The sequence below is a fragment of the Accipiter gentilis genome, chromosome 34, assembly GCF_929443795.1.
Source record: "Accipiter gentilis chromosome 34, bAccGen1.1, whole genome shotgun sequence".
NCBI lineage: Eukaryota > Metazoa > Chordata > Aves > Accipitriformes > Accipitridae > Astur > Astur gentilis.
The window spans coordinates 2,374,412-2,613,502 of NC_064913.1; the positions used below are offsets into that span (position 1 = coordinate 2,374,412).

Below are 239,091 nucleotides of genomic sequence, written 5' to 3' on the forward strand. Positions count from 1 at the left end.
AGCTTCAGAAGGAGACAAATCTTGGGGGTCAGATGTCTTCATTTTTATTTTGTTAATATATGACTGTGTAAATGTAATATAAAATTCTCCATTGGGAATGAGGAGATTTCAAGTGTTTAAGAAAGAGTAGCCTCATCTCATTTGCATTAGTAGTCCTTTTTGGCAGTCTCCCACACAGGAAGCCTGAAAATACACAAGAAGAAAAACATGAATTCCCCAGAGAGCCTGTGGTAGAGAGATCACTAAATTAAGATAACTTGAAGGATGCCCTCATTTCAAGACATCTATTCGAATCTCCATAACAGATAGCAAGGCTGAATGTTGCATGCACTGCAAAGATTGACATACTGCATAGCAAAAGCTTTTCTGTAGTCAGTGGTTTTTCACATAGCATTAATTATTGTTCATCCTACAGGGTTTTTAATGGATTATTATGGAGCCTCAATCTGCCCTTTTCATTACACACTGAGTAACTTTTTTGAGTCTTTCATTTACCATGACTGCTCCTGTGCAAGCCTAGCTACATGAAGGATTCTGTCTTCGATCACAGATTGGACTGTTCAGAGAATTATTTGGCCCTTAAAACTATCCGGTTGTGGGGTAATACTTCAAATTGCACTATATATTACAAAAATTGCCATAGATTGCCATGGATATAGATATTTGATCATTCAAAAATTTCCACTTCCCATATCTGCCACCTTTGAACACAAATTATTTCATCTTCTCCTAATAGTCATAGATGTGTTGTGCTCTGGCAGTTGGTATTATTTCAAAGTGACTATCAAAATTACACAATATAAGCCTAATGTGATTGCTGGCTTACAGACTCATGGTACAGATCTTAGCTTCACGGTGGCAGATAGATGTTTTACAGGACTGGAATGTTAGCCAGTTCTTACATGATCTGAAGAAAGCTCTTGGTTTTATTTTACCTATAATAATTTTAAATAATGGACTAAACTTAAAGGAGAACCTGAGTTGGCAGAACTTGCATCTTCTCCTGACCCTATGATGTAAGCTATATTAATGTAAACTCAGATTTTTTACTTGTCTTGGTTCCCTTAGATTCACATTTCATGCGACTGGACCTCTAAATTTGGCCTTTTAGTCTAAATGTAACCAAAATGGGTGGTCACTCTCCTAGGTCATTTTGTCAGACTTCTTTCTTTGTCTTCAAACAAAGGATTATTTCTTTTCACTGCATGTGAGAAAAGACCACAAAAGATATTATTCCTCACATAAGTTTATTTTTAGGACATTATTCCTTCTTCCACTCCAGCCAGTGTTGTCCTAATGACTCTCAGTATTTTTGGTACTTTTGTCTAGATCTAGAATTACAAAAGAGATCTTTATCTGTTGTCCAGCCTTACCCAGCTGCAAATAGAGAATCTGAGCTAGTAAATCACACAACCATATGTTCAACAACTTTAAACTTATGCCAAAGTTCTCTTGACTTCAATCACAGTTAAGCATATTATTAAGATGATGTGTGCTATCTTGTAGGAGAGGGAATAAGCTTGGGAGCTTTCATAGTTGGCGTTCTACTGTTCTGGAAATGTCTGTCTTCATTAGTCACTCTAGAGTTTACATTGCTTTATGTAAAACCAGAGCTGATCCATAGACATACACATCTGTAATTTCTATTGTGTCTCCTTTTAATGATTTGGGCTCAGAATTTTGGTCATCATTAATTTCTCCCACCCTACTTTGAAACAAAATTTTAGTGAGTTGCTAGGCTAATAGTGATTTCATGAACTTTCCCTGTCTTGTGTGGGCATTTTATCTGGTTAAAATATGATATTGTTGTTTACTCTTCTTTGAAGATCTTTTCATTTCTGTGATTATGTTCCATTCAGAACTGATTAACATGGAAAAAAAATCTTACTCCCGTCTCTTCAAAGAATTAAAGAAGTGGGAATGATTTCTCTTTCTGCTCCATTCAAGATTCTAGACTCTCTAGACTGACTCAGTTTTGCACTGCCCTGTATTGTCATTTATGTACATAGAGTAATTGAATAGTGTACAAAAGTGGTAAATTAGCATTTTTCCACACATTTGGCACTGATGTGTTGATGGGGCCGTGGAGAATAAGTCTACTATCATTTGACATTCTGCAAAGACCATGGGCAAGTAAAATGAAAAGAGAGCTGCTTGCAGAAGCTTCATATTTATTTAATTGCCGAATTATGTCAATAGGGTTAATTCGAAAGACATGGTGCTTGTATTTCTGCTGACTTTAGCTGAACTTGTAGGTAGCAATAGCTCATTCAAAAGGTTTATTGAAAGTCAAAAATGCTCTACAAACAAGGCAACAATGCATGTATCATAAACATGGTAAGAACACTGGTTCATGTGTATGGATAACTGATGTTGAACTAGCAACTGCATCACCCTCCACAGAATACAGAGGCTATGGAAGATGGTCTTTGCTTCTGGCTGCTGGAAAGCCAAACACCACCATATTATTGTCTATGTATTCTGTGATGAACAGTTTTACTACTGGTTTTACTACTTGCCACAATGCTGAGGGACGGTTCCAGTATCTGAATGAACTTGAGACCAGAGGGACTGGAGTCCCTGGCCAGTGGGAGATGATGGAGCTGTCTGGGGATTAAATGAACCCTCAGGTTTTCAGTTACGGTTAGTCTGCAGCATCTCTCACTCACTTCCTTTCTCTGTCTGGTCAGAAAGGACCTCAAAAAATGTCCACGGGAAAGTGTTATGAAAATAGATGTATATTTCCACTATTCTTTTTTTCTTTAATGAGACAGAATACATGGCTAAAATGCTTTGACACACTCTGAATTTAACTAATTTTAATGGAGGGCTTTAGTTTATATTCTCCACCCTGTCCTGCAAATCTCAGCCATGATTCTAATTTCAATATGGTTAGAAGTAAAAAGGAAAAGTTTTTAATACAATATTTTAGTTTCTCCCTTTGAAGTCTCTTCTATTTATGTGTTCATAAAGGTTTATGTATACTCTCTTATTACATATAGGATTAAGTTCTCTGAAGAGAATTGATAGTGTGTTGATCTCAGTTTATGTAGTGATCCTCTACCTGATATATATACAGAATTGAAAAAATATTAGTAGAGTTTTAAAATCAGGCCTTGAGTAAAGATTTGAAGAATAAATCTAGCATAGAATAAAGATTTCTGGTGCAAGAGTTACTCTGATACTTTGTCCCTGTATTATGATATTTATTATATGATCTAAATTTTTTTCTGTACCCAGGACCTCTATTTTGGTCAGAGTACACACTAACTAGTGCCACTTGAAAAGCAACTATTTAATATTTTGGTTTATATTAATTTTTCAGAGAGTGGCCTGTTTGCACCTGAGAGATCAATCAACATTCAAGATCTTGTGGGCATTCCCTTTAAAAGGGGAGACTAGTGATGGAATCAGGCATCTTGTTAATTCAATCCCTTTCATTTAGAAAGAATAGATGGTCATGAAGTGATATTTTGCTGAACTCAGTAGGAGTCAGTCAGGAAGCATTTTCTTTTCTTACATTTTCAAGCAACACTAGCATTAACTCTGCTGCTGTTAGTCTCTGTTCTGCTTCCACTGGCATCTCCATCAAACAATACCTAGTCCCTCGAACTAACGTTCATCTAGACAGGGAGCTCAGCTTCTGACCAACTTTGTATGTAACCTGTATTTACAGCTGACTTACTTTCAAAAGAACTGTAACCCTCCTATTTTGTATTCAAAGTGAACTTTAAAAACAATTTCATTTACATGATACTGGTCCATTTCAATAAACCACTATTTTAACCAGAAAAAAACATCCCAAACCCTGTTAGGAGGACCAAATCATTAATTTCCCCAGGGTTTTTTTGCCATGTTCATACAAATGGAATATGAATAATTCACAAGAATTAATATATAAGCCTCTCTGAAGATTGATGTTATCCTCATTTTACAGATGACACACTGAAGCACAGAAAAAACCAGGATCAGAAGTTTTCATCAGTCTTAGCAGCCAGTCTGAACACCAGCAAATTGATTTTTGAGGATAGTTAGCATTATATTACTTTTCTTAAAAGAAAACTATCACTGACTTCAGCTGCAGCTGTAAATACCGAGACTTTTACAAATTTGACCCCTCCATATCAGTCTAGGTCCCCCAAAATCAGGAACACAGCACATCTGGTAAGTGGTTTTACGAAGTGGCATCACATAGTAGAGGCAGAGACATAATCCTGATCAACCGGACAGTATTTGCAACCTTAAACACTAACTGTGTTTTCTTCCCACACTCTGTGGTCTCAGATAATCCCTTCCAGCTTCAGCAGCAGATGAGACCAGACTCAGCTATGACCGGTATTTACAGCCGAAATTCAAGTGTCACTTAGTAAGTCTGTTACAGGTCCTAGGCATGAAGGAGCCAGGAAAAGGATGCATGGATGCTCTGGTTTGCAGTGATACTCTTTTAGCGAAGAGACTTTTTATTTAATCTTCCACATGAAAAATCCAAAACAAGTACAAAGAACAGGTATTCAGCCCCGTGAAATTTCATCCTCTATATGGTTCATGAACAAGGTTCTATTTGCTTTCTGCCAGTTGAGTTAATGAGACCAGCAAGGGTTTATTGTCATTTGTGTGAACAGCTACACCTGGGACAGCGCCAGCACCATTCAAAGATATTTGTTACCAGCTGAGGTTTAGGAACCTCAGGCATCTGGTCTTGGCCTCGAGGAGGGCACAGAAGCGGCTCTTAACCAGCTTGACTTCTCATACCCTCTGCACATCCACCACCTTCTTTTCCGCTCTGATGCATCCTGGTGCTTGGCTTCTTTTTCCAGTTCCATTTGTCTTTACTTAACAAGACTCACAAGATGTACCAAAGACATTGCTAGGCCCGGTTTGCCTCCATTTACCTAAAATAGGCTTTTTTCTAGCCAAAAATACCCAAGGATCTTCTTTTCAGAGTTCACAGGTGCCTTCCTCCCTGCATCTTTAAAATTGGATAGAAATCTTTCTTTCAGTAATTTTTAAAAGTTCTTTTGTGTTACTTTGACTAATATAAGAAGTATCAGTGAAATGTTTAAGTTGGATAGTTTGGATTTTAAGGAAGGGTAACATTAAAAGTCATTGATATTTTAATTAATCTATTTCATTAACTTGGTGAGAATGGCCAGTGTGGATTGGGAGCTTCAGCCAACTCTGATTACTTCTGTGAAAGAGACAAAAGTCGGGGAGGAAACAGTCAGGAGAAGCTATTAAAATGGAGTGTGCTAATAAGCTTTAGGAAAGTACAAAAAGTATCTAAATGAACTGGGGGAGAGCAGATATGTTCATTTAAAAGGACAAATTACCAGCAAAAATGAGGGAAGAAGAAAATTTGACTTGGAACTGCCCACTGATAATACAGAGCATTTTCTGAGCATAGTATGAACATATCTCTCCCCAGCCTTCAAAATCCAACTATTTTCACCTTTTTTATGCTCCCATCCATACCTGGGGTTTGAATACACAGTTCTGATTAGTGGGAGACCCATACAACTGGAGACAGCAATCAGGCTGGTAATCTAAGGATCTCGGGTTCTGATTCAATACCATTCACCCAGCAGAAAATCTGAACTCTCCAGAGTCTTATCAAGAAAACACAAAAAGCAGGTGTTGCTAAGCAATTTATGGATGTGAAGGCTTTGCTGTATTTATGTAATATCAGCAAAGAAATGGGTCTGACGAATTTTGTATAACTAATGACGTGGTTCATGACTAACGACCTAAGCTCCTTGTTGTTCCTTGTTCCTTATTCACAAAGCAGTCGGTCAAATCCAGGTTTGCATAAATAGATGCAAGTGCCTTCAAGTTCCTGGGAGATATGTCCACTTATGTAAGGGCTGAATTAAGTCTAAATATATATATAAAGATTAAACATAAGTTTTGTAAAGAAGAAGATATTGAGAGTAGAAAGAAAGTCTTCATATTAAATACTAGAATATAAAGAATGACAAGACATACACAGAGAAATTACATTACCAGGACATTAAAATAAAATTCTCAAATATTAATGAAACTCAAATACCAGTATTAAAACTCAAGGCAAAAACACTGATAGTGTTTTTGTAATAGTAATAATAGACAGGATAGAACCCAGACCTTAAGACTAAATCAAGTCTCAGAACTGGCTATCTTGACTCATCCTTTTCTCTGTAAAAAGGACAAACCCAACACATCATACTTTGAAAAAACTCAAAAATCAGAACTTTTGTTTCAACTCTAGTTAAAACACCCAGGCCGTGCATGAAGTAAATTGACAGAAGGCTTATAAATGCATTTAGTACAAAATGATTTTTAAAATAGTAAAGGCAGAACAAAAGAGCCTTTCACTAAAATTTCCTATAACAAACTCTGCTATTACAGAAGGATACTGTCACTTCACTACAATCAGAAAAGGCTTTAAATTGAATCATCAAATAAACCGCTTAACCTGCTGGTGTAAGATTGCTCCAGGGCACAGAACAGAGTTTGCAGCAGCCCTGTTGCATCTTTGGCTCTTTCAGCTTGTACATGTAAGCAAAGACTGAAATCCAACTTGGTGCTCTGTTTGCTTAAAATGTATGTTTTATGGACATTTCAAAATGATCTGCCTAATGCTTTTGGAAAATTAGATACCAAATTAAAAACCACAAGAAGTCCATTATATACTGAACCTGTGGTTACACCCTGCAAACAAACACAGAAAAAGAGGGTAAGTTTACTATAGCCCTGTATGGAGTGCTGAAAATGCTGCTATTTTGCCTAAACTGCCATATATTCAATTTGGTCTTATCTTACAGGCACTCTGCACTTTATCCCATAATAAATGCGGTAGTTCTGCTGATGTTACTGTAGCTCTGCAAACGGTAGGTTAAGGTAAAGAAAGAAAAATGCAGGCAGGAGATTTAAAATGTATGAACATATTCTTCAGGAGGATTTATCCATTTAAAATGTTCCAATTCCCAGAAAGTGTTGTTACATTTGAGAAGACTATTGGCACTGTAGTACAGGATCAGGCCCTGACACAGGAGGTTAAGGTTACCCTTCAATTTTACTGGGAAATAGATTGTAAAATCCACTGCTACATAACGCTAAGACTGCTGAGGCTAATTTGGGAACACCAGGCTCTTGCAAACTATGGTGTCAATAATTCTGTGTAACAAATTCATTGAGTGAAGAGTCACATAACAGTCATCCTGCATCAATAAATGATCATTTCTGTCTGTGATGGCTTGTGTGGCTGCCACAAACCAGTATCAGGTATTGCATATCTTTGTAATGATGAGGACTGTCTAGATACTTTTTCGAACAAGTTTTCTGAGAAGACTCACGTGTCAGGCTCCCTTACCCTTCACAAGGAGTCTTTTCGAAATCACCCTGCTTTGCAGGGGTATTTTTCTATGTTCTGAAAGATTTAATATTGTCTGTAAGCCACTAACACAACACTATTGCCTTCTGGTACGGGCTGTTACTGTGTTAGTCCTCTGTATTCACAGAAATAATCTACAGTGGGGCTGTTGTCCTGACTTTCTGGGATGCACATCACTCTGAGCCAATCTTGTTCTTTCACTGATGGTATCTGGACTGTTCTGAGGTCTGGGACACTGCAGTTTTGTTTCCATTTTTCTGACTATATGCTTTGTGATGCTGTTTTCTACCAGCACACCCTTTCCATTCTGACACACAGGAATTTGGCCCCAGAATCTCTTTCTACAGTTGAAGGCAAATTTCTACAAAAATCTGCCCTGTTGCATCACAAATGTACTGCTCTGAAAAGCAAGGAAGCTCAGAGAAGTGCTTTGTGACTCCAGGAGAAACCACTGCAGGGCCAGCCCATGAAACCTGGTTCACTGTCACCCGTCCTACAGCCAGGATGATTTCTAACATTACAAACCCAATGTTATTATGGGCAACCAAAACTTTCCCTTCTGATCATCTGCAAACTGCAAGCTATATCAGTCCCAAGAACAGAAAGGGTACTGCAAACACCCTTCTAGCTAAAAGCTCCTGATCAGGACTGAGCAAAGGCTCTCCTAGGAGCCATCTGCTATTTCCTACCTGGTCCTGCCTGGTAATGATGGTCACAGGCCTGGGCATGGCCTGTAATTCACAGCTTTGGTGTATTGTCCTTACTCATTTTGCTAAGCATTTCATTTTTACAGCCAAAACAATTTGCGCAGTTAACAAATCATTATAACAATTAAAATGACAACTGTAAAAGGGAAAGCCCCATCTGAAAATGCCTGTAGCTGTAGGAAGCCACCATTAGGAGGGATTCCCACCATGGCTGCTATTGCATGAGTAATCTTCTTATTCAAACAGACTGTAATTTCTGGAAAGCTACCCACCTGAGGAATCTAGTAAAGGTAGGGCATTTTAGCACGTACCACAGTAGTTTAGCAGGTACCTAAAGGCACTTGTTTAAAGTTATCAGACAACTGCCTTTACGTGGTGGAGTCTGATGGTCATTTCTATGCATATCATGTAATTGTAATCATGACCCTTCATGGAGATTACACTACATACACACGCATTTTTGTCACTTTAGGCACTGAAAAGATTCACATACACAACTGACCGGTTTCTAAACAATCTACAAGGCCACACATGACTGAGCTAAAATATAAGCAATCATCTGATGGCTGTAGGTGCAGGTCTTCACAGATGTTTTGCACAGGACGATTGGCAATTTAAGCTAGCAGTAAAACCATCCAGAAAGTTTTGCCTTGCTCTAATCTACCTTGACTGATAAATAACAAGGTTAAACCAGAACATTTTGGGGGTTACTCTGAGTGAGCAGGTGGGTTTGCGATTATACGACCCCAGTGGCAACATATTTCTCTTTTAACTTGGCTGTACATTTCTAACATTACCTGGTCAGTTTTTTCAGCAATACCACCACCAGCACAGCCAACCCCCCCCTGCCCTGGCCTTTTTCATGAAATTGGAATGCTTGCAAATTGTACACATACAGAAAGTTTTCATTATCAGCCACCACAAATTACAACTCTCTGGTTTTGACCATACGATATTTCCCTTGCATCAGGTCCCTCCCATAAGTGTTTAAAAACATTGTCAATATAGCCCTGCATGGAGTGACTTTTTTCCTAACTTCAATGCTGCAAAACTACATGTGCAGCTATACAATCTTTCAAAGTACTTTTTACCATAATAAGCATTCCTACACTTAACTGACTCGCGTTTTCTTTTTCATTGTGCTCAACATTTTACAGGTAAGAAGTCACATCTACCTGTATGTACCTTGTTACATACACAGACATTGTTCGTTTATGTATTAGAGATCTATTAGTCATGACTTCTATCAATAATGGAGGTACATTTATCCTCATGGAGAGAAACAGTTTAATGTGTTTGGAGATTGGGGGCATGGTTAAAGTGGGTTCTATTTCTCCATGCTACCTCAATTTGTTAATATTTTTCTGTTGTTTTTAAGTTCAGCTATAGCAATCAGTCTGATAATAATGTTTTATCTTTTCCCTTTAAGTTGCACATATATGATAATAAAACCAGAAAAAAAAACCACTTAAAGCAGAGCTAAGCAAACTCTCTCTCCACTGGTGAGTTTCTAGTGATCTGTTTATCAGTCTTTACTTTGTGTATGTTATCCATTGCTTCCATCTCTTCTCTATAACAAAACATGAACTTTATGGCTTAACTTAAATCAACAGTCCCTCTTTACATAATCAGAAAAATTGGCTTTAACACATCAGTTAGAAACACACATTTACAGAGCTGACTTCTGGCTTTCAAAGCCAACTGTATCCCTCTTCAATAAGAATATAATTCATTCTCTCCATCTCAGATCTTCAAATACACATGCTAAATTCACAAGTCTCTTGGCTCTTAACCACTTCAGTACCAACAGCACTTATTCAGATTTTCATTTTAAACTTCTCCTTTTTCTTTTCTTTCCACTGCTTACTGTGCAGCCAATGTACACACTCCTCCAAGATATCATTCATGCATGTGATTTACTTGAAAACACATCACTGATTTTCATAATACTACTGTCATTAAGCCTGAACTATTTTTTATCTTGATACCTCTTAGATTTGCTTATCTCGAATCCCTCATTTTAGTTGCCTTAAATTTGCTAACAATCAGGAACTTTTTTGTGCATAGCTCTCTTTTTCTTCCAAAACTTTTTGGAAGCCATGTTAGAGATTCCACGAATGTGAAAATAAAACACCAAATGAAAAGATGAAAAAAACCACGAAGAAAAGCAAATGTTTCTCTTTTTTTTTTTTCTACCTTAATTTTTTTTTTTTTCATCAGAGTAGATATCTTGTATCCAGGCTTCTTCATTATGCTGTTGGATATGCCAATACCTGGAAGCTTATAATATCAAGCAATATACCAATATCCAGCAGCCTCCAAGGGCTTCTTGTTCCCTTTTCATCCCATAATTCCACCAGAATGGTGAGCATTTCACAGTGATCAAACTGTAATTTTACTATGAAGCCCCAGGAAGATCCTTTGTATAAATCATTCCTTTCTCTGGAGGTTTTCTTTTACTTGGTCATCTTTCTCCAGGCTAGTACAGCTTTTCTTATTCCTGTTGATAGGTTCTCCCATGGTTTCTTTCTTGTGCCTTTTACTCTAGGAATAGGGAGTAGAAAAATTATTTTCTTCTCTTGGAAGGTCTGTGTGTTTAGTGGAAGACAGCAACCTGGTCAGCACAGGAACAAACCTGATCTTTCATATGAACTACTTTTACCAATCACTAGCCAATTGCTACTTTGCTATTATCTTGGAAGTCAAAGTTTGTAGTTTATTCCAGCAGCAAAAGCAAGGAGGATGAGTGGGAAACAGCTTTCTAAAATTCAAAGTCTCCACAAATTATGAGAGACTCACATTTTTAATATATAATTGGAATGCTCAAGATTATTTTTTTATATAGATAATGAGATGTGCTTTAATTTGGACATCTGCAGAAAACCTGTGTTTTCGCTTTCAAAGCTAACTCTATCCCCATTCAGTTAGGATATTTTATTATTCATTGTCTCCCTCTCAAACCCAAATACACATGCAGCATTTGTTACAGTGCCAGGACTTTATTGGCTTGGTAAGGAACAAGCACTCAGCCTAGTTCAGAGCTAAAGACCTCTTCTGCTCTCTGGACAGCATCTGGCAATCTCCTCCTGATAAATCTTCCTCTTCTATCTTGTTGTCATAAACCACACAATTCACAACAATGAGGAACATATGATATCATTTTGGTTGATACATCTCCAGTTTGACAAGTTCTGACAGCAGGCATAGATTAAACCGTTCCCTGTGTCATGCTGGAAATAAAGTAAAATTGATAAATTAATTAAGATTTCCAGTCTCACTGGAATGCTGAGTAGCATTTCAACAAAAAAAAAAAGATATGGGATTTGCAGTCAGGTTTAAAAAACAAAACCAAAGTGAGGGCCTATTTTTATTTACTGAAGAGTTCCAGGTCTGGATTACAGCAGTTCCACATGTTGATGTTGGAGTTATGGGAAAACCTGCCCATGCAGCACTATCCAGTCATGACTATAGGTTATTTACTCTTCTTGATGAGATACAGATAAAATGCAACCTCAGACAAACCAACTCGATGAAGAAGAGATAAATAATTTTAATCCTCTAACATGTCTTTTGGTTTCCAGAGCTCTTCATTCCAAAGTCATGGAGGTAAATCTAACACCCAAAGACTGTGAAGGCTGTTTCTGCTGTGTCTCACCAGCACTGCCTGGCAGGGCTTATCTTGGTTTTGTTTGTACAGGAGCTTTGCCATGCACGTTCTGGGTGTGTTCAAAAACAGGGCAATATTCCTTGCCTTTATTGACAGATCTTTTACTCCTTTTTCAGATCTTGGCTGCTAGATGACCTCCCTAAAGTGTACGTACATAGCTCCTTCTAATGTACAGATGTAGTCATGGTGATCTAGTTGACGGGGTTTTTCCTCTGTAATGCCTGACGTGACACTGGTGGTTCATCAGCAAAATCATGGCCAAGAGAACCTCCTCTAATTGATAATATATAGGAAATTATACACTCAGGTAGTAAAAGCTGCTCTTAGGCTGCTGCTACACTTGGCAGCAGGAGCAAAATGAAGCCACCTTCTGTCTGATTTGTCACCCACCCTTGGGAGCGCAGCTGGAGGGACTCCATCCATCCAGGTGGGCCAGGTGGCCCAGAGGGACACACTCTGCCAGGGCCAGAGGTGTCTGGATACCCACTTACCTCCAGAGCTTCCATCCAAACCCTCCAGAATAAATCAGCGGGTACCTCAAAACCTCTAAAACTAACATCAAGAAAGTATCTGGGAACAGAAGACTCTGCTGGAACAGAGAGTCATCCTCTCAAACAAGATGGCTGCCAACAAGAGCACTGAGGCCCAGCTGAAAAAGATTACTGTAGTCACTTTGGAAATTAAAATCACAGTGTCCGACAATACTGTTAGATGCTACTCCAATTACTTCTTCTTGGCAACACTACTGGGACAGACAAATGAACCTCAAGGCGGATATTTGTGGTGGAAGATGAAGTACAAGAGATCCCTGCCCAGATCCAGAAAAGTCTTCAAGACAGATATATCCTCTGTACAACTGGACCAGCCAAATCCTGCAGCCCACAAGGAAAGGCAAATCCTTAAAGCTTGTCTTCCTGTTCCTTACAAAAATGCTCAGATGTCTGGTAGATGGTGAGTTTAATTCAGAAAAAGCTCTGCAACTGACTCCAGTTGCCAATATCATGTACTGATATTTACACATCTCAAATTGATTACAAGAGGGGAAAAATATAACTCAGTGAAAAGAATTCTCTTCTGGGGCTGCCACATTAAAAATGAATCATTTCCCACAATTCAGCAAAACATGTTACTGGACTGTAATTGCCCCTTTAAAAAGTAGGAAATCTGCCAGGTGGCAAGGACTTAAACTTTTTAATGAAGTTTCCAGTTCAGCTCTATTTCCAGATCAGTGAGGAGCTGCCTCTTTTCCAAAAGCTACTCATTTCTAGTCTTTAACTTTTAACAGCTCACCTTCTGCTCACTGAAAACATGAGAGTTAATTCTATTCTCAGTGAGACATCATGAAAAAATGTCAAGTGATAGCTTCAGCAGTCAACAGAGTGGAAGAAGAGATCAACACAGGATGATTCACATCATCTGTATGATCACCCACTAACCCATTACCATTCTTCAACTGCCTGTACCCTTCCTATCTCCCCCCTTTCCTCCTGTCTTTCTTCCCACTCGTTCTTCCCTCCCACCGTTTCCATCACCCCACCCTCCCTTTGATTTAATCCCTCATTCTCTATGCCCCCTTTGCTCAACTTCATGCACCGCATGAATCCAGACCTCCCATGCATGAACCTGGTGTGAAAAGCCTGTAATAAAGAACCAGTTACTGGACTTAATTGTCTGAGCTTTTCACTGCAGAAGTTTACAATTTGTCCCAGCAGTTAAATTTTTCCCCTGATAGCTGAATGTTTGCTTTGCGTGGGGGAGGAAAGAGACTGCTTGCTTATGAGGAATGGGGAAGGAGGCCTCTGCTGAACCCTCCCGCTCCCCCAGCACGTAACATCTCACTGAGAACACAAGGCTGTTGATGAGGGTATTCAGTCTGGCAAACGATAAATCACAGAGCCGGCGTAATAGGCAGACACATCCTCCGTTAAGAAGCACGCCTGCAGAGCATGAATCTGCTCACACAGGGTGCAAACCACTCAAGCGCTTAGCTCCTAATGGTGCAGGCAACGTCCAAGGGCAGCAAAAAAAAAGAGCGAAAGGGTGAGCGCTGCCCATGCGGCAGGGCCATCACCTCAGCTCCAGCGTCTGCTCCCAGAATAGACATTTTTATTTTATACAGTGCCATAAAAAGCGGCTTGCTTTGATTCTGCCTTTCTTGAAATGCAATTCTCTAATGTCCTTCCTCCCCAGCCAGTACTTCTGGCCACACGGCTGCCGGTGCCAGGGAGGCTGCAAAGAGCAGGGCGATGGGGAGGAAGGTGGGCACGCTCATCCCTCAGATACGTCTTCTGTCTCCTTATAGCCACTTCCAGTTGCTGCTGGTGGCCCTCTCCCCAGTGTCCTCCTTCCCATCTTCCTCCAGCTGTCCTGCTGCTGGCAGCGGCAAGTAGCCACTGTCTGAAGAAAGAGCAACTGGTGGGAACTGGTGTCTCTCCAGTATCACAGGAGATGCCTCTAGGGCAGGTTCCCTTCCCATACTGGCCTTATTATGGTTCCTGTATTGCTCATTTACAGCCAAAAGACCAGTAGCATCCTGCCCACCAGCAAGAGAGCTGCAGTCACAAAGGCAGGCTCTGTCTGGGTATTCCCTCAGGCCTCAGAAATTGTTAATTCTTTTCTTCACAGGAGCACAGATTCAACTGGAAGGTGGAGTAACTCACAGATTAGTGGTTAAGCCAGTCTCTGAAAGAGACAGGAGATGTGAAATAGGAGTCGTCAATGCTCCCCGGCAAAGGAGAGACCTGCAGCTCTGGGGCAACTGCGAAAAAGGAGTGATGTTGCCACACCAACCACATCGTGATTTAAGTAGAAGCAGTAGCCTGAGACTGTTCCTGCTGGTGCACGAGAGAGATTGGCTTTGACACCTCCTGGAGCACACCATCAAAGAGACTTCGGCAGAAGAACTCTTGTTTCTGAACTCAGGTGAGGTACACGCAGTACGTGCATGAGACAGAAAACAATTTGCTGAGCCCTGTTGAAAACTGAGGCGCTTCTGCTCATGTAGAGAGGCTGAACCTTCAGGATGTTTGAAAAGCCAAAGATTTTAGATGCCTCCCAGCTGAGGTCATATCTGATCACCGGTCTGAGGGGTAGCAATTTTGGGTGCTGGTGTTCAGGGTCCACTCTGGGTAGCAAAGTCCTTCACATAATCTAGTCTTTCAGCCTTAGGAACAGATGTGATCATCAATATATGATGTTTCAGGTTTGAAGAATCCAAGCCAAAGTACAATAGCACATTTGAACTCATTCACCATTGAAAGAATATGTTCTTGCCACAGAAATGAGGTACAATTTTGGACATACTTTGGCTTTGCTGCTGGGTCCTGTCTTGCAACTCTGCTTCTGTGAAGAATTGTGGATTGCTTAATGCTGTTGGACACTCTTTGCAGTGTATGGCATTTCGCAACATACATCAGCTGCAAACTTTGGTTTTGGTTTTTAAATGGTTATTAAAAAATTAGCAATATTAATAATAGCTATTACATGGCTAGGGTATATGTAGTACATGTTTATTGGCACCTAGGGTTGTACATGCCAGTCAGAAATTTGGCACAATAACTTAAATACCTAATTACTTAATGTATTAAAATGTAGCTTGTTCCACAATACGAGGCCAAGCCTATACCAAGCTTTGCATTTGTAGCTCACCTTGACAAAGATAAGGTTAGTCCTGACAAAAAGTCCACGGACTCTCCACTGTCATGACATGTTCTGGCTTCACCTAATTGCAAAATCGTAGCTGTACCATCACCATGTGATCTTCATCAAAGTCCTGAAATTCGTTATAGGTTCTGTGTTTTTTTAAATTGCCTTTTATAGGGGAAAAATTGCTAATACGTTATTTCAATGACTTCATATCTGTATTCTCTATTGCATGTTCAAGAAATTTGTTTAAAGACACATTCAGCATTCCCAGAATTCACTTGGTTTTATAAGGACTGCCAGCAGCAATCACACAATTTGTATGTTAGCTGTAATTCCTATCTCTTCTTTGTCTATTGTAAATACTAATCCACAAGACTGAATTTGTATTTTTGTGGATTTGGGAAGCCAATGAGGTATGCGAAGATTTGTGTTTTACCCTGTTGTCCATACATACTGGTGTTGCAATTCCACCTTTCTGTCATAAAACTTTGGAGGGAACACAGGAAGAAGACAAGGAATAATTTCATGAAACTGATAAACCATTTGACCACTAGTTTAGCATTGGCCATTTAATTGCCTGACCCATTCTTAATTTCACAGAGGATTCTCATGATTTTATCCCTGAAAATTGTGATGTCCAAAGATTACTGGATCAGATAGCAGACGTGGAGACCTATATGACCAGTGAAGGCTCACCTACCCAAGCAAGTTCAGTACAGGACAAGGTATGCACTTGAACAAATGTAGCACATGGATATAATTACTTTTCTTTTAAAATTACTGTGTATGTTTTCAAGTCATACTAAAGTTAGCTTAAATACATCCGCTTGTCTGTTCAGGTGCTATTATAACAGCATGATCAGCAACATTTTTACACTTCAGCAAGGTTTAGTATAGTCCAAAGGTTTATTAAATTAAGAGGAAAACTTGAACTAGAGTTGCCTGGGCTCTACATTTAGGATTAATATATTTACAAGTAAACGGGACTTTCTGATTTCTCACACATAGTCATTACAAGCACAATGAATATAGGTGTGTAGGTGAAAAAAACCATGTATTTCTAGTAGAATTAATTGTTAAAAATTGGAGTGTTTGGGAGTATTGAGACTCAGTGATGATCATGTCCCACATCTATACATTTTTAGAGTTTACAAAAAGAAAGAGCTATGTTAAATTTTTGGAGTTCCATTTTCAGCACAGTCTGCCAAAGTTGCCACAGTTTCCAAGGCTTAAATGCAGTATACATACTCTTAAGTCTTCTCCAAGAGTCTTTCAAAAATCACCAGTCACCAAATCACTTCATTCAGTTCTGAAAACATGGTCAGAAAATAAAGAGCTATAGGTGTTTGTTATTGCATGGAGGTTTGGTGAGAGAATGCAAGTTAAGGAGTGTGGAAGGGTGAACACTGCTGTCTAGGGAGTAATGCAGTGCACTTGGAAATCAATGGGATTTTTCCAACGACTTTCCTTCGCTCTTAGCTGCCCTTAGGAAGGAGTTTAGGAAGCACTGCACCTCCTGAACCACTGAGACTAGCATCAGCAGAACTGCACTTTTCAGCATGAGGTTCTTGACACTGTTTTACTCCCCTTTCAAGGGGACAGTCTTATTAGTACAAGCAAAACACAGTCTAAATTTTGATATCAGTTTCTTTCTCTAAACAAAAGCCTCTAAGAAATATAGCTGAAAACCATGCTGAACTTCTGCTCTGCTCAGAAAAAATAAGATGCCTGGATGGATGGATGGATGGATTGATGGGTAGACAGATGCACAAAACATTTCACCAAGTACTTGAAAGCTAATGGAAAACACATTTTGTGGCTTTGACAAATTAACAGAGCAGAGCAACCTAGTTTTATATATCACAATCTTCTTATTTCCTGTTTTTCTAGTGTGTTTTGGCTTGGAAAGCAAACAGACTTGTGCACAGATGAGTAATGTGTTTAGCTTTAGATTTGGACAGAAGAGAAAATCCCGGAAGATCTTTTTACTTGGGTGGAAATAATGTATGTTACTCTGATGTTAGTCTCTGGGATTCAGTTCCGTTGCTTCTTTTATAGCTGATTGCAATGTGCTTATGTGATAGGGCCAAATCTCAAAAGACTTAGTGAAGTCAGTAGGAGTTTTGACTGAGTGAAATTTAAATATCTGAGGAAGGGATGTTAGGACTTGGTTTGTCACAAGATTTTCACCAGCACCCTAAAACCTTTATGCCCTGAAAAAAAGGAGTATTTTGGAAGAGTCCTAAACACTCTGTAACTGAGATGGTTTCTGGAGCGCGGGCAGGCACAAAGGAAAACAGCTGTAGGACTGTCTTCCAGTAACCCCACCAAATCACAGTGCAAAGGGCATTGCAAGGACAGAGCAGAGGATGGTATGTCAGAAATACAGCTGCAGAAATACAGAGCAGGGTAGCACACAGAAGACAGTCCATGTCAGACCCATCCATCTTCTCATGCTGGCTCCTCTACATTCCTTAGGAAAGAGGGATGATCCATAAAGCAGGATCAGGAGTTCAGCGTTTCAGAAGAAAGCATCATCTTTCTTCTCTCTTGAGCTGAGACTTCTGTAATAAAAAGCAGAAACTCATGCTTCAGGTATAATGGGTTTAATTATCATCCTGCTGTAGAAGATATTGATCTGGTTGGACTAAAACTCCTGGGCCTGACTCTTACTTACACCAAGGCCCTTTTGCAGTGTAAAGGCCCCATTCATCAGTATAAAGCCAAGCTCATAGTTTCATTGGATTATACAACGATGTCAGTTGCTATTTGTTTGTTTCTTAAGTAGTTGCATTTTTCAATAGATTTCAGGGCTGTGAAGCCAGAAAATGTGAACTATATGGATTTAAAACCAGCATACCAACAAAAAGAACATTTACTATTTTTAACCCCCCCTATTTTTAAACTAATCTCATGAATCATTAGGTTCTGCCTCTGGGATTTTGAAGGTTTGCAATTCACATCACTTCCCAGCTCTAGAGGGTGAGAACTGTTCAGTGTTCTCCTTGACTTGAAATTGTCATTAAGTATATATGTTAGCGTATACTGCTATGACAGCTTTGTAATCAGAACTTCCTTTCACGAGAAGCTGGCTGGAGCCACAGATGTTTCTTGCATTACATATCATAAAATATTCACCTGAATGTACAAATTCTAGCCTTTTTTAGACATTAATCTGGTTTGGGTGTTACCCAGCTGGGCATTTTTGAGGCTCTCTGTTTAATCAGTAGTCCTCTGCATTCGCTTCAGCTTTCTACAAATATATATACTTACACACACAGAGCACAGTTATAAAACATAATTCTGGAATCCTGGTATGAATATTTTGAAGTATTGACATGAAGCTCTTGTATGCTTCTGACCTGTACATCTTCCTGAAGAACAATATTGGCTTACTGGCATACACCAGTAAATACACACACATTTTTCACATTGAGGAGAGTCAAACACTGGAACAGGTTTTCCAGAGATGCTGTGCAGTATCCATCTTTGGAAGTTTTCAAGACCTGACTGGATAAAGCACTGAGTAACCTGGTCTGGTCTCATGGCTGATGCTGCTTGGGGCAGGAGGCTGTGCTGCAGAATTCCTGACATCCCTTCCAGCCTCAGTTACCATGTAATCCTGGGATTCTGGGACTCTGCAGTAAACATAGATATAGATATATATATGTATACACACACACTTTTTTTTTTTTTTTTTCTTTCAGTGGGTTTGGGACTTCCATTATCAAATACTAGATAATCTTCACACTGCCACATTGTAAGTCCTGGTTGTGTAAGCCAAAGAAATCGATACAGTATTCTGTTTTTCTTTGAAGTTACAGTGTTTGTGATAATTTAACTATTCAAACTAACAATGATAGAGTGTAAATATTTTTACAAAATATGTTTAAAAATACACATTAAGGTTATCTTCCCCCCCCCCCCCCCCCCGCCCCGAAATGCATAGGGAAAATATTTCAGTCTTTCTAGTCACCATAACTGCAAGTTCACACTATATATGACTAGGGATGCTTTTAGAGTCGAGATGTACCTGTTCACACACAGAAGGGTAAAAGTAGAGGATATAAACAGAGAGAGATAAATCAGAGCAGACAAAATAATGATGAATGCAAGAGAAAAGAAACAACATCTGGTGATATCTTTCCCCAGTTAAATAGTGTTCATTGCTGTCCTGAGAGTCGCTGTTGCCAGCTTCAGACACCGATAGCATGCAGCTCCCACCAATTCCCTTACAGAAGACATTTCATGCTCATTGTGACATTTTTGCTGTATTCCCCTCTGTTCTCTGGTTCATCTTCCTTCCTCCTTTTGTTCCTTTCCACGGCCTTACAAGGTCAGGATTCTTCTCCCCCCTCAGTTTACAACTTCTCAGAGTTCACACCCTTTTCATCCTCTCTCTCAAGAGCTCTGGCAGTGACCTTTCCAGAAAAAATAAACTTTCATATTGCATAGTGATTAGAGAGATTATCCACATTAAGCATTCCCCTTGTGAGCATGAACATAACAAAAGCTCTTTTAAGAAACTCAAGCACTCTGCTGTAACTGGGAGAGGTATCGCCTACCTCCTACAAAAGTGGCCCTTTTATTCCTCTGCTAGATTTAATCAACCATCTGTGTCTGTCATCTCCCGCAAGAAGCCCTTTTGCTTCCTAAGCTTTGTATGAGTTAGAAATGTTGCTGCTAAATCACCAGAACAATTGTATTAGTTTCTAGTTTTTCTTCTAATTTCCTATCTGCTTACCCTGTGCTTAGCCTACTTTGAGATCCCACTTATAATTAAAAGCTCACACCTGTTCTTATAAGGTAGAAAACATTAACTAAAATGTCTGAAAGCAAACAGAAATGTCTGCTGTTTCTTCAGAATATTTCTCCATGACATTCTCCCATCTCCATCATTGTAGGCATTAAAATGACATGGCATGAGGCAGAACCAGAAGAAAAGTTCATTTACTAGGAGATTTGACTCCAATGCAGAGAACCATGTAAGTCATAAATTTTTTTTAGATAATCACATCCTTTTCCCAACCAAGTATCCTGTTGTCCCAACAAACTATCTACAGGGCACATTGATCCAGTAAATTGTCTCTAAGATAAATATTTTGACGTTTTTCCTCCTTTCAGAAAACGCAGGCAATGAGGTGTTTTCAATTAAGGCTTAAGAATTTGCTGACGATTTGGGAGGTGCATTTGAAGTTGGGAAAAAAGATCAGTTGACAACTCTGATCACTTTGGCATGGCACCAAGCATTACAAATGCAAGAAACCATGTGATTGCGTGTTACCACTGTCTCCAAATGCAAGTGTCACACTGAAGTCTTCCCTCTGTTCCTGTACGGTTCTTAAGCTTTTCTGTTAAGTGATTGTGCTACATTTGGCTTATGGTTGTTAAATTCACCATAACAGGTGCGATATCAATATGTCTACAAGAAAACATTCATCTACTGAGGACTCAAATGCTGAATTTCCTTTAGAAATTAAAGAAAAACAACAAATGCCAGTAAGTCCCATGTCAGTCATGGTCAATATTGTCATGTAGCAGGTAGTATGTGAAGTCAAAGAATTACTATAAACTTACTGTTTCTGATAAACATGCTAAATGCAATATAAAACATTTGTAATTACTTTTACTTAAAACCAAAAAAGTAATTCTAGATAAAGAAACGTCTTTGACTGTATGAGAAAATGTGTTTCCTTTCCATAATAGGAAGCACAACCATTTTCATTTTGATCTATGTGCTGTGTTTCCCTGATCATATTGGTAGAAAATTTCACCTATTGTCAGATTAAAACCAAGCATATAGCAGCTGAGTACATAAATTCAACTTTTTAGACGACCTTTTAAATCATAAGGCCTCAATTTAATACCAGTTTTGAGTAGGTGTTACATTCCTGCAAAAGAAGTATAAAGGACTAAATTTTCCAGCCCCAGATGATGAGAAAGCTGAAGAACTGGAAAAGAAGCAAGCTAAGATCAGGGATAGGCACTGTATAAATGAGTGGTTTTTTTAGGAAACAAACTGCAATGCAAGTTTTGAGGGATTAGAAAAGACACGTGCAAATAATACATTAAAAAAAATGATACAAGCATTCTAAAATTAACCTTCACAAAAGTAAAGTTGTGAATCTGAGTCATCCCAGATTGTTCGGGGCATCAAAAGTAGGTCAGTTACACTGCCTACTGTTACAGAGTTGGTAGTGAATAATTTTTTTGAAGTCTTTTCATAACCTTATAGTACCTGTGGAAGAAATAAGGGACTTTAGGTATTTCTGGCAAAACAGAATCAAACAGTACGTTGAGTACAACCATGGTGAGGTTGTTTTAATTTGTAAGTCTGTTATGGGCAGATGAAAAGAATCATTATGCCTATAAAATTAGTATAACTAATATTATAAGAACATATTTTCAAGATTATTCTTTTACTTATATATATAAATGGCTTATATTAAACCATAAACTTTTCAGAGACACATTTCTTAAAGTAGTACCCCGGATCTAAGGATTCTGACCCTTTTATTTTGTATCTGTAGTTTAATGATGTAACATCCAAAAAGCAAGTTATTGGAATAGTATGTAATGACTCAGTGAAATATATTAGAAAATTATAGCAGCCTGAGATGGACACTCACACTGTTTGAATTAAGGTATCTAGTTCAGGACACCCTTGTTAATGGAGTGAGTGAGGCTCCTCTGCAGGTTAGCTCAGGGAATATCGCTATATGAAACCCCTCATTAGGTTCATTTTTAAGACAGGTTCCATAGAAAGGAGACACCTGTGAAACTAAAAATGAGTTCTCTCTACTGTATTTCATGGTGGATATAATTTCCTCAAAAATTTGCATTGTAAATTTGTATTTTAAAGTAGCCCTTGGTAACTAGTCTTTTTGGAATAAAAGACGTGCCTGCAGTTTCCACTAATTTATTTAGATTCACTCCTTTAATGTTTCAATTATTTGTCTTACCCAGGCCCAGTTGTTTACCGTTTCAAATTATGTCTTGAATAGTTGCTCATCTGAGGTTTCCTACATGATTGTTTATGTGTCAAGGTAAGAAAAAAATCAATCTTACCAAAAATGTACATTATGAATAACAGTTGTGAGGATTTTCCTTGTTTGCATAAAAGTGTGCTCTCTGCTTTTATTCTGGCAATCTAGTGTATCCTAGTGCAAACTTGAATCACAGAAGATTTAGCTTTTGGAAAGGCTTTGTGAACTCTTTACCAAACAAATAATATTCCTAAGACAGCAATATCTTGTTGTCCCTGGCTTTCAGATTCAGCTCTTGTTGTCTTTAAATTCTTTTTCTTATACTAGAAAAACACTGGATTATAGGAAGTACTACCAGCAGCATAACTGGTCTGATGAACACCGTCATATAGAGGCCAGTGAAATATAATAAAAAATCCCAGAGTCCTTTCTGCACTTCTTCTTGAGCACTAACAAAAAACCTTACACCTCAAGATCTGGTTTTATTTTGTCTGTGTATTACTGAAGAAACAAAGGTCCATACATATCCAAAATTATCTTGAAGAAAGCAATGACCCTGATGGAATGCAGTAGCTGCCACAGCTGTATTTCAATATACACTGGACAATAAAATGACACATCCTGGGAAGGTTTACATCTCTTATGCTTTCTTGTAGAATTACTTCTTTCTCTGCTTCTTGGAGAGACTCAACTTGTCTTTTACATTATCAAGACAGAGAATTAATTTATCTACAGTGCTCTGATGTTTTCAATACCCTGAAAAGAAATTTAGTAACAGCTACAAATGCCTTAGGGTGGTCTAAAGCAACCATCTTTATTTCAGCTATCCAGCGTTTAGGGCCTTTTCCAAAGTATATAGAGGTTAACAGCAAGACTTGCTTCAGACCAAGCCTTCATTCTGCAAAACACCAGAACAACCTAAACACCAGTGTAGAGGACTGTGAACTATTTTCTTCAAATGGGATACACAGAATAAAAATGTGCTCTATGTATATCTGAGATACAGATATATTCCATATGTAATGCAAGCCTCCATTCTAAGGCAGTCCCTATGTGAATGAGGTGAAGCTATTTGGTCTATCTGTTCTTCTTCGTTTTTCTATTTGGAAATATGAGTAACATTGCCACCCTACCTCCTGGGATATTATGACAGCACAAGCAGTAAATTATTTTGGGGTGCTCCAATATTATGGGTGTGGGGTCAGATATACATTCGAGCTCAGGTAGATCAAATTAATGTGCAAATACCGAGTATGTGCAGTTATCATTCCAGGATGTGATCTTCCCAATTTATAGCCAGATAGGATCATTTCAGTTAGTAACAACAAGATAGCAAGATTAGATCATTATGTTGTATGTTGTTGATAGCAATCCAAAGGCTTTCACAGAATTTAATAAAGAAAACAAGATGTATGTGTTTTCAGGTGAAAAATTAAAAGGAACAAAAATAAGTCTCTGAGTGGAGAAATGCAAGCAGATGGAAAAACTATTACGCAAATGCATGATTCATAGTTTTCCTAAGGAAATAATTTGACCTGAAAAATCTAAAACTGGAATTTGGCCACAACACAGATGCATGCCAAAGGCCTGATCCTTACTTTGTTGGAATGTTCTTTAAAATTGCACAAAGAATCCCATTATCTAGAGGTTTGCAAGATCCCAGTTCAGCTGACTTGCTCACTTAAGTTATAGTGCCATCTACTGTAGTAGATAGTCCAGATATATTATAAGATTTCCCTGTCCTGAGCTTATTTTTCAATTATTTACTACTGTAGCTGTAATCAAATCAAGCTATGAATTTAGAAGCACTCAAAATAGTATCAGATATGAATACAAATAGAAGGGACATCCAGAGTTACAACGACATAGTTAGAATGCGCTATTAGGAAACCAGAAAGACCTACGAACTACAGTGAAGACTTTTTGAGGGTGTATAACTTGCTTTGGAGTTCAGGATGGCCAGAAAAGCCAGTCTTTAAATACTAAAATTAGAAGGAAATTTTCCTGCTGTTGGGTTTTCCTATACCTGCCAGAACTGGAGTTTTCACAGCTTCTTTTGAAGCTTCTGAGAGTGCAGATGCTGAAGAGGATACCCCAGGAGATGAACCACTCTTCTGCAAGAGGCATTTTTTTCTGTACTCTGCTCTATTATATGCACTCTCTGCTAGCCTTAATCCCCTCCCTCCCCAAAAAGATGCCATACAGTTGAATTTTGTGCCCATCTGCTACAGCAGGGATGCAAAGTTGTACATTTCCATGCATATCCTCCCCCAATGCTGCAGTGCGATGAGCATACGTAAAATAGCACAGGACATTGAAACTGAGATCTCAGAGACAGAACTGGGGCTCAAAACCTTGCCTTTTTGTAGACAACTACAACAAGCTGCAAGGACAGATGCTAGTTAGAGATGGTTCCCCTGATTCAAGCAATGTGGAGACAGATACGGAGTAGCCTCCAGAGAGCCTTCTGGCACGCTGGTATCACGACTAGGACATAACCGTCTCTTAGGACGGGGACAGTTGATACACAGCCCACAGTTTTGCAGCCCATGTGTTCATTGTGCAGCTGTAGTCTGGACAGCCCTGCAGAGCAGAGAATGACACACAATCATCTCATTTTTCTACATGCTCGTTAGACCAGAAGTAATTATGTTCCAGAGACCCTCTACATCAATGCAAATGAAGAAAAAGGTGCTAGCACTGCTGTATCAAGCTTCACTCTGAAGAGTGAGTGAGCATTTGTTGTCTATGATTTCTGTTCATACTCCAGACAACATCCACTAATTTACTGAACCTGTCGACAAGTAACATTTCTTATCTTCCTCAAAACCTTTGCACCAGCTTCCAAGTAAAGTCAGGAGGGTTCACAGCTAAAATGCACCTGGTTGCATCACTGAACGTCAAATTCAATGCAAGACTATACCGCTTTATGTCTTACGCTAACAGGGCTCTGTTCTTTTTGCTGCCTACTTCTTGAAACCAGCCTGCCCTTTCTGCTGATTCCTCAGACTGTTTTGCAGCTGACGGCTGCACTGCAAAGGCAGCAGAGATTTACAGCTGGTTAATTCGCCCTTTCCAGTGAACTGCATTGTATGCCCTTCTCCTTTTTGCTTGTATTGTGAATGATTCCCCTGTTGGAATTTTTAGTGAGCGATGGAAAACAGGCCTTAAAGAAACACATGATAGTGTAGCTCACGGAGAGGTTATCTCATGTAAAGACTGGTGCGAATGGGTTGCGTCCCAGATGGGGCTTCCTAAGGATTTAATTCCATATTGGCAGGTTGAGTTTGACACTGGGCATTTTAGTAAGCCTGTGTGAAAACACTTTACTGCTTGAAGGCACTCTTCTCTGAAAGTCCTTTGTTCAACACATTTACAGCACCCACAGCTGAAAAAATTGGCTGTTTTTCATTGGGTATGGCACCAGAACTTCTGGAAAAAACCAACCTTTAATGAACTAAAAGGCAGGCTAAGGTGCTAAGCAAGGTCATAGTTTCACAGTTGTTTGGAACTCACATAAACCAGACTTGCCACTGAAAGATGTCACCCTGCCCTTCCCTGACCCTTGTGTGCACGGTCCCTGCCACTCCCACGGCTCACACAAAGGCTCGTACAGCCTCACGTCAGCTTTATTCTTTTTACCATGGTAATTTCGAGCCAGACCACTGTTCTGACCCAGTTTGCCACGGTCTACACGGGTTATGACTTTATTGCTAATTAAGAGAGTGCCAAGCGGTGCAGAGGGACCTGCAGCTACTCTCTTTATGGCTGGTCACCTCTGGAGAACGGCTTCTTCCTCCCCACAAAACACCTGGTCCTCGGTCTTCTGCAGATCACACGTAGTGCCATGGTGGCCCCAAGACATAATTACTCTTTTGTGGGGTTTTTTTTATTTCAAAGAGGCTGAAAGAATGAGATGGCCGTGTTGCAGCTTGCCAGGAGAGGTTTTTTTATTGCATGAAGCAGTGGGTATGTGTTGCACGCTCAGTGATAACATGGGCATGGAGGGGGTTGATGAGCAGGGAGTAAATCTGGGGGACTGTGTAGGACAGGGGACCCCAGAATTAGCAAAGTTTCGTCCATCCTGCCCAGTCAGGGGGATTCTGGAGTGAACTGTATCGTGAACCTTCCCAGGCACAGAGGGGAGGTGCAGGCAGGAGAAGGAGGGGTTGCAGAAGGGCAGCTCTCCTTCCTCCCGTGGCAGTGTCCACTGCAGGACTTCAGCTGCTATTGGAAGGACATAATGAATCTCATAGCAATGATGTGCAATAAACTGATTTTAATGAAAGGGAATGTAATTCCAAGGAGTTAAAAACTGCTGAGTTGGCTTTGGCATATGTAAAAGACGGGTGAGCACTGGTGGGCTTTAGTTCAGAAGAGAAATGGATCAGGGCTCTGGTTTACGGCTCAGGGCAGAGCAGCTGAGACTCTACCAGGGAGGGACCAGTCCCTGTCCTTAAAGGTTGTTGCAGGTCATCTGTGCGAAATTATATGATGGTGTTACTGAATCTTTACATGCTCAAGTTTGGGGGATAGGATATCATTTGGAGTGTGTGCCAGTAGACAGCAGCATTAATGTCCCTGCTGAAAAAAAATACCAAGTTTATCTTCAGAGCCATTCATTTTTAGTTGCCATAGAAACAGCCATTAGAGCCATTTTATATCTGGCTGACAAACCCCACATTTTCTGATCTCTCTTTCTTTTCTTTCTTTTTTTTTTTTCTTTCAGGTCTGATTTTTATTTCAATGCAAAATGTCTGACAGAAGCATAACTTCTACCTGAAACACGGATACAAATTTTTTATTTTTCTCCGTGAAATTCTCCATTGGTCCTCATATATATGTGCTCAGTTCATAATAAAAATAAGTATTTCTAGTTTAAAACAAACAAACAAACAAACAAAAGGAATAAAGACACACACATAAAACAAAATTACAGTTATAGATACTTTTCCTTCCCTTTTCCATTGCAATAAAGTGAGTATCTGATTAATATTAGGATGATATCTCCCTTTCAATGAATCTAATATAATTTGTTCTCCCAGTTTGCCCATCTTCAGTCATCCCAGATGGGTTAAAAACACAAAAGAGGAGTTTGTATTTACTTACTTGCATTTAAAATTAGTCAAATTATATGGGATTTGTGATTGTTTTCATTGATTGAGGTGTTCTTCCAATATTTCTGAAATGTTCTATTCTTTTTTTTTCTGCTTTAGTGATGATATCTCATGACATCACACCTCCAGGAAGAGAAAATCAATGTTTTTTTAAAATTGTCCACTCATTCTGAGTAGCTCAAATACATAAAGGTGCTAAATTCCATCAGCATTTACCGACTTCTGCTAATACCACAGTGGCTGGCACTCTAGGTGTGACATTCTCACAAATTCAATAGGTGTTTTTGGAAATTTCAGTCCAAATGTCTCCATTTGATTAAAATAAATACCATGGTACACGTACCTAACTTACAGAGAGAGAGAGAGTTAATTAATATACTATAACATTTGTAAAATATATAATAAACTCAGATTTAAAGTGTTGGGAAAATGTGAAATAATTACGAGTACTTTGTGTATTTTCTGTAACATGAAATTAAGTTGGGCTAAAACTAATTCAGAATGAGACCTTACACACCAGAAGTTAATTATTAGATAGGAAAATTATTTATTCCTAAAACACCTTTAAAATTCCTAAAGAAATAAGCTTGTTGAGAATAAGGAATGCTTTTCTTCCACTAAGCTGGTAACAGCAAAGCATGTTCTTTTTAGACACATGAAAACAACGCTGAAGCACTCCTTGAGAATGGTCTTGAAAACTGCAACTTTGCTGTATTACAAGTATTCTCACAGTAAGTCTGGTGGTGTCAGCTCACCAGCGCACACAGCTTTCATCAATTCATATTCTGCTTGTTTGCTTCCCTTTGCTGTCTTTAAATCTAAACCTTTGTCCTGTAACAACTGTAATGAGCGCACACATAATTGTGGTTTATGGTGTGCACAGTGGTTGACGGCTCCTCCTCTGGGGTGAGTCCCCTCCACCCTGAATTACAGCAGTGATTTATTCTGCAGCGCCCTCAAGACCAAACCCCTGGGCTATCTGTGCAGCCTCATCCCTCCAGCACTCTCAGGGCGTGTTGGAAGGAAAACCCCTGAACCGCTGTTCTTCCCTGCTCTCTCTGCAGGCAGGATGGCCCCCAGGAGAGCCGCAGATGAGAGCGATCCCTGTTCCCTGTTGCACTTCTGCAAAGGTGAATGGTGCAGCCTGTCCTGCTGCACCTGCCTGCTGTACCCCAGCACAGCCACTCCTCAAAATCTCAGTGGTACAAATGGGACACCCAACCCCTCTGCTGCAATCCCAGCAGTGGGATAGGGGTTGGGACTTGCCACACCATGAAAAACACCATCCCGGCAGCAGGAGCGATGAGCTCCCGGAGGCCATCGGCATGGACACGTCCCCTCTGACCATCGCTAACTGCTTACGCGGACATCACTCAGCAGAGCTGCATAGACACAGACGAGGACCACTGTAAGACAGGACGGCATACTGTTTGAAGACCATACATTGCTTTCCAGTTCCAGACTAATTCTGTTTATTTATAACACAGTAACGATAGACATTGCTACACCTGAAATCTGGAAGTGTACAAGTTTCAAAAAACCAAACCTGAATGTCATGGAGGAGGCTTCTCTTGTCTGAAACTGTACCTCTAAATAGCTGAGCTTGAAAGAGAGGAAGCCTGGAGAACAGTCTTGTACCAGCCTGGCCTCAAAGTGCTAAGGCAGGTGCAATACGTGAGTGAGCAGTGAAGACTCCTGCTATCAGAAGTAAACAGAAATTAAAAAGGAAAAAGAAAATGAACAGAAACCTATGCAACTAAGTTATCCCAGAGCAAAAAAGCTTTGAAAAATCAAAACCATCTGAAAGTGATCTTGACAGTGCCGTTCCTTTGTCTGTATATGCGTATAGCCCATTCAGAGAAAGAAAGAGATGTTTCATGCACTTAACACGTTGAGGAGGTTTCAGTCAATTTAGAAGAGGAGATTAACTGCAGAAAGGTATTGCAAAAAATAGATTAGTGCTGATCTTAAGGGTAAAAACAAAGTTTAGGAGAGGTTTTTAAGCAAAGAGAAAGTGAAGCTATCCAAAAAACAGTGTGTGATTTAAAGGTGAAAATTCAGTTTCATGCTTTTCCTGGAGGTAACTGACCCTTCTGATTAACAGCTCATATGGAAGTGGATTCAAACGGGGGCAACTGAATTTGTTATCGCCTCTTGCACTATACTTACCTTCTCTAATATACCTTCCTGCCTCGAGGGTTGGGATATCCATGCCATTTGCAAATCATCTCCTGATTACCCGTAATTTTCAAGCTGGCTCTGAACCACAGAGTGAACAGCTAAACCAAGAGAATGAGCAGGCTGATGGACAGTTGGGGGGGGGGGGGGGAAGATGGAACACTATGCTCACATGTATGAGCCCAGAACAATTAAATACCTACAGAAGGACAACTCTGGGCAAGAGATGAATAATACCAGCTATTTTCCTACAATAGCTGTGTCAGTAGGAGTTCTTGTAGATGCCCTTCAGTTTCAAGTTACACTTAATCCAAACTAACTGTGAGCTGCAACCAGAAGAGGAGGTGATATTCCTCCTTTCCCAGCACAGGCTGTTGCTGCCTTTGTTTGGGAATGGAAACATGACTGTCCCTTTCCTTGTCAGCCTGCAGTTACATTGAAGTTAATAGAACTTGAAATTTCAGTCTTTGAAAGCAAGTATGCAAACAAGGATTTGTGCCTGTTTGCGACCTCATTTGGAACACAACATTTTTTCTCATTTGTTGTCTGTGCAGTTTTATAAACTGAGATACTTCAGTGGAAAAAACTATTTCTTATACTTTAGAGTGTACAGACTTTTATGATTTGGATAATTTTTTTTAATTATTATTTTAGAACAATAAAAGAACGTGCAGAGTGGCTCCAGGCAGCTTTGGAAAGATCAAAAGCTTCAGGACTACAACTAAAGGAACAAAACATATTCAATACTGTTGGACTAACATAGCTGGGACATAAGTTTATACAACAAAACATACATTGTGCAGATGTCAGCTAAGCCAAAGCCTCTTCTGATTTTGAGTACTATCCTGATTAACACAGCATTTTTTCTTATCTTATATCTTATCTTTTCACTTGTTATCTATAACATTACTGCATGAACAGTTTACTCTGATATTAAAATAAAAAGTCTGTTTGAAAATTCCTGTACCATTGTCAGTCTCAATTCGTCAGGGAAATTTCTAAATTTTTTTTTTTTAATGTAAAGATATATTTTTGCTGTGTTGCTGTTAGCAAAACCAGGTAACTTAAAAATGTTATTATATTGAAACTGGTTCTACCACTCTTACTCGAAGTAACACACGCAATACAAAGGAGTGGGAAAAGTGTTCTCCTCTCCTTTGTCTTGCAGCAGTAACATCCTAGTAGAAAAGGCTCCAAAAGGCCTTGGAGAGGAAAGCGTGGAGAGGTCTTGCAGGCTAGCACAACATGCGTCATAAGGTTCTCAGAGCACCAGCTGCTGCTTTTATGTTCAAAATGAGGATTATACTTGAATTTGCATTGTTACGGCACAGGAGACCAAAGGAACAATATACAAATAAATAGGCTCTTGTGGATACAATGAGAAACATGGACTTAACATATAGGCCACTTTCTTACACAGAGCTGCCAGTGTCCCTTTTTCCTCCCTCTTTTTATATCAAGGGAGCTCCAGCTGTTGTTGTCAGATAAAAGAATGTCTCATGGTGTGAAAGAGGAGCTGATGGAAGGCACCAGTTCATCTGCCGCCACTCATTCTCATGTTGGGCTATGGGTTTGGAAGCTGTGCAATTACTTCATAACCCACGGCTTTTGCTGCCCCCAGCAAACCTTACCAGGACTCTTCTCCCAGACCAACCTGTACCACCAATAACTCCTTCTCTCATGACTACATTTCTATTTCAGCCCATGTTCTACCTCAGCCTTCTGAATTTTGCCGGGTGAAGGCAACATACGGTCTAAATAATTTTGACGCGTACAAAACACAAAGCATTAACATTTTCACTAGAGTGGATCAACTCTTAAGATACTCCATAGTGAGATTATAAATCATAAAGAAGCTATTGCTGACCATGGGAAAGATGAAGATATATTTAGTGGGTCTAGTCATGAAAAGAATGAAAACACAGCAGAAAGTAAATAGAACAGCTTGCATAATATTTAGTCTCCTACATCGTTTACAGAATTTGGTTAATGGTATGTATACAAGAATTAAAACGCTCACAGCCTATTCTGTACGTGCCTGTGGGCAGTAAATCTAGCAAGTCAAACTATTCAGAAATGCTCCAAAATGGTAAAGCCTCCTGAGCACGAAACACAGCACAGGGCAGGGGGTCCAAGGGCTTCACTGATCACCCTTCATTATCTTAAAGAGCAAAGAAGAGGTGATGCCTTTTCCTCTTCAAATACCCCCCTACGGGGTCCCTCAAATGCTACTGGCAATCCCTGAGGTGGTTTCTGAGGTGACTGTAATGACTTTCTCATTCATATTTAATTTTCTTGCCCTTTTAAACATCATTACAATCTATGCATAACTTTCTTAAGATATTCGGACGCATATAAAACATCCACCTGCAGACAATCTGCAAATTCTAATGTGAATTTTTGTCAGATCACTAGGATAGCAAGGGTTAAGTTTTCCTGACTTCAGTAACTTTGTTCAGTGTGGCCAGAAATATTAAGCATCACAGTGTTTCATTCTGTTCTGTAGAAGACTAGTCAATAAATCAGGTCATCATTAAGCAAACACGTGAACCCAATAGATCTAAATACTTTAACAGTACCTGAAGGCACTGTGGCAAATCCAGAAGTGAATCTTCCTTGCAAAACCAATGAATCATTTAATTGACGTCTGACTTGTGCACTCATAAATGCGAACTTGTACTTCTAACCTGTGATCAAACACAGGATTATCAATCATAATGGTAACATTAAAAAGTTCAATTAAGGCTTTTTGTTTGTTTGTTCCTAAAGTGTTTTTTTTCAGGTGATATGCTGAACCGTTCCAAAGGGTAAGGGATCTGCTACTTCCTCTAACCAGGAGACTCTGTCAACAGAGTTGAAAACAAACTCAATTACAGGGTTTCTGGATTCCAGAATTACTAACACCAGGAATGACATGAGGTCTGCAGCTGATAAATTTTAATGTACCACAAGCTGGAGAAGAGCTCCAGGAATGACCTGTGTCCGTGCTAGAGGTTATTTCGGGACTGTCAGCAGGTGTGCTCCACAGCACATCCTTTGCTGTGGTTCTCTGATTTTTCAGCTCTTTTCTGGTCTGTTCATCTTTCCTTCCAATGGAGACTACAACGTGGGGGCAGCAAGGTAGACAGGGATGGTCTGTTCCCAAGTCCTGGCCCCAACGTGAAGTCAGGGCAGTTTGGGACATGGATGCTGATCCAGGAATTGGAAGTACTGCCAGTCACGGAAAAAGAAATTTTGAGTCCAGCTAAAGATAACGCTTAGCATTTTTACTCCTTGCGGTGATGTTTTTTACGTTATTTTAATTCAGTCTGAGAAACACAAGCTTCTTGCTCTCAGTTCATGGTAAGGTAAAAAAGGCAGCTTTATCTTTGGATGTGCAACATAACGTACAACGCAGATCACCTACGAAGTAGTAGAACACTATGCGCATTGTGCGTTACGCTCCAGGAGACGCTCACTGGTTTTGAATCATCTGGGGCGTAAACGTGGATCTGGGCAAGAGGCACATTCATTCAAAAACAACCTGAAGCTGTCTTTGCAACCCTATCAGTTCTGAATGCATGAAAAAAATAAATAAATAAAATCTCTTGATCTGACACTCGTTTTCTTCACTTTGCGACGTTAAAGCCGAGCTCTGTACCAGCACGGTACTTCATAGAGTCCGGCTGAACACAGGAGAGCGTGTGCTGGCTTGTGTCCTTTCTGCACAAGGTACTGCGCTCCTATGCCCAGCCTCTGCATCCCTGGTTTGGAGACGTGGCACTCTGCTTCATTTTACAGATGTTAATTGAAGTCCTTGGCTATTCACAGCAATCAAGGCGCTTCTCCTCAGCCGGGCAGCGCTCCCCCGGGGGAGCGAGGCTGAGCGGGGAAGGAAACACGAGCAAGCACCCAGCAGAGCTTGCCTCAGCCCCATTCCCCGAGACAGAGAAGCCTCCCCCCAGCCCTGCAGGACACCCCACACGGCGAGGGCCCAGCGCCGCCGGCCCCGAGCCCCGCGCTCCCCTCACAGGCTGAGGCTCCGCCAGTCCGCTGCCTCAACATGGCCGCTCCCGCGAGGGCGGGGGACGCGCGAGCGGACCCAGAGGCGGGAAGGGGCCCGCGCGGGGGCGGGGACTTGGCTAGGCGGGGCGGGGCGGACCCGGCGCCGGGGGTGGGTGGGGCTTCTCCAGCTCCGCCTTCCCTCCCCGCTCCTCCCTGGGGCAGCCGCCACTTCTGCAGTTGCCGGAAGCCCCCTTCCCCCGCCCCTTCTCGCGCGGAAGTGACGCCTCGCTCCCCGCCCCCTCCCTCCTTCCCTCCCCCCTCCCTCCCGGCGGCGGCGGCGGCGGCGGCTCCGGTCCGGGCGCGGCCGGGCGGGATCATGGCGGACGGCGTGGACCACATCGACATCTACGCCGACGTGGGCGAGGAATTCAACCAGGTACGCGCCGGCCGGCCCGGCCCCTCCCCTCCTTTCCTCTTCCTTCGCCGCCGCCGCCGCCGCGCCGCCTGCAGGCCCCTCAGCGAGGCGGCCGGGCCGGGCCGCGCCGCCGTTGCCGCCGCCGCCGCCGCCGCCGCCATTGTTCGGCCGGCTACCGCCGCCGGGCTTTTCCCGCCGTCGCCGAGGGCGCGGATCGGGGCGGGGGACGACGAACGACGACAAGGCCGCGCCTCAGGCCCGGCCGGTCCGGCGGGTGTTGGCGGGCAGCGCCGGCCGCGGTCTCTGAGGGGAGGCTGCTGGCGGGCAGGGCGCGGGAGAGGCCGCGGTGCGCCGGGAGCGAGCGCCTTCCCTTTCTCCCTCCTTTTCCCTCCCTTCTGAAGGCAGGAGCGGCTCCAGATCCCTCTGCCGCCCCGCGCAGGAGGAGGCCGTAGGGGACGGGACCCCTCCCGGATGCGGTGGGGAGAGCAGCTCCTTCCCGGCGGCTGAGGGGAACCGCTGCCATTGTTCGGAGATGAATAAAAAAAAAAAAAAAAAAAAGGCGCCGAGCGGTAACAGTTTCTCAGCCGCTCTTTGCGGGGGAGGCAGGACTAGTGCGGATTTGTTCTGCAGCGCTGGAGAAACTATCTCCCTTTTTTTATGTTGGGTGGATTTTGTTTTGGTTGTTTTTTTTTGGTTCGCTGTTCTCTCCCTAGTCGTTACGAAAGTCGCACGGCTCTTCTTTAGAGGAGGAGCTCTATTCTAGTGAGGAAGTGTGGATGAAATAAACACAACTTCCCTGGATTGCAAGCCGTCCGCTTTTCTAGTTCTTTTCTTGCCCCTCATCTTTCCCAAAAAGCAGTGTGCCTACTTTCCTACCAAAACCTGATGTTCCTACCCGTTTTGTGTGCCATCTGTCATGTTTGTGGCTCTTGCACTTCTCCAGGTTGTGTTGCCCCAGATTGCATTGTTCCTGCCCTAGAACATAAATCACCGAGAACAACTGCACTTTCACACCTTTACTGGGCTTACAGTTGTATGCCTGCCTGCCCTACGCAGAACTGGGAAGTAGGTAACAGGCTGTGGAAGTCACAGTTAATTTGGAAAGCAGCTTATAACTACCTCAGGAAACTTTAATTCTTTAGATATTTATTGATAAAGTAATTCAGAAGATTAGTGATCTCCTAAAGGTATACTATAAAAAATTGCCATACCAACGAGCAGATGATGGAGAGGACTGATTTGCTGCCTACACATGAAGGTTTGTTCCTTACAGCTGAAGACCCATTATATGAATTTAAATGGGGATGGACCCTTGGACAAATACCATTTAGCATAAAAGTACATCTCTTCAGTTTCTTTAATAACTTGGTTTTGGTTTAATCAGTTCCAGGTAAAACACTGATAGGAAATCAAGTTTTTAATAAAAAACCTCATTTGAATCCAGTAGTGTTTGTGTAAGTTCAGGTGTGCAGAAGTCCTCACAGTAGAATAGTTCTGTGCTGTAAGTGTAGTGCAGACAAATACTTTTGCCAGAACAAAAGTGATGGGGGTGCTCTGTTGCACTCACAGGGTCCTGGTCCAGGTTGTTGTTAATATTGATGCTCCCTGTAGCCATGGTGCAAAGAAGGGTGATGGTACAGATGAAGACAGTCTTGTGGTAATTTGGTTTGGCTTATTCCAGCGGTCAGGAGACCCTTTTGCTCTTTTTGCTGTATTCACCCCAGTTGCTCTCCTGCTGGGGCTGCGTTTCTGTAGTCTGCTTCATCAGTTTGTGATCCTTGCAAGATATAGGGCAGAAAAGTGAGAAGAGGCTGGTGCCCCTTTTCCCTCAGCTTGGCTTTGTTTTGTGGTTGGTCTTTCTTTTGCCCCCAAATTTTGCTGTTTGTTCTTTTCCAAGTTTCATTTTTGTGACTTTCATGTTGTCTCAGGACCTGCTCAGTTGAACTATATTACTTTAAAATAGAAAGTTTTACTGAGAGTGACACCTCTGCACTTTCCCGTTTTCTTCTGTCAAGTACAAAAGAAGGCTAGTTTTTACTGCCTACACTATTACTACTTCTGACATCATTGTGATGTCAGCTTCTGTAAGCTTCTATTCATGAATTACCGTTTCTGACTTGAAGCTGACAGCTTAAATTGGTAAGACGGGACATGGTTGATCTGTGGATGGCTGAAGATGACAGTTAAGAAAATGCTGTAGGGAGAAAGTGATTTGCATTACTTGTTTGTTTATGTAGCGGACATTTTACGGAATGCCATACTTGTAGGGAAAAATTGCTTTATGTGTAAAGCAATAAGCTGTTGTTTTTTGATTGTGTTGTGCTACGTTAATTTGACTTAATATTTGTTCACGTTGGACTACAGTTTTGCCGGTAGCAGGAACTGAAAAATATACTGTGTAGCTTAGTTGTTCTGGGTACAGTATAACTATTTATACTCAAGCTGGGACAAAACTTTTGTTTGCATCTGTAGTAAATTAAGACTTTTAGGGCTACTTAGGACTTGTGGCTGGATGAGCTGCCTTGGGTTGTTTTATCTTGTTCTGGGCCTCAAGGTACTCATCTTTGAAGCTCTTTGGGGATTTCTTTTTTTTTTCTAATGCCTTTTTCCAGGAGAAGGGAGGGTGGAATGTTCTGCTTGATTAGCGCTTAATGAACCACAGGTTATAAGGGTGAAATAAAGACAACAGAGCCATGGGTTTACAAGCTGGCTAAGATGGATGACAACTAAGAACTGTCTTGGGTTGTATTTAGTGTTGGTTGCAATGAGCTAACTTGACTTGAAGTCTGATCTTTTTAATGAAAATGCATCTTTCCCATTCCATCTGGAGCTCATCAAAACTATGTCTGTCAGTGTTGCCTCTTAGTCTTTCATGAACTTACTGTTCATCATTATTGTATTCTTTGTCCTTGGGCTTACAGTTTTACTCAATTTGACTCCCACCAGCTGTATTTATTTTTTTTTAAATCATGCTTTCCCTTTTTTTTAGGCTTTTTTCTGCCTTTTTTGCGTGTTTTTTTTTTGCTCCTCTCCTTTTTTATTTTCAGAACTTGGTTGAGTCATTTTCCATTTTGTTCTTCTAAGCTGGCTTCCCCATCCAGTGGTCTTTCGTCTTTATGTAAAGTCTCATTTTGAGATGAGAGTCTCATAAACGTAGTACTTCCTGCATACATTGCTTGTAAGCTGTAAGAAATATGTACTGCATGGCATATTTTACTTTGACCATCTCCCTAGGTGTTATTCATCTTGCTCTTCAAGAAACAGATCTGTGCTTCACATGAGAACTACATTATCTGCATACAAATGGCTGAGGCTGGCATTCTCTTGATGGCAGGTGACCGCAGTAAGATTAGGGCCGCTTTAGCAAATATCGGGGTATGTTTTTGTACACAAAAGCCTAGAGTATCGGTGCGTGATACTGAGATAAGGAGGAGCCAGTGCATGAGGACAGCTTGGATCTGACTCAAGGTTGCCTGCAACTTTGGCCAGCAAACCCAGTTACTTTCCTGCAGTCACGAAGATGTGACCGTGTGTTGTCAAATTCTCTGATGCTCTGATCAGCTTTGCATTTCCCAAGTTTGTTTTTTCACATAGACACATGCACATAATTAAACAGTAAAAACCTGGTTTTATTATACATATTATATGTATGTATACATATAAAAATCCTTCTGACCAAGCAGAGGATACAAAACAATTTAAGGATTCTAATGCTGTGGAAAAAGCGCTTGCTTTGTTTATACTCTAATGAGTATACTTGCATAGTTGCATTGTAGATATGTCTAAACATGCCCGTAGTGTTGTAGTTTGATATTTAAATGCTAACAAATTAGAAATGAAAGAGTTTTGATTTTGTATTTTGTAACTGGATAATAAAAGTGATTTAGATGGAGTAAGCAGCTAAGAGGCTAATTATCTGGAAACCTCTGTGGCTACGGATTCTTAGGAATGTGTTAGTTACTCTCTTGGCTTCTTATCTGTACCACAGAAAAAAAATTATTTTTTTGTGTAATAAATAATAAAAGCTAGCATTTAATGGCCACATAAACCAGGTTATTAAAAACAGCCTTTATATCAGGAGGACAGTTATCTCATTATGGGAGGGGATGGACATATTGTGGTATAATAAATTTCTACTCAGAAGGACAGAGCTGTCCTGTTCATAAAAAACCATAAGCTGGCAGACCTGTGTTCATTATAAAATTATATGCAATAAGGTATTGCACATACTATTTCATCAGTTCTGTTGATCTGCTGAAGGGGGTCTGGGGAAGAGATAACCTTTGTATATTAGCAAATATCAAACTACAAAGAAAACTTGAAACCATCTCATCTGGTGCCTCTTAGCTTTGTTCTAATGCAAACAGCAATATCACCTACATTTAATTTATACTTTTGACTACTTGTGAATTTTTAGTTACTCTATTTGACAAGCGATCAGATTGCTTAAATTTTAGTGGTGTGCCAGTTGTAGAGCTGAGAGTGTTTGGGCCTGTAGAGTAAACATGAATTTTATGGTCTAACAAACTTGTCCACCGTGGTGGATGGTTCTGCCACAGGCAGTGTGCTATTTTAGAAACATCAAAGGCCTGCTGATTTGTTAAGGTTCCTGTGTGTGTTCAGGCAGCTAATCGAAACCAGAAAGATTTTTGCTTATCTCTTTAACTTGTTATTCTTCAGGATCTACAAACTTTAAAAAGTCAGCATGCTAATGTGTATTTAGAGTTTTTGACCCCATACACTGTAGCTTGAATTAAAAAAGTAAGGGAGGAGCTGAATAATTTGCTTTTTCGTAATTGAATGTTTTTTTGAGAAACGATAGCAATTGTTTTCATTTAAACCACCAATTTTTTTTAATGTCTTTTTGGAGGTGTAATTTAGTGTTTAACTCTTAAATTGAACAGAGTTGAGCAGAAAAAGCAAGTCTCAGAGATGTATGTACACTTTAAAGAAATCTTATTTAAAAAAAAAATTCCAAAACAGCATTTGTAATGGGAGTGACCAGTTCTCAGCAACTCAGAGGAGTATGGCTGCTAAGTTCCAAGAAGAAATTACACTTTTAATTTGTCCCTTCTAGATATGACCGTGATGTTCCATGTGTTTATGGCTTTGATATTTGAATGTTGCAAAACACTGTGAAGGGTAATTAAAATACAAAATATTAAGGGAGGGCTGAGTAACTGGAAGTGTAACAGTTAGTCTGGCATGAATATTTGAGAGCGTTATCTTTTAAGTACCCTTTTTATTCATCCAGTCCCACTTAATAGCACAGAATGTGGAGTCTCAGTCCTCGTTTTCCAGAGCAAATGGTCTGGTATTTCAGATTGTGGTCTAGTTAAAACATGGGATTTGGAAATGTATTGCTACTCCAAGTCGGTTATAGAGGGGCCAGAATATTGATGCTGACTTTGTTTCTTAGCATGTTTATCTGTAAGATTGTGAATGACTATAATTGAGTAGAAATAATTTTCCTTTGTGCTTGATGGTCTTCTCTTAACTAAGGAAGTTGAAAGAGGTCCAAAACAATTCCTGGTATGGGCAGAGCATTTGTTGAAATAGCCAAGACTAGAGAAGTAATGCTTCCTGTATTCTTTTTCTTACTCTTCTGCATCTGGGAAAGAAGGGTGTGTTTAGGTAAGTTTCCATGGTACATGTATGAAGGAGGAAGGGTTGTGGGATCTTCTGCAACAGCCATCGAGACACCTCTCTCCCGTCTACACTTGCAGTTGCTGACTCAGATCATTCTTAATCATCTAACCACACACCTTGTTGACAGACTGGTAACTGAATTCTATGCTGATGCAAAACCAGCACGATGTAAGAAGAGATTATAGTGAACAACATCAGGGTTTCTGTTGTGTTTTTATTGATTTAAATTAAGGCACTGATGCTGTTGGGTGCCCCCCCCCCCCCCCCCCCCCAATTACATGCAGACTGTGCTGCCCTGCTGTTTCTCTCCCTCTCCTTTGATGGTGACCTGAAAGCCTATGTGATAGAAACTTGATCTGTTTCAGAGGAGTTTCTTGCCACTAGGGAAGTGCAGCAGAGCTGTGGACTGCTGCCTACTCTGGTATTTTGGCAATGCTGACTTTAGCTTTCTCAGAGGGGATAGGTTAGTGTACATCTGCTGTAAGACTGGTGGCTGCCCATTTGGATCTGTCTACCAAGACTAAATTCTACTTCCCTGAAGTCATCATCCATACACACAGATGACTAGAATTACTGCATGTTTAGCAGAGGATTTCCTTAATTGCCTTGTGACATCATCCTTAATCTTGCTAGAAGATGTCATGTTTAGGCCTGTCCCAGGCTGTTCTTTGAACCTACTTTCATTAGCTGTGATGATAGGAGGAATCAAACTGAGACAGAGAACTGGACAGACTAGGTGAAAATATGAAATGCTTACTTAATGTAATGATGATAAACTTATCTTAAGATAAATTCTCTGTTGAAGTTTAGGGTGTATTGGGACAGTGCAGTTTACTGAGGATCAAATCTTCTTGATTGACAATGCTAAAACTTAGCTTACTTGTTTTGGTGTTTTTTTGGTTTTTTTTTTTCTGTTTTAGCGATACCCTCACTGTATGAATACCAGTTCATAATGAATGTTTTCTTATTTTCAAGACAGCTGAGCATCTGATGATGGTTGTGGATATATTGGGTTTTCAATCAAGATTGCTAGCTTTGCAGCCTCTTTTCTGTGGAATCCAACTTGATTCTCTCTAGTCACTATATCTGGTATCTTGAACTATTCTATCTAGGATGTTTGTGTGGGCTTCTAGATAGAGATTTACAAGATAGTGGATGCTGAAATATCTCTGATATCAAACATGGTAAGGTGGTTTCTGTTCTGGATCAGGGTGAAGTCCAGGAATCCTCTGCAGGCTTTTGAAGTCCAACTTTTGCATGTGGCAAAGCAAGCTATGAAAGTCAGTATAAAAGCTGAAGGTTAACATTAAACACTGCTCGGATCTCCTAAGCTTTGTCAGACCACTGTTGTTCACTGAGAAGTTATTGCCTTCCTGTCAGTAGACATTTAGATGGTGCCTCTCCTTCACACAGATTGGGCTGTTCGATTGTAAGTGATTGGTAGGATAGTAAAAAAGGATAGCAGTGTCCCATTGTGGAGTTGATCACCGTTGAATATGGTGAGTGACAGTATATAAGATGAAAAATATCAAGTATCAAAAGAAGTCTTTGTTTCAAAAATAGTTCCTTAATGCAAATATACAACACCCAGCTTCATTCATATTTGGAGTTAAGCAATCCCACTGGTTAAGGTTACGTTGTATTTTAAAAAAAGATTTTACATGTTTTTGTGAAGGAGATTATTATCATTTGCAGTCAACATGTTTTACCCTTCTCTTAATTGTCTGCCTTTGGTGATGACAGCACAGCTGTCTCTATAATAAAAAGTAATATGGGTCGGTAGTAGCACATCAGCAGATTGAGGCAGTCAGTGCTTAGGCCCCTCCGTCTACCCAACACGCTGTTTGCATGGTCTACTTCAGATGAAATTTAGTCTGGCTTTTAGGACCAAATATTCCTACCACACTTCTGATTCAAAGCTATCTGAAGGACCACGGATTGATCTTGACCTCTCTGTTCCAATTTAGTAGGTAGGATGCAGTTGTTGAGCACATGAAGCCGAGCTTCTGGAAGGAAACTCGCTTCCATTCCCTCTGAAAGGAATCTAGTTCACTTGGCTAGAGCTGTGCTGTAACCTGTACCAACCCAAGGGAGAAGGGAGTGATTCACTCCAAAACCCCACGCTGTTTTTCTGAACCAAAATGTTCCAGAGGCAGACTTATGCTGTAGAATAGTCCCTCTGTAGCCCATGAATAAATAAATGTTTAATAAATATAAACCCTTGGGTTTATTAAATTTAATGAAACAAAATAGAATTCTGTCCCTGTCTGGCCCCTCTGTGAATGAGGAGATAAAAATCAAGTTAGGAATGCAGTAGAAATCTGAAAGGTAGAATGCGCAGTTTGTCAGTAGGGTTCTTGAAACTTGGTCTGTTTACTCTACCAAATGTTTTGATGGAATAAAGATTTGCTTGAGAAAGAATGTTAGCCTCTCATTTTGCACGTTGCTCATGTCTCTAATTCTGGGAGTAGGGCTTGTGGGATTTTTGGATTTCTGTTTATATTAAAAGGGCAAAAGTATTGCAAAACAGTGGCCAGAGGTACTTTTTGTGGATTTTTTTTTTTCTGTTCAGTTTAGAATATAATAGAAGTCATAAGAATTTTATATACTTTAATGTGGATAAAACTGGGGCTTAGCTTTTTAGTGGGAGTGTTGTGTAGATGTTGGATGAGACTTGCCATGTCTGTGGAATGTGGCAGCTATCACAGCATTTTGTTGCAAGTGAGTTTTAAGAGTGTTTAATGTTAAATATAATCAAGGTGTCTTTTGTATTTTAGGAAGCTGAATATGGTGGACATGATCAGATTGATTTATATGATGATGTAATTTCTCCATCTGCGAATAATGGAGATGCCCCAGAAGATCGTGATTACATGGATTCTCTCCCACCATCTGTTGGGGATGATGTAGGTAAAGGAGCTGCACCAAATGTTGTCTATACATATACTGGAAAAAGAATTGCCTTGTACATTGGAAATCTTACTTGGGTAAGTATCCTATTACTATTTAGGTGTAGCCAGGAATTTTATAGTTATGAACATAGTTCTTTGTAAATATTTTTGGCTTAAAAATTATTTTAAATTAATAGTACAGCAAAGCAAGTGGGTTTTTGTTGTTTTGGGTTTTTTCTTTTATCTGAAATTTAGTAAGCCTGTCTGGAGCTGTCTTGATGTCTAAAAGATCAAGGAAATCTTCAGTAAATATGAACTTTAAAGTTTCCTCTTGTGTTTTAACTGTTATGAAGGGGTATTTGTGCTACCACTTTCTTAAGGTTTTCAGAGAGCTGAATGAAAGAGGAGAACAAGCTTAAATTATCAAATACTGTATGTCTGGAGATACTTAAGACTACTGAATGAACCTTTTTTTTTAGTAAACCCTTGCTGAAGTTTTTAGTTTAAAAAGGAACTGGAAGGTTCTCAGGGATTTTCTTGAAATTACTTTGCGCCTTTTTCCACTTCCCTTTCTCCAGGGCAGTGACTCTTCCAACAAAACTGTTTTCAGGTATTTGCCTTGAGGCTTATTTCTGCCATCCTAGGAGTAACAGGTTTGGGATAACTTAATGAACTGCAGTTGCCCTTAAGACAATTACTTTTGTTAGCAGTAAAGCATTTAAAAATCAATTGCAGTTAGGCAAACAAAGTGCAAGAGCTGGTCAGTAGCTGAACTAACTGGCATTTATATCTGTTTACCTGAAATCAAATTATTGCAAGTCCACGCATGAAAAGTTCTCATTCAAGGCTTTTTCCCATCTGATTAATTTCTTCCTAGTGCTAAACTTGGAAAAAAATGCTTTATGGGTGTTTAGGTGTCTTTTCATTGCTTATTACAGTATCCTAATTTCAGGAGCTAAACAGGTAAGTAAAGGAGCAGTTGACTTAACAGTTGTACCATTCTAAAATATACAAATGGAATTAGTAAAATGCACATGAATTAGCTGAGCTCATCCAAGTCAAATGTCACAATTTCTAAAGCAAGTGGCCCAATGTGCGGCAGTTTACCTGTTACCTATTATTAGGCTTAACAAATGAAGTTATCCACAAAAAGTGCATTTATTTACTTTAGCATTGCTATTGTGCTTGTTTTCTTTGTGTTTAGCTCTCAGGAAAGTAATTTGTTGAATTTTTGAAAGAAATCTTGATTTGAGAGAGATCACATAAGTAGTTCAGAATCTTGAAAGCCTGCCTTGCACTTCCCGTATGAAATTTAAAGAGGTGGTGGAGTTACAGACCTAAGAAGAAAACCATAATTATTGGTGTATTTGCGTATCTTCAGATGTGAGTGAAATTGTTAAATGGTACATAGTAATTAATAGGAAGTTACAGCAAGTAGGTTTGGTTAAGTGGAAGCAGTTGTTTCTAACCATAGCTTCTGTACCAGTTTCCCTTCTTTTGTCTGTAAATCCTGCTATTTTTGTGCAAATAATATGTAGTTCACTAAACTCTGATTAGTCAAAGCTCTCACAAAGCACCTGGTTAATACGGCATTTTAAATTGACTTTTTTGTAGAAATAATAGAATCAGTGGGAGAAAAAATGGATCGGGTGTGGAAAAAGTAAGTTACTGAAATAGTTCAGTTGAAGCCTTGCACTCAGAAAACAAAAGTTACTCAAATACAAATTTTTTTCTGCATACTGTAGCTGGTATACTGTGTGGAGGAGTTGATGCAATGTAGCATATGAGGATGTGTGTATATTTTTAAAACTAATTTTCTGAGAATTGTAAAATCTAAACGACTGTTCTCCAAAATTCAGAAAATGTTGACAGCCTGAATAAAGTATTCCTCTTGACCAATTTCACACATGCAAAAAAAAAAAAAAAAAAAAAGGCATGGAAAACTTAGTTGACCTTTTCATGGTGTTTTAGATAAGCTTTCACAGCTTAATATTAAAAATATTTTTCAGTGGACAACAGATGAAGACTTAACTGAAGCAGTTCATTCACTGGGGGTAAATGATATTTTGGAGATAAAATTTTTTGAAAATCGTGCTAATGGCCAGTCTAAAGGGTAAGAACTTGTCATTTGTTTTTTTCTGTAGGTGGACTGAAGTTTGGGAGGGTGGAGAAGGGGAAAGAGTTTCAATTTTCATAACTGTCAGTATGTGAACTGATAATGTTTATTTAACAATGACTGGGTGTATAATTTCATACTAATGACTTAAATTTCAGGCGTAATTTTTTATGACGGTATTGCATGTCTTACTAATTTGTGAGTTAAATCTTGTTGGCACTCTTCATGAAGATTCTACTCCTAGATTTCAGTTTGTGTGGTGGTGATATTTGTTGCTCCTCATAGTGTAAATAGTGTTCCCCTAACCTCCATTATTATATCTTTCTTTACGTGCTTTATTTTCCATTAACTGTTGAAAGTGAGCACTTGAGCCCATTTTTCACTGGCAACCTAATCTTCCTTGCATGAATGTGCCTTTCTCTCTCCTTAGTAATAATGAGAACACACTGAATGCTTAATAATAACTTGATCATATGAATTAATATATAGTGTATTGATACGCTACCAGAAAGCTGCCTTTGCTGTGATATATTTTGATGCATCTTGTACTTGCACTTGTGGTGGTTCTTGTATGTCCTAGAATGAATGAGTCACTGTATCTGTTCTGAAAACTGGACTAAGACCTGTGAGGCAGTTTCTGTATTTAGTTTTCAAGTATTCTTTTGTTTACTGTGTGTAACCTTTTTCATGAGGCATCAGGATATCCAGGAAGTGGGAAAACTGTGGTGTAACTCTTTTCTCTCTCTCTCTCTCCTCTTTTCTCTCTCTCTCTCCTCTTTTCTCTCTCTCTCCTCTTTTCTCTCTCTCTCCTCTTTTCTCTCTCTCTCTCCTCTTTTCTCTCTCTCTCTCCTCTTTTCTCTCTCTCTCTCCTCTTTTCTCTCTCTCTCCTCTTTTTTTCTCTCTCCTCTTTTTTTCTCTCTCTCTCCTCTTTTTTCTCTCTCTCCTCTTTTTTTCTCTCTCTCTCTCCTCTTTTCTCTCTCTCTCTCTCCTCTTTTCTCTCTCCCCCCTCTTTTCTCTCTCCCCCCTCTTTTCTCTCTCCCCCCTCTTTTCTCTCTCCCCCCTCTTTTCTCTCTCCCCCCTCTTTTCTCTCTCCCCCCTCTTTTCTCTCTCCCCCCTCTTTTCTCTCTCCCCCCTCTTTTCTCTCTCCCCCCTCTTTTCTCTCTCCCCCCTCTTTTCTCTCTCCCCCCTCTTTGCTCTCTCCCCCCTCTTTGCTCGCGCTCCCCTCTTTGCTCGCGCTCCCCTCTTTGCTCGCGCTCCCCTCTTTGCTCGCGCTCCCCTCTTTGCGCTCCCCTCTTTGCGCTCCCCTCTTTGCGCTCCCCTCTTTGCGCTCCCCTCTTTGCGCTCCCCTCTTTGCGCTCCCCTCTTTGCGCTCCCCTCTTTGCGCTCCCCTCTTTGCGCTCCCCTCTTTGCGCTCCCCTCTTTGCGCTCCCCTCTTTGCGCTCCCCTCTTTGCGCTCCCCTCTTTGCGCTCCCCTCTTTGCGCTCCCCTCTTTGCGCTCCCCTCTTTGCGCTCCCCTCTTTGCGCTCCCCTCTTTGCGCTCCCCTCTTTGCGCTCCCCTCTTTGCGCTCCCCTCTTTGCGCCCGCTCCCTCCCTCCTCTTTGCGCCCGCTCCCTCCCTCCTCTTTGCGCCCGCTCCCTCCCTCCTCTTTGCGCCCGCTCCCTCCCTCCTCTTTGCGCCCGCTCCCTCTCCCTCCTCTTTGCTCGCGCTCCCTCTCCCTCCTCTTTGCTCGCGCTCCCTCTCCCTCCTCTTTGCCCGCGCTCCCTCTCCCTCCTCTTTGCCCGCGCTCTCTCTCCCTCCTCTTTGCTCTTTGCTCTCTCTCCTCTTTGCTCTCTCTCTCTCTCTCTCCTCTTTGCGCTCTCTCTCTCCCCTCTTTGCGCTCTCTCTCTCTCTCCCCTCTTTTCTCTCTTTCAGGTTTGCCCTTGTGGGTGTGGGATCAGAAGCATCCTCCAAAAAGTTGATGGATTTATTGCCTAAAAGAGAATTGCATGGGCAAAATCCTGTTGTGACTCCATGTAATAAACAATTCCTGAGTCAGTTTGAAATGCAGTCAAGGAAAAGTAAGCCTTTCTCATGTACTGTCTTGGAAAAATAGAAGTTTATTCCAAAGTAGTACTGCAACTTTTTCTCTTGGCATCTGATAATCTCTACGTGGTTTAAAATACCTATAAAGTACTTCCAGTAAGGTGAATGAAGTTGCAGTTTTGTTTGAAGATGGTCCTCTTAAAAGTATAAATTTAAAAAAATCACTTAATGTACTGAGGATCTGTTGTTTTGGCAAGAGAGAGCACTCGCTGAGAGAAGGTTGCAGATTTGTGAAACTCTTGTCTTATGGTTGGAGAAGCTTTCTCATTTTCTTGTGGATTTCATTTTAAAAAAAACCAAAACAAGACAACAGCATTTAGAAATTTAATGTTTCTAGACAAATTGGACTGAATTCTGATGTATGGATAAGTTGTGCTTCTGACAAAATGGCGAAGAGAGATACTGTGTTTGTTGTGCTTTCCTCCAGCACGTTGTCTTGTGCTTCCCAGTCCTCGTGTAAATGTGTTCCTTTGTGGCCTTGGGCTGCATTAGAAGGACTGACAGTCTCCCCAGATGCTATTCCATTAGTATGGGGACATTGGAACACTGTCATATTTTAGCAAAGCACTTTTTCCTCCCCGAATAGCTTTGGGTTTGGGTACCGAGAAGCAAGTTGGTGCTCATAAGGTCATGCTTTAGTGCGGCATAAAACTTTAGATTGAGTTGAAAAGCTTTAACCTATTTTGATTTATGTAATTACACTTTTGTTTTTCCATTGCAGCCACACAGTCTGGCCAGATGTCTGGGGAAGGTAAAGCTGGTCCCCCAGGAGGAAGCTCACGAGCAGCATTTCCACCTAGTAATAGAGGGCGAGGTCGTTTTCCAGGTGCCATTCCAGGTGGAGACAGATTCCCTGGACCAGCAGGGCCAGGAGGGCCACCACCACCTTTCCCAGGTAAAATAATTCATATATGGAGTTTCAGTTTCATTTGTCTTTTCTTGTATTAATGCAGCATACTTATTTGGGGAATTATAAAGATCAAGGCAATTCAGTAATGTGCTATAATCAGCGTTCACCGCCGGATTATAGAACTTGACAATATTTCTTTGTTGATATTCAAACAGGGAGTTGTACTTCCTGAATTTCATAGCAATGTAATAACATTTTTTAGAGACATTCTTTATAATGTGTTGATGTATATATTTTTAAAGTATGAAAAAACTAAGATCATGTTAGCAAGTAGACTTGTCTTTAGTGCAGTGTGATTCAGATTTTCTGATTTGCTGTACGTGGTGAGAATGCCTGTGTTGCAGAACATAAAGTAACTCTGTTCCTTACTGCATTACGGGTTTGCACATCATCAGAAATTCAGCTTTGATTCATGCCTACTGAGAAGTCAGTTAGTTGGTGCTTTGGATACCACAAATTTGAAGAGGAGGTATTAACATTTAGTCAGGTTTCTGATAAGGGAGAGATCTGTTTAACAATCAGGCTTGCATTGCAGTGAAGTTCTCGTTTCAGCTTAACTAGTTTTAATGAATGTCATTGAGTAGATTGTCTACTAACAGTCAAAGGGATGTGGTCAAATTGAAAAATTACTAATGAGGACCTGAAAGTAGGTTTGGGTACAGCATTTACCTTACCTTTTCCAATATAGTTTTTCCTATATTTTTAATATATATTGTATCTTATGCCCCATATGAAAGAGTAGCTGCAGGTGTAAGTTGGATGCAGTGTTTTCTAGGTTTTGTACGCTTTTGGGGGTTTTGAAAACAATAGCAGGTGATTAAGTGATTGGCAGGGGTGGGTTGCCAGTTTCCAGGTTAATGTTCTCTTTAAATATTGATAGTCAAGCAACTGTTAAAAATTTTCTAAGCTATTGGACCCAAAGTGGGACCATGCATGTCTTGTGTAAGTTGCAAATTGTTCAGTGGGATTGATTTTGGGTTTTTGTTGTTTTTAAGAATAAAAAAAAGCAAGATTTTTAATGATTTCACTAAGTTTTCTTTCTTTGTATATATTAACTTTTTTATTTTTTTTTATTTTTATTTTAGCTGGACAAACTCCCCCACGTCCACCTTTAGGTCCGCCTGGTCCACCAGGCCCACCAGGCCCTCCACCTCCTGGTCAGGTCCTCCCACCTCCATTAGCTGGACCTCCTAATCGTGGTGACCGTCCACCACCACCAGTTCTGTTTCCAGGACAGCCTTTTGGTCAGCCTCCACTTGGACCACTTCCTCCAGGTCCTCCACCACCAGTACCAGGATATGGGCCACCACCAGGTCCACCACCACCTCAGCAGGGTCCACCTCCACCTCCCGGTCCATTTCCCCCTCGTCCGCCTGGCCCTCTTGGGCCACCCCTGACTCTTGCACCTCCTCCACATCTCCCTGGGCCACCTCCAGGTGCTCCACCACCTGCACCACATGTGAATCCAGCTTTCTTCCCCCCACCTGCCAACAGTGGCATACCTACTTCAGACAGCCGTGGCCCACCTCCGACAGATCCATATGGCCGACCTCCACCATATGACAGAGGTGACTATGGGCCACCTGGAAGGTGAGTACTTTTGGTGTGATGTGCTTGGTAGCAGATTTTACTCTTGTAGGAAGTATTTGGTTTTCTTTTTTAATGCAAATGTTAAAAATGATGCAAAATAGGGCTGGAAGGGATCCCAGCAGTCATCTAATTTGCCCCTTTTCACTTCTCTCAGTGAAATACCTCTCAGAAGCATGTTTGTAGCAGTAAGAAAATCCTGAAATGCAATACTAGTAATCTCAGTTTCCCTTTTCAGCTCTGAATTGTTTGTCTTCACTGTTTGTATTTGGCAGTGTCTTTATTCCATGTGTTCTACGTGCAAACTTATATATCGCTTCCTATGCAGCAGCTTCTGGTTGCGCTTCTGCCTTAACTTGAAATTCTGACCTCTACCTTTACCATTGTGCTTTGCAAGCTGTCTTTTTAGAATGCTCTGGAGCTCTCCTTTTTGAATATGTGTGTATGTTGAGTACAGTGCCATACCAAGCTCATGCCATTTTCATCTTTCAGTAGCTCTGCTAGTCCTTTTTTTCTTCCAGATTCAATTCAAAGTTAGTCTTTGTCTCAAAAACCAGGCGTGATTTTACTGCAAGACTTTTATCTTCCTTTTCTGTCAAGATGCTGTGGCTCATTTGGTGCAATCTTGCTATGTTTGTAGCAGTGGCTTTTCCTATGGTTAATCCTATCTGGGACAGAGTTTCTGAGTCTGACTTGACTTGTCAAGTTTTTCACATCTTGTTTGAAACATCTTTTTCATCTGTGCTTTCAAGTACCTCTGTCTTGCTCCTGTTCCTTGGTTTTCACCATATTTGTATTTGTCACAGAACATTTTGGGATAAATTGTAAGAAAAACTTTTTTACATAGTTATGTTTGGATTTTTCAGTTGTGATTTTACTGCTAGCATGAGAGATGCTTCTCTTGCTTAAAATGTTTTCTGCGAAGACAGTTTGCTTTGATTCTTCTTTTACCACAAATTTTAAAAAAACCCACGCATCTGTACATTCTGTGTTCCTACAGAAGCTATAGAAATTCAAGTATTTGGCTTAATTGCCTGAAATATAATAAAACGATAAGGTGTCGGTTGTTTTTTGATGGACAAAATCGAGGTTGTCTGCAGTTTATAGAATGTCTGGGGAGGGAAGGAGTGGGAATAGGACAGTATAACTTACTGTCCAGTATTTTCATTAATAATGTTAAAACTATCATCCATAACTATTTAAATTGTCATTAATTATATATCATAGGCGTTTCACTGGAAATAACATGTCCATAAGAGAAAAATTACATATTCCATTCTATGGGAGGCACACGAAAAATAATACTCAAAACTCAGGGAGGTATGAATTTTTAGACATTTCCTCTTATGCTAAACTGGCTATAGGATCTTGTTCCACTTCTTGCAATTAAGAGGATAGCATTGCTTATTATTCTGCATTTTCTTTCTACCAGAAGAACTAACACTGTTCTAGAAATATCAAGCAGTGGGCCAGTTCAACAGTCTCAACATTTGTCTCTAACGTATTTCTCCAAATTTTGATATGGAGACTGGCTAATAGGACACTGCAAAACTTTTGGAAAAATTTTTGTATAGGTTAACTTCTGTTACTTTGGAAACCCTATATAGGTAGCTAATAATTAAAGTAAAAAAGTGTAATGAGTATGAGGATTCTGGTTTATTGCTTCCTCCTTACTGTGACCAGTCTGGAGATCAAATTGGAGCACATTGAACTTGACCAGAAATAAAAAAAATAATAAAATTAGCTGTAAAATATTGAAGTATCATTCAGAAAATTGAGTGTTTTAAAGTTGATAGGCTATATTTGCTTTTCAAAAGTTACAGCATTCTGGTCTTAGTTAAGATCTGGGAAACAGGATCATATAGTTCTAATTCCAGTATTGTTTTAAAAATAATCTCTAATTTTGCTCAAAGTCGCATTGCCTATGTACATGTATTTCCACATTCATTCAATTGGGATAATATCTACTTACATACCTTCGAGGATTTTATGAAAATTATAAATATTAGTAAAGCACAGTATTGAAGTGCTGCTGAATCTTCAAAATAGATGGGATGAACAAGAATATAAGTCTATTTATACAGCAATGTCTTAATTGTTTTTTACCTTTTTTCTTTTTTTTTTTTTCTAGCTTTCAGGATTTTATACTGTAACATGGTCCTTAACAAAAACCAAAACCAAACCCAGATCCTGCTTTCTTTTCTGTTTGTCACTTTGCTTAAAGTTGCAAACTTGGATTGTTAAAACTGCAATGATAGCTGCTGGTGTTTTTCTTAACCTTTTAAATACTAGTTTTATTGCTTGCAGAGAAATGGATGCTGCAAGGACACCTCTAAGTGAAGCAGAATTTGAAGAAATCATGAATAGAAATAGGGCGATTTCAAGCAGTGCCATTTCGAGAGCTGTATCGGATGCCAGTGCTGGTTAGTAAAACTCTATTAATTTGTTTGCTATTCTACCCAGCTGAAAAGAGTTTATAGCTTTTCTATTAGGAAACTGGCAGCCCTGAAGCCACATTTTCCTAATAGGAGGCTGAATTTAGGTACAACATATGACTGATTTTGTACTGTGCTCCAGTTAGTTTCTGAGAATGCCTTCTGAGTACTGATCTGGACAGTATTTTAATATTTGGTTCTACAGTAAATGATCTGGATGGCTGTTGAAGAGAAGATACTCGAAATGGTAATACTATCACAGATAAAAATATTTGATTTAATTTGTATAGTTTTCTGATCACGATCTTGTATCATTTTCAGGGGACTATGGAAGTGCTATAGAGACCTTGGTAACGGCCATTTCCTTAATTAAACAGTCCAAAGTGTCTGCGGATGATCGCTGTAAAGTTCTTATTAGCTCTCTTCAGGACTGCCTTCATGGAATTGAGTCCAAGTCTTATGGTTCTGGATCCAGGTAAAACTTTCCTCTTCCATCTGGCCTTACTCACAAAAGGGAAGGTGTAGCACCGGACTAGTTCTCGGAGAAGAAACTAAGTTATGTAAGAAGCGTAGTGATTTGCTGAGTTGCACAAGAAATCTGTGAAAGAACCAAACAGGGGTTTCCAGAACTTAGCTACCTTTTAATTAACCCTCTTTTCAAAACTGATCTGACTAGCTTAAATTGAACTCTTAGTTTTAGTTAGTATCCTTTCCTACCCAGTACTCTTGCAATGTGTGAACTTAAAAATAGAATTATCCTTTATCAATTAAGATGTCCAGTGCATAATTTTTGTTAGAATTCACTATTGAAAATTAAGACTGAGGATATTTGATGCCAGTTTTCATTTTGCTTAAAAGTAATCTTCTCCATGCTTGTTGCAGTAGAAGTACACTCAAGTTGCAGGGAAAAAAGTTGGTCAGAATGATTTTGCCTGTTGTCGTTTGTCATACAATCTAAAAATCAAGAGTAGATAGATTTAGAATTCATGGACTCTTCTACCTAGTACAAGTAAGAGATTGGTATTTCTTTCAAAGCTTAAATAATGCCCCTTTCAGTGTTAGGACAAACACTGAGCCTCTAGTTCATTTGGATATAGTAGCAGTAGTGTAGTTGGCCTTGAATATTAAAAGCACAGACAGCTGGTTTTGGCACATGCTTTCAGTACGCAGATTAGCAGCCATGTTGTAGTGATCGTTTGAGGTATGGTGCATTCCCCTGGCTGATTTCAGCCATCTCATCCTCCATTCTGAGCATGCACTTTCTGACTTGATAGATTAGAAAGTGGATGCACCTTACTATGTGTAACTGAGTTCTTAGCCACCACCTTTTATACCAGCTATCTTTCATGTTATATACAAAAACATATCTGCATCACAGTGAACAGATAGTTCTCTCATACCCCTTTTTGATTAAATTCAGCGTGGGGATGGCTTGTATTTTGAAGAAAAATTTAATGAAGTAATTTCTTTTAGAAGACGTGAGCGATCCAGAGAGAGGGACCACAGTAGGTCACGAGAAAAAAGTAGGCGCCACAAATCACGTAGTAGAGATCGTCACGATGACTATTACCGGGAAAGAAGCCGTGAAAGAGAGAGGCATCGTGATCGTGACAGAGATCGCGATAGAGAACGAGACAGAGAGAGAGAATATCGTCATCGTTAAAGAAGGTGAGTGTTTCATGTTCTTGAACTTTACTGTTACTGACTTACTAAAAGTAACTACTCTAGGTTTGGGATTATTTACACCGTTAATGTCTGCATTTAAGTGCTCCTGCAGTATGTACTGAATCACTTTCTTCTTGCAGCATCTGACATGGACGTAGGTAAGTAACAACAGGTAACTGGTCTTGGGAGGGAGGGAGTATTTGTGTGACTATCTTCTGCAGTTTGCATGCCGCCTTTTTAATTTTAGGTGGTATTAATGTTTGCGTTTTTTATGAAATGTGATTGAACCAATTCTTAAAAAAGCAGTAAGTACAGGCTGCTGTCTGTAATCTTAGAAGATTATATGAAATTTATGGTTGTATTTCTTACTTGTATTTTAAAATATTAATTTTGTGTTTTAAAATCTCTTTGTGTAAGGACTGCATCATTTAGCCCTTCATATGTCATGTGTGGATTATTTCAATTTAGGGAACACATGTATATACAGCTGCTGTCCTTGCACAAGTATGGCGGTGGGGTTTTTTGGGTTTTGGTTTGGGTTTTTGTGTTGTTTATTTTCCCAGTGAGTTTTACTCAAATTGAGGAAATATAGCCAGACTTTGCTCTTTATTTTATCACATGTGACCTGTCAGTATCTTCTGCCTTATAGCTAAATTCAGGTGTTATCTTCAATAAGATTTATGATCAGTTGTTCCCTACCACCCTGATTTTTTCATTCCCTCCCCTCTTTGACAGTAAAGTTGTTTTATGAAGACTAGTAAACAAATGTGTGACACAAGGATTGTTTCTTTTCTGGTTGTTCACAAACTAATGTGTTCTTTATCTCGTATATCCGCAGTCTTGCATCCATCGAATGTCTAGATAGCTACAGAGTAGCATGCTAAGTAATGCTTTTTTCAGTGTGCTGCTGAGAGCTTTAAAATACATAGAAATGTTCATCACATTATATAATGTACCATTTTGAGGATTGGGAATTCAAGCTACCCGTGATTCCTTACATTTGACAATTTGAAAAACCCCTACCTATTCTTTTGTCTGCAGTGGTCTTTTCCCTTTTTAGAAGAACTTCCCACTACATCTACATTAAAATTGAAGCTTGCAGAGTTGCCTGTCTGCCCAACTTTCATTTCTTATATTTACCCTCAGGTTTAGTTTCTGGATTTGCATGTGGTATTTATTCATGGAAGTTCATTTAGAGAAGCTAAATGGAGCAAAAGCTTTTAGAAATCATATAGAGTGTAGTATAGTCCGAAGTGAAAATATAATTTTGTATTAGTTAAATGTCAGTTTTTCAGTCAGGTTTTTGTGTCACTGGCTCCTTTGGGAGAGAACAAACTGATACTAAATGCTGTAGTGAGAGTATTAAGTGGGTTGTTGTCTTGGGTTCACATACTAACAGGGGACACACAAAGCAGTAACTGACCTAGAGAAGGGGAGTCAAAGGCTTAAATAGGAAGGTGAGATGTGGCAGCTGAAATTAAGTTGGCAGTATATATCTGTTAACGCCACTTTTTGTCATAAAAAATGGATTGGTAGAAATATTTCTGGAATTGCATAAAAATAGCAACTGTGGTTCTTAACTGTAAAATATCAGAGCATAAAAATACAGATTTAACAAAAGTAAATGTAGTTTCTTTTGTTGAACTGGATTTTTACTTTTTGTCATAAATGAGTATTTGTGATATTTGCAAATAGCTGTTACTAATAGGAGGTAACGATTGAGCTGAGTGATGGATGCATTTCCAGAGTGTTTTCCTTCTGGTGGAGATGGGCAAACCATACTAAAAATTGTTAATAACCTGGAATTTAAGATTTATTTTTTTTTACCCTTGGCATACTTTATTAATCTAGCTTTGATTTTTGTGTATTTAGTGTTGTGCATGTAGATACAGAATATCTGTGCCAAGTACAGATTCCCTACCCTGTCACCCCAAGAAAACATACCAAATAGCATTAGGTTGCATTTTATAATTTCCAAAGCACCGTTTTAAAATGAGACTGTGGTTTCAGTCTTGTTCGGGTGGGATTTATATACGCAACATCCTTCAACTTTGTTGTATGCTGGGACTTGTCTTTCAGAGGGGTTGTGTAGGTAAGGTTCCCTTGTGCAAAGAAGAAAATAGGTCCCAAGAACTTGATTTAAAGGGCAAATTTAGTATTCTGCATGTAAATGAAAGCATTTGGTATTTTTTTAAAGTTAAGTTGTAAACATTTTGTCTTGTTGCTGTCTTAATGAAGAAAAGCTTTATTGTAGTTTTGGTTTTATATATTTATAGACACACACCTATATAAAGGAAATAGTTATCTCCTGGTTTGTATGTTTCATTTTCACTAAGATGTATGTTGCCATACATTTTTTTGTTTCGTTCTTTACATTGATTAATATTCATAAACGGATTTAACAGTCTCAGTCATTTAATAAATATCAGCAGTGCTGAAAAGAGTTACTCCCCATATTACTGTGTTTTGCCAGATAACATGAAGTTGCCTCTGTGCCTGCACCCTATGAATGGCACCTATACTTCTCCTTATTGTGTACCTATAGTCATAACTGTGATACTGTACTGGCATTTTTTTTTTTAAAGTGTTGCACATCTAGTTTAGAACGATTTTAAAGGTCCATTGTGAACATTTTTGTATACAGTGAAATTTGGTTTGTACTGTATTACATTTATAGAGATAACTTACTAAATGTGTTTATAATAATAAAACTCTATTAAATAAAGTTTAGATGTACCATAGCAGGTATTTACACTTCTGTTTGTACACTTCATGATGTAAAATTAAATTCTTGCAAGATTTTTGTGCCTTTGCTTGAGTGAGGTTTTATGTACATTGATAATCAATTCTACAGAATTACTATAAACTGAATGTTTCCTTGAAACATCTTGCCTTTGCTTGTAGAAAGCCTATAGATATAAAAGAGAACAATGGATTTAAGACAAATGTCTAACCTGTATTAGTCAAGAAACCTAAGAATCCAACAGAATGACATTTAGAAGGATTAAAAGCAAAATTAGTGTACAAACAGAATAGTAATGTAAATTCATCAGCATGAGTCCTGACTTTTTTTAGACAGAATTTTATTTTTTTAGTTTAACTGATACTCAATGATGTATTTCTAGCTGATACATTGTCCCAATCTTAATCTGTCTGAATTTCTATAACTGCTGAATGTTAAATTTTTCATTTTATGTTTTTGTTATTGGATTGATTGATTATTTCCTATTTCAACTGGATTTGGACTGAATTGCAAAGACAAAACCACAGCATTGTAACAGTTGATGTATATGTAGACTTTGTACTCCATATTTCATGTTTTTTCTCTGATTTTTCTGCTCTCAAACCACTGTAAGCAAAATAATTTGAAGTTGGAGGCTCACATGCTTCAAAAACTGCTTTCAGCTTTCTCTGAAATAGTTTTAGCTTTGGAGTGATCTAAGAACTAACATGGTTGAAATTTTTTTTGGTGTCAGTAGGAGGGGAAATGGTACTGATAGTTCAAGTAAGATTCATTATATTTTGCTTGTATAAGTAGGAACTGTCCTGTAACAGTGTGTTAGCAACCACTTAAACATCAAGTGAAGTATGAAATTAGCCTTTTAGGAAACCTTGTTAATGAATAGGAAAAATGTCTATTTTTGTAAATTACTTCAATAATGAGCTTCTAGGTAATACTGGAATTTTAAGTGAATCATGTGGTAGCATTGTTCAAGACCTGGGTATATGTACCTGTCTAGGATTATTTCAGATCTTAGTATTAAGCTATTATGAACCTTATCTACCTAATATCTCTTTTTTTAAAATGTGTATTTTTGAGGAAGCACATATGTGGGGCTGGCACTATTCTACTGCATCTAGCATTCATCAGAGAAATAATGATTTCTGCATCTGATTCAGTATTTGAAATCCACCATAGAGTGAAAGAAGCAAGCAGTGCCACCGTTTTATGTGTTTCTTAAAGTATTTTATGGCTACTCTGGTGCTTTATAGAAACATATAGCTTGTTTCTTAATGCTTAGTGATTTCTCATTTTCTTGAGGGTGGTAAGATGGTTTGAAAAACAAACTGAAAATCTTATGCCATTGTTTATTTTCAAATGCATAACTGCATAACTTCTATTAATTTTTTCCATGAACATGTTGCTGTAATTTTGTTGTCCTTGGAGGTGTCTTTAGACACGCTTGTATTTTTGTGTTCCCCACATCCTGTGCTTTTTTCTTTTGTTTGTGAAATCAGTAGTTTTGACAAATTTGAGCTTGTGAAAGTTCCCCAAGAAACTTTAAAGCTTTATAGTATTTGAAACATGAAGAAGTTCCTTGCAAGTGAAAATGTTGGTTTGACACAGTGTTCTCCAAAGAATGAAAAAATTCCGTTTTTTCGTTTTGCTCATTGTGGTTTGAGAACTAAGATTTCTTTTTACAAAAAAGAAAAAGAGAGAGAGAAATGAGAGATCTTAATTTTTATGTTTTCCTGTGGCAGCCTGATCTACCTTTTTGTGTCTTCCTCATATATTAATGTGAAAGACTTTGCCAATAATTCACATCTTTTTAATTTGTAAACTAAAGATTGAGTTTTCCGAACACACTCCTCTGTTCATCAGTTATTTTTGCTGAATAGACAGGCAGGGATAGTAGGAGAAAGACATACAATGAATAAAACTAGTTTGGGACCATTCTTCTTCTTCCCATGTAAAATTATTTATAAAATCAGGAAATTGTTCTAGTGTTGATATTAAATTATACACTAAAATTGAACAAAGATGCCAGGTAAGTACATTAATTATGGGGGGTGGGGGGGATATGCAACAAATGGAAGAAGGTGCTAGTGGTGGTAAAATAATGTGTACATGTATGATGAACAGAGTCACATATGTATCTCAGCTTACATGCAGAAAGAAAAATACAGGGTCAAGCTTGAAATTCCTTCTTTCTCACTGTATTATAGCTAAAGCATCACAGTATTTGGAGATTTGTGATGTTCTGGAATGTAGGTTAAGTTAAAACAAATCTTGGCTTTCTGTGGGATTTTTGCTTTGTGTATTTTTTTCTTTATGTATAGAATAAAATAAAGGAGAATTACATGAAGTAATTCTTAGGAGCTGTTAGGATATAATGACAAGTGTGTATCATGCATTTTACTGAAATGTGAACATGTTGGGAGATTGAAATTCAACCCCTGAAAATATCAGAAGTTACACTATGATAACAAAACTTGACGGGTGTATGCACATACAGCTTTAAACTACTGTAGAATTTTCATACTTCTAAAAGCTGTTTAAAGCTTTTATATGCTTATTTGGATAATTGGAATTAAAGGGAAAAAATCAGTTGCTACTGCAAGATGCTTTATATATAAGAAATCTATTGGGTTTTGTTGTAAGTCTGTGGAGAAAAAGTGCTCAAGTTGCATCTTGCATAAATATAAAGATGTGTGATCACTTAAGTTCTGGGATTTCATTTTTGAAATGTTCTGGCATAAACCCCTAGCTTTTAAACCACAAAATAACTATTAACAGATAAGTCTGAAATTTGGGGTTTATTAGTAGAAATGCTGAGAAACCGATTGCTGTATGGTGTTAAATTCTACAAACCTAACACGTGCTTGGGACAGATAGCTTATATGAGCTTGAGGCAGATGGAAAACAGCAATGCCAAGAAGTACTGACTAGAGATTTAATCTTTTTTTTTTTAATTGTTTCTTACTTCAATATTCTACTTGCTCGTAGAATACTGAAAAGGGCTGAGCATGAAGGTATAATCCATACAGATTTATTTCTTCCTTTTGGAACCACAAAGGCTTCCAGTTTTGCCAAGAACAGTGGCAGAATACTTGGAACCAAAATGTACACCACTTTGGATTTTAGTTGGTCATGTTTTTTAAAATGAAGGTTGAGTGTGGTGCTGACCATCTTAAGAGCCCTATAATGAAAAGTATTAATCCTAAGTCCAGTTTATCATTAAACTTTAAAGTTCCTGTAGTTCCATAAGCACCCTTACAAATCTAGCAAATTATTCCCAGGAACTGAAGCTTTCTTATGCTAGTATTATAAATCATATATATGTTGCTTTGGATCTGTTAACTGTCGCCATAGAAGTGATAAAGATCCATTATTCTTGCTACAGCAATTGTATGATGAGAGCAGCAAATTCTGACACACAGTCTCACAGCTGTCATATACTTCCTTTCTCCACTTAAAAAACTGAGATTTTCCCCTGTCTGTTTGTGCTAACTGAGCTCGCAACTCTGAACGTCTTCTTGTGGAGGCAGCACTTTGTCACTTTGCTACTAATTAATTTTAAATGTACATAACAGCTATGGAAATTTTGGTCTCTGGGGAAGGAACTTCCCCAAAAGTAGTTACTGTATGATACATTCATGATTTGGGAACAAAGTCTGTGAATAAGAAAAGAAATTCCAGTCACTGCTTTGGATTTGAGTTAGTTTATGTGCATACTGTAGTGTATAGAGCCTACTTGGTTTACTTGGTTATACTTTTTTTTTTAAAGTTGTTATTAACAGTCACTTTGAGGAAAGGAAGAAGTGTGTCAATTGCTCATGCAAAAATTGAGTGCTTTGTTTTCCCAACTGCTTTGAAATTATTATAGTTGAAGAATATTTGACAGCTGTGTACTGGTGCACGTTCATGAAATTGCTCCTCTAAATGTCTTGTTTTTCAAATGAACAATTTAATGTGTTGGGTTTTTGCACAATTTGATTTAAACTATTTTGAAATTATTAAATGTTGAAATTGTGAATTATTAATGAAATGAAGATAGCTAACTGTTTTGTAATGGAATTCAACTGAAATCCAGTGTATGGAATTATACCATCCCAAGTATTTTGTGAACTCTTACAGTAATTAACTCTGAATGGTGTGGTTCCTTAATTTGCCAAAATAGATGAGAGTAGGAAGTAGGGGCTTGGGGTTTTTTCTAGGGCAAGTAGGCAAGGAAACCTGCAAATCTATATTGTATTATTTGAAAAGTGGGTTCTTGTGATTAAACTACAAGTGTGTATTTTTAGATGTGAAGCCCATTCTGCTTGCCACTAGTCTGAAAATTTTGAAGTACTGGTATCAGATTCTGTGCACTTTTAAATGTTACTGAGCTGTGAGCAATCCACTTCATTATATAATCAGTGCATTACTTAAATGTCAAACCAGCTTAAAACTTCTGTAAGTGGGCAGGTAAAAATGTAAAAACCTAGTTGTGGCAAAATTACCTTACGTGCTTGTTCGTTCACTCTTGCAGAATGCATACTTTAGGAAATGTTCTATATAAATGTTTCCATCAGTCACAGGAACAGTAGCTATTTCTTCCTTTATCATTCAATACTTCAACTGTGAATTTTATATTCTTTCAACTTTGTTGTACAACAACACTAATTTTTAACTATTGTATTAGAAAACAGTTTCGTGCACAAACAAGTAGCTACTGCTTCTGGGCATTTTGTGTTAGTTTACATTATGGTGAAGTAGATGCACGACTTGTGTATGTAGAGATAAGCCAACAATTTTCTGTGTATTATGGGGACTAGCAAAATCTACATCACAAATTTTGACACATTACAGCTGAAGGAAGAGGAACAGCGTGCAAGACAAGATACGTTCTTCAAGGAAAGATGCTTGTCCAGCAGTTTGCTTCATGTGATTGAACTGAGCCTGTAAGGATTCATGGATAAAATGAACAGGAATAGATCTGAATAAAGCAAATCTGCATACATGGTAACCAGTAGCTCTTTTACTTTTTTATGTTGCTTAACTGTTTTATTTGAGGGAAACCTGTGTGATTTAAACCTTATAGCTTTTGCAACTTTATTACTGGTTATATACATTTGGCAATTATAATGTGCAAGCAATTGGAAAAAGTCAAGTAAATGCTTGTTTTTATAGTAGTTTGTTCATGTTAAACTGTTCATATGATAATGTCTGTACACAGCACCACTGATTACAGTAGATGTAGTGTTGTAATAAACTGTTTAATGGGGCTGATGTGTAAAGCTGTTCAAGTTATTTGATGTTTACACCTCAGGGAAAGTCTTGTGTTCAGCAATATTTAAAGATAATGTTACAATGAAAACATTGATGCTGTCTTTAAAAACATCGCAATAGTCTTGCATATGCCTCAACCTAATCTTGCATTCAGTGAGTTAAACATACTAATGTTGCTCTCACACATTCAATTTTGATATGAACATAGGTGGTTACATAAAACCTTTAATGCTATTTTGCTTTCTAGCAGTGTTTACCTAGGTGGCTTGTGAATTTGCTAATTGACATATAAAACTGTAAAAACTGCAGCTCTTTGTGGTCTGTTTTGAGGAGAGGTGGTCCTAGGTCTGTGATCTTATCACACTGAAAATTTTCTCTCTCATACAGCCTTGATCCTGATTGACACTACAGTTAATATAAACTTATACTGTTCATATGAACTTAAACTGTCCATATTAAGGGATGGAAAGGTTAGGTTCAAAAAAACCCAAACCAAAACCCTGCAGTTGTTTACAGTTTTATAGTAATAGTGCTTGTGTGTGTTTCCTCTCCACCCCCAAGGCCGTAGCAGTCTGTACATAGTTGTATATTAGAAATGTGCCAGAAGAAACCAGATGTTTCCATTTTTCAGACTTTATGGGTTTGGTATTTTCTTAATACTTTGGGGTTTATTCACATATGCATATAAAAGAGAAGGTACACTTGTATGTCCTTGTTCAGTGATGGGCAATATTTAAATGTCTTAGCAAAAAGTGGCACTAATTAAATCTGTCAGATGAGGTTTTGTAAATTTACCTGAAAACAAATTATTGGAGCTCACAGTGAAAGTTGACTTCAAATTTAAGAATTTGTTTTAAATTTCATTAAGTGTGAAATGCAAGTGAATAGAAAGTTCATGTAAGTTGCAAAAACTTAGTTTCTGGCAGCCTTACACAAAGGCTCACTTTTAGTCTATTGTAAATCCTTATGTAATGGATTTATTCTTGGAGTTTTTGCTTATTCAAATAGCTGCACTTAATGTTTTAAGTTAAGTTTCAAGACCTCAGATGGCTTTAAGAGGCAACTCTTAGACAACTCTTGATTTCTTTTTTTACTGATTTTGAAGATTATACAGCCGACCTAAAATGTTACCCTGTTCAGGAAAGCACTTAAATCCATTTGGTTTTCCAGAGCATTTAAAGCATGTGCTTACATTCCATAGATTTCAAGGAATGTAAACATACACTTTAAGTACTTTATCTGCATACGTAAGTGATTTTTATGCTTTACTGAGTTGGGACCAGTAGCCTGTGCAACTGCAAAAGTTTTGCATAAGTCTGAAATGCTCTAATATTTTTGTCACCTACCACTCAGCCAGGTTTCCTGCAGCCAGGTTGATGCTTGTTGGACTTGGCTACAGCTTCAGGCACTCCCCCTCCCCCCCCCCCTTTTTTTTTCCTTAAATTGTGTACCTCAGTTCCTCATGCATGGGATCACTGGTGTTTATTGAACTTTGCTACTGAGAAGATATTTGACATGTTTGTTTAATCCTGTTTGAAAATGAAAACTGCCTTTTAAAATTTTTGTAAAACTGAAAGTTGTATCAAACAAGTCATGACTCATTTCCTGCTTTTTGTGAATAGGTGTTGGTTACAAACAGAACTGTTGTAATTTTTTTTTTTCTTTACTTAAAAACATTGTTTACTGCTGTGTGTAATAAGTTTAAGGAAGAAATAACCTGTCTGTAGCTGTTACATGGGGAATAGCTAATACTGGAGAGGCAGCAGGTAAGTAATGTTCCATTGCATAGATATATTAAAACTTAAAATAAAAAAGTAAATTTACAAGCATTTTATGCAGGAACTGATATTTTACTCCACATTGAAATAGATTTAAGGAGACTGTTGCTCTTTTTACATAGAGTGTAATTTCTCACTCACATATAGATTTCCATTGCAGGCAATGGAAATGGCAGGGAGGGAACAGCAGGGGGAAAATAACATAAGTTAAACTGAGCAATCATTGTGACTCGAGAGATGAGGTCCCTGTATGAAGCCCCTTTTTTCTGCCTGTTCTTCAAATCCTTAGTTTTAACTGATAAATGTGCTGTGTTGCAATTTAGATTAATACTCTCTGGTTATTGTGAGTTTCATTTGTTAGGGTTGTTTTTTTTTAATGAAACAAAAAAAATGTACAGAAAAAAAATCCAAAGACCCTGATAGACACCAAAAAGGAATATGCCTAATGCACATCATGTATAACTGGATCTGTAGTAGAATTTTTACCAGGTTTTGGTTTATTAAATGTTACTGGCAATTTCCTGTGCACACTCAGGAAGTAGCAGTGCAGTAACTTACAGACTGGTCATGATGCCATGATGGCTACTGCTGTGCTCTTTGATATTCATCCAATTGTATTTCATCTCCTTTTGCTGATGAAAGGACAAAATAGTCTGTGAGGAAATACTTTATTTCTTTCAAATACTGATTTTATAAGTAATGTTGAAAATAATTATCTTAAGGCTGTGTCCTTTATCTTGAAAGACAAAACAAACAAGTAGTGACTTAGGGGGGGTGGTGCTTTAGCAACAGAAATTGTTTTACTGGAGGTTTGTTTTCTAGAAGTAGAGGTTTGGGGTGTTTTTTTTAAGTAAAATTTCTACTGGACTATACGTTTTGACCGGTCAAAAATACTACTTCTTCAGAAAAACATAGCATTTTGGAAACTGTATGGTCTTTTTTTTTTTTCTCATTCCCTTTTTGCTTTCTGTGCCAATAATTTCAGTTCTGATTGCATTTTGAAAAATGTTTGTCAGAACTTCTTCGAGTTTTTATTTACAGTGTGGCTTATAAGTTTGAATAGCTGTTGGTTTTGTGTTAAACAGGATATCTTATTAAATTTAGCCATTAGCTTATTTTTGTTTGTTATTTTTTTTAAGGAGTGAGTGCTTTCTGGTTTTGTTCCTTTGAAATTGGTGAGGCTTAGTTTTTTAACTGTATTTTTTTACCTGATTGTTTAGTTGCATACCCAAACCCTTGTAAATTTTTTCCTAGTTGTATGTGGATAATCGGAGATTTAAATGTTGTATATACTTGTCATCTGTGTTTCTAGTAAAAATACATGGTATTCTTTATAGAAATACTTAATTCCTGATTTCCTTTTCTTATCCACTTGCTCTCTGTGTACAGGTTAAACAGACTTTGCTCCTATTTTTATTTATAGAATTTTATACGTAGCCTCTTAAAGTTATCATTGGTTCTTGTGTAAACTGAGATACAGCCTTAAATTTCTTAACATAATGCTCATTAAGATACTGTTAATCATGTAGATTCAAATATAAAACATGCATGTTTAAGACTGGTAATCTTCAGAGATCCAAGACACTGAATTGCTTCTGCATTGCAGTATAAACCCTTTGAGATATTAGAGAAGGAAAGTGCAGGTCAGTGTGCATATACTTGAAGAAAATTGAATTCTTTCCAAAATAAGTATTTGACATGGGAAAGAAGCAACATGGATTTGTTTAGGATCTAAATTATTTTGGTAATTGACTGCACAGGTCTTAAACATAATGGTTGCAGCATGCTAATTAGTCATGATGTTTATGCAGAAATACTGTCTCTTGTTCACTCAACTGTTCACTATGCCTTGCAATTAATATTGCAGGCAGGCTTGGGGTGGGTGGGGGTGTCAAGGTGGCTTTCTGTTGTTTCCCTCACCCACTCCCACCCCCCTTAAGATCTGACATGCTGTGTACTTTCAGATTCATTTTAGCTTTAGAGGATGAATTACTAAGGAGCAGTTTGGAGCATAGAAGTTCCTCAATTTGATGTTCTCATGGGATTTTTCCCCCCCATGTTGGACAAAATATGATAAAGCGTCTCATTCTATTTGTATATTATACACTTGTTAGTTCTTGAATCCTTTCTATAGCCCCAGTTATTGCAGTGGGTTCTAGGTTCTGGTATGACCTATGCCTGTGCTTAAATCTTTTAAAGCTTCTTTGGAAATACACTAGTTTTACTGAAGTCTTTTGAAAATAGTAAACAGTATACCTTTGATCCCAATGAAACGGAGCATTTAAGTTGTAAAAATTCCCATCTATTCATACCATGTAATGTGATTTTTACATGATTTCAGTGCTAACACTTTGGAGTGTATTCAAGTGATAGACTTTGGCCTCACCCTCTTGTATACTGTATTTTGTAATAGAAAATATTTTAAACTGTGCATATTATTATTACATTATGAAACAGACATTCCCTTGATCTTCAAATGTAAGAAAATGAGGAATGTGTGTGCTTTTATAAATACAAGTGATTGCAAGTTCAGTTTCCTTACTACTGCAGGTGTCCTTTTTAAAAATATTTTTAAAAAAGGAAAAAAAAAAAAAGCCCAAGCATTTTAAAGGTGAAATACATTCCTATTTGCTAAACTTTAATGTTTTTATGACGATTACCAGCACTGCTGACTTCCTAAACAAAAGGCTGTATTGTCTTCCTGTACCATTCTGTTTCCTGATTCCCATTTTGCACAAGGATGTATGAGTAAACTATTCAAGAAATGGTTTTGAAAAACAGGAGGGGGGCTTGTCTAAGTTGGAATGCAGAATTGCAATGCAAAATGTAAGGAAATGGATGCCTGTCAGAATGCCTGACTCCAAAGGATTTTATATATATATAGTAAACAGTTTCCTGATACTGGCAGGCCAAAGAGTCTGTTGAATACTTGAGTTTCTGGAGACCTATATTTCTCAACAAGGTAAGATGGTATCCTAGCAAATGTGGATTTTAATACATTTTCAGCAGAGGTACTTAGTTAATCTATAAGTTTAGGGATCATTTCATCTTTTTTAGATGTTATACTTGAAATATTGCGTAACTTTTAGCTTTCATGGGTTTCTTTTTTTCCAGCCTTTAGGAGACTGTTAAGCAATTTGCTGTCCAACTTTTGTGTTGGTCTTAAACTGCAATAGTAGTTTGCCTTGTATTGAAGAAATAAAAGACCATTTTTATATTAAAAAATACTTTTGTCTGTCTTCATTTCAGCTTGTCTAATATCTTTGCAGTGCTCATTATTGTCAGAGTCTTTTCAAATTTTTAGACATTAAAACAACGTGGTCATTCTAATGTTATTATAGCTAGATTCTATGCTGTAATTATTTCTGAATCTATAAACAGCTTTTTTCATACTAGCTCTTGTCCTCATCTGATCTTTAAAAGACTTTTTGCAGAGTTTAAAATTAGTGAGAAGTGCAGACCTTTTCTTATTTTAAGCCAACCTTTTTTTTTTTTTCTTTTGGTCAGGCATTTTTCTGTAAAATGCAGCAATCCATGTGTAATACATCAACTGAAGGAAAAAAGCAGAAACATGCTGCGATTTCAGTCTCTTAAAATTACATTTTCACAATCAAACATTAGTGTACTAATGTTTGGGAGCTGTGGGCTTGCTAGATAGGAGGCATTAAACCAGTGATGATAAAACTTTATTTTAATCTGGCTTCTTGAGTTGACTAAATCTGGCAAATGTTAATCATTACAATGCATGTGTTAAACACAGCAGTGGTAAAACAGCTGTACAGCAGGCTGAACTGTTGTCAGCTCATCTCACACAGACAGTTGGTCTTGTACCAATGACAGTATCCTTCCTGCAACGATGTAAAACTACTTTTGGCACTGGGATTTCATCAGTAAATGTTTTACTCTGCTGCTAAATCGGAACATTGTATTACATAAAACACACATCTGTATGTGATATACAAAGTCATTAGTGTTGCCATACTCTGCCATGCTAGTGGTGAACTTTTCCATCATTCGTAGTATTCGTTGAAGTTCATTTACTGTAGTGCAAAATGAGCTCTATCCGTTGTACCATCTTAGATTTGCTGGTACTGTTTCGCAGTGTTGTTGGCTCCAATGTTGGTCTGTGACGAGCCTCCAGCATTTGGCAATGGTAAGATTATGTGAGAATGCTGGCTTTCATTTGGGAAAAATTTTTTTTTCTAATATTTATAGCTTCAAAAAGAAGACTGAAATGCAATCTGATTGGCTTGGAAAATCACAACATTCATGATTTCATTTAAACCCGATTTTTGAATGAACGAAGGTGGGCGATTGTACAGGTCTGTGTAGAGGAAATAAAACGCTCATTAGAAAATGAACCCGAATTTCTCTGGCTAGTGCTCTAAACCTGTAGTAGCGAAAATCACATTCACTTATTCTAAAGGGCTCAGACATTAATTGTTCAAAATAGCAAGCAACAGGATAGCAAAACTAACTTGACTGCTGATTATGTACTGCACTGTGTCTGAATTTTGCAGTTAACCCAAGTTTTTAACGACGTGTTTGTTGTAGCCTGGCTTCATTGACCAAGTGAAGGTGTGCACAGAGGTGGAAGGCGTGTTGGGCTGTGGCTGGTGGGGTTCGGGGGACTCCAGACTTCCTTCTGGGTGGAGAGCACAGGGGAAAATCATTGCTAACTCTTGATTTTTAAAGTATCCTGTTGCAATTTTCCTCCAGGTTAGGGTGTTCAGCAGTTCCCATTGCTGAATGGGAGAGAATTGTAAAGCATCCTGTCCCCGAAAACATAGGATGTATACTCTAAGATAAACACAGCGAGGATTCAGTAGTACATGGATGAATTCATTGTCTAAGTGTTTGAGCGTAGGCCAACTAACGAGGATGCCAGATCACTGAGGTATGATTTGAAACGGTATCAGAAGAATGAGGAAGGTAAGCACTCTGAGTATGGGGTTTTTTCCTTCCACATAAACTCTATGGGGAAAATACCATCCCTTGAGTTGGAGTCAAGGAAATAATTTGATAACGCTTACTAGGAAAACTGTTTCTTGCTCAATTCTACTTGCAAGAACCTTGCCTCCAACCTTTTTCAGTGCCTTCTCTGTAGCTGCTGCAGATGGGAAGGCCCAGAGCTTGAGGTGAGCTGGAGGGGAGAGATCCTGCTGGAATCCAGGCTTCAGCAGAAGATTATTATCCTTGCTTGTTCCTCCCTCCAGTGCCTAGCAATGTGGAAACTGGTGCAGAAGCTTCCTCTCTGCCACCTCTTGCTGCAGGCTGACTGGCCTCCCATCTACCTTATCCAAAACCCAAAATGACCCACATCAGGATTAAACCTGTTCCTGAGCACAGCTGTACTTGGCTGAGTAACATCCCTGTGTGGCCCTTAATATTGACTGGCAGGTTTTGGGGAGGAGAGGGAGGTGGAAGGCCTTTGTGGGGTTTAGCAGGGGAGCCCGAAATAGTCAATTCTGTGAGCCGCGTGTTCTTGCACCAGCTGCAATTGCAGGGAGATTTCTGGGCTGCAGGAACTTGCTGTGAGGTAGCTCCTGAGTTCTTGTGCAGATGTTCTGCTGTGGGTTTTGCAGCCCAGGCAGGGGGACTGCGATGTCCCCAGGATGTCTTGATGCGAAGAGAAAGTCTTCCTTTCTGCTGTTGCACCCATTCTGACCCAGCCTCCCTGAAGGCACTGCTGAACTTTATCCTCTTGCAAAGCCCTCGCCTTGCTTCATTTCCTGTCATTAGAGGAGTGTTCCTGATCAGGGAGAGACTTATAGGTCTTAAAATTTGTCTCTATGGAAATGAAAGATGTCTAAGCACCTGCTGGGAAGCAGACATTGAGTAAGCAGTTGGGAGTGTCCTTTTTGACCCCTGTTACATTTGGGGTGGGAAGAGATGCTCGGGTTCAGAGTATTAACGCTGTTCTCTACCTTTTTATTCTCCCCTGATTTGTCTTTCAAACCGTTTCCTAATATTGCAGCTGGTCCAGGGGAGATGGTAAGTTGCAAGAGAGAGGAGGAGCAGAAGGCAAATCGAACGCCAGAATTGGCAAGGCAAAGTCTGTATGAAGCCGTGGAAGGTAAGTTTGTCCAGTGCAGGCTGAGAGGAAGGCAGAGGTATGTGTGTAACTTATGCTCATGAAGATACCTTTTTTAGAAACATTGCTACAGGAAAATCAGATCTAGGCATCTGAGTGTCTTTATGCCCAACTTACCGTGAAATGCTAGGCTGTAACAAATCATGACATGCCAGGCAAGGAAACACTGATATAATAATTATGGGGCCAGAACCTCTGTTTTGCATTGGGAATTACCCAAGTCCTCTTGAAGGCCTGTAGCATCACACTTGGAAACAGTCAAATGAGAAAAGATGTTTGCCAGGTTAACCTCTGCATTTTCCCGAAGATAACCGCCCAGTAGCATAGCTGTTAGAGGCATGTAGTCTCCTCACTCAATGGGTCTGACAGTGGGTTTTGCGTATCCTGAAGTAGTTAAAGCACAACACTACTTGATTTTCTGAATGCATCTTGGCTAACAACAGAGATCGCTCCAAACATAGTGAAGAATTTAATTTTAAAGAGTTGATGCTCATTCATGTCTGATGAAGGTGAGACCACTGCTGCTCAGGACAGTTTGTCGTGTAAGAGATGGACAGATTAACTGGGACTGCAAGAGGAAGAAAATTTATTGGTCAAATTGCATTTTTATCTATTTTACCTCTTCGAAGATAGAGAGGGGAAATAGTTGCTTCTGAAAAATATGAGTAAATGGCTGCAAACGGGGAAATGATAAGCCTGATCCCCATCCAAGAGAAGTAACTTGTTGGGAGATGTACAAGAGCCTTTAGAGACGCAACAGGCCAAAGTGAGAGTGAAAATGGGAATATATTTCCTTTCTTAGGCTGGATATGAAAGGAGGGGTTTGTGAAAGGTGCAGAAGCAGTTTGATGGAGTGGCAGCTACCGCAGGGCAGCACGTTTGTTTTCAAGGATGTTGCAAGCTGAGCGGTGCGGTGCTGTCCCTGACCTGAGGGAGGGAGAAGGGCTGGTGCTAAATGAAACAGGTTAAGGTTTTTTGTGCTGGGCAGATTTTTGCTGGTTAAGTTTGAGCTGGAAGTGAGCCAGAGAAGAAACTCTTCTCTTTTATTCATGTAACATAATGCATAATATTACAGAAAACAGTGAGATGCTGCTCAGTTCATGCTCTTAGTGCAGAGACGCAAAGTATGTGGTATTCAAGGAGCTGATCAAAAGTTTTCTACCTTTCTTACTCTGCTCTTTTTCTGCTCCTGGAGAGATGGTGTGAAAAACAATTGCAGACCATTTTTATTTGTAGAAATACAAGTCTTTTTGCTGTGGGTAGAAGATTGCTATCCCTTTTAATTATCTGTTTATCCATCTCTTCTGAATGACTTGCAGAAAATTGTTAGCACTCTGCTTCCCATCAGACTGCAGCAGCTGTAAGTCTTGTATACCTTGTGGCCTTTGTGTAAGTGGGAAATAGTTAATTGCTTCTCAAACAGTGTTTCCCAATTTTACAGAAATGACCCAGTGTAAACAGGTGGGTTTTAAAAAATAAATAAATTTTAAAAGTTGCTGAACTTTTTTCCAAAACACTTTAATCTGCTCAGCACTGGCACTCAGTGAGTAGATTTTCTCTTCTTATCCTGTATATTAATGGTGAAATTTGGCCCCTAGGTGTTCTGTCACACACACAAGGAAGGATATGTTCAAAATGGTGCAGATGTGACAAGTGGAGGGAAAAGGGTCTCCTCGTGCCATCTAGCGGCATGAAAAAAACTTCTCCGCTTCATTCATCATCTCATGAATTCTGATGTCTGCGACCCTTCTTTGTCTAATTACTGTCATATCCATACATTGGTCATTTATCCCACATACCCACCTCCTTATGAATTCTGAGCTTTGTCAGCAGAACTAGATGTGATAATTTGCAACTGCCCTAAATTTAAGAAGATGGCAGTTGCTTCTTTCCCTTTTTCCACAAAATAACAAGCTGTATCGAGGTTTTTTTGTCCTTGCCTTGACACCTCATGAAAAAGCCTGTGTTTCTTGCCTTATTTTCTGCATATTATCTTAAATGCCTTTTGAGTGTGCTGCTCTTTAAATTCCTGCGCGTGTTTTCCTATATAATACACTCGGAGTGAAAGAAATACTTTAATGCTCAGAAGCCTTTCTTTGACACTGAAAACAGTAGAAGATAACGGTCCACACTGGCAAAGAAAATGTTGGCTGTTGTTGAAGGCATCTCCCAAACCCAGCAGAAGACGGGCACCCATGTGGAACAGGCAGCATTTGCCTCTGAAGGACCAGGGAGCTAGACAGAGTTACTGTATTTCAGAATGGTTAAACTGATGCTTAAAACTGGTTTCTAGAGCTCGCTGGTATCCCCTTTCCGTGTTTAGACATCTTGTTCTTTTTGACAGACAGGCAGCTACCCTCACCACCTTTTACAATCTGCAGGCTGTGCTTCACTTCAAAAATCCGTGGCTCTGCCTGGATGTGTAACAACTCTGCACTGGTGGGAGGGGATGAAAACAGTGACCATTCATCCCAAACAGAATCTTCATTCATGGGTCAAGCTGTAAGGGACTTGGGCTCCCACCTCAAAAAGTTAATTGGAGCCTGTACGTAATTAAAACTGCAGTTCTCACTTTCCTAAATCATTCAGCCTGGAATCTTTGCAAGATGTAGGTCCACAGCCCCCATTTTCTCAAAGACCTGTAGCATAAGGGTAACTAAAATGGTGAACGGTGTAGAATGGGCAACAGAGCCCTGCAGAAGAAACTGTTGGAAATCGTATCTAAATTGTGTGGTGGGTTCTTTTGTTAATACATAAAGTACTTTGAATGAAAAGGGTCAGAGAAGGCCAAAGTTTTATTAGCAGCTGTAAAAACAGATGAGAGTGATTAGCCTTTTTCTCTACAAGCAAAGCTGTATTTTGAGTTTCTCTGTGTAAGTATAAATTCTCCATGATGATTAAAGCTATCTGCTGGCTGGCTTCCATCTCAGCTGGAGTCCAGGAAAATTTTCTCAGTGTTTCTTTCACAGTGGTAACAGTATCAGAAAAATAACTTTTTTTCTGTCATGTGGGTTCCCTACTGTGCCCTCCTAATTTTAAGTTATCCCTTGACTGTTTCATTGTTATTTATAATATTAAAAAAGTAATTTTATGCCTTTTACTCAAAATGAATTTAGAAATAAAACTCTTAACCTCTACGTTATAACCTCCTTCAGCATTTTTTTTGTTATAATTACAGCAATAACTAGCTCGGATTTTTAACTGAGGGGCTTGGGTGCATTACTGAAGCAGAAGGGAAGGTTTCTGAAAATTCAAGTCTTTATTTAGAAAACTGGAAAGTTGCCAAAACCAAAAAAGCGTTACCACCAAATTAAATTGATAGTCTGTTAAAACCATCAGGGCTAGCAAGAGGTGGTGGTATAGCATTCATTGCTGGAGCCAGGTTTGCGCTGCCTCCAGCTGCACCTGATCCTTGGAGCAGACGGCCTCTTCCCCCACTCAGGTTTGTCCTTTCCAGGACTGGAAGAAGTTTGAGGAAAGTCTTACGTGACACTTCTGCAAGGTCGAGTCCTGTGGGATTGTATGTAATACCCTTACAAAGAATAAAAATGTTCCCACCTGTTTTTAACGTGAAAAAAATTGGCAAATTTAAAACCACAATTCTGGAATTAAATCTTGGATTGAGCTAACCTGGGTAAGGATGCTGAGGCACCTGGTAATTTTGCTGAGGGTTGGAAGTTGCTCTTTATTTATCGACTCTGCCAGTATCCATGTGCCGTCTGAAGGAGCTGTGAAATGTGAAGGCGGCTGGCAGGTGGAGGACTCGCCTCTGTGAGGAGCAGCCAGCTTGCCTGTGCATGGCTCACTTTTACAACAGTGGTGTATTATAAAGCTGCAGCTAAACTCCACACTTGGGCAGAGGCTGGGCTCGGCAGTTACGTCGTGGAGGCAGATCAGGTGCAGCAGCCCCCGAAATAGGTTGGTAGAAGCAGGTTCAGCACATGTGTGCTTCAGGGCACTCCCAGCCCTTTGCTATAGACAGGAACCTGGGTAACAGTCTAGTTCAAACAATCCCGTCCATTTCCAGCCCTTCCCATGTCATTTTGTTACGCAGACTTTTTTCATTCCACTTGTACCTAGAAAGGTTTTCTGCCGTAGCTGGCCCTGTGCCACAACCTACTTGTGACTCTGAAAGTGACTGCTTTGAAGACTGCTCCATTTGAGGTGATTTCCTTTATTTCAGTAGGCATAGAGCATGCATCCAGTGCCAGTTTCTCTACTTCTGCCACTTTTCTTTCTTTTCTTTATTTAAATGTGCTTCCATGCTGGTAACAATGCTCAAGCCTGTGAATATTCAGATAGTGAACCCAATTAAGTATTCTCTTGGTGATCCAATCTTTGTATGAGGTTTTTAAAAAAATTGAGATTATTTTTTCATTCTCCCATAGCGGTCTTCTCTAAGTCACGCCCAACATGGCAAAGTAAAGGTAAAAGGGGCTGGGAGTGGGGTGGGTGTCTTTTAGCTTTGCATACATCATTGCAAGTCCACAGGAGAAAGCAAAGTAGCAATATGGACTGGAAAATACCACCTAGGACATGAAGTTCAGTCCTGTCCTGGTGCAGCCAACTGTGTCTTATAATACCTTCTGAGACTTCTATTGCAACCTGATAGGATGTAAATTACTACCTGAAGTTCTTCTTGGCTAGATTATATTAATTTGATCTTGTGCTGATACTGTTCTCTCTCTAGTTATTTCCCTTCCCGTTGTACTTAACCCCTTAAGGCACTAACAACAACTAGTTAATACTTCCTCTGCCTTTATTTTGGTAAGTTTGTTTAAGGAGGCTTTTGCCTTCTTCAGGACAGTGTCGTGGTTTAACCCCAGCCAGCAACTAAGCACCACGCAGCCACTCACTCACTCCCCCCCAACCCAGTGGGATGGCGGAGAAAATCGGGAACAGAAGCAAAACTCGTGGGTTAAGAATGGTTTAATGGAACGGAAAAGAAGAAACTAATAATGGTAATGATAACACTAATAAAATGACAACAGTACTAATAAAAGGATTGGAATGTACAAATGATGTGCAGTGCAATTGCTCACCACCTGCTGATCAATGCCCAGTTAGTCCCTGAGCTGCAATCCCCCCGCCCCCTCTCCCCCCAGTTTATATACTGGGCATGACATCACATGGTATGGAATGCCCCGTTGGCCAGTTGGGGTCAGCTGTCCTGGCTGTGTCCCTTCCCAACTCCTTGTGCCCCTCCAGCTTTCTTGCTGGCTGGGCATGAGAAGCTGAAAAATCCTTGACTTTAGACTAAATATTACTTAGCAACAACTGAAAATGTCAGTGTGTTATCAATGTTCTTCTCATACCTAACTCAAAACATAGCACTGTACCAGCTACTAGGAAGACAATTAACTCTATCTCGGCTGAAACCAGGACAGGCAGTGCTACACCCACTTGCCCCATTCTTGCATATTTGCCTTTCAGTTCATTTTTCCTATAATAGGAGAGAATATGTATTCCTTTAATAGAAACACCCATGCTTTTCCAGATGGAGTCTTAACAGGGTTTGTATGGTGGCATTAGCTTTTAGTCCATTGAATGCACTTACCTTCCCTGCTGCAGCCTCCTGGGGATCCTGTCATCTGCTGGGGTACATAGTCTTGTCAGATATTTCTAGTTGAGAAATTTTTGGTGCTCCTAAATCCTGTCCTGTTCCTGCTATGCCATTTTCTAGATCATTCAGTTGTTCCTGTTCCTTGTTGTCCTCTATTAATTCTAAGTTTGTATTTTTAACAAATACTAGCCTATTTTCATCTTGTCTTTAGTGGCCATTTAATTCTTCGATCTCTTTTCTTCCCATTCTGTTGATACCACTGGAACTGGAGTTGCCACAGTTTGGCTGTGAAAGCTGTCTGGCTGAAATCCTCACACCTCTTGCTGTTCCTGCCAGTTCGTTGTACTGTTTGGAGTCATTCCTTAAACACTAGAGAGGAGCATCCTTGTCACTGAATTTGCATTTTATTGCTCCTGCTATGTAGTTTGAAATAACCCATAGACACTCTAATCAATTTTCCTGGTGTTTCCAGCGCATCTTTGTCCTTCACAAAGCTTGTTTAAAGTATCATACTTTTTAAAATAATCTTGGCAAACTGTTCAGCTGTCCATCACAAACCGAACAGGAACTTTTGGGGCAGGCTGACATCAAGTGAGAGGCAGATGAAGTGGTTATCTAGCCCAACAGAACTAAGAAATAACAAAGCTGCAGCGAACAGTGTTGCGGGATTTGTATAGCCACACTCTAAGCAGTTTGCCAAAGCCACTCCATAGCACTTCACTTGTAAAATAAGTCACAGTTAACCTTCCCCATGAACGGCGTGCAGAATTGTGATGGCATTTCCTGCTGCTTTACTACGGTGAAATAATAAGAGATGGCGGAGTAACACTTGTTGCTGTAGGTGCTCTGCCATCCGAACAGTGATTGCACTTGCATCTGCACACTCAAAATGAGGGATGCCCTCTGCAGATAGGTAGCACGGGCAGTGATGTTTGGTTACTGTCCTGCCCGTTCATTAATGTCACCTAGGAGGGCATCAGCCCATCCAAAGAACATGGCCAAGCTGGAGCATAGCTGCTTATTTTCTGTACATCATCAAGCTTTTGCTACTGATCTGACTGTTGCCTCCCAGGTACTTAAGTGTGGCTCATTAGATCTATTTCTCTATGATTTGGAGTCGGAACTGCCACATTAGAAGGGAACATGTAGTGGGGAATTTATCCAGTAGCTCCAGATCTTCCTTTAATGATGATGTTTCTTGTGAACATTTCTCTGTGTGTGAATGTAGAATTGCCTTCGCTGTTTTCTCTCTTTCATGCACTCAGGAATGTTTTCAATACCAGAGGAAAAGAGGAGCGATCTTCTCGGCACGGGGAGAGTTGTCACACCTGCAAAATAAAGGATGATAATAGTATCGTATAAATAATAAATGAAGGTTCACAGCCTCCAGGTCTGAAAGACAGCCAGAAACTGTTTATTAGGCTTCTTTAAATGCAACCTTTGAAAAAAATAAAGGTGTTCCTGGCCAAGATACTACTAGTTAGTATTCTCATGGTAGGAGAGTGTTAGACTGACTGAGTGAGTGACAATCGATGAAGGCAGTTTCTTCTCTTCTGCTTTGCTTCCTGCACCCCAAAGAAATGAAGGAGAAAGGGGTGTCTTCCACCCATCATGGAGACTAAGGCTGGAAAATACTTTTCAACTCCAGACGCAAGAGTGCCTCGAGGCATCTGTGGGTTGTCAATGCAGTCACTTAGCCGTGACAAAAGCATATCCTGAATAACGTGTTTCAGGTTTATAGAATCAACCTGAACTGAAAGCAACTGTAACGCTTTCAAGTTTTACTTCCTTTGGGATGTGTGGGTGTTATTTCCCAGCTCAAAACGTAAAGTGGAACAACTATACAGAAAACCTAGAAAATTGGTTAGTTCCCAGATGACTGTAGTTGGAGATAATTTTGGGGAGATTTGCCCATAAATATTATAATTTTCAGTCAATGCTCTGGTGAATAATTTTGCTTCAGCTTTCTGAGCTTTCCTTGGAAGCCAGACAAAACCTCCCTTTGTATCCCCCTCAGAAACTGTAGCTTCCTGAGGAATAAGAATATCCTAAAACAATCAAAGCAGTATTGTTTTCCAGAATTGCCCCACAGCCTGAAAGAGCAGATCTGAGGGGCGCAAATGGGATGTTGAATGCCAAAGTTTTAACGTGATGTTTAAAATGTTAGTATTGCTAATTGAAATGCTCGTTATTTTAGTGAAGTTTGCAGCCATTGTGGTTGCCCTGCATTCTCACACTGTGCAAATTTATTGAAAATGCCTATAGCTACCCAAACATTCAGTTCCTCCCCTGGCAACTCTTAGGGCAGTTGTGATGAGCAGGACAGGACCTTTCTTAGAGGTAACCTTTCACAAAGAAAAATTTTACTTTTCATTAAAAAGAGGAAAAAATGGAGAGAATAGATGTATTACGTTTTCCCCAATAGCAAAGCTAATTGCATTAAAAACTGGTTATAGGAGTAGCAAAGAATAAATAGCTGGGTTCATTTCTACAGGAAGAGAGCCTAGGAGCTCTAAATCTATACGGACATGCCATTGTTTAAAACAACTCCACAAGTGCTGTTCCTCTCCTCAAAAATACGGCAGCTTGTGGTTGGTGTGAGGTGGCTGATGGCCACATCTGCAGCTGCTGTACTTTGAGCCTTTTCCCACTGCAATGGCAACTGTCCCCAGGGGTTGTTGCTCTCGGGGAGCATATCGCTGCAGATGTGCCACCACCAGTCCCTCCTCGCCCCTTCCCTCACCAGCAGCTGGAGCATTCCTGCTGGTGCCTTGGGTGGGTGTCCTGAAAAACTCTTCCCAGCCCACCTCCGACCATCTCCAGCTGCGGGAGACCCCTGCTCCCTCTCCTGGCTGCAGGCAGAGGCTGGGGGATGTCCAGCCATGTGAAAGAGCGAGGGGAACACTGTTCCCCACAAAATACCGACAAAGAAGGGATCAGCAGACAGGCTAGAGGACAAGACCTGCAAAGCTACTCTCTTCCACTGCAGTGCTATGGGCAACAGCAGGGTAAGACCATGCAGTTGTTTGCAAGTTGGAGGTAGAAGGGTACAAGGCCATGGGCTGTGGAGAAGGTGCAGATGGTGGTGATGGGCTGGCATAGAGGAAGGGGGATGAAGGTGGTTTGGGATTTTGTTTCCTTTTAATTGAAGCAGGTGTGGGCAGGGTGATTGGAGGGCATCACCCTTAAGGACACGCTTCATGGGCACCTTGAAAAAATTCCTGCCACGCATTGCTGTTTCAACAGACTTTGTAGGAATTTGCAGCATCGGTTCAAACAGGAGTCAAATTCTTGCTGTGGCTGTGCTTATTCACCTTTGTAATGGGCAAGGTGTTTCCCCCGGTCGTGCTGCAGGCTGTGATTTAAAGGCCTTCATTCTTGTGCATGGCCATAGCTGGAGAGGAGTGAAGCAATCTCTGATTACACAGCTTTGCAGGTTGACAGGACGTGAGGCCGTGGGCACAAACTGAAACGCAGGAGGTTCCCTCTGAATGTGAGGAAACACTTTTTCACTGTGAGGGTGACCGAGCACTGGCACAGGTTGCCCAGGGAGGCTGTGGGGTCTCTCTCCGGCCTTGGGAGATATTCAAAAGCCGTCTGGACGTGGTCCTGGGCAGCCCGATCCTGGTGGCCCTGCTTGGGCAGGCGGGTTGGAACAGATGACTTCCAGAGGTCCCTTCCCGCCTCAGCCATCCTGTGACACCCTGAAGTTCAAAGCGTGGCTTCAAGTACCCCATTTGTTACTCAGCAGTAAAACAGGCAGATCAGCCGGGTTGGTACATCTGCGGCTGGCAGGGGAAGGAGGCAGTAGCGGTGAATATTTCTGCTCAACAGACGGAAAGCTACGCGTTTCTGCGTTGGTATTTAGAAATACTAATTGTGGCGTGCGCGACAGCAGCGTCTCTTCAGGTTTGGTTTTTTTTTTTTCCGTCCCTGTTGGTGACAGCGCAGTTCTGGTTACGAGAGGATAGAGGCTACGATCCCCTTATGCGAGGATAAGAATAGCGAGGAAACCAAATCCCAGCTGGAAGGCTGAGAAGGCTTTGCCCGCCTTTTTCCAGTCAGTCAGGGCGGTTCCCGCCCTGCCGGCGGCGCGCGGCCGGAAGCCGGGGGGCGGGGCCTACCCTCCGGCCTAGCGGCGGGGCCGGGCCGGGCCTGGCGGGGCCTGGCGGCCGCGGCGCCGGAGCTGAGGGCGGGCGGCGCGGCTGCGGCTGCGGGCGGCGGCGGCCCCCCCCCCGCCTCCGTGCGGGGCAATATGTTCAAGAGAATGGCTGAGTTCGGGCCTGACTCCGGGGGCAGGGTGAAGGTGCGGGGCCGGAGGGCGGGAGCCTTCGCTTCGGGCTGCAGGGCGGCTGAGCCTAGCCGGGCGGCTTTCGAAACGTGACGGTTTTGGGGTTTTCTTTCTGTTTTGTGTGGTGTTTTTTTTTGGTTTTAAGGGCGTTACCATCGTGAAGCCGATCGTGTACGGGAACGTCGCGCGGTATTTCGGGAAGAAAAGGGAAGAGGATGGTCACACGCACCAGTGGACGGTTTACGTCAAGCCTTACAGAAATGAGGTGGGACCTTCACCCGCCGGTGGCTTTTAAAAAAAAAAAGCCGGGATTTGAGGGAAGGGTGTTCGGGTGGAAGCGGGGGGAAAATGCACAGGCTGGTGGGGTTCCGAGAAGGAGAAAGAGAGGGAAAGGCGTTTTTCCACTGAGGTTTTTCCGAGTGATCTTGCAGGCCGGGGGAAAACTGGCGAGCGTTTGTGGGGACAAAATACTGACAGACCCCCGCGCCGGTGCCAGCTCTGCTGTTTACCGCCTTGTTTTCCTGCTGTTGTTAAAGGTAGCTCTGTCAGAAGAAACGCTAGTCACGTAGGACGGATGAGGAAACGGTGATTTGGTGTGCTGTGTAAGTAATCAGAAATAACGACGTTTCTATTTTAGGATATGTCTGCCTACGTGAAAAAAATTCAGTTCAAGTTGCACGAAAGCTACGGTAACCCTTTAAGAGGTGGGTTTTGCATTCGGGCATTTGCTCCTAGAATGGGCTTTTTGAGTAGTTCCACTGAGGCTTCATTGCCCATATTAACACCTCTGTTTCCTACTGCAGTTGTTACCAAACCACCGTATGAAATCACTGAAACAGGCTGGGGTGAATTTGAAATAATCATTAAGATATTCTTCATTGATCCAAATGAAAGACCTGTAAGTACATTGAACTTTTAGCAAGGCTTAATTAATTATGGCGGCCTAAAGCTGTGCTGTAGGGTATTGCTGGTCAAAATAAGTCCCGTCAGCCAAGGCAGCAATAAAGCTCGTTCTTGTAGGAAATGTGTTTAATGGTTGGCCACGTTTTCCTGTTCCTGTGCTTTACTGCTGGCTGGGGCGTTCATAATGGCTTTTCCTGCGCTTGGCTTCTCGGATGTTTACTAATACGTGACCACGTGTTGTGCTTTACCTGGGCTGAACACGTGCTGAGGATTTCTCTTCTGTGTGGCTTCCTAGTTGTAGAATATTTTAATAGTCTCTTTTTTTTTTTTTTTGTCTATCAGCTTTGCTCAAAATCAGTCAAAAAGCAGCAAAGGTACTATGCTAGCATTAGTCTCTTTCCCAAGAAAAGCAGGTTAAGACCCTTCTCTAGTTTTATAAAACACTAGAATGAATTTCTTCCTATCCTGTGTTTTAGACATGTCTTGCAGGTTTGTTTATCCAGGTTTAGGTAGGAAATTCAATTACCATATTTTAGGGGAAAGGGATGTTTTTTTCTAGAAGAACCGAGTTCCTTCTGTCGCATGAACTACAGCAGTCCTTTTGCTTTAGCTGGGTTTTTTTGCCAAATGAGGGGAAAACTGAATTTTATGTTTTTCTTGAACATGTGAAAATTGATACTAGACTAGAAAAAAGGGCTTCCTGTGCTGCTGTGCTCGGTAGTATCCTGACTTCTATTAGTTCTGTTCACGGCTTGTCCAAGCTGTTGCAAAGTTGGCCGGGTGTTTTTTCTGTACTGCTGTTCTTGGGAGGCCGTTTCAGTGCCTGTCGTGTTCTTCCTGTCCAGGAAGTACCAACTGGAGTAAGGTATCACGCTCTTCCACCACCATTCGCAGGTCTGTTCGTGGCAGGAACTGTGGGCTGTGTGTCCTCTTCCCAGGTCGTGGTCCAAGTGGTCAGCGGTTCCTTAGGGCTGGACAGAGGGCTTCTATTCCTCTCTGGCTCTTGCCATTTGCAGCGCAAGAGTAACTCCCCAGAGAGAAATTTCAGTGAAAAGCGACTCACAGCCCCCCACCACCCTGGTGTTTTTCTTTCACACAAAGGGATGATAAAAGCACAGAAAGCACTTTCTAACTGATTAATTGGCAAAGTCAGCTTGGAACTAAATCATCTATTTGGAAATGTTTATGAGAAGGTCTTTGTAGTAGTTTTTATACACCAATCCTAAACCACTTGCCCAGATGTTCTTAAAGTATCAAAGAAGCTTTTGGATAGTTGGTGTGTTTAACACCGAACATTAAAGTTAAGTGATTCTGCTGAAGTTATAAGATGTTTATTTGTGTATTCCTAGAAGATTTTAAAATAATGTGCAATTGTTTGGTAAGAACAAATACTGCTTGTCGATATCTAGAAGAAGGTTTGTATTTCCCTACAGTTGTCAACCTAATAACATTCTGTCTTTGTATAGGTAACCTTGTATCACTTGCTGAAGCTTTTCCAGTCCGATACCAATGCCATCCTGGGAAAGAAAACTGTAGTTTCTGAATTCTATGACGAAATGGTATGAAAATTTTTAATGTAATCCTCACTTTATTTTGAAGTGTGTTAGTGATACCATGTATTTTTCTCCTTTGTTAGATATTTCAAGATCCTACTGCAATGATGCAGCAGCTGTTAACAACATCTCGTCAACTAACGCTCGGTGCTTATAAGCATGAAACAGAGTGTAAGTTGAAAATTAAAATATTTTAATTTTAGAAATAAACAATAGTTGGTTTTGCTTTTAGTGTTTTTTTTCTGGCCTGTAACAGTTCCATGGATTTGGATGCTGCTAAAAAGTGGTATTTTTGCATTAAATTATATTCAACTTTTGCAAAGATATTAATACTTACTTGAAAATGTTTTAAGATTTTCTGATCTGTATGCCTGCTGAAAAAAATAATTATGAATTACTCAGTATGAAGAGTGATGGCATGATCTACACCTTGTTTAACATCTTTGAAATGAGTTAAACCCGGGAATAAATTAAGGCCACTCTGTTTGTGGTACAGTTCTGTTCAGCTCATCAGGGTGTTAACTGCAAGCAAAGATGACACGTTAAGCACTGAAGTACGGAAGAGTTAGTACTGTTAAGTCAAAGCAGCAACCCTTTGGCAATAGAGTTGTGCCTGAAAGCTCTTCTTGTCTTTTTCCCTTCTGTCTCAGTCTTTAACTGTAGGTCATTTCATAACATAACTTCTTCAGTATAGCTTAATGTTCTTTGTGTCCTTTTTATCTAATCTCTTTTCAAATATAAACCAGAATATTAAGGGAATTAAAGAGATGACATTAAAATACATTGATTTGTAAAACGTAATGCATTTAGTGATGATTTCTGATTTTCTGGATTTCATCTCTTTTCTTCTACTCTCAAAAAGCAATATGGGCCCAAATCCTACCTCTTTAGTTACCAACTCTAATGCCATCGTAGTCCAGCTCACCTGGCCTTTGGCTTGTCTTCGTGTTCCCCTGACAACAACTGTCAGGTATTTTTAAATGGTGAAAACCTAGAGCTGAGAGTGGTTTTGAGTTTGCAGCTCTACAAAGTTAGGGTTCCAATTTGCCTTACATCTGTTTGGGGTTGCGGACATGTGAGCTACTTGTATTTTCTACCTCAGTTTAGCCAGTCTTGAGGCGGATTTTAGTTATATTGCATGTTGTTACGGTTTATGTGTAGAAAATGTTTAATAATTTGCATCAAAAAAAAGCCATGCCCAAATTTAAACTTTTCTTGCTTAAAGTTTCTGGATGTTTCTCCTCAGAGTAGAAAGAAACTTATAGTGGTCTTTTTTGTGTATATTTCCTTAAAATGTGCTACTGAAGCAGATAAAAGTTAAGATTATTTTTTTTTTTTTGCCACTGCCCATGATTATGTAGTGTATGGGATATGAAGATATACCCATGGCCTCCACAGATTTATTGGCTCTACCAGCTTTGTCCAAAAACTTGTGCATGAACAAGTTAAAAAAAAAAAAAAAAAAGTAAAAAAAATTAGGACATCTCAATAAACCAGATTGAGTTGTCCTAATGTTAGATACTTATAAAAGCAAAGGCAGCACCACTACATCTTTTAGATACATGGGATTAAACTCCAGGGAGACAGAGAAAGCGGTTACAGTACACACAAAAGGAACCACAGGATGACTGAGGTTGGAAGGGACCTCTGGATGTCGTCTTGTCCAACCCCCTGCCCAAGCAGGGCCACCTACAGTTGGTTGCGCAGGACTGTGTCCAGACGGCTTTTGAATATCTCCAAGGAAGGGGATTCCACAACCTCTCTGGGCAACCTGTGCCAGTGCTCGGTCACCCTCATGGTAAAAAACTGTTCCCTGATGTTCAGAGGGAACCTCCCATGTTTCAGTTTGTGCCCGTGGCCTCATGTCCTGTCACTGTGCACCACATATAAATTATTTGTAATTCTCTGTAATCTCCCATTTATTTGCTGTCACCATGTCAGGTCCCGTTCCCTCCTCCCTCCTCCCCCTCCCCCCCCCCCCGCCTTATTCTTTAAAAACTCTGGAAAATTATTTGGTGAATTATGTAACTCCATCCACAAAACTGATGGGCTGAATGAGGCCACAAAACAAGCTTGGTTTTTCTTCTTTTAATTTCAGGTTTTTATTTGGATACCATTTTGACTACAATCATTGAATCTCTAAGGCTAACAGTGATAGATTTTTTTCAGGACACACATCATCCAAATTACTGTTGCAATTTAAAAAAATTGCATAATTACAAATTTCCATGCTACTTACAATATTTATTTTTTCCTTATCACCACTACAGTTGCAGATCTTGAAGTGAAAACCAGGGAAAAGCTGGAGGCTGCCAAAAAGAAAACTAGTTTTGAAATTGCTGAGCTTAAAGAAAGACTAAAAGCAAGTCGTGAAACGATCAACTGTTTAAAGAATGAAATCAGGAAACTTGAAGAAGATGATCAGTCTAAAGACATGTGACGAGTGTTGACTTGAAAAAGAGCTGAAAACAGAAGGTCTTCCTTCAATCATGGAATTCTATGCGTTCAATTCTGTAACTGAGACTACATGCATTTCACTTGCAAATGATTGACCTATGTGGCAAGTGACTTCATAAATGGAAGAAAAAAGAAAGAATGTATCCTTGTTTTATAGTTAAAATCTGTGGGTACTTAATGATTTATTGCAAGTAGAAGGGGTCTTGGAGACCAGACTACTTTTTTTTTTTTTTTTTTTAAACTGCATTTGAGTGGTATATGGAAACTTTGTATTAAGTCTTGTATTAGTTCAATGTGATTTTACAAAATGCTGGTGTTTACTTTTTTTACTTGTTTTTTCTACTGATTGTTTAGACGTGCATCTTTAAAGCTGAAAATAAAATATGCTTTTTTAATTTTAATATTTTTTGTCTCTGTCCAGTTGTGGGCTTCAAGAACAATTGTAAATAGCATACCCTGATTTAAGGCAGAGGTTGAAATATAATGGTCCGCAAGTTGCTTAAGTCTGGTTACAGTGATATCTGCATGTCTGTCTGTTAATCAGTACAGTGAAAAAACTTCCTGAGAAAAGAATTTTAAATAACTTGTGGGGCTAGAAACTCTTATCTGTAGATATACATCTGCTTTAACACATATAAATGCGTCAGTTATACAAGTTATGCTCAGAAGTAGGAAATTATTCTGGTCCTGTTTTGTAGAAGTTTAATGTTTGTACTGTACTGTGGTCAGTTCATTGCACGTTGTCTCTGGTGCTCTTTCCTCCTCACCTTCTTCCCCCGCTCCAGTGTGCGGTCCCTCCCATGGGCTACAGTCCTTCAGGAGCAGACTGTTCCAGCGTGGGGGGTCACAAGTCCTGGCAGCAAACCTGCTCCAGCGTGGGCTCCTCTCTCCACAGATCTGCAGGTCCTGCCAGGAGCCTGCTCCAGCGCAGGCTTCCCTCAGGGTCCCAGCCTCCTTCGGGCATCCCCCTGCTCCGGTGTGGGGTCCTCCCTGGGCTGCAGGTGGAGATCTGCTCCCCCGTGGACCTCCCTGGGCTGCAGGGGGACAGCCTGCCTCACCGTGGTCTTCATCACCACGGGCTGCAGGGGAATCTCTGCTCCGGCGCCTGGAGCATCTCCTCCCCCTCCTTCACTGACCTGGGGGTCTCCAGGGCTGTTTCTCTCATGTGTTCTCTCTCCAGCTGCAGGTGCACAGGGCTTTTTTTTCCCCCTCTTTTAAATACATTATCCCAGAGGCACTACCACTGTTGCTGATGGACTCGGCCTTGGCCAGTGACGGGTCCGTCTTGGAGCTGGCTGGCATGGGCTCTGTCGGACGTGGGGGAAGCTTCCAGCAGCTCCTCTCAGAAGCCACCCCTGTAGCCCCCCTGCTACCAAAACCTTGCCACGCAAGCCCAATATGTATTCTTATGTAACTAGCAAGTGGTACCCCTGAAAAACCAGTATATGATCTTTTGCCTGTAATGTTTTTTTTCTTCCTTTCCTAGAGGTAAAAGAGCCTGATAAAGATGGTGCTACCTCAGGTTTTGAAAAGGCTTGCGCATCTTTTCTACTGCTTCAAGATACTCTGTTGCAGTAAACTCTGCTATAGAGAATCAAACATCCCACATACTCTCCCATAGAAAACAGGATTATCGATGCTTTGGGAACAAAGCACTCATTTCTTCATATTTGAAAAAACTGATGACTGGCTTTTACCATGGCTTGGTAAAGATTTAGAACTGAAACAATTTCAACACTCAAGACGAAGACTTACGTTTTTCATTAAGAAAAATAACTGTTAAAACTTGGCATGTTTATGTTTAAGTTTATGGTATTATATATAAACACAGGTTGAGGAACAGCTTGTGCCAGTATTGTCCACACAGATCCTTCCTACCACTGCAGACTATCCCAGTTTTTCTGGCTACCTGTTTTGGTTTATGGATTCAGTAGCCAATTTCCTTTTAAGCAGTAGCTGAAGAAGAATGTGCTAGGCAATTTCAGGACAGTAGAACGTGCCATTTTTCAGAGCTGTGCACTGAAAATAAGGCTTGCGTGGGCCACATTATATTACACATTTTAAGGCTGAAAGAACACTTTTCATGGAAAAGTTAAAAAAATACTCATCTAATTTTCTTTTATGATACTTAATTATGCAAAGTGTTTATTTGGTTGCTTCCTTGTCTTTGATATCAGTAGCAGATTTTTAAGGAAAAATATAGTAAGGTTAGCACAAAGCGAGGCCTTCCAAGTATATTCTCTTAGCTTCTTGCAGATTTGTTCCATTTCCTGAGAAGGTTTTTAAGGCACATTTTGTTTGCTGAAACAAAAATGGGAATGGAAAGCACGGTTTTGGTGACACTAGGTTGTATGCAACATTATTATCTTCATATTTGTCAGTTAAAATAATACTAAGGTAGAGTAACTCAGGTGGAATATTAAGTAGGTTTTGCAAGAGCTGTGACTAACAAGAATAGGTCTGCTGCAACAGGCTTGAACAGACCAAAAAAGAATGGAGTGGTACCTTTTGAATCTGTTGCTTTTGTAGGAGCAGAAAGTATTCTTTTTGTTTACATTTCTAATAACATCCAATAAACAGCCTAGTATTCAACTTTATACAGAAGCAATGATCCTGGCTCTACTGTTAGTAGCCATCAACATGCTAGACCAGTGGTGTAATTTTTGTTTGTGGTTAGCGTGTTTCTTTTTCCCCAGTTTTTTTTTTCAGCTTTTTGTATTTTTTTTTTCCTCTCTTTTGTGCTCTCTGTAAAGCTCATACAAGAGTCATTAGGTTCCCCCATCAATACTAAGGCAAGAAAATAGTCCTAACTTCTGTGCTGAGCAGTTACTGTTGACAGAAAGCAAGAAGTGTACCTTCTGCTTTACAAAGTTCCTTATTATGTTCTTCAGATGCTGAGAAAGCAATTGTGCCCTGTATTAGGCAGTAACTAAATTCTGGAAAAAGTTCATGAGAATTAAGCAGGATTTTGGATTGAGAATAAATATGAAAAAAATCCCACCTCCCTGCATTTGACAAGTAAACCTATAGCTATCTTCTCTACATGCAACTGCATGGTTCTCAGTTAATAGGTTATGTTTGGATCTTTGTGTTCTGCCGTTAGGAGTTGTTGATGCAAACACCTGAGATAACGTGTACACAGTAAATGTACAGTGTTGGCCTCCTAGTGCGTATCATTTTCAAAGTTACTAGGACAAAAATAGAGTGGGGCACCTAAGGACACAGTTGCATTTGACCTCCATTTTCTTGAAGAAAAAGAAAAACCCAAATGCTACACTCCGCTTTATTTTTGGCAGCCCTGCGAAGATGCGATTCCAGACAAATAGTTACAGTTTGTGCTTGCCAGGGGTGCTAACTTAAATGCTAGCTATTTACATTGCTGAGACTGACTTCAGACTGTGGTTTCACCCTGAGTTATAACTGTGAAACACAGATGTATTTAAATTAACTTTGCAAAGGTGGGGAAAAAAAATCCCTCGTGCTATAGGTACAGTTTGATATCAGTGAATTGCACGGTAATCAGTCCAATTGCCTACACTGAGGCTTTAGGCTCCACTTGAAGTAACGCTTTGGTAGGTAAAGATTAGACGTGATTTATCTCAGTTTATACGCTTACTGTTACCAACTTTACCAATGAGGAATGTTTACTTCAGGATTCAAACATGCAAAAGTGGTAGTTACTGTCATCGCTGCTTCCACTACAAAAACGTGGGGGTTTTAAGTGTTTTAGCTAAGACATATTAATAGTCATCACAGTAATTTCAGACACTGACTGCTGACTCACTCACTACCCAGTATTATCTACTGCTAGTCCTTTTTTTACCTAGCTCCATCTCGTATAACGTCCTTCTTTCCTTTGCCTTTGGGTTTGGCACACTGTAGTTTACAGTTAGACTGTGAAGTTGTATAAGGCTGTGCCCAGGAGGTTTCTCCTCAGAAGTGCCATTATCTGACAGGAGATGTGTAAATACACTTAATTCAAAGATTTACTTGAGAATTGTTGTGGTTAGTAGAGATGGCACTGGAAGGAACGTTAAGTCACCCTGTTCCTTTTCTTTCTAGACAGATGCTGGTAATAACACCGACCTAGACACTTCTGCTGCTTACCCATTTATTCCATATTAAATACGTCACTGTTTGCTTCTTAATAGGAATACAGATTTAAGAGCATTTCAGATTGTTTTCAGACATAAGGTTGTTTTCCAAACACCAGGTGGCAGGTATGTCCAAAATATTCTCCAGTCTCGACAGCATTTTAATTACTGGGATTTTGGCAGATCTGTGATATTTTTGCTTGATCTCATTTGCTTTGAGACTTGATCACCTGATTAGAGAACTTGTATTTGTTTGACCAAATTATCTCTTGCATGTTATGAAACTGTTCAGCAGCCTTGTGAGCAAATCAAACATGCTGTGCCACGAAGCAAAAAAAAGTGTGAATATTTGTTTGCAATTTTTGTTCATTTGGCAAGGGAAGCAGCTTTCAAAACACACATCTCTGGGGTTGTTTTTAGTTTGGGTTTTTTTTGCTTTTTCAGGCCAAGATTGTGTGACAATACAACTGAACAAAACGTAACTTAGGTATGCTACTGGACTGCATACTTTGCTGGCACTCAATTGCTTGCACTCAATTGCAGGTGCAAAATGGCAGCATATTCCACAAGTAAAAGTAATTACTTTTTTAAACTTAATGTTGATAGAGTTAGTAAGCTGCTTTGACTACTCACTGCTTAATGAATACTATGAATGAACCTTTGGCTTCCAAATATTTTGAAATTTTTAATTTTCCTGAATACAGCAGGGAAGAACATCTTAACTTAAGTAAGGGGAAAAAGAAGAGAATTAGGATGGTAAAAAAGAATAGCGACAATGAGAAATTCTTGTTATATATACATCGTGATATAATTAGTTGGGATTTATTTTAACATTAATTTATGATACATTTATACTATTTCTATTTTTAAATGTTTTAAACTAGAACATGAAATTATGTAAGCTTCCAGTGAAAGTCTTGCCTATGCAAATAGCTAATACACATCCAAAATTAAAATTTACGTTTCAAATTTCATAGGAAAACCCTCTTGAATGCCTAGTGATTAGGCCATAAAAAGAACTCATTAGCAGTGAGGAATATGCTGTATTTGTCCTACTCCCTCCCTACAATATAATTACTATACTTTTTAAGGTGTTCATGTGTTAAACGAGTAGCTAGCACTCCTTAGTCCCACAATTGTGGAGGATTCTGTACCTTAAGACAGAAACAAATGTCATCTGATCTACTGGCTTCTGCTTTGTGAATACTTTCACCTAAAGTGATCAAAAGCTTTTTTTCTTCAATGTCTAATTCTGCAATGTCTGGCAAATCTCACATTTTTTCACAGTCTACAATTCAGCTTTATTTCAAATATATTTTATTTAACCTCTGATCTAGAATGTTACTAAAATGCATCATTTTTATTTAAACAGGCTTCTAAGTTTCTCAGTGAAACATTCTGGTATCTTTATTCATTGGATCAAGGAATAAGACATATGGCTAAGAAAGGTCTTCTTCACCTGCTGAATTGATCAGACAAAACTGCACCTCAGTTTAATGACTCTGCAAATTATTTGAAATCATTTCACAGTTAAATCATAGTTTATAAGCTTGCATTTTTAAATGCTGGGTAAATACAGGTATTAAGAGTTGACAGAAACAACAAGGTTTATGCGTCTATGCATGTAACAAGGGTGCCAGCTTTTGGAATCAAAATTTGGAGAATGAATAGTGCTGCAGCACTTTGGTGTTCCACACGCTGAGTCTGTTGAAGCTAGCAGGGCCAGCATGTGGCTCCTTTTTCCCATCTATATTTATGAAAGCAATAATTAATCCAGGTCATTTTTGGTTTAATCACTGTCCACATTAGAGTGATAACTATGTCCCACCTAAAACTTTATTCAGGTCCTAAGCCACCTGAACTCTGACTAGGTAATATGGAGAATGTTGAAAAGTTAGGTTTTGAGGGGCTTGTGGTTAACTTGTGGTGTCATTTCATGGTTTCTGTATGGAAGTCTATGTAGCAGTTAAAGCATTTACTCTGTAAGCTTCCATAAGGAAGACTGAATCTGCATCTCGCAGTATTAGAAGTTCATAACCATGAGGTCATGCGAGTACTCTCCATTGCTGCTATTCACAGTGAGCTTTAGGCAGTCAGCTCCGCAAGACTTCTCTAGGACTGGACAGGGAACAGGCGAAGGAAAACCATAACCTCACCTAGGCATTAGGGCATTGGAGAAAACAGTGCTTTTCTTTGAGCTGAATAAAGCCACCATCTCAGAAAAGGGTTAGCTCCTTAGTAAATGAACATGTCTAAATTAGATGGAATTAATTTCCCATTACCTTCAGAAGTTACACACCTTTTTAGTGACTGTAGAAGAAATTTATATATTGGACAAATTAGAACTGATCTTTTCCTTCTTGCTAAAGGTTAGGCACATTTGTATGGTGAGGCAAGACACAGGATAGGCACTTAAACTACACAGACTGGACTCCACCACCCTCCTACATAGTGTTTGGAAATGATCAAAGCATCTGCTGCTTTGCAAAGCTTTGTGGTTGCTCTGAATCCTCCTTTTTTAGTCCTTACCAGTAACAGCCAGGAACTACAGTGTTAGATGAACATGGACATTGCCCTGAATCATGACAATGTCGTGGGCCGTGTCAGAGGGTAAAACTGATTTGGTATGACTCAACTGCCAGGCCTGCAAGTCAGCATGTGGCTGCTCCTCTTGGGTAGCAGCTTGTACTTTTTGAGCATCTCATCACTGATCAGTCTGCTAGTCCTGCTTCCTGCTAGATTCACTCTACAGTATTTAACAGTCATGAGTCTGCAACTGCAAACAGCTAACGCAGTCTAGCTGAATTTAAAATAAACTGGTTTGAGTTTTGCTTGCTTTTTATCAATAAACAAGCAATGGGTCCTAGCTCTTCTGTGTTTGCTAAGAACAGAGAAGATACATTTCTAAGGCTGTGAATTCTTCCTAGGTTGGGGTTTTTTTCCCCTCTAGTATAAAAGGCAGAAACAAAGTCATTACTGTAAAGATTATTAATTTGTATGAGTTTCAGTGTTACTATCTTGGAACAGGCTGACACAGTATGTCTATTTTAAAATGCAAAAGCAGTAAAATTTTTCATAGTTTCATTGTCTGAAAAGTGAAATTTAATTAAAGTTTGTTCATAGTCTAATCTGACCCCATATGGTACTAAATGCTTTCAAGTGCCCTGCCTCTGCATTTGGAGCTGGAAACACTTAGTGCTTCACTAAATAAACCTGACCTTCAATCCTTGTGAAGGCAGTGGGTTTCAGTCAGACGTCTGGTGAATGAAAGTAATAAATCAGCAAATGAAGAAGCCACATTTTCCTAGGAGATGGGCCACTTGAGAAAAGGGCCACTTTAGTAATGTTTTCTATTCCATGATAGTTACACTTTACAGTATTTCTTTACAAGTATGAAGCTAAGGCTTTTGGAAGTCTGATAGACACCTACACATGCATTTAAATAAACTGTTTTTTCAATTTGTCACCTAGCCATTACTACTTACGCCCTCTTGTTGATTTTGCAGTAAAATTATTTTCTTGTAGCGTATTTTGTACATTTGCCCAAAGATTTGCCCTTTATAAGTTCCATCTCTCTCCTCAGTTCCATACTACAGCTCCTTCACCACTCAACTAAAGAGAAATGATCGGTAAGACAAAAAGGAAAGTATAATTATTTTTTTTGCTGCTCTTGTTACTTCCAGAGCTTTATCTGACATGATGCTGCAGAGTGCTGGCTTCAGAGTCTTACCTGAACCTAGAGATAGTTTGTGTGACAAGTCTGAATACATTTTGTAATCATCTAATAGCTGTCCACACACAAGCATGTTGAACTTGGTTAGCAGCCATTACACCTGTGTCACCCTTCCGTGGCCTTCTGTAAAAATACCCCCAAAACCCAAAATGCTGTGGCTCTTGTAGTGTCCCTGGTGCAAAAAATAAAATTTGCTCATCTACAGTATTTTAATAATAGTAACATTTTGTAAACTGTATGTATCTAATGCTAAATCATTGATGCACTGTCAGATGCTTGTTATCATTACAGCTTTGGGTGGAATTTCTGCCTAAAAAAAAATCCCACCACCATATAAATTGACTCAGTTACTTAGGTGCATTCTGATCTCTCTACTGCTCTGTAGTCATACCTGGTTTTTGAGGACTGACTGTGGTTTACTCCACTTGGACTAGAATTGCATCCAAACTAACTTCAGTAAAGACACTTTGTAATTGTGAAGCAGAACTGGATTTGAAATAACATTCTCATGATCAAAGATTCTAAGAAGCTTTTGTAGTAATTGGAGAATAACAACTATATAAAATGTGTTTGCTTCTCATATTTAAATTAAGCATAAAGATAAAATGCATGAGAGGCTTATTAAATGAACATAGAGATAATGCGTCTGATAAGATCAAAGCAATTGAGTGGGATTTTAATTTAGGCATTTGACTGACTTTGTCTAAAAAAAAATGTTTTTGAAGTAATGCTGGCCTTGTTCCATAATATCTGAGAGGTTCACTCAGTTGTGGATTGCTCCACTGGGCTATTCCCTCCACTGCTGATATATTATTATTTATATCGTACCCTGAGAATACTGCACATGTAAAACACACAGGCAGAGTTCCAGGCCTGAAGGCCTTCAATCTAAATGGGCAATATAGGATGGGTGATATAATAAATTGCAGTTCTTTACTTGAACTGTAAGCAATGTCTTTCAGCTCTAAAACTGTACCCTTCATCCACTTTGAACTGAAGAAGCATTCAGTACAGTTCTCATGCTGTGGCAACACAGCTCAGTCTGGCTACAGTGGATAAGTGAAGCGACTGCTGTCTATGGGTTTCACCATCTTTAACAAAATAGGCTTCTTCTAAAAAATCAGTATTCCTGGAAGTCACTTGCATGAAAATTGTTCTTATGGTTTTAAAAAAGGAGAGATGGAAACAAGACTTGAGCCAAAACTCTCTGGAAATCTCCCATTTGTATCAAAAAGGCTTTGATTTGAGTGTTAGAGTGGGCATGCAGTTGTTTGGTACAGAACTAAGTAGCCTTGGGAAGAAAACTTAGGAACAAAATCTCTAAGCATCTCGCTTCATTACTTTGACAAAATAAGCCTGTACCCGCCAACTGTGAATGCAGAACAAAAACCCCAAATACTTCAGGCTGCTTCATAGAGGTTTGCACTGACAAGTGGGTCTTAAAGACTGGGATATGCAGCCTGCCCTGAGCTCTAACACAAAGAGCAACTATTTGAAAATCTCCGGAAAGGCCAAGAGTATGACAGAGAAAGAAGGAAAAAAACATCAGAGATGATCTATGGCCTGCAGTTACCAGTTTCGTTCTTCCGTCACAGTGAAGCTCTCTTCTGCAGGGGGCTGAAGCTTTCTTAGCAGTGGAATGAACTTCCCCAAAAATCAAAGACTCATAGACTTCAACTTTTCTCACTTCATCTTGAAGATCTATTTCTTTGGGGTTCTTTAATGTAAACACAAGCCATTTTTTTAAATGCTTCATTAAAGCAAAAACTGTTCTGTCATCTTTCTCTCCTCCTGCTAAGAGGCAGTATGGAATAACAAACACAATCAGGACAAATATCTCTCTGTAGTAGAATCAGCTAGTCCCACCTGAATCAAACTGCTTTGGGAAAAATTCCATGAGCAGGATTTCCTTGGTCTCCATCCTTCAGACTCTTCCCCATACTTGTTTCCCCATGAGAGAATAATGTTGGTATATATTTTGATTCTGTCCCTGATTTGGCTTAAAATATATGCTATTATAAGTAATTGAAGGGAAATCTAATTATTTCTGCTTGAAATAATTGTTGCTTAAAATACCATTAAATTAACAAGTCTGCTTTTATTTCCCTTGTTTCAAGTAATTATGTAGTTTGCTTCTACTAGCTTTATGTGTGAATTTAGGCAGTTCTGAAAGTGAGCAATAATATGCTAACTGCAAAATGAGGCACTGCAAAAGCAGCTTTATATTCCATTACCAATAGTTCTGCTTTGCAAAACTTCATCTTTTCTTCTATGCCTCTTCTCAGGGAACATGCCCAAAGTTATCTCATAGACTTTTATGTTGGCTGTCTCAGCTCTAATTTTAAAAGTTATTTTTTCATGGGCTGGAGTGGTTCCTCACCTTGGATGGCCCGTTACCCTCACTTAGTGGTTTCTGCCCACATGGTAAGGAGATTCTCGCTCTCCTGAAGAAGCCCACTCCTTATATACTGGGGAGAAATAAAAATCCCCTGGCATTTATGTTTTTCTTCTCTTATAACGTCAGGCTATGATCAGTAGTTCAGCAGCAGCTCCGCAAACTGAGCCCTCCCCCAAGTGGGGGTAAGACCCTTCAAGGGAAGGGCAGGTGATATCTTTCACAGTCCTCCAATTTTCATCTGTCTGTATAAATCACAATGCTCAGTTATCCATTCACATCTAGATGTGATTTTGGAGTACCTGGGACAAAGGCACGTGAACGAAGGAGGGCGAAGCCTGCTGTACCAGTGTTCAGAACTGTTGATCTTGCACTTTCTTTGACCACTGCTTTAACTAACAAATTATGATTAAGAGGCAAGAAAGAAGATTAATCCTGCCACTGTGAGTTTGGGTTCCCTCTGCAGATGTACTGCTGAGCAGGCAGAGTTGTTCTGGAAGACAGAGAGTGTGTTTCACTGTTTTTCAGCATGACAATTTGACTTCTTCAGAGAAGCTTTTATTTCTTGCATAAAGCAAGAGGTCCACCCCAGAGAAACTGCACAAGGTCACTGTGGGTCCAATTTACTTTACATCAAAGTTAATTTGAAGTAATGTATTTTACCTTTTCCACTCCGGATAGGAAAAAAACTGGATGAAAACAAACACCATTGTATCTGATTTTGCTAATTCAACTCTATCACTGCTAGGGCAAAAAATCCAGGTTGCAACTTTAAATGTTCCTTTAAACGTTCTTCCTGAGCACACCAAAAGGCAATTTTCTTGAAAAAGCCCCAGTATCTCTCTCATTGCATAGGACACAGTAACTTGTGCGTTAGAGAAAGGAGTTTCAGAAAGGCAGATACCTAACTCTGGTATGTGATGTAGATTAGAATCTGACATTACAGACCATTTCCCAAAGACAATCCAGTCATTCTGCCAACCACAATGTCCCTTAGTTATGCAAATGACCAAGTAGAGCAGCGATTATCTGCCTGTGCCAATGCAGATCTTTCCACCACTGCTAACTATACATTTTTGCAAGAGTACCTGCTGCCCCTATAGGCACCGGGTCCCCTCAGAGTCATTTTAACAATCTCTGAGCATGAAAAAAACCTTTATTTAAATGTAGTCCTGGAACCTGGAATGATTAATCCATCCATTCATGAAAAGCATCAAAAGATACTCTGAAGGTTTTATAAAAAGCATTCTGTAAATCATTCTGTAACCTGAAGGTGAAATACATACTACAAAATACATAGCTCTTCTAGTAAAAGTTTACATAATTTTGCCAGTTTTCTTTTCTCACTGTCTCAGATCCTGTATGTTGCCATGCTATGGCCAGCCTTTCTGTTCTTGCAATGCTCTTCCAGACTGGAAACCGTGGCAGGATGTATTCTTGTAAGGATGCAGGCCCAAGGAGAAAGCAGTGGTATTTTTAACGTTTTCTCTCTACTAGTTACCATTCATAACTTACAACATATACTGTGAAAAGACTGAGAAAACCATTTATTGATTTAAATCTGCCCTAATTTTTTACCAAAGGCAAAAACTCCACACACTGATGCTTAATCATACTTTGCATCATGTACAAGCATGCAGTTTTCCATACAAATTCCATAAGGTGTTTAATCTGCTATTGCAAAAATACTTATTTGCATACAATCACACCCTGCTGTGGTTTTAAATGTTTTCTGAGAATACATTTTGAGCCTATTATCTTAACCTCACTGCCTTTCTACCCACATATAGACTAGCAGACATGCAAACCCTTTAATTTTTATTCAGGCCTGACTGTAATTAAGTTGAAGTGCATTTGTTCTTTAAAACTATAGGACTCAGCTTATTCCATAAGTATTGTTGATGAATACACTGTCGTTAAGTTGCTGAGCTGTAGCAGGGTCTGCAGTTTACAAATAGAAGTTCTTATTACAGGTGAAAACAGTGATGGGCAGTTTGGGGTATTTTTGTAGTCTGAATTGTTTGTTCATGCCATGCATGCCAGCTGTTGAACAGAAGCAGTCAGTCACAAGCAGCACTATCTTATCTTTCAAAAATCTTAACCCAAACATCAAGAAGCACTGACCCTAGTTAGAGAAATCAGGGTGAAGAACATCTTTTTTACTAGTTTTCTTGTTGGAGACATGTTTGATCCAGATGCAGAGAATAGAATATGCAGTTACACAATCACATCGTGTGACATGGCAGCACATGCTACACTAGGTATACTCTTCCTCATCATTCAGTGTCTGACAAACTAATTATACATCATTGGTTTAAAGAAGACATTGTAAGTAAAAAACAATAACTGTACGCATGGACAACAGTATCATTTACTGACTCCTTCTACAGCTGTACCCTGACAAATGACTCCTCTTCTTAACATATTTTTACAAAGTATTTTAATGACTACTGTCAAGGCCCTAGACAGAAAGGTACCGTAGCTGACTCTTGCTTTCTTTAACGCAAATCCAAAGCGTCTTGTCCCCACTATGTTCCTGCACTGAGTTTTAATACATAGTAGTTAATCCAGACCAAATATATTCCACTTTTGTCAATTAATATACCATATGAAATAATGTATAGTTAGGGCACAAGCACATGGTAAGAATCTATCTTAAGAAGACAGAACCACATAGGTAGCAATGGGCCTCAGGATGCCACCTAGGACCACCTACTGCTCCAAGCAGGGCTAGTTAGAGCAGAGTGCTCGGGACCATGTCTAGTCAAGTTTTGAGTATCTCTGAAGAAGGAAGTCACACAACCTCTCTGGGCAACTTGTACCAGTATTTGACCACCTTCATGATATAAATGTGTACATCTCTGTATCTAAGCAGAATTTCCCAGGTTTCAACATGCGTCCCTCTCCGCCTGTCACTGTGCACCTCTGAGAAGTATCTGGCTTGGTCCTCCACACGGACAACAGCAGTAAGATCTTCCCTTTGCCACCTCCTTAAGGCTGAAAAGTATCAGTTCTCTCAGTCTTCTACAATATACCATGTTTCCAGTCTCCTGACCATCTTGGTGTCTCTCTCCTGTACTAGCTGCAAGATGGCCATACTGTATCAGACTATGCAGGTATGCCTAACTCACTTCTGAACTTAACGACCAGGACTAAACAGTCAGGAAGAGAGTATAAAGAACAGGTCAGGTATAGCACAATCCTTCTTGATATATATTCAGAGTTTTCCGTAAATCCTTGATTAGGGAAAACCTGAACCAAAGGCCACTGTACTCCATTCCCTTTACTAACTGCCAATGCACTCCTTCCCTTTTTAGTTTAGTCCCTTTTTGAAAGTAATGATAGTTTTAGCTTCCACATTTCTGGAAGCAGTGAGCTCCATACTTTAGTTCTGCAGCATCTGAGAAAAAGACTACCTTTTTGGTTGTTTTAAACCCGCTGTCCATTATTTTGCCTGTGTGCCCACTTACTTGAAAAAGTGAATGAGAGCCTCCTACCTTCTCTCCACAAGCCACCATTTTATATAATTCAATCCTCTTCCCTGAGTCACCCAGGCATTGTCACTTTTGTTTTTCAAACTGAGTAAGTCCAAGTGTTGGTAGTCATGTTTTAAACAGAAACCGTTCTCTATGTTTTATTATTTTTTTTTCTACCTTTACCTTCTTTAAGACCTGGGAAACGAGAACTTCTTTCTGTTCTCTAGATGTGGCCACACCACTGATCACACAAAGATGTCACAACATTTTCTGCTCCATTCTGTCTTCCTTTTCTAATAATTCCTGGTATTTTTTCCTTGGAACTGGAAATGAAGTTTCCAAAGAATTACCTACAGAGACTCTAAGAATTCCTTCTTCAGCAAAAACAGCATATGTAGAACTTAACAGTAGGCACAAATAATTAAGATTGGCTTTGTCTGTATGCATTACTTTATAGTTACTGAGACTGAATTTCAACTTTCAGTTTAACACCTATACTGTTCAGCAGAATGAGATCCTTTTGAAACTCCTTGCTGTCAGCTTCATACTCCACTACTGTAAAGTATTTTGCATCACCAGCAAACTCTGCTGCTTCCTTACTCACTCTCTAAGACCATTTCTGAGTATGCTAACTAGTGCAGGTCCCAGCATGAATCCCTGTGGGAGTCCAATCATAACTCGCCTGCAGTGTAAAAAATGACTATTTATTGCTACTCCATTAACCCTTCTCCTTCAGCTAGTTACTAATTCACAAGACAGGCTTCCTTCCTAACCTATGACAGCTAATGTTCTTTAGCAGCACTGGTGAGGAATTGTGCCAAAAGTTCTTTGAAATCACTACAGTGAATGTATCGCCCTGGTTTATCAGTTTGTTGATTTTGTCAAAGATCTTCATAATTATGACAAAGGTTCTCTGTCTACAAAAACCCATGCTGATTTTTCCATAGTCTGGCATATTTGCTGAAGTCTCATCCCAGTTCTCTCACAGTTTCGCTTGTGTGACCTGAGACAAGTCTTGGTGACCACACCATTAAGAGGACTCAGATGCTGAAAATGAACACTTACGATCCAAAATGACTGTCTTCAAAATTCTCATTTAGTTGCTTTCTAGCTATGGAGGTGCTTTCATTCCATAAATTCTTATTTCAGTGAGGTTCCCAAGATGTCTCTGACCGCTTTAGCATATACTTGCCAGCAAGCTAATTCTACTCCTAAAGGTCCAGCCCAGACAGTCTAAACTATTCCAGTAGCTAGGATTAAGGAAGCTGTAATAACCATAGGATGGTTATAGCACACCCCAAGTGAAGAAAAATATTAATTTATATGTTCACAGGCAGAGGATGAAACCAAACGCAGTCCCTCACAAGCTGAGTTTCAGGATTTCTAATCACTGAAAAGGACAGGATCATTTCTCCTATCCATAAACATTCACGTCCTGTATGAAGGGGCCCCTTTAGGCATCTAACATGATAGAGTTTACTGAAGTGAACTCGAAGTAGAGCAAGCAGCATCTTCCAACTCAGTTAGTTTTGAGGATGTTGAGAGACACATTCGCAGCTGTACTTGCCTGCCTGCTCTGCCTCTGCATTGAAACACCTCTCATGGAGCTGTGTTGGCAAAATGGACTATTTGTCTGTGTTCTGGTTATGAACTTGCAGTGTGGACCTAACTTAACAGTCCTGAACTAGCATTGTAGTGGCTGAGGCAAAGGCACATGGTCCATCTGCCAGTTTTCCAATAGCAGTCATAATACCTGCTTGTGGGACACAACAGACACAAGCCCAGCATCTCACAAGATTCTTTAGCACTAAGCCCTGGTCACTGTGACTTCAGTCACATAAATGTCATTGGCCTTTCACAGTGAAAAGATTAGTCAGCTTCTTGTTCAGAGTGGATCCCCCCCCGTGATTCCGTTCCTCCACTGCCTTCCGCCACGTCCCATACAGGAAACCTGGATAAAGAACTAGTTGCGATTGATTTCACCCACTAGCAAGGTTCTTCAATGTTAACTGCCACAAATCTGAGCAGTGCAGTACCGAGACCCTCTGTAGACCTAATCCACACTCCCTTGCAAGTAAAATGAAACTATACTGATTCTCTTGTAAAGGAAACACAGAAATAATTCCACTAATGCTAATGAAGCATCAAGTAACACAGTGGCAAATGCCCTAAGAATACCTAAGTGGTTATTCACTGACTGAATAAATAAATAAGGCAAAGGGTACTTGCTGCACACAAAGATTTAAAATAACTAGCTGTTTTCTCCTATGAGAGGCATCTATTCTGTGTCCTGAATGAGGAAAAGGCAAAGTAGAAAAATGGTGTATGATAGGCTACTTAATTCTATCATACTTTGTACCCACAAGGGAGTCAAAATTACAGTTGCACAAGTTGCCTAATTTTTAAAAGTCTGACATTGTAACAATGCTCTTTGAATGCTGTTTTGTACACAGTACATAGTCAACCGTGCACAGTTCTGAGGCCCTGAAAGTCTGAAATGAAAAGGGGTGAAGTAAGGACATAGCAGCAACCTTCACCTGGAATTTCCTTGCTTTTGTCAGCTGAAGTCAGATCTTGAATGTTATTGCAACACACTGTAGCTTTTTTGCATTTAATTAGATTTATATCCCACTTGGTTATCACAGGCTAGTTGGAAACAGATACGTGTACATTCAACAGTCAACACATTGGTGCTCCTCCTGGGAAACAGCCAGCAAAAAGTTACAGGAACTGCATGTGGTAGTCTTTGTTCGGGGAATGGAAACAGTTCCATTTGGTTAAGCAGAACATTGATTTGTGAGGAGAACTGAATTTAGTATATGTACTTGGGAGGCCCAAAAGGCAGCTTCAGTTGCAATGATGTTTTTCAGGCTTTCAATATTCAAATGGTAGGGGACCAAATAGCTAGTATCTCAAGGAGTAAAATACATAGCATCTCAGACAGCAAGCTCAGCCTAAAATAAGGTCAGAGAAAATTTATAAGTTTAAAATTATGTTTTTGCAGCTCATTGTATTATCTTTAAAAGTCTACTGACCAGCTGTCACAGCTACAAGTATCCTGTCCTTCACAGTACATTACCTAGAGCTCATTGATCCTTTAACCATGTCAGTGGTATATTTGTACAAGAAGACGACAATTTATACAACTGACGAAAAAGAAATTACAATACAACCACCTGAGGAATTCTGGAATGACCAGGTCTGCTCCACTTTTGCCTGGATACCACAGGAATAAGAGCAGAAGGTCTATCATATTCCAGCAGTCATTTCAGGAAAAGTTTCACTCTATGAATTAAAATGTCCAGCTGCAAGACACCTTTATTTACTATTGGATTTGAACTTTTTTTCCACCCACTTTTAACTGAAATGATGACAACTTAACTAATGATGACAATACTCAATGAAGTAGTGAACTACTGATCTAAATTACTGGCTCAATGTTGTACTTCCTTGTGGAAAAAAAGAAAAGACTATTAACTTTACTGGGGAGGTGTTCTTTCTTAAGAAGTGCAGGATCAGGCCATAAGTGGCTGCTCAATAGACCTCACTGTATGCAAGGGCTTTGTTCGATTGTGAAAACCAGAACTTCTTGATTTGATATACAAAGGGTAATTCTTGTCAGCGTGCCACACATGAGGGGAGGCAGAATGTGACATGACTGGCCTTACTCTGTTCAGCTAGCACACGAAGTCCAACTCTCTCTCTTTGTAAATCTATTCTCCAGCTCCTGAAATGTTGTTACAAACTGCATGTGTGGGTTTAAAAAAAAAAAAAAAGTTTTTGTTACAGTGTCAAATGAATTTTGGAAAGGGGCGTCAGAATAACACTCTAGGTAGCCTCTTACAGCAGAGAAAGAGAGCAAGCTTCTGTACCACATTTCAACCAGAAACATGCTTTCGCTGCTGAGTCATAAACCCTGAAAGACAGTGTTTATAATAGAGCCCTCACCTATAGCTGGGTTACGTGGTGTCTTTAGCAATATACAAGGCCTTCTTTATTACAAAACAAAATGACTGCAAAGTTCTATGATTTGTCATGAGGCTGTTGCTATGGTTTTATTTTTAAAATGAACTGTTTACTCTCCTATGTTTACTTCAGGAGTAGAATTTATAGTTGAAACATTAAGGATCTGAATCAGCATCCATCTCCAAAAATACATCCAGGCTTCATGCTGTGGTGTACACATCTCATACTGATCAGAAAAGACTTCCCCGACGAGAAGACAAACTATACATGAAATGGGATATGTTCCTAAGTTCTTGGGAAGAAGAAATATAACTCCTTCACTTCATACCCCTGAGAGGTTTGTCGCCATGAATCTCTGAACAACATATGAAAGGAAACGGCAGAAACACAATGTAGAACTTGGCATTCTATTCCCCAAGAGTCCCCTCTTTGTCAGGCCCAGGCATTAAGAAAGAATACAAGATAAATAAGGGAGCACTTTATTAATCAGATACATGTGCTGTTAAAATGTTGTATGCGACTGGACTGCTCTCCTGCTCACAGAGTTGAATACTGCCTAAATCAACATAGGTCACAGGCAAAAGCACTTGACCTGCAGAGTCCAAATTGATAAAACCCACCACAAAATGTTGAATACCATCTTGTAAGAATTCAGGAAGTAGAACAAGAGGGGACTATGAACCGACACTGAAATACATTAGGACAGTGAAATGAGAACTTGTGGAAATACAAGCTACAGCATATCTGACACAGTTCAATTTTATTTCCTCTTCAAAGACTAAGAATCTTTCCAAAATATTTATATGACCTTCTAATTTTTAAATAAAAAGGCAGTGTTAACCTGAAATTTTTCATTTGAGGTGAAAGTTTCATTATTAATAAAGGTGTTAATTCTAAATAGTACTAAAATTTAACACCTTTAAAATGAACATTTAATTGGGTAAACCAGTTATGAATCAGAGAACGATGAAATGTATGATTATGTTTGTTGCCTCAGAAAAGCTGTGCATTTAGCGCACCCAGTAGCCACTGTATAAGACCATGTAAGAAATGCCCAAGCAAACAAATGGAAATGTTTAGCTACTAAAATAATAATTTTACAAATTTTAGCTCTGGGCTAACCACTTATGGAAAAGCTTTAAAGGTGTTAGCAGCATCCAATTTTAAAAAGAGAGAATATGAGCTATAGTGAAATAACAGAGGAGGTCTCTGACTTCAAAGTTGATCTAAAGAAATTTTAGGAAGATCTAACAGAACCGAAAATGCCATCAGAGGACTTAAAGCAATGTAAATTCATAGCGGAAGTCTGCAAGCAGCTATGCAATCTTTGAAAGACTAGTAATTGATACAGCATCTGGACAGAGCTGCAATGATCTCAGTTTGGGATGACAAAAATGATTGTAGATACGACCAGCAACCAATATGTCATGTATCCAAAATATCTATGAAGTGAGAAAGAGAAGGAACAACAATGTGACCAGTTTGAAATTCTCAGCAGGAATGAGACAGAGCAAGGTCTTAGGAAGCCAGAAAACCACCTGGAGAAAGATATGTAACAGCCACGGAGCACAGCAAAGTACCAGTATCTAAATACAGAATTGGTCTGTCAGTAAATCTGGGTGAGCTGGGTAAGATAACAATCAGGTAAACGGTGAAGATGACCAATTTCACAGGTGAACAAAAACAGCACTTCACCTCTGATGAAGACATTGAACTTGACTGTCGAAGAGACACTATGCTATCCAAAGTTAATACAAATCCTGACATACAGTTTAAATGCAGCCATTCACAAGTGCCGGTGGAGGAATGGTGAGAGCTAGAGGAAGTAGAAAAAGAAAGAAATGACCCAGCAGAAGAGACGTGTGGAGACTTTGTTCCTTGCTCATCCAGACACTGCTGAGGCAGCTATGGAAAAATTGTAAGGTACAAATATTTAGTTGAATGTGTACTCACAGGTGGAGATCAACAACTGAAGCCAAGCAGACTTTACGGCAAGTCTGCATAACAGAGGACCTGAAGGTCATGAGGAATCCTGCAGATGTTTATCTTAAGAGCAGCTCATTGCTTTGTAGCCCATTGATATATTACATTTATGGGATATGGGCATATACTGTATGTTAGATGACAGTTTGCTACGTGCTTTCACATATTACGTGACTCAGCTACAGGAAAATCCCATTCGCTCTGCTTTATCCATCCAGCTCTCTGAGCACTGACTCACACACACGGAAGCCAACAGCTGCAATGGTACAAATGTTAAACTGCAGTTGTGCTCCCTCTCCCCATTTCCTTCTAGATATTATCACCTTTCTAGCATGTACACCTGAAGAAAATCTCTGCATGGACTTCAGCTCCTCCAGCTCTCATACAACCTACAGATTAAATGAATATTGGGGTAGTGGAGTAATGTCATCCATTTGCTTCTGCCACTTCTGCTATGAAGCAGTAACTGTCAAGGGAAGGGAGGAAAGGTGAGCAACTGCCAGAGCATGAGTCTTCATTCTCCCTGTCATCAAGACTTAGGATAACTGAAGCACAGTCAAAACACGAGTTGCACAACACCTGATAAGGTAAGATACATAGACAGACGAGTTCTGTGAAGTAACTTGGTGCTAGGCATTGTTTGGTGGAAAGGTCAGAAGTTAGAGCAAGGCCAAAGAAGCTAGACAACAAGAAGGAAACCTAGGTAGCATGATCTGAGACAAAGCTGAGAGTTTTGTGCAGGCTGCCGGCTGCTCTAACTGCGAGCAATGTGTTTGATTTGTGTGTGTGTTGGGACAATAATCACACATTCATGATTAATTGTAGATTACAAGGTCTTCTGGCCCAAGACCTGTCACACGTACTGTCTGTAAACAGGCAACAGACAACATGATGTATTGGTAGCGTCAGTAAGAACAAACGTGAGGTGTCTTTTTGCACCAGCTAGGAGTGTTCAGTGTTCCACAAATCTGCACAACGTGCAGGCGCGGCACCTTCTCTCATTCTTCGTTTCCCACAGTTCTTTTTGCTGTATCTTTGTTTTTAACATATACACTGTCTACCTTTCCTTTCAGCTGTCCATCATGTACTTCATGAAAACAGAGCAACTTCAACGGCTGTAGACGAGTCACCACGGCAGCGTCTAAAATAACACCGTGACACCGTGTACAACACAACTGATGGAGGCTGCCTCTCAAGAAAATGAAATCAAACCCAACCGACCAAGCCAATCCCTTCCAAACCTGTGCGCGCTATTACAGCTTGCTTTCTTTTTTTTTTTTTTTTTACCTGAGAAACCAGTAAGACCCGCTTCGTGGCCGCCTCCCTCACAGCTGGCCCCTGCACCGCTTTGAGGCGTGTTCTTCACTGCGTGCCGCTTCCCGGGAGAAGCCCTGCCGGCTCCGTGACCGGGACGAGGCCGGGTGACGGGACCGGGGCCGGGTGACGGGGCCGGGTGACCGGTCCTGGGCCTGGGCCGGCTGACAGGAGCGGGGCCGGGTGACTGACAGGGCCGGGGCGGGCTGACAGGGCCGGGGCCGGATGACTGACAGGGCCGGCTGACAGAACGGCTCCGCCCCCGCCCCGCCCCCGCCCCGCCCCGTTCAGCACCGCCCTCGTGCACCCCCAACGGCTCCCCGTGGCGCCCCCGGTCCCCCCCCCCCCCCGCTGCCCCCGCCCCCGCTGGCCGCTGCTCCCGGAAGGCGTTCGCGCCGTGCCCCGGAAGTTGTCGCGAGGCAGAGTCCGGCCCAGAGCGAGGCCCTGTTGCTGCCGCTATCGGGAGGCGCAGCCGTTACCCGCGGGGGCCGCCGTCTCTCCCGTCACAGGCGGCCCGGCCGGCTCGGCGGCCAGCGCGGGGCTCATGGCGGAGGTGGGTGCTGGTCCTTGTGTGTCGTCCGTCGTCCCCCGTCCCCCCCCCCCCCCCCCTTCCTTCTCGCGGGGGTGCCCTGCCGGCTCCGCTGGGAGGGGGCGGCAGCGGAGGCTCCCGGGGCCGGGCCCGGCTCGGCTCGGCTCGCCCGTGGGCGGGAGCGGCCCCGCGTCTCGCCTTCTCCCATGGGAGCCGGGCTGGGACGTGCCCTGCGGTAGGACCTTGCTCTCTTTTCCCTGGTGGGGCTCGCTGTGGGGGTGGCACTGGGGGGCTGCGGGCGGGGGTGGAAGGCCGCTGGGGAGGAAGGGGGGGGGGAATCGCCGCCTTGGTCTGAGGAGGGAGGGAGCGGGGGTGGGCGAGCGGAGCGTGAGTTTAAAAAAAAAAAAACACAAAAGACGAGCGCTTAAAAGTTGTGCTGGCGGTGGGGTCGCTGGGGGGGCAGGTCTGGCGCGGGGTGGGGATGCCGGAGGCCTGACCGCCCGCCTCTTCGGGGCTTGGTGTGTCTGGTAGTGCGGTCTCGTCTTGTGTGACCTGTCAAGCGCTTGCCCCTTCCTCCAGGTCGGCTGCTTCTGCCACACGCCTCTCCAGACAAGTGCGTGTTCCGCTCCTCGTCGCCCAGCGAGTCCAGGGGCTTTCGAGGTGCGAGCCCCGAGGCTAATGGAGCGCTCTGTCGGGTCGGTGGGTTAGGGCCGGTGGACAAGAGCTTTCCGAGGGGAAGGGGGTCCTCTGGGCTTTCCACAGTGGTGCTGTGTGTATGAATGAAAGGCATGTCTAGCCCGCTTGCTCGTCACTTTAAACTGCCCTTCCTCGGACATACCTGTAGATGGGAACGTAGGAAGGGTAGATCTGAAGAGTCGCAAAAGTCAAAAGGTTTGACTCGGTTCTTCATCTCAACTTGATTTTCTGGAAAGTGAAAGCACGTTTTCTCATCTTTCTGGTCACTGCATCTTGTGCAATGTTAATGCATAAGAAGTGATAATCATGAGTAGAAATCTCTAGCAATGTTGATGGACTGTGAGTTGAAAATAATACCATTATTGCAATGAATACATACTGTAGAAGCCAGGGTTGATTTTAGTAAGTGTTGAAAAAGTTGCCAACTCTGGTTTGCTATTAATATTTTTAACAAGTTTTTTATTTGTGACTTTTTTGAATAGTCTTCGATTTTTTTAGCTTTTTTTTTACTTAAAGTGCTAGTGACAAAGTAACATATAGTGTAATGAGCAAAATAGTTTTCTGAATAAATATTTTTTTAGCTTTCTTTAAGGGTGTTAATGTTAGCAGCAATTCTACATTTTGAATCTGTCATTAAATCTGCTCTGCTAGCTCTACAACATATTTGCATTTAGGGGAATGAAAACCTAATTTTTTTAAGATTTCTTGCTGTGTTAAAAGTGATTCGGTATTAGGATATGTGGGTTCAGATCCAATAAGCATCCTGTTTTCTTGTTAAAGTCAGCAGAACTGCCAGGGAAGTTTGTTGTCTGTTTTCCTCAGTTAGCAAGTGCATTTGAAAAAGCACACCTGTCTACCCTTGCTTAAAAAGAAACCTGTATCAGTATAAATCACTAGTTCAAGTCCAAAACCTGTTAACTCCGTTCCAAATAGAAAGTGATTAAGAATATTATTCCTTGACTGAGATTCCCTGAGTTTATTTGCCTCCGTGTCAAGAACGCTTTGAAAATGCTTTTTGAAACAATGCGCCAGCAGTGGTATGTGTATCTGGTTAAATGGCTTTCCAGGGTTTTGCTCACTTTCCAGTTCAGCGTCCTGTCTTAAATGTTCATGGTGAGTTGCAGTTGAAACAAACTGTTCTCATTTCTGTATAATTCTTATAGGCGGAGTAGTTTGGAACACTTTTTCATCATACAGGAAATTTCTGTTAAGAAAGGTTGTCTTAAATTGTTGCGATGGGCAGGTGGTAGTTTGTGAAAGAATCTGTATTTGTAAGATGAGAGTTTCATAGACTGTAAAAATATAATATATGGCACTTGGGAAGACTGGTTTGTGGGTACATGAATCTGATTCTGCACTTGGTTACACAGTTTTTGAACTGTAATGTTGATACGTTTTGTCTTTTGCATTGATAGGGTTATGTTTCTTTTCTTTGTTAACTGAATGAACGTAAACAAATATATTTACTTGCCATGGAAATAATTCCCTGCTAAATCTAACAATCCAGAAATAAATCCTATTGTTTGGAAGTTAGCAAGATCATTGCTAATGGTCTGTCTGTGCTCCTAGTTACGATACTTTACTGTTCAAAAATTAGCTTGAAAGTCGCTATAGCCATGTTTATTAGGGGTCTGATTCTGAACTTACTGAAATGAATTTAGTTCACTTCTGTGATCATTGGGTCCTGTAGTTTAAGCAAAACAACTTTTTGAATAGCGGATGAAATTCACTCCTGAGCAGAGGGGTTTGTAAGACCACTTTAATCACCTAAACCCTTGTTTAAATTCCTTGTAAATACTAAACTACAGTTAAGATAATACTTAACGTGACTGCGTTGGTTTTATTACGTGTATGTTCTTCCTGTGGAAATGTCTGAGGTGATTAAATCAGTGATATTTAAAAGAATATCTGGTGAAAGTATCAAGATAGAGTAACTAGTGCTCTATCTTAATTTTGTTAAACACGAAGAGCGGAATTGGTTAATGCAGTGAACTGGCCTTGCTTCCTGCTGCTTGTGCCCCAGTAGACTATGGCTGCTTAGGTTTCTGAAAAAAATTTGGACAAGGTTTACTCTTAGGAACAAATTAATTAAAACAATAGTGTTCAGCCACTCTGGCGAGTTTAAATTTAAAATGTGGCAGTGTACAAGTGTGTTTCCACAGCATCACAAGCTGATCAAAATTGGACCTTCCGCCTTCCCAGCCTCCTTCCTCCTCTTGCTTCCTTGTGCCGGTAAGGATTGCGCCGGGAGCTGGTTCAGGAAGCTGAACTGGCTGAAAACTAGCAACTTTTTTTTTTTTTTGGTAGAGTTAGTTTTTAATTGACTCGGTGCCCTGAACCGACTCATCCTACAGTTGCATACCTGTCAGTGGCTGTGTGAGCAGAGAGGTGGGATCTGGGAGAGGGAGGGGAAGAGCGGCACTGGAGAAGCCTGAAGGTGTGAGCCTGATGTTACGGGACTCCAGCTTGCAACCTACTGCTTTGCATAGGCGTACAGCTGGCATAGACCAGCTCCACCATTGAAAAACATGGTCCTGTTTGTTTCCACCCCGCTCTGCTGCTTCCTCCTTTGTGCAGGCAAATACTTGTATGGTTATGTGGTGAACTGGGTTGAGGTTTGAACTAACTTGGAGGAGGGGCAGGGAGGGGAAGGTTAGGTTTAAGCTGGATCAGTTTGCTGCACAAACATTTGTGCTGGCGCAAAGATGGGGGTGGAAGCAAGCAGTAAGGGGAGCAGGGTGTGTCTGTTTCTTTTGGTGACAGTGACACATTATGCCAGTTTAAAGTATATTCGATACTGGCCTCATTCAGTGAGGTTAAGCTCGTACGGCATTGAGGGTTTGAAGACATTGTTCAGTTATGGTTCATGGGCATATTTTACATCTAAGACCCCTTAATCCGTGGCAGTGTGTCTCTGATTTCATAATGTACTTTGAAGGGATTTTGAGGGAAGAATCTGGCCTTTTGTATAGTAACTAACTTTTTTTAGTATTTTTATTTGGTACCTATTGTTTCATTTAGCGGTACTTAATGGGAAAAATACGCTCCTGTTTGTAACTGCTCTTCATCCATCAAATTCTTGAAACGATGAATTTGTTCAGCCTGTATCTTGAGTTTTTAAATTTAAAAGACTAAAATCAGAAATAATGGTGATCAGAGTGTCCACTGAGAAAACTGCAAGGTATTTTGCAGTAATGAGTAGATTAAAAAAACCCAAATGAACAAACCTATGAAAATTATGAGGCTGACCTAAGACACATATTATAACTTCAGACAGTTTCCTAGGAGGCAGTGTGTGACTTTTCTTCTTAAGTAACCATTTAATCCATTTAATGGTTAGTGGTTTTCAAAATCTGTCTTAAGGCTTTCAGGCTATCACAAAAGTTGTACTTAATGTTTCAGGATATGGATAGGCATTGATTTTTTTTTTTTTTTTTTTTTTCTTTTGGCAAACATCTGGGAAAATTGTAGATACTGTGTCCCCCAGTCATTTGTCTCTACTGCTCTGCCATAGATTACCATGCTTAATGATCCTTTCCACCAAAGAAGCTGTATGCAGTGTTACATGCTTTAGGCATGATCAGCAGTTAAATGGACAGTATTAGCTCAGTCTACCTTCACTGGTCAGTTACCTTGATTAATTTTTCCTGAAGTGGATTAGTGTGCTCTTACATGGTACGCTCTCTTGCAAGTCTGTATGGGTGGTAACCTCTCTTTGCTGGGTGGCAATGAGTAACTCTGGGCAGTAGCTACTGCTGGAAGAGATGACCTATCCGCAGCTTTTCAGTGACGTTTTCTGAAACAAATGTAATGAGTGTTATTTTTGTCTGCTACTGAATCACATCATCTTTATCAAAGCTATTTGAGGAGCTCTTGGCCAAAAACTGCTGTCCAGAGATGTATAATTTCACGCAGCCTATGCAGATGATATTTTAATTATGTATAAGTTGTAGAACAGCAGTCCTAATATAACAGACTTGGAAATTTTCCACTCTTAAGCATCATCTTTTCTTGTTGGCCCTTCTGTGTAATCAGTGTTAGATGTGAACGTTCTTTTTGAACTTGAACTAGCGATAAATTGGTGTGTGGTGTTTTCTCATGTAAGTATGTATGCCTATAAATATGTGTGTATATGTTGTGTTCTCCAAGTATAGTGTACTCTTCAAAGTTTCCTCTTCATTGCTTCTTGCAGGGTGGCAACAATCACGACAACCAATTTAGTTCAATCTTTATTGAGGCCCATCTTCCTGCAGCCATGTGGTTCTCCAGAATTTCAGTCTTTCCCTCAAGCTTGAAATGACAACAGAAATAATTATCCCTTGGGTTTAATAACAAGAACTAATAACTTATTTCTGGTGTTTATACAATAAAATTTCATGATTATTATGTGTTTGGGACTGACTATATGCATTCTTTTCTAATTAGTGGAAATGGTGTTGTGATTACTGACTGTTTCCTTCTCTTGTCTTAGAGTAATTTCATGTCCTATTTGTTCTTCTTCTAAAATGCTTTCATGTCCATATGTGGGGTAGTGAGATGAGAAACTTCTTGTCACATGAGCTGTACTTAATCTGTCACTGACTTCTCAGGTGGTCCAGGATAATGCCTAAACTTTTTGCCTGAATCTCAGTTGACAAAGTAATACTAATATCTAAGTTAGGCAATGTGTTCCTCTGAATTACTGCAAGGGTAAAATTGCTGTGTTGTGTGTCGTTGCTGTCATAGCTGCCTGTGCTGGATGGCCACCTTTATTTACTTCAGCTTCCAGGATCAGCCACAGTTACTAGACCTGCCACTTCTCACAGAACTGTTTTTTTTTTTAATTTTTTTTTTGATGTAAAGGTTGAGGTTCAGTGTTGGCTGTTGGTAGAAACACCTCTGTGTTGGTATGTTTTTGAACTGAGATTTTTTTAAGAAGATTCTAAATGTAGGTTTTAGCTCATCCTTTTTTCCTTTATTTAAGATAAACATGTATCTTACAGAAAAATTTCCTGCTATTCAGCTTTTTCTTGTACATGCGCCTGTTAACTTTTCTGTTGAGGAAAATGCAATTCAGAAATACTGTATGAATTGTCTATGCTTGTAATAAAAGCTGAGAATTATAGGGTAGTGGGCATATCTGAGATAGTGATAGTTATCCTGGACTGTACTCCAAACTCAGGGGAGACTGGGGCACCGTGTTTTTAGTCTGAAGAACTGACTTCTTTCCCTTGGCTTTTCTTCATAGTGATTTTGGTCCTGGCAGGGATGAGATGCTACTGCTGTCGTTCATACAGTGGTGATGGTTACTGTAAACCACTGATCCGTTTCTGTGTGCTGACTCAATGGTGAAAAGTTGCTTTAATTTCCTGCCTTTTCAAGGGTAAAATAGACTCTCTATCCCATACGCCAGTACCTGGATTCCTGTGTTTCTAATGGGAGATGCAGAACTTTGATCCATCTCTCACTGGAGCTGCAGTTTAAACTGGTGTGTTGATATTTCCACTGTTTTCCTGTGGCTGCTGCCAAAGAAGTTAAACTGCGTAGTAGTTCTTATCTGCTGGGATTACTCACCTTGACAACAAATGAAGCATTTATCTTTCAAGCAAATTTTTTAAAATGCTTTGCACAGGGATATTACCTTCTTCTGCGTTAGTAATGACACCTGGCACAATATACAGGTGGGGACATTTCATTCTTACCATAATCCAGTCAGTAAAAGTGAGTATAGTAACACTGCTTGTTTAGAATCAGAGAATATTGTGAGTTGGAAGGAACCCATTATGTGAACACTGGAAAGATATTCATCCGCACAATATTTAATGTGTTTCTGAGGTGGAATGTCTTTATTTCATGACTTGCAAGATATTTGGCAGTGTGGAGAGTTGACTGGTTTTGCCATGCCTTAGGACAGTGTGACATCTTTTTCCCAAATGGAGATGTTGAAGCGGTAGCTTTAACAGGGAAACTCCCACTATTTTTTTTTATCCCTGCAGAAATGCAAACTTTGGTTTATACATAAACTTAAAGTGAAAAATGAACGATCCAGTGCTGTGTTCGATCTTCGTAGCAATGTATGTAATGCTGAGCTTTTCTGAAGGGACAGCAGTAGCTTTTTGCTTAGCCACACAGCAGAGCAAAACAGAGCTGACTGTGCAGCAGTTATCCTTCAGACATGTCTAAATTTTTCAGTCTATTTATGAGTATCAACAAACACTTTGTGCATACTTTTGCCATGCGTTGAATGCTTCTATTTTCCTTTAATTTAGCTTAAAACTAGTAATGGAATTCCTGAGGTTTTGAAAGGAATAGCTCTTGGCAAGCCTAGAGTTTTGAAACCAAAGGCAAATTAAGATACCAAGCAAACACAGGGAGGGCTACTTCTTTAGGGAAGTATGTTAAGATTCTTCCGACATCTTAGAGTTTATTGTATATATGTTTTTAAAAAGCATATATCTCTTTTAAATTACTCCTTTAAAGCACAGTTGTTATTTTTCTTTAAAAAAAAAATCTTACTGGAATAGAAGGGGACTTTTTTTTTTTCCTTTGATGTCACTCAACAAGTTTAGCCTTTCCAGCCAACCATTAGAAGTAGAGGGTGTACTACTGCTTTCTTTGTAGCTGTCTGTATTTGTCAGTAACTCAAACACCGATTGAAGCATGTAATTAGATTACAAATTTTAGTTTAAATAAAATATGCTCTTGCTTTTAAATCACCACAATAATTGTAATTGAAAGTAGTTGTTATTATGCATCTGTCAGGTGGTACAATAATACAATAAAAACTACTTAACGTTTTCAAAGTGTAGCTGTGTTTTTTATAAAGTGTATAGCTAAGGTGCTTGAGCTTTGTGGGAATAAGAGGAGATAGGATGTAGGGAAACTTGCCTGGCTGTCACAGCCTTTTCCCTCTCCGGCACCTGTGGTACTGCTTGCTGCAAGCATCTTCCCTCTTCTGTACCCTCTTCCCACTAATCCCAAGGCATACAGCGTTCATAGAAATTTTGCATGCTATCTCCTTTATTTAATTTACTGCATTTCTTTGTAGAGTTTTGTGCCTCTATGTGCCTTCATTCGGTCCTGCATTTCCTTGCAGTGTTTCTTATTATCATAAACATTTTGAATGTCCCAGAGCTCATTATCATCTCTCTCAAATTTAACTCATTTGCTTGCCATTTGCAATGCTGCTGACAGCAGTATAATCCTCTCTTGCCCGGGGCAGTTGTTGGGGAGTAGCCCTCTTTTTTTCCTCTTCTCCTTGAATCCACAGTCATGTTTTATTCATATCCTTCTTCTTCCTTGTCCAAACAACATTTTCAAGAGCACGTTTTCTTATTCTGTCTCTGCATGAAGCTTAGGCCTGCATCTGTCATCTGGAGTACTCTAAGTACCTCCTCCCTCTTCTCCTGATACTCCTATTTTTGCAATCTGTTTAAAATACAGCTGGTATGATTTTTCAGTATTCTGACTGCTAGCTTTCCTCATCAAGCTAAAGCTCATTGTCTTTGAATTTGAAGACCTGCATCTTGTATTTCTGCATCATATTCTTCTTTTCCCCTGCTGCTTCTGACACTCAAATCTGTCTGTCTTTTTATTTCTTCCCCTCCCCCCTTCGATGTCTTTATTTATGTTTCATGTCATATTCTTCACTTTGATTTAGGGAACTTTTGAGTATAATTGTATGTTACATATGTTAATGCTACTACAAGAGGAAATTATTCCACCTCTGACTTTTCTTCATGGGTATTAGAGTATCCTGTTGTGTCTCTGCTTATATAGATAAACTACGTTTTTATCTACCAAAGCTGACAGGGATGCATGTTACCGTTGGGTCTTTTCCTGTAGAGACCTGTGAAATGTGTGTTGCTGTATATCTTCCAAATCTGATTTGCGTGTCTGATCACTATACTTTCTACTTCTGGAGTAAGCAAAGAGGACGGGTGGCATGCTTTAAACTCTGTTGTGCAAGTACAGTGTCAGATTTTGTGGACTTTTATTATCGTATATGATTTCAGTTAGTAAGTATTTTTTCTGCACTTGGCAGGTTTCTTTGGTGAGTCAAATCAGATGTAATCTGCAGCTTTAATTTAAATGACATACAAATTGAATTAAACTGGCAATAAAAGTAGTATTTAAGTGCCATGTCCTATACTTGACTTATTGCAGAACTAAAGCTAATATTAACAGAGGTAATTCCCGCCCCCCCCCCCCCCCCCCCCCAATAAGGAAAGCCAAATGACTCTTAAATATTTTCTTCGTGTCTCATGAAACTTTGGGACCCAAGGATTTTGTGGCTTGTGTTTTGTTTTTTGTTTGTGGTGGTGTTTGTTTGGTTTTGGTTTGGTTTTTTTTGAGAAGGTTGAACTTTTGGGGCTCATTATTTGAATGTTTTTGGCTGGTAATACAATGAAAAAATAAAACAATTATAATAGTTAAAATAATAAATTTTAACACATAGCTTGCTCTACCTGTCTTAGAAATGTTTTAGGATAGCAGAGTTAAATCATCATGAATCTCTTTTGGGTCATGGCAGCTGCCTTGTGTTTCATTCACTTAAAATCTACTGAGTAGACTTTCATGCCTTGAAATTGAGAGTGCAGTGTATGTGTAACTCACCAATTTGTATCGCCATAAATGTAAAAAGACTAGGGCAGTGGTGGTTTTAGTGATAATTCTCTCAGGTGTACAAATGTTAATGCTAAAGTAAGATGGATGTTTCGTATCAGTCTATACAGTATTTGTGCAGCTAGACTGGAAGTAGTCTTAAATTCTTAAATAATTGGTCCCTCCTTGAAGATTCCTAAAAGCATTTAATTGGCAAGTGTTTGGATGCTCTGTGAACGTGAATGCCTACTTTCTTATCTTTCTGATAGCTGTCTCTTTCTTCATTTACTGTGTAAGTTTTAGGCAATGGTGTTCAGTTCCTGAGACAGCTTCCTCTGCACTAGCAATTTTGCTAGGAAGGGTACCATTATGTTAATCTTTATTATTAAAAGGCATTTGGTTAAGACATTTTAGATCTTAAAAAGTAATGAACAGACTAATATTAAATACAATATTATCCAATAAATTGTTCTCTAAACTTGAACTTTGTGGTATTTATTTAGTATTATTACAATAACATTGTTGTGCCTATACTTAGAGAAATTCTGAGGAATACATGTCAATCGGTCAGTCCTGCAACTCCAGAGAGTGCTCCATTCCTAAAAATTGCTGGACTAGAAAAGAATGTATACAGGAAGGGAAAAAGGGAATGTGCTACACAGGGAATGTGTTTGTGTCAGACAAACTTTTCTTATTATTTTTTCTGCCCTTCTCCTCCTTTTTTTGGTAGACAGGTAGATGGGTGAACCTTTCTTAGCCAGTGCTTGCGTACTCCTTCCCCAAGTTCCAGAACTTTTTCTGATAACAGAGGTGGGGAGAGGATTTCCAGCTCGTCCTCTGGGTCTTTAGTTCTAGAGCAATGTGTGTTTTGTCTCAGAGGTACAACATATATCAGAAACTTAGATAAGCTTCTAGTTTCTGTAAGACTCTTTGGGTTTAAGTGTATATTATGACTGTTATTTTAAGATACTTCTGGCCACTTAGAGTCTTGAAATATTTCTACTAGTGAAGGGCAACAAAGTGCCCTTCAAAATCTAAAGTTCAAGTTATTTGTCTTGGATTTTCTGTGCCAACACTGAATGTGGATCATCTGACCTTCACAAATGTGTTTTCTTTTACTGTGACTTTAGTCCATAAGTGTCAGTATGTTTGCTTAATAAATATGTATTTCTTTCTGCTTCAGGGTTCCTTGTTCTGTTAAGTCCCTATAAACTGGCCCCTAGAGCACAACTTTATGTGTGTCTGCTAAATTTAAGTTTACTTCCCTTGAAGAGTTTGTATTTCTTATATCAGCTGTAATATAGAATTCTATTTGTTAAATGGATGTAACTTACTAATTTTAAATGGTGTGGGTTTTAAATAGTTTCATAACAAAGTGAAGAGTAGTTTAACATTGTCAGTAGTGCAAAATGAAAGAGAAAAGTACCTTTCTGAAGGTTTGATTGTACCAATACCATATCAGTTTAGCATTTTTCTGTGAATTCTTCACTGCTGATGGTAAAATAAATCAATAACATTTATTTATACTACAGCCTGTCCCCTATCCTGTCTCGCCCCTCCAAGGACAGAAGCACCTCCGATTTACCCTGGGACTCAGCCTAAGGCAAGCTGTGAATGTTTGTGTCCAGGTTTAAATATTTGTGAAATGTTAAGGTTCACAGGTACAAGCGTGTAAAAAATTAATTGGCAAGCAGTTAAATTTTTTATGTTCACATCTCACCTCTGATAGCTCCTATGCTCTTATCTATTGATAAGTAAATTGGAGCACAATTTTGAGGGTGTCTGTTTATTTAGATTCTGATTCACGTAACATTTTGCTTAGTGTTTTGGCTTCTCATTGAACTGTAGGTGACAAAACTTAGAGAGATATGTGGCAAGAATAAGGTTCAACTTAAGCATATGCCGGTCATTTTGGAATTTACTGGTCTCCTTTACTAAGCTGTCCTTAGGAAGGGTGATTTCTTTGGAGTTTGGAGTAGGAAGATGTCTGAAGAGGAGGAAACCTCCTCTGTTCAGCTGAGGCTTTGAGGACTGACTGAAGTACTTAATGATAAATAGTGAACTCTAGGGAAAGTTCTTAATAAAGTGATTAAATAATGACTGCCATGAGATACTTTATCCTAATAAGTAGAGTGATATTAACCGGTTATGTGATATGTCAAACTGCTCTTGAGTTGATTATAAGGTGACTGGTTACAGTGGTACTATTGGATTGATCGGCTCTAGTGCTGACTTATAAAGTGAGCAGTGCATTAAGGATGGTGCATTGGGTTCTTATAAAGTGTTCTATCATAAGTGTAAGTTTTCATATTGTACATGAAATATGTAGTTCAAGGATTTTGCACGGAAAAAGTTAAGTATTTGTTTCTACATGCTATGCATTTAGTAGCTAACTATTTTGAAATTGTCTGACAGCTTTTTATGAACCACTGTAGGGCCTGATTGCATACAGTGCTAGATTTTTTTCGAGAGAATAAACATATTTGAAATCAGATGAGTTTTCTAATCCTGCTGTCAGATGTCAAAATGTCTAGAATAGGCAGACTGTATTTCTTCACGTTGCTTTCCAATGCCCCACATAAAAGTGTGTGACCTGGATGTGTGTGGGTTTTGTTTTTTGTTTTAGTGGAGTTATGCAAGTTAACATAGCTTTTATTGTTGATTAATAGCTAAAATTATTGGTGGGGGTTAGGATGGGGAAGGGACAGCTAGTGTTCATTCTTTAATAGAAAGATAATCTTCGGCTCTCTTCCATTGCTTGGGTCCTTTCAGCTTTATGTTCTGCTCCATCATTAGTCTGTAGAAATGCTAGCATTCAGATTGTCAAGAATTGGACCTAACCCAGGAGCTGAAAAGAATGTAAACTCTTGTATAATGAAATATATAAAACTTCCTTGTCAGCTAAGGAGGAATAAGTAAAATACTGTATTAATGAGGTTTCGAAGTAGTTAGATTTTAGGTTTGTTCTGTATGAGATGTTATTTCTCAAGTGTGCTATACCAAGGAAATGTAGCTTCAGAAAGCCTTCTATATTCTTGACTTCAGAACAAACAAGGAAATAGCACAGAAGAATGCTTGAGATGATGGAATAATAAAGCCTAGCAGTGTATGGTGAACAGTAGAAGTATTTTACATATTACTTCAAAAAGTAAATATTGTGGGCTGACTTAGTGATTTGAGAGAGGTCTTGGTTTATATTCATTGTAAAGGCTTTCTATGAATTAATTCTGATACCAAACACAATTTAGTGAAGTCGCATCATTGATTACCTTTCATTAGGAATGGACTATTTGGAGGTGGGTAGTTATAGGAAATTTTGTAACTACATAGGGGCATGTAAAAAGAACATGAAACTAGAAAGCATAAGGGGGTGTTGTCCTTGAAATGCAAGTCTAGACTTTTGCATAAAATGTAACTAAAACTGTCAACAAAATGTTTGATGTTAAATTTTGTATGTTAAAAGCTACTTGCAGAGTTACTCATAGACTAACCCTAATAACAAACTTTATTTTAAACTTTCTTTGGGTTTCACTTCTGTGTGTGTGAATATATTGCTTTTATGCTACTGGTGAGAATAAAACTATTGTTAAACAGAAATTTGGTAAAGATCTCAGAAACCTAGAAGCTGAGTTTCTTTTACTCTGTGGTAAAATCCCATCGCACTTTCTTTCCAAATCGAGATATGGAGAAGGAGAAAGTTCCACTTTTTGTGTGTGTGTGTGTTAAATAATGTGTAATTTGGAACTAGGGACAGTTGCTTTTTTTAAAAAAATATTTGTATAGAAATGCATTATTACTGAGACTTGAAATTTTTATGCTGGTGCAGATACACAGTGGGTAGATCATTCCTAATTCCTCTAAAAATATTGTAAGGTTGTTTAATTGGCAGTTTTGCCCAGCTGTTGTACGGTTGGGTGAAGTGTTAACAGTTAAATTGGATGTCAGTAGGTTTTGGTTTTTTTATTTTAACTCAAAAATAGCAACAGCATAGCTTGGAGCAGGCAGTGCAGTTTTTCCTACAGCTTGCTTTGCACAATCACCTTGCACATCCATGATTAAACTATTTGTAAATCAGTTTACAGTATGCCTTACAGTATTTTTTTGTTTGTTTGCTTTAAGAGGCCATGATGTGAACTGCAGCAATTTAGCAGCTGATTCATGAGTGGTTGTGTTTGTCTCCTGAATGAGGTAGGGGTTTTGTTGGGGGGCTGGCACCTTGTGAGGGTAGTGCATTTATCCGCTGGCTCCTTGGTGATGGTGGTTGCTACTTCCCAGAACTTAATTTTATTTCCAAGAAAACTGTAAACGCTTCCCTATGAAGCATATGCATTCATAGGCACACATTAGGCCTGTGTCTAATGTAATGAATTGTACCAATGGGTTATTTGGTGCCCTGTGATTTTTTTTCATACAGATTTTATGCATTCTTTATACATCTATTTTAGTACTTTTTTTACTAAGCTACTAGATGTACTTCATCTAAGGTTACACTTCATTATTGATGGCATAAGTCTATAGCAGTGACTTAGCAGAGATTTTAAACACTTGCAAATGTAATTAAATTTCTCAAAAGTGTCAACTATAGGTGATTCTCTAGAGAAACTCTCAAATGAGTCATGTACAGTACCACACAAGTAGTAGACTCAGTTCTGAGGATCTTATGATTACTTCTTGTTCCCTAGGCTATCTGATGGCCAGCGAGGAAGCCTAGATGTACTAGAGATTAAAGAACTTGGTTATCGCTTCAGTGCATAGTGAGTTATCAAAAATGGCCAAAATTAACAAACCCATACACACTTGTTCTATCTAGTTTGGCCCTAGATCAGTGACTATAATAGGCAGAATGTATCACCTCAGCAGCCAAGAACTAATGCATTTTTAGATTGAATAATGTAAAAATTACACCACTAGGGCTAACTGATCCATGTTGCTGCTGTGTAGGGCTGTTAGTGGGGACAGTTAACATGCTCATGATCCTGTCTGAAGTAGGCTAGTGTGATAGGACTGCCTGCAAAAGTCACTGTCTCTGCTGCAATAGAAGAATTTGCATCAGTCTGCAGCACTAGGCAGGTTTTAGAATTTGACAGCAGCCCTCCTTGCAGCATACAACAGGCTTTCAGCTGCTGGCACAGCAGAAGCAAGGGATGAATATAATCTGGCTGTGGTTCCATCATGTATTATTTAAAAGTTTTCCAACTGTTTGTTTTCCCTTCTGCATTATGGTTTGCTGCCCTCTCACTTGTGATGTTATAGATGTATATAGGGTGACTGAAATAACGTAAATTAAAAGTCTTCTCTCCTTCCCAAGGAAGTTAACATCAGTACATGTGCTTTGCATAACGTTCTTGCTTCTCTAGTTATTTTCCAGAACACTTGTTAAGCAGTATTGTCTTCTAGATAAAAACCAACAATTTTCTCCTACTGTAATATAGGACATAATGTACAGAAATTGATCTGCATATTCAGATAGTCAACATAAATGGGTTGGAATTTATGAAGGAGTGTAGAGATGTTAGGTTAATAATCTTTGACATATTCAGAGTTAAATAATTTACTTGAAGTTGTACAACAGTATCAAAGCACGTATCATGTTTAGAGTAAGCAAATTACTAGTATGTTTTAATGATCAGCTATTATAGAGAATACATCTGATTCAGATGTAGAACTGGACCTGTGGAAAGCTGGGGTGTTTCACGTAGGTGAGCAGCCTGAAGGTTGCTGGGATTAAGCTGGGCAAGGTAAGATGAGGTAGTGGATGAGCACAGGGAATTGAAGGGGAACTGATAAAGAAAGGGGACTAGGAATCAGTTAGGAAGAAGTCTGAATTTTGGAATATTTTTAATTTTGGGTGCTTGTCTTAATTTATCCTAATATCACCTATTACATAGATAATTTGAATTACAGTGTTTTACTGTCTTAGCAGTAGCTCATTATCATGTTTCTTAGTTCTAAATTACTTCCAAAATATTTGCAGCATCATTAGGCAGGGATAAGTGGCTTCTCTGCTTTTGTTTTGGGGTGTCTTCCAGCGTAGACAAAGGGGTTGCAATAAACGGATAGAGTATGTGGGATTAAAGTACGCTGTAACTAGCATAATGATTATCTCACACTGCTTCTGTAACTGTGTCTAAATTTTCTTCATTCCTTTCTATTTCTGTGCTAGAAAATAATGTAGCTTTTGCAGATCTTGTTGGATTGCTGTTTCTGTAACATACTCTTGTTGACTAATTCAGTTATTGCTGGATGTAATGTGTTGCTTTGACAGAAGCTTGTGTTTTGTTTGCTTTTACAGTCTGAGACACACCATTTTCATTTGCTTTTGAATTTTTTATATTAACTGCAAAAGTACAGAGAGAAGGAATAGGAGTCATGGTTTATCTTGGATTATCCAAACTTGCTTTGGAACATTGTTGCCAAAGGCTGTTACGCTTAGTGATTATTATGTTTATGAAGCTGTTGTATTTTCTCAAACCACAATTCTTGTAAAAGGATAATTAAGTTAAAGCTTGGGCTATTCTTTGCAGATTCTGTGCCAGCGCCAAAATATTTTCAAACAATACGTAGTTATCATTTCAAAGATATCCTTTCAACTTGAAATACTAAGTAGTGTAATAACTCTTTAAAACATACTACTGTCCTTCTAATTTACTGAATATTATTTTTAAGGTGAAATCAAGCTATTTATGTTGTGTTGTCATTAGAAATCAGTTGTGAAATGTACTACTTCATATGAAGGCTTAAAGTTTATGTTCTCGCTCTAAATTAATCTTTATGCTTTTCATCTTTTGCGGGGGAGGTGGGACAGGACGGGACAGGATGGACAGGACAAAAACCTTGCTGTTTGTAGCTATTGTTGCTGAACACTTTAATAATCAGGTTTAGCAAATCACAAACTTCCAAAGGTTTCATGCTGCGTGGTTATGTAAAGTATAATTTAATACTTGAGCTGGAGTTTGCAAGGATGCTTCACATCTGTAGTTGACTTTTTGAAAGATGATGGGAATGACTTCCATCAGTCAGGTGAAACAGCTTAAAAGTCAGGAGCTTAATCTTAACTGGTACTCTTAAGTGAAGTTTTATCTTCTTATGTTAAAGAAAATGCAAAAGTAAGTGGACTTTTTTTTTGTAAACAAAATCTGTACTGGCTAAATGGTCACTAATCCTGTTCCTAAACATTCAGGAACTTTTGAAGCTGTATTTGTGCAGAATTTTGATGCGGTTACTGCAGTGTAAATAGAAATTAGAAATAGCACTGTTAGAAGTTGTAGAATGCTGACATGCTGCTTGTATAAGTCTGAGTTTAATAAGCCTTATCAATACCATTCTTGATGTTGCAACTGAAATACTATGCTTTTTATAAAAAATCTTACTTTTCCCAAACTTTAAACAGATTTTAGTATTTGCTTGAAATTATACTTTGCACACGTAACTGCAGCTTTATATTAACTTACCTTTACGTAAAATACATTGAAAGAAAGCAGTTTCAGAGGCTACAGCCTGTTTTCTTTTCCCTTGGGTGTTCTATAGGTTTGTGTAGAAATGATATACAGGTTGATCTATTTTAGCAGATCCCTGTAATATCTCTTTACATTGTAATGAAGCTGTATTTTCATGACCACTTTAAAATTGCCAAAGTATGACCTTTTCGTGGTTTAACCCCAGCCAGCAACTAAGCAACACGCAGCCACTCACTCGCTCCCCCCCACCCAGGGGGATGGAGGAGAGAATCAGAAGGAAAAAGGTGAAACTCATGGGTTGAGATAAGAGCAATCTTATCTCAAACAAGTAATAGAACAGAAAGGAAGAAACTACTACTAATAATAATAAAATGACAATAATAATAAAAGGATTGAAATATACAAAACAAGTGATGCACAATGCAACTGCTCACCAATCGCTGACCAATGCCCAGTTAGTTCCCGAGCAGCGATCCCCCCCCAGCCCCAGTCCCCCCAGTTTATATACTGGGCATGACATCACACGGTATGGAATACCCCTTTGGCCGGTTGGGGTCGGCTGTCCTGGCTGTGTCCCCTCCCAACTCCTTGTTCCCCTCCAGCCGTTTTGCTGGCTGGGCATGAGAAGCTGAAAAATCCTTGACTTGGTATAAACCCTACTGAGCAACAACTGAAAACATCAGTGTGTTATCAACATTCTTCTCCCGCTGAACCCAAAACATAACACTATACAAGCTACTAGAAAGAAAATTAACTCTATCCCAGCTGAAACCAGAACATGCATCTTGCCAAAAAAGAAGAGTATGATTTCTCCTTAGGCTTCATGGTCCAGCCTCCCTTTTATTGGCACTAGTAACAGTGTGGCCTTCTGATCAGCAGGATCAGTGCAGTGGTTTGGATTGAATCTTGTCTGGCTAATTAGAAGATAGGCAGAGCAGGACACACCATGTCTTTCAGCTGTAGTCACCTTTAGAATTCTGAGAAGGAAGAGCACAGCAGTTAATTTAAAATATCCCATCTCACAATGACTGTTTAATTCACAAAAGGAAAACTTCAAACTACTTGATAGCTGTGAACCTATTTTCTATACATGGGAGGAAACAATATGTCCTTGTAAATTGAATTTGTGTTATCTCAGAAATGTAGGCTTGGTTTTGAAAGAGGTGGTTTTGTTTTCTCTTACCTCCTGTTAGTTCTAGTAGACATAATTCTAGTAGAGAATTAACAATTTTAAAAATAATGATTTATTTTTGGCATTTTTCTGGGCTTCATTGTCAACATAAAAAGAAGAACAAGTTGAGTGGGACATAGATACGTAAATATTAGTATTGAGTCATTTGGACTTCTCTCTGATTTCACAAGAGTAGTAAGATTTATTTTTTTTTTCTTTTTTTCAGGAAAGCAAGCAGAGGTTAGCAGTGTAAAAGTTTATGGGGTAGCGCAGTATTTAATCTGCAATATTTAGAGTGGTCTTTAGTGAGTGTAACACAACTGTTTTGATGATCAATATTCATCGTTTTGACTTTTTTCTTTAATGGTGTACAGTTATCTTAATTATTCCCTGTATGTAACTAATGTAAAATTCTCTGCTTAAAGTACATAGGTGCTACTCATAATGGAAATGATAAATGAATAGAATACAACTGAATTTCTTCTGTAAATGGGATTTTTTACATCATTCTCCTGATTTCCCAGTCATTCCTGCACCACACATACTTAAATATGGCTACTGGGACACAATTAATGTAGTGTGGTGTTTAAATTGTGATAGAGAATATTTAAGAGAAACTTAAAACTTCTAAAAGTTTAGCTTTAATCTTGAGTGTATGGTTAAAAGAACTTTCACAATTCCAACTTTTGGAAGCTGTCTGCCTGTAATGTTAAAATCTTTGACATAAAACGTGACCCTTATTAACATGAGAATCTGCTTATAAGGGTAGGAAAGGCACCCGTTTTCTTTAACCTTAGTCTTAATGTTTCCTTTTCATTATAAATACTTGTTGCTACCTATAAAATAATTGTTCTTTTGGTTACGTTCTGCCTAGATTAATGCTCTTCCTTTGAAGTGCATAATAAATGAAGGTACAAAATTGTTTGGGATTTCTCCTCAATGTTCAGTTCAGAATGATGAAAAGATTATTACATTAAACTTAAAATCTTAATGCTAACTTGTAGCTTTACTGACTGCGAGGGGTGGTCTTTGACACAGCTGCTCACCGGAATTTTTTTCTCTGTTCTCCTCAGAAATGTCCTATCTGTCCCCATTGCTTGAAGACAACAGAAATTCTAGGTTTCTGGAGTTGCACTGAATCAGTAGGAAGCTTGTGATATTAATTAAATATTATTAATAACATCTGGTTTTGCTATTCATACTGCTGTCTTTTTCTGGATAGACTAAATAAGCAAGAACACTTAAATATTTTGAATTTGAAAGCACCAGTTTCTGGTAATTGAAGATGTGGGTTTTAAGGAATGACTTGGAAAATACATATAATGGCATCCTTTAATGGTTTATATTTATCTTGATATTTATTAAAATATTATTGTATAGTGTATATAGGAAAATTTCTATGGGAAAACATGCACAGAGTATGATATACATGCCTATGCTATCGTTAATTTGTTTGACCCCTTTTGGTGGTGGTTTGAGGAGGGGTGTTTGTTAACTCAATGTGAAATTATAATCTTTGTGCTAGTCCTCACAGATCTGTTACAGCTTTTTGAGAATCTGTGTTTATTTTTACAAGTAGCATGATTTATCTAGCTAGCACAGGCAGCAATAGCAGTGAAGGGATGGAGGCACAGACAGGAGGTTGGTGCCTTAAAACTTCTGGAAAGCTTAAAGAGACTATTCCTTTTTATGACATGAAGACCGGCAACCTATTTCAAAGTTAGTGGAGCAAATACTGTATTTGTGTGTTGTGAGACCACATGTAAAATCTGTCCTGGTTAAAACCAGTCACACTGAGTAACTGGGGTGTTCTTTGTGTAGTAAAGCTTTGGAAAGGAGAAATGGCATGCTCAGGAACTAGCTGTGTCTGTATTACCATGCCAGTGGGTACAAATGATCGTGTCCTTCTGCCTATTCATTGTGTAGCTTTGGTAAAGATTGAACTTTTTGCGTTAGAGACCGTTAACTTGGATAATTCTGTGTATTTTGGGACTAGGTAATTAATGGATGTTTCAGTCCAACTAATGACCAAAGTTCTCTGAACCAGTCAAGCATACTTACCGATGTGTTTCCAAAACATGCTGATATCCAAAATTACAAGCTTGTTCGGCCACTTGGGCAGGTTGGTGAGATAATTTTTGTGCATTTGGTAGAATAAGTTGCACCATCCTAGTGACTGTTTATTCACTGAAGTTCTCACTGGTTGTTTGTGGTGTAATCCATGCTGATATATGCTCAACTTAATTTACTATGCAGTAACAGGTTTTTTTGAAATGTTTGATGGGTATGTGTTCACCTGACCCATCTTCTTTCCTTGCCACAGACTTTCCCTTGTATAGCCTTTAGATTGTAAGGGAATGGTGGGAGACTTTTTGACAAAGTGCCCTTTTGGCCTTAGAGCAAAGCTCTAAAACTGGTTATGTATGGAAAAGGTTTTAATCTCACATGATTGAGCCTCCTATATATGGACCTTTGGACTCACTAGTTGTATTATCTCTAAGAATACAGTTCCTTTAGGAAAAGTAAACTACTTCTGGCACAGTGTGTCTTGTGAATGTCCTTATTTCAAGGTCTTCACCACTAGTTTTGCTTCCCTTGTCTCTTGTACTATTGCAGAGAAAGGTTTTAAACATAATAAAAAATTGGATTTGTCAGCACTGTGTGCTGACTGTAAGGTATAGCTGGAGTTCCTTAGGAAGCTTTTGTCTAAGTCAAGTTTACTGACAAGTTGTACACTTTCCTCTTTTCCAAGTCTGTACCCATCAGCTGTATGTTTGATGTCTTTAGAGTTGTGGGTTTGAAGAGTTGTAAGCAGTACAATATCAAATAACAGCTCTGTAAGTATAGAATTGCACGTAAAAACTCATAACTTGTACCCAAATTAAGGGTGAAGCGCAAGGCACTTAAATTGTATGATAAGCATAACACTGTTTTAACGTAGTTGAAATGAGTCTCCTTATTGTCATTTCTTGGACGGACAGTATTTTCATTGCATGGGAACACACAAAAGCAACAAGATAGCTGTGCCATAAAATGGGGATGCCAGTTTAGACTGGCAGAGGTGTTTCTGCCAAGGAATTATGGCTGAACTTACAGTTTCCATGTCTCTTACAGTGTGTGTAATGGTCAGCGGAAATTACATCTTCCTTGTGGTAGCTGCAGTAGAAATATTAGGGCAGGAATTACCAACTGTTTTTTAGAGTTTATAGTCTAAATGGATAAGACAGGCATGCAAAATAAGAAAAAATACATGTATTATATAAGTGATTGTAGATTGACAACAATGGTGGTAGCGAGGTCCTGGATAGGGACTAGGGATGAGCCGAACAAAGAAAATAGAATGAGATGCAGATAGCTGAGATGAGGCGTGGTGAGAGGAGGAGGAGCAAGAAAGTGAGATGAAGACTGTAATGGAAAGAAAAGTTCAAGCCAATGTAGGAAAAACAGTCAGCGAGATGTACAGAGAATCTTCTAAGTGTCCTGGAAACCAAAGGTCCTGGCCTTAGTTGCCTCTGGTCCTGTCACCTGGGGTACTTGCCTGGCTTCAACTGACTGGCCATCTCCACCGGACAGAATAATTGGCAGCATGGTGACTGATACTCATCACCCAACTGATTCACTAAACCCCAATGTTGGTATAAAAGGGCCAATTGTTATTTTCCAGGTATTTCCCAGCAGAAGTCTCTGTGGCAGGAGATGGAATGCTATAGGAAAGACGGGAAAGAAAAATAAAATTGAGGTAGAGAGAAAAGGAAGGAACACTATGTTCAGTAATCATGCTTTACAAATCAATTATCATATAAAATTATTACCTGAACTGTGTGCTTCTGGAAAACTTTTTCTTATACAGTACAGCGAGGGTTTTTTCTTTATTGAATAGGTGAAACTCATCATCAAAGATACTAGATCAAAAGTACCCCTTATGTTAATGAAGCCTTAAAGTTTACACTTCAGACCTTGTAGCTTTGTTACATGGCAAGTGTTTTGATTTTTCTATCCAAAGATGCACATATTTTCAAACTGTTTGTGTTCGTTGATGTTATTTTCTCTGTTCATGTTTTAAGATACTCAGTAATCATTTCTGTAATTTGTCAGTTGTGTATGTAATGCGGTGATATGCTAAAATGTAGTCCTTGGCAGGAATATATTTTAACGCCAAGTTCAAATGTAGTTTTTATTCTAAAACTGCTTTTGAAAATCTTTAATTATTGAAGAAAGGGGTTGTTTTTTGGTTGGTTGGTTCTTCCTAATGCCAACATTTATTCTTAGTCATAAGCTTAAGGCTAGAATAGTCTGACTCCTTTGTATTCTGATAAGATACTACATCTTGCCCATTTACTCTTGAATTGAAAGCAGTTAACTTTCTACCTAAATAATGTATTCCAGAGAGTTTTCTGACCTTGATTTCAGAGCTACTCAAGACATCAAAGCTCCACCAGTTTTCTTGTCAGCTTATTACAGACATTAATTACCATGTATTTACTATATGTTTAATTATTTGGTGGTTTTTGTACTTAATGGTTTTTAAAAACTATTTTTTTTAATACTCAAAGGTTCTATCAACTTATCTCATCTTGAAGTGTAAACTTTTTTTTCCCATTTGACCAATGATTTTTGGTTGTAAATATTTGTGTAAATATTTATTTAACAGTAATTTCTAAACCTACAAGTCCCATCTTAATCCATTTATAATGAACTTCCTTACTTAGGATAAAACAGCTCATGTATCTGGCAATACTCCACGTATTTTGAACATAAGAGAGCACCTCAAAAATCATTACAGCATTTCTTCACAGAATAAAACACCATATAGGGGTCTTGGGTGACAGGGTGTTCAGCTTATAAAATATTTATGAAATAGCTCATCAGAAATTACTTTTAAATTGCTGTATTTTGTTATGATAACCAGTAAAAACAAATCCTCTCTGTGGACAGTGGTGGTTCAGTTTTGCTGATTTAGACTTTTTGTATATCATTCCCTGGCCTTTCCTGAGCAGTTGAAATGTGTTGTAGGAGGTGAGAAGCTCCTTTAACTACTTTACAGGAGTTTGAATATTAACAATGGTAACAAGCAATTTCCCTTACTTAAAAAAAAAATAAAAAAAAAATCGTTAAAACATATAGTTCACTGCAGAAATGCTAGTAAGCTGGAGTAGAGAAACTTAACAAGGAAAGTCAGTACTTACTATATAGGTATTTTACTGCTTTGAGTTTTCACCTAGAGAGTAAATCTAGAAGGGACTTAGTAAGTCAAATATCTGTTGGGATTTGTTTTAAACTTTTATTCATCTGTACTTGAAGTCAAACTGAATCATATAAATTAATACTAAATTTGAAATACAAATCTGGTTCTTAGAATTGAGTGAATTAGAGTAGATTTTTGTTTTCTTTCCATTCTCGTCTAAGTGCGTGCCAGCAGGCTTTATGGGCTTGTTGTTTAAATGGGTTTTATGCCAAAACATTTTACAACCCATGTTTTTAAACAAATTGTGCTGTTTTGCTAAAGACCACCGAGTTTTCACTCACAAAATGCTGTAGTTGTGGAATCTGTGAACGATTAGTTTTTTTATCATCTTTGAGCAGACTTCTAATACTCGGAAGCAGCAAATTGGCTGTTTAAACTATGTAACTAAAGTTATCTGTCCTCTTCTAGGAAATTGTTGGATTGGGATGGTATCCATTTTGCTTGTTGCACCTGCTTTAAAATTAAGCTGCAAGTCCCGTGGATGGGTCAGAATTGTAACTCTTAAAATGTTTCTGTTAAAAAAACCCAACCAGACAAAAAAAAACAAGACAAAAAACAAACCACAAAACTGCCTAAATCTGAATTCTTCTGTGTTCTGCCCTTTCCTTCAGGTTTTCTGTGACTCCATTGACAATAAGGTGTGATTGATTATTTAACTGCAGCACCGAGTAGAGTAACTACAAAGGTGTATCTGTGGGCGTAGTTTCAAAGAACATTTCTCTTTGTGGTGCCATTGGTATAAACAGTGCCACCCCCTTACTTGTGAAGGGGTGAACCTGATCAGGAAGCTGGTCCAGATTAAAAAATAGCTAGGCAAGGAAAATAATCATCATTTTTAACCCAGATATTCTTAGCTCCAGTTATGAGTGACATACTGATGTTTGGAAGTGATGGGTAACTGAGGAAACATTTCAAGAAAGTAAAACCCGAGGTAGCTGAAATTCAGGTGGGCATGGGGGTTTTCCTATTAGTTTTTTGTTTGTGTTTTATTTCTCAGTAGCAATAAATGATATTTTGCATACATTTAGGTGGAGATGTACATATTAGCTGGAGGGAGTAACGTAAGTGAATTTATCTGTGGTCAAGTTGTGCTAACAGAGCCGGGATCTGGGTATGGCTTGGAGTCCCAGGTGAGCCAAGCACACAGCTAGCTGTGGTCCTGCTCCCCTGCACATTCCTGCCTTCTCTCAGTTGTGCCAGCTCTGTCACCGGGCCAGCAGGGAGGCAGCTCAGGAAGCTAAACTGGCTGAAAAGTAACCTTCCACAAATATATTTTCTGCTGGCCTTGCTCCATTAAGCAGCTCACCATGGAGACCGATGAGAGCCAGGGCTCACCTGTGGTCAGGAGCAGCAGGAGAGCCCGTGGCTGTACCTCCAGCCTGTGTTATTGTGTAGGCTCTGGACAGCAGGAGTGTGACCTCCTGAAAGGTGGCTGCATGTATTTCTAAGCAGCCTTGCCATCCTGCTCTCTGCACTGCCTGCTTGTCCCTCCGCACTACGTTACCCCTGCCTGGTTTCGGCAATCCCTTCCTCCCCTCTGCTCCCCTGGCACCCTTGCAATTCCCCATCGCCTCCTGCAAAATGCTGCTCGAACTGGAGGGGAGAGTAGGAGGGATGGGAAGGTGAAATGAGCTTGTGGACTCCAGTTTGAGGAATGCTGGTTTAGGAGATGCGGTGGCTGGTATATGAATAGGGACTCTTCATAAAGGAGACAACTTGTCTGCCTTAGCCAATAAACCAGTTAACGTCAAGACTACTTCAGAATTGGCAGCTCCCATGGAGGTCTGCAGGGCTTTCAGAGCATCAGTAGTACATTTATTTCGGTTTCTTGTTTGCAAGGCCTTTTTGAAGTTTAATAATAAAAAATGTAACAGAAAAGCTACTGTTTGTACCTAGTGAGCTAATGTACTCTACCAAGTGGTGGTACTTAAATATCCATTAAAAAGCACAGCTGGCACAGCATAATGATAGTGTGATCTGTTTGGGTAGTGTTACTGATGAAAGAAAGTATAATATAATTATGAAGAATTAATGTAATGTACCCTAGGAGCATGCATGTTGGTTAGTGTCCCCCTCACACCTTCAATGTATGTTTTCCACTGTGGAATTCATCAGAAAAAAATAAATTGTGTAGCTGTGGAGGGTAAATTTTGGAGGCTTTCGTCCCAAGTAAAGATGAGACCCTGTTGTGGCATTGATATAATTTCCAAAGGCTGCTGTGGGTGCTGCTTTGACGTAGTCATGGCTAGTAATGGTAATAAAGTCTTGGCATCTTCAGCAGTCTCTAGAATTAATCCTTTATGAGAGAAAATAGGCATTCAATATAGCCATCAGATGGTAGCAGAATGGATGGGCAAGGGCAAGCTTGTCCATGCTAGCTATAAACCAAATCAGCTTGTTTTCCATATGCAAGAGTGTTTGAAGTTTTAGTGTGGTATTTTAAACTACATCAACCTCATTCTTAATATCTAGAAGTTGCAGAAGTTTGCAGCACAAAAGATTCACTCACAAAATACAGAAACATAAAGCCAGTGTGCACTCGTCTGTAGAGACTACTACTGAATGCAGCTGGTAGAGAAACAAAAAATTGATGGGAAGGCTTTGAGGGCTACAGTATTTCAGGTAATATTTGACACTGTACAGCACTCAGAATTCCCCGTAGCCACGGTGGGCTGAAGGTGTGTGAGGTTTGTCTGAGGCTGAAACTTAAGGCTACTGTCCCAGCACCAGGAAGGTTCAGTGAACTTCTTAAGCTTTTAATTTTTTGGTTTTTAAACTGAGTTGTGTCACACTTATGCTTGTTCAGAGGGGATTATAGCTGAGTCTTCGTATGTACTTAGGAATCCCAATCTTGGATATGACTGCTGTGTGAGAGCATGTCCTGTGCATATTCAGGCATCATAGTTGTTGATTAGAAAACATGCATCTGTTATCAAGACGAGAATCCAGAAAGATTATTTCTGTATCCTTAAAGATTATCTACCACTTAAGATTAACAGGTGATAATTTCAGTACAATAAGGTGAACGTAACTTTTCTGCGTAGTTGAAGGCACCCATGCTTATGTCACGTGACACGCAGTCAACAGTTTAATCCTAAAAACCTTCCACAGAAATTATTTTCTAAATGACACCTAGTCAAACTTGTTAATGGAAGGAATCTTTTGGAAGGACTTGTGTAAATAAAAGTATATGTGACTTTTTTTGTGAGGGAAGCTTCATTTTATTGTAAACTTCTGTTCTTCAAAATGGGCACTGTCACTAAACAGTCTTTCAAACTACAAATTTGGGACAATAAAATGCCTGAAGAAGAGGTTTCAGTAATGTCTTACAAAAAGAAGAATCAAGTGGGATTTTTTTCATTTCCTACCATCTCAAATCATCTCACCCCAGGCCATACTCTTCCAGGTAATGAAGATATAGTTGGTAACAGAGATTTAGAAAGGTGTCCCAAGGGGGTGGGGGGGAATACGTAAATAATAGCAAACATGAGGTCCACAACTGTTGGTATTGAGGAATTTGAAAATGTGGCTGGGTTTGCAAGCCATGTGTGCATTATTAGGTACAATCCATTATTTTGAAAAGTGAAAGAGAGCAAATGGTTACTCAAGCTAACTTTGTAATGAAACCAGTGGTTCTGTGACAATTACTTTACTAATAAAAAATAAAATTAGTTTCTCTCTTTAGGTAGAATGGTATAACAAAAGTCAGCACAAGATCCTACCATGGGGCAAGGTGGTATTTGTTTCTCTGAGCTCTCAGTTACTTGACACTCATTCTCTGACAGATTTCATTTGCTTTCACTCGTGTCCACTTGCTCAACAAGCAGCAAGACTTGTGCCCAAGTGGTTTAGCCAGGATCCCTTGTGAGTGACACAGGACAAGGAAAAAAATCTGTCAAATCCTCATGACATCTTGAGCCCTTATTGACTGGTGATGCCAGCCTGATTTTTGGATGATCTTTTAACCATCTTCAGGTGGCGTGGTGTGGTTTTTCTCAATCTTCGGCTCCCATAAATCTTAGGAGAGGCAGCTGATTAATGTCCAATTTTTCCTTTTTTAAAAAAATACATGTTTTAAATATGTGTCAATAGTCTGTTTTGAGAACGTGCTAACAGGAAAAGGAATGATATATGCAGTGTGATGCAACCTCAGTGCTATCCTTCTGGTGTGAGGCTGCAGGCTCTTCTGCTGGCAAGTGGTCTGTGCTGTGGTCTGGTTGGAGAACCGGCCTTACTGCTGGGACCACTGTTGTGGGAACGGTGCCCTTCCTTATCAGGACAAGCTGTGCTTTAATCTTCGTTCTGCTGCTTGTTCTGGTGTGTAGACACTGACACACACATGCACACACAAAAACCCGCCTTTCCATTCATGTTGAATATCCTTCTAATATTACTTTTACAGATCTTTACAATATTAGGAAGAGACTTATACAAAGCAGACCATTCACTACGAATTCTGTAGAAAGGTATGTTTAATCGTTCCTAAAAGAAAATGCTGCGTGTTGTTAACATTGGACAGCAGTTGTCTAATGTGGTATAATAGTTATCCAACAGAATAAAGCTTTGTAGGGCTTTATATTGAGAGATCTAGGCCACTACAGAAATTTCTGTAGCGTTTCAGCAATGTTCAAGAAGGAAACAATTTATAAGACCCAAAAAGGAGCTTTTTTAAAAAAATGAAAATATAATACAAGGAAATAGACCTGTTAGGTGTAAAGTACTAAGAAGAAAGATTTTTAATTTAATGGAACTTCGCTCTCCACTGTACAGGTAGCTCAAACTACAGTTTTTGGTAACTTCCATCTCAAACAAGAAAATAATTTTTAGGGATCAGCTAGACTAATGAGGAGTGTGTTAAGTCACTAACAAAGGAGTACTCAAAACTATAGAAGATGTTGTAGTTACTTAGTTGCATAGAAGTTGACTTAAGAGATTCAGCAGTGGAAAGTGCTAAGAACTTGCTGATAGCAAAAGAGGAACCAATGGATGGATGATGAAAGGCACATCTTGAGAATACATACTGACACTCTATTTATCTGTTTATTTTTATAAAACACAGTGGCATGGTCTTAGTTTTGATAACATTTTACTGAATTTGCTTAACATGTCTGTAAGAAAGACGTTGCAGGCTTTTAATTGTTGTTTCTATTAATATATTAGAAGACTATGTAAAACACGTCAAAAACATAAAAGCAAAACTTAATCTTTCCTGAAATGTTTGAATGAATGGTGTTTTAGAGATTAAAATATTACAAAATAAAAACTCAATGCCGTTTACTTAATTACAAAATTTGGCACTTTGCTGGCTTTGAAGACTTGGCAAGAGCTGTGGGCCTCAAGTTTTAGGAGGCATTTGTGGTTAAATATTGGAGAGCTGACTCACTATTTAAACAGTTTCAAGCCAGGCATCCTTTTCAAGAATCAAGCTAGATTCTCTCTTCCTCTTAGGCCCCATTACTCAACTTAATTGTTGTAGCCTTCTACTTTATTTTCCCATCTCCTTGCCTTTCACCTTGATCCTATATCCAAAAAGCTTTTCCATAGCACTGATGCTTAAAACTTCTGTCCCGTTTCTGCTGTTTTATTGTTGTATAAAAACGATGCTTTTTGTATATGCTGTTCCTCAGAGGACATTTTTAGGAGATTCAGAATTTCCAAGAATAAAAGAATGTAGTAGTGCTTGCTTGTTTAACCTAAAGTTGCGGTTTGGAGTTTGATGTTCTGGCTGTTTCTTTTAAAAGGATATAGTTAATCTGGCAGACATTCACAGAAAACAATATGGTGGTGTGGATCTGGAGAAATTGTTTTAGTAAGAAAATGAAAAATATTTGCATGTGTGTAAGTTGTTTTAAAAATGATACCAAGTAAAATACAAGTCTTGTTTCTCTGGAAGTTTAGAGTAAAAGGATCGTTTTTTGGAGAGTGATTAAAGAATAGAGCAAGGAACGTTGTCGCACATCCTCAGAAGGATTAATGGGGATGGTGGAGCAAACAGTTTGTATGCTCCAGTTCAAGATACATGTTCATTAAAGACCTAGAGTTTTCAAAACGTGCTGAGGTGAAGATTTGAAACTCCATTTAATGCTGCATATATATATATATATATGTAGGCACCTATTGAACAGAACAGCTGTGTCAACCTAGTACCTGGATGAAATGTGTGATTGCCTTTTATGTCGCGTTAGGATAGGCCAAAATATGGGGTGCCGCACCTCAGGGTAGGGGAATGTGGGTCTTAAAATGTCATGCTGGAGCGAAGTGGAGAGGCATAGAATCAGTGTCACATGAATCAGTCTTAAATGTCATGAAGTATTCAAGTGTTGGCATAACATTGCTGCCTGCTGCAGTTCTCTCTGCTTGTCTAACTCAGCTGTTAGAGTTGGTCTTTAATCTTCAGTTCTACTGTAATTGTGGTGAATATAAGAGCTTTTCTGTCAGAATGAGCATGGTTTTTTAAGGAGTTACCGATGAACAGTGTTCCAACAAATATTTAACTAACTTACCTAAATATGAGCATTTTGATAAAATGATCACTTTGAAGGAGAACTGTAGAGAATTAATTTAAAACTAACATGCCATTTCAAAGTTTTACATAATGACTCTTCAAGATCAGTTGCAGTCCTGAATTTAAACAAACCAACAAGGCTCCTAATTTGCTTTTCTTTGTTTTTTTTTTTATTTTTTTTATTTCTTGTTTGTTTTTTTTAAATGCTATTGGGTATTTTTATATAGCACCAAGGCAGGGTGGGGTGAGGGGGAAGAAGTAAAAAGTTGCTGATCACTTTGAACCCAAATACACTGAAACACATAGCAAAACAGATCCGAGTCGTGAGGTTTTGCGTGTTAAAAAGGAGTAAGAAAAGAAAAGAAAACCTCCTGTGAGTTTGAGGAGCAGGCGGTTGGCAGCAGCAGGAGGTGCCGATGGAGGAATGCTGCTGAAAGGGCGAGTTCCCGGTGCGATCCTGCATCAGCCTCCTCGCCGCGTGTTCAAAGAGGACTCTGAGGGCGGCGCGCCGAAACGGCAACCTTGTGTGCTGAAGCTTGTGTGTGGTTGCAATAATTTTGTTTTCATAGGAGCCAGAAGGCTTTACAGTTTAGCTTGGGTTTTGCCAGTTTTGTTTTTTGGGTTTTTTGGTTTTTGTTTTTTTTTTTCCTTTGGAAAGGGCTAAAGAGAGAAAAGGAGCGTGCATTTATTACTGTATTTTAACCGTAAGTCTGACAACATGCTCATTTAATAAAAATCTTGAGGTAAAACTCCACCTGTTAGCATAAGCAAAGTTATAAACTAGATTCTGCAACTTCACCTCTACCGTTCATAGTTTGTTTTCCATAATTGCAGCCAGCAGCACCAAACTCTTTCTCAGCATGTTTAGTTTCTTCTTGGATCTCCTTCATTGTCGTCTTTAACTCTGTTATGGTTTCTTAGCATTGCTGCTTTTTCATCCTTCTAGTACTTAGACCTTCAATATTAATTTTCTTAATAATCATTGCCAAGTGGATGAAGGGCAGAGATTATGTCTGACCTTAGTTCAGTTTGCTTTACTATTAAAATGCCTTTTCCCCAAAATGTATTCACTGTTTGGGGGTCAATTGTTGTTACGTCATCGTTTGTCAGACTGTGCAAGGCAAGAGTCTTCCAGGACACCTGAAAGAAGAGGAGTTGATCTGAAAGATAGTGGCATGTGTGTGCAGGCAAGGAGAGTGTTTCGTGCCCCTTTTTCCTGTATTTCTCGGGGGTTTCTTCCTGTTCTGCTGAACACTCATTTCCCTTTAAACTGCTGTGTTTCCACGGGAGAACATTCCAGCTTTGGCACCTCTTATGTCTGTTCTGTCTCCAAACATTAAAGTGAATTAGTCAGTCTTTGCTGATGTACAGAAATCTTTTATTTTTTTTCCAAATAATTATAAAGTGAAGAGGTCCTTTTTGTGACCATTGGGGGAACGAGGCTCTTGGAGCTGACCACACTCAGTAATTACTAGTTCAGGGCAAATGCTTTATTTCGGTGCTACATCTCTTATGTGCATGTGAGGTCTGGTACGTGGGAGTCCCGTGTTCCAGAAACCTAAGTTTTGTTTTCCAATTGCAAGAACTTGGCTTCATGGTAGTGAAGATATGCTAGCCAAAGTAAATAGAAGGTCAAAGTATGGGCTATTTTAAGTCCTAAGTAGGATACCAGGATTCTTAAATAATATAGAATTTGCCACCATGAATTACATCATGACGCTGAAGATGCAGGATTTGCCACATCAGATAAATTGGTTATCCATTTAATCCGTTGTATCAGCCAGTTACGGGATGGGCAGTATTTGGCTACCAGCAAAACTCAAAGGACTGGTTGCAGTACTATTTCAGCCTTCTTCACCTATCTTCTGGAAGGAATAAAGTGGCAATAAAACAATCATTACTTAATTCAGTAACATTTTTCCTACGTGGTAAGTTGGTTCCTCTGTTTGTTGGTCTGTTTGCTGCCTCAAGTGCCTGTAGGACTTCCTCTTTCATACAAAATTGTTTTGTGTGGAAAAATTAAAGCTGCCTTGCTGTAGTGACAAGTCTGGTTAATGAGCAGAGGATGTAATGAGTTACTTAGAAATTGTCTATGTATAACCTGAAATGCTCAGATTTAAACTCTCAGTTTGTACTTAATCTCTGGGGTGACAGTATCCAGGTGAAATTATTCCATGCTGTAGACTAACCATTAAAAACTCTCAGCTCAAAAACTCTGAGCTGAGAAAACTACTTATCGTAATGTATCTGTAGGGTTTTGGCTGTGCTTTCTTCAAGCATTTCCAATTGTGAGAGTTTAAAAGAGGAGAAAGATGTACTGGAATGAGCTTCAGGGAGGGGCAGGTTCTGTGCTGTGTGGCTCATCACAGGGCAAACAGAAAAACAGAAGACAAGTTGAGTGGAGTTACTCGACTTCTTCAAAAGCTAGCATCTAAGCTTCAGGTTCTGTCATAAGAAGATTTTGGGCTGGTAAAGGTAATGCAAATTTTCCATCATTTGGGGTGAATTTTTAAATAGAGGATTTAATCCACAACTCCTGCAGTATCTCTTAAAGCATGTTTTTCCTTTGACATATTATGTCCTCAGTATTCTTCATGAAAGATCTAGAAAAATAGGCTGCTTTATAAATTGCATCCCATCCTTGCTGCTTATATTTTTGCAGGGTGAAAATTCACTGTTAAACAAATACAAATACACCAGTTTTAATCAAATACCAAGCAATATTTAACATGGTATGCAAGGGTGGAAATGATGAAACATGAAGGTTGTCAAATCTGAAATAAATCAATTTCTATTTAGTATCATTCTGTAAAAAGTTTGTAAGGAAAAATAGGTCCTTAAGGGAAAAAATGAGGGACAGGGAAAGAGATAAAAAGTTGCAGAGAGTGGTTTGTATCTGTAAATGTTTGACAGTGCTTTTGTTTCCATAAACTGAAAGCCATAAAAAAGATTAAAAATAACTTGTTTCAAAATAAATCAGTGTTAAGACATCTGTAACATTCCTATAAGAAGCCACTCATCCAACTGTGATGAAATTAGATTGCTTGTTTTGACTAGGTCAGCTCTCTCACCAAGTTACCTGTCATGCGAGATTAGTCTTGCAGCACATGCCAGGTAGGTGCACTGATGGTCGCTGTAATAGCTGCTCTGAATTAGGGATGCTTCTTGTCTGAATCCCTGTATAAATGTAAACATCCAAACACTTGGGGCCCATGGATTTTGAACTTTGTGAGGAAATTATCAAAGTTAGTTTTTCCTATTTCGGTGTGTTCAGCTGCCTAGCAAATAATTCGTGATGTCTACTGGTGTCTAGTTTAGATGCTGTTTAGACAACCAAAATTTGGACTCTGTTTCTTACACACTAAATGGAAAGAGGTAAGTCTCTGTGGGGTGAAGGCACTGATTGACAGTGTTAAGGTTAGTGACCTAAAACACAGGATGAATCTGGTGTCATGCTTAAATAATAAACTCCTTTCCTCCATGGTCCCTAGGTTTTCCTTTGCACCTTTCCACTTGAAGTAAAGAATTTACTTGGATTTTTTAACCCCAGGTGAGGTATAAGAAAAATGCATCTGTAAGAGGCAAAATCTAGAAATGTGATGGGTCTGTTCCTGCACAAAGTATTTTAAGTGTTAGCTATCTTAAGTTACAGGTTTGAGGAGAATAGCATTTATTTTTGAAGGAGTTTTATAAGAGGTGACAACGTTAACATGCTTGGAGAAAGGAGAAGAGGGAGTTTTACTTAATACTGAACAATTTGTGCATATTTTTATATAGATACAAATAATTTGCCATTGCCCTCAGCTCTGATAATTCCTGAACTCCAAGGCATCAGGAGAAAGAGTCCTTTCTGGGCTTGGGACGATCCTTTGTGGAGAGCCATTTCTACCTTTTAAGCTGCAGTGACAACAGACTTCATGTCTCTTAGTGGAGACTTTATGGGTTTTCAGAAAAAAAGTAATTTTGTTGTCTCCCACTTGCTTTTGTAGTTTGAGGCTACATCCTCTTACCGGAGAGGAGGCTAAGGCGGGGGACACCCTCTGTTCTCTCATTTCAAACGGGCTCACACAACAGGCATCAAGAAAAAAAAAAAACCCGCTCACAGCTTGCCTGTGACGCAGTTTATATGGAGAGATTCAACTGTGTCGCAGGAAAACGTGGCTCTGATCTGGCATATAGTTTAGGTCCACAACAAGGCAATTGTAAAGGCTTTAGGAAAGCTTCCCGGGGCCTCCGGATTTTCCTGGAAGGTCTAGACCCTACCGCTGTTACGGCCATCAAACAGAACAAAGAAATTTGGCTCTCAACTGTGTTCCACCTTACACAGGTTATTTTGTCTGCAAAGTCACGGTTTCTGTGAAAGATGCCATTTTTGTAGGTCTTCAAGTAAACTTGAGGTGTGGTCTTGATGAGAATGCTTCATGACGAAGTGTGGCCAACATTGATGACCCTAGGATGGAAACTCCTGTGTAAGTTAAAAATGTTTCCTTTGGTGGTAGTGTCTTTTACGTGGCACACTTAAATTGAAACATGGCACAATTTGAGTTTGAAATAGGTTGTAGAGTCTGTTCTTTCGAAGTTTTAAGAACTTAGGAAGAAAATGTGCTAGCCACTTTCAAATTTTCTTACTCCCACAAACATTGGTTTCAGCAGAATACTTTTTTTTTTTAAGTAACAGTTGTCCTTTTCTACATGTATCTTATGTTCCCAAATAACTTTTAACTTTCAAAGGCCAAAGAGAACCCAAAATGGGGAGGAAAAAAAGGTTAATCTCCTGCTTTTTCACTATTGTGATCAGGTAAAATGAAATTGAAAAGAGCTAGCAAACAAAACTCTGCAGCTAAAAGAACAATTTGAAAAAATGAATTTGAAAATATCCAAGAACTTGTTTTTTAAAAAAATAAATAAATGTTTGTCATTCTCACTGTCCCCCACACAATAACTTGAATTTATTTCACAGAAGGCAGCTATGATACTGAAACCTTCCTAGGCGCCATACAGATGGCAACCATTACACTGTCTGTTCCTTCCACTCCCCTCCCAGGTACTGGACTTCTCCCTTCCAAAAATGTAAGGATTTCTCCTGAAGCTATCAAGTACAACTAACTTCCTTGGCTGTTTTTTTGTTTTTGTTTATTTCATCGATCTGAGCATTAATTATGAAGTTAAGAAAGAAGCAGGTGTTGAAACCATTCATATAACTTCTATTTCAAGAGCATGTTAATAGAACTTCAGTTTTAATGTAATTTTTTTGTTTTTTTTTCTTTGCTAGTGAACAGCTATGAGAACCCAGTTCTATAGTTCTGAAATACTCAAGTATTACAGTGCTGGTGCAGCTGAAAAAAAAAAATCTTAAATGGACTTAATTTTTGAGCTTTCTGAATTGTAATGATTGATTTCAGTGTTGGTCTAAAGCACGGTTGGCTACCTTCTTTCAAACTTAGGTAAACCATGGTTAATGCTTGGCAGTGGTTAGGGAACACATTTTGAGAAATGTATTTTAGGAAGTGGCAGAGTTTAACCATGAGGGTTACATCCTTGCATTGTTATTAAAGACAAAAGAAATATGAAGTGCCAGGCAGTTTCAACTTTTAAAAATAATTAACAATTTGAAAAATATTATTCCACTGACTATGCTAAATAGAATTGTTTAAAGAAATGAATGAAAAAGTTAAATACTCCTGATTTTGATTTATCTATCTGTCAATGAGTTTGCAATTTTAATATACCTCCAAAACTCACAGCATTTCTGTTGGTTTGGTTTTTATCATAATGACTTTATTTCCAGAGAGCTTGATTTTAAATGTAGAGTGTTTGATAGTACTTCTTTTTACTCTACCTGTTTAAGAAATTATTTTAAATAAGAGTAGGAAATAAAAGTGCAGAGGAGTTCGGTGTTCTAGTGGTTGGGATTATATCCTTTTATTTTAATTTTTTTTTAAATAGCATAAAAAACCAAGAATCAGCCTCTGAAAATGGTTGATGTTGACACTTTAAAAATAGTTGTAGTCTTCTAAATTGGGTGATTTAGAATATTATAGAGAAAAATGACAGCATAAGTGTGTGTTTATATCGCTCAGCTGTGATCAAAATACTATCAAGTGCTTGATAATAAGTGAATTAATAGGTTCAAGTGCTTGTCAGCCTGAGTGCTAAGGACCTGTACGCAGGCACCTTTCTCCAGTTACTCCGCTGTATTCATTGGGCTTTCTAGATATCAAAATTTCTGAAGGAGGAAAAGGCCCTAGTCATCTTTTGGGGGTTTTTTGGTTTTCTTTATTTGAACTACAATGTTGCGGTATAAAATGCCTTAAAATTATGTTAATGCACTTTAGTTATGTTTTCTGCTCTCAACTTGTAGGTCCGAGAGCAAGACATACAGAGGATCTAGCACTGTGGCAGCTAGTCGTTTGAAAGGCCACTTTTTCATTTGACCAGAATATGTGCAAAAGATCGATTTACAGACAAGGCACCTTTGCTTGTCCCTGCCTCTTCTGAGGCGTGCTATGGTTTGGGGTTTTTCTTTCCCTGATTTTTAAAAGGTGTGTGCTAGGAATTAATGCGTACAGAAAATAACCCCCAAGGTTAATGTTTGATTCTGCAACCAGAGCATGCAGAACTAAGTTAATGCCAGTTTTTAGATTGGCTTTGCAACCGTGAGCTGACTTTAATGGGGCGACCAGTTACTGTAAGCGAAAGGAGGAGTACGGTGGCAGCTGGTCCACGTGGCCTGTCTTACACAAGGGGAACGCGCGCGTTGTTCAGACCATTCCCAACCTGGGGAGATTGCAGAATTGCAAATGTTAGAATTTCTACAAGCTTTTGACTGTGACTTTAAAAAAAAAATAGTATCTACTGTGTGTACACTGATGCCTTGTCTTCCTTGACTTTTGAGAGATTAGCATAACTTGTTGCCACTGCTTAGTCTATGAGGGAAAGAGATATGTTTTACTTTACAAAGCCAAGTAATAAATCTTTCAGAGGTTGTGGCAATTCCTAACTTTCACTCCGGTTAACAAGGTTTAGATAAGTGCTGGTCCTGATTTGTCTTGCCTGGAATTTTTACCTTGCAGTGCAGTAATGAATGTGTTAGGGAGAAGCAGAAAATACCCCTTCCCCCTCCTTGCATGACTGCACCCAACCACCACTGATGCTTCATGAACGGGAAATTACAGCTCCTAAATTTGACATTGTAGACATAACTGAAAAGATTAACTTTTAGGGTTGTGACTGTGAAAATATCTACTTCTCCTTGTATGTTTAAGTTTGGGTAAATATTTTGCAATCTGGGAAGATTTAAGAAAATCCCAAACAGAGTAAATGGCCAACTTGTAATTGGAAACAACTGGTTGGAGAATTTTGTTACTGCTTTCCATTTAAAAGAAGTTAGGTGCTGTAAATTTGTGTGCTTTCTTTTGTCCATTAAAAACTCTGTTTAGATCATTTAAGAATCGTTCTTAGGTAACTGAAACAGACTACTCTGCTATAGGTAGCCAAATCATGTGATGGCTTTAAAACTTTGCTAGAAAAGGTCAGGGTAAATACTAGTGCAAACACACCTGCATTAGTGTAGCTTGCCTGTGAAAATTTTTAATTTTATTATTTTTCTAATGACTACCTGTAAGATTCCACCAGAGTGAGTGGGTGGATGGGTCAAGCTTTCTGCTCCCTCTTTCCTTTCTTCTGTCCTGAATATTTTAGCAGGGAAATTGGTAAACTAAGTAAATCCCAGTAATTAGTGAAGTGGCTAAGTTTTCTGAAAACTGGGCAGAGGTGACTAAGCCTGTGATTCTGTCCCCAGCTGGCTCTGGCACTTGCTAGACTCTCTGCTGAGCTGGTTTGGTGTGTTAAGCCAACAAAAATCTAACTTGACCAAAAAACATAGTTAAATAATACCAGCTGGATTGGGTAGGGCCATCACAGAACCAGAGCCTGTGTGTGTTGCAGAGGAATAGGTCTTGAGTAAAACTGTGTACAATTTCATCCAAGATCAAGAAAGCTTATGGCTGAAGGGCAGATAAATTATAGGAAGGGTGTGTGACGTGCTGCAAGTTCCTGATACTAAATAGCACTTAGGCACAGCAGAGAATCTTTTTGTTTACTATGTGTATGCAAATACACCTATGTATCAAGTAGTTCAATAAGTTTATCCTTCTGTACCTTTGTGAAATCTAGGTTTTGGTTTCAAGTTAAATGCAAGTTGTTAATTATTTCTTTTTTTAATGTCTTATGACAGTGCACTCAAAAATTTACGCTTAGCCCATGTCAGCCTTTTATGTTAACTAGAATGGCTTTACTGGGTCAGACTTGAAGTATTGGTTCGTTCAGTATCCTGTTTCTGACAGTAAATAGTAAATTCTGACAGCCAATAGTAAATATATAGGGAAGGGAATAGTAAGAAGGATCATTTTATGATCATTCCCTAAGACCCTTCTAAATATTTGCAGCTTAGAGACTTTTTGAGCCAGATGTGACATCCTTGAGTTTAAAAGCTCTTCATGGAGCTTGCATTTGTCCAGTTACTTTCTGAATCCTTAAATTTTTGGAACTCATTCCCACAAGACGTTGTGAATCACAAAGTTTAACTACATACCATGTGCAAAAAGTACTTTTGTGTAGTTGTTTTGCTTAATAATGTCAACTGCGGCTCCCTAATGCTTCCATTTGGAAAATAGTTGTGCTTTATTTATCTTCTCCGTGTTACCTATAATGCTGTACTCACCTTTTCTGTCCTGTGTGGTCCTTTTTTCCAGGCTGAGCAGTCCAAGTAGCATACTTCTGGTTTTACTCTGTCTTTTTTGACAGGGGGAGACACGATTGCATACATTACTACATCTGTGGGTGCACTGTGGATTCATTAGAGAGAACTGTAGTTTTGTTTTGGCTCTTTTCGTTCTTTCCGAACAATTCTGTGTCATTTGCTTTATGATAGCTATTGAGCTAGCTTTTTCATTGAGCTGCGCAACTACATGACTGATCTTTCCTAACAGAGCTCCTTTGCTAGGTGTGTTATTTTGCATTTAACAGTATTGAATTTCTGCTTTTCTCTTGCACAATCCCTCCACAGTAAGAGTGTTCCGCAACTGTTACCATGATTCCTAGAATCTGGGATAAGTTTGGGACTGTATCACACTTGATGCTACGCAAAAAAGCAGTGCTTTGGGTTCCGAAAATGCTTGTAATCCAGATGCAAGGCAGAGGACAGCATATGATACAAAGAATTGTGGCAGTATTGATAAGCAGAGCTGCAATGGTCTTAAACAAGTTTGCACAGACATCCTGAAAGTCTGATAAGAAAGGCTAATAATAAAGTAGTTTCCTGAGAATTTAGCCCTTCTCTCGAGTTCAAGAAGCAGCGTCAAAGGAAACATCAAGTGCACATTTGACAATTTTACAAACAGAAAATAGAGGCTGCCAATTGTTAGCCTGATGGAAGCAGCATTTGAGTTTTTGATGTTAAATGTGAGTGGAGAGCTAGTATGAGAGTGGTTGGGGGCAGGGGTTGAAAGGAAGCAATATATGGTTAATGTCACAGAGCAAGAATCGTGAAGAAAGCAGAGAAAGGGTGATGTTAGCCATACAGGTCAGCATTTGTATATGTGCAGTAGCATAAGCAAGAGGGAGTTAAGCAGAGTAAGTGGTACGTGTTCTTCTGTTTGCTGTGGTTTCGTTCGGTATGTGCCAAGGATAATGGGAGCTGCACATCTGTTGTTTCCACACACTAAATTGGGTAGGGAGTGAGTGGAGAATGAGTGGAGTCCCCAGTGTGACAGGCTACGCTGCACAAAGGGACACCAGGTTATTTTCTTCCAAGACCCAACTAAGCAAGGAAATGCTGGGGAAGCTCTAAGCGATCAGTCTCTTGTCTAAAACTCCGCTTAAGATGCCCCCTAGCCATGAAGATCTCACTTGATGTAATACTGCCAAAATAATAATTAAAAAAGTATGTATTTTTCTTAGTTTACTAACTGGCATCTTAAAAACAAGAAAAATTACATTTTTATGTACTCTTCTAGTTCTAGGTCAAATGATTAGTTCTGTGACAAGACAGCATGATACTTTGAGTATGACAGAAGCCCTGATGCTGCAGCAGAGGCTGGGAATATTAATGGCCAAATCTAGGTGAGTGATTTTTAATTCTGCCAGTTCCCTAGCTGTTTCATTTCTTCCTCGTAGCCTTGGTTCACACCTCTCCTTTGAAGCAGCATTGCGGTTCTTGGTTTTCTGAAGTATTAATATTAGAATATATTGGAGACAAAATAACAAACTTGTATGATTATTCATTACATACCATTTCTTTGTCATTCTTGAGATACAGTGGCTATACTTCATGCAGCTTCATATACTACAGCTTGCTACTTGCAACTCTAGTTTTCCAAACTACTTTGCAGTTAAGGATTTTTTAAAATTGTTTTTTAAGTTTGCAGGCACCTGCCTCCAACAGATTTGATCAATTATTCAATACTGAATGCAAAGAAAGTCATGATACTGTAACAGCATGCTGCTATCTAGTTCTGTTTCCGCTTAGTCAAAACGTTTGGGGAGGTCAAATACTGGGCTTTATTAATAAAGAGCAAGCATCTGTGCCTGAAGGCTGCTATAAGACTCTGCAACTGACTGCCGTGTGGACCAGAGCTTGAAAACCGTTGCTGAAAATTTATATAGTCATTGTTAATCTGCATTGCAGCTATTGTCACTTGTTGCTCTTTTTAGCTATTGTCACCTGTTGCTCCTTTTATTCTCAGAATAAGTAGGGTAGCATCAGTATGCTAACAAGACCAACATCTGAACGTTACTGCAGTGAGGCATTGTGGGGTGCCAGGGTAGGAAATTAGTAATGGGTGTTATCACCTGTATCTCCCTTTCTAAACAAAACAGGCAGAATTCATAAGCAAAAAAATGGAATAGTTAAAATAACAATGGGATATATGTGTGAAGACTATTAAAAGTAGTCTGTAATTGAGAGAGTGGTTGGACTGATTAATAAAATTCAGGACTTCACTATGCAAAAAACTAGTTGTGTGTAGCATAGCTTCTCTCTGCGACAGTAGAAGCAACCAACCCTCTGGTTTCATGTTGAGTTGGGAAAAAAGTTCTGTCAAATTAATGCATGTTTTCATGTTATGGCCAGAAATGATATTAGAGAATCCATAATTTTGACTGTGTCTGGTGCTCTGCCTCTTTCTTACTGGATTAATCCAAGTCATGTTGTTACCCTTTCTGCTAGGTTCTCCATTTCACCTCTGCAGGGGTTTGGTGGCACATTTATGTAGATTTATACAGTCTCTAGGGTAGCAGCATCTCTTTTGAGTGGCTTTTCTGGTCAAAAAGAGGGGAAGAGTTAGCTGCTCTTCGCTGTATTCCTTGCACCTTATTTCTCAGCAGACTACAGTGCTACTTGGGTACTACTGCTGCATGCTAATACAAATGCCTGTCTGGAAAGCAAATTTGGGTTTTCTTAAGGTGACATCAGATTTTTTTCCCCTTTAGTCAGGAAAAGTTATCAACCAGTTCTGTCTTCCTTCTTCTTGGTTCCTAGTGTCGTATCTCTTGTTGACTTACTAGCTCTCTTCCAGGATTTTGCCCCACTTTTCATTTTGTAGTGGAAATATTAGTTCTTATCCAATATAAAGATGATGTAAATGGATTAAGTTTTCTTGTCTGACTTTCTTGTATTTAAGAAATACAAGACATACCACACTCTGCAAGGTGGTAAGGGAGGAGAAGCAAGTTTTGAGACTTGGTTCTATGAACGTTTTATCCTACTGTTTTATGAAAGTTTTGCCATACCTACAAAAATCCTTAAATGAAAATATAAAAAATATCAAATATTTATTTTTGGTTTCTTTAATTTAGCCATGCTGTTCTGTGTTAGTTGAATATTTTACTGTTTTATAGCAAATGAAGCAGACTGTGTAACACAAGTTAATCCAAACAGAACTTAACAGAAATAAAACCCCCAAGTTTTAAAATATTTGTGTTGAATGTGGGGTTTCTTCCTTCCCTTGACTTTGATTACATAGTTTTATGTACGTTGCTACATGGGAAGTATTTAAAAGTGGAAGCACAGAGCCTCACTGCAGGGCTGCCTGCAGCCCTGGAAGACCTCCACCCTCCCTTGCATGGGGGCTTGCGTGGGTGTCACTAGGGCTGCGCCCAGCAGTCGACGCCGGGGAATGCTCCTTATAGACGGAGCTGGAATCCAGGGCGTTTCCTCGTGTAAAGGCCCTGGTTTAGGAGATGAGAATCGCACCCAGTAAGTTGTTGGGCTTTGTTTTCCCCCAAGCTGCTGCCATGGGAATTGAGGTGACAAATCAGATGGGTCTGTTTGGTAGTAACCTCCAGCTGAATTATTGGTAGGACTTTAACGGCTCGGTGTTACCACTCCATAATGCCAAATCTAACTTAACTATTTTAAAAAATTTGTAATATTTATGTTGATGTTTTTATTACTTATGACTGCAGAATTCATCATGAGTTGTAATTTCCGAGAGCAGTTTGCGTTGAGTTTTATTGATGATACTCTATTTTTACTTCAACTAAATGATCACTTTGTGGTGTTCTTCCTTTTAATTTTCTTTTTCCCCCTTTAGAGATCACATGGTCTTCTAAAGAAGTCATGGGTAGCTGTTGTAGCTGTCCAGATAAAGAAACTGTCCCAGATAACCATCGAAACAAGTTTAAGGTAAGCAACTGAAGTGGTATGCTATGAATTATTTTGTTGCTTTCTTGCACAGTAGGTCTGTGATTGGAAAAAAATTTAAATGAAAATAGAGTGAGAATTACTGAACAGTTAAAACATTGGAGAATTGTAGGTGTCTGTGGCTACAGGTTTCTCTTGCCCCTTTGAGTAATCGTCTCTTACCAGCGGTGACAGGAATTCTTTAGACCAGGTAAGCTTTTCTATGACAGCTTTGATCTTTAGGAAACAGAAGCAGCCCTGTGCTTTTGGTCCATCTCCATTTCAGTTGGTAGGGTCCAAGTAAGTGGTGTTGCCTCCGGGAGGTTCTGGAAGTTAGGAGGGGAGTCAGAAGCATAAGGGAAGAGCTATTGGAGAAGTGTGATTATGAACCTGGATGCAGGGTCAGCAATGGAAAATTTTACTTGAAGGTCACTACTGATTATAGGCTTTTGAGAACTTTTGTCCTTTACTTGAAGAAATTTTATTTATAGAAGTGCTTCTGTCCCTTATATCCCTGGAATTTATAAGCTTGTGAACACTTGTTCATTCGCTTAGCATGCCTAACATGAACCTGCTGAAGTCAGTGACTTTAAGTAAACATACCTTTGCATAGTCACACAAGTTAGATTTGCTTCTGTGCTCCAAACTGTCTCTGTGAGTTGGCAAAGGAATGTAATGCTTCCATAGTGAAAAATTATTCATGCGTTGCCTTAAGGCAACACTGAAATGAGCTTTAAAGCCATGGGAATTTCTGGAAATGTTTAATATTATCAGTACAAAAAGCTGAAGGATAAAATATTTTTCTGTTTTCTTGCTTTTTATGCATTTGACATCACTTTGTGTCACTAGTTCCTATTTTTCTCATTGTAGAATTTCTCTATTGTTTGTGTGGGTCGCTGATTTAGCAGCAGGGGGGAGAAGATGAAAGACTGTAATTTGCAAAATGAAGAAAGTTGGCATAAGCCTTAGTGGCAGATGAAACTATTCCTAATTCTTTTCAACTGACTAGGTTTCAAGTTGAAAATTTCTCTTTAAGGGATGACATTAATTGATACCATAGGGAAGATTTTTTGGTAGCTTTTTTATTGAGTAAGAAAGAACCCCACTAAAAGTAGTATTGTGAGGTAAAATACATGCAGAGGAAAATACACATTGTCTGAATTCCATAAAGGATGCAGGTGACCTCCAACTGGTTTAAAAGCAGAAAGAAAAGAGTTTAAGCTTTATACACGTGTTTTCACGCAAGACCGTAGGGTATCTGAATTATTTGTTAACTTCAAAAAGGCAGAAAAAAACCCCTAAAACAGTCTGGTGGTTCAGCACAGTGCAAGGCTATACAGGTATGTGAAGGAAGCTTTATCTTGGAGCCCCTTATCCTTTTTCATTCCTTTTCCCAACTGTAAGTGGAGTTACATGACAAAGCAAATATTTTTTTTATTTTTTTTTAATTTTTTTTTTTTTAGAAACAGGGCTCTGAAAGATTCCATTAGCTGAGGTATGCCTTATCTGTGTGTGGAAATACAGAATATGTACATAAAGCTAGTTTAAAAAAAAATAAATAATTAAATGTATGAATCTCTTCTATTTTAAATTTCTCCTCAGATTTTACAATAATGTTATGCAGTCTTATTCATATTGCTTTTAAATATGTATTATTTTAATCCTGGGTTGGGGGAGCAAAGGAACTAGTTTGGTGAGGTTGTTTTCTTTTGAACTTAAGGATCGTAACTCATGACAGAGCAGATGAAGCACATCAGTGAAACATTATTAGTAGTGCTATTGGTCCTCAAAAAAAGTACTTAATGCTATTTAACTTACTTTTTATAGGTTATTAATGTGGATGATGATGGAAATGAACTGGGTTCTGGCATAATGGAACTTACAGATACAGAACTAATTTTGTACACCCGTAAAAGGGACTCTGTAAAATGGCACTACCTCTGTCTCCGTCGCTATGGCTATGACTCAAATCTTTTCTCCTTTGAAAGTGGCCGAAGGTGTCAAACTGGACAAGGTATGTGGAATTTTGTTTGTATATAAAGCTTTTTTGAAATATATTTCATGTTAGAAGATAATTTTGTTTAAAAAAAAAGTATATTTGCTTGTCCTTTTGCAAGGGTTATAGAGGCTATAGTTTTATATGTGAATGTGGTTTCTGGAAAAAAAGTAAGTTACCTTGTGAAGAATGGTCTTATGGTAAAATGAGGATTTGAGTTTTACATGGTTTTTGGCATTGTAGGTCTGGAACACTTCATGCTTGTATGTGTGGATACTTCTGGTCAACTTAGGAGGTGGTTTTTGACAAGGAGATTCTCCTACCTCAGAGGGTGACTTGACTTTCAGGGAGGGATAGTGAAACCTGGAACTGTGGGGGAATCTCCTCAGAATTCAAAGAATTCTTTATTTTTAGATTTTTAAAAGACTAGAGCACTGGTATGAACTGGATATTCCTACCCTATTATTGTCTTCAGTAACACACTTGTGTTTCATCCTCTTCCTAAAACAAATAATACTTCAATTTATGTCAGTGACATCATTCTCAAATTTTGACACATTTTTGTATGAAGCGGGTAAACTCCAGCTATGCACAGTTATTTTCTGTGTGGCTTTAATTGGAAAAAGATGGTTACCTTTCCAGTTCCCAGATCATGCCTACCTTGGTCAAAGTTGGCTCCCAGTGAGAAGACTTAGGCTTTTCTCTCTTCACCTGGAGCAGTCCCTGAGGGAATAGCTGTTTTGGTTGAGGTCTCAGCCTCATTTTGCATCTTTCTACTGTGATGTAGCTGTGTGTAGGTGGAATTCTTACGTATTTATATGTTGTGAAATTGAGTTGCATTTTTATTTTTCTTATAGATTTTTAGCATTTGATAATGCTTTTATCAATAATGAATTTTAGCAATTGCAATTTTTGTTTTTTGCTTTTTGATATTTTTTTTAAAAATTTCACTGTAAAAAATCAGGAATATGAAAGAACTTGATCATAAACAAAGCTAGTCAATCTTCATTGTCCAAGCAGAGGTAAGGGCAAACAGTTTTGGTTGTTTGTTTTTTTTGGTTTTTTTTTTTTTTTTTTTTTTGGATAAAAGTTTAGAAGTCATTCTCAGCTCATCTCCTAATGAGAAATAGAGATATTTTCAAATGTTACGGTATATTCCATACTAAACTAAATTTTCAGACTTCTAAGAAGAAAGTAATAAACTTTGTTTTGAAGAAAATAACTTTAATAATTTTGCAGGTTTGATTTACTGCTTCTTCTAAACATGTAAAATAGATTGAAAATACTATTTTGAAGGTTCTTTTCCACGGCCTATTAGCAAGTCTGCAAAATTTTCCACCGAGTCTAATTGACTTCTCTGCTTCATTCCTAATTTTTTTTGTTTTTAGAGAAGATTAAGTAGGCTGTGTGAGCAGCAACCCTTTCCTCCCTCTTTTGTTTCTTGCCTTCCTTACGTAATAGTAAAATACTGCAAATATTGAGAAAAAAGAAATCTGGCAGAATATGTTCTCTCTGCTGCCATTTTGCAATGGAGCATTGTTCCTGAGACCTATGCTGGGTTTTGTGGGCACAGTTGCAAAACTTCATCTTCATTTGGTGAGATGACCGAGAAGTGTCTCATTTGAGAATACCCTGAATACTGCCCAGCAACTTTTACTGATTACATTAGTCAATATTCTTGTTTGTGTTTTCTATTTAATCTCAAATTATATCTACTGATAATTTGGCAGAATGCAATGGTGGTGAAACATTGAGTTTGTGCTAGGTATTAAAAACCCTGAAGATACATTTTGAGAGCAAAGCTAATAGATACTTCACAATAGAAAACTTGAAGGAGCTGGTATGTCACCATATTGTGTCAGTGACAGATCACACTGTATTTAATGTGAATGTATTTAATAAAAATCAAGGTTTCATCAAGTTGTTTTTGCTTGTAGTTTCAGTGCCAATTTAGTTCACCTCATCTTTTAAGGAATCAGCAATTTGGAAGCACTTTTTTTAAGCAAAGAGGCAAAGGCAGTTGAATTTCTCAGAAATGTACTGGGAAATTTTTAAAGCTTGTGAACCTAGATCTTTTTATTTTATTTTATTTTTTTGTCCATTAAGATTTAAGTATCCAGTGTCAATCCAGTGTCAGAAATACACGAAAAATTAAACATGGACTATTGTACTTCAGATGGATCATGGGCTGAGGAAATGTAGTAGAAGCAGCTCTAAAGCTGCTGTGTTGCAAGCATGAAGCTTATTCAGTGCACCAGCTGAATATTAATTGTTGAGCGTCATTCCTCTTAGCCCATTTACTATATTCCCAGCTGGGTTTTTGTGAAGTTCTGCCATGCAGAGCATTTCTGGTAGTTCTGATCTGTCACAGTTCTGCGTCCTTAAATAAACATATGATTATAGTAATTGCCAGCATATAACATAATTGCACTTACAGAACTAGCTATATAGGCAGGTAGTTTTTAGTAAAGATTGTTTTAAGATTGTAATACTCACTTTAAAAAAATGAGCACCTGCACCCACGTTTAACAAGCATGTCAACTTTAACTTCATGCTTTCAATGGAAGAATAATCCAAAGCTGCGACTTTGCTGGTGAGGGTAAGTTGGGGCGCTCCCTGCTGTTTAAAGGCAAAGTGGCACAATACACACGCAAAATTCATGGTATTGCTGCTAACTTTGTGTTCTGTGTCTATCCTTTAGCCTAAAGCAATTGGTTTGTTACTGTCCGTTTCACACAGTTTGTCTTACTAGATTTTCATTTTAATCTTCTTAAAGAAACTAAACTTTTACCTAGTGTTTAAATCCTTCTTTCCTGTTCTGCAGGTATCTTATTTTTATGGTAATTTAATAGAAATCTGGTTTAAAAAAATATGACCTAGTAGCACCACAGTAGTTTCATTTAGTGATTTATTTATTTGTTTGTTTAACAGGTATCCTTTTTATCAGCTTAAAAAAGAAAAAAAATCTTGCCCTGTTTTGTGGTTTGTTTTGGGGTCTTTTACCCCTTATTTAGCACTCAAAACTTAGTTTTGCTCTTAACTGAATCGTTTTTCTGTTCTAAGTTAACTTTTGGTGCATGGGAATCTTATTCTTCTATTAGATAAACACTTTGAAGGTTCTCAGTAATTTTGTGTGTTTTGGCACAATAAAAATTTCTTAACATTTTTGCTTCTTTAACAGGTATTCATTACATCGATTCCAGTTCTATTTTTTGAAAGTTATGTACATTGTAAGGCACGTTTCTTACGTTAAAGGATTTTGATTTTTTTTTTTTTTGTATTTATAGGAATCTTTGCCTTTAAATGTGCCCGTGCAGAAGAGCTATTTAATATGTTGCAAGAGATAATGCAGAATAATAGCATAAATGTGGTAGAAGAACCAGTAGTAGAAAGGAATAATCATCAAACTGAGTTGGAAGCTCCAAGAACCCCTCGAACACCTACCAGTAAGTATGGTTATACTGTCAGATGACATACCTGAATGTAATGTGGTACTTAGCTGAAAATAGCATTTAATTTGCATTAAAACTTTAATTAAAAGGAAAACTAATTTAAAGCTAAGAGGCTGATTATCAGTAATGCATTCTCTTGAGGTACTTGCTGAGGATTGTCTTCCGAGCATCCTAAGTCTTGGGAGCAAAACTGCCATAGTCAAGTTCTTCAGCTGTAAGACATAAGTTTTGGGAACTTAGTTGTTGCATAGGAACACTGCTTCACTGAAGTTTTAAGATTGTAATACTGAATTCTGAAATTACTGAATTCTGAAAATTGTCCAAGCTGAATATATACCATGTAATTAAGATCCACTCACTTTCCTTGTAGAAAACAGGATTCTCTAGATAAGTTTAAAAAGAACCATACATTCCACTTTCATTTTATCCCCCATCTTACATTCATGAAAAATGAAGTTTATAAAACAGTTTCAGAACTTATGAACACTTAGGAAAACACCTCTTGAATTGCTTTGTAGTAAATCACCATATTTTACTTGTAGCATTTCTGAGAAATGTTAATGTTGAGCAATGTTCCAACCTCTTTATTAGGGAAAAAAGTAATGGTAATATCCCATCTACAGTGGGTTTGAATTCTTTCTTTTGCTGTTGAGTAGATGGATGGGTAAGGTGAAGTCCTTCTAAAAATACCAGAGAATTTTAGGTAATCTCAGGCAGATGGCTTGGTATTTGCAACTAGGAATTCCAGGTTATTGATGATTTTGGAGAAAGGGAAGCTTAGGTGAATAAGTCCCTGTTTGGTAGGGCGGCATGTTCTTAATGGCAGAAAGAGAAGTTGGATAGGGAGTTTACTGTGAGGACTGCAGTGTGTAATACCTCTAGATTTCAGTGGTTGCTTCAGACATGTTTCCCAGTAAATACTGGGATGCTATACTCTGCAATTTGCTTTCCCTTTCCTTCCCCCCAGCAAAATTGAATCTTGTGAATATTTAATATTGTTTTACATATTTAAATTTATCTTTTGAAAATTAAAAACAAAGATATAAAGCATCTTACTCATATACAGTAAAATGTTCCATTTTAATATGGTTTTGCTTGTTTTCTAATTGAATCAGCTCCTGGGTTCAATGCACAAAGTTTACCTAACGGCTATCCCAGATATCCATCTTTTGGAGATGCTTCATCACATCCTTCCAGCAGACATCCTTCTGTCGGAAGCGCACGCCTTCCCTCTGTCGGTGAAGAATCAACACATCCTTTACTTGTAGCAGAGGAGCAAGTGGGTATTTTTTTTCCTCTCCTATAACTTAGGTTCTACATCAATTCAGATTTTTTTAATGCTTGTTCTGTAGGCTTTCATTTGTGTTTTTCAGTATCAGCTGTAATGTATTTCTACTGTATGTTAACTACATCAGAAGAGTATTTGCTTTGCCTCTTTAAAATGATACTTTGTAGGATAGCTTGCTGAGAAAAAGTAACTATTTCAAGTTGTTCTTCATATTTATATACAAATAGAGATATAGAAAGTATGTATTTGCATATACACATTTCAAAAATTTCAGTAATTATTTTTAAATACGTAAGTTGTACTCTATAATGAGAGATCCTGTTCAAAATGCTTCTTTACATGTAAGTCTTCTATTTGGCAAATAGAAATCATGGAATAATTCAGACTAGAAGGGACCTCTAGAGTCCCCTAGGTCAAATTTTAAAGTTAGAGGCGGCTGCACAGAGCCTTGTCCTGTCATGCTTTGAATAACCCCAAACAAGGGGATTCCACAGTGTCTCTGTGCCATGTGTTCCAGTGCTTCACCACCTTTATTGTGAAAGCATTTCTCCCTAATAAGTAATCAGATTCTTTTTTCTGTTACAGCTATTGTCCATTGCCCCTTAGCCTTTTACTAAATGTCTCCAAAAAGAGTCTGGCTCTGTCTTTTCTTTATCTGCGAGGTAGTTGAAAACAGCTGTTAGGTGGTTTCCTGGCCTTGTCTTAAGACTGAACAAGGATGGCTCTCCCAGCTTCTCCCTGCATGTTACATGCTCCAGACTCTCTAATCATGGCCCTCCACTGGACTTGCTCCAGTATGGTGATGTCTGTCTTGTACAGGGGAGCCCAGATTCAGTCTCACAAGTACCGAATTGATGGTATTAATCACTTTCCTTAACCTACTGGCTGTGCTTTTGCTAACACAAACCAATGGGCATTTGGTTTTCATTGCTGCAACGGCACACTGCTGACTCACATTCAGCTTGCCATCCACCTGGACCCCTGGTGATTTTTTTGCAAGGCTGTTTTTAAGTCAGTTGGTGCCTGTACTGTAGGTGTTGTTCCATATCAGGCACTGGACTTTGCATTTGCTGTCACTGAACTTCCTGGGGTTTCTATGAGGTCAGTTCTCCGGACTGCTGAGATCCCTCTCTGTGGAAACCCTACTAATCTGGGATAGATTGAAGACTTTCAGAGGGTGTGTTCTATCTCACTGTTCAGGTTGCTGATGAAAATGTTAGTCAAGTTTAATAAAATGCAATGTGGTTTACGAAGATTCTTGTGTGTGACAAGAAACAGTGTTAGAAACCAGAGAAGGTAACCAGAGCAAAGTGCAGTGAACCGGCTTGTGGGAAAGGATTTGTTTGGAGCCCCCCTGGAAGAGTCCAAGTGTTATTGTTGGAGTTATTGAACAGTAAATGAGTTTAAAGGATCAGTGTAGGAGTCAAGTGAGCTGTAAATAACACTTCAGCTTGTAGAGCTTGACAGAGAAGTTGGGAAGGGTAGATGGCTGCTGCTGTAAAATACTACTTGTGCTGTTTGGATATCCAGACACAGAATTAACATTTAGAGAAGGAATCCATTATTCCAGTCTTTCCCATGCAGTCTTGTGTTGATCCACTGTGGGAACTTGGAGGGATAACCTAGTGGTGTATTTCTGCCTTTCTTAGTGGTATCTGGTGCCAACTCCTGCTCCTTTTCAGTTCTGAGTGCCACAGTTCATATGGAATTGTGTATTTTCCTACTTCATTTTCTGGTATTAGGAGGCCGTTGGCTCTTGATGAAAGAATGGACTGTTCCAGCAGAGAGCCAACCTCTCTTCTCATTGCTTGAGTAGTACACAAGGCGAGATCCTGGGGTTTTTTAGGTCTTTTTTTTTTTTTTTTTTTTTTTTAAATGGACAGTAAGTTTCCTTTGCAGTGTGGAAATTACAAAGATAAATTTAGCCAAAGCCACTATTGAACTGTTGGTCACTGTCGTGTTAAGGGACAGCAAAGGAGAGCTCTGCTTCACAGATTTGTCTAAGTGAACTAATGAGCTAAGTTGGAGCAGCCCAAGGTTGCCCTGACCACAGCAGAGCTGGAATAGAACCTGAAAAGCTGTAACTAGAGCACTACTGAGATAAACATCAAATCAAAATAATTATTAATGTAGGATGTAAATTCTGTTCTTTTGTTAGAGTAACATTAACAAAACCAACAACAAAATTTCAGGGAAAAACCCCAAAACTGAGCACAGTTCAGCAAAATGTGAGAGAGATGATCTTCGCTCTTAAACAGCTGCTTTCAAGAGATTTGGTTTTCAGGTATTTTGATTTGAAAAGTGGGGAGCTAAGAAGGAAAGAAAGTTGGGGGGAGGGGGAAAAGCACAAATAGCATTTGAATTTCCTGGTTTTTTTCTTCCTCTTTTAGGTGCATACTTATGTCAACACTACTGGGGTACAAGAGGAAAGAAAAAATCGATCAAGTGTGCATGCGCCACTGGAATCAAAGCTTTCAAACACTGAAACAACTAAAGTGAAAGAAGATCAGATGTGTACTGATGACAGAGATGCTCAGGTTCTCCTGGAGCCTGAAGGAGTCAAGTTTGTTTTAGGACCAACACCTGTTCAAAGGCAGTTAATGGAAAGAGAGAAACTGGAGCAACTTGGGAGAGACCAAGTTAGTGGCAGCAGCACAAACAACACTGAATGGGACACTGGGTACGACAGTGATGAACGTAGAGAAACACCATCTGGTAATAAATTGGTGTATGAAAATATAAATAGGTTATCAATCCCTAGTGCCTCAGGGGTCAGGAGAGGTCGTTTGACATCAACCAGTACCTCAGACACCCAGAACATTAACAACTCTGCTCAGAGGAGAACTGCGCTGTTGAACTATGAGAACTTGCCATCCTTGCCTCCTGTTTGGGAAGCCCGCAAGCTGAGTAGAGATGAAGATGACAGTTTAGGACCAAAGACCCCATCTCTGAATGGCTACCACAATAACCTAGATCCAATGCATAATTATGTCAATACAGAGAATGTAACAGTACCAGCAAGTGCTCATAAAGTAGAATTTACACGACGTCGGGACTGTACCCCAACAGTCTTTAACTTTGACATTAGGCGTCCAAGTTTAGAACACAGGCAGCTCAACTATATACAGGTTGACTTGGAAGGTGGTAGTGACTCCGACAACCCTCAGACTCCAAAAACCCCCACCACTCCACTTCCGCAAACTCCAACCAGGCGCACAGAGCTGTATGCTGTGATAGACATTGAAAGAACTGCTGCTATGTCAAGCTTGCAAAAAGCACTGCCCCGAGATGATGGTACTTCTAGGAAAACTAGACATAACAGTACTGACCTGCCTATGTGAGCCTGGGAAGCATTAAATCATTTGCACCTTTTGTGAAGTTTATAAAATTGAAGATGCAAATACTTTGCATTTCTTAACACTAACGCCTTTTATAGACTAATAGAACTTTTTCTGCATACTTCATGTACTTGTCTAACTAAAGGGAATTAATGTAGAGCAAGTATTCATTTAGGTAACACTCTTTCATTCTACAGTAGTAGTAATTACTGCATAGCAGCATCACCACCTTTCACAGTGCCTCTTTAAATTGAGTAGAGTCTAAGTGACGTGCCAGTTTTGAATTTATAAATATTCTGGTCTGGTGCCTATACTTGTTAATGGCATTTATAACACTTTTTAAAGCCTCTTGATATGTGCATTATTAGCAGGTAAACCTAATCTTTCAAGATACCCATCTTACGTTCATTCCTCATTGAAGTGGGTCCTCTGGAATGAAATGTATGTAATGCATTAATTCACTCAGTTTGATATACACGAGATATATTGGTTCATCTCAAGGGATATAAACACCACACCTTTTTTGTCTGTTGTTTTGTGTTTTCGTTTTTTTTTTTTTTTTTTTAAGACCACATGGGCAAGAAGGCCTCTAATTCCCAATAGTTTTTTCTTAACTTGTGTGATATTTGAGAGGTCACATCAAAGTTCATTGATCAGAGCTATGAACACATCTAAACCTAGCCTTAAGCTCCTTCTGCTAGAAGAGAATTCTGAGTGGCGTATCAAGTTCCCTGTGAAATCTGACAGAATTTTAATCTCATTAGTGTGTTGGTTTTTTGGTTTTTTTTTGTTTGTTTGTAAAGGAATTCACAGGTTGGCTGTATGAATTAAGGCTCTCTTGTCATTTCTTAGTTCGGTGTGCCTTCCTTTCTTTGTATTTGTGTGTTTCTTTTTTACCTGTTCCGTAATGTCTTGTTTTAAAAGTCAAAATTTTGTACATAGCTTTAATTATTGTTCAGGGTCATTTATGTGTTTGTCTTACTCTCTGCATTTGACAAAGAAAGACTCTTGAAGGTCAAATGGTTGTCTTTGTCCAGTGTTCTACTTTTTTATGCCTGACAGAAATATCCCAGCTCTCCAGCAGCGTGCATTATTGCACAACTGAAGGGTTTATTATGCAGTTATTGTCTTCCTCTAAAGCGTCAGACACAGGTTACACGGGAGGCAGGGTACTGGACTTGATAGTTCTTTCTAGAAAACTGTACATTCTAGCAGTGTGCATCCATAGTGGATCATACAATTTAGAAAGATTCATAGTAAATTATCTGAAGGTAGCATTATCTACAAGCATACTTCTTTTCCTTTTGCAGTTGGTGAACTTGGTTGTAATGATGGCTGCTCAGTGTTACAGGTACATCCAGGTAGAATGTTGTTTGTTGAATATGCTAGATGCACCCTTAGCAGAAGTTTTGGGTTTGGTTTTTTGTTGTTGTTTTTTTTTTTTAATACTCTGAATAATTTTAGAATTCTGGGAGTATTGCAGGTGCACCTTGGTACTAGCAGCAGAAGAGATTATTTTTGAGCCTGTGATTGCAAAGGAACTGACACTTGTGTGAACTGGTGTGATGCAAAATAACCCTTGAACTGTGAGTGAGGAAAAACATGCAAGAAAAGCCATTTGGAGATCTGAAAAAGAATTAAGGGTCTTCATGCAATATTTGAATTGAAGTTTTATAAAAAACAAACTACAAATATTTTCAGTCTCTTAAATTGGAGTGTGTTCCTGTTCCTTTGTTAACTTTTTCTTTGGTCTTCTCTCAGTTTAGTAGTGGCAGCAGTGGTAGCACCTGAAATACATGCATCTTGCCACACCATTAGGGGATATCAGGCAACCTTTTCACTCTGACTTTCATTATTCTTTACAGACTGCATGGTACTAAAATACTAGATGCACAAAGAACATCATTTGCAGAAGTAAAAGATGGGAGTCATTGAGACCATTATGAGGAATTTAAATGAGATTAAAAAACCCCTCATTAATGATTTCACAGTCAACCTATGCATACTCTTGTGATAGACCAGTTGACTTGTGGGGAGACCTTGGTACTCAAGAAGCGAATGACTACCTAGAGCTAGACATTTTACAGGTCTGCAGTGTTCGTGCTCCTTCACACCTTTGCCATTGCCTCACCTTACGCTGTGGGCCGGTCTTGGTCTGCACTGAAGAGAAATTGCCAGGTATTGCAAAATACTTACTGGGTTCGTGATTCTGGTATGATTCTTGTTCTTAGCTTATAGCTTACTTAAATTTGTGAGCTGAACTAATGCTTAAGCATGTGTTTTGAGGCAAACGTGTTTGATCTAGCTAGCTGCCTAGAAATATTTGGTCCTCATCTGTATAGTAGGGGTGTTTCAGAAATACTAATTAACTGGACCCTTAAAACACACCTGTGAGGCAGGGAAGTAATATTCTTAATTGACAAATAGGGAAACAGAGGCTTCAGGTAGATCCTAAGTGACCTGCTGAAATTACAGCAACCAACCATATCCCTCCTTAGTTCTGGTGCACTGTTCTACGTGTTTATCGTGAATAATAGTCTCAGATACAAGGGATGGTCTGAGTAATTTTTTTTTATGTTGTTGCAAGTTTCACAGTACTCCACAGTGGGTGTTTTCTTAGCTCTGGTCCCCAGAATTGAGAACATACTGAAATTTCAACTTTCTGTAGCCTTAATTATATTAAGTCTGACATCATTTTCCAGGACTACTTTTTACCCTCTTAGATTTTACAGGTGGGATAATGCTTTCTTGTTTTGTGTACGCTGCAAACATACCAGGTAGTCCCTGTTACCTGTGCTACTCATCTTCAGCATTCCTTATTTTCTGCCCCTTGAAGTAGGTGTAGTAGCAATGCACTTTACCCTTTGAGACTTGGTAAATATTTTTTCAATTCAGTCTCTTTTAAAGGCTGTGATGTTAGGTTTAGTGTCTGTAATCTAGGATTCAGTTTTCAGCTGAAATCCCTCCACAGTATTTAGGTTGTATTTATTTTGTGCCCACAGGTTTATAGACTGAGAAACTACAAATACATAACCATTTTCTTTAGTAACTGAGACATGTAAAGTTTACATAAACTAGGTCCTGCAAAAACGGCAGCATCTCCATTAGTTCTGCTTTTCGTCCATAGCATGCAGTTGGCTGCTACCCTTCAAGCACATTTGACATGGGAGAGCCTTTAACTGTAGGTATTCCTTTAATGCAATGGTTTGGGAAAAACAAACATTAGTGTATCTTTTAAACAAGGAAACTGAGTTGATAAAAAAGATGAAACAGTGACCAAAAGTACATAATAAAGATTGTCCTAGAAGTACATTTAGTGAGAATTTAATCCATTGGTGATATCAGGAATATTTTTTTTTCTCAGATTGATGTCAAGAGGAGGACCAATTTTCTTAATTTTGTGGTGTTTCTTGGTGACTCCATAAAACAATATTAAAAAGACCATTCTGAAAACCTTAACTCTCATTAGAACATTTTTTATTTCCCCTGGTAAGTATGTTTTGCATATGACAGGGGTTGAATGTAATGGTGTGCATAGAAGCACTATTCTGGCTCCTATTAAAGTCTACAGAACTCTTATAGAAATCTTAAGTGTTCAAATAAACATTTTGTATCATAAACTGCTTAATTCCGCCCCCCCATCTCCAGATGTTCGGATATCTGTGTGTGCCTTTACACCTCTGACTAGGTGCTTGGGTGTAAAAAGGACCACAGAAAGGTGTAAGCTGTATAAAGCCCAAACCAGTGTCAAAACAGGGCTGCTTTTTTGCAGGTGACAGACCAGCAGTTGATTTCGCAGGTTTTTATAACAAGAGTGTATTGGCTCAAAATCTAGCTGTCCTTGTTTTTGTTTTATATTTAACCACTTCTCAATGAGACAGAGTCAGGAGAGAGCAGATTGTCTTTATTCACTGTCGGTGAAGTAAAATGCAAGTTCTGATTAGTGTCAGTTACTACTTTGAGCATATAATGATGTATCTGATTTGGACCTCTATTTCTAAGCAGTATTCTCTTTGTGTAAGGTGGGTTCAATGGTGAAATTCCATTTCTGCACTGTACTAATTTATTTAATGGCTGCAAATAAGATGAAGCTGATTTAGTAGGAACTAAAAGTAGACTTAAATCTGAAATTCTCTTATTTCCCCTAAAGAAGTTTGGTCCTTGAGTTTGATAGATAGAATTAGGTTTTTTTGGAATTTAATGATAAGACCTTTCCCATCTTCTCCTTGAGGTAGCAATTCAGGCATTTATATTTGACAGTATTTACTTAATATAAACATAAGTTCATTTATGATATCTTTATTTTAAATTCATATACACTCCAAAAAAAAAAAAAATCCAGAAGAAATTCCACCACAAAAAACTGCGTTAAAATGGAGTCAAGGTTGCTGATGTCCTTCTTACAGAGCATATATGAAAAAGACAGGAAGCCACGAGTTAAGGTTCTTTTGCAATCTTTAGGAATTACTTCCTCTTTTGGACAAGATAAGTGAATAAGAAAAAAGAAAAAAAACCCCCAATTTAGCAGCTGTAACTCTGACCGTGTGTTGTACATTATTCCTTGTGGTACTGTGCTGTAAGGTATGTGACTAAGTTTGTTAGACGTCTTATGAGGATATTATCCTAACATGGTGTTTACTCCAGATTAACGCAGTATTTTGTTTGGAAATATGTGGGTGTACAGATAGAAATAGAATACGAGAGATAAAGTTACCTTTAAAGCTGATGAAACAAGTGTTGGACATTTCTATATTTTTATATATTACAAAGGGCATTTTGAACTTTTCTTGCAGTTTAGTAATTATTTAGTGTGGTAATATACATATATTGTGACAACGTTTTCTGCTATATCCATTACTTTGGTGTAATTCTATTTTATGTAGCAAATATGTGTATATACAAAGGAGATTATGTAAAAAATAACAATTAAGAAATAGGCTCGAGCCCTTCAGAACAGGGACCGTCTTCCTCTGTGTCTGCAAAGTACTTAATGCCTTGGGGTCCCAGCCACAGCTCACGTCTGAGACCCGTGGTGACTGAATTGCCAAGCGATGAGCATGGAGGAGCAGCTCCTCTGCTTTCCACAAGAAGCCTTAGTACAAAAGGTGCCATGAAGCTCACCTTGCCACTCCCTGGTGCTGGGGCTGTGCTCTACACGGTCATTCCCAATGCCGCCTGCCAACAACCCAGAGAGCCTGTGTGTCCTCTGCTCCAGTCCTTCCCCTTGGCAGTAGGAAAGGAAGTTCGAGGTAGGAGCTTTGATGTCATCAGGGAATCTTCCTTGTTAGCAGGGTGATCCTTCCGGAGCTTGTGCGGGCCTCATGCAGTGTCCTTTGAAGCCAAACAAATGATTCGTGTTGACTTCAAGGGCCCCTGGATGTGCTCCTACAAGATCAAGTTCTGCTGATGTAACAGCTCTGTTACACCTGAGGACCTGGTTGGTCAAGTTCTTCAGGAATGGTCTAAAAATACTGTAAAAATATAAATATATTTAATGACATGTACTGAAAAAAAATCCTATTTGTTGTGGTCAGAGTTGAGATTATTATGTGAATTTTGATTTCTTAGTCATACTTGCATATATATTGCTTTAACTATTATGTATGAAAGAGGAAGTGATTCTAAAGTGTGTGAAAGATCAGGATTACACCTGTTTTTTAACGGTTATGTTATTTAGGAATGGATGTCAGCAAATTTAACTCCATATTAATGCAGTTTTTTTGCATTAGAATATGTGTGTATATCATACACCAACATTTTATATATAATATATTATATATTTGGTACTAACTTTGTATTTTCCCTGAAATTTTGCCAAATCTCGAACACAGATGTTCTCACTTGTAAGACTTTGGTACTTAATAACTGAATGTATAAGAAATGCTCTGGTATGAAAGGAAAGAGTGTTGTATGGTTTCCCACAATACAGACGTCTCAACCAGCAGGCACGTTGCCTTTTTCACATCTTGCTTCATTGCAGCATCGCCTTTCGTCTCCTGAAAAACAGTCTGTGTTTTAACTCAACTGCAGACCTGCCATTACAGTACAGCTGAATACTGCACTAGCATGAAAGCTGACTAGTAGTAGTAAGAATACAATAGTCACCAGTGTGCCACAAATGCATTTATTAAATGCAGAAATAGACATTTCTACAAAGGCCAAAATCTTATGTTGTATGTTCCTTTCTTGTCATTACATTGTATGATACTGTAAGATTATTGTATGTCCTAATTTGCATTATAAAAATGTTTTTTCCTACTTAAAGGCATAAATATAGCAACTTTGTATAAAGGTAGCTTTCTAGATTTTTATTTCTTTTATATAAAAAGTCTAAACAGTGGGAGTACCATTGCCAAATTGTTTATAAAATTTCAATTAATTTGCCCTGTTCAATGAATTTGTTTTTACAAGCATTCCGTATTTCTTTTATGAAAAAAGTGATATTATACTATGCAGAGTGTATTTTTATGCCATTCCACATTAATCTCTTTTAAAAAAAAATTAATTTCACTTGTTTAAAGCTGTCATTATAGAGAAAGCTTACCAAATGTGCATTTTTTTAAAAATGTATTATGTATTATGACAACATTTTCCCCCTTTAACAGTGCCAACTTCATTTGGAAAAAAAAAAATTGTAGCATGGCAATAAACTATTGATTTTACATTGAAAATCGTCTGTGGGTTACTTCACTATTTCCCAGTGTTAGTGTCGCTGTATTGTACTTCATTAGTAAAACCTTTTTTTGCTTTTCTTTAAATCATTGCTTCAGGTACCTCTATTTCCACCCCTATCCTCCCTTGTATATTCCGCTCATCATTACTCAGTAGTAAAAAAAAACCCAAACCTAGAACATGATGAGCTGGAGTCTGTACATTTTTCTCCAAGCTTGTGTTTCATTTCTACTAGTGTTCTGTCACATCTTTCTCATGTAGGTAGACTTAGAAGTACTGCTGCTATTAACTACTGACTAGTGAATCACATGCCAGCAATTTGAATGTGCTCCCTTCTCGGTTATTAAATGACTAAGATTTCACAAAATCCGAATGGACTTTGTTAGCATAGTACTGATAAGTTCAGAAAGAAAGTAATAAGAAAATATAAGGTTGAAGTCCTGCACAGATGGCCTTTTTGCTTTCTTCTGGAGACTATAAAATAGGGTAGTGATTTATCAAAATTCAGTATTTCCTCGCTTCTCCCTCCCCAGTCACTGTTTTAAGACATAATTTAAATAATGATGTTACTAGCCAACAAATGAACAAACCCCTAGAAATGTCAGATGTTTGGTTTTCAGAATCTCTTAAGAAACAACATTAAGTGGTCCTTGGGCTATGTTGGTTAGATAACTTAGATGTCTGAAAACTCAGTTCTTGGGAAGCTTTTTATATCCCTGGCCAACAGCTTTGCAGCTTTCCTAACCAGAATGGCTGCTTGGCAGTCTGTCACGCTTCACGTCTCCATACTAACAGGATGCAGTGTTATGTAGAAACTTTTGTTATTTGTATATTCATTTCAAATAGGAAGAAGGCGTTCCTCTCATGCTTGTGGAAATGCTTGAGTGCACCAGTTCTGACGTGACAGTAGGTAAAATCTATGCAGTTAGAGAATTAATTGCTAGCAATATTATAACTAAAACATCATGCAACTGATACAAGTGATTGCAATTAAAATATGCATGTGCCTCGTATTCTTGACGTAATGATGCTTTGTGCTGAAACAAAATTTTGAAGCCGGATCCAAGTAGGTGGCATTAAACAGCCAAGTGTTAAAGAGCCGACCTTCCAGCCATATGTGCCTAGTACTAGCATTTCCAGTCATTATATAAACTGGTCTTGGTAAAATCCCAGTACATAACTCGCAACAATACATCTGTTAGTGTTCAGTTGGGAGCACCCGACGAGCTGGGTTTTGTGAAGAGTTTCTGTTTTCCTACCTTCCTCAAATTCTTATCTGCTCAGAGGCTTAAGTGACCGGTTTGACTGAAGTGAAGCCTCAAACTAGGTACTGTGGTTGGTGCCTGAACTACTGGTCCTGGAGAAACCAGGGAACAGTTTCTGCTTTATTATTCCTACATCATTAATAGCTCAGCTGTAGGCAGAAGGTCTCAATCTGAATTAAAGCACTGTCACTGCTTCGCTCTGAGCTGTCTGACGTGTCAAATGGCGTTTGGGACTCAAGCACGCTCAAGAGATGAGGCGATTTACAAAGCCTATGTGTTTATGAAAATACTTAAATAAGGCACTTCTTTTTTCCTTCCCTTATTCACAGTGGGACCTTACAGACTGCTGTCGGCACGAGAGGCGAGGGCACCGCGCTGCTGGAAGCTAAACTAGTCCTGGGCTCTTCCTATTCAGGTGCCCCTACGTTTACACATTATAAATCATAGCTTAGCAATAGTCAAAAGCCCCTTAAAGCAAACTTACAAATTGTCTCTAGTAAGTTATTCTATAAGCATTCGATCTTCCAAAGGCAGTAACTTGCTTAATTGTCTGAGGCACTTTAAAATCACCACACCCCCCCCCCCCCCACTCACACCACAGTAGCAGCAAATGTGAATTTATGCTCTAAGATAAAAATAGTTAATGTTGTTTCAGTTGGGTTATTAGCCCTAGCCAAAACTTAAGATACTTTTCTACGTAACTATGAGGAAAACTGAAGATGCTAAAATTCATTTAGTACTCTAGCTTTCAGAACAAGGTAAGGAGGGGGAAAACATATCTAACTCTGAAGAAAACAAAGCAAAAAGCCCAAAGAACTCAAGAAAAATCCTTAAAAGGTACTGACATGCTTAAAACCAGAGAGTTATGTAGAAGTTGGCAGAGTTTTAGTCATGTTCTTTTTTTGCTGTCTCCATTGGGATAGATACCTGTCCTTGGCCAGTTTGAGTCTAGAACAGACAGCTTTGCACGTATCCCAAGAGATTTATGTCTGGCAGCAGGAAGAGGAATACCAGCTGCAATTAATCCTTGAGGAACGAGTCATACAGACCAATTCACTTTTTTTTTTTTTTTTATATGACCAGGTAACTAACAGGCTTTTTGCGTGGAGGAAAAGCAGCGACAGACCGAGGCTTGGACGTGGTCTCACACGTCCGCAAAGCTGCCAAGAGACAAGTTAACCAGACTTTTAATACTGAAAAGCGTTTTGAGTGGGATTGTGCTGGGGTTATCTCCTCTTTTGTGTCTGGCAGCAGGAAGAGGAATACCAGCTGCAATTAATCCTTGAGGAACGAGTCATACAGACCAATTCACTTTTTTTTTTTTTTTTTTTTTTTTTTTTAATATGACCAGGTAACTAACAGGCTTTTTGCGTGGAGGAAAAGCAGCGACAGACCGAGGCTTGGACGTGGTCTCACACGTCCGCAAAGCTGCCAAGAGACAAGTTAACCAGACTTTTAATATTGAAAAGCGTTTTGAGTGGGATTGTGCTGGGGTTATCTCCTCTTCCCAGCTTTTCATTGGCGACGTGGATGATGCAATATCAGGTATCCGGGACGGTCTGGCAAGCGCGCTGGAGGCCAAGAGCGGTAATTTTAAATGCTTTTGACCGGTTTGAGAACTGACCTCCAGGAATACGACGAAATTAACCTGGGGCAACCGCCCTCTCCTTCGCTGAGGCGGAAACAACTCCACACAGCGGGGCCGGCCGCCTCCCCCTGAGGAGACGGGCGGTGGCTCCCACAAGGCCGTGCGCGCCGCCGGAAGTCGGCGGCTCCTCTGACGCCAGTTCCGCCGAGGAGCTCGTGGAGGGGCCGCGGAGCCGCGCGCGCGGGTTCTCTGGCTGAGGAGGAGGAGAAGGAGGAGGAAGAGGCACCGGCATCATGGTGAGAGGCGGAGGGTGGGCACGGCAGGGCCGGGCGGGCACGGCAGGGCCGGGCGGCGGCTCCCTTCCCCTCAGACAGGCCTGCGAGGGCCCGGTGGCCGCGCCCCTCCTCCCGCGCTTTGTCCCGCGGGGGTGGGGGGGAAGGAGGAGGAGGAGGAGGAGTGTTGGGCCTGGAAAGTTCTAGAACGCGGGCGAGGAGGGACCGCCATGGGCCGTGGTGCGGGACCGGCCCGGCCCGGCCCGGCCTGGCCTGCAGCGGCGGAGCAGGCCTCGGGCGGTTCCCGGTCCCGCGGTGGTGGGACCTCGCCCCGGCCCGCAGCGCGGCTGACGGGATGGGGGCGGGGAGGTCTCCTTCTCCCTCTCCTTCTCCCTCTCCTTCTCCCTCTCCCATCTTCAGAGGGTTGACGCATCTGTACTTTTGGGATTTGATCCTAATTAGTTTAAGGCCTTGAGTTCTTTGCAGGTATTAGTCTCTATTAGTCTCTGACGCACGTGTTTGTTACTGGTACAATCAATTTACATGGAAACGCAAATAAAAAAAAAATCAGGGTTCAACAGAAAATGTCAAAATATTACAGCCCCAGCATGCTCAGTAACTGGATTCTTTAGGGTCTGCTGGTTGTACCTTGTCTTTGGGTTGTCTGGACCCAATGGTTAGCCGCACAGAACAGCAATGCAAACGTTGCCCCAAAGCAAGGTACTGGTAACAGCCTTTCAGGCTCATCGATTTTACCAGAGAACTTGGTGTGCAGTCCCTTGGAGTATGTTGCATTCTGTCTTGTAATCCCTTTGTGTGATGAAGAGATTGCAAGACAGATTTTTAAGAAAGAGTCAAGGTGAATTTGTCCTGAATATACTTTTTATTGAAACCAAATGGGATCTAGAAAGAAGTAATTTTAATAATAAAAACGTTGTTTAGGTTGTTAGCATCAGGGGTTTATTTTTAAAACACGTTGTTTTATTAAAGCTAAGGGAATATGCTTATCTTAACTCTGTTTTAGGCATCCATTTCCCTTGCTCCTGTGAACATTTTCAAGGCAGGTGCAGATGAAGAAAAGGCCGAAACAGCTCGGTTGGTAAGTTTAATTCTCTAAGAAACTGGTAGTACTTGGGGTAATTGAACTTAGTCTTTTCTACTGTTAAATATACTTCCAGTTTATGGTGATGTGGAACTTCATCTGTCTCATTGGGTTTTTTTGTTGCACGTCTGTGAACAGAAGGTAGGAGGAGTGTTGTTTATACTAACAATTAGAGAAGCTGCTCATAAGTGTTCAAAAACTAAGTACCTAAGCTCAGAAGACTTACATTCATTGGAGGGCATTTCTTTTGTCTGTGAGACAGGCTTTTATGGTTTCTGTGGGAATTAAGTATATTTGATCTTGTTATCAAAACGTAGCAGTTAAGAAACTTGGACCCAGACTGCTGAAGGAGAGTGGCTGCAGAAGGGTTGCGTTGAGACGTCCCCTTGGAAGTTATGGGCTAGCATCTACTTCTTGTATTAAAGTAGAAATAAATCCTTTTCTAAGGTATATTTGCTTTCATTTCAGTCATCCTTTGTTGGTGCCATTGCTATCGGTGACCTGGTCAAGAGCACTCTGGGGCCTAAAGGCATGGTAAGACAGCTGCAAGTTCTCAGCGGTCATACCTGATAATTTAGTTTTAATAGTACGGTGTGTTTTCAAGCAGTATTCTGCATCTCGTATCTTGTAGGACAAGATTCTTTTAAGTACTGGAAGAGATAGCACGGTAACAGTTACCAACGATGGTGCAACCATCCTCAAAGCTATTGGAGTTGACAACCCAGCTGCCAAGGTCTTGGTTGGTGAGTTTTAACAGCTTGTCATTGGAGTACTTGGCATTTCTTCAGCTGTAACTTTATTATGTAGTTTTTATTTGTTCTTAGAAAAGTAGTCTTCAAATAATGTGAAAAATTTAAAGGAGGGGGAGCAGAATTCCTGAAGTAAGGAGGCCAAGGTGTTGCAGGAGTTATGGAACTCTGCCAAAGTAAAATTGAGGTATATGCTGCTCTTGCAAAACTGTTCCGATGTCTCCTCGTTTTCCCTCAACCCTGGTTTGTCCCAGGAGTCAAAAGGGACAAAAAAGACAGCTATGCGCCCTTCTTTCACTGGGAAAATTCGGAACAGAAATCTGCTGGGGTAAAGAGGTTCCTGGTTCTCCCTGGTTTAAATCTCTTTTTATCACTTAGTCAACATTGTACTCTGGACAGAGTTTACTTTTGCGATCAACTGTCGTAGTGTGGAAATGGCCCAGTTCTAGTGACAAGCAGGACCCTGAAAAATTTGGTGTCAAGTTTCTTGATGATTTCATGTTTGCTGGGTCCTTGTTTATCAACAGTTCATGGGGCATACTTCGTTATTATATTTTGTGATCCTGTGTGTATAGCTTAGAGCTTCTATCTGGCCATATTTCCTTTTAATGGCCATCTTCAGGAATGAGGAGAGGAGTAGCTCTTGACCATCTCCAGACTGGAACTGGTGTCTAGGTTGCAAATGAAGAGCAGGAATTTGAAGGATGCTGAATTTGATTTGCATCTCAGGTTTTTCTGTGACTTAAAGAGTGATCTCTTTAAAGCATTGAGGACTAAGATTCTTTTTTTCTTCTCCAAACTAATGTGAGAGAAGAATACTTGTATGTAAAGCTGGTACTGGTGAGCATGGTATTTTGAATCAAAACATTAATGCAGTGGCTTCTTTTTTTAGATATGTCAAAGGTTCAAGATGATGAAGTTGGTGATGGAACTACATCTGTCACAGTGTTGGCTGCTGAATTACTGAGGGTGACGTATTACAGATTTTCAGATGTGTTTTTATTTGGCAATGTACTCCTGTGATATCAATAGGCGTTGTGTTCTTTGATGTTTATGAAGAGGGCTCCCAAAATATAGGGATACCTAGCTCCCTTGCTGTTAAAATTGATAGAGGAAAAACTCCAAAACCTTAGAATACTGTGTCATTGTCCTAGTTTTGGCTGGGATAGAGTTAATTTTCTTTCTAGTAGCTTGTATAGTGTTATGTTTTGGGTTCAGTAGGAGGAGAATGTTGATAACACACTGATGTTTTCAGTTGTTGCTCAGTAGGGTTTATACCAAGTCAAGGGGTTTTCAGCTTCTCATGCCCAGCCAGCAAGACGGCTGGAGGGAAACAAGGAGTTGGGAGGGGACACAGCCAGGACAGCCGACCTCAACTGGCCAAAGGGGTATTCCATACTGTATCATGTCATGTCCAGTACATAAACTGGGGGGGTTGGCCCGGGGGGGGGGGGGTCGCTGCTCAGGAACTAACTGTGCATTGGTTGGAGAGTGGTGAGCAATTGCATTGTGCATCACTTGTTTTGTATATTCCAATCCTTTTATTATTATTGTCATTTTATTATTGTTATTATTATTAGTTTCTTCCTTTCTGTTCTATTACATTGTTCTTATCTCAACCCACGAGTTTTACCTTTTTCCTTCCAATTCTCTCCCCCATCCCACTGGGTGAGAGGGAGTAAGTGAGCAGCTGCGTGGTGCTTAGTTGCTGGCTGGGGTTAAACCACAACAGACATCAATTTTTCTTTTTTCTTCTTTTTTTTAATTTTAAGTTATCTTCCTTATTTTATTATTTATAAATTCACAAGTGTTTTAATGAGGAAAAAACCCCCAAGGCATGTTAAATTCTCTTCTTGTGTGCACAAGACCTGAATTCATACTGTTCATTTAAACTCTGTATACAGAGTTTATACTGCCAAACTCTAAATCTGAAATTACTATAAAAGAGACTTCAGAAGTGAGGAACTCTTCTTAGCAGAGCTGTGCCAGTAAATCTAATCATCTCAGGTCCAAGAACTGTGATCAAGAGCATCTGAGAAATGATCCAGCAGCTTGCCAAGTTCCTTGCGAAAAGGGAGTTTGGAGATTTTTTTTGTTCCAGCTGCACTTCTAAGTTGCACCTATAAGTGAACAGAAACAGGAAGTGAAAGACTGCTATTTTGAAGTATATGTCTGGTTGCTTTCCTGTTAGAGTTAGGGTTTGGTTGTTTTTTTCAATTTATCAAAATTTCCTGACAGTATTCCAAGGGCAAATCATATTTGCCTAGATTTGGAAGAAAAAGCTGCCAGTAGGGTGACTTTCATTTCATTGTCAGAGCTTTCTGGCTTTTACTGCCATTCAGAATTTTCTGATTACTTGGAAGTGTCTTTCCTAGTTAGTGTAAAAGTACCTTGGGGAAAAAACTAATCATCAATTTCATTTACATAGGAGGCAGAGTTACTGATTTCAAAGAAGATTCATCCTCAGACCATCATTGCAGGCTGGAGAGCAGCCACAAAAGCTTCAAGAGAGGCACTTTTGAAAGCGGCTGTGGATCATGGGTTAGTAATGTACATGTGCTGTAACTCATTATAAACCAGTCAAGATTAAAACATCAGTGAGAATTATACACCACTGGGAAATTCTTCGCTCTCTTTTAAGTAGTGTAAAGGCTGAATTTATGAATTTTAACAGTTAAGAAAAAAAAGACTGCATTTTCTTTAGATGAACTGCAGAAGCTTTATGAAATTATTTAAAATTACTTATGATATGGAAAAATAGAAAATGAGCAATAAGTTGCTCCCTAGAGCAAAAATCTGAGCTATTATTTCAGATTTCATACTCAATGTGACTATTTTCTTTACCTGATGCTTTGAGAGCACAGGCTTTCTAAAGCTGAACGCAAAGTTTCTCCTGATTTCAAATAGAAGGTTGTATTCTGGGATGCTGGAGAGATTTTGTGTAGCTAGCATTCCTCAAAATGGAACATGGTACACACAGATAAAGGATAGAAGAAGCGGGGAGAGACTCACAGTGGTAGGTTAATGATAGTTAAGGATTTCAGACCTTCCACTTTAACTGTACTGACTTTATTTTAGTGATGATGAAGTGAAGTTCCGTGAAGACTTGATGAACATTGCGGGAACGACTCTTTCATCAAAATTACTTACTCATCATAAAGATCACTTTGTTAAACTGGCTGTAGAAGCTGTTCTTAGGTTGAAAGGCTCTGGCAATTTGGAGGCTATCCATGTCATTAAGAAACTGGGTGGAAGTTTGGCTGATTCCTACTTAGATGAAGGTAAGTCTTTGTACATTGGCTGTAAGTGCGCTTGAGAAACAAAACTGTTAAAAGTTACACATCTCTCTACAAATTTGTCCTAGGAAACATTGCTATGTTATTATTAAGTTGAATAATAAGTAGGAGTTTTTGTAATAATGGAAATGGATTGTTCTCCTTTTTTAATACAAAGTCTTACAAGACCTTTCTGTTACTACAGGCTTTTTACTCGACAAGAAGATTGGTGTAAATCAGCCAAAAAGAATTGAAAATGCAAAGATTCTTATTGCAAATACTGGTATGGATACAGACAAGATTAAGGTATGTGACAGAACTACTGTTGTGAAATGATATTTTTGTGAATGGAATTCCTTTTTAGACTGAGCTCTTCATTTTCTTTGATTTAGATATTTGGCTCTCGGGTTAGAGTGGACTCTACAGCAAAAGTAGCAGAAATAGAACAGGCAGAAAAAGAAAAAATGAAGGAGAAGGTAGAGCGTATTCTTAAGCATGGAATAAACTGCTTTATTAACAGGTATGTATTTTCTGGGAAAAAGGGGTAGAGTTTATAGTGCAGTTAGAAAATAGCAAGATTTGAATATTGTGAGTGTGAAGAACATAATTTATGCTTGTATCTGTAAACTTAGATGATCCTTCTTAATGCTTGATTTATTCACTTCAGTGTGGCCAATGTTTTTTTCTGTGCTTCCCCTTGTGTGCCATGCCCCCCTCCCCGCCCCGTTTTGGTTTTTTATTTTAAAGAGGAAGAAGTGATGTTACTTAATCAGGAATCCATGTTTCAGTCCAGTTGAAGCAATGTCACTGTGCTTTTATACTAACAGATTTATTTAGTTATGAATACCAGCAGCATTGTCCATATCCATATTCCTGCTTTTGGGAGGAGATCAGTGCTGAAAGGGTCTGTGCTGCTTAATGCATTTAGTTCAGATTGAACCAGCTATGCTTTTTCCTGCATTAAAATGCTGGTGCTGGAGTACTGCTCCAAATTTAGGAGTGTTTGAAAGGCCTCTGTGCTCCCTGTCCTGAACCTTTTATACACATCTCTGAAAAGTATGAGAGAATACCGTTTTAATTTAAGAGATGTTACAATCTAAGTTACTTATTTTTGTTAAGAGTATGCTTCTCTCTTGAACTGTCACAGGGCAAAAAAAGCATTTGTTTTTTAATGATGAAAAATGCTTCTCCCTTTCAGTAATTCTCATTGGAGTGAAACTGCCATACGTACGAGCAGCTTGACGCCTGGTGGTTCAGCGCGTCATGTAGCCTACTGGGAAGCTGATTAGCTACACCAAAGGATAGGAGTTGTAAGAGTAGCACTGTTTTCTGCAGTAGCAAAGATTTACTCTTTCAGGACATAGTCCATCTTAGAACTCGCCTTCAAAATTTGGGTTAAACATCTGTAAGAACTGCTGACAGACTGATGAATTTCATAGTCCCTCCATCTATGTCATGTTTCACATAGGTTATGTTCTAGCGTAGGCAGAATGAGTACTTTGTCCAGTGGATGTGGTACAAATAGAGTCAGGAGTCCTTTTGGCAAATCGATGGAAGAATCCTTTGAAGTATGCAAAAAAAAATCCTTAACTCCATCACTGCTATCCAGTGTGCTTGTAACAGAGGTAGTTGCCCTAAGGAAGCTCAGGTAGCAGTCAGTCACAGTAGCCAGGCTAGTGGTATTCCAGTTAGGTTGACTCTTGACTTTCAGACTTATTGCCTGATAAAATTGACTTCTGCTTGTAGGCATACTGTAGATCTGCTTCACATGTGATAGTACGTGTTAGCCAGTTAAATACCATTGAGGAGATGCTCAACAGGGGTCAAGGTTATATGGATCCAGAGTAGGAAGAATCTCCTCTGCGCATACCCAGCAGTGCCAATTGTCTCTTTTGAAGATAGATTAGAAACATCTTTTTTGACAGAGGTGGCATCTCCCAGCTCCTGCTGAATCTCTACAACACTCAGTCTGTAGTTTGGAAGGGAAAATTAGTTTGGCGTAGCACTCCTGAATGACCATTCACTGACCGTTTAGCTTTAGATGACTACTTCATTCTAGAGAGAGTGGCTTACATATTAACAAGGGAGCATGTACACTCGTCTCTGTGGTCTGCTATTTGTATATGTTACAAGACTGGCCATTGATTGTTTCCCACAGAGTTGTCTGCTGTTTGGATTTTGTATTGGTGAAGGAATTAGAGATGTTATTTCACATGTGGTTTTAGTGCACTCTGCTGGACTAGGCAGTTAAGTGTCCAGCAGGTGCTTAGAATCAAAGGACTTAGAATTTAAAGCATATGAGTCCTTGTGCGTTGATAGCGTGCCTTCAGGGGAAGGGTATTGCAAAGAGCTATAGTAGTTTGAGTTTTTTATGGTTTTTTCAGCTTTGTATGTTTTCCTGTCACTGCATTTGCTTCTGTGTGGTGTAACATTCCGTGTTTGGCAGGGGCCTCACATATTGACGGCTTTTGTAGCTTTCAGAAATCTTGTTGCGTATCCATGCTACTGAGAATTAGGTGTCCTTTGTTACTCTGGTATTTTAAAAAGTTTGTTCTGTGTGTAATGGGAAGATGTGCCTGTGTTTTAATTGTAGACAGTTGATCTACAACTATCCTGAACAGCTCTTTGGAGCTGCTGGCGTCATGGCTATTGAACATGCTGACTTTGCTGGTGTAGAACGTCTGGCTCTTGTTACAGGTATGTAGAGTACCTTGTTATACGAAACTTGGAGAGTCGCATTCTTTGATCTTCAGTAAATGTTAATGCTTGATCACCTAGTTTTTACTATTAAGCAGATCTGCGAATGTGAAAAGTACTCCAAATAAACTTTATTTTACAGTACTTAAATACAAAAGTATATGGAGGACCTTATGAAATTGGCCATAAGAAACTTTGAAATTACTTTATTGATTTATCAACTGCTATATAACTGTCAGTATTTTTTCAGAAGCAGGTAACTCAGTTTCTATCTTCATTGTCTTATACTTTGCATGTAAAATGTCTGTTCTGATTCCGAATCCTCCCTGCATAATGATTTAAACATACTTTATTTTCTCTAGCAGCTGTGAATAAAGGATCATAATGTTAACTGTGGAATATAATTTAGCCAGTTAGTGCCAGTTAGTAATTTTCTTTCATGTTTCAAAAATATTTTCAGTTAAGTCCCTGCTTGATAAACTTTTGAAGTGTTTGTTTTCTAGGGAAAGGATGAAACATAGCAATAGGAAGAATAAGTTGATGATTCCACAAGTTAGTTAATACCATCTTGTTATAAATGGCCATTGTTTGATTGTAATAATAGAGAAGACTTAGAGAATTATCCTTTGTTAAAAATGTGGGCCTGAGTCATTGACTTGAGGTGGATCTCAGATGACATGAACAACCTGGATATTTTCAGTAGTGGTCAGTGTAAATGTGACTCTAGTAACTAAGGAAAATGAAACCTCTGGAATGCCACAGATGATTCTCATTGCTGAAGTTAGAGATAGTTAACTGGAACATCATAAAAATTTAATTGTGAAATTGATCAGGAGAATGGAGAATTTGCTTTGAGGGAGAGAGGAAGAGATACTGACGTGTTTAGCTTAGTAATACTGAAGTAGCAATTGTGTATAACTGTCTGTAGGCACATTGACACGGGTAAATGCTTGATTGAGAGCAATACTGCTTATGTTCTGGAACAAATTCAAAGCAAATTTTGTAGGCAGAGCAAGTGAACCATATCAGACCACACTGGATCAAATAGTATAGCTGAAAAAAATAGACAAGCTTTTAGTAAGTACAAACTCTTTACTACAAATCTTGTCTTTTCTTGTACCCCTACAACTAGAGCAGTGTTGCAAGCTAGTGTGGAATAATTGAGCATACACTGGGAGTGAATGTAAATGATTTTCTAATGGGAATATCAAATTACTAGAACAATATTCCATTCAGAGACATTTTGTTCTTTGTAATATCTGTTTTGTTTACAATATGGGAGTTTACAATAAATGCACAATATTGCCACTGTGACGTGGCATGAGACTTGTGATTCAGGAGGGTGGTGGCCAGTGGTTCTCAGCCATCATTGGGCAGGCAAAATGAATACTGGCACAAGCTCAACTTTAAAAACATAGCAAACTTGATATAGTACTTTATAAATACTTCATCAGTAAATACTATTGAAATTTTAAACAGATTGACGTTTTAATGTTGGCAAAGATTGACATTTAGTATCTTACCCAGACAGAGCTCAAAAGCGTTACAGCTATTGTAGTTCTTGTGATGTGAAACAAAATATTAGTGTTTTAAGGACTTGTCAACATCAGTGGAAGGTTTCTGGTGCCATATGCTGACAGTGGAAAAATTTGGCTTATCAGTATTGTTAATTTAAATTCATTTTTGGGCAATCCTGAAGATTTTTTTTTTTTAAATTTTTTTCCCCCCTTTGGTTAGACCTTGCCTGAATGGATGCTTTCATTGTGAGCTCTTTGACTTTTGTGTGATCTTACATTTATAGGTGGTGAAATTGCATCAACCTTTGATCACCCTGAGCTAGTAAAACTAGGAAGCTGCAAGCTTATTGAAGAAGTCATGATTGGAGAAGATAAACTTATTCATTTCTCTGGAGTGGCAATGGGTAAGTGTTTTACCACTAATGGCATGTTGTAACATTTGTGTTAATCCCCTGCTAATGCTGTTGAGTTACCAGTATGGTGTGGGAATTTTGTAACAATTCATGTAACCATTTTTATTAAAGCCTTGCTCTTCAGTAAAAATCCTGCAAAGATGTACGTTCATGGTTGAAGTTGTATGTGCTTAATGTTAAGTAAACGAACATAAACATTGTAGGGGTAGGAACCAGAATTTCTCCTTTGGGAGGTTAAATTGACAAGAATAGTAGCAACATGTCATACTTAAAGAACTTGAGTGCTTGTTCCAGTAAATGCCAATACTATAAATTTCCAAGGGGTAGTTTTGAGATAACATTCATTTTTTATAAAATTAAGGTGGTGTGGAACAGTTCACTAATAAAAGCAATAGTATAGTGTACATCATTTCATTCTATCCGTGAAATGTCATCATGCTTTCTTCCCGCCACCCCCCCAATTGATCTATGTAAAACTTGACTGCAGTGATAGCAAAACCATTACAAATACTTTGTTATAGCCTCTTTTTTGTCTTTGGTTTGTTTTTTTAATCTGTTCATATTTGCGCTTTTCAGGTGAAGCTTGCACCATAGTTTTGCGTGGAGCAACACAGCAGATTCTAGATGAAGCAGAGAGGTCTTTGCATGATGCTCTTTGTGTTCTTGCCCAGACCGTGAAGGACACTAGAACTGTGTATGGTGGAGGTGAATATTAGATTCTTTGTACCTTGTACACGATACACATTTTGTATTACTGTTCAAGTCAGATATAAAACATCTGTGTGTCTCCAATGAATAGGTTGTTCAGAGATGCTGATGGCTAACGCTGTTGCAGAACTTGCCATCAGAACACCTGGCAAAGAGTCTGTTGCAATGGAGTCCTTTGCTAAGGCTTTACGAATGGTAAGTTTGTTTAATCAGATTGCTGGATTAATAGACATGATGTTTCACTAAGTTTACTAGCTTCTGGCATCAGATAGTTGCTTCTCTTTCAAAGATTTGGTTTTCTAAAAGTAAAAAAGTAAAATTTAGCAACACATCTTGGATGAACGAAGGGGAAGAAGTTACTGTTTTCTCTCTTAGGAAAAAAGTAGTGGTGTTTTTAATAATTCTGCGTGTTACAGAATTCTGATGTTCATATGCTAGCCCTCTTCTAACTGGTTCTTGCTCCTGTTACCTGCAAGGTTAAAAGTGCAGCAGAAATAGCCCATAAAAATCTTGCCTTATTCAGCTGACAACCGATTTAGAAGAGAGCAACTGTTCTGTTCTATTGATACTCTAGTGCTATTTGATTGTGTTTGTGCTCTAGTACTGTCTAGAAGTTTCTAGACTTGCATTGGAGATGGCAACTTAGTATCACAAGAAACATTTATAGAGTAGTATTGTGGTAACAGACTGTCAATTTGAGAAGAATTGCCTTCCTGTAATTTAAATTAGGGAAAACCTTTCTTAGGAAATGAAAGACCATAGTAAAACATTTCTCCCAAGAAAATTAAATTAAAGAGCATGGTAAGACTTGGCACTACCTCTTCAGTCAGCACAAGCAGTTTGCACTGCTGTCGCTTAAATAGTGAACAGAATGATCTGGTGGTTAATGCTTACCAGCAAGCTTATGTTCTTAAAATGAAACTGTTTCTCCAGTTGTAGTCTGAAATGCTAAGAAAGAGACAGACTTCTTTCTGCCCATGTAAAATGAACCGACAAATCAGCTAACACAGTTCTGTCCTCTCAGCTGCTCTCTTAGAACAGGGTCTTAAACAAAATCCTTAGAAAGGTAGTTAGATTTTTTTCTTTTTCCCATGTGTTTGAAACTTCCTCTTCTTGAAACTGAATAGTAAACTAGTAATACCGAAGTATGTTCCAGGTTTACTAGGGATCAATCCCTGCATTAATTAAAGACAACCTGTGTTTATCCCCTTAGATCCCAACAATAATAGCTGATAATGCTGGCTATGACAGTGCAGATTTGGTTGCTCAGCTGAGAGCTGCTCACAGTGAAGGGAAGACAACTTACGGGCTTGGTAAGGGGCTTGATATTACTTCTGTTGTTGGATTGCTGTTTGGGAGGGTGATTAGGCTTATTAAACTTGGTCACATCTGTTTGTCACTGGTAGCTGGAAGAACTGAGTACGTTGATTTCTGTTTGCTTTGCATGTAACACTGTGTGCCTACGTTCTATTTCCTTTATCATTCTACCAGGATTTTCACAACAGAGTGAAAAGCTTTGTTTTTGAAGGGGATGGTTTCCACCTGTAAAAACCACTTCCTTACTTACATTGAGTCTAGTTATACGAAGCTTAAAAAGAAAGGCATTGATTTAAAAACAAACAAACAAAAACCCAACACAAGCAAACACCACCACCACCCCCACCGCCCCCCCAAAAAAACCCAACACCAACCCTTAAAAAAAAGTTGTGGAGAAGAAATCTGAAGTTGATATACCTAAGGAAATAGTGCTGAGAGTCCTGTTGGGATCTTGTCTCCTCTTCCCAGTGTATAAAGTTTTCATCATTAATTTTTTGAAGGTAATTGCAACATGTTAGGCTTAAATCGGGAGCCTTGAAGTGAAAGACTTTAATACTTCCCTTGCTATCAATATGGTTCATTTGAGAAGCTAAGTTACCATACTGCCAGCTTCTTGTAATTTCTTTAAACCACCACCCCCTCGCCCCCCAATTTAAAAAAAAACAGACAACCTCTTAATGTGTCTCTTCTTCCAGATATGAAAGAGGGTATCATTGGAGACATGGCAGTCTTGGGAGTAACAGAAAGTTTCCAAGTCAAGAGACAAGTTTTGCTGAGTGCAGCTGAAGCAGCAGAAATGATTCTTCGTGTAGATGACATCATTAAAGCAGCACCAAGGTATGATCCGAGTATCTATGTGGTCAGTTACAGTGGTACAAAGTAACCTCCTTCTGTGGAAGAGTAACTGCAGAAAAATCTTGTTCTAAAGATATTTATCTGAAATGAAGACTGACATATGACATGCTAATGTTCATGTTACGTGATTTTTTTGCATTAGCAGTATGAACAGGCCTTTAGAGCTGTCAGTGTGCTTAAATGAGTGCGTCTGAAAAATGCTGAGTTAATCTTAGATCACCAGCTACTCATGTGCCATATCTAGTACTAAAGCCACTGCAGAAGTGGCTGACCAAAATGTAGGGGATCACGCTGCTTTTTTTTTTTTCTTTTGGCAAGAATTGTAGTGAAATGCGCAGCTGCTTCTGAAGTAGAATCTACAGTTAAAAGAAAAACATGTTTGTTTAAAAAGTTTGAGAAGAAATCCCACTTGTAGGCAGGTTATTTCACGTGTGCCTGCTACCAGGTAGTTTGCACTGTTTTGTGAATCACAGGGGTTTTTTAACTGTGGTCAAACGTTGTGTATTAGCTTTGGGATGATACTGCTTTTTGTGCTGTGAGATAAAGCTAGCACTGAACACAAAATGCCAGCTAAAAATTAAAAGTAAGGGCAGGTGGGGAGACTGGTGGACATCAGCATAGGGGGAAATTTTCTCATTTTTCTTTTTCTTCCCAGAAAACGCGTACCAGACCATCGCCCATGTTAAATTTTCTTCAGTACCTGAGGATGTGTGGACCAGATCTCGCCTAGTAATTTTCTTCAGTGATCTAGTTCTTGTGAGGTTATGGAACAGAAGCTCGAGACAAGCAGATCTCCATCAGTGGCATGAAATAACTGTCTTCAGTTGGTTTTAACTTATTTCAGTTTATATGTGTTGTGGGGAAGAATTCACTTTCAAGTAAAATGGGTTTTATACAACCCTATTCCTTCTGTTCCTCTCCAGGTTCCACTTAAAATACATAGAAATAAAAAAAAAAAAGTTCACATTCATCAGAGTTCTATTTGTTTTTGTGTAGAACCAGTTTCATTAGAAAAGCTGCAGAGCACATCCTCAGTCCTCAGATGCTCCCAGCCGTGCCCCGGCAGTCAGCGTGAGGGATAACCTTTCAAGCCTTTGTAGCTTGCTGGTTCCGATTGAAGTGGTGTGTTTAGTGTAAGTGGTTTATTCCAGTCCTGGCTGTCTAGGTTTTGAGTTGGGATCCTAGAAATAGGCTCTGAAGTTACATGTTAGCCTTTCCTAGTGATACAGGAGGATTACTAATTTTTTTCTGATGATGAAAGGAAAAAGCTGAAGAGGAACCTTAGTCAGTGCCCAGAACTACCACTGAAGGGATTTTACAGCTTTTTACACCGCAAATTTTATGTAGATAGGAGTTCTGCTGAGGGGAGTTGAGAGGAAGGCGCAGTTTAGGAGAGATACCAACATTCTGGACCAAACAGTTTGTGTGTTTGGCTGTAAAGGACTGGACTCGGGCTGACTTTACACTTACAATAGAGGGCAGTTAGTGGAAAATGTGCCAGGCTGCATCGTGTTCCCTTTATTTCTTTTTTCCACCCTTTCATGTCTATTGTAGCCTATCTTTATATTCTCTTTCATATTCCAGTAGTTGCTGCAAAGGCAACATCTTTCTTAATTGGACCAGTTTCTTTATGCTCAGGTCGTAAGGAAGTCTGTGATGCCTGCAGCAGTCTTCACGCGGATTCTTGATGACTGTAAGCAGAGACAAGCGGAGGCATTGTCTCTGTGGGAGCCTGAAGAGAGGTGCCAGCTGGGTGTTGTGACCCTTTGGGCCCTTGCGAGTATAATGCAGCACCTTGGCAAACACCGGGGGAAGTCTGCCAAAGCAGGAAGTTTAATGTGAAATCAAGAAAGTATCTGTGCAAACGTTTTTCTCCCTTAGGTTTCCTGAAATGAAGAGAATCCGCTTACAGAGCGCTCCTCCAAACTCAAAGCAGACTCTTCAGATCTCCAAAAGTGACAATGCTATGTAAAGAGTGCTGTGTTAAATCCAAACCATTGGCAAGCAGGTGAAAGCACCTTCTTCCCCACCCCCTCAAGTAAATAAAGTACCAGGTCAGTTCCATAGGAAATAAAACATTGAACTTGGATGTTAAAAAAAGCCCTGAGCTCTTGTCCTGCTGAATAATTTTCTTCTGTAGGAAGAAATAGTTTGTTGAAACAAGGTTCGACAAAGAATTTGGAAAGAGAATTCAGTTAATTCCAAAGCAGGATGATTTAATTCAGCAAGATGCTAGTATACTTTATTTAATGACTAGTAAGGACACTACATGGGTGCCAGCCAGATCCAAATTCAGACTTCGTTTAACAAGACAGCAAGTGCTAGCAGAGTCTATGTATTTCCAGATAATTTTTCAAGCATGTAAATGACATTAAGCAGTCACGAACTGGCATTGAATCAAACCTTTTCTGGGAAGTCAACTGCCGCTTCTGCAGGCTGCGCTGGTGAGACAGTTCCACTTGACAAGTGAGGCAGAGAGGGAAGTGGCTGTTCTGCACCACCAAGGGCTCCCCATCCTTTTTAAAAAAAGCTGTCTTTTACCAAACTCAACGATCTGTGCTATGGAATCAAAAGCTAAAACTGTCATTTTGAGCCAGATTTCTGTGTTGCACAATTATAAAGCCAAATATACTTTATAAAAAGAGTTCAGTGCATTTTGAAGGGGATCTGAACTGGTCCGAGTTGCAGGCTGGAGAAATACCCAGCTGAAGTCAACTGAGTAAAGTTTGCCTTGGCTTCAAATTCTGTGCAAGCCTGTAGCAGGAGGCTCCCAGCCCTGGGTTTTATTCATGCAGGTTTACCTTTGCAGCTCTCGTGGTTTTTCCCTTTTAGACAGGCTTTGATTTTCTTCTTTGCTACTGCATGAAAACTCGGCGTGTACAGCTACCCTTACAGGCAGCGTTGTCGCTCACATCCAAGCTAGCAGCAAAGCCTCTAGCCTTCCTCGCCATCATTTAAAATACTGCTTGACAATAACAAAACAAGAGTGGTCACGAATTGTCCAGGAGGAAGGCAGCAGCGGTAAGAGGAGAGCTCCTTGGTATGTACGCACTGTTTCCTGGATAGCGCAGCTGGGGTTCTGCTACCGCTTCCCACTCAGCAGGCAGGGGAACCTTCATGCCGTTGCTGCGTTTCGGAGAAGTCATTTGAGACAAATGCTGTGGGTTACTGTAGAGCTGTGACTCTCAGCAGCGATCACCTTGAACAGCGGCTTCCAGCTGAGCTCGGACACCTCAGCAAGGTGGAAGGGAGAAGGGAGAGACCATGGTTGAAGAGCAGCGAGTCTGTACGTGCTCTGTACAATCCACCCACGGAAAACGTCTTAACTATGTCTTCATCTCTGCTGTGAACTGTGAGTTGTCCTCGCATGGGAGGAGAGGGAAAGGGAAGAAGTCTTTCCTCTAGAGAGTGTTGGCTGCTGTGCAAAAGGGGGTGTCTGTACACAGGAATTTCGCTGTCTCGTAGCTCTAAGCTAGTGCACCTACTCCTGAAGACTAGCCAGGCGATGTGGTGCTCCCTGGACACCAGCAAGGAAGGGAGAAGTAGAGGTTGGGCGGTGGGGTGAGTGTGCCGCTGCCTTTGCCGGAGCGGGCAGCTGAGCATCAGCAGGGCTCGGCTTCTGGCTCGGGCTTGGAAGCGGGAGGTGGCGACGGTTTCTCATCGAGCGTGATTTCTATCACTGCCCCAGACCGCTTGCGGGGTTCGGGGGTCTCCTCTGACCATCTCCCCACCCTGCGCACCCCTTTGGCCACTTTGGGTGCGTTCCTGCAGGGGTTGTGATCGTAGATCACCAGCTTCAGGCCGGGGAGATGAGCCAGGCTGGGAAAGAACCGGATGGAATTACGATCCACGTCGATCACCTCCAGAAAAGGCATGTCCAGCAGGACGGGGGGGAACTCGGACAGCAGGTTGCCCGACAGCCAGATGGTGCGCAGCTCCTGCAGGCACCGCAGCTGGGCAGGGAGCGTGCGCAGCGCGTTGGAGCCGGCGTGCAGGGTCTTGAGCAGGCTGAGCTCGCAGACCACCTCGGGCAGGCGCTGCAGGCAGTTGGACTCGATCCAGAGGGTCTTGAGGTTCTGCAGGAGCCGGAGCTCGAGGGGCAGGCTGCAGAGCTTGTTGTTGCCCAGGTAGAGGATGGAGAGCTGCTTCAGGGTGCACACGACCAGGGGCAGCGCTTTGAAGTTGTTGAAGTCCAGCGCCAGGATCTGCAGGTTTTGCAGCTGCTCCAGCTCGGGGGGCAGATGGTTCAGGTTGTTGTCGCTCAGGTACAGCTTGACCAGTTCCCGAAAAGAGCAAATGTGCAGAGGCAGCCGCCTCAGCTGCCTGCTGCTCAGATCCACTGTTTTATCCACTGGCATCTCTTCTAGGTCTTCCAGGAGGTACTTCTGGCACTCGTTGGAGGGCACAAAAGCAACTACGGCTTTCAGACTGTTGCCCATCCTGGGACTTTCTTTGTCCGGGGATCGCCGGGACTGCAAGGGACAGGGGCCCGCCTTGGTCGTCTGCTGCTGTGCACTGGCCTGCCGGTAACTCCGTCTTCCCAATATAAGGCTCTGTTTACATGGCACCAGCCATTAATCTCAAGGGCTCTGAAATGTTTCTGATAACTGAGTGAGTGTTTGGTGACGGGGATTACGGACAGGACGACTCAGAGTGCAGGTCTCCTTCTCTCGCCCGCAGTCCCACTCACCCCTCCCCCAAAACATTCCTTCTTGCCTCTTCCCGCACACTGTAAATGTTCTCTGATTTTGCCCCAAACCATCGCCCCGATGCTCCAGCCCCTCACCTCTTGCTCCAGCTGTGCTGGCTGCGGGGATTCGCTCGGGAAAGTAAACACCGCAGAAGACCAAATTTTTAAACTCAGATGTTTAGCTTTCATGAAACTTTTAGCGGAAATGTCGGTTGTAATTGAATTGTTGTTTAAAATACCTGTCAAGACTTGACTGACTTTCCAGACAAGTGGCACTTTTAGGGATTTACTTTGCAACGTGCCAAATACATAATTTCAGAGTGTAACTTGCCACCCAGTACTTATCTTAAAGCTTTAACACAAATACTTGGCAAACTGCTATCTTGAGCTGTTCTACTATTTATGTTTCTAATTTAATGGTGTTTACTATAGCCTCTGGCACTCTTGACTGTGTAGGGCCTTTTTCATTACATTATGTTTTGCTGCTTGTCTGAATCCCCATTTAATATGCTCACTATCGCAACCTGCCACGGCTGTTCTCCGGCCGCCTTCCAACCGTGCTACTGCAGTTCCCATGTCTGTACCGAAACCTGTCAAGAAACTGCCATGGATTTAATTCCATTAAGATTCTCACTTGTTATGAGTGAGATAAATACGATGTTAAAAATAATGACTATTTAGATGTGACAGTATAAACTGTTCCCTTCCTCCTCTCAGCAAGGTCCCTTGCTATTGAGGTCAGGAGTGGCTCATTTCTAGGAGAAGCCCTCTCATGTGTAGGCACCTCTGCATACTTTGACTTCTTGCTGCTGTTTTAAGCTTTCTTGGGGATTGTCCTACTTGTGTGTTGGCCATGGCTCTATCTTGATCTTTGGGTGTGAAAGCTGGGAGAATGTTTTAAGGTGTAATAGCCTCTCTGGCAGCTGGCTCTCTACTTTGGTATCTACAGCTCACTGCTGTCCTTTTCCACACTTACCATAATTTAGGGAGGATACTTTCTTCAGACAATCTGCACTCGTTTTTGGGGCATTAGGTGCTACACAACCAAAATACGTGATTGCTGAGAGCCACGTATTCTTGGGAAAACAAAAGGCAGAGCAAACAGAAGATTGAGAAAAAGGCAGTATTGAGCAGTTAAGGTGGCCCCTGGATCTCTGGTCAAATCTGGTATTAGAGAGCTCTCTACCATCGCTTGCTTTCAAACATAAAGCAGCTCTTAGCTATCAGTTGTGTATCAGCTGTAGGATGTTTAGTAGCCTTTTCCCTGCAAGACGAGTGGCTGTGGCATGCAGCAGTGATGCTATGTAAAGTATAGAGGGTTTCCCAGGGAAGGAGAACAACAGAGAGGGCATCTGGGAACCAGTATCGCAGCAGGACGGGGAACAGCAAGTGCCACGACCTGAGTGCCCTGAAACAAGTTTTGGATGGAGAAGCTGGGCAGACTATCAAGCCTGGAGAACAAAGATACGTCGCAGTCATCTGTGGCCGTGCTGTGTAAGAGAGTTGCTGAAAATACTGTCTCTGGTGACAGAGGGCAGGATGTTCTGGGCTTAGCATCCCAGCAGCAAGAGCCGGTTCGCACTGGACGAGCATCTCGGAGTTTCCACTTCTTTACTGCTTTAATGCTACGTGTCCTGTCAGAGGGCCACTGTGGGGAATGTGTCATTCCTGGATTTCGCAGGGCATCCTTCTCCAAGCAGTTACCCTGGAATGTGATCTGACTTTTAAGAAATTATTCCTGTAGCCCTCAGCAGGTTTTTGTATTTGTTTCTGTTTCTAAGCAGCTGTGGCATCTTGGAAAGGCAAGGCTCCCTGCCCCGTTAAGGCACTGCGGGCTACAGGTGTGGAAAAACAAATGCATTTGGCATAAACAATAATGAATTTATGTCCATGGCAAAGACATGTCCCTTAGACAAATCTGTTCAGATATCCTGCTGATCAGAACAACATAAAAGCCTAGGTAAGAGTATAAACTAATGTAGTTTAGGCATGTTTTTCTTAATAATCCTTATGGAGAGAAATAGTTTTGCAATAGACCTTACATCTGTAGACACAGATATGTATGTATTTTTTCTACTTGAATTATTTCTATTTAATGAAACTTTTAAGCTGCAGACAACTATTTCTTAGGGATCCTCTGCATTGTAGTTTAATCATTATTCCAGCTTATCGAAAAAAGTCACGATGACCTTTTGTTGCTGCATTTTGTACCTCTGTTGGCTAAATGAATGTCTGCCTGGAACACGCTGTGAGATCAGTGTATTTGGGAAAAAATAACCTTTGTGTGGTGGGAGAATAAAAAGAGCTACATTTGCAATAAAATGAACAATCTTGATCTTTCTGAGAATCAGCGACTCGGTGGAGGCTCTAAGGCAAAGGCAGTCCCCTCAGTAGACCCGGGGCGGTGTTTTGAAAGCCGCTTCATGTCTTCAAAGTTATCCCGATGCCCTCCAGCCTGAACATTAATGACTTCCCAGAAGCATTTGTGGCATTTGAGGAAAAGTTCAAGCGATAAAGGCACTCAGCACAGATATTGTCTTGCTCTTGTCAAAGCGACAATGCCCTACCAGAGGGCACGACATCTGCTCTGCGGCGTGTCAGATGGCGCGTGTGGGCTTCTTCAGGGATGCCTTTGCTTTCTGAAAGTTCACAAACGACCGCATCTATTGCTCACCGGTCGCACTTCCAGCACCCGGCTCCCGCAGCTCGGTGGCTGGGACGGCTGGGGGACAGAAAACGTGTTTGTTTGCTGAGAATTTGCATAAAACCTCTGAGTCCAGAAGAAACAGGGAACACTGCTCACAGCTAGATAATTTAAAAAAAAAAACCACACACAATGAAAGGAAATTGATATAAAAGTTACATTTTGGAGATTTTATTGTTTTTTGAAACAAAATATTAGAATAGCGATGCTGGGGCTTTTTCAGCTCCAAAGCTCTGCACAGAGCTGTGTGATGACACCAGGCTCAGCCTTTGCCGAGTTTGTGTAGCCCTCGCAATTTTGGAGGTAAGTTTGGAAAAGAAAAACATCTATTTCAAAATCCAGGGGACTAATGAATAGAGCTCTAAATTTGTTGATCTTAAGACGCTCATGCCTCTCCTCAATCAGCCTGACATAGCAAGGGAAGAGACTTAAAATAACAATTTTTAAGAATTTCTTTAGTATATGCTGATAGTAATTTGCTTTACATTTATTTAAAGTCTGTGGCAGGCAATTATACACCTTCTTCGCTCTCAGACGCTGTGTGTTCATTTTTTTCTGCTGTTTTTTCTTGACTGGAATATTGTTGCTGGAGCGGATGATGACTCCTGCCTCCTCCATCTTCTTCACATTCAGTCTTTGCTACGCACTGTCACACATCTGCTCTCTTTTGGGGGGTTACGTAGTTCCAGGTCACCTTCATGTGGTGAGCGGTTTATTTTAAATAAGTGGTGTATTGCAGGGGCAAAGTTGTTATTGCTCTTTTCACAGCGTAGACTTTTGAACAAAATTGGCTGATTATTCAAATTTAGCTTTAATGTATGCTAGGCTGCAGTATGTAATTGCTCACCACATTTCCTCGTGCAAAGATTCAAAAAGTCTCGTAAGTAAATTGCAGCCTTGGTGCTGAGATTCCTCCCAGGCAGCTAATGGCTTTGGGGCTGCTCTCTGTCAGATCGGAGTCTCTTTCTGACACCATTATTTTTCTGCCGGCTTGACTTGCACCTAAGTGTCAGGCAGGGGTGGGAACCACTAACCTCAGAAAACTTGCACGAAAGTAAATCCAACCAAGCGCTTCCACACGTCTTGCTGAAATGTGTACAAAACCACTGGCTGTTTATTACTGTACTTGCAGCCTGTCATCTTTTTTTTACTTTTAAGAGCTATTTATTTGGGGTGGCAATCACACTTATGTTTAGACCAGAGTTCTCCCATAAACAGGGAATTAAACTTCAGTTGTTAGGAGATGACTTGTCACGACCTTATCAAATGTCTTGTCTGCTCAGCCCTGCTGAAATGTCTCCATATAAAATGGAAATGGTTATATATTATGTCCTCTTTCTCTGCGTTGGACACCTCTGGGCCACTTGTCACTAAAGTGAGTTTGAAAAGCAGTTTACTCGGAGCGAACCAGGCAAGTCCTTGGACCGCCTCCTCTTTCCCGTGCTAACGGGAGCCAAGCTCACCCCATGTATTATATTTCTGTAAATGACATTAAGGATTGTTAGTAAAATGTCTGTTTGGTCTAGCCTGTGCCCTGGTTATCTGTGCCTTAGCAGCTCGGCTGGACACCACTATTTGCACAATCCAGTGGTTACTCTCAGAGCAAATGAATCGGTTTTCTGCCAAAGCGCTGACCTCCTGTGATTGATTGACCTGGCGAACAGCCTTCTGCTGACAACGGGGTATAAAAAAGGGACTTCTGAGTAAATGAGTGTCATTAGACTCTGAACCGCTTGGAGCCATGAGGGTGATACTGTTGGCTGTGGTTTACATCCCATTCACCGTGGCCATGGAACGGTAAGAAAGCATCCAGCATCGCTGGCGCGTCTCAGCTGGCTTCCAGGGTGACCCGTGCTTGTTGCTACCTGGGGTCTCAAGAAAGAAACACATTTAAAAAAAGAAAGCGTATATGAGCGCTCTAGAAAGGAGAAACAGTTAATTTTTGTGTGTTTATTTTATTTGCGTAGAATCCCCCTCGTTAGATTCAAATCTATCAAGAAACAGCTGAAGGAAAAGGGAGAATTAGAGGAATTTTGGAGGAATCACCACCCTGACGTTTTTGCCAGGAGGTACCTGCATTGCTTCCCTGCAGATATTGCTTTATCAGCAGGAACCACTTCAGAAAGGCTGTATGATTACATGAATGTAAGTACAGTTTTGGTAATGCAATCATAAGGACTTGTCGTTCTCTTGAAGGCAGATTTTTTTCCCCAGCCCGTTTCAGGTCTAGTCTCTCAATGAAATTATAGGGCTTGAGATGGCTCGTTGCTCTGCGCTGTAAGTATTTGATCATAAAAAAATCAGTTTACCAGTCTGCAAAATAAAGCACATACAGATCTAGGTTAGCATAGGACCTGGGTAGAAAGCTGATGTAGTCCAGCAGTGATAGTCCTGTGACAAGTTTTATTTTTGTATAGACCTGTATTGGACTTGGTAGGTCTCCAAACAAATGTGGAAGGTTTGCCAGTATCAGTCTTGGCTCAGGACTGGGTTTTTAGAAGCAGAATCTGATTACTTCATTTAGATGTTGTCCTGGTTTGGGCTGGGATAGAGTTAATTTTCTTCCTAGTAGCTGGTATAGTAGCGAGCAGCTGTGCAGTGCTTAGCTGCTGGCCGGGGTTAAATCGTGACAGCTGTATTCTGTTTATCAGAAACTTGCACGTTTGCATGTTTTAAAGAAATCCCCCAAATCTCATTTATTTGATCACATGGAGTTATAAATCAGTGACAACAAAGACCAGAGTAGTGTTTTTATTTTTCTGCTTTTACCTCCTGAGCTTAATGTGTATTAAATATTGGAGACTGACCTGGGTCTCACACTAACCTAGCTGAATTTACCAACTAAACAGAAAAAGGAAAAATGTGAGTTTCATTGGTTCTCAGACAGGCAAGTCAGCAGGTCAACCATTTTGTAAACTGTCTTTCCTTTCATTTTGTCCATTTGGATGGTCTCTTTTTTCTGTTTTAATTGGTTCTTCTGTTATGCTTATCTAAAGGAAAGCTAAGTTCTAGAAATGTTGTGGAGGCTCCATCTGAACAGGGAAGGAAAGGGAAAGCCAAATTAATTCAGCAAGAACTTCCTGACACTTGAGGGGCATAAAGAAATATGTCAAGATGAGCGAGAGATGTGTGTGAAGAACAAAGGAGCCTGAAACATTTTGGCCTGCTTTAAAGCTTGTCAAAGAGGGATAAATCCCAAAATGACAAAAGAAAACTCACTTCCCCAGTACACCCAGCTAGCACCAGGAATAGTTTTGTGGAGGTTTCAGTGCAGTGTGTGTGTGGTTTTCCTGTTTTGTTTTTTTTTTTTTGGATGAATATGTTTTAGAGCTGCCTCACTTTACAGATTAATCGATAAAGGTTTGTTTAATACAGGAAGGAAAAAAATCCTGCTGAATAGCTGGATATTCTCTTAAATGGCACGCTTGCTTGCCTTTTCATGATTATCTCATTCAGACCTTAAACTCCGGGGTCAGAAACTATATTCAGTGTATTAACAAGTGTGCACTTGAAGATGCATATTCAAGTATTTGTATTGCTACAAAAGGCTTGGCACTGGCTATTGCTTTTCTATCTGCATTTGAATTCCAGAAATGCCTCTTCCTAAAAATAGGTCTCTTAATGCTGAAGTGCTCTTCCAGGGCCAGATAGGGGCACTTAGACACTTGCATTCGGGATGTGGATAAGCTCTTCACTCCAGCATTCCCGTGTTCACAGATTATCTCCAACCTCCGTTGGTATCCAGGGATGATGGTCAGTGGTTTCTTTATCCGCTGGATGAACTTTGTTCAGTACATCAGATACAGTCTGTGCAACCGAATTCATTTTTTGACTTGCTAATAGCTGCTGATTATGAAGGAAAAAGCCCAGCCACACATGACAGCATTTGTGCCACCAGTGGGAGCCCTCTGAGGCCGGCGGAGGCGGGTCGTGCTCTCTTTGCATCACTGATTTCTTACTGACATCAGCAGGGAGCTGCCTGAAAGCCGGCGTGGTGGTGCGAGAGCTTATTCTTGGGGTTGACCTTGCCACCGCTGAAGTTGGTGCAAGAGGGCTTGTTGACTTCACGGGGAACCCAGCCGCATGTTTGCTCAAAAGGCTTTAAAAATGCCGCGCTGTTACGCACGCAGCTGGAGTGAAATCAGCTGCCCGCAGCCACTCGTGGAGCCAGACGCACTTCCCCGTGGCGTGCATTTACGTTTAAATGAAATTGCACCGAATCCCCTCAGAAAGCCTTGTGGGATGCTCCCAAGTCTGCTTTTTTCCTTAGGAATAGCTGACCGGGAGGCAGCCCGGGGCTGACCGGGTTGTTCCTCCCCCAGGCACAGTACTACGGAGTTGTGAGCGTCGGCACGCCGCCCCAGAGGTTCACCGTCGTCTTCGACACCGGCTCCTCCAATTTTTGGGTCCCTTCCGCTTATTGCATCAGCGAAGCATGCAGTAAGAACCGTTACCCTCCCTTATGCTCCTCGTGCCTTCGGGTACCTTGGCCACCTCTCCTTTCCCAAGGGGCTCGCCCGCATCTCGGCCGGTTGTGCATCGAGGAGGGGGTGCGTCGCCGAGACCTCCCCTCGGTGCGCAGGTGTCGTTTGTTTTGTGTAGGGGTGCACCAGAAATTTAAGTCCTTTTTGTCGGATTCGTACGAGCACGGAGGGGAAGCCTTCTCCTTGCAGTACGGCACGGGACAGCTTCTGGGCATTGCTGGTAAAGACACGCTGCAGGTGAGCGTCCACCTAAAAGGGGTGTCGGGCTCCGGTTCAGCCAGGTTTTCAGGGGAGTTTAGATACTGGCCTTGCCCTGGAAAACCTTGTCTGGCTTAGGCAAGGACAGGGCCAGGTCTTACCAAGCCAGATATTGAGAAGTGTGGGTGCTGCTCTGGCTTTGGGCTAACCCAGACAAATCCTTAAGGTTTTATTTTGCATTTCTGCTTCTCTCCTTGGGTCCTGTCCCGGGTTTATGAAGAAACATCCACAGAATTAAGGTATTAAAGGGAATCGGTGCAGCCTACCCACCAAATGGGCACCTGCTACGTTGATGCAAGTCACACAAGGATATCCAGGCTTTATAAACTGAATGAATCCGTTGATACGGATCTGAAACATGGCTAATTTCTTGTAATTGATGGTGTCTTTGCTTTCAATCGCGGGTTTTTTTTGTACCAAACAGATAAGTAACATCTCCATCAAGGGACAGGACTTTGGCGAGTCGGTATTTGAGCCGGGAATAACCTTTGCCCTTGCCCACTTTGATGGTGTGCTGGGCTTGGGCTACCCCTCCTTAGCAGTGGGCAATGCTCTGCCCGTGTTTGACAGCATCATGAACCAGCAGCTGGTAGAGGAGCCGGTCTTCTCTTTCTATCTGAAAAGGTCAGTCTTTAAAGTGACACTGCCAAAAGAGAAGTAAATCTATTTTAATTGTTGGTAGAGACAACCGTGCATCTGCATAAACCTTTAACTCTACAAAGTAATTTCCCCCGTTTCTTGGTTTTTGTTTTTTTTGTGGTTTTTTTCAATTTGACACTGAAAAATATGGAGTGAAAAGGAAAAATTGTTATGGGGAGGACCATGAATTTTTTCATGGGGAGTTATTCTTGTTGGAGCTAGTCATAAGCAAAAGAAAAGCTCCCAGCTCAGACTCACCATGTCTGAGGTGCCAGAGGTTTCCTTCTGGCCCATGGAGATGAACAGAAATGCCGTGCCACACCCAAGCAACCACATTTCAGAAGAAAATGTTGTTCCCTAATCTGGACCTGGCTGTAACTCCACCAATTTATCCAGTGTTTATTCTGAGGTGAGAGTAGCAACTGGCTCAACCTGCTCCTGATGCCTATCTTAGCCCTTGGCAGCCTACGGTAAGTCTTCTCAGAGGTTGCTTGGAGGCTCTGAGCTGGGACATATGCAGTTATAATTTAGAAATAATCCCTTTCAGCCATCCATATCTGAATTTAGAAAGGGCTGTGGTTTGTCTTTTGCTTTTTAAGTGTAGTCTCATGGGTGCATGCTGGCACACTCCCACGTCTGGGTTAACCTGTCTTCTGCTTTCAGAGGAGATGACACCGAGAATGGTGGCGAGTTGATTCTGGGGGGGATAGACGATTCTCTCTACAAAGGTTCAATCCACTGGGTCCCGGTCACCGAGAAAAGCTACTGGCAAATACACCTGAACAAGTATGTATGTATGAAATACCTGGTGGAATTTACCTCCCCGGGTAAAACCTGCAGAGGCAGAAACACCTGGTGATACAGATGCAGGAGGACTCAGCTGCAGTGTTTTACCCTTGTGCCTCTCAAAGTGGGGGTTCACCAGGATGAGACCGGTGTTTATTAGCTCTCTAAATCTGCTGTGACATGGGTAGCTGGTTTCTGGGGGAGCGTGTTAATATGTTTTGATATGATACACCAGTGGTCAAGCTGACTCTTGGTGGACTATTCAGTTAAGAGGTTAAGGCACTGAGGAACCGAATCCAGCTCCGGGTTCTGCTCTCATCCTTCCCGTTAACCTTGGTCAAAGTAGTCAGAGTCCCTTCGTTCCTCCTCCAGCTGCATAAATCGATGAGGACACATCCCTGTGTGTGGGGACAAATTCATCAGCAGGCAGCAAATGATGAGGGCTGTAGGAGGCCCGAGAGAGAAAAGTGGGTCCACAGACAAGACATCTTCCTCATGCAGTTTCCTTTGATTAATTTCTTGTCTTCTAAAGACATTCTTATCTTTTAAGACTGGCAAAGCTTGGCAGCTAGTTTTAACTTCAGTCTGTACTCCGGTACTTTAGCTAGCAATAGTATGCTGCTTCAGTCACAGTGTATATGCCGTTTCCTTAAAGATGCTTTGTTTTTCACTTGCAGTATAAAGATCCAGGGTCGGGTGGCGTTTTGCTCCCACGGCTGCGAAGCCATCGTTGACTCGGGCACTTCTCTTATCACCGGCCCCTCTTCACAAATCCGGCGATTACAGGAGCATATTGGGGCAAGTCCGTCGCATACTGGAGAGGTAAAAACTATAGAGCCAGAAAACAGCCAGAAGGGAAGAGAAACTGGTATTTGGTGCAACGAGCTTATAGGGTGGGAGAAAAACTGCAATAACTGTTCAGAAAGGTCTCAGGGAAAGCCTGGAATCCAGGAGAGCACTGGATTCAGAGCCATGCTGGTTTGGACCCATCTGCCCCAGCCCTCGTCCCTGATGTCCACCTCCGCTCCTGTACTCGTCAGTGCTGGTGTGTAAGGAAATGACGGGGGTGTCAGTCTGAGGAATCGATCTCCACATCGGAGAGAATTTTCTTTTGCAAAATCAGAGGAGCGCTTCCTTTCAAAGTCCCTGGCGAGAGCCGTCGGCTGGCTCGAGCCAGGAGGGGTTTGGTGCTGGCGCCCAGCCCCGTCAGCAGCAAATGGAAAGGGAAAGGTGTCGTAATTACAGCCCGATAACGGCTCTGTCAGCTTGCAGCGGAGCAGACGGTGGTGTGCCAGGGGCTCCCGGGAGGGATGCTCGGCTCTGATGCTCGCGACGCTGGCTCCTGCCAGATGAGCCACGGGGTGTGGGACAGACCTTGCTGTCTCTCCTTCTCCCTCCTGAACCTTATTCCTCTGTCTCCTCGCTGGTTTCCCTCTCCTCCCTGCCGCTCTCTTCTGCATCCCCTTCGCTGATGCTCCCCACCGCTCCTCCTCGTCCCTGCCTGCCCTCCGAGGAGCACCTCCGCCCCCTCCAGCAGGCCAGAACAGCCTCGATTTATCGCTTCACGCTCTCCCTGGCCCCACACCTACGTGCAGTCCCCAGCTCCCCACGCCTCGCGTGAGCCGAGGTTGCTCGAGGAAGGTGAGGCTGTCCCACTGCCTTTCCCACGGGGCAGGCAGGGATGGCACTGCCGCCCTTGGCGTCTTCCCACCGTGGCACGACCGAACCCTCGTAACATCTCAAAGGGTTGAGATAACAAGCTTGAGACGGCTAAACCCACCCGCCTCCAGGGAAAGAGCAGTTTATTTTTACCGTCCCTTATTGCTGGCCCTTGGCTGACTCCCGCGGGTAATTACTGCATCACCACAGCTCCAGTGCCCCAAGTACAGCTGCCACGTACGGCTTCTGTTAACGTCGTAGTTGTCTTGATCCTGACACAAAACTGCACTTGGAAGAAAATTCTTTGCACTGGGCAAGGATCAAAGACAAAGCGGACTTTTAATCTGCCTCCTTTTGTAAGAGGAGGACCTGGAGTGTGGCATCTGTGTAACTCCCGAGGCTTCTGATTCTTTCTCAATTAACCCTTAAATTTTGTTTTCATTCCAATTTTCAGATACATGTCAAACGGTATGCTTTAGCAACAAGTGGGTTTTATAATGGTACATACTAATGGGTACAGATAAAATATGTATTTCCAATGCATTTATATTAGTGTAATGTAAACAAGAAACAGGCCGTTGCAGTATATGTTTATATACTCCAGTGGCGACGTAAGAGCACTCAGCCAGCATCTCGGAGTCTGCAAAAAAGCATTCTGAAAGTAAGACTTTCTATCACTGTTTTTGTAGAAGCCCCAGACAGGCTGAGTTTATTGGCTCAAATTTATTCCAGTATAAGTGGGTGCATCCATCAGTGATTTTATCAGAACTTTTATCTCTTTCCAGCAAAGATTAATTTGTTCTGGACATACTAGCTATGTAAATGAATTATGTCTTGGTTCTCGTATCCTACAAACCATTATACTGGCTTTTTTACCCTTGTCCTCTGTATCCCACGGTTTATTTTTTCTAATGGTATGATACCTGATAAGTATACACAAGATTTAGAGCTATGTTTTCATAAAGCAGATTTAACAACAACAAAAAGTAGATTCTTCCTTCTAGGAAGCCTCTAAAACAATGACTTTAAACACTACAGTTTACAGCAAAGATCCCTCTGGGGCTTGGAGCATTCTGCAGTGCCATTTAACACGCCAGTTGTTTCATGAAATAACTAGAAAGGCCAGGAAATGATCTTCTGTGTTACTGTAAGGGAATGTATTATTTATGGAAATTAATGACCATGCCAGAGTTTAGTCCTCCTTCTGCTCTTTCCCCTGCAGGGCAGAGTATAAGCATAAAGTGCTGTATTCCTCACTGGCTTTTTTCCCCTAAAACGACGACGTTATGGGAGGGAGTGGGGTGAAGCCGCAGCCGTAGGACCCTCCTAGCGTGGGCTGGGGGCATCGGAGGACTTTTGCTCAGCAGACCTTGCTAATATGGGTTCCCTGGGGCTCACACACTCAGTTTTGCTTCTGAGTTGTACGGAGGAGACGTCAGAGTCCCCCTTCACCTCGTTCCTTTTGGGTCTCGCGAGGGTTTTCATCAGCCCTGGGTCCGTAGGGGCTTTGGTGCAGTGGTCCGGGCTGCCGGGCTGGTTTGACCCAGCGCAGGAGCTGGAAAGCCGGAGGGCAGTGTTGGGCCATAAGCCAGCCTGATGCTGCTTCTCTGTAGTAAATTCACTATTACCTGCCGCAAAAGTCTCGAATGCAAAGGGCAATACTTAAAAAAAACCCAGGCAAACCGATCCCGTCTCAAGCAGTGCATCGCATACAGTTTCTCGTAGACTGCAGAAGACTCTCCAGCTTGCCTCACATAAGCTTCACCATCGGACACCACGAGTACAAGCTGACAGCGGATCAATACATCGTGAAGGTGCGTATCCGTGGCCTCCCTGTTCCCCGCTCCCGAGCTGGGGCTGGAGCAGGCGGCCGCAAGGACACGTGCTTTCCCTTCCAGGAGTCTATCGAAGACCAAACCTTCTGCATGAGCGGCTTTCAGTCTCTCGATATCACCACGCGCGCCGGCCCGCTCTGGATTTTAGGAGATGTCTTTATGTCTGCTTTTTACTGCATTTTTGACCGCGGGAATGACAGAGTGGGATTTGCAAAAGCTGTTCATAGGAAGGATTACTACTGAGTTGTAATAGCATTTAGTTCTGCCTTAACCCAAATGTTAACGTAATGATCTTCAACGCATATGTGAAGACAGGCTTTAACTGAAACTCTGGACCTAAATGCAGTCGTGTTGTCCCCCTCCGGGTTGCAAGGGCCTTGGGGTGATCCTTGTCCCAAATTATATAGTTTGGTTCAATCTCTGTATGTTTACAACTGAGAAACAATTTTTTCCTGAACAACTGATGGACGCCACAGCTCTCAGGATGAAGTGAAAACAGCTCAGCACTCAGATTTGCAAAAGAGCAGGAAGGATAAAAATGCTGAACAGTGCCAGGCTGACGAGATAGCACTTACGAGTGGGGGAAACTAATCCCTGTCTGGTCTGGGTATCCTTTTTTCTTCTCGTGTGCTAGTTTCCACTTCATTTCCTGCTGAATTCCTTTTCCTCATTATTTTCCACGGTTGGGATTTGTCGAACCTGGCTTCCTTAGTGCCGTGTAAATTCTCTTTATATGGGCTTGCTCCAACCAGTTTCTATAAAGAAGAATTCGACCGATGCCTGTGTGACTACTACGCTTTCCGCTGCTGTCCCTTGCAGGCAATTCCCTGCTCCTTACACCATCTCTCAAACCTGCTTTCTCCCTTGGGTTCATTCTCACCTGACACTTTTTTCCTCTTTTGGGTCCTGGTGTTTAATGTCCATGTCTTAGGTCAGGCGCCGCTTTTAGCATCTGACACCCCTGCCCGTCGGCCGTGCGGGCGGCTGGGAGCAGCGTCTATTCGCGTTACCAAACCCAGACCGCAGCCCCGTGCGAAGGGAGCTGCAAAGGGACACCCCAGCGTCCTTCCACCTCACGTGAGTTATGAGACCGACACACCAGCACTAAACATCTGCTGCCTCTTGCTCAGCCGCTTCTTGCCAGCAACGGCAGCAGCTTCAGCGCCGGCAGTGAAAGAGCTGCAGGTCGCTGTGCTGATTCGGCAAAAGAAGATTCACCTAAATTATACTCGTTAGAGTATTTGGATTGCTAAAGCTGTCACTGCCCCCCGTACGTGGGAATAAAACTGAACCAAGCAAAATCTGCTTTGGGCTTAGCGCTGTTTCAGTGTCATTTTCTGTTTTCTTACGGCAGTTTCTGTGCGGCGAGGCCAGAGAGCAGGGGAAGAGAGGGTGCAACAGCAATTGAAAATTCAGGTTGCTCTGTGGCCCGGAAGGGAGAGATGGGGTGTGTTGGGGCTGCTTATATCTCCCTAAAGCTGAAAAATATCTGCAGTCCCAGCCCCGGGAACCCCCCAGGCGGGAGCTGGAGACCGGCCCCACTGCGGCATCGCTGGGGCAGGGGCTGGTGGTCCCGGGGGACTTGCTGCTGCCGCCTGTCTGGACGTGCCTGGCACAGACCGAACACAATGTCCATTAGTGGCCTTGGCAGCGTTACGATCACGGCCCTTTACATTTCAAGGCTTCCGTTGTAGGACGCAGTAAGTATTACTAAAGCGAGACGGTTTGCATGTAGGTAGCTCTGAAATAGTATTTCAGATCTTGCCTTCCAGCGTGAAATACTCCCTCTCTCCGGCGCACGCTTTCATGACTCTCTATTTCCAGCCACATTGTGTTATACATTTGGCATCCAGGCTATCAACCTCTAGCAACGGGGCCTCCGCTGCCAGCCGTCTCTTTTTGCGGACAAGATTGAGCTGTACGAAGTTACCGTGTGTGTTCAGGCCAATCTCGACTTGTTTCCCCTTTGTCCATATCACTCTTTAAAGAACTGAGTGACCATGAGCTAACATATTTGTCTAGAAAATGTCATTTGTTTGGTCGTAAACCAAGACAAACAAACATCTATAAAGCCCTACCACCTGTTTAACAGCAGTGGGGTATTTTTTCTCTACTATGCAGCAGACTTAACACTCTGGCATACGTCCATTATTTCTAAACTATGTATATATTCCTCAAACATGAGCTTGCAGTCAGAGTTAGAGATCTGTTATTTATGACGGAGGATTTTAAGGGTGGTGGGACATGTCCCTACACCCGGTTGGTCCCTGCACCAACATCTCAGCTCTACGAATTCCAGTGCAGAGCGTGAACACATCCTAGAAATATGTGGAAAGTCAGGCAGCGCGTGCAGGGACTGGCCCTCTCTTTGTTCTGATAGATCTCATCCTGCTCAAGATTTAACACCGTTTGATGGGAGCAAGCTGCTGCTCTGGCCTATTTGTCTATCCTGTCTCTGTTCTCTCCTCGGTCTTTTCCAGCTTTGCCAAATTCTGTAGGTCTGCCTTGCTGCTCGTGGTAGACATCAAGCTGGCTTGCGCGGTAGGTCGAACCTTTGCCAGAAGTGCTTCTTGACAGTTCAGTACAGTCAAGACAACTGTGTTTCTCAAAGTATTTATTCATGCAATAATTCAACCTTGTTTATACCAGTGAACATGAATTGTAAATTGTTGGGTTTGCTAAAATAGTCCATTTACCATGCTAAGGCAAATAGTTTACCGAGAGAAGTGCCTAAAAGAGCACATAATCCCAAAGATAATTTAGTACAAATCAGAGCCTGCAGATGTTTGCAAAAGTGAGATAACAGACTAAATGAGGAGAGGAAATTTTTCTGATAACTCATCCCAGCACTAGCTTCTTTATGAGCAACCAACAGAATATTATAGCTAACCTGGAGCTGGCCCACTCTGTGTGCGATGCTATTTGTGTATTGCAGATTATACCGTGGGACTTCAGAGCTGTCATTGCTAATTTAACACGCATCTCCATGTCTAGTAGACGCCTCCTTGGGACTTAACTGAAGCTTTTATCTACCTATTGGCTACTGTGTGGCCACCCTGAGCCTCCATCGAAGAATGAACACAGTTGCTGGGCCAGGGAGCGCTGGCAGAGTGAGTGGGAGAGGTCGCAAAATCATCGCTCCTGAGATGTGTAACATCCTGGTGGAAAGCAGCAGCGTGCGTCCTAGGGAGCGGCCAGGCTGAGAAGATGATGGAGGATGAGCAGAGCTGGACGATGAGAAGCTAGGAAGGTTTCTTCAGGCTTAGCAGTGCCAGGATGAAGCATGCTGGTGTCTGGGTTGGGGAGGACGACCGCTCTGCTCCAACACCTTAAGCCCTGGTAGAAGCTGCGTGAAGGAGGAGAGTGAGGAGGTGTGGTGGGACTGGACCCTCAGTGCAGATTTGTAGTGGGCACGTTACAGTCATCTCTAATTTCTGGCTTAAATTCCCTTACGCAGTTCCTCAAGCTTACGTACTGCGAGAGAGAGCTAGATAATAGGCCAGACTTTCTCCACAGCTGCTGAAAACCCTTCCTATATATGCACGGCTGGGAGGGGTATGGACAAACTCCCCCCAAACCTGTATTGCTCTCCTGACTTTAACAAAGTGCTATAGAGGAGTGTTTCAGGCTCCCAAGGAGAGCAGCAGTTTAACTTCATGTCTAGCTGTGTGGCTGGAGCTGTCTGGGGATCCTTAAAATGTATCATTTATACTTAAAATTTACCATTTATTAAAGTTAAGCTCACTGGTAAATGGAGTTCCTTGGCAGTTGCAGAGGCAACTAAATTGAGAAAATATTGAATTGAAAAGTGTGGCTTCAGCTAAAAGAAGAAATAGGGAAGAAAGAGGGAATGCTGGAGGAACATCTTTTTTTTCTCTGCTGATGTAGGGAAGGGAAAATTATGCGTTTCCACCATTGTCACAGGCCAACAGAGTCCTCTTCCCCAGGGAGAGTCAGCAGCCTGGGGCTCTGATGACTGAAAAGCTAGAGGATGCTGCCTGAAGCTGGGTATTGCCTCGTAAAGGCCAGCCAGAAAATAGGACTGCTAGGCTAAGGTGCTGTTTATTTCAATATAATTTCACTTTGTTGAGGTTCTCGTTTTGTTGGTCAAACCTGAACATCGCAACCTGATTTGCCTGAGGGCTTGTTGCGGAGTGGCAAGGTTGAGGTTGCACCAGAACACCTTACTCCAAAACTGTGATCAAACCTCACTGCTCAGCTGCTGTCAGACACCGGCGTCACCTCATCTCGTGGCGTGACGAAGTGCCTCCGCAGGTGCCTGGGAAATCTGCGCTTGGCTTTTCTGCCTGCCTGAAATTCCCATGATATGAGTTTAAACAGCTCTTCCTCGGGCTAAGTGTCCTCTGCTTCCTAAAGCGATGGGGATACATGTGCTTTTGTCCAGTGTCTTTGAGGGATTTGAAAGGGTGGCACTGCTCAGACCGTGTCTAACGCACACCAACAGGAGCTGCTCCCCAGACCGAAACAAAGCTGGATGAAGCAGAAGTGGGGAGGGTGGTTGATTTGTTTTTAAAGCCCCCCCCCAGATGAGATAGCAGAGTCCTGCTCTATGGGATAGCCAACTGGAAGGGCTCCTCACCTATGCTGTTGGCCAGAGGAGCAGGAGCAGGCAGGTCCGTTTGTTCCCTTCCCAGCTTCAGGGGGTCCTGAAGACTCCCAGGAGCCGCTGGTGCTACCAGTTACCCTGGTAGCGATGCTGGTTTGTTGTCTGAAGTGCAACCTTCAGAACTGGGTGGCCTTGCTGTCCAGACCACCTGCTGGCTCTTGCAGCCCCATACTTTTCTGCGTCTCCCCTCTCTATTCTTCCCAGCCCCTGAGCTACCTGGTTACCCCCTTGTCCAGGGAGACCACCTACTCGGATACTCACTTGTAGGGGAGTCGCACCCTGGACTCTGTTTGTGTAGATGTGGGTGAGAGCTAAAACCAAAGAGCTGCCGCTGCTTTCAGGGTCTGCTTTGAGACTTCTGGCAGGAGCAGCAGAAGAAAGGCCAGGCTGCTACTGGCAGGTTTAGGGAGGTGGCTTGGCCACCCCTGGAGCAGCAGGAGCCACCGAATGCTGGCTCGGGTTTAGGTTCAAGGAGAGCATGTGTGGTACGTCTGGGCAGCATGGGAACAGGGGAGGGAGGAAGGAAGCGGAGAGGAATTTTTGCTAGCGGTCCCGGGCCATTTGGTTGTCTCCCTGGGATGACCGCAGCCTGTGCGCTTCCACGTGAAGATCTCCGCAAGAGTGGGGCCCTAAGCTCAGCTGCCCCTGCAGCTCCATCACCTCTTGAGAGAGTGTCACAGCCCTCCCATCACGAGGGAGCGATGGGAATGGCCTTTTACAAAAAATACAATAAACAGCCACTTGGTATGCCACATACATGCTCCAAGGAGCAGAGACCAAGGCTCAGCCCTCCCACGCCCAGCTCATCAGCGGTTTTACCTCTTCCATTTTTCTTAACGAGGTTAAACATTTAATCCTTTTATTTTTCCGCTCTGTAGTGGCATAGCTTCAGCCGGAGCGGGGGCAGGCTCTTGCCCCGCACAAGTGAGGAGCCTGATTTTTCACGCGTTCCACCAGGCAGTGGGAGATGGTGAGCTGGATCTCTCCAGGCTGAGGAGGGAATTGAGCCCACACCTCCCCTTCTAGCCACTTGAGTAGAAACCAAAACTGTTGGTGGATTTTACAAGGATGTCATGGACCTTAATCTGAAGGAACGACCAAAGGTAGCCGTGTTCAGGGTGGATCCAAAGTGGACAGAGCCACCTCCGCTTTTCTGATAACCTTAGTGTTTCCTCTAGGTGAGCCTACGCAGCTCGCTGCCATGTGCACTGGCTGGTTTGCATCCACTCCTGAGGCTCCCACGTCTCCCCGTAAATGTTTTCCCCACAGGGTCATAGATTTCAAGCCAGCAACCAAGTGGCTTACAGCATGTCACCGCAGTGCCTCCTATTTAGGTGCCCAAATCCTCTGTTGGATTTCGCTCAGGACTTGTCTGAGCATCGTGTCTGCACTTTCAGCAAATCTGTGTGAGAACCACTTTCAAGAGAAGATGAGAAGTTCAGTCAAACCCAGGGGAAGCACGGTCAAAGTTTTTTTTCACTTTTCTCATTAGAAAATTCTACTATGGCTGTTTCTTTACTATCCAGGTTTTCCCATAAGTGCTCCATCTCAAACGTCTCTGGAGCAGAAGCAGAAGTAACATTTTTTCCATCGCTGAAGGTCCTTTGTTGTGAAGTTGTCCCAGAATCTGTTAAAGGTGTTGCGGTGTCAGCATTTGACACTGTACTACGACTATGAAAGCTCGGTAAACTCCATCTCTGAAGGTTTCTCTCATGATCTGTTATGAAACCGGCTATGTTACTACCATGGGGTTCATGTTTGGGCTCCCCTATCACAGTAGGAAGTGACTGATGCACCTCAGAGCCTGGGAAGTATGTAGTCATTTCTGGGGGGAAAAAAGGATGGTCCAGAAGAGTCACACTTGCCTCAGTTAGGCTCCTTTGGAGCATCTCTTCTGTCACGCTTGCGGCGCGCTCTGTTTGCAGATCTGGTTTGCCCAGCACATCAGCTGCTTTCTCGTTGGCTTCAGAGATGATGACCTCAGGAACTGGCTTGTTTGTCTCGGATGAGGTGTCACTGTCACCGAACTGTGCCTCGCTCCTTGAGGTTTCAGTTATGGGTCCTAGATCTCTGCTACTGTGAAGCCTGTTACTTCTGTCAAAGCCTTCGTGTTTCTTCTTGAAGCTGGAGGTGGAGTGTCTCCCTCTTGTGTGCATTTCCTGCAGCCGCCTGATGTGCCCCTTTTCGTCTGCTGGGAAAAACACCGAATTCTCACTTGTCTGACGACTGTAGCGGCGGTGAGGTGGGGACGAAGGGGCCTCATGGACGCTGAGAAATCTCTTGACTTTTCTCAGCACTGAACGTTGTCTTCGGTGTTTCTCCTCTTCCCATGGCCACTCTTCCCCGTACAGGAATTCGGTATCAGCCAGCCTGCCAAATAAAGTCAGGTAGTAGGTGTCACTTACGTATAGGAAGCGTGTGGTCTGCATGCACATATATCCTTGCTGTCTCAGCTGGCAGACATAGGAACCAAGGCCCTCGTGTGTCCCCAAGGAAGGGCATGGAAGGGGTGAAAAAAAGGGATGAGGGTGCCAAGAAATAGTGCCTGTGCCTTTGGACCAGCCAGAGCACACAAAAAGCTCTCCACATCCATGTGTCTCTCCTCTGGAGGACTGGGAAGGCATCCAGCCAGGCATCCAGCCCCATTTCGTGTTTGGGCTGCAGCCCTCTACGGCAGCTCCACACATTAGGCTTGTGCTTAGGGTGAGGGAAAGGGGAGAAAGAAACCCTGCTTGGTGCTGTAGATGCTTTTTCAGGAGAATCCTTTGGGCAAAAATAACAACAGTGAAAAAGCTACCCCTGGAAGCAGAGCGTGACCATTTCAAAAACATTGGAATTACTCAGATGGGCAAAACTCACATAATTCTGGGGCATAACAGTGTGTCTGAAAGTCCCACCTGTACCTGGTACTCTTCTGCCCAGCTTCGGTGGGTCATGAGAACAACTGCTGCTGTGTCTGCCAGGCAATCCAGGACACATTACTGACGCAGTGCACCCCAGAAGACAAGCCAAACTGGCCCAGTTACCTGTCCTAAGGGGAAGGATGGCAAAGGGGCTCGGGCCAAATCTGAGGTGATGAGCACAGGGAGGCAACGCTAGCCTGGAAGGACAGAGGAACTACATCCAGCGTTTGTGAAGATCATAGAACAGTTTGGGTTGGAAGGGGCCTTTAAAGATCGTCTAGTTCAACCCCCCCTGCAATGGGCAGGGACATCTTCAACTGGACTAGGTTGCTCAGAGCCCCGTCCAGCCTGGCCTTGAATGTTTGCAGGTTGGGGCATCTACCACCTCTCTGGGCAACCTCTGCCAGATGTTGGCCTGAGGGGACTGGAGAAGACTTTCGATTTGGGTTCAAGTTTTATATATTTGCTTTGGACTTGAATGAATCTTCAGACCTTGTTTTTGAAGTCTGCATAAGAACGTTTTTTTTTAGAGAGCTGAACAGAGAAAGAGTTCAGAAGAGAAAATAATTAATAAAAAAAGTCAACACATCAGAGCTGTTTGCATTTCACAAGGGCTAACGTGGAGCTAGTTTTCATTCACTCCCCCTTCATTTCTTGTGTGAAGTGCTTATTAAAAAAATGTTTGCAGACTTAATAATGTTTCTTCTTCACCACTTTTTTCCCCTAGCAATTGTGGTAAAATGAATTATATTCTATGAGTTTTTCTTCTTTACTTTTTTACTTTCTTCTTTACTTTTCTTTTGGCCATTTTATAGTTTTTCCAGAAGGAAATAAATTCTGAAAAGGCTGTGTGTGATAAAAGGAGCTTATATAAACCATTGCTCTTTGTAGTAGAATGCATGCAAAAATGGAAAAATAAGAGGAATAAAAATGAGAAAACACCAATTTCTGGGCCAAATGAAGCAAAAAATTAAGCTGATAGAGGCTGGAAAATTTTGGAAAAATCAAAACCTCCTTGAGATAAGTTTTAAAGTTAAAAAAATGGCTATAAAGTTTTTAAAAATTTTTTCAGATAAAAACATCTACTTGCCCTGGTATTTGTTCAGACATGGTGGTATTTAGTGAGATCTTACTGACCTGTTCTACATTACAGCATGTCACAAGTGTTTAAACTCAACAGCTTCTAAGCTAACTGGCTTATCACTGATTTCTCATATAGATCCTGAGAACATGGGGCAATCCATTATCCTCTCTATATTTCTTTATAACAATGGTTCTTGTGTTGATCTCTGCAAAGAACTCCTCTTCTTTATCCCTTCACAAAATCTGACTGCTCCAACTTCCATGCCTAGATTATTAGTCAATGAAAAGTCATACAGTATTTAACATCAATTCTTGTTTACCTTTGCAAAAATCTGGACTGATTTTAGCCATCATCTGCTAACTAAACAAGCAAAGGAATAGCTATTTTGCTAACTGAGGGATGTATGAAGAAGCTGTAATAAATATTAAGAAAAGTCAGCCACTGTCTTCAGGTGCCATCCTGTGCTCAGAGACTATCAACAACTCCCCCATGCAAACATACTCTATTTATTAATTATACAATTTCAGCTATGGGCGCACAATTTGTAGGAGCACATGGGCCACTGGAGGCATCATCCCACCAACTCCAGCCTGTCCAGTCCCTCCTAACATCATTTCCCTTTTCCACCTTCCCACTCACAGTATCGTCCAGCAGCCTGCAGCCCTGCACCGACTGTCCGTCAATCAACGTGGGCTGTAGGCACGGTGATCTTTCTGATGGCATTAAGGACCCTTAGTGCCACTCACCCCATTTCAATCGTTGATCCAAGAAATGAAGGAATACAGTAATCAGCAGCTGCTTTTGTGTAGGGCGGCCGGGCAGAGGAATCGTTCCAGTAAATGTCTTTCTCTATCCTTGGTAAGTTCATGTGCATCTCGTCCACCGCCAGAAGCGACACCTTAGATTTTTTTGGTATAAATCATGTCACTTTCAACATAGTACAGTATACAAAATAATCTGCTTTGTAAACCCTGGGTCAACATTTCTTTCAGAAACCCTTCAGAGTAAGCTGTGTATGCTGGCCTGGGCATTGGGAAGAGACTCAGTATTATAAAATATACCCCCGATACCCTCCTATACTCATGAAAGCATAAATTTTATTGTAACTTGAGTCTTCTATATGCTGCAAAGATATTTGTGTCAGATTGAAGTCCTTTCCTCACGCACGATGTAGTTAAATGGACATGTGATCTTCCACGTGCTATGGGAAGTCTGTGTAGAGTATTAGTTGTGCTTCTTAAAATGTCCAGAGGTTGAGAAGCTTTCTGATAGGCTTCATCCACATTTTAAGACATTCAGAACCAAGTAGGTGACCATCCTGTTCTAGGGCCTTCCGATATATTTTATACAAAGGACTCTGAGGCACCACAGCACGAGTAGCCTGAACTGGTGTTACGCCAGAGAGCATCTTTGGCAGCGTGAAGGCTTTTCCCACTCCTGCGTGTACCGGCATTGCTTGCTTTGCTTAATAAGCTGGTTTGCTCACCTTGCCCTTGCTCCCTCTAACACCGGGGCTCTGCTTTGCGGTCTCAGTGGTCCCCAGCAGACGTGGGGTCCGACAGCAGCTCGACCCTACGGTTGGCTCTACCTGCAAGGGGAGCGGCGGGTGCCACTGGGCTTCTCCGTGTCTTTGGGTCCTTTGCGGCACGACAGACAGGGGCTGGTTGGAAATCTCACTAGATCTGTACCCTGGCCGTCTCACAGCTCCTGCCACTGGGGACGCTGGCTCCTGCGCCGACCAGATGCTGCCGCCCAGGGCAGCATCACAACATGAGTCACGGTTATTAGTTCAGGGCCCTGCTTGGTCTTTTTGGTATCTTCACTGCCTTTTTTTTTTTTTTTAAAAGGAAGGTTCATATACAATATTGTAATCTCTAGACATTCGGATTAGTGAAACATGTCCTTATCTATGTGGGAATAGATGGCTTTTGGATTTTGCAGGATTGACCTACATTACGTGTTTTTCCAGGCATAAAGTGAGCTTATAGTTTGAGGTCAGCTGTTTGCATGTTTAGTCAGGCATCATAAATGCCAAATACCAAAATCAAAATGCATTAGCTTGTAAAAACAAAATCTGGGGATCACAGCCACAGGTACTCCTTCAGGGCAAGAATTTGTTTTGCTGGCACTTGTTGCCCTTAATTTGTACCTCAGTGTAAGAAATAGCATTAAATGTAATGATAACCTACGGTACAGTAAAGCTGGAAGTAGAAATAACAACAGCAACCTGTAAATTTCTATCGATGCACCAGTTAGTTTCAAAATCATCATCGTCTTCTCCAAATGGATTAATAAGCTGTTCAGCAACCTGAAAGGAAAATGAGACAGTGAATAGAGGTTGGCATGCCATGTCAGGACTGCTGCCGCAGAGAAAATAGGATCGGATTTTTCTCTCTCTCCCTGCCTGTCACTTGCAATCATAGCTTGAGCTCCCGTATGATGGTTTTGCCAGCCTAGCCAAGGAACAGCTTGCTTTCCCTATAGATTCATACCTCCATGCCTCATTGGCGCTGTCAATCATGATTGTCAGTGCTGGCCTGCTGGGAATTGAGACATGTCTGGGCCATGGTAATTGTCATATAAGATCGTCATTACCTTTCCTTACTGTTGTCTTTGGCTGATTTAAATGAACAGTTTACCAGCTAGAGGCTCTGTAATTGCATTATAGTCTACGATATTCCACCAGTTCATTGGGTCAGTATCCCGGTCCCTGCAGCTGGAGTCTGGAAGAGGGAGTACAGCTCGTCTCTCCAGTTCAACCCTCAGCCCCTGCTTCTTTACTGGGGGTGATGCTGACGGCAGCCCTCTGGAGCTTTTTACAAAAAGCAGCCCACCAAAAAACTTGACTCAAGTGGATGCCGTGCATCATGCTAGCCAAAGCCAAGAGTCGGGATCTGAGTTTGTTCTTTAATTCAGCCTGCTGTTTTGGGTTTCTGCGCATGAAATGATTAAAACTGCAGGGGAGAAGCCCATCCTGTGGAAGAGACAACCAGTGAGCTCAGGCACCTTTGTGGGGAGGTGCCTTAGTCTGGGAACTAGGCTGGGAAAGGAAACCTCTCCGGCTGCCCAGAGCCTTATCTAGTCCTGCCCTACCCCAAGGAATAAATAAATGGAAAAACAACCAGACACTGCCCCCCCATCCCCATGATCACCAAAGTACATTGTGGGGAGGAAACTCATAGCTGCTGGGGGAGAAAAAAAAGATGAAACAGGAAAATTCAAAAAAAAGGAAAAAGTTTTAGGCAATTCAGACTGCTTCTCTATTTCTCAGTTCCTTGGGACACTGAGGTTAAATATCCTCGCCCCTTCATGCTTTTCTCCTTCTGTTTGTCTTTTTAAGCCCCGGTTTTGAAGCCGATCACATTCTTGCTGACCCTCCCAAGCCATCCTGGTAGTCACCAGGGCCATGCACAGCAGCAGTGGCCAGGTCCTCGGTTTAATGTGGATATGGGTGAAGCGACTATATGATTAAGCAGCCCTGCTCATGAACCTTGCCGTGGATGGCTATGCTCTAAATAACTTATAATAGTAAGGCAGACGCTCCCTGGCTATTTATTCCTACGTGCCTCTAGGTCGTACCAGTCAGCACTCGCTGACTCTCTTGGCCACCTCTTCCCAGGCCAGTGGTGGAAGACAACAAATAAACTGCTGAGCAGACTAACACAATAAAAAAATGCATAAGGCAGGAGGAACGAAAAGGAGACAGGGGACAGCTCTGCTCACACTCATTGGCCTGGCCCATGGCACTAAATTTTGGGTATAGCTATGGAAGTGCTGCAATAGGAATGATCCAGACTGCGTTGCGGCTCTCCAGGGAAGACAGTGGATCAACTTGGTGTAAACTGGGGGATCACTGCCCCAAAATCCACTGCAAAACCTGTCACATGAGCTAGAAAAAGTGAGCAGGGCTGGGACAGAGGGAACAGCAGCGGTGGCCTTTGGTTGGCTGACCTGGTCCTGGCATGTGAGACACGACTTTATTCCCTGGAAAGGAATTTATTGCTGGACAACTAAGCCCTGTATTTGGACGGTCCATCTATCTCCATAATGAAAATGGGGATTTAGAAGTGTCTCACGTGATGGGAAACTTTGCCCCTGTATTGTAGGTATAACAAACCAGGCCTGAGGCCAAGGAATGAGCTCAGTTTAGCCATCATTTCTGAGGAATTGCCAAGTTACTGGAAGTCAATAGCTCAGGGCCCTTTCTGCAGCCTGGCAGCCAAAGCCCAATGCACTCAGCAGGAAACCGGCTGTAACCTTCAAGACAGAAATATCCTGACTCGGGGGCACTGCAGGTTTGGACAAACCTCCGGTCTGAGGGACTGCTGCCAATATTAAATTTGCTTTTTCAAACTGCTTCTCCTCCCTTTCATTTCCTTATGCAGAAGATTTTTCAGTTACAATGGCATCTCCTACCTGCCGTGGCCAGGAGTTGGCTGGAAGCCCTAAGCCCGACTGGGAGAGACGCTACTAACAGCCTCTTGGGTGCCGATGAAGGGGAAACCATTCCCCCATTCACGGACGCCAGCAGAGCGGTCAAGAGGAACAGCTTACGGTTTTGTAACCCGCTAGTAAAACCCTGGGAGACATTGCCTTAGAGATAAAGCCTCACATTTCCGCGGGAGCAATGTGCTCCCCCCGCCGCACCAGCCTCCCTTCCTCTCTCTCCCGCTCCCCTCCAGGCTGGTCCCTATGGGGCAAACCCCCTTTCCCCCCAATTTCCTAGGACGCAGGACTAGAAGAGCTTGCCCTGCAGGCACTTTACTTTCCCCCGCAATCTGCCAGCTCAGTGTGCTGCCTTCCCTCCTCTGCCCTTTGGAGTTGGCTGTGGGAAGGGGGCTCTCAAACTGGCCAATTTTGTGCAATTTATATTCTAACCGAAAAGTTAGCTCAAAGTTTCCAGCCATGATTAATAATCCCAAAAGGAAATCTTAATGCACATAGGCCCTAATGTACCAATTTGCTTTTTATTTGAAACTTTTTTTCCAGTTAGTTCTCATACTCACTGCAGAGGAAAGAATCGCCGTGAGGTACGTGGCTCGATTACTCAACTATCAGATTGATGGCGGTACGTTAACTGAGCAGGCATCAATGGGCTGATGGGTAGCATCTAATTCCTTCTATAACTCTTCTGGTTAATGAATGTTTTTATGCGGTGGAGTTGTAGCCAATATTGGCTGTCACTGTTTGATAGCCCTCTGGAACTGGAGACCTTTAATTGCCTGCATCTGATTAAGTTAAGAGCAGATACTAAAGGCTGGCTTCAATCATAGGAAGAAAGTATGATTCAGACCCTTTCAGCCCATGCCAGATCTGCAGCAGTATTTCCCCATCACACAGCGGAGTGGGAGAAGGGTGGTTTTTTTTTAAAATCTTTCATCTGTCATTTTATAGTCCAAGTCTTGGGACCCCATTTTGCTGGTGTAATACTCCCTTGGGGAGTTGTGGCTGCACTGGTCCTACTAAAATGAGCTCTTTCAGATTCCCAATCATTTCTTACTGTAAGATCTGTTAGGTGGAGTTAAAAATGTATTGCATGATGTTTCTTTATGACCACAGGACACTTTGGGCTGAATTCAGCTTTGGTGTAACTCCATTAACCTTCAGTGATTTTACAGTGTGCCACAAAACTGACACCTTGACTTCAGATCTGACACCTTCACCAGCTCCCTAGGGAGGGTTCCCCCATGACCTTTCCAGAAAGCTAGTTTTACCTTGAGCCATCCGGCGTAGAAGAAGAACTGTAACAGTGTGAAGATTGGAATGTAAAGATCTAAGTCATGTCCCTGATACCCTTGGTCAGTATCCAAAAATTGGCGCCCTATCAGGCAGGCAAAGAAAAAAGTATAGACTGCAAGAGTAACAACCTGCAAAGAACAAAACTTCATTGAAATCATTCAATAATACAAACGTATGCATAAGGCAACACATATCCAAAGGCCTCTGACTGCCTTTTGCCATACAATTTACAAATCTGTAGGGAGGTATTACAAATAGAGAGGCCCCAGGCATAATTATAGCCAGGAAGAAGACCCAGGAAACATAAAAACATTTCAGTGCTTCCCTCCCCTCTCCCAAATTATGCAAGGCCTTCAAAACATCTCCACATTAAAGATGACTTAGTTAGCCAGGTGTCCATGATCCCATGGGAGTCAGTGGGTGCTCAACAGCTCGGCGACTCTGGTCGAGTCTATGGATGTTCTGCACCAAGCCCCCCTTTCATGGAAATTGTGTTTCGAATTCTTTAAAGGATAATAACTGAGTACCTGGGTATAGACCAGTGGAATTCCAACCCAGTCATAACCAAACAGAAGACTACACCAAGACCGGTACTTATTCATCTCCTAAAAGAAAAAAAAAAAAACAAACAAAAAAAACCCAAAACAAAAACCAAACCCCGACAAACTAAAATTGCAGGGGAGTCAATTCTAGATTATAAATATTTTGTTACAGTTTGGTTCTGCACATACAAAAGGAGAGGGAGATATGAAAGTGTAGTATATATAAATATATATATTGATACCATAACTATATCCAGCATCCCATTGTCATATTTGAATATTCACTTAGTTTATGTAGTTGGAATGCTTAGTGTATTATGTATTTCTTCACAGATTATCTTTTGTTTCTATCGTATCCACTGTCTAGTGATACATGAAAGAGAATATATTATATCATAAAAAGGATGTTTGACCACTTAATGAAATATTCAGGGAGATTATCTTCCCTGAAAGTGATATTAAAATCTTCAAAATGACAAATTATTCTCATTTTTTTCCCTGCAGCAATAGAACAAGTATGAATTTACAGTCATGTTACAATAATTTTTTACTCATCAATTTGTTGCTTCGGTTAATACCTTCTTAGTTATATAAATACAATCCCAGCAAACTGCTGCTGTGTGTGCTTGAGCGTACACTGGTACACAGAGAGAAGTATAAATCCTGAGTAAGATCACTTAGATGACACTGGAAAGCTGTGCACACTAAATCAAATTATGTAAGTGAAAAGCTACCGCATAGCAATTTCAGATTAGTTTTCTCTAGATTTACTTTTTCCACTTACGTTCATCATTGTCTGCAGATCCACACTGTCTCGAATTCTTCCTTCTTTTCGTGCCTTTGATGCCAAATTTCCAAACCAGACAAATGGAACCCAGTATTTCAGGTGGGGAGACTTAAGGTCATCAAAAATTTTTCTTTCATATCTTGTCATAAAACCTGTTTACCCCCCCCCCCCCCCGAAAAAGACTTCATTTATTCTGTGCTTTCAGTGCTATTGATACTATACATTTTGAATATGTTTGAATCTGATTATGTGACATTTGCATAGAACTATGCAAAACACTATTTATAATTCTAACTAGTAGCCTCCTCCTCTTTTTTTTGAGCTTCTTGGCCAGGATGGATCTTGCTTGAAACAACTTCTTTTTGCAGTAACTACCTACACAAAATCCCTCTCGATCAATATATGGAATAATTTGCTATTACTGTGTTCTCATATCTGACCACTGACGTATTGTAAATACAGATGATACTCAGAATTGTACGGATTACTCTCTAGTTTCATTCTACTTTCAGAAAAATAAGGAACTGGATATGTCAGTCAAGAAACTATCCCTTTTCAGCAGTGATGGCTTTGAGCAGCATCTCAGCGTATGTTGTAAGGGCAGTTACGCGACCTGATTCTGATAAATTTTTGGTAAATCTGCAAAGCGGTGAGCAAGCAACAGAGGATAGAAGTGCATGCACGAAACAGAGATCAACAGAGAGCGTGCCTTCTGCCAGCGAAACGCTTCCCTGCCAGATTGCGTTTCATGTTTTCTTCAGGGTTATGAAGGCGTGCAAAGCGATGGAAAAGGAATCGCGCCCAGAAATCCCGCTGCTAGCGGCACACCGGGCCAAGACGACGTGCTGCGGGTTGAAGCCGCTCTCTGCTTGGCAGTTCGCCTCGCTGGGGCGCCGGGAAGGTATTAGGGTTTCCGCAGAGTTCCCCGTGCCTCGTGAAGCCCCGCTTCTCCCTGCGGCGAGCAAATCCAAGGTCAGCTCAGGGCTGCGTGCGACGAAACCTGCAGCAGAGCAGCTCGCTGCCTGGGGCTGGCACGGGAGCAGCTGCGTTTTGGAGCAACACCTCCACCCCCTTGGGTAAGAAAGCTCTGCTGTCCTCCTTCCACCCAGCCTTTCAGAAAAACAACCTCGGAAAATTCACGAGGAGGAGCTTCACGTTTTTCTTTGTCCGAATCCTGGATTTTCTGGGATGGGAGCAATCTGCAGCTTAGAAGGATCGTAGTTTTTTGCTCAGGTGTGTGTCACCTACCAGGGTGGGTATAGGGCTTCTTTCGCTGTTAGCTCCGAAACAGGACAAAATTAGTGACATGGCAGCCCCAAAATAAGTGGCTTAGCCAATCTAATGCAAGTTTGAGTGCTGAAAAATCAATCAGGGAATTGAGAGTAGACAGGATTTTTTTTCTAGTCTCCAACTAGTAACTAAGGATCGGCCTGTTGTTGCTAACATTGCTAAAGAAAGATACATGAAGCAGCAAAAAAATAAATACAGAGAAAAACTCAGTTGTGTTTTGTACAAAAATGCAAATAAGGTAAAAGGAGATTTGTTAAACACAGCAACCTTCTTAAATATTCTGTTCTTGAGGAAAATGCCACTCTTGTACAGTTGCAACAAGTCAACACAGGAGGTACAAAATACTGCAGCTACCAACAAGGAACACAAGGACAGGACAGAAAATTCTGTGGAAGAGGAAAAGTTCAGCAGCAAGACACAGTACTGCAGTATCCTGGAATTTGAGAACAGACTAAGACATAGATTTTAACAGGTCCCTGGGCAGTCTGCAGCCAGCTCTCATAATCAACTGCACAGAAATAATCAGGGAACCAGACAAATTGACCTGCTAGTCATGACTCCTGACTCCTAAAAGTCAGTCTTTCAGGCTGCCTTTGATTTTTGGCTGGCCAGCCTGCTCATTACGGGACAGGAAAAGCTGTTTCTATCAGGCTGAAACAGACAGACAGAATATCAGAAAATTGACAATCTGGAGTAAACACTGGATGCGAGTCACTTGGGAGGCTCTGGGAAGTCATTATCTGGAAGGACACAGCCTGAGGGGGTCACGAAGAACAGCAGAGCTCCAAGGATCAGTTCAGCTCTCCACTGAAACTGGGTACCTTTTTGTTCAGAAAAGCTCAACAAAGCCTTGTTCTTTTAACAACAACATTCAAATTGCCAGTATTTTTAAAGTTAAGGTGTTCATGTTTATATTAATTAAGTATTCTCTTTGATGGATATTAATAATGCCTAGTATTCTTCTCACAGAAAATATTAAACAAGTCGGGATTGCTCTTACTGCTGGTGAAGGTTATGGCAACAATATGCATTTCAGAAGCGCTTACTGTTATTGCAGTGGTAAAGAAACACTTTATATTCCGTCAAATACAGGGAAGGATATCAAACCTCAGTTATTAAAATGAAATGGTTTCTAAATATGGCCATACTATTTTTATTCAAGAGTATTCGGAGAATTAACTGAGGAGCTCTCTGAACAAGAACACTGGTTTTGACAAGCACTGGAAGACTGGAGCAGCTCCAGAAAACTGGAAATATTTGGCAAATACTGTGCCAAGATCTTGAAAAGGATGATCTAAGGAATCACAGGGCACTGAATCCTTGTGAAAGTATGAGAAGCTTGACATGGCGTGCAATCAATAAAGAATCGAAGGACACTAATGTGAACAGTGTCAGCCAAAGTGATCTTACGGGGAAATTATTGATGAGAACACAAGCCTGGCTAGAAGAAGTCACTCATGCTCTCCCTCAAGGGCTTCGAAGAGTATTCGGTTCTCCTGTCAAAACCGAAGGGTTTGAGACAAGACTGGTTCAGGGTACCCACATCAAATACTCTGAAGATGAAAGTTTCACTTTCTGCTTCTGTGTTATGTGGGAAAGAATTAATCTAGGTACTTCATTCCAGTAGAGGGTTTGGGACTGCAGACTTCAGCCGTCTGTAGGTATTTGTGTCGTTGGGCTCACACCTCATGTTTCTCTTCAGCATTTCCTATCAGCTGTTTTGGGCTGCTCTCCGCCCAGCTGCTGATTCACTACTCATGTTTTTTAAGACTTGTGTTCTTGAGCATCCAACTTCCCTCTTGCAGCTTGCAGCCAACAGGATGATTGGTACGCTCAGGACTGCTGCTAGGCATTTGACACTTACGGCATACGTGCCGCAGTACTTAGCATCATAATGTCATGAATCTACATGCCTCTACTGCCTACAGCTCCATAAAGAACGCTAAAAAATGAAAAAGAATTTAGAAAACAGTTAGAAGGAAGGTCCAGCACTGAAGACCATCCACTACAGAAGGTGAAACTCCTAAGTTTATTCAAGCCTTTATGCACTCTGCTAACAGGTAGCTATTGAGAGAAAATTGTGTTTTCATCTAATTAAGAGAAGAATAAGCCAACCCCATTACAAAATCCTGTGACTAGAAGATGACTCTGTGCAAGTTCCGACTGAGAATAAAATTTTACTTTTCAAAAGCGGGTTCACCCTTGTGAATGTCAGTTCACCTAGGGTGTGAGGTAGTCTCCATTATACCCAGATGAATTTTAAATCAGGGCTGGTTATATTCCTAGAAGGTATCATAGCTCAGTCAGAAATTGTACCATGATAAAGGATGTTGTGAGTAAGCTTTTATGCCTTGTGTTACGGATGAGTCAGGCTAGATTGTCATGATACTGTTCTCAGATTTAAAATCTATGAGTTTAAGCAGTTAATCTGCTGAAAAGGGAAATGTGTAGCAATAGTTACGCTGTGGCAGTTCTCAGTTGGATAGTGAAATGCAAAATCAGCACAAGTTGTTTCAGTGATGACTGTGCTGTAAGTATTAGATTCTGCCGCTCACATTCATATTAAATGTTGCACTCCCGTGCAGTCTGATATGTCATGCCATAGGGAGCTAGGGAGGGGATAATTGCGGAGGACTGTTTTAATCACTGGATGTTAATAGGAGCAAGATATATCCTTAAGTGCTCAGTACTGCATCAACTAAAATTCTGTGGCACAATAGGTATTAAAACCTACAGAATAAGTACTGAAATCCACAGAGCTGACTACACTATCAATAATTTGTTATACAGTTTATAGTAGAATATTTTCCACTGTTAAAAAACCCTAAACAACCAAAACTTGTTTTCCAGTCTACAATTTTTGTACAACGCTGTGACATTTTGTCTCTTCTGGAACAGATTGTCTTTAGCAATAGGGAGGCAGAGCTGGATTAGCCTGCTGGAAATGTTGTAATTTTCCAGTGTGTACTAGAAGCAGATTGCTGGGGAGAATGACAGAAGCTTCCTTGACCTCTCACAGGCTCAGGTAAACAGTTTTGTTGAACAGCATGAGGAAGAGAACTTCAAAATCCAACTGAATCCAACATAAATGATTTCTTTCAGTAAGATCAGTGCATTCTGCCTGGATTTTTTGTAATATCCAAAGCTTCTCACACATATTTGAAACGCGTATATGGATATACACACTGCATATTTTAACTTGCTACAACTTTGCTTACTAATCTTTGCCAAAGGAATAATTTTAAGAAATGCGAGACATTCAGTAAAAAATGTATGACTTCTCTTATTTGGAATAGATCCTCACATCTCGGCGCTGGTGTTCTACCCCTGACTCTGACTGAGCCGGTCAGAAGGCATGGCATCACACCTTGCCTTTAAATACTCAGCAGTCAGTCCTCCATAGACAAGCAAAGCCTTACGTAGTTGAACTCTCTTCCCCATCATCACACTCACTGTGTTGTCAAAACAAACAGAAAATAAAGATACGCTTAATACTCAGTCAATTTATCCCTGAAAAACCAAGCTTAAGGTGAGGTTGTAAATTTAATGAAAACACCCTTGGGGTTGAGGGTTTTCAAGTATGTCACAATAAATCTCTGACCTATGCAATCTACTTACAAACCATTGAGATAAAGCTGTACTTGTGAAGTGCCTGTGGAGACCAGTCTCTGATACTCAAGACGAGGTCACATCCTAGACATCGAGGCAATGCCGTATAACAAGTCACCATCACAACTGCATCATACTATAGAGCAACTCCATTATTTTTCATGCTTTGGAGAATGTTGTACCTGCTCCGTATGCCTGTGTGCTCAGGGCAGGCCTATGGCCTCCAGGATGTCTGAGAGCAGATCCACGTAAGAGCATCAAACTCATTTGTTTTCTGTAGAGTTGCTCGATGAAGACTTTAAGAGCATTAAAGGGCACGTCGTTTAAGCCACTGACAAAAACGTGGTAGCCTTGCCACTGGTTAGTATAAGGCACACATGGGGCCAAAGAGGAAAGAAAAAATGAGTCTGGCTCCTTCCCTCCCTGTGTCCCCACCTCTGAAGGAAAGGAAAGACATTTTTGGGGAGAAGGACTCGGCAGTACCTGCTCCTACCACATGGTCCATGGTGGGAAACCTTTTGTACACAGCTGTGCTCACAGAGCGAAAGATCAGCAGAGATGTTAAATTCACGTAACGCATGAGAGTCCTCCTTAACAAGCGCCCGTATTCATCTCTGCCCTGGACACAGCTAGAGATGAGGAACATCAGTCGATCGGGCCACGGCAAGTTCACAAACTGGTTCCACCAGCGATTCACCACCAAAGTAACGTAGAAACCTGGGGGTTAGAAGGAAAAAAAGAAAAATGCCCATTGCCTATCAGGATTTCTGTTTAGGTTACTTTGATTTAGTTTGCAGAGTGTTATTCGTATCGCTAAATTGCTACATTTCCCCAACTAAATGCAGAAAGTCACATCAAAACACAGGATGCAATCAATCTTAATTATTTAATAGACACTGCAACTTAATGGCCCGTTCCAGCTGAGTATCTCACACTCATGAACTTCCAAATTTCCTCTTCTGTCGTAAACCCTTTTAGTGCTCTGAAAGATCTGGCACAATGTATCAGTGTTAGTGGCCTCTCTCTCTCTATGTATACATATGGAAACTTTACTCTTTTGGTGAAATATTAAGAACATGAGCATAAATGCTGATGTGACAAAAGCAACTCAAATTTAAGGAGACCTGTTGGAAGCTGATGATTTTATTGTGAGCCTCTAACCTCCCATATGCCCCTCGGCTCTGAAATGCTTCCATGCATGGACAGTCACAAAATGCCTGAACAGAGACAACGTTGGAGAGTAATTTCACATTGAACTGGTACTTACCAAGCACAAAAGTTACTGGGATTTGTTCAGCATATTTGTCACAGTAAATTGATAATTTTTCAAAGAACCGTTTTTGGCTACCTGTAAGAAAAAATCTGCAGCAAAAATAAAATGTATCTGTCCTTTCATAATATTCTGGGACTATCTACAAAGTGCAAATATATATAAATAATAAGGTATGTGCAACCGGGAGCAACCTTGGCTAAAAACTTAAAGGTAAGTTCTTAAAGGTAAAGTGCTGAACACTTCTGGCATGTAATAAGGAAGCTGGAGGAGAAGACAATATTATTCCCTAGTCTTTGCAGTTTTCTCGTGACTAATTTGACTGGCACTACTAATTAGGATCAATACACCTGGAGAATTAGCTTGCTATCCCATACCGACCAACGATGATATTAAGCCCTAAGACTGCAAGTAGAGCTTGCTCTCATTTTTCAGAGGGCTACAGAATAAAAATGCTCAGGTTGGTTTGAGTTGCAAAAGGTTACCAATCTCTAATTGCTCTTATTTGAAAATGCTACATTGTTGTGGCAGTTTTTACTCTTACTCCTACAAAATTTCTCTTTTCCACAAGATTAAAACCACAACCACCGTATTTATCTTGCAGTGAGGAAAATATTCACCAGATGATAGAAAATGAATGGAGCATGGCAGCTTCTGCCCGTGGAGAAAGATATCTAATGAAATACAACAAGCTTAAATATAAACAATTATTTTATTTGTATAGAAGAGTATTACAGTTATTCTTTGATTTCATATAAAAGGAGCACATGACAAATATTTGGTGGGTTTTGCTTACAATCGTGCAATAACACCTGCAGTATATATATAGAAGGCTTTCCATGGTGTATTTACCATGGTCTTTAATTGCCTAACATTTCAGTAAAACTAGATTTTTTAAAATAAATGTGAGACTGTGGTGTTTCTTTACATATTAATCCTGTAATCTTCTTTCCAAGTTTACAGGTATAGATTACTGAACATTTTTGAAAATTAATGATTAATCACAGATAAACTGAAGCTCGTTTTCTCCTTGCTTCACAAAAAAGCAAACACTGAGGTCCAATTAGAGATCAAGGTAAGAGCTGATCCATGATTTTGATACTTGTGCAGTGTACTTCCTCAATTAAAAGCTTCACTGTACTAATTGATGGATTGCATCTGTCTTTCGGGTGTTTAACTCACACCTTGGCGGAAGAAGCAACTCTCCTAACGTGACCCTCCCAGGTGCTGGGTGACACACAGGTAATAACCACGGCTGGCTTCCATGCAGTTTTCTTGGCCCTCTGCAAGCTTAAAAATAAAGTTTGCCATGCCGTCCTAGCTTTAAGCAAAACTTTGCTTTTCCTGACTATATAACCTGACTCACAAATTATTACCTTTCAGGGTTGTTAAAGAAATTACCACTGAGCAACCGAAGACACAGTTCTGCAAGTAGAACAGAAGGTCTATACTTATCATTTATAGCAGAGAGGCACGCTCGCTGCCACCAACTTGATGTCAGAATGATAAAAGCTATATAACATAGGCTAGCTACGGGTGTTTATTTAGCTTAAGGGTTGCTCAATACTGGGCTGAAAGCAGAATCAGCTGAATACGATAGACATTTTCTTATTTATAGCCTACCTGCTTTCTCTGGAACATTAAAGTAAACATGGAAAGGAAAGGACATTAGAAAAGGTCCAAGGAAAAGACAATAATTATGTAGTAGCCTCCCCCCCAACCGCCATTCATCAGCCTAACACCGTGAAGTCTGTGAAACTTCAGTATAACATTTAATGAGATGTGAATTGGAAAGAGTGTACCTGTATAATACACTTATCGCTGTGTAAAGAGTAGCAAAAACAATAAATTCTCTGTACAGTAATTTGTAGATGCTGCCTTTCCACTTTAGGAGTAATCTGTGAAATCCAAAGAAAGTGGCATTTGCTACTTTGCTGGAATAAGTGACTGTCATCGTCTTGGCAGGCTGTGCCTAGAAACAGTAGAAGAGAAGCAGGAAACCAACAACATTTTAGACAGCGTATCCTAAGCTGAATGCACCCTTGTATAGCTAGATACAGACACATATACACTCACATAAACACATATAATAGTATACGTATACACAAATACATGCTGTCTGTATTTATATATATAGAGAGAGACAAACTGAAAATTCTTGCAGTTACAAGCCCCCTTGAGACCTGCAGATTGACTGATGCAAGGGTGTACATGGGCTTTACCCCAAACACCCCCCAAGCCACAGCCAGCACCGAATGTGGCCGCCTGCCTGGGTGGCAGCGGCAGGGACACATTACTCCTCTGAAGCCTCTGCTTACTCCCAGTTTGCTCCAGTCTGGTATGAGCAAAGAGAAGGAAGTAAATTTACTTGAAATTTCTTTTCCAACCTTTGTCAGCACTCCAGCAAGAGAGGTAAAGCTAAATTCCAGAAATGCACCTTCCTCCCCAGCCGGTATTTTTAGCTAGCTTTGGTAATTATACTCATCTAAAACCAAATGAGATTTGGAGACTGCCTCTTTCATTAACGGTTACGACAGCAGCTGAGATGAGCGGGGGAACCCTGTTATTTCTCGGCTTGGCAGCTAGACCTACTCATCAATACTTCAGCATTGCATGGCCATGCAAAAAAAGCCATAGGGTTGCTCAGGTAGGCAGCGTGCGACACAGTGCAATTAAAGCAGTACTAAAAGTATACAGGTAAATATTTCATGCTGGGTTTGTTACTTGCTTACCCAGTGTAGGGAGATGCTACAGGAACTTTTATGTGCTTACAAAAAAAACCCTAACTCCAAATGTGGATGAAAGCAGTTTCGCACAGCCTGCAAGGAAGGGAGTAACTAAGACAAGCACAAAGCCTCAGGGTAGTTATTGTGTATGATAAATATGATTCTTGTCTATACTTTCTTGGTGCCACTGTAGGTCATTCACTCTCAGGAAGAAAATCTGAACCCCTAGTTAATAGATGGCTTGATAGTATTTTATGCAACTTGGCTGCATCTCTGATGCAGAGCATAATGTAAGCCATTAAAATTCAGCTGTAAAAGTGCCACTTTTTCTTTTAGTCACCAAGGGAATCAGCAGGGAAAAGGCACCATAAGCCTTCTATTGCTGACAGACTGTCTCTTCTTGTCTGCAGATAGGCTGCTCAAGGTTTGCCAGCATGGGCTCGGAAGGTTTTTTTGTGTTATTGTTTTTTTTTAAGATGCATGGGTTTTATTCTTTAGCATCCAAATGATAGTTTTCCTGTTTCTGAGACTTGGCACAGGCCTTTACATTTTTTGTTGTCATTGTTGAACTCCAGAAAGTTCAATTCAGGAGCCAAACTGTTTGACTGGCATGCAGAAATGCAGTCCTGTCTGCTAAAAAGGCTGTGGTCAGGATGCAATGCTTAAGAAAATGAAAGCAGAGATTTCCATTCTCCAGCAGATATGAGGCTTTATAAACAACAGAAGAAGCCTGTGGCTGGGCTATAGGGGAGGAGCAGGGTAAAAAAATACCCTTTACAATGTACTGAGTTTCCTGGGATTGCTGTAAAAGGCTTTAGTCCCTGCCCATTAGTGCTAGGGAGTACCTATGTTCAAGTCATATGGTCAAGAAGTGTCTATCGTCGCCCCACTAATACCCAACTTGCAAAGGAAAATTCCAGTGGGACTGCCTGTGTGTGAGGACTTACATGTAAAAAAAGATATTGGATAATGTGAGGGCTTATAGCCTGACGGGAACCCAGACCCCCAGCGTAACACGGTGCGTCGATTAGAAGATGAAGTTAGACAAATGCAGTCTGAAGTAAACCATAAATTGCTAACTGTGCGGGCAACAAATATTGAAACATGGGAGTGGATAGGTGCCCTGGGGTTTGGGATCTTTAAGCTGAGAGCACACAGACAAAAGATGACCTCTGGGGAGCATTCACATAGCTGGGACATGCAGGGTTGGGGCTGAGTGGCTCTGCTGGTCTGCCCTGGTATGAGAGCATCTCTTGAAACTTTCTGTTCAGTCCCTTCTGTCCTGGGCCATGGAGGGAACAAGATTGCCTGTAGCACCCTCAGGGCATCTGCAGCTCTGCAGGAAGGCAGTGATTAGTGTCAAATCCATGGCGCTCAGTTTCTGCACATGAGGTTCAGGAAGGAGTTGTCCTCCCAAGCACCAGTGACTGGATGGTGCCAGAAACTGGCCACTAGCTGAGCTGGACAAAATGGGTCCACCTCCTCTACGGAGCTGCAGCAAATCCTGTCTTGCAAGGCTTAATGCATGGGTTTTGGCCACAGCTGCAGAGCTGTTATGATAATAGGATTCAGGGTTAAGAATATTTCCCCTCACATTAGACTGGGATAGAGCAGTTTTCTCCACAAAGTGCAATTTTCCTGCTTGATTCAAGCAACTATATTTCACTCAATCAGATTCCAGCCGTCTCTCTTAGCACTCTACTTGATGCCCTTGACTGAACAGAAACTCTTCACGCTAGCTTGGGACGCCCTGGACACCTGCAGCTTTTCCTTTCTGCCTCTGAAATGGGGCAAATAAAAGTGGGACTGTTACAGCAATTTCAGGCTTCGGTGCCTTGGTTGCCTTGCCTTGCCTGTGATGCACTGTTTTAGCTTCCTGCTGAGCAAAAGCTTTATTGAGCATTTATCATTGGGTTCATATAGGGACTTCAGGGTAATATAATTTAATGTCCTAAAATATACATTAGGTCAGATTAGGTGATTTAAGAACCCTGTAGACTACATGAAGCTATGAAAGACAGCTATGTGTCTGATTAGATTTCACAACATAGCAAACACAGATTTAAATCTGCACTTGTGGTTTTTTTCCTCTGGGAACAACTACAAGCACTTGGGTACAGCCCCCCCCCCTCAATGGGAAGTTTTGGTGTAAAGCCTTGCGCTGCGTCTGGTTCTAGCACGGTGGTCCCAAGCCCTTGGTTCCCGGGCAGCATGTTGACTGAGAGTCCTTCCAACACTACTCATGGTCACAGGAAATTAAAAAGCTAAAACTGAGACGGACAGGAAGAGCAAAGCATAACGATGCCCCCCAGCACATTCCTGCCTGAGCGCTGTTTTGGCCAGGGCCGCAGAAGGACAGCGAGCGTTAGATTAGATACCACAGGCACTGGTGTCATGAAAGACTTTCCTATTGATCGTGTTGCCCTTAACTTCATTAGCAGACACAGGGCTAGGCTTTCTGCTGGTATGGATTTGTGAGTTTTGAGGACATAGCACAAGTTATACCCATTTTATGCCTGCAGAGACTTTGGCTTGTATCTATGACGCTGCTTTTCCTTTTGCTCAGTGTTTGTTCCCTCTCTGAAACTTTCTCAAGCACAGGCTGAAATGTGAGTTATATATTACTCCACTTTTGCTAAGATCATCAGAAGCCTTTAGGCATAAAAACCTAAAAATAAAAGATCTTTTTTTTTTCCCTACTAATATTGACCCCAACTGTAAATGGGATCTTTGCCTGGCTGAGAATTTCAGGATGCATTAGGATTCAGAGAGAAACCACAGTAAAAAAATAACAGCCATCAGTGTTTCCTAACTGACCATGAAAGGCACATTACAGAAAGTATAAATAAATAGTGCCTCTGCGCAGACCTGCCCCTTGTCATTGTATCACCTTATTTCTTGCTTTATGGCATAGTACAGAAAGTGAGCGAGAGAGATTCGAGTTAAGCCAAGTACAAAAGCATATTAAGCTCACGCTATATCCACTGACCTGCTATTTTGCTCCGGCAATCCAAGCCCGAAGGCAAATCCTGGACCCTTCCTCTTCCTCAGGCGTCCCAAGCAAAGTCCTCCTCAGGTCTGCAATAGTCACCCTGCTCTTCCCTTAACCTGAAGTCAGGGGTTGCTGCTGCCGAGCCCCAGGAGGAGTGGACTGACAAGAACAGGGGTTAAAATGTCTTTCCACTTCTGGAAGTCTGTTTTTGCCAAGTACTCTGTCCTGTCAGTTACAGAGGGAACAAACACAAGCAGCAGCAGCAGCAGCAGCTGCTGATCTTGCTCTTTCCTAGTCTATAATTATAACGCCACTTGCCATCGGAAGGACCCCTTTCATTTGAATGAAGAATCTTGCGAGGGTTTGGCTGGCACCTCCACTTTTCTACATTTTATTTCCCATCCCCAAAACGGGATGAACAAGAAGGGAGCGTTTTTCTCCGAGACCTTTCTGCAAAAGAGTGATCTCTGAGCTAGCCCTGTGAAGTCACATCAGTGAATAGCACTGACTACATCTAAACGGGAAGACAGGAGACAACTCCACCAAACTTGGAAGTGTGCTCCCGCTGTACCTCGATCCCAGCCTGGAGCACACCTTTGCTGCACTGCTGATTCAAATTGGGAAATCAGGACCCTGGGGTATGCTGTCGAAATCACCCATCCCTCAAAACAGGCAGAGTTGCTGTTACCAAAAGACTCAATGAACCTATCCACGATGGTACATTTCAACATGTGAAAGCTTTTCTGCGGCTGGAGGATCTGCACAGGACTTCTTCCCCCCTTCCCCTTTGTAAAATGAGGTGAACTCTGTCTTTTATGACCCGTGGCATTAAGAGGGAGCTGTAAAAGGTGATAGACTGTGAAAGCCCAGGAGATGTCATATAATGTTGCCACAAATCTCTACGGAGAATGAAAGAATGCGACTGTGAAGTAAATAAAAAAATTGCAGGGAGGGAGAGTAAGCAAGATTTATAGATTTAATACATTTTATGATGAAAGGTTTTTTCCCCTGCCTTAGTCCCATTAAGCTATTTGAGACCACTTATTTAATTAAAACTCTCTTGGAAAGAAAATAAGTTGCTGCCATTGTTTGCCTTTCTTCTCACTGGCAATGGCAGAAGGAAGACACTTTGATGTCAAAGCAGACGAGACATTAGGCTGTGGCATGTGTGTGTCAGGCAGTGGCCTGTGGTGAAAGATGACAAATCATTTTAGCATTCAGTGACTTGGCATGAAGAAACATACTGCCTGATCCTATTACAGTGACTGCCCTCTGCAAGGAAAAACTCCTAACAACAGGGATATTTTAAGGTCACTGGTAAAATAATTACTTAGACCTAAAACATTTTTCTTTGCTGAGTATAATCGTTCGCTGGTCTCACTGAGCAGTAAATAATAGCACCTCTGTGTGTCAGACAGTGGGTATCAGGTGGTTTTCCTGGCGGCTCTTCGGTTTTCCTGCAGACCGGAGCAGCTGAGATTGCTCCACTGGCTCTGAGCTGTTTTGCAGAAGACACGAGATTTAGAGCCCCTGTGTGTTCAGAGGCAGAAATAAATACAGGTTTCCAGCTGTGTAGCTCCATTGTGACCGGTTCTGTAGGAAATACTCCTCTTTTTATCACTAAGGTGCCCCTAAGTCCTTGCTGGGTATTTCCCAAAGACAGGCGATGTTCTTGTCTCTCCATTTCCCCCCTCCCCAAGAGAAGCATACTTGACTGGTGTAGAGCCCGCGCTGACAGAGGCTGCTGTGTGGCTTTACTGCACCCTCTGACTTGGCTGGGCATGTCCTTTCCCAGCTAATGGTGCTCCCATTTTAGGGGACATTTGGGGGTCCTGTCCCCATAGGTTTCCTGGGTCTACCTGAATGTGGGAAGGAGGCAGGGAGGGAGTGACAGCTTGTAGCTGCTACTGCAAAGTTCCCAGTTAATGAACCTACTCTTTTCTAGCTGATGCTAATATCTGTGTTGGTATGAGTGTGTGGAGACCCTTACTGTAAATTTTAAGGCAGTCTTAGATTTTGACTCACCTCTTCAGTTGAGCTTTATATTGATATTTTGAATCCACAACATTAACAACACATTGGTGGTGGGCTCCAAAAGCTCCTTTATTACAGAAGGGCTGTGAAAGCCATCAGAGTCATTGCTTTGGTTCAGCAAGGACTAGCTACAAGAGCTCTGCAAAACTCCTTTTTTTCAAGGCATTAGAAGCTGCCTTCTGCTTTAGAGGCAGAGGATAAAGACGGGGACTTGGGAGGAAGGAAACAGCAGTGAATGCTTTTCCCAGTCTCTGACAAAAGTGTCAGCTAAGGCTAAGGACTGAGAAAATACTGGTTAATGACAGTCACACTCCTTTGCTCCTGGGCGATGTTGACACGGCTGTGACAGTCCTGCTGTACAAGAAATGCCTGCTGGAGCTCCGAGAGGGCTGTTGGCAAGGCAGCAGCACGGGACCTTGCTGCAGCGATCGCACGGCTAAGCAGAGCCGTAGGGAGGCGTGGGGGCAAAGGGAGGTCTGCGGGGCTGGGGTCTCGCAGGGGTGTTACGGCACTGGGGACGGAGGGATGCCGGGCACGGCTCTCCCATGTCCTCCTCCTCTTCCCCATTACCACCCACCAGATGCCCGGTTGAGGTTGGGTAGGGTTGCTCCCTTACGGCAAATCACCCTCCTGAGCAGGGTTCTTTCGTGCAGCCTCCCCGCAACTTGCCTAGCAATAAATCCCCGTTGCCTCACGCTGCTCATCGCTGATGAGCTTTCAACAAGGTTGAAATACGCTGTGTTGGGCCAGGAGGCATTAGCCGGGCAAGGCAGCCTTGGGCAATTTGACAGGAAAGCGGACACGGGTTTTCTGGAGCATTATCTGCCTGGGGTTATCAAGGAACGAGCCTGGACTAGTTCCTAGAGATTCAAGAGAAAGAATTTTTAAAAATAATTCTGATGATTTCTTCCAAGCTGGTATGGTAAAGACCACTCCATCAAACAGTGAGCTTGGGAACACACTCTGAAGCAGAGCGAGACCTGCAGTCTGTGACCTGTTATTAGGAACTGGAACTCATCTCTCATATTTTCTCATAACCCTGTCTTTCTGCCAAATTTGTTGAATGAGTACATCTACGCTACAAAGAGCCACTTGGGCAATCTGAGTGATCTCCTAGCACTTTAATACATTATTTAGTGAAGAAGCACATTCAAATAGGGTGCCAACTGATTAACTGGCTAATAGGCAGCTGATGCATACAACATCTAGAGGAAATAAACAAACATATATATTTGAAGGAAAAAGAAGGAAAACTTCCATAAGGATGCATATTTTTATTGTCTCCCCTGTGCTATGTGACTGTTTCCATCACAAGATGTATGGGTGGTCATGACCATTTATTAGTCCACTGAGGCCACTGCAGCAAATGAAGTTTTATAGCAAATTCTTAAAATCTCATATTAATGAGCAAGGACCTGCAAGCTGTTGCTATAATTCCAGTGCTCTTTATACTACAAGCCACTAATTTTTTTCACCTTTGTATTTAAGAAATGATTTTGCAGATCTTGGAGACCATTTAAAATCTAGATGGATTTTTATTATGGACTATTAATCCAAATGAATCTACCTTTGAGCCATGATGAGTGAGTAATACTTTGTTAAAATATTCACACCTTTGCTATCACATGCAATTATCTTTAACAGGTGTCATATTGCAGATAGCATGCAGAAATTCTGTTTGTATACACTATGTTCCTAAAAGGTTATCAAAAAAGGATGGATTTGTGGAGTGTGTAAAATAGTATTTCACATTTGCAATGAACAGTTTAATTTTATCACTGCTTGTTCTTCTTCTGACCTTTCCTGATGGACATCCTTAGCAAATGTTGTTGCATCATCATGAAATAGGAGCAAAAGAAGTTCTTTTGTTTTACAAGTGTATATAGTAGACAAGAATTTGAGAGGTCTCATCTACAAAAATAGTTTTCAGAACTTCCTCTGTATACGCAACTCTACTAATGATCACTGCTAATGGTGTATTTTGCATTCAAGTTCTCTTGATGTGCGTTGGACACCTATAAAGCACACAGAGACAAAAATGTTTTAGCACTGTGTAACTAGACAGGTTTCTGCTAATATCATCCACAGGTGTTTAACAAGACAGCACAGTGTAACAGATGGTAGAAATCCATCAAATACGAGTAATTTCATTTATTTGTGCTTCCTGCTCCTCTTTCCTCTTGATTTTTGTGCCCGTTTATACTGGAAGATTTCTGGAAGAGACACTAATTCATACTGTGTGTTAGCGAAGCTTCAAGCAAACATGTCAGTATCTGTAACGACAAAGCATAACGCCAATATCCAAAGAAATGCCATAAGAACTAGGCTAAAATGTGGTCTGAACAACATGAAAGAATTTTCTTATTGAAAAGATGTGCATAATGAAAGTGTTGGGAAGAGGGCAGTATTGAAGCTGCTGTCAGATTTTCTCAAATGAGAATATATTGGGTTTTACTTTATTTTTCTACTTACTGTCACTTGCTGCTGGACTTCCTATCTTAAACAAATAAGTAAATTAACATAAAACGTCCTCTTCCCATAGAATGAATGTGTAGAGAGCTGCTGTGATATCTTATAGTCTCTTTCATGAGAGAAATTGCAATAATTAAATGTTAATCTAGTGGGAGAGATACCACCGTACTTAGCATCACTCAGTGTGGGTTGTGGAAATATACTTTAAAGGAGGTTCTTTTATCTCTGGAAGTCACATGGTAGAATACTTCAGAGGATTACAAATGAATTTATCTGCAGGATAAAGCCTGCTGCCCCGACAGATTAATTCTCTGAGTACTGTAAAACTGTATTCAGAAACACTTTGCTTTGCAACTTCCTTGTAATGAAATAAACATCATTTGTTATGCGGTACTGCTGAGTTTGGTATTAGAAATATTATTATTACTGTGACTGTTATCAGCCTCAACAATCCTTTTATTGCCGGAAGGCACAGACACACAAAAGCAAACCGATGTCACGGCACAGGTACTTGTCAGACGGAAGATGGGAGCAACGAAGCAACGAGGAGTAGGGTGCCCAGGAACTGGGCTCAAAAGCCAGCACCTGGATTGACTGGGGGAGATTTCTCTTAAGACCTGCCTCTCCAAAGTGCTACTTATCTTGTTCATCTGAAACGGGCTGGGTGGGTTAGTTAATATATGTTAACGTAGCTTCAGCTTAAGTGAAAGCTAAATGGTCAAAAGGGCAATTGCAGGCGAGGTGCTCGATTTTGCTCTATGGACTGGCTCTTCTGCAGTCAGTGTCATTCTGCTTCGCAAGATGACCAGGGCTTGCACAATGTCAAGCATTCGATATTAAATAATTTCCTTGCCTAAAAATGCAGCTGATTGCACTGCCATTTGCATAATCATTCTTTTGTACACGCAGGATGCTGCAAATCTGTAATTTCTTTTCTTTTTTAATGGAGAAGTTATGTTAACAGAATTTTGTATTCGTGTGGACATTGAAGAATATTGATTGTTGATAAACAGTCCCTGCTTTATACTGCATATTAACGTCTCCTGCACTTCTTAGGGAGTTAGATTTGAGAAAGAGGGATCTTTTCTCACATCGGAATGTTTCTTTTATAAGAATACCAAAAGTGTTTATTTCTATTTGAGTTAATAATGCATCTTTGTTTGTACAACAGGCATGTTTGTGCTTTCAGTCAAGATTTTTGAGGTATCACTGGAAGCACCATAAACTCATGTTCTTTATGGCTTAAGAGGCTAGGTTTTCAGTGAGTGGTGTTACATCTCTGAGAGTAGCAAATGATAACTTTTGTTCCCTGCATGGAAATATAATAATAGCAACAACAATATCAACAATGATAATAACGACAATAACAATAACACATAATAATGGACAACACACATAACAGTACAACTGAACCACTCTGTTTCTCCCATTTAATAATTAAGGGGGACAGCTTTGCTTATTCTTTGAAGAAATTCTCTGTACAAATGTATTTTGATTTGTGCATAAGAAAAAACACCTGTAAAAATGGTGATCCAGATCAGTGCATGACTTTAAGAGAATAACACTGTGCAGTAATGACTGATGCAAAGCTGTGGTGCAATTTACCTTATGCAACACTTTTAGAGGCGTGATTAAACCATGCTGCAATTGGTGGGAGAAACGATACCCTTCATTATCTGTATTCTAATTAAAGGGGGCCTCAAACCAAAATGTAGAGCCATGTTACCACCAAATGCAACTGGGACTGTAAGGATGAAGGATTTTCTTGAGTTGTGTCTTGGGCAGAGAGATTTGTGGGAGTATCTGCTTGTATGAGAGAGAAAGGGAAAGATGAGACAGAAGAGATTCAAAGAACGAGATGGAGACTAAGAACAGAGAGAAAAGCATTTGCAGGGAAAAGTGTTTAGAAAAGGCAAGTTCTTTTGAGTTAGGTATTGTCTGGAAAGGACTTGGATTGGTTGTTGCTGTATTTGTGAGTATAGGATTATTGGTATTCGTGCATAAAAAAGGGTTACATTGGGATGGCTGACCACCATCAATTTCTTTTTGTAAAGGGAACAACTCACATGAGTTCTTTTTCTTATTTAGCTAGTTTTAGTGAAAAAAACCTTAGTAATACTTACTGCTATTAAAAATGGTATGTGCCACACACATGAAAAGGATAAAACTGAGGACTTTACTCCGTGACCCAGGAGTTCCTGCCAGTCCTGTATTAAAGCTAGATCTGGCTTTCCTCCCTTGCATACTTCAATGCTAAACTTTTCCCTCAGAACTTCATTTGTTCACTTTGCAGATATTGATTAAGAGGGGGAAAAAAAATGAGTATGAAAAGAGAAAGTAGCATCCAGGAAAAAGAATAGTGAGTTTAGTGAACCAACAGAGAGAAACAACTAGCCTTTCCTTTTTCTATGGACAACAAGCCCAATCATTTCCACCTAAACTGCAACAAACCCTCTCATTCTCTGCTTCCTGCAACTTTTCACTTAGAAAAAAATGCCTGAACTGCTTGGGTTTTGCAAAATACACACTACGCTGTGTTTGTTTACCTTGCTTCAAAATCAAAAGTCTCATTGCTCCCCCAGGCACGAGGGTTTAGTCTGTGAGCCAAGAGCAGACGAAACAAACCCTACGCTTATCGTGTCGCTGCTAAGCCAGTACATGGCCCAGAACACACACGGGCATCGAATGGTGCTAGCCAGGGAATTTATCCTTCACACTCCTCTGGGTAAATCCATCCTTTGACTATTTTAGCGAGGTGACGGAAAACTTCTCCTGCCATAGTGAGTGTGGGAACATTTCCAATCAAGGTAACGCAGAGGTAAATGCTAGTGGAGATGAGACTCCCTGGGGGGCTGGCACTTCTAAGGTCACTTTGGGAGGTGTAACAGAGTAATCCTTCACTTTTGTGGAACTGGAACTGCTCTGGTTTTGACACTAGTTCATCATTTTTTACCATCTGCGTAACTGAGTAAAAGATTCGGATTACTTTTTAGAAATGTCTCTCTGCTGAATTTGCGGAGCATTGCCACCATGAGTGTGCCAAGCTGGAGAAGACGGAAGGAGACGAGGAGAATAAAAGGCCACTCTAAACTGGGAGGCGTTCCTATGGCCAGTGGAGTGATGTCCATACCAACTAGGTAATGCGGGACGGAAGATGAATAAAACAATGTTTCTATCACATAAGGAAATTGTTGGTACCTGCAAAAACTTTTCCATAAGACCAGCTTCAGCTCGCAGAGCAGAACGTAGCAATAACTGGTATTCTTGACTGAATTCTGGTTTTGAATTTCTCTGTCATTGAGCAAAAATAAAGAAAAATCAGCCCACTAAAGCCACTTCTTCCATTTTTATAGTAACATCGGTCTGAAAGAATGAAGACTTTTGAAAAATGCATTATTTAAACTTCATCACGTGACTACACGTTATGGGGAAGGAGGAAGAAGTCTCACGAATTTTAGTTTAGAGATGGATAAATTAAGGCACAGGGAGGGTACCCAGGTCCAGAGCAGAATTTTGAATAAAACATAGGATTCCTGAATCCTCACCCTATGCTTTTCACTGTTATTATTTGAAGTATTTGGTGGAGCTAATTTTGAAGTCTCATCAGGTAAAAGGATTCCTGAGTTTTAACTGTATGTTTGTCAGGGCTACAAAGTTTGCTTGGCTTTTGCAGGGGGTTAATTTTCAGGTGAAAATGTATTTTTATTTTCTGATTTCTGAGTTCAGGTTTGGCATCTCTGTCATCTTCCAACTAGGGATGAACATGTTGTACTATTTTTAATAGCACTCTGGATCCATCCCTGGCTTGCTTCTAAAGATAAATGAAACCACATGTCAGTCCTTACATAAGTTGGTAAGGACATTTCAGGTTTTTTGTTTCTTCCGCTTAGTATTAAGTTACATTTATAAGCACCTTCAAAAAACCTAGAAGCATTATTTATTTTATATGCAACAGTAGAATCTGCCTAGTGGGGCAGCTTGTTTGCAGAATCAGTCTTACAGTCAAAGTACACAATTGTAAACTAACATGCTCGAAGGGGAAATTTCTCTTTAATCCTTGTCACTTAATAGTTGTCATCTAATAGTTAATAGAGAATTTAAATTCTTTATTCTTTCATATCTTCCCGGATTAGGCTGTGCTCTGTGTAGTCATATAAAGGTTGTTTTTTTTTTTTTTTTAACATGGTAAACAATTTGCCATTCTTATTAAGTTGTGTCAATGAATTCTGCAGGTTGTGTATAGATATATGCTTTGTATAAAAGGAATTTATTCCCCAAATTTGTATCTTTTGGTATTCAAGCCTTGACTTCTAATTAGGGAATACAGGGCTTTAATGAACATTCACTTTTTAGGCATCATTGTAAGCTCTTACTTCTGACACTGATTTAGTTCGTTGACAAGTCTAACAGAGGCCTGTGAAGTGGTTTGTGGTTTTGATGCTGCAAGAGATTTGTTGTGTGATTTGAGCACATAATTTGAGTCATTCCAAGAGAAATAGGAGAGAATCAATGTATGTGATATAGATAGATCTTTGTAAGGCTTTTGAAATTCTCTCCTATGACATCTCATAAAAAAGGGAGGGACACACCGTCTAGCATAAACTACTGCAAAGACAATACAAGACTGATATGAAAACCGTGCTCAAACTATGGTTTTGGATGGCTAATTGTTAAAGTAAAGAGGATCATTCTGGTTCTGGTAACATGCAATACTTTAATTAGTGACTTGGCTGATGGAATGGGGAGTGCACTTGTCAAATTTGCAAGATATGAAGCGCCATAAACATTTTTTTCAGAACAAGATTAGAATTCTGTAAGAATCAATGGACATAGAAGAAAGTTCACAAGTGATGAAGTCACAGGCAAGTTGGAGAAAGACTGGTTAAGCAGCATTCTGCTGGCATAAGAAAAAAAGCAAGGGATCTTTGCTAGGATGTATGGGCAGGTGTGTGATATATTAAAGCCAGTGCTGTTCAGACCTCAGCTGGAGCGCCGTGCCCAAACTTGAGCACTGGTCTTCTACACAGATGAGGACCCACAGGAAGAAGCCCAGAGGGAATAAGAAAAACAACTGGAGGTCTAGAACCCATCACATGTGAGGAAAGATTAAAATAACTGTGTTTACTCTTTGAGAAAACGGAGGGGATAGACGATGCCATCAAATACCCTGAAGACTGTTGCTTCCTGCATCCACTGAGATAAGCTCATTACCTCTTGTCCTACATTGCAGCAAAGGAGATTAGGTTAGACTCTGGAAAATTTTTCTAACTCCAAGGTTAGCTCGGCACTGGAATGCGCTGCTTAGGGAGCCTGTGCTGTCTTCCACCACTGGAAGTTTTGAGAAAGAGCTTCAGGAGCAGTTAACATCAATCCTGCCTATTTGCTATTAAGTTGGGTTTTTTTTTTAGTGGGTAGACTTGAAGAAAAACACAGACCTCACTGGTTTTAATGTTATATCCGTTGAATCAGGGAAAGCAGCAAAAAGATAAAAGAGCTGTAGTTTTAGGAGTCCCATAAGCTGGATGCTTATTTATGCCAATATACCAATTAGATTTGCCTTCCAAATGCTTAGCTAAACATTGAAGAAATATGCCTGACTGGGGAATTCTTGTCTATACCGTGGTTCCCAGAACTGCTAGCACTGGTTTAGCTGAGCTAGTAGAAGGAGGGAAAAAAAAGAATCTCTAAAATAGATAAAATTTATAGTCTCTGTAAATTTTTTGTACATAGTAGACCATTCTTTGTTTCTTTTCATTGTGCTATGGGGTTGCAATGCATGTATGACTTCTATTAATAGATTCATCCTTTGGTTTCCTCGACTTTATTGTTTTATAACATCGTCATTGAAAGGGAGGTAATAATTACAGTTTATTCAATATTAAAAAAAACCAATAAAAGAAACAAGTACCACAGGCAAGTAGAAAATAAGATTTCAAAGTTTATCTGCTTTATTTATCCATGAAATTGTTGAGACATCCTCCCCCACCACACACTTGAACATCTTCTATAAAGGAAACAACCATCTCATTCTTATATTCCTCCTAACCTGTAGGAGGAAAAATTTGATTAGCTGGCATTCATGTTTGTGCGTATAGATGAGAAACTTCAATTAATTCAGGACAAAGAAAAATGGTGCACTTGGTTTCTTTAAAGTCCTGCAGCCATTCTTGCCTTCAACAGAGAAGCCTGCTGTGGGTCTGGGGCTACCTTCTGTGAAACACATTTGTCCCTTGTGCTTTTTCCTCCCTGAAACAGTCTTCTTAGGTCCAGTGGATTGTAACTATTGGTGAAGGAAACAGCCACATTTGAAGACACAGTCTCTCAGATGGATGGTTCAAATGCAACAGAAGACCTGGACAACAGAGAGATGCAGAGGGGGACTCTGTGCAGCGTGGGAACTGCTTTCAATGACGTTTACCACATTTGCACCAGTATGACTGGAGAGAAGCTACACAAGTGAGACCATCAGTTGCTAGTACAGAGATTGCTGTGGCCAAGTCTGTGCCAAGATACCTATCCAGCTTTCTATCTATCTATCTATCTATGGGAATTCCTGATTTGGGGCATTTAACCACACTGAGGAGTTCAAAAGGAACAGATGAACTGATTTAACAAGCTCAGTGAACAGACTTGATGGGAGCAGCAAATACTAGTGTTCATTAGGAACAACGCAGTTTCAGCAAAGATTTTGTACATTGTGCAGTTTTGTTGAAAGGTCCTGTCAGATTACATCTATTTAAGTGGAGACAGCAACCATGGCCTATGTTATTCCACCAAAGCTGCAAACTGTACCTCACTTTCCACTGGCAACAGTGGACTTTGCTCATTTAGAACTATAGCGATGCATGGTTTTGTTTCTAAAAGGATTTCCAGTTTTCCTGATTGCCAAGGACCCAAGGGCACTAAAAGTCCTTTAATAGCTCTGATCAGCCTCATCTGGGGCCCCTGCTCAGCCACCTTCTTCCCACAGTGGGCAGGGACTCCAGGGTTTCATTTAAGCTCAGGCTCAGGCCACCAGGATTTGTCCGTGCTTTGTCTTGGGTGAGCCTGTCTTGGTTGCTCCCTCCTTGGATGAGCCTCAGACCTACATTATGGGTGTAGGTCTACATATAGGTCTCTAGTTCTGTCTCTTGTCCTTCCTGATGAGACTTCCTGGATGGATCCTGGACTTGATTTGACATCTCACCTCGTGTGGTGGTCACTAGGTGTATGATGAAGCCTCTTGTCACCGTTGTAACCCTGCTCTTGACTGTGCTCTCACCTTGGCTCCCAGCTCATGATGCCTTCAGGAATAGCCCTGCTCTGACACTGATGTGCAGCTCAGGAAAGAACCAAGGGCTGGATAAAAGTAATCTTTTAAAATAGATTATTTTTTTTTTTAAAAAAACTTCCTTCTCTTATTTATGTCTCTGGATTTAATCCAAATTGTTTCAACTTTTAGTTTTAACCATGTAAGTTATATTTTCTGTGGTTTGTTGCTGCCTGACTTTTTAAAGTACTACATGCAGCAAAATACAGGAGTACTTTGACAAAATAAATCTGTTGGTGATTAATTTTAGCACGCCTAAATGTCTTTGGGACTGTATTGCTTTTATTTCTTGAAATGCAAGATGTTTAATCTGGTTAAGATAGCAGATTGTCATGCCAAGTACAGTCGTTTTACAGGATTAAGAACTATAGGATTATAGATCCTAATTATAGACTCTTGTCAGTTTACTATGTCTTAATACATTGTTTTCAACTTCTGATTCCACTTGTCATGTCTCTTTTGCAATCATGTTTTTAATGAACTTTCTGATGCATTTTCTAATTTGGCAAGCCGGTATTCTGATAGCACTGCCTGGGTTCTATTGCATGTCAATACTAGCAAATTAAATAATTTGAAAGGTCAGAGCTCTTCAAACCGAACATCTCTGTTCTATGAGGCTTTTCACAACAAACTTCAAATTATACTGCTATTTGAATATTCCACTTTTTGCACTGCTTTGTTTCTTGGTTTCCAGATTGCTTCCAGAAAAGCTGTAGATGGTGAATTTCTATAGCCATTTTTGCTGCCTGAGCCCCTTTGTAGTCAGTGTAAATTTACATACTGAAAAGAGATTTAGAAGATATTACTATTTATTCGTAATATATTTACTTTATGATGAATGGCATTGATACATCTGTCTTTTGACATCCTCTTTGTCATAGTATTTTGCCCTCAATGAACTTCTTGCTTCGTGGATGCTGTGGTGAATGTGCCACAGAGAACATTATTTGTCTGTGGCTATGTCCTGAAGGACTGGCCAAACATGATTCTTTCACATTCAGTGGAAAGCTGTCAAGCTAATTAACGTTTCAATTATTGACTGGAATGTGGCCTAGATTCCTTAACTGATGAATGGGACAAAATCTTGTTTATTTTAGTTTTTTGCTGCAGTTCCTCACCATTGCAGCACATGGTTCAGTTCAGCCGCACTAACAACAAGGGAAGTACATCGTCCGGCCAATGCTGCTGTCGTTTGAAGCATATTTTTTGGCACTGTAATCGGACCAGTGGTAAAATGGAATCTTGTTTACAGCAGCTTTCCAAGATTTTGCCTCCTGCTTTTAAAGATATAGGAAACACAAAACAGTACAGAGCAGGACTTCAAAAGGAAAAAAGTAAAGGCTGCATGTTAACCTCTGAAAAGCTGGAAAATTGCCCTAACTACTGTGCTTGTTTCAGGGTGGCAGTAATGATGGCTTAAGGAGATAGGCAAGCCAAGATGAGAGGTAGTAGTAATATCTCTTTATCGGACAAACTAGTAGAGCTGGAAAAACACATCTTTTTAGCAGGCGAGCCCTATTTTCGCTCTGTATGTGGCCTTATTTCACAAGTCTCGTGCATATAAATTACAGTTCAGTCTTTAATTATTACATATGTTAGGCAGGCTCAGAACCTGATTTGGAGCAGTGCATGCCCCGCGAATGAAAATCACCGGATAATGATCTGGCGTATGTATCATTTTCTCATTTTTAATTGTGTAATCCTATGCCTTTGTTACTGCGCACCATTAAATACAGAATTATTAACTTCCTTGTGTTTTTCACGGTAACAAACCATTCAGACTTTAACAGCCCTGTCCTCGCCTGCCCTTGAACAGAACCAATATTTTAACCCTCTCTTCCAGGCGATGAGCGCAGAAACGTCGGCCGATCCCTCCTGAAGCGTTTGCAGCCTCCCTTCTCGTCAAACGCGGTGCCTGGACAGCACTCGTGCCCAGCGCTGTGTCAGCCCTGAGTCCCTGGTCCCTTCCCAGCCAGGCCCTAAGGAAACGGTCTAACAGCATTCTGTGGTAAAAGCGTTCACCATGGGCCGCCCTGGCACCGCTCGTAGCAGAGGGACAGAGGCTGCTCCTGGCCGTCCGTGCCACTTGTCTTCTTTCCCTCAGCCTCAGGTCTCCTCTTGGCAGAACTTCTGGCCCCCAAAACCCCAACCGCCTGTGGACAGCGTGGCGGTCGACGAGGACAAGCGTGAAGGAAAACCCGCCCTGAGCCCGTCCCTCAGAAGTACTCTGGGTCACTGGCGGGTGAAGGGCAGACGGTGAGGCTCAGGCCCCACCACTGACAGA

General features: G+C 40.5%; 7 protein-coding genes across 20 annotated transcripts; 5 read left to right on the forward strand and 2 right to left on the reverse strand.

Moving 5' to 3' along the window:
- Window positions 1-33,948: 33,948 nt before the first annotated feature.
- CPSF6 (cleavage and polyadenylation specific factor 6) lies at window positions 33,949-72,333 on the forward strand. 9 transcript variants are annotated; one of them, XR_007504611.1, is made up of 12 exons: window positions 33,949-34,089; window positions 42,495-42,704; window positions 44,618-44,721; window positions 46,636-46,781; window positions 47,528-47,701; window positions 48,802-49,306; window positions 50,531-50,623; window positions 51,611-51,726; window positions 52,060-52,213; window positions 53,212-53,406; window positions 67,894-68,071; window positions 69,152-72,328. XR_007504611.1 is itself a non-coding variant. In XM_049792047.1 (11 exons), exons 1-10 carry the CDS (start codon window positions 34,030-34,032, stop codon window positions 53,399-53,401), a joined length of 1,752 nt encoding a protein of 583 aa, XP_049648004.1. In that variant the 5' UTR covers window positions 33,949-34,029; the 3' UTR covers window positions 53,402-53,406; window positions 67,894-72,333. The 9 variants fall into 9 exon arrangements, 7 of the variants coding, with proteins under 7 accessions (XP_049648004.1, XP_049648002.1, XP_049648003.1 ...); XR_007504612.1 differs by having other exon boundaries at window positions 67,894-69,250; window positions 70,867-72,324; XM_049792047.1 differs by having other exon boundaries at window positions 67,894-72,333.
- Window positions 72,334-78,987: 6,654 nt separating this feature from the next.
- YEATS4 (YEATS domain containing 4) lies at window positions 78,988-84,436 on the forward strand. Its single transcript, XM_049792078.1, has 7 exons — window positions 78,988-79,137; window positions 79,268-79,387; window positions 79,760-79,826; window positions 79,926-80,020; window positions 81,492-81,584; window positions 81,662-81,749; window positions 83,849-84,436. Exons 1-7 carry the CDS (start codon window positions 79,087-79,089, stop codon window positions 84,016-84,018), a joined length of 684 nt encoding a protein of 227 aa, XP_049648035.1. The 5' UTR covers window positions 78,988-79,086; the 3' UTR covers window positions 84,019-84,436.
- A 20,981-nt stretch (window positions 84,437-105,417) lies between these two features.
- FRS2 (fibroblast growth factor receptor substrate 2) lies at window positions 105,418-164,609 on the forward strand. 6 transcript variants are annotated; one of them, XM_049792055.1, is made up of 8 exons: window positions 105,418-105,549; window positions 106,105-106,185; window positions 145,199-145,304; window positions 147,776-147,867; window positions 149,692-149,878; window positions 153,148-153,306; window positions 154,428-154,591; window positions 156,991-164,609. In XM_049792055.1, the coding sequence occupies exons 4-8, from the start codon at window positions 147,802-147,804 to the stop codon at window positions 157,939-157,941; spliced, it is 1,527 nt and encodes a 508-aa protein (XP_049648012.1). In that variant the 5' UTR covers window positions 105,418-105,549; window positions 106,105-106,185; window positions 145,199-145,304; window positions 147,776-147,801; the 3' UTR covers window positions 157,942-164,609. The 6 variants fall into 6 exon arrangements, with proteins under 6 accessions (XP_049648012.1, XP_049648011.1, XP_049648016.1 ...); XM_049792054.1 differs by lacking the exon at window positions 106,105-106,185; XM_049792059.1 differs by lacking the exons at window positions 105,418-105,549; window positions 106,105-106,185 and adding an exon at window positions 133,131-133,143.
- A 3,011-nt stretch (window positions 164,610-167,620) lies between these two features.
- On the forward strand, window positions 167,621-181,338 carry CCT2 (chaperonin containing TCP1 subunit 2). Its single transcript, XM_049792052.1, has 16 exons — window positions 167,621-167,759; window positions 168,760-168,834; window positions 169,306-169,371; window positions 169,469-169,580; window positions 170,479-170,555; window positions 172,015-172,127; window positions 172,665-172,867; window positions 173,067-173,167; window positions 173,254-173,381; window positions 175,455-175,558; window positions 177,360-177,479; window positions 178,065-178,193; window positions 178,288-178,391; window positions 179,410-179,509; window positions 180,209-180,350; window positions 181,024-181,338. Exons 1-16 carry the CDS (start codon window positions 167,757-167,759, stop codon window positions 181,052-181,054), a joined length of 1,608 nt encoding a protein of 535 aa, XP_049648009.1. The 5' UTR covers window positions 167,621-167,756; the 3' UTR covers window positions 181,055-181,338.
- Window positions 181,339-183,935: 2,597 nt separating this feature from the next.
- Window positions 183,936-184,845, reverse strand: LRRC10 (leucine rich repeat containing 10). Its single transcript, XM_049792074.1, has one exon. The coding sequence runs from the start codon at window positions 184,805-184,807 to the stop codon at window positions 183,971-183,973; it is 837 nt and encodes a 278-aa protein (XP_049648031.1). The 5' UTR covers window positions 184,808-184,845; the 3' UTR covers window positions 183,936-183,970.
- A 4,658-nt stretch (window positions 184,846-189,503) lies between these two features.
- Window positions 189,504-198,222, forward strand: LOC126034397 (cathepsin E-A-like). Its single transcript, XM_049792067.1, has 9 exons — window positions 189,504-189,559; window positions 189,730-189,907; window positions 192,085-192,202; window positions 192,365-192,483; window positions 192,929-193,128; window positions 193,807-193,929; window positions 194,607-194,751; window positions 197,304-197,402; window positions 197,487-198,222. The coding sequence occupies exons 1-9, from the start codon at window positions 189,504-189,506 to the stop codon at window positions 197,664-197,666; spliced, it is 1,218 nt and encodes a 405-aa protein (XP_049648024.1). The 3' UTR covers window positions 197,667-198,222.
- Window positions 198,223-203,404: 5,182 nt separating this feature from the next.
- On the reverse strand, window positions 203,405-225,092 carry BEST3 (bestrophin 3). The gene is made up of 10 exons (XM_049792029.1): window positions 224,990-225,092; window positions 221,077-221,246; window positions 219,272-219,366; window positions 218,488-218,721; window positions 213,103-213,257; window positions 212,304-212,381; window positions 211,752-211,904; window positions 208,265-208,345; window positions 206,784-206,935; window positions 203,405-204,420 (listed from the first exon to the last, which is right to left on the reverse strand). Exons 2-10 carry the CDS (start codon window positions 221,226-221,228, stop codon window positions 203,514-203,516), a joined length of 2,007 nt encoding a protein of 668 aa, XP_049647986.1. The 5' UTR covers window positions 221,229-221,246; window positions 224,990-225,092; the 3' UTR covers window positions 203,405-203,513.
- Window positions 225,093-239,091: the final 13,999 nt, after the last annotated feature.

Bases quoted from the DNA above. Each gene is read 5' to 3' on its own strand.
- CPSF6 (XM_049792047.1), top strand. From the start codon at position 34,030: ATGGCGGACGGCGTGGACCACATCGACATCTACGCCGACGTGGGCGAG. The intron at 44,722-46,635 runs GTAAGAACTTGT...TCTCTCTTTCAG, and splicing joins GCTAATGGCCAGTCTAAAGG to GTTTGCCCTTGTGGGTGTGG. The intron at 50,624-51,610 runs GTATGAATTTTT...TATTGCTTGCAG, and splicing joins AATACTCAAAACTCAGGGAG to AGAAATGGATGCTGCAAGGA.
- YEATS4 (XM_049792078.1), top strand. From the start codon at position 79,087: ATGTTCAAGAGAATGGCTGAGTTCGGGCCTGACTCCGGGGGCAGGGTG. The intron at 79,138-79,267 runs GTGCGGGGCCGG...TTTGGTTTTAAG, and splicing joins ACTCCGGGGGCAGGGTGAAG to GGCGTTACCATCGTGAAGCC. The intron at 81,585-81,661 runs GTATGAAAATTT...CTCCTTTGTTAG, and splicing joins CTGAATTCTATGACGAAATG to ATATTTCAAGATCCTACTGC.
- FRS2 (XM_049792055.1), top strand. From the start codon at position 147,802: ATGGGTAGCTGTTGTAGCTGTCCAGATAAAGAAACTGTCCCAGATAAC. The intron at 147,868-149,691 runs GTAAGCAACTGA...TACTTTTTATAG, and splicing joins ACCATCGAAACAAGTTTAAG to GTTATTAATGTGGATGATGA. The intron at 153,307-154,427 runs GTAAGTATGGTT...TAATTGAATCAG, and splicing joins AACCCCTCGAACACCTACCA to CTCCTGGGTTCAATGCACAA.
- CCT2 (XM_049792052.1), top strand. The intron at 172,868-173,066 runs GTAAGTCTTTGT...CTGTTACTACAG, and splicing joins TGATTCCTACTTAGATGAAG to GCTTTTTACTCGACAAGAAG. The intron at 177,480-178,064 runs GTAAGTGTTTTA...TGCGCTTTTCAG, and splicing joins TTTCTCTGGAGTGGCAATGG to GTGAAGCTTGCACCATAGTT.
- LRRC10 (XM_049792074.1), bottom strand. From the start codon at position 184,807: ATGGGCAACAGTCTGAAAGCCGTAGTTGCTTTTGTGCCCTCCAACGAG.
- LOC126034397 (XM_049792067.1), top strand. From the start codon at position 189,504: ATGAGGGTGATACTGTTGGCTGTGGTTTACATCCCATTCACCGTGGCC. The intron at 192,484-192,928 runs GTGAGCGTCCAC...TGTACCAAACAG, and splicing joins CTGGTAAAGACACGCTGCAG to ATAAGTAACATCTCCATCAA. The intron at 193,129-193,806 runs GTCAGTCTTTAA...TTCTGCTTTCAG, and splicing joins TTCTCTTTCTATCTGAAAAG to AGGAGATGACACCGAGAATG.
- BEST3 (XM_049792029.1), bottom strand. From the start codon at position 221,228: ATGACAGTCACTTATTCCAGCAAAGTAGCAAATGCCACTTTCTTTGGA. The intron at 211,905-212,303 runs GTACTCAGTTAT...TGTTCTTTGCAG, and splicing joins TTCCACTGGTCTATACCCAG to GTTGTTACTCTTGCAGTCTA. The intron at 206,936-208,264 runs GTTGCTGTTGTT...AAAAAATCTAAG, and splicing joins GCATCGATAGAAATTTACAG to GTGTCGCTTCTGGCGGTGGA.